We start from the raw sequence: 288358 nt of genomic DNA on the forward strand, positions 1-288358 counted from the left end.
ATCTGGTGGTTATATGCACACACTGCAGTTATTCCAAGGAGGAAGGAAAAAAGAGGAGAGGGAAGTTGTCTACCAGCACCCCACCACTCCTATTATCACATCCCCCTCCTTCATTACTACTACTATTACTACTAGTATGCATAAGGTGATGCGCAGGGGCCAAATGTAGCCCAAATGCACAACATTTCTAGAAACCCTTATTTTCTCTTTCATTCCAGAAAAACCAATCAAATAGAGCAGGAAAAAATGAACACATTGGTTTATTTCAGAAAACAATATTTTATTTTCCCCGGAAGCCCTTTGCCTGTATTCCATCGCAAACTGTTCCACAAACAATGCTGGTAAAAGGTATACCAATCCATGGCCATGTCAGTCCCACTTTGGGAAGCATCGTATCATATACTGGATTCTCTTCACTCCAAATCTGGTCTGCCTTAATGTAATTACATTCACTTAACTTCGCGAGCGCCCACATTGTTTTTCTCTGTGTTCTCCATAAGTCACAGCGCTTAGCATTGGCTTCTTTTGCATGTGCTTCCCGAAACAGTGAAATCAGCTTGAAGGATGTTGGAAGGGGCCCGGGTTTCTTGGAAGGGCTGCTGCCCACCGACAAAAAGGGTGAAAGTGCCCGGCTCCAACTGCCATTCCCCAGCCCATACGGCTCTCTGGCTGAAGGAAAGCAGGAAGGGCACCTTGACGGCTTGTCCCTGGGGCACCAGGACCCTCCGGAAGCCAACCAGCTGCCAACGGGGGACTGGCACTGATGCCTTTCCCCAACGGAGGTAGAGCTGCACCACCTGCAGAGACAAAAAAATCTATTAGGAAGAGAAAATAGCAAGCCAATGCCTCCTTGGAAGCCATTCCTGGCCTCCAACCAAATATAGGACAGTGCAGACACCAGATGTAAGCAATAAGGCAAACAAAACAAGGATGGCCCATCAACTCAGTCTTCAACAATACACAAAGCAAAGGTGGTCCATCAACTAAGTCAATTAAGACTCATAGAATCAAAGAGTTGGAAGAGACCTCATGAGCCATCCAGTCCAACCCCCTGCCAAGAAGCAGGAATATTGCATTCAAATCACCCCTGACAGATGGCCATCCAGCCTCTGTTTAAAAGCTTCCAAAGAAGGAGCCTCCACCACACTCTGGGGCAGAGAGTTCCACTGCTGAACGGCTCTCACAGTCAAGAAGTTCTTCCTCATGTTCAGATGGAATCTCCTCTCTTGTAGTTTGAAGCCATTGTTCCGCATCCTAGTCTCCAAGGAAGCAGAAAACAAGCTTGCTCCCTCCTCCCTGTGGCTTCCTCTCACATATTTATACATGGCTATCATATCTCCGGAGCCCCCGGTGGCGCAGTGGGTTAAAGCACTGAGCTGCTGAGCTTGTTGATCGAAAGGTCGCAGGTTCGATTCCGGGGGGCGGCGTGAGCTTCCGCTGTCAGCCCTAGCTTCTGCCAACCTAGCAGTTTGAAAACATGCAAATGTGAGTAGATCAATAGGTACCGCTCCGGCGGGAAGGTAACAGCGCTCCATGCAGTCATGCCAGCCACATGACCTTGGAGGTGTCTATGGACAACGCTGGCTCTTCGGCTTAGAAATGGAGATGAGCACCACACCCTGGAGTCAGACATGACTGGACTTAATGTCAGGGGATCATATCTCCTCTCAGCCTTCTCTTCTTCAGGCTAAACATGCCCAGCTCCTTAAGCCGCTCCTCATAGGGCTTGTTCTCCAGACCCTTGATCATTTAATCGCCCTCCTCTGGACACATTCCAGCTTGTCAATATCTCTCTCTTGAATTGTGGTGCCCAGAATTGGACACAATATTCCAGGTGTGGTCTAACCAAAGCGGAATAGAGGGATAGCATTACTTCCCTAGATCTAGACACTATGCTCCTATTGATGCAGACCAAAATCCCATTGGCTTTTTTTTGCCACCAATGGGATTTTAGCCTGCATCAATAGGAGCATAGCTGTGACTGTACCTTGTGAAGTCGGATCTGGCCAGGGTGGTCCATGCCTTAGTCACCTCCAGATTGGATTACTGTAATGCACTCTACATGGAGCTGCCCTTGAAAACGTCCTGGGAATTTCAATTGGTACAACGGGCGCTTCTTACAGAGAGCGGTCAACCCTCCTGTTTAAGGAGCTCCACTGGCTGCCGTTCATTTTCCGGTCCCAATTCAAGGTGCAGGTTCTTACCTACAAAGCCCTGAATGGTTTGAGACCCGCCTATCTGCGTGACCACATTTCTGTGTACAAACCCACATGATCTCTTTGATCATCTGGAGATGCCCTGCTAACGCTCCCACCTCCTTCACAGGCGCGATTGGTGGGGACGAGAGAGAGGGCCTTCTCAGTGGTGGCCCCCGCACTCTGGAACTCACTTCCCAGGGACATCAGACATGCCCCAACTCTGGCAGTCTTTAGGAGGAGCCTGAAAACGTGGTTGTTCCAGTGTGCCTTCCCAGAATAAGGAAAACTCTCAGCAATTTGCCCTCAAAATGCACCTTACCACTGATTTAGGATTGACTGTGTTCCCTCATTTCTCTCTGAAAATCCTATCCCAGTTATAGCCTACCTTGTTCACGTCAGCATTATTTTTTAAATTTTAATCTGTTACATTTGGCCCGGCCATTGGTTTTAAATGCTTATATGTTACTGTTGATTGTGTATTGCTTATTTTTTGTTTATGTGATTTACGTGCGGGGAGCATGCGGGTCAGCCGGGAGCTCCCGGCCATACGGGTGAGTCCCGACCCCTTCCCTTTGACCTCTTTCCTTCGTTTGGAGCAAGGATTCCCAACCTTTTGAGAACTGCTTTAAAGGATGGAAACTAGCTGTGGGCTTCCTGCCCTAGCTTCTGTGGGGTGGTCTAGATGGCCTTGGGGCTTCCCTTCTGATTCTTGTTATGCTTTTCTCCTTTGAGGGCTACCTCTCCTGCTGCCGGTTCCTGAACGACAACCAGATCATCACCAGCTCTGGAGACACAACGTGGTGAGATACAGTGAAGAATCTGCCCTTGCACTGTGCTACTCTGCTGCTGAGTATGCATGCCCAGTGTGAGAAATTACACTGCTTAGCCGGTATTGCACAACATGACATCCGCCGGGAAGTAGCAGCCAATAGTGGAAGGACCAAGGCAGAGACATCTCCAGCTCATCCCCTGTTTGGGTATCAGCCAGCCCGTTAATGACTTAAATCTAGAAATCGTTTTCTAAGATCTACAGAGACACTCGCTGGAACACCTCAGCAAGCGAGAGTCCAAAAGTGGCAGGCTCAAACCCAGAACCTCAACCAATGGCTGATACCAAATGAGAGACTCCCCCTGGGCACACAGAGGACTGGGCGACTTGGAAGGCGCTGAACAGACTGCGCTCTGGCACCACGAGATGCAGAGCCAATCTTCAGAAATGGGGCTACAAAGTGGAATCCTCGACATGCGAGTGCGGAGAAGAGCAAACTACTGACCACCTACTGCAATGCAACCTGAGCCCTGCCACATGCACAATGGAGGACCTTCTTGCAGCAACATCAGAAGCACTCCAAGTGGCCAGATACTGGTCAAAGGACATTTAATCAACTACCAAACTCACAAATTTTGTATTTTGTCTGTTTGTTTGCTTTGTTCTGTTAGAAATGTAATATAATTTGACTGGTTGTCCTGACATGACAAATAAATAAATTAATAAATAAAATAAAATACTGTATTGATTGTTTTATTGATGTTTTGTTTATTGATGTATTGTGGGCTCGGCCTTATGTAAGCCGCACCGAGTCCCTTGGGGAGATGGTAGTGGGGTACAAATAAAGATTATTATTATTATTATTATTATTATTATTATTATTATTATTAACTCAATAATAAGAACCAGGAATCTACCAGAGAGTGCCACATTCGAGCCTGTTTGGTAAAATACCTGACCATGCTTTTACTAGAAGGGAATTCATGTGGTACATCTTTGTTTTTGTCTGTAGTATGCAAGATTATTTGTTTTAAGGTGCAGCTCAAAATTTATCCAGGATGAAATCCTGAAGTGTAAAGATATGTCATTGAATATTAAAGTTTAGAGCGCCCTAGCTATTGTACTCCCTATTTCTATCTCTGGTTATATTTATTCATCGTATCAGAAGCAAACTGAGACTACAGTTGTGATGTATTTAGAAACACAAAGTTTAAAAACTTGGCATTCTGCTAAATGTCCTTTGACCAATCGCTGGCCACTTGGAGTGCCTCTGGTGTTGCTATAAGAAGGTCCTGCATTGTGCATGTAGCGGGGTTCAGACTGCATTGTAATAGATGGTCAGTGGTTTGCTCTTCTCCACATTTGCATGTTGTGGATTCTACTTTGTGGCCCCATTTGCTAAGGTTGTCTCTGCATCTTGTGGTGCCAGAGTGCAGTCTGTTCAGCACGTACCATGTTACCCAGTCTTCTGTGTGCCCAGGGTTGAGTCTCTCATTTGATATCAGCCATGGCTTGAGGTTCTGGGTTTTAGCCTGCCACTTTTGGACTCTTGCTTGCTGAGGTGTTCCTATGAGTATCTCTGTAGATCTTAGAAAACTATTTCTAGATTAAAGTCGTTGACGTGCTGGCTGATACCCAAACAGGGGATGAGCTGGAGACGTCTCTGCCTTGGTCCTTTCACTATTGGCTGCTACTTCCCGGCGGATGTCAGGTGGTGCAATACCGGCTAAGCAGTGTAATTTCTCCAGTGGTGTAGGGCGCAGTCATCCCGTGATAATGCGGCATGTCTCATTAAGAGCCACATCTACTGTTTTAGCGTGGTGAGATGTATTCCACACTAGGCATGCGTACTCAGCAGCAGAATAGCAAAGCATAAGGGCAGATGTCTTCATGTCTTCATGATATGCAACTTCCCCTAGATGGGAGATGCTGAGATATAGTGGAGGATCATTGGGCTACTGACTGTGTTCTTTGACGACTTTGGGCAATGATATAAACATTCAGGAGAAATGCCAAAAGACTTGGTTTTGCATGTGGTTTCCACCCACTTCAATCATCAGAACCTACTTAATGTATCTGACTTTGTTTCCAACCCTTTATTTCCTCTTTGCTTTCTACCATCTTGAGAAATGTATGTAAGGAAGCAACCAAACCACCTCACCTCCTCGCCATCTCTGGAGCCAATGTTCTTCACCACCACCGAGACAGTTAGGTTTTCGCAAATAGATAGAACATCAGCACCTAGTATCAAATCGCTGTACTGAAAGGTGGTAAACGAGAGACCATAGCCAAATGGGTACAGCGGAGCCTCGTCCCCATAGTAGCGGTATGTGCGTCCAGCCATTGTGTAGTTCTCCATGGGTGGCACCTGTGGGAATGGGCACATGTATATAATATATATATATATATATATATATACACACACACACACACATACATACATATACCCGTATATACTCGAGTATAAGCCGACCCGAATATAAGCCGAGGCACCTAATTTTACCACAAAGAAATGGGAAAACAGATTGACTCGAATATAAGTCGAGGGTGGGAAATGCAGCAGCTACTGGTAAATTTCAAAATAAAAATAGATACCAATACAATTACATTAATTGAGGCATCAGGAGGTTAAATGTTTTTGAATATTTACATAAAACTGTAATTTAAGATAAGACTGCCCAACTCTGATTAAACCATTATTCTGACCTTATTCAATGTAAGTGTGTTTACGTATCCTTCCAATAATACTAACAGAGTAAAATAATAAATGTAATAATGATAACAATAATAATAATAAATGGAAATGTAATAATAGCAGTAATAATAGTGTAAATAATAAATGTAATAATAACAATAACAACAGAGTAAAATAATGAACATCTTGACTCGAGTATAAGCCGAGAGAGACTTTTTCAGCCTAAAAAAAGGGCTGAAAAATTAGGCTTATACTCGAGTATATACAGTATATATAACATATATATACACATACACATATTAACAGATTACACCAGGGGTCCTCAAACTTTTTAAACAGAGGGCCAGGTCACAGTCCCTCAAACTGTTGGAGAAAAAAAATAGAAAAAAATAGAAAAAATTAGAAAAAAAACTACATCTTATTTGTAGTGCAGAAACACTTAAAAACAACACAATAATTAAAATGAACATTTTTAACAAATAAAAACTTATTAGTATTTCAGTGGGAAGTGTGGGCTTGCTTTTGGCTGATGAGATAGGATTGTTGTTGTTGTGTTCTTTCAAGTGGTTTCAGACTTAGGTTGACCCTGAGTGAGGGCTGGGTAAATGACCTTGGAGGGCCGTATCTGGCCCCCGGGCCTTAGTTTGAGGACTCCTGGATTACAGTGTAAACAGAACGGAAAACAATTTTACAAACTCATAACCTCACCATCAAGGCCTGAACAAGTATCTTTTCCTTTGCCATAAATTTATGAGTCAAACAGTAAACAAATGTCATATCCAAAATTCTTAACCAACAAGGTTGTATTGCTTTCTTTCCCTTATCACTCTTAAAAATATATTTGATGAAATCTGACCAGTATGAATTAAATTCTTATCTATTAGTTTCACCCCTGAACACCCTAATTTCCATTGATAGTTTATCATTTAAGGCAACGTTCCATACCTCCCTATACCATGCTTCCAGTGCGAGATTGGTTACTATCTTCCAACTCCTTGCAATTATAAGTCTTGCCACTGTGAGTAAAATAATAATAATCGTCTCTCTCTCTCTCTTTTTCATTTCTAAGTTCAGCTTTGTGGCATCCATTAGTAATGGTAACCTAGCATCTGGGGCAATGTTTAATCCTGTAATGCAGGGATCCTCAAACTAAGGCCTGAGGGCCGAATACGGTCCTTCAAGGTCATTTACTCGGCCCTCGCTCAGGGTCAACCTAAGTCTGAAATGACTTGAAAGCACACAACAACAACAACAACAACAACAACAACAACAACAAGCAGGCCCACATTTCCCATTGAAATACTAATAAGTTTATATTTGTTAGGTAGCTTGTGATTTCTTCTTCTTGAGTGTCGTCTTTGTTGTAGAGAGATGTGTAATAGTCTCGGAATTCTTTGATAATATCTGTGTCTTTCGTTAGATAGCTTTCGCCTTTTTTGATTCTCGTTATTCGCTGAGCTTGTTTTTTCTTCCTTACCTTCCTTGCCATCCATTTCCCCGGTTTGTTGGCATGTTCGAATTCTTGTTGTTTTATAAATTTGTATTTTTTTTCTAGCAGTTCTATCTCAAGAAGGTGTTTTCTTTTTTTAAGCCATTTCAGATTGTTTATAATTTTAGCGTTGTCCGGGGTTCTCTTTAGCTCTTGTTCTTTTTCGTTGATCCTATCCTCCAGCTGTTGTAACTCTAAGTTTCTCTTCTTATTTTTGATCGTGTTCTGTTGTATTAGATACCCCCTCATTACCGCTTTAAGCGTGTCCCACACGACTAGTGGGGATATGTCAGGGGTATCATTTAGCTTTAAGAAGTCCCTTAGGAGTTCTTTGTTTCTCTTTACGTCCGATTCCGTTTTGAGTAGATTTTCGTTTAACCTCCACCTTCTGGTCTCTGCCTTTTTATATAAGCTCATTTCTAAAGAGCAGTGGTCTGAAAGCTCTCTAGCATTTGTTTGTATTTTTTCTATTTTGGACAGGATAGAGTTGGAGGCCCAGATCATGTCTATCCTTGACCATGATCTATGGCGGGGTGAGTAGTATGTATATTCTCTTTCATCCATGTGGCAGTGTCTCCAGGCGTCGTGTAGATCAAATTCTTCTTTAAGCGACAGGAATTTTTTGGGGAGGAGAGAGCTGTTCTTCTTTCTCCTGTTACCTGGACTTTTATCTAAATTTTTGTCCAATATGCCGTTAAAGTCCCCCATTACTATTAAGCTGTCGAATTCTGTTTTCTGTAAGTTTTCTTTTAAGAAATCAAGAAATTTAGCTTTAGGCCCGTTAGGCGCATAGATATTACAAATCAGAATGGTCTCTCTGCCTAGCTTTATCTTTACTGCAACTACTCTTCCCTCCTGGTCCTTAAAACTTAATTCAGCTGGAATGTCGTCTTTTATGTAAGTTACCATGCCTCTTTTCTTTAGTTCAGAGGCAGAGTAAAATTCCCTCCCGATTTTATTTTGAGACAGGTGGGCGATATGTTTACTACAAATATGAGTCTCCTGTAATGCAATGATTTGGTAATTACCTTTATTGATTTTTTGGAAGATTCTTTTTCTTTTATAGACAGAATTAAGTCCGTTTACATTTAAAGAATAACAATTTATTTGTCTTTCAGTCATGATCTTTTTTACTTGTTTCTCCAGTTGCTCCCTCCTCCTTTTTGTTGTCTTCAGTTTCGTCAGTCGCTGTCGATACCTTGTCCGTTTTTTCTTCTTCTTTATAGGGAGAGTCTGGGCGGGGTCTTTTTCTCATGTTGCCTATTCTTGAGGGTGATTCTTTGTTTACATTGTTCGCATGGTCCTTGAGTAGTTGCATCAAGTCATTGCCCTTCTCGACATCCTTTATCCAATATTTCTGGTCTTTAAAAGAGGTCATAAGGCCTTCTGTTCTATCCCATCTAAATTTGCAGTTTTGTCTTTTTAGTTCTTGTGTCAAGAGTGTGTATTTCTTGCGCCTATCCAGAATTTGTTTAGGGATTTCTTTGAGAACAATAATTTTCTTCCCTTCGTATATTATTGGGTTTTGGTTGGATTTCCTGAGCACTTGATCTCTAGTGTGTTTTCGCATGAAGTACACCATCACATCTCTCGCTAGCTTGTTTTGTTTAGCAAAAGTCGATTGAACCCGATAGATACGGTCTATTTCCAACTCTATGTTCTCTATCGGTTTGTCCATCACTTCCGCTAATATTTTGGTTGTTTTTGTTCTTAAGTCCTCTTGGGGATCTTCCTGGAGGTTTCTAAGTCTGAGTGCATATTCCAGTTCTCCTTGTTGGATCCTTTCTAATTCCTTTGTCATTTTTTCGTTCTTGGCTGTCAGGGTTTCTAGGTCCTTTTGTAGTTTTCTTTGTTCGTTTCCTAATTTTCGGTTTTCTGTCTTATTTTCATTAATTTCCACAAAGGCCTTTGAGATGTCTTTTTTGATTGTAGTTATATCTTCCTTGAATTCTTTTCTGATTAGTTCTAGTTGTGCCTGCTGTTTTATCTGATTTTCTCTGATTGTCTTTAGTTCTTTCTTGTTTTCTTCCTGGTTTTCCGTGATTTTCTCTGTAAGTTTCTGAAGTTCTTTCCAGATGTCCTTCATGTTTACTTCTTCTTGGCCTGATCCCTTTCTTCCAATGCTCTTGGGGTCTTTAATCTCCTTCTCTGGCTTTGTTTTGGGGGTAGTCATCTTATCTTAATATTCCAAATGCTCAATCTTAATATTCCAAATACTCTATCTCCTTTTCCTCCAGTGATCCGGTTCGGAACTCAGACCACTTTTTTCTCAAGGTGGTTGTTGTTGGAACCTTTGAGATATTTCCTTTAAACAAAACCTGACCCACCCCAATACCCGTCCCCTCCCTCCTCCCACAGGTTCACCCCAAGAGGGAAACTAGGGCAGGGTAGGGGGGTATAAGGGGGTAGATGGAGATGTTTGAGGGGTAGTCTATACACATCTACACATAGTTCAGTAAGCCTAGAAGCAAGCAAGTAACAAATAAGATTATACAAGGTCAGAATTATGCATTCCAATGGGTAGACCTTAAGAAAGGTATCTTTTGAACCAATTGAAGATTAGGGGTTGTCTTCAAAGAACATTCCTGCTTAGATAGTACAAAAGTGGCCAGTGACAGAATTAGTACACATAGTTCTTTATAGTCTTTATAGTCTTTATAGTTCTTTATAGACTTTGCAGCCTTAGAATACAGTTTAGCGCCTATAGAGCCTTAGAGTACAGTCTTGTGGGAATGCCCCAGGCTAATTCTTGTAAAGAGTTTATAAGGTTGTCATACCTTGTCTTCTTTTTGTAACCCTTCGTGACTTAGCACCTGAGTGCTTTTATAAACCTGTTGCTGCGCTGAGGGGGGGCTTCGCCGCCCGTTTGCAAAGGAGCTTCCTTGAGTGTCGGGGTGTCACTCCAGAAGAGGGAGGAAGAGGGGGGGAAGAGAGAAGGGGCTGTGTCTGCCCTGCGTTGTTTCTTCAAGGGAGGGTTCCTTGTTGGGGACGCTCTGTGCAGCGCTCCTCACGCCGCGTGCGTCCCTCCGTCCGCGTACCTCCGTCCTCAGGCTTCAACGCCGCCGTCGTCCGCGTCCCCATGACGCGCGCGCGGCCGTGGCCAGGCTCCGCCCCTGATCCCGGCTCCTCTGGACTCCAGACTTCTCCTCGCTCCACGCTCTCGCTCTTTTTCTCCCAGCACGCTTGGTTTTCCCATGAGTAGACCACGAGTAGACCTCTGATGCCGCGCTTGTAAGTCCTTGATCCTAATGCATTTACTTTGCGTTTACTTCCTTATTAGTGTGTTTGTCGGTTTCTCCTTTTCGTTCCGCTTGTTCGCCGCTCTTACTCCTGAGGAGACATTGATCCAGGGGAGGAGTCCTATTGCTTTTACCGTGGCGGCTCCTTCTGGAAGATGCTAGATGTCTTGTCCCTGGTTCTTCTTTATTGAGGTGCTTCTCCTTGTTCTGTGGGAAGCCAAACTTTTCCGCATGGGGCACAGTGTCCCCTTGAGTCCATTCAGACTAAATCTTCGTCAGAATCTGTGCTGGCATCGGGTGGTAGTGAGTGCAGACTTGTGTCTGCTTCTCGCGTTGCTGCTCGCGCACCCTGGTACTTTGTGGGGTACCAGCTGGGCTCTTGCGTGCCCCCCGGTATCAATCCACCGGGAGAGGGGAGCAGAAGACTCTACCCAGCAGCAAAATCCGCGAGTTGGCTAAGCGGTCGGAGCTCCTCTTAACCGCGTCCTACCTCCATGGACGCCAACCGGAAGTCCCTTTGTCCAGCAGAGGTTACTTTGCTTCCTATCTATCTGGTATAATTTAACCATCTCCATACCACTTTATACATGTTTTCTTTTAATCTTACTGACAGGACCCTCACCCGAGTATAAGCCGTGGGGGGCTTTTTCAGCCTAAAAAAGGGGCTGTAAGACTAGCCTTATATTCGAGTATATACAGGTAGTTTGTACGGAGCCCCCGGTGGCGCAGTGGGTTAAACCCCTGTGCCGGCAGGACTGAAGACCGACAGGTCGCAGGTTTGAATTCGGGAAGAGGCAGATGAGGTCCCTCTATCAGCTCCAGCTCCACATGCGGGGACATGAGAGAAGCCTCCCACAAGGATGACAAAAACATCAAATCAACAAAACATCAAATAATCCGGGTGTCCCCTGGGCAACGTCCTTGCAGACAGCCAATTCTCTCACACCAGAAGCGACTTGCAGTTTCTCAAGTCAATCCTGACACGACAAAAAAAGAGGTAGTTTGTAAAAGCTACCTGTATTTGGGGAGGGAGGGATTGTAGATGAGAAAAAAAACTTTAATATATTCAAGTTTTACAAAGAGAAGGGAAAGCATCAGAAAAAAAACTATCATTTTAAAGTACTGATTATATTTCAGTTCCATTTCAGTGCTGATCTATATGATTTTAATTGCATTCCATTTTAATTTGCAGTCTTTCTTGAGCCCAACTTCTGGGGAAAAGGTGGGGATAAAAACATTAGTAATACCAATATTTGAATGAATGAATTGTTTATTGTACTAGCCATAGGCCATGACATCAGTAATACACTAACTTTATAAACACTTTCCAATATAAACCTTAAAACGTAACAAGAATTAAAACTAAAACAAGTTCTTTGAAATTATGAAAGCAGAAACATGACAATAACAGTGTCTGCTTTGAGTCATTCCAAACCGTTTCCATTTCTGACCCCCAGTATGGATTTTGCTACTTTGGCTCTGATCTTTTGGGCTGCGATTGCGAATGTGGCAACCTTTAGTGTTATATTTTTAGAATGATCTGCTAGCAAGTCACAGATCACTGCAGATTGTTGCCATGATGCCCTTTCTTCCAAGAGTGATCCTAGGAGATTTTTCCTAGGGTCATTGTACAAGGGGCAACGTAGCAAATAGTGTGTTAGGTCTTCTATTTCCCCTGTGCCACAAATGCAAAGTCGTTGGGCATGGGGGATCCCTCTGTATCTTCCCTCTAGCCAGTTTGATGGCATTGTTTGGAATCGCAGGGCTGTGAATGCTTTCCTCAGGACTGCTGACGTTAGGTCTTGAAGATATTGTTGACGAGATTGGTCCCTTTTTAGCCGAGGATACCAGGTAGAGAAACCTTGCAGTTTGCTAATCTGCAAGTTGTCAGCTGCAATACCAATACTATATACCCCAGAAAGCAGATAACATTTTTTCCTTGGAAATCTATAACAATACTGGATGGGTTCTTACCTGGTTCATACTTGCTGGCCAGGTAGCAGGGAGCCTGCCAGCAGGGTTTGTCCCATCCGATCCCACCAATACTTTGGCAATAGCCAGACCAGTGGCTTGAGCGGGGAAGAAACAGGCCAAAATGGCTCCCACGCCATCGCTTGCCTTGGCCCAGCTCACATCAAGTGGGCCGGCGTTGAACAGGAGCAGAATCACCGGCCGGCCAGCGGCTGAAACAAAATCCCAAAGACATCTTTATGGAAGAGGCTGAATCACTACTGACACTCTGACAACATCATGCTCATGGAGCCAGTGTTTGGGCAGAATTAAGAGTGTTCAAGTTGCATTTTTCCCAAAAGAGGAGACTCTTCCATCCCTGATGTTCAGTGGGCTCTCCCTCTTTCCTAACATTTGAAAGGACTTCACAGGATTTGCACAGAAGCATGGAACACCACAGGCAAAGCACCGTGCTCCACATACTTGGATACAGGTTATTTATTGACTCGCAAAGCTGGCCATAGTCAAGGAAGTCCAGCTCCAGTGCAAAGTGGGGAGGGATCCTAACTCGAGAAGATAATACAAGACAAATGCAAGATACTCCACTTTGGCAGGAAAAACGAAATGCAAAGATATAGAATGGGGGAGGCCTGGCTCGAGAGCAGTACGTGTGAAAAAATCTTAGAGTCCTCGTGGACAACAAGTTAAACATGAGCCAACAATGTGATGTGGCGGCAAAAAAAGCCAATGGGATTTTGGCCTGCATCAATAGGAGCATAGTGTCTAGATCTAAGGAAGTAATGCTACCCCTCTATTCCGCTTTGGTTAGACATACCTGGAATATTGTGTACAATTCTGGGCACCACAATTCAAGACAGATATTGACAAGCTGGAATGTGTCCAGAGGAGGGCGACTAAAATGATCAAGGGTCTGGAGAACAAGCCCTACGAGGAGCGGCTTAGGGAACTGGGCATGTTTAGCCTGAAGAAGAGAAGGCTGAGAGGAGATATGATAGCCATGTATAAATATGTGAGAGGAAGCCACAGGGAGGAGGGAGCAAGCTTGTTTTCTGCTTCCCTTGAGACTAGGACGCGAAACAATGGCTTCAAACTGCAAGAGAGGAGATTCCATCTGAACATTAGGAAGAACTTCCTGACTGTGAGAGCCGTTCAGCAGTGGAACTCTCTGCCCCGGAGTGTGGTGGAGGCTCCTTCCTTTTAAGCAGAGGCTGGATGGCCATCTGTCAGGGGTGATTTGAATGCAATATTCCTGCTTCTTGGCAGGGGGTTGGACTGGATGGCCCATGAGGTCTCTTCCAACTCTTTGATTCTATGATTCTATGATTGTAATACTCCCTATTCCACCTAACCTCAATCAGACCATTGATGTGACTGGAAAAGGATGGTTACTCATCTGGGGACTTTGCTCAAAATCACCATGATTTCCATGGCCAAGCAAGTATAGGGGCTCTAGAGTCATAGTCCAACACTCAAATTCCCATATCCTTATTATTGTTGTCGCTGTTATTATTATTATTATTATTATTATTATTATCATTATTATTATTATTATTATTACACCACTTTCCTCTCTTCTCAACAAAAGATTGCCCCAGGCACTGCCAGGCCATCAAATGCTAATCAAGGTGGTCAGGAGAAGTTCTTCCATCCAGACTCTTGCGTTCAAAGGGAATTGTCCATACCTGGACAGAGCTCTGTGGCTAAGCATTCACCGCTGCTCATCAACTTCAGGTTTTGTCACAAAGCATCCTGCACATGGCAAGCTTAGTGGCTACCAGGCCCGTAGCCAGGATTTCGTTTCGGGGGGGGGGGGGGGGGGGGGCTGAATTTTTTCAGGGGGGGTTGGGGGGGGCTGAGTTTCGGGGGGGGCTGAGTTTCGGGGGGGGGGGCTGAGTCTGAGTGAAAGAGGGTCTAGCCTAGCAAACCTTTTGTATCATTACCCCAATACCCCATGCATATGGGATATATTGAGTATGGTGATCAGATTATGATATGAATAAACATAACAGTTTAAATAATGCACCAGTAAGGCCTTTTCGCGAACCACCATGAGAATTTCGGGGGGGGGGGGGGGGGCTGAAGCCCCCCGAACCCCCCCCCCCCCCCGGCTACATGCCTGGTGGCTACATTCTGCGGTTGCCCTTTTGCAAGCTCTGCTCTATATTCTACCTTTCCAATGGCAGCTCCCCAAATACTTCCTTGGGGTAAATAACCACCACTGAAACTCACCCCAAGCCACGGCATCTTGCAGAAGCTCCAGCTGGTGCCCAGGCAAAGCCAGGTCTGTCCGGTCCAAGCCTTCACTCTCAAGGTCAGTTCCTGATCAAAAGGGGACAAAGTTGGGTAAGAAAAGCTCTTCAGCTTTTGCCTCAGGCAAAATTATGAAATTATAAATCAAGAGGGGGAATATGTCATGATAAAATATGCTGTATGGTTTGAGTGCGATTGTATGAAAGGCGTACGAATGCGGCCCAATTCTATTCTAAGGAATGAGGCCTGGAAAACTACAAGACAGAGAAGAAGAACTCATGGACTCATTAAAAATTGCTGATTTATTTATTTATCGTATCAGGAGCAACCAGACATTTGTATTACATTGTTAACAAAACAAACAAACGAACGAACAGACAAAACACAAAGTTGGCAAGCTTGGTAGTTGATTAAATGTCCTTTGACCAGTATCTGGCCACTTGGAGTGCCTCTGGTGTTGCTGCAAGAAGGTCCTCCATTGTGCATGTGGCAGGGCTCAGGTTGCATTACAGTAGGTGGTAAGTGGTTTGCTCTGACTTAGGCCAACATGAAAGAAGTTATCATGATCCACAACTTCAAAAAGGGGCAATTTGAGCCCCATAGTATTTAGACTTCTGAAGTATATAGACAGTGCCCGGGTTATTTGAAAAAAGGCATTGTTTGTTTTGGGGTGTTAGGTAATATCATTTAGTTAATTAGTAACACTATTTATAAGGAAAAAGCCAGTCTTTGATCTCATTTTTACCTGGGAGTCACTCTGGACCGTGCTCTGACCTACAAGAAGCACTGCCTGAATATCAAGCAAAAAGTGGGCACTAGAAATAATATCATATGAAAGCTGACTGGCACAACCTGAGGATCACAACCAGACACAGTGAAGACATCTGCCCTTCTGCTATGCTACTCTGCTGCTGAGTATGCATGCCCAGTGTGGAACACATCTCACCACGCTAAAAGAGTAGATGTGGCTCTTAATGAAATGTGCCGTATTATTATGGGTTGTCTGCACCCTACACCACTGGAGAAATTACACTATTTAGCCGGTATTGCACCACCTGACATCCACCGGGAAGTAGCAACCAACAGTGAAAGGACCAAGGCAGTGACATCTCCAGCTCATCCCCTGTTTGGGTATCAGCCAGCACGTCAACGACTTAAATCAAGAAATAGATCTTTCTAAGATCTACAGAGACACTCGCTGGAACACCTCAGCAAGTAAGAGTCCAAAAGTGGCAGGCTCAAACCCAGAACCTCAATCAATGGCTGATACCAAATGAGGGACTCCCCCCTGGGCACACACTGGGTGACTTGGAAGACGCTGAACAGACTGTGCTCTGGCACCACGAGATGCAGAGCCAACCTTAAGAAATGGGGCTACAAAGTGGAATCCACGACATGTGAGTGTGGAGAAAAGCAAACTACAGACTATCTGCTGCAATGCAACCTGAGCCCTGCCACATGCACAATGGAGGACCTTCTTATAGTAACACCAGAGGCACTCCAAGTGGCCAGATACTGGTCAAAGGACATTTAATCAACTACAAAGCTTGCAAACTTTGTGTTTTGTTTGTCTGTTAAAAATGTAATACAACTGTCTGGTTGCTCCTGACACGATACATAAATAAATATAACCCAATTAGTATTAATTGCAATACAACTGTTTGTTTTGCTCCTGACACGATAAATAAATATCTCGTTTTTGATTAATGCTCCCATTAGAAAATACAACTGCTATAAATCAAGGTCAATTCCCCCAAACCGTTCATGGGTTTGGGGGAATTGTGTGTGCCAAATGTGGTCGTGGTCCATCATCGAAGGGGGTCAGAGTGCTCTGCCTCGATGCAAGGTGAACTACAACTTCCATCCTGTTGAGTCAGTCCCCCAAACCCCTCCAGTCTGTTTAGTTGCTGATCAATTCCTCTGTGTTTGGGGTGTGCCATAGGAAAAGGTTAAGGGAGAGGCAGTGGGCGGGATCATGCAAATTCCACACAAGGAACCGCTGGGATGCCTACCTGTGGTGGAGGAAACGTGTCACATCTAAGATGAAATTCTCCTCAAATGAAAGCATTCCTTGGGTCGTGGGCAGTATGGTGTTTGGGAAGGACATTGGCAGCGTTTGGAATACATGTTCATGGCACTCGCTATAACCTGCAATGTCAGTTGAGGGAGTGCCTTTGGAGGCTTCTCAGCACTTGGAACTATGGCATGTTTGGGAGGTGGGAGGCTATCTATTTAAGTGGACACCTCCGCCACATACACACATACACATTTTTCACTTTTATTATGTGCATAGATAGATAGATAGATAGATAGATAGATAGATAGTAGGCTTGGGCAATCCATGGTTCTAAATGGTTCTAAAGTACTTACAAAACTAAAGTTCTGGTGGTGAAAATTTCAGAACTCTAACAAAACTCTCAAAATTTCATAATAAATGGCAGTTCCTAATTGGTTCTGTCATTAAAATCACCAATAATGAAATAATAATTAAATTTTGAAAGTTTTGTTAGAGTTCTGAAATTTTCACCACCAGAACTTTAGTTTTGTAAGTACTTTAGAACCATTTAGAACCATGGATTGCCCAAGCCTCATAGATAGATAGATAGATTTCTTTGCTATGCTGCCTTACCTGTACCCAGACAGACAACCACAATATCTGCTGCCTGTACCGCTGTCTTCACTTCCGCAGGGGAATACTGGTCGCAACTGGGAAGGTTACAGCCCGCAGCATAGGAGACATTCGCCGAGATGGTTGCTATCCCTCTCCTGCATTAGGCAAAGACAAGAACATTTCAGAAACACATGCATTTGCTGCCAAAAAATATCTAGATTTGGGCAGCAGAACTTATGAAATGATGAATGAAACTAAAGTTGTGTCATGCCTTGTGGAGGACTTCAAATGCCTCATCGCATATTCGATAGATCCATGAGCTATAAGACATTGGTAGACCTAGGTAAGCAAAAGGAGGCTTCTGAGATTTCAGCATTATACATAACTAGTAAGCTGTATTTGGGCCAGTAGATCAGGTTGTGCAGAATCATATAGAATGTATAACATTTGTGGGTTTAACGTTTGCGGATTTTAATTTATATTTTCATTGGTCAGACCACACCTGGAACCGCAATTGAAGGGAGATGCTGACTCTACGCTGGAATGTGTCCAGAGGAGGGTGACTAAAAGGATCAAGAGTCTGGAGAACAAGCCCTATGAGGAGTGGCTTAAAGATCTGGGCATGTTTAGCCTGCAGAAGAGAAGGCTGAGAAGAGACGTGATGAGGTCCATGTATCAAGATGAAGGGGAATTCATAGGGAGGAGGGAGCAAGCATGTTTTCTGCTGCCCTGGAGACTAGGACGCAATGGAACAACGGCTTCAAACTACAGGAAAGCAGATTTCACCTGAACATTAGGAAGAACTTCCTAACTATGAGAAGAGCTGTTCAGCAGTGGAACTCTCTGCCCTGGAAGTGTGGTGGAGGCTCTTCCTTTGGAGGCTTTTAAACAGAGGCTGGATGGCCATCTATCGGGGGTGCTTTGAATGCGATTTTCCTGCTTCTTGCCCGGGGGTTGGACTGGATGATCCACAAGGTCTCTTCCAACTCTATGATTCTCTCTATGTTTTCTCTAGGAATTTCTAGGTTCTCTTATGGTATCTCTAACCTCTGTCAAAGTAGAGGCCCTATTGTAAATCCAACTCCCGTTGGTCACAGTTCATCAAACAGATAAGGATGTAAATTGTTTTGTTTTTATTTATTTATTTACCATATTTACACCCTGCCCTTCTCAACCCCCGAAGGGGACTCAAGGCGGCTTTACACATACGCAAATATTCAATGCCTTAAAAACAACATACAATTAAAATAAACATTTAAATAAAGATTAAAATTAATACACATTAATAAAACCAATAAAAGGAGGAATTCCCTTCCAAAAGTAGCAATTCAATTTTTGGGTTTGCTTTATGTTTGTTTTTTAAAGCAATGGATTACTGCATAGTCCTTTGGCTGATCACCTTGAAGTTTTTCTATTGATTCTGATCACTGGTTCAAGGCTGGATCCACACTGCCACATAACACAGCTTGAATCTGTATTACCATATATACTTGAGTATAAGCTGAGTTTTCCAGCACATTTTTAGGCTGAAAAAGCTCCCCCCCCCCCCAGCTTATATTTGGGACGGCTTATGCTCAAATATATGCAGGTTTATTTCCCATGTCAAAATTACCGTATATACAGTATACACTCACACATATACACACACAGTGTATGTGTGTGTTTGTGTGTGTATGTATATATATATTACATTTATTATTTTACTCTATTATTATTGGAAGGATACGTTAGCACATTCACATTGAAGAAGGTTAGAATAACCGGGATTGTGGCGCAGCTGGCTGAGTGTCAGCTGCATTAAGATCACTTTGACCAAAAAGGTCATGAGTTCGAAGCCAGCCCGGGTTGGAGTGGGTTTCCAACCAATTGTGTGTAGCCTGTTGTCGACCTTAATAATATAGCCGTTTAACTGTATTTTAACTATGTATTATCTAATCACCTCTCAACAAAAGTTTGCTCCAGTCACTGTCAGGCCATTATATGTCAGGCACCGGGATTGTGGCGCAGCTGGCTGAGTGTCAGTTGCATTAAGATCACTCTGACCAAAAAGGTCATGAGTTCGAAGCCAGCCCGGGTTGGAGTGGGTTTCCAACCAATTGTGTGTAGCCTGTTGTTGACCTTTGCAACCCGAAAGACAGTTGCATCTGTCAAGTAGGAAAATTAAGTGCCACCTTAAAGTGTGGGCAGGCTAAATTAACTGATTTATGAGGCCATAAAGAAGACTCCAGCAAAGCATTCCAGCGGGGAAACATGTGGGGAATGCGGAAGTGCTTCATCAGCGTCGCAGATGGACGATGAAAGCGACAGCTCCCCTGGCGGCCAGAAAAAGTTAAATAGCCTCTGTCTATGTCTGTATATGTTTGTAAGTCAAAAATTGGCATTGAATGTTTGCCATATATGTGTACACTGTAATCCGCCCTGAGCCCCCTGCGGGGTGAGAAGGGCGGAATATAAAATCTGTAAATAAATAAATAATAAGTCATCGTGTGGAAGCAGCTGAATATTCTAAAGACAGTGCTTTATTTGTAAATACCTTCATATAAATTTTCCTTTGCTAAAAGACAGTTTGTTTTTGTTGGGTTTTTCCTCCTTAGACGAAGGGCGCAACTTCTGCAGAAGGGGTTGAATGTTTGGAACCCCAGTTTGATAGCTGCGACATTTCAAAGGTTGGGTTGTTTGGGACGGGGAAGGGAAGCATCTTACCTGGGTGTGTAGATGTACTGGGGTAGTGAAAGCGGAGCATAGTCTCCAAACAGAAATCTAGGATTGTCTGCAAAAGGTCCAACCACCTGTCAGGAAGAAACATGGGGATACAAGAGGATCAGGTCCCATGCAAGAGTTGAGATCATAGAATCATCGAATTGGAAGAGACCTTGTGGGCTGTTTAACTCAACCCCCACCAAGAAGCAGGAAATTGCATCCCAAGTACTCAAGTCAAAGCATGTGACTTGAGACACGTATTTGTCATTCCTCAAACATATTGTTGGCCGACCAAAGGAGATTCCATCTGAACACGAGGAAGAACTTCCTGACTGTGAGAGCTGTTCAGCAGTGGAACTCTCTGCCCCGGAGTGTGGTGGAGGCTCCTCCTTTGGAGGTTTTTAAACAGAGGCTAGATGGCCATCTGTCAGGGGTGCTTTGAATGCAATATTCCTGCTTCTTGGCAGGGGGTTGGACTGGCCCATGAGGTCTCTTCCAACTCTATGATTCTATGATTCTATGACCACTGCTGGTCTTCTCTGTGGTGGCCTCTGTGGTGGACCCCCAGCTATGGAACTCTCTCCCCCAATGAGGTCAGGTCTGCCCCCTCCCTCCTGACCTTCAGGAAGAAACTGAAATCCTGGCTTTGGAATCAGGCACTCGCAGATTGATGGATTGAACCGGTAAAGACTAAGAGTTATTGGACCACAACGTTTGGATTGAGTTGGATGGTGTTTTTAACTCGGCAAACTATCTTTTATATGTATTTTATTATAACTTATTTATTATGTATTAGCTGTCCCCTGCCACGTGTTGCTGTGGCCCAGTCTGGTGATCTGGAAAATAAAGCAATGGTTATATGTAATTCCTTTATGCTTGTGGGTAAACAGCATTCCTTGTTGTTTCTATGTCAGTGCTGTTGTGGAGATTGTCTGGTTTGCCCACCCTGGAACATGCGACATATAATTGTCCTGCTTTAGGGGTCCCTTCTAAATCTATGATACTATATCTCTGTGTGTGAATCATATATATCTATCTATATCTATGGCTGGATGGCTCTTTGTCAGAAGGGCTTTGATTACTTTTTCTTGCCCTGGTTCAGGGAGTTGGACTGGATGGCCTTAAGTATGGTGGTTCTGTGTGGGAAGTTTGCCCCAATTTTGTCGTTGGTGGGGTTCAGAAGGCTCTTTGGTTGTAGGTGAACAATAAATCCCAGAAACTACAACTCCCAAATGTCAGGGTCTGTTTCCCCCAAACTCCACCAGTGATTACATTTGGGCATATTGAGTATCTATGCCGAGTTTGGTCCAGATCCATCATTGTTTGAGTCCAAAGTGCCCTCTGGACGTAGGTGAACTGCAACTCCCAAACTCAAGGCCAATGCCCACCACACCCTTATAGTATTTTCTATTGGTCATGGGAGAACTGTGTGCCAAGTTTGGTTGAATTCCATCATTGGTGGGTTTTAGAATATTCTTTGATTGTAGGTGAACTATAAATCCCAGCAACTACAACTCCCAAATGACAAAATCAATTTTTTGAGTGAAGGACATACATTGGGTTGTTAGGTGTCTTGTGTCCAAATTTGGTATCAATTTGTCCAGTGGTTTTTGAGTTCTGTTAATCCCACAAACGAACATTACATTTTTATTTATATAGAAGTTGTTTTTAAAATGTTATTTATTGTGTAGCATTGAATTTTTTGCTGTTGTTAGCTGTTCTGAGTCCCTCCACAGAGGTAGAGAAGAACGGGATATAAAAGTTCTAAATAAATAAATAAATAAAAACATACTTTAGATCAGACTCTCTTTAAACTGGTGTCAAAATTATGGCTGCTCCTTTGTTATGAAGAGCACCCAACAATGAGGAGCAGTCCTTATGTATTACATCAGTGAACCATTTGCTGCTAGAAGGACTTATCCGTATCCAAATGCTCTTGAGCAGTGGTCCTCAACCTGGGGTCCCCAGATGTTTTTGGCCTACAACTCCCAGAAATCCCAGCCAGCTTACCAGCTGTTAGGATTTCTGGGAGTTGAAGGCCAAAAACATCTGGGAACCCCAGGTTGAGAACCACTGCTCTTGAGAGTATCACGCACATTCCTCACCCATTATTGATTTTCTGACCGATACTTGGCATGCTATATCTTTAGGTTCTGTATAGTTACTATAAAGTTGCCCTCCAGGAATTTTCTGGATCCTCCAATGTGACTCTATGGTAACTTCCAATGGAAGCTGTTAATTACAATAGAGTTCACTACTATGCAGTTTCTTGTTTCCACAGTAAGTTCAGCAAAATATTTCCCATGGATAAGGAAATCAGATTGGATGTGTTTTACCAAAGAGATGCTACCTTAACTCTTGGATCCACTACATTAACACACATGGTAAATCTTCTAATGCTGAGATATACACACACAACATATCAGGAATGAATGAGGGAGTGATGTGACATTTCACTTACTGCAAATGTCTTGTCTAATACATCTTGGGCCTTAAGAGGCAGGATTCCTTGCTGGTTTTTTAGCAGGACAAAGGACTGAACGGCAGCACAGAGAGCCAGTTGACGATGAGCCTCAGTTGCCACATCACCGAGTCCCAGAGCATTGTAGGGGTTCATGGCCGGTGGGTCGAACTCACCTAGGCGCATGCGGGTGCGGAACAATGGGCGGACGCGGGCCTTAACCGTCTGCGGAGAGACAAAATGCAGAGTCAATTGTTGTAGCATCCATGTGATGAGGAAACTGAAATGGGAGGCCTCAGAATTCCCACATTCCTCCTGATGCCATTTGGCGCAGCTGGCATCAACATCTGGAGTAAACCTGTTGACTTTGACTCTTGATAAGGCTGCTGAATTATTATTATTATTATTATTATTATTATTATTATTATTATTATATTATGCCCTGCTTTATCTCTCCTGCAGGAGACTCAAAGCAGTTGGACACAAAAGCATCACCATACAATTAAAAATATACAAATATGCAAACATAAGAGTGTGTTTACATCACACAAAAACATCAAGGAATTATCCTTCAATTTCTGTTCTGAGAACACTCACACTGTTTAACAAGAAAACCTTTGAAAGGCAGCAGATCACAGGAGTTGTCTTCATAGACCTGTCTGCAGCTTATGATACCGTAAACCACCGCCTGCTCCTGAGAAAAATGTATAATATCACAAAGGACTACCGTCTCACCTGCCTCATAGGAAACCTGCTACAAAACAGGAGCTTCTTTGTTGAGTTACAGGGCCAGAGAAGCAGATAGCAGAAACAGAAGAATGGCCTGCCTCAGGGGAGCGTGCTTGCTCCATCCATGTTCAACATCTACACAAATGACCAGCCACTGCCAGAAGGGACAGAGAGCTTCATCTATGCTGATGATCGTGCCATTACTGCTCAAGCAGGGAGCTTTGAGATGGTTGAACAGAAGCTCTCTGAAGCTCTAGGTGCTCTTACTGCCTATTACAGGGAAAACCAGCTGATCCCTAATCCATCTAAAACACAAACATGTGCCTTTCACCTTAAGAACAGACAAGCATCCCGAGCTCTGAGGATTACCTGGGAAGGAATCCCACTGGAGCATTGCAGCACACCCAAATACTTGGGAGTCACCCTGGACCGTGCTCTGACCTACAAGAAGCACTGCCTGAACATCAAGCAAAAAGTGGGTGCTAGAAACAATATCATACGAAAGCTGACTGGCACAACCTGGGGATCACAACCAGACACAGTGAAGACATCTTCCCTTGCGCTTTGCTACTCTACTGCTGAGTATGCATGCCCGGTGTGGAACACATCTCACCACGCTAAAACAGTGGATGTGGCTCTTAATGAGACATGCCGCATTATCACGGGGTGTCTGCGCCCTACACCACTGGAGAAATTACACTGTCTAGCCGGTATTGCACCACCTGACATCCGCCGGGAAGTAGCAGTCAATAGTGAAAGGACCAAGGCAGTGACATCTCCAGCCCATCCCTTGTTTGGGTATCAGCCAGCACGTCAACGACTTAAATCAAGAAATAGTTTTCCAAGATCTACAGAGACACTCGCTGGAACACCACAGCAAGTGAGAGCCCAAAAGTGGCAGGCTCAAACCCAGAACCTCAATCCATGGGTGATACCAGATGAGAGACTCCCCCTGGGCACACAGAGGACTGGGCAACTTGGAAGGCGCTGAACAGACTGTGCTCTGGCACCACGAGATGCAGAGCCAACCTTCAGAAATGGGCTACAAAGTGGAATCCACGACATGCGAGTGTGGAGAAGAGCAAACCACAGACCACCTGCTGCAATGCATCCTGAGCCCTGCTACATGCACAATGGAGGACCTCCTTGTGGCAACACCAGAGGTACTCCAAGTGGCCAGATACTGGTGAAAGGACATTTAATCAACTACCAAGCTTGCAAATTCTGTGTTTTGTCTGTCTGTTTGTTTGTTTGTTTTTGTTAAAAATGTAATACAAATGTCTGGTTGCTGATGACACGATAAAAATAAACAAGAAAACCGATTTGTGAGTTTTCACCTATAACTTGGCTTGATTATATTCTCTCTGGAATCACATTGATGCAAACCAAATTCAATTTTCTCTTTACATTTTTATTTTTAATATTATAATAGTAGTCTTAATTCATGTTACTATTAAGTTTAATGACTATGTTAAATGTTTTGATTGAAGTTTATTTTTAGATTAACACAATTTATCATTCTTGAACCTTGAGGTCCTTGCTAACAACTAAAAAACCATAGTGGTCCATGGTCAAAAAAAGGTTGGGAACCACTGGGTTAGAGCCATTGTTTGATCCCCGCCCCCCAAAGGAAACTGTACCTAGGCTGATTTTTCCTATCTCCACATCTCCATTAACTGCGACCATACCTTGTAAAGGCTGATCTGGCCGAGGTGGTCCATGCCTTGGTCACCTCTAGATTGGACTACTGCAATGCGCTCTACGTGGGGCTGCCCTTGAAAACGGCTCGGAAATTCCAACTGGTCCAACGGTCAGCGGCCAGGTTGTTAACTGGCGCACCTTACAGAGAGAGGTCAACACTCCTGTTTAAGGAGCTCCATTGGCTGCCGTTCATCTTCCGGTCCCAATTCAAGGTGCAGGTGTTCACCTACAAAGCCCTAAACGGTTTGGGACCCGCCTACCTGCATCACCGCATCTCCATATATGAACCCACACGTTCCCTTCGATCATCTGGAGAGGTCCTGCTCACTATCCCACCTGCGTCGCAAGTGCGTTTGGTGGGGACGAGGGACAGGGCCTTCTCTGTGGTGGCCCCCCGACTCTGGAACTCTCTCCCCAAGGACATCAGACAGGCCCCAACGTTGGCAATCTTTAGGAAGAGCCTGAAGACCTGGCTGTTCCAGTGTGCCTTTCCAGATTAGGAAACTCCCGGCATAATGTCCCAAATGCACTTTATTAGAGACTAGGATTGTCCGCACATTGCACCTACCTCCAAAAACCTCTACATACCTCCTGTCAAGTTCAGCACTTTTAAATTTTATCCATTACACTTGGCCCGGCTTTTAGGTTTTTAAATGTGTCATGGTGTCATTGTTTTTAGAGTTTTATTGTTTTGCTTGATGTTTTATTATTTGCTTATGAGTTTTACTGTTATATTTGTATGTTGTTGTTTGTTGGCGGCCTTGGCCATTGTAAGCCGCATCGAGTCCTTCGGGAGATTTTGCGGGGTATAAATAAAGTTGATAATAATAATAATAATAATCTTTCTACATGTGGGCACATCTCATCTACAGTAATTGGGTGACAAATGGCAGTCCATCCCTAGATGCCCAAATATCCTAGATTTGTCCATGATGGCTTTGCCCCATCTTTCCCTATGGAAGGACCACTCACCTCTAAAGAGATGTTTCCCTTGGCAACAGCTTCCCCTATGTAAGTGAACACATTAGCTTTCATCAAATACGCAAGTTCCAGGTTGCATCCAGCATTCACAGAAGCTGCATTAAGAAAAGAAAAGAAATTGTGGCAACCAAAACAAGAGGTCGCTTGAAAATTTCACTGAGCAATAGCTTTTCCATAAGGTACAATCTAATAATCTATTTGCGGCGAGCCATAACATAGTGGTGAAATATATTTGCACTAGATTGACAACGTCCCCTGGTAGAATTCACAGCACTTTGAGGCAGAATTGGAAAACCTGTGAATAATCAAATCCACTAAAGTTAAATCCGCAAATGTGGAGGGCAGAGTGTAATGTGACAACATGCTATCTAGAATTTGTGCCTCAAATTGGTTAAACTGACCTCTCTCATAGTAAGAAAGACCTGTTAGATGGCTTCCCAATCCCATTTTACTTACTTCCCATTCTCACATTCTCTCTTCAATCATGCCTCATATGGCTTCTTGTCTATTCTGGTTACTCACTTACTAACCTTGGGTGGTAACTCTTGGCAAAATTTAACATGGCAATAGTGCAAAACTTCATAAACATGAACCTATGCTGAAAATGTGGCTTGAAGATGGTCCCTGGTAGCTTAAGAGGAGGGGGAAAAAGACATTTTCCGCTTGGGCTATCTTGAAAGGCACACCAAAAAGAGCCTCAATGACTCAATGGTTATGGGCAAACCCAAACACAGGCTGAGAAGCACACTCTCTGCTCTGAACTACTTACCAATTGCAGTCTCCAGAAAGCTCTGAGTGAAGTGGTGCCCAACCATAATCAACTCTATGGCTCCTTCATCACTCACCACGTAGCCCTGGAAGCCCCATTCACCACGCAAGATGTCCGTCAACAGCTTCTTGTTGGCACAGGCAGGTACCCCATTAATCCTGCCAGGAATGAAAGAGGTAGGTGGAGAGGTTAAAGACTTTGTAAAACTGTCACTCACATGAGCTACAGCAGTTAAAGTTATATCAAATGTTAATTTTGCAGTGTAGGGGTGCCATAGGTTTCTAGGAGCTATCCAAGGTGCTAGATGTATTTCAGAATGGTGTTCAGCACCTTGGAAAGCTCCCTTAAACCCTAGATGGAAACCAGGAGTGGAGTCAGTACTTTATTGACACTGCTGAGCCATACACTAATTAGCTATGCCATGTTCTTCCTGTGTTGACTACTCACATGTGAGCATCATTCAGCAAGGGTCCTTGCAAACTTCAAATGCTTGTTGCCTATACAGACTGCCCCAAATTTTTGTTGTTATTTATTCATTCAGTTGCTTCCGACTCTTCATGACCTCATGGACCATCCCATGCCAGAGCTCCCTGTTAACTGTCGCCACCCCCAGCTCCTTCAAAGTCGAGCCAGTCACTTCAAGGATACCATCCCTCCATCTTGCCCTTGGTCGGCCCCTGTTCTTTTTTCCTTCCAGTTTCCCCAGGATCATTCTCTTCTCCAAGCTTTCCTGTCTCCTCATTATGTGACCGAAGTACTTCATCTTTGTATTGTCGAAGCCTTTCATGGCTGGAATCACTAGGTTCTTGTGGGTTTTTTCGGGCTATAGGGCCATGTTCTAGAGGCATTTCTCCTGACATTTCGCCTGCATCTTTGCCTCTAATATCCTCCCCTCCAGTGAGCAGTTGAGCTTTACTTCCTGCACTATGGACTGGTTTGATTTTCTTGCAGTCCAAGGCACTCTCATAATTTTCCTCCAGCACCACAGTTCAAAAGTGTCTATCTTCCTTCACTCAGCCTTCCTTATGGTCCAGCTCTTGCATCCATAGGTTAATGTCAACTAAATGTCTTGGACTATGATTGTATACTGAACAATGTCTGCAGGGGATGCATTACTGAATTTACCATGTAAATTCCACAGGTTCTTAACCTGTGGGCCATGAGACCTAAAATAAGGTCCACGGAGCTAGACTAAATATGGTTTTCTGTGGGCGACCAGATGGCAGCTCCTGGATGGCATATGTTCTGTATCAGAAACTGGAGCTGATGTGGTCTATCCAATGCAGTTTTCTGAAACAGCACCCCAAATAGCCAAACAAAATCTAGAGTTGACCAAAATCTGATTCGTCACCCTGTTGGTACTAATGTTGGAAAGTGGCCACCGGTCACTGGTCAAGAAAAGGGTTTATTTATTTATTTATCGAGTCATCAGCAACCAGTCAGTTATATTACATTTCTAACAGAACAAAGCAAACAAACAGACAAAATACAAAAATACAAAATACAGAATACAAAATTTGTGAGTTTGGTAGTTGATTAAATGTCCTTTGACCAGTATCTGGCCACTTGGAGTGCTTCTGGTGTTGCTGCAAGAAGGTCCTCCATTGTGCATGTGGCAGGGCTCAGGTTGCATTGCAGCAGGTGGTCAGTGGTTTGCTCCTCTCCACACTCACATGTTAAAGATTCCACTTTGTAGCCCCATTTCTGAAGGTTGGCTCTGCATCTTGTGGTGCCAGAGCGCAGTCTGTTCAGTGCCTTCCAAGTCGCCCAGTCCTCTGTGTGCCCAGGGGGGAGTCTCTCATTTGGTATCAGCCATTGGTTGAGGTTCTGTGTTTGAGCCTGCCACTTTTGAACTCTCGCTTGCTGAGGTGTTCCAGCGAGTGTCTCTGTAGATCTTAGAAAACTATTTCTAGATTTAAATCGTTGACTTAGAAAAGGGTTGGGAACCACTGATGTAAACAGTGGATAATAGCAATCCCTACTGAAATGAACTACTTCATCTAGAAGTTAAAGTTGTAATGGAGAACCTAGGAAATTCCTAAAGAGATAACATTTGCAGGAATTTACTAAGTCCTCCAGGGACTAGGGAAAATTCTAGCAGAAGGATACCATAAAAATGCTTGGGGGGGGGGGGGGAGACCCAGAAAATTCCTATTTTGTCAGATGTGGGGAGAAAAACTGCATGTACTGGTTTCTAGATTTCTGTACTCAAAACAAAAACAAACTGGGCTTGACCAAGTATGCACTGAAACAGGTTTTCTAGACTACTAAAGACGCTCTGCCATCTATATGGACACACGTACCTGTTATAGCTGCACATGAAGCTGAAGGTTCCAGCCTGCACACAGGCCTCAAACTGAGGCAGGAAAGTCATGCGCCAGTCACGTTCCTCCACCTGGCATAGAGCACAGACATTATTCCTTTCTGATGGATGGCCATCTGCCTAAGCACTTCTGGCAAAAATTTTAGACACCAGGACAAGCAGAATTTTTAGTGTGGGACCCTACAAAATGGATCTAATTTTGTATTATTATTTTTGTTGCTATGCACCTTGAAGTCATTTCTGACTTATGACGACTATGGTGGCACACTGGGAAGATGAAGAGAAAACTATATGTGTTCGGCTATTTTCCCAGTGACCATTGGTATGCCCTGTAAAAAGGTAAAGGTAGTCCCCTGACATTAAGTCCAGTCATGTCTGACTCTGGGGTGTGGTGCTCATCTCCATTTCTAAGCCGAAGAGCCAGCGTTGTCCATAGACACCTCCAAGGTCATGTGGCCAGCATGACTGCATGGAGCGCCGTTACCTTCCCGCCGGAGCGGTACCTATTGATCTACTCACATTTGCATGTTTTCGAACTGCTAGGTTGGCAGAAGCTAGGGCTGACAGCGGAAGCTCACACCGTTCCCCGGAATCGAACCTGCGACCTTTCGATCAACAAGCTCAGCAGCTCAGTGCTTTAACCCACTGCGCCACCGGGGGCTCGGTATGCCCTGTATTTACTTTAATTCCCCCAAAATAAAACTCTAGAGACAAGACTAAATTTAACCAATAAAGTTTACTGAAAAATCAAGGTGATTCAAAACAAGGTATAAAGGTGCAGTTTGATTCATGAAGGTATAGAATTAGAATAATAAGGAACAGGTATAAGGTATAACTCTGAGGTAAATATAAATAACAGGAGGCTATGAGATATAATGGTGGTTTGTGCTCTGAGGTAACAACAACTATATTCTATGAGGTAAGCACTCTCTATAAACTCTGGGGCATGTACTATCCATGTTCTTTGGGCAAATACAACTATTCTCTATGTTCTCTGAGGCATGTATATCTGTGTTCTATGTGGCATGTATGTACTAAGGATTGCCTGTTCAGACTGCTAAGCCAGACCAGACACTTTCTGGCTAACTACTACAAGCTATGTCCAAATAGAATGGAGTAAAAGGTCCTTCCACCAGGCTCTGAGCCAGAATGGGCTGAACCAACAGAGCTCAGCCTCTAGGAGGATCCTAAGCTACTACTCTAAAGCTTAGCAGAATGGAACAGTCCACCTCCAGGGAGCAAACAGAGGGGTAAAAACTAGGCCGAGACTTCACAACGACACTCAGGTGAACCTATCACGGGGCGAATTCAATTTAGCATTCATGAAAAGGACCACCACTCCTTTCTTTGCCCGCTTCTCCATTCCCCCATCTGTCTTTCACACTGACCTTGGCATCAAAGGACAACCGGGATGTGGGGACATTCTCAGGACCTCCATGGACATCGAAGTGTTTGCAGCCAGCACTGGCCTTGACATAGCGAGGGTGGTCTCCCTGAAGGCCCGTCACAAAAGCCACACCTAGCTGAGCTGTCAGGAAGGGGTCCTCCCCATAGGTCTCCTAAGGGACACATGGACAGAAACACAAATCTTTCCCATTTCTTCAGGGACACATCCCTCCTTCCGGCAATGCTCTGGCTCTTCCATTTCATGCTTCACTGAAAGAGAACCACTTCTCAAAGCAACAATTGAAACTGCAACTCCTCTGCATATATGAATGGATCCTGTTTTCTATCAGTGGTGTGCTGGTACGGCTGTACCAGGAGCTCCAACTTTATTTTCTTTCTGTTATCTGTTTTGCAGTCATAGGGCAGTCCTCCTGTCCATCATAATTAAGCTTTGGTTCCGCCCCCTGTTCAGGACTCTGGGAGGGAAAGGAGCCATTTTTTGGGCAGTCTCACACAAGGAAGCTAAACTATAGGATGTAGACCTGCTCGTCCCGTAGAAAAGCATCCTTTCTCAAGAACATCCGGGGAAACAGAAATTCCAGGAGAAAGGTCCCAAGAGAGCTCACAGCCTCTCAGCCTCCCAGCATCAGAGGGAAAACAGCCCTGAAGTTTCAAAGAATTCTCGGAGAAAGGACAGCATTACAAATCCACAGAATTCCAGCTTTAATATCTACAAGCCTCGGCTGGTAGGTCTACTCGATACCCAGACGCATTTGGAATCGGTAGTAGGACCCACACCGAGACATAGATAATAGATAGCCTGGGAGAGGTTAAAAAGGTTTATTCTTATAGAGAAAGTACAGTTAATCAAAGTCAAGTACCAGTTCCTTGAGGACTAGACTAAGAAAGCCTTGAAGTGTTGTTTGAACCATTGAAGATTTGTTGTTTGTTCCATAATAAAGACTGTTATATCTTGAAAGACTCTAAAGACTATCACTTCAGAAAAAAACCCTGAGAACCTTTCTTTGAGGCACCCCTGCTTCCCGCTGGGCTTAAAGTATACGTCCTATAGAAAAGACAATTGTTACAGGCCCAGCGCGTGACAGAACAAGTGGCTTTAACTGGAATGCTTCATAGTATAATTCCAGGTTTAGTAACCCCCACCCTAATTCTTTCTGGTGCATATAGTATACTTTGTTTGGAATTCTAGGCTTCTTTACGCTCAAGATCCACTCTATTACTACTCCTATTATTCCTACTTTTCTATCTCCTTCTAGATATTCTCCCTCTTTCCATGTAATTTTTTTTATAACTTCAATAAAATTTTTTTTTTAAAAAAAACAATACACTAATTAAAATGAAGAACAATCTTAACAAATATAAACTTATTAGTATTTCAGTGGGATGTGTGGGCCTGCTTTTGGCTGATGAGATAGGATTGTTGTTGTTGTTGTTGTTGCTGTTGTTGTTGTTGTTGTGTGCTTTCAAGTCGTTTCAGACTTAGGTTGACCCTGCGCGAGGGCCAGGTAAATGACCTTGGAGGGCCGCATCCAGTCCCCGGGCCTTAGTTTGAGGACCCCTGATCTACATTACAAGATTAATGCAGTTAATTTCACTTTAACTAACATTGCTCAAGGCTATGGGATCATGAGCATAGGTTCGCGAAGTAATTCTATGGTATCCTTCTAGTGGAAATTATAATACGAGTTGTGTTGGAAGACCCAGCAGTGGTGTCGAAGCTTTGGTCCTCCAGGTGTTTGGGACTCCAACTCCCAGAAGCCTGGCCAACTTATCCAATATTCTGGAATTCTGGGACCTGATGTCTAAACATCTGGAGAACTAATAGTTGGACACTACAATTCTCCAGGTTGACGCTATCGTAACTTCCATCACAAGTTGTTCAACTCAACAGGCTTCACTATTATCAATTGCAGGTTTGGGAGCACATTCTCTCAAATATACAGGTATCATACTGCAGTCAATAAAATGGGGAGCAGTTTTATAAAGCTGTTGTATGATATACCCAGCTTTCAATTATTCTTGCAGCAGTGAAAAATAGTGTGTGGTTTGGTCTTGAATAGACATTTGACCCAGATCTATTCCACATCACATAATTATGGAACTGTGATGTCATATTAAATGTTCAGAATACATAATATGCAATCCTAGAATTTGTAGTCTAGAATGCATTACCAGAAAATTCTAAATTAAGATTCCCTTGTGTAGGATTTTATTATATTTTGTCTATTAAGTTTAATAAGGTTGTGCTATACTTTTGAATGTGTTTATTTTGGTGTAATTGTCTATATGGCTTCTTTCTGGCAACTGAATGTTCGCTTTACGTGTTGGAAACCACCCTGAGTCCCTTTGGAGAGACAGGGCAGTAAACAAATAAAGTTTATTATATATTATGTTATTATTAGGATCTAAGTGCTTTAGTTTGGCAAGCTTAAATACAGTGCCAGGGGAGGTGACCGAGGCATCTGCTTGTCCGGTTTTGTGGGATTCCTTTCGGCTTGTTCATCCTGAGGACGTGAAGGGGATCCTTGGGGCTGTGAGGGCGACCACGTCGGCTCTAGGCCCTTGCCCTTCTTGGCTAATGAAATCAGCCAGAGGTGGATTGATTGACTGGTTTGTGTTGATCATAAATGCATCGTTGCAGCAAGGGAATTTTCCATCTGGGTTGAAACAGGCTGTGGTTAGACCACTCCTGAAAAAAGCCTCCCTTTACTCCACAGTCTTGAGTAACTACAGACTAATCTCCAACCTCTCGTTTCTGGGCAAGGTGCTGGAGCGGGTGGTCGCCTCTCGGCTCCAGGGTTTCCTTGATGACATCAACTACCTGGACCAGTCACAGTCTGGTTTCAGGCTTGGTCATGGCACTGAGACGGCTTTGGTCGCCTTGGTGGATGACCTCCGCAGGGAACTGGACAGGGGGAGTGTGACCCTTCTGGGTCACAACCATGGTATCCTTATGGGACGACTCTCCGGGATGGGCATTGGAGGCACGGCTCTGTCATGGCTCCGGTCCTTCCTGGAGTGTCGTCCCCAAATGGTGAAGCTGGGAGATACCTGCTCAGACCCCTGGCCTTTGACCTGTGGGGTCCCGCAAGGTTCCATTCTGTCCCCCATGCTTTTCAACATCTACATCTACATGAAACCGCTGGGAGAGGTCATCCGGAGTTTTGGAGTTTGGTGCCATCTCTATGCAGATGACTCTTTTCCACCTAACTCCAAGGAAGCCCCTCAGGTGCTGGATGAGTGCCTGGCTGCTGTGGCTGTCTGGATGAGGAAGAACAAGCTGAAGATTAATCCCGACAAGACAGAGGTCCTTCTGGTCGATCGTAAGCCGGATCGGGGTATAGGGTGGCAACCTGTGTTGGACGGCATTACAATCCCCCTGAAGTCACAGGTCTGCAGTCTGGGTGTCCTCCTGGACTCATCACTTATGCTTGAAGCTCAGGCGTCGGTGGTGGCCGGGAGGGCCTTCGCACAATTAAGACTCGATCACCAGCTGCGACCGTACCTCGTGAAGTCGGATCTGGCCAGGGTGGTCCATGTCTTAGTCACCTCCAGATTGGATTACTGTAATGGACTTTACGTGGGGCTGCCCTTGAAAACGGCCCAGACATTTCAATTGGTACAACAGGCGGCAGCCAGGTTACTAACTGGTGCTTCTTGCAGGGAGCAGTCAACCCTCCTGTTTAAGGAGCTCCACTGGCTGCCATTCATTTTCTGGTCCCAATACAAGGTGAAATCACCAAAGAAGAATTCAAACAAATAGCCAACACCTGTAGGGAAAAGGTCCGCAAGGCTAAAGCACAAAATGAGCTCAGGCTTGCCAAGGACATTAAAAACAATAAAAAGGGATTCTTTTCTTATGTCAGTAGAAAAAGGAAAAACAAGGAGGCGATAGGGCCTCTTCGAGGAGAAGTTGGGGCAATGCTGACAGGGGGTAGAGAAAAGGCAGAACTACTTAATGCCTTCTTTACCTCGGTCTTCTCACAAAAAGAAAGTCATCTTCAACCTCAGCAAGATGGAGTGGATGAGGGATTAGAGGACATCCAACCCCAAAATTTGCTGCCACACAACTGCTGAGCATGTTATTAAACAGCAACAGGTTATTGTTTCCTTTGTGACCGTATCTCCCTCCATGAACCAACTCGGGTCCTCTGTTCTTCTGGGGAGGCCCTTCTTTCGCCCCTGCCAATTTTACAAGCTTGCCTAGTAAGTACAAGGGAGAGAGCTTTTTCCTCTGGGCCCACCCCCCCCCCCGACTCTGGAACTCACTACCTGGAGAAATTAGGAAAGCCCCTACCTTAGAAACCTTTAAAAAGGACCTTAAAACCTGGCTCTTCCACTGCGCTTTTGATGAATAGGTTTACATTCTCACATTATTGCTTAGCCTCAATGTTTTGCCATTGGAGTATATGTGTGTGTACCTGCTTTGTGGGAAAGCCTGATTCCACAACCGCCACTATAATGAGTCCTCCTCCACAAATAATCTGTCTCTCTCTTATCTCGCCTGAGTTTTAATTAGTTTTAATCAGTCTCTATTTTAATCATTACATGTAGCCTGCCCATTGTCATTGTGATTGTGCCTATTGTAATTTTATATTGCTATGTTTTCATATGTTTTATGTAATTATGTTGTTTGTTGTTTATTGTTTGCATTTTCGGTTTTATTTTATTGTATTTTCTGTTTGGGCTTGGCCTCATGTAAGCCGCTCCGAGTCTCCATTGGGGAGATGGTGGCGGGGTATAAATAAAGATTATTATTATTGTTATTGTTATTGATCTGCAATCACTGCTAAGCATGTTATTGCAGATCACCTTCTCTAAAAAGACACCTTTTGTCTTCACATCCCCAACTAAATAACTAAAGAAGCAGGACAAAGCATTATTTATGAACCTAATGAACTTGACATGTTGCCCGATGGTCCCTCGATGCCGAGCATAGCCTTCTCCTTTTTCTAAACAGTCCATACCTGGTTCCTGCCCCACAGCGGGTGCCTCATGATGTTCAGGACAGGACTGAAGCAGCTCAGGCCTGTGTGGTCAAAGTAGTAGCCACGGGAGACAAAGTAGTTATGGTTGGCACGGACTTCCGTGGCTGTGACATTGGCGACACTGTAGATGAGTTCAGGGCTGTCAGGAGAGAAGAATGAGGAAGGGAGAAAAAGAAACATTCTTGTCTTCCAATAGGAACTGATATTTAGGAAATCTGTATTTAAGTTGTCCTGACATCAGAATGTATTTCAGAGACCCAAAACTACAGGTGTATCTACATTGCAATTTGGCACCACTTTAACTGCCATGGCTCAATGTTACGGCATCATAGGAACCGTAGTTTGACAAAACTTTTCACCTTGTCGGATAAAGAGTGCTGGTACCTCACTGAATGACAAATCATAGGAAACCATAACATGGAGCCATGGCAGTTAAAGTATCAAATTGAATTAAATTCTATAGCAGTGGTTCTCAACCTGGGGGTCGGGACCCCTGGAGGGGTCACGAGGGAGTGTCAGAGAGGTCACTAAAGACCATCACAAAACATAGTATTTTCTGTTGGTCATGTGGGTTGTATGTGGGAAGTTTGTCCCAATTCTATTGTTGGTGGAGTTCAAAATGCTCTTTTGATTGCAGGTGAACTATACATCCCAGCAACTACAACTCCCAAAATATCAAGGTATATTTTCCCCAAACTCCACCAGTGTTCACATTTGGGCATATTGAGTATTCATGCCAAGTTTAGTCCAGATCCATCATTGTTTGAGTCCACAGTGGTCTCTGGATGTAGGTGAACTACAACTCCAAAACTCAAGGTCAAAGCCTGCCCACCCCTCCAATATTTTCTGTTGGTCATGGGTGTTCTGTGTGCCAAGTTTTGCCCAATTCCATCGTTGGTAGAGTTCAGAATACTCTTTGATTACAGGTGAACTATACATCCCAGCAACTACAACTCCGAAATGACAAAATCAACCCCCCCCCAAGCCCCACAAGTATTCAAATTTGGGCATATCGGATATTTGTGCCAAATTTGGTCCAGTGAATGGAAATACATCCTGCATATCAGATACTTACATTACTGTTGATAACAGTAGCAAAATGACAGTTATGAAGTAGGAAGGAAAATAATTTTATGGTTGGGGGTCACCACAACATGCAGAATTGTATTAAGGGGTCGCAGCATGAGGAAGGTTGAGAACCACTGTTCTATAGCATAGGTCACAGCTTTCCCAACATTTCATGCTGGTGACACACTATTGACAAGGAGCAGCTGTTGGAAATTACAACCTCCCAAGCCTTTCACTATTTATTTGTTAATGTACGTATTTAATAATAATAATAATAATAATAATAATAATAATAAACTTTATTTATACCCCGCCACCATCTCCCCCAACGGGGACTCGGAGCGGCTTACTTGGGTTCAAGACCAAACAACAAATTACAATACAAAAATACAAATTGCAGTAAAATAAACAACATAACAATAAAGTATCAAACCTAACCTAACCTGTATTCTATGTGTATGTTGATTTGCCAGTTTGACTTACCTCTTTGGTGTGGGAGGGGTGATAGACATGTGATTATAATGAGCATTTTTCAGACTCAGGACTCCATTTTGTATTGAGTATGCTCATCACCTCATTGGAGGTGGATGTGTTTGCATCAGACCTCAGTGGAGGTGGGTGCAGGTATGTGTTTGGTCTTCAATGAAAGCAGGTTGCTGTTTAGAGACATTAGTACAGAAGGAAGTCAGTGTGTGTGGTACAACCACACCAGGAGTTCCAGCTTGTCTTGCTATCTGTTTGATGCTGCATGTATTTTGAAGTTATATGCCTTTGCAGTTAGATGGCTCTCCTTATTTTGCAGTTATTGGGTCAATTGCTTGTCAATTATCCTTAGGTTCCCTAGTCCCGCTCCCTTTTTGGGCTTTGGTAGGGAAGTGAGCCATTTTGAGTTTAGTTTCAGCCAGGTTAGCCAATGTATAGGATGTGTTTACTTCCCCTGTACAAAGGCTTCAACCTTTAAGAATTTCCAGGGTTACAACAGAATCTCCAGGGAACGAATTTCCAGGGGAGAACAGCTTTAAGAGTCTCCTAAGAACTCCAGGGAAGCCTTCCACGGCCTTGAGAGTTTCCAGGAAGACAGCCTTAAGGTCTAAAGAACTCCAACTGGAGAACATCCATTGCCTTGCTGGTAGGTCCTCTCAGTGCTCGAGAAGCAGTTCGGCCTGGCAACGGAACCCACACCAGTGAGGGTTGGATTTTAGTCAGCCTTGGGAGAAGTTAAAAAGGGGAATTTTCCTTTAGAGAAAGTTATTGAAGATAGTGCCTGTCCCCTGTGGGCAAGATTGAGAAAACTAATTCTTTATCAAGAAAGCTTTGAAGTACCTGTTTGATTCATTAATACAAGACTTTGTTGTATTTTTCAAGCCATATGAAGATTCTTTTGTAGTGGAAACCTCTGAGAACTTCTTAGACCCCTGGCTTCCCGCTAGACAAAGGTTACACATCCTATTTTTAAAGTCAACTAACTACAGGCCCAGCAGTGACAGAACACAGTGAGAGTACAACTATACCTAAAGACTATGGACTATTGATGAAATAATATCCCATGTACTCAACACAGAGAAACCTACATCTCATTTACTAACTGAACTTTAATAAGAAATGTGCCTGTATGGTGAATGTTTATGAGTAAACAAGGTATGTTATTTTGCAAAAAAGACTTTGTTTTTATATCTGAGTGCATATTTTAAACTAAGAGGTTTCAAGGGAGTGTATATCTTTTGGGCAACTGCAATTTCAACTTCAAAGAAACAACCATCCTCTGCTAACCAAATATATTTTTGTAGTGGCATGTTTTTATTCTTGGCAGTTAAAAGACATGGTTCTTCAGTTTAACAGCTGAGTTATCTGTGCCATTACGGGAATGCTTGTGAATATCACTTGTTCAAAGAGTTGACTTCTAACAAGGTCATGTATAATAACGCAGGCGAGAATAAAGATTTTAAATTGAATTATATGGATGGGGAAATATATATATAAATAATTCCAATGCTGCTCATTCACAATTATAATGCTCACAAAAAGGTAGAGGGAGTATGGTTGTTGAACCAACTATATATTTAAAAGTTAGGAACTGTGAATCACTAGAACTGAGAGACTTAAAAATGATTCTTCAAAAGGATTCCGCTGCCACCATTTTTACTATTAACCAGGCTGACGTAATATTTGAAAGTTTGTTCTGTAACACACTCTGTGTCATTATAGTTTCTTAGAGGCTGCTGTGAAGCTGACTTTTAGTAATACTTTGACCACAAAGGTATTCACACTGAGGCTGGTGTAAGTTGAATAAAAGAACTAGAACGTTTATTGAACAGGCTTGAAATATTCAGGTGCAAATGCTTAATATTTTCAGTAAAATACTGGCATAAAAAGTTTGTGGTTGCGTTAGAGTAAAAAATCTTAAAATCTTCTGGGTTACAAGTCTTATTATTATTATTATCTTTATTTGTACCCCACTAGCATCTCCCGAAGGACTCGATGCGGCTTACAAAGGCCAAGGCCTCAACAAAACAATAGCATAACAATACAATTCAAAGCAAATCAAAAACATTAAAGCAATAACAGTAAAAACGACAAAACAATACACCATAACACAATAAAAACAGGGCCAGGCCAAGTAATGGGTACAGATTAAAAAGTGCTGAATGTAACAGGTGGTCTATCGGATTTCAAGGAAGTGCAGTGTGCAGAGAATCTTAAAGTTCTAAAAAAGTGCTTCTGGGACTCTAATAAAGTGCTTACTGGAGTTTTACTATTCTGGAAAGGCACATCGGAACAGCCAGGTCTTCAATTTCTTCCTAAAGACTGCCAGTGTGGGGGCCTGTCTGATGTCTTTGGGAAGGATGTTCCAAAGTCGGGGATCACCACAGAGAAGGCCCTGTCCCTCGTCCCCACCAAACGCGCCTGCAAAGCGGGTGGGATCGCAAGCAGGGCCTCTCCGGATGAACGAAGAGAGCGCGTGGGTTCATAAACGGAGATGCGGTCACGCAGGTAGGCAGGTCCCAAACCGTTTAGGGCTTTAAAGGTAAGCATCTGCACCTTGAATTGGGCTCGGAAAATAAACGGCAGCCAGTGGAGCTCCCTAAACAGGAGGGTTGACCTCTCTCTGTAAGGAGCCCCAGTTAACATCCTGGCCGCTGCCCGTTGGAGAAGTTGGAATTTCCGAGCCGTTTTCAAGGGCAGCCCTACGTAGAGCACATTACAGTAGTCCAATCTAGAGGTGACCAAGGCATGGACCATCCCGGCCAGATCAGCCTTTTCAATAAGGTTATGGTGAAGTTATTTCCAATAGGTTATGGAATTTCCAATAGCAGCAACACATAGACAACCCATCTTCTTTCCTTGGGATTGGCCCAAGGAAAGGGTGATGGTAGTGGTGTCTAAGTGGACAATGAACTGGCCTAAAATGAACCTGATTCAGTATCTAGATCAGTGGTTCTCAACCTTTCTAATGCTGTGACCCCTAAATACAGTTCCTCGTGTTGTGGTGACCCCCAACCATATTTTTGTTCCTACGTCGTAACTGCCACTGTTATCAATTGTAATGTAAATATCTGATATGCAGGATGTATTTTCATTGTTACAAATTGAACATAATTAAAGCATAGTGATTAATGATAAAAGCAATATGTTTGGGGGAGTATGGACAATGGATGAAAGGATTTGAAGTACCTTCAACCAATTCAGCTCTGACTTCCACAGCCCAATGAGACCCCCACAAATTACAGACCTGGACCAAACTTGGCACACAGAACACCCATGACGAAGAGAAAATACTGGAGGGGATTGGGAGGAACTGACACTAATTTAGGGGAGATGTAGTTCACCTACATCCGGAGAGCATTGTGAACCCGAACGACTATGGATATGGACCAAACTTGGCACAAATACTCAATGTGCCCAAATTTGAACACTGGTGGAGTTTGGGGAAAATAGGCCCTGCCCTTTGGGAATTGCAGTTGTGTTGATTTATAGTTTACCAGGCATCAAAGAGCATTCCGAGCTCCACCAATAATAGAATTGAACCAAACTTGGCATATAGGACTTCCATGACCAACAGAAAATACTGGAGGAGCTTGGGGGAAATAGACGTTGACTTTTGGGAATTGCAGTTGTGTGGATATATAGTTCACCAGGCATCAAAGTGCATTCTGAGCTCCACCAATAATAGAATTGAACCAAAGTTGGCATACAGGACTTCCATGACCAACAGAAAATACTGGAGGAGTTTGGGGGAAATAGACCCTGACCTTTGGGAATTGCAGTTGTGTGGATTTATAGTTCACCAGGCATCAAAGAGCATTCTCAGCTCCACCAATAATAGAATTGAACTAAAGTTGGCATACAGGACTTCCAAGACCAACAGAAAATACTGGAGGGGTTTGGGGGAGGTATGTACAATACATTAGATTTGCAGTACCTTCAATCGCTTCAGTTCCTGAAGAGGCCTCCTTGCTGCCCTGAGAGTGGTGAAGGCACAGCTGCCCGGAGAAGCACTGTGCCTCGCAGGAGAAGAGCCCCTGGGTGCGTTGGCAAGCGCGAGGGAAGAGGGCTGGGAGCCTCTTGCCCTTTCCAACGCCGGTGAGGGCGAGAAGCGAGCAGAGAAGCCCCCCCGGATGACCTTGGCCATGCAGGGGGCCTTGCGCTCACCCCTCGCCCCTTCTGAGGCTGGCAGGTGTGAGAGGCGAGTAGCGGGGAGCCTGCTCAATCCTCGTCCCTTCTGAGCTCGGCGAGGGGAGAGCAGCATGCTTTCTCCCGCGCGCACCTTATTTATTTATTATTTATTTATTTACTACGCTTATATACCGCAATTCTCAGCCCAAGGGCGACTCATTGCGGTGTACAACATAGAAAAACAGGTGCAAAATACAAGACATAGTGTAAAAAATCCACAATTCATCATTATCAAAAAACAACTCATCAAAACATCAACATTACTACAAAAGCCAATTCCGAGTCGTCTCATTGTCAAATCCACAATCCGATATCATTTCCGTTGTTCCAATCCTATGGTCAAATTACCAGTCCTTGCACTTCTTATTCAAATGCCTTCTTAAACAGCCAGGTCTTTAGCTTCCTGCGGAATATCAACAGGGAGGGAGCTAGCCTGATGTCCACAGGAAGGGTGTTCCACAGCCGAGGAGCCACCACCGAGAAGGCCCTATCTCTCGTCCCCGCCAGCCGTGCCTGTGACGCAGGCGGGATCGAGAGCAGGGCCTCCCCGGAAGATCTCAAAGTCCTCGTGGGCTCATAGGCCGAGAGGCGGTCAGTTAGGTATCTTGGGCCGGAACCGTTTAGGGCTTTATAGGCCAATGCCAGCACCTTGAATTGAGCCCGGTAGCAGATCGGCAGCCAGTGGAGCTGGTACAGCAGGGGGGTTGTATGCTCCCTGCATCCCGCGCCTGTTAGTAACATGGCTGCCGCACGTTGGACCAGTTGGAGCTTCCGGGCCGTCTTCAAAGGCAACCCCACGTAGAGAGCGTTGCAGTAGTCTAAACGGGATGTAACCAGAGCGTGGACTACCGTGGCCAAGTCAGACTTTCCAAGGTATGGGCGCAGCTGGCGCACGAGCCTAAGCTGTGCAAATGCTCCCCTGGTCACCGCCGAGACCTGGGGCTCCAGGCTCAGCGATGAATCCAGGATCACACCCAAGCTGCGAACCTGCACCTTCAAGGGGAGTGCGACCCCATCCAGCACAGGCCTCCTTTGCCTCCAAGCTCCTCTTCCTGACTCCCTGCAGCCTTGCGGAAAGAGGAGGAGGAGCCAACCAGGAGCGCCTGGCTGTTTGGCTCACATAGGAGCCGGCAGCCATTTTGGAGAGGGGGCAGGGCCAACCGAGGTGGCTTCACGACCCCTGGAAAATGGCCCAGCGACCCACTTGGGGGTCGCGGCCCCCAGGTTGGGAACCATTGATCTAGATGGTTGCAAATCCTGCAAATACCCTGGAGTTTCCTACAATTTTTTTTGAGTATCCCAACTTTGGTGAGTGCAGAGCAAAGTCAAGTTAAAAATATAAATGAGACATGTTGTGTTCCCATACATTTCATTATTACCTCCAGTTTGGTAATAAAACCGAATTACCGTGTTGCGAAATGATGGGTACCTAAAAAGGTGTGTCCTCAACATGAAAGGGTTGGGAAACTCTGGCACATAATCAAAAGAAAAGCAGAAGAGCCAAGAAAATAGCAAGAAGAAACAGCCTTGAGATGTTTACACTCCAGCTTTGCGGAGTATCCCTACCTGAAGGAGGCAGCCAAGCCCAGGGCTTGCGGGAAGGCGGTTGCCCAGGCCGGGGCCTCTACGTCTCCTCGGAGGCACTCCGTGTTCCAGTTGAATGGGCCAATGCCCAGCCGTTCAATGGGGGGTGCCGGGCCGTTGGGACCTGCACCTCCTCTTGCCATCTGTATGCAAATATAATAACAATTCAGACCATTTCTCAGAACTCGTAGCACTGCAAATTTTCAATGAGTGCCAAAGAACGACAGCTTTTGCAACCATCCTTCCAAGTACGTTTTCCCACTCCCTTCAACCACTAAATATACAGACACCAAGACGCATTGCTGACAGGTGCAATCCCAGGTTTTGACTGTGAGCAACTCATTTAATGCAGGAGGCTGCCCTTAATCATATTTTATGATTGGAGGTGTCTGTCAAAGTACCGTATATGCCGAAACCAAATAAGTCTCCATACAACTCATGAGCATCCAACCCTTTGATTGAAATTCTACAAACCCCAGTTAATGCAAGTTTAAAAATAGCCAACGTCATCAAGTTGTGGTTGGAAATTTCTCACATGCCTCTAGTTGCCTTGATGCAAGGTTCGGGCTGAATCAGACCTTCGGTTCTTGTAATCAGAGTTCTTGTAATACAGGTTGGTCTCCCTTATCTAAAATGCTTGGGATCAGAAGTGTTTTGGATTTTGGAAAACTTATATTTACGTATGAGCACATACTGAGATACCTTGGAGATGAGATTCAAGCCTAAACATGAAATTCATTTATGTATCAGGTACTCCTTACACAGTGAGCCTGCCGCATTTGCTAAAGTTAGGGGTACAGGGCTCTTGTGAAAGTGAAAAACGGCAAATACAAAAAATTCATTTAGACAGAAATAGCTAGTCTTCTAGTTTTCCAAGGTCCCCCCAATGTGACTTTATGGTCAGCTTCTAGAGGACTTTCCTGGAAGACCTAGGCTCCTTCTACAATCTATATAAATAAAAATGTAATGTTCGTTTGTGATGCCATCAGAACTCAAAAACCACTGGGGGAATTAACACCAAATTTGGACACTAGACACTATCTCAAGCAAGCTATGTTCTCCACTCATAAAGCCCCCCAAAACACTTCCCCTCCCTCCCCCCTCAGAAAGACATCCAACTTAAGCCTCAGGGAGGGAGGGGGGAGGGAAGGAGTGCACGTGCATGGCCAGCAGGCTCCCACGGAGGCTCTCTGTTCAGGAGCTGGAGGAAAAGCCCTCATCCCCACAGGCCTGCCTTAAAATATCTCTTTAGACTCGACTAATCTACCGCCAATGAGATGGATTCAGGAGAAAGGAAACTCTGCGGAAGCAAAAGCAATCAAGCTCAGAGCAGATCCATTGATAACCCAGGCTCAGAATTATAAAATATTTAATTCTTTAGTTCTAAAATATTTCATTTACATATTTAAAAATTATTATTTTCATCACATTATTTTATTTTAATATTTCAAATTTAAAATATAAAATTGTTTAATTTTAATATTTTTCCTTTAATTTTAATATTATAATTTATACATATTTAATATTTACATTTCATAATACTTTATTTTAATGTATTTTATTTGGTTTAATTATGAAACATTTAATTATGTAATAATTTGTTTTTAAAATAATTATTTAATTTTAAATTATTTAACTTTAATGTTTTAATTTTAAAATTTTTAATTGTTTACCTTTACAAAATTTAAATCTAGGGAACAGCTAGTCTATATAAATAAAAACGCAATGTTTGTTTGTGGGATTAACATAACTCAAAAACCACTGGGCGAATTGCCACCAAATTTGGCCACATAACACCTACTAACCCAAGGACTGACCATCACTCAAAAAATTGATTTTGTCATTTGGGAGTTGTAGTTGCTGGGATATATAGTTCACCTACAATCAAAGACCATTCTGAACTCAACCAATGATGGAATTGAACCAAACGTGGCATACAGGACTCCCATGACCAACAGAAAACACTAGAAGGGTTTGGTGGGCATTGACCTTGAGTTTTGGAGTTGTAGTTGACCTATATCCAGAGAGCACTGTGGACTCAAAAATGATGGATATGGACCAAACTTGGCATGAATATTCCATATGCCCAAATATGCACACGGATGGAATTTGGGGAAAATAGACCTTGACATTTGGAAGTTGTAGTTACTGGTACTTATAGTTCACCTACAATCAAAGAGCATTCTGAACCCCACCAACAACAGGATTGGGGTAAACTTCCCACACAGAACCCCCATGACCAACAGAAAATACTTAAGGCCAGTCAATCCAACTTCCTTCACCAGAGCAAGAAAACATAATCAAAACCCTCCTGACAAAGAGCCATCCAGCCATAGATATAGAAAGATATATATGATTCACACACAGATATAGTATCCTAGATTTGAAAGGGACCCTGTAGTGAAATCTACCTTTTAGGCGACCAGGCCGAAGCCTGAGTATCAGTAGCTGTCATCTTGAAAGACAGGCAGAAGCAGGAGGAGGAGTCAAGCCGACTCCTGATTGGTCAGAGCAATTAGGGGAGGAGTCGATTTAGAGAGGGAAAAAGGCTGTCAGCTCTTGACAGAGAGAGAGAAGTGTCTTGACATCAGACACAGAAGGAAGAAATTCTTAGGAGAGGAAGCTAGAATAGGGTTCTGACAGAAAGAAGAGTTTTAAAAGTGAGCCTTTAAGATAGGGAATAAGTAGCAGACAAGGGCTAGAGTTTTACTGTGTTGAGAGGGCCAGTAAAAGAAAGACCCGTCTTCTTATACTGAGAGAAAGTATAAGAGTGCTTATTGCCCTGTGTGAGAGACAGACAGGAGTCTGTTCTCTAAGTGGATACTGTTTCTAAGAATAGAGCAGTGTGTTTAAAGTGACTCACAGTTTTAAAAGCTTTCCTGCCAGTAGAACTACTTGTTTAAAGAATTAAGTCTCAATAACGGAATCAAGCTGCTGTACCACTCATTTTATGAGTAGATATTTGTTTAAAGTTAAATAAACTCTTTCTAGTTCACTTTTAACCGTTGTCAGCTTCAGTCTGTAAATCTCCTCAGCACTAATTCAAACACTTTTAAAGCCCAGTCAGCCAGTGGAGAAAGCAGTTCCAGAAGAACCAAGGGCAAACACATTTTACCTACAACGCAATCACACCTTCTTGGTTCCTCACACCAATAAACCAACAAAGCTGAGGTGGTGGTAGTCATATCTACCAAAGACATCGCTCATTGATAACTTTATCCTATGGTCAGCTGCTAATTATTTTACACTGGTGTTAGAGGTGGGATTGTTTGTTCCACCCTGTCCAGCCTGTACGCTTTATTTTCTCTATAGAACCCTTAAGAAAAACAATTATATGTTGCATGTTCCAGAGTAGTCAAACCAGACACTCTCCACATCAACACTGACAAAGAAACAGCAATAAATACTGTTTACCTACAAGCATAAAGAAATTACATATATTAGAAACCAACACTTTCTCATTACTTTATTTTCCAGATCACCAGACTGGGCCACAGCAACGCGTGGCAGGGGACGGCTAGTGCCATATAAAATCCAAAGAGCTTTCTAAATGCCGATGACCTTGACCTAACAACACAAGCAAAAGACTTTGAAATAGTCAAAATTCAAGTTACGAATGCCCTGAAAGATCTCTCCAGCTACTACAAAGTTAATCACCTAAAACCTTGCCTTGCCAAGACACAAGTGTGTGCTTCCTACCTACGTAACTGTGAAGCCAACCCATCTAACACCCAGACCTGTGCTTTTCATCTCAAGAACAGACAAGCATCCCGAGCTCTGAGGATCACCTGGGAAGGAATCCCACTGGAGCACTGCAGCGCACCCAAATACCTGGGAGTCACTCTGGACCGTGCTCTGACCTACAAGAAGCACTGCCTGAACATCAAGCAAAAAGTGGGTGCTAGAAACAATATCATACGAAAGCTGATTGGCACAACCTGGGGAGCACAACCAGACACAGTGAAGACATCTGCCCTTGCGCTGTGCTACTCTGCTGCTGAGTATGCATGCCCAGTGTGGAACACATCTCACCACACTAAAACAGTGGATGTGGTTCTTAATGAGACATGCCGCATTATCACGGGGTATCTGCGCCCTACACCACTGGAGAAATTACACTGCTTAGCCGGTATTGCACCACCGGGAAGTGACATCCGCCAGGAAGTAGCAACCAATAGTGAAAGGACCAAGGCAGAGACATCTCCAGCTCTTCCCCTGTTTGGGTATCAGCCAGCACGTCAACGACTTAAATCTAGAAATAGTTTTCTAAGATCTACAGAGACACTCTCTGGAACATCTCAGCAAGCAAGAGTCCAAAAGTGGCAGGCTCAAACCCAGAACCTCAACCAATGGCTGATACCCAATGAGAGACTCCCCCCTGGGCACACAGAAAACTGGGCGACTTGGAAGGTGCTGAACAGACTGCGTTCTGGCACCACGAGATGCAGAGCAACCTCAAGAAATGGGGCCACAAAGTGGAATCCACGACATGCGAGTGTGGAGAAGAGCAAACCACTGACCACCTGCTGCAATGCAACCTGAGCCCTGCCACATGCACAATGGAGGACCTTCTTGCAGCAACACCAGAAGCACTCCAAGTGGCCAGCTACTGGTCAAAGGACATTTAATCAACTACCAAACTCGCAAATTTTGTATTTTGTCTGTTTGTTTGTTTTGTTCTGTTAGAAATGTAATACAATTGACTGGTTGCCCTGACACGACAAATAAAGAAATAATTTCTGTCATCCCCTTCTAATGAATTATTATTATTATTATTATTATTATTATTATTATTAAACTTCATGTATATCCTGACTTTCTCTCCATGGGGTCTCAAGGCAGCTAACAACCACACAATCTAATAACAATTGAGAACAAAACAAATACAAAAATTAAAAAAAATTAAATATTAGTGTATGGATATAAAGTTAAAATATAGTTAAACGGCTATATTATTAAATATGATCTTGTACCTGCAGCACCATCTCCTCGAGGGTTAGCCTGTTGATCAGGTCATCCAGCCGCTCTTCCCAGGGTAAAGTGGGATTGCGGAAAGGGAAGTCCTGTCCTTGGCTCAGGCTTGCCAGCAGCAACATGGTGGAGATGCGAAACACAGCCATCACTTTTGGAATAATGAAAAACACAGATATAAGAGGACAGTTCTACCGAAGACCCACATTCCCTTCTGCCACAAATCAATCCTATTTTCTAAGAACATCATTTCGATTCAGGGCATCAGGGCCAAAGGAATCCTTCCCAAAGGAGGTCCACACCACACCCAACCAGTCCATACTTCAGGAAATAAAGTCCGACTGCTTCCTGGAGGGAAGGATGTTAGAGGCAAAGATGAAGTGCTTTGGCCACATAATGAGAAGACAGGAAAGCATGGAGAAGGTAATGATGCTGGGGAAAATGGAAGGAGAAAGGAAGAGGGGCCAATCAAGGGCAAGATGGATGGTATCCTTGAAGTGACTGGCTTGGCCTTGAAGGGGGTGGTCACGGCCAGCAGGGAGCTCTGACACAGGCAGGAGGTCACAAAGAGACGGAAGTGACTGATCCGATAAATAAAATAACAAATGGTCAAGCATATAATCATTTTTCCCTGGTTTCCCCGGCTGTTTTGTAGTTTAAACACAATAAAAGTAGTGGGTTGTTGCAGGTTTTTTCAGGCTATATGGCCATGTTCTAGAGGCATTATCTCCTGACGTTTTGCCTGCATCTATGGCAAGCATCCTCAGAGGTAGTGAGGTCTGTTGGAACTAGGAAAATGAGTTTATATATCTGTGGAATGACCAGGGTGGGACAAAGGACTCTTGTCTGCTGAAGCTAGGTGTGAATATTTCAACTGACCACCTTGATTAGCGTTTGATGGCCTGGCAGTGCCTGGGGCAATCTTTTGTTGACAGGTGATTAGATGTCCTTGATTGTTTCCTCTCTGTTGTTTTGCTGTTGTAATTTTAGAGTTTTTTTTTTTAATACTGGTAGCCAGATTTTGTTCATTTTCATGGTCTCTTCCTTTCTGTTGAAATTGTCCACATGCTTGTGGATTTCAATGGCTTCTCTGTGTAGTCTGACATGGTGGTTGTTGGAGTGGTCCACCATTTCTGTGTTCTCAAATAATATGCTGTGTCCAGGCTGGTTCATCAGGTGCTCTGCTATGGCTGACTTCTCTGGTTGAAGTAGTCTGCAGTGCCTTTCATGTTCCTTGATTCGTGTTTGCGCGCTGCGTAAAAATACACTGATTGTAACTACAAGTCTCATTAATCTTATACATAACAATCAGCCAAAGGCACTCAAAAGTAAGTGAAACTAAAGGGTATGCTTTTCTACGTTACCCAAGGCCTTTCCAGGGCACGTCTAACAAGATTTGCAGATATAATGTTGAGTTATGGCCTGCTGCCTTGATTTTTGCTCTTTAAACTATTGAGCTGTTTTGGTGCTTACGGGACATTATTTTTTTCCATTGCCTTCAATTTTATGAATGACAAATTGTGTCTTATTCCAATTTTGTTTATCCCCAATAACTCTTCCATTTCTTTCTTAATTACAATATTTTATGGAACTTGTGTATTTTTTCACAATCCCGCCACCTGTGGGTGTATGTTCTGCTTTTATTTATTTATTTTATTTATTTAGTACACTTGTATACCGCTAATATCTCAGCCTAAAACGGCGACTCATTGCGGTTTACAACATTTAAAAACAACAATATTCCGATTAAAAATATAAAACACATACATATACAATACACAGTATTGGGCCACCAATACAGACCAATGCATCTCTTAATTAAAATCATAATCCAGTTTCGTTGTCTGTGATTGCTAGTCCTTGATCAAAAACTTCATCGCATCGGATTAGCCGAATGCTTGCTCAAACATCCATGTTTTCAGTTTTTTCCGAAATACCATCAGCGAGGTGGCTGATCTTATCTCTATAGGGAGGGCATTCCAAAGCCGCGGGGCCACCACAGAAAAGGCCCTGTCTCTCGTTCCCGCGAGCCGCACCTGTGAAGCAGGCGGGATGGAGAGAAGGGCCTCTCCCGAAGATCTTAGGGTCCTGGTGGGCTGATAGGCCGAGATACGTTCGGATAGATATGTAGGGCCAGAACCGTTTAGGGCTTTAAAGGCCAAAGCCAGCACTTTGAATTGGGCCCGGTAGCTAATCGGTAGCCTTTTCCTGCAGTTGCGCCAACATTGTTTTGGGGAGGTTCTCGTTATGTAAGCCAATTGCACAGAATCAAAGAGTTGGAAGAGACCTCATGGGCCATCCAGTCCAACCCCCTGCCAAGAAGCAGGAATATTGCATTCAGATCACCCCTGACAGTTGGCCATTCAGCATCTGTTTAAAAGCTTCCAAAGAAGGAGCCTCCACCACACTCCAGGGCAGAGAGTTCCACTGCTGAACGGCTCTCACAGTCAGGAAGTTCTTCCTCATGTTCAGATGGAATCTCCTCTCTTGTAGTTTGAAGCCATTGCTCCGCGTCCTAGTCTCCATGGAAGCAGAAAACAAGCTTGCTCCCTCCTCCCTGTGACTTCCTCTCACATATTTATACATGGCTATCATATCTCCTCTCAGCCTTCTCTTCTTCAAGCTAAACATGCCCAACTCCTTAAGCCGCTCTTCATAGGGCTTGTTCTCCAGACCCTTGATCATTTTAGTCGCCCTCCTCTGGACACATTCCAGCTTGTCAATATCTCTCACCAATTGTGGTGTTTTATGTTTGATTTTATTAAACATGTAATTATTTAAATGTTTTATTTTATTAATTGATTTTATCCAATTGTCAATTTCTCAATACAATACAAAAAAAATACCCTGATAGAGGTCTGTAAGGAGCAACTAAGCTGCCGCGGGACAGAAATAGACAGTCCGCATGTTCTTACTGGGAAGACAGGCAGACAAATATCAGTGTGCTGGAAGAAGCAAAGACCACCAGCATTGAAACGTTCCTCCTACGCCATCAACTCCACTGGACTGGCCACGTTGTCCGAATGCCCGATCACCATCTCCAAAAGCAGGTCGCAGGTCTTGTTGGTGGACAGGAGAGGTTTTGCACAATTAAAACTTGTGCGACAGTTGCGCCCGTACCTTGGGAAGCCTGATCTGGCCACAGTGGTCCACACTCTTGTTACATCCTGAATAGATTACTGCAATGCGCTCTACGTGGGGTTGCCTTTGAAAACTGTTTGGAAACTTCAATTAGTCCAACGGGCGGCAGCTAGATTAATCACCGGAGTGTCATAGAGGGAACATACCACCCCTCTGTTGTGTCAGCTCCACTGGTTGCCGATCCAGTTCCAAGCACAATTCAAAGTGCTGGTTTTGACCTACAAAACCCTGTACGGCTCCGGCCCAGCGTACCTGTCCGAACGTATCTCCTTCTATGTCCCACCTCGGAGTTTAAGATCTTCTGGGGAGGCCCTGCTCTCGGCCCCGCCTCTATCACAAGTGAGGCTGGTAGGGACGAGGGTCAGGGCCTTCTCAGTGGTGGCCCCTCGCCTGTGGAACTCACTCCCCGGGGAAATTAGGTCATCAACATCCCTCCTCTCCTTCAGAAGGAAGCTGAAAACATGGATATGGGACCAGGCCTTTGGGTAATCTGGCAGACTGACAAGGTAATGACAACGAGAATTTGGAAAGGACTATGGTAATGCTGAATGGACTTATGGATTTTAGAACTCGGTGAACGTTGGCCACTAGATTGGCTTTTTAGTTGTTATTGTATTAATTGAATGTTTTAACTATTGTGGTTAGTGTTGTTATGTATTTTATCTGTTGAATTGTTGGCATCGAATTGTGCCGGTTGTAAGCCGCCCTGAGTCCCCCCTAGGAGGTTGAGAAGAGCGGGGTAGAAGTGCCTGAAATAAATAAATAAAAGCAGTTACTCTACTCTCAACTCAAGAATGAGAAACATAACGTTGGTGTACAGGAAAAGAGACTAAAAGATGGGATTAAAGCCAACCTTAAAAACTGTGGCATAGACACCGAGAACTCGGAAGCACTGGCCCGTGAGCGCTTTAACTGGAGGTCAGCTGTGACCAGCAGTGCTGCATAATTTGAAGAGGCACGAATAGAGGGCGAAAGGGAGAAACGTGCCAAGAGGAAGACGCATCATGCCAACCCTGACTGGGACTGCCTTCCACTTGGAAACCAATGTCCTCACTGCGGGAAAACATCCAGATCAAGAATAGGGTTCCACAGCCACCTATGGACACTACACTTGGAGGAACCATCATCCTCGGGCTATGAGGGATCGCCTACAGGAAGTAAGCACAGCCAATATGCAATCAAACAGAAACCCTAGTCAAACATTTTGCAACCAAGAACAAACACAAACACAAAGAGCTGTGGTGTCGTAGTGATCTGAGTGTCGGATAAGTGTGTCATGTTTGAATTCTTGCTTGGGCGTGGAAATATATGGGGTCACCTTGGGCAAGTCACCCACTCTCAGCGCCAAACTCATCAAGAAAACTCCATTTGCTCGCCCCAAGGTCCCTGAAAGTCGAGAAACGACCTGATGACACAATAACAAGAAGATCATTGAATTCTAAGTAGAGGCCTCTCGGGTGTTAGACGAGTGCCTGGCTGCTGTGTCTATCTGGATGAGGACGAACAAGCTGAAGATCAATCCCGACAAGACAGAGGTCCTCCTGGTCGATCGTAAACCAGATCGGGGTATAGGGTGGCAACCTGTGTTGGACGGGGTTACACTCCCCCTGAAGCCACAGGTCTGTAGCTTGGGAGTCCTCCTGGACTCATCGCTCACGCTTGAGGCTCAGGCGTCGGCGGTGGCCGGGAGGGTTTTTGCACAACTGAGACTTGTGCGCCAGCTGCGTCCGTACCTCGCGAAGGCTGATCTGGCCGGGGTGGTCCATGCCTTAGTCACCTCTAGACTGGATTACTGCAATGCGCTCTACGTGGGGCTGCCCTTGAAAACGGCTCGGAAATTTCAATTGGTCCAACGGGCAGCAGCCAGAATGTTAACTGGGGCCCATTACAGACAGAGGTCAACCCTCCTGTTTAAGGAGCTCCACCGGCTGCCGTTTATCTTCCGAGCCCAATTTAAGGTGCAGGTGCTTACCTACAAAGCCCTGAACGGTTTGGGACCACCCTACCTGCGTGACCGTATCGTTGTCTACAAACCCACACGTTCACTCCGGTCATCTGGAGAGGCCCTGCTCATGGTCCCGCCCGCGTCACAAGCGCGTTTGGTGGGGACGCGAGACAGGGCCTTCTCTGTGGTGGCCCCCCGCCTCTGGAATGCCCTCCCGAAAGACCTCAGACAAGCCCCTACATTGGCAGTCTTCAGAAAGAATTTGAAAACCTGGCTGTTCCAATGTGCCTTCTCAGACTAGGAACCCCAGTACCAAATCCCAGAAGCACTTTAGTTAGAACCAAGATCACCGCACACTGCACACCGCACTTATATTATAATCCCATATCCCTCCGACACACCAGCACTTTTAATCCTGTACCCCTACTTCTGGCCGGCTCAGTTTTAATAATGTTTTTGTTGTACTGCTATTGTTACTGTTTTTGCTTAACTGTTTTTATTTGCTAGGTATTGTATTGTTGTATTGTGTTGGGCTTCGGCCGGTTGTAAGCCGCATCGAATCCCTTGGGAGATCATAGAATCATAGAATCAAAGAGTTGGAAGAGACCTCATGGGCCATCCAGTCCAACCCCCTGCCAAGAAGCAGGAATATTGCATTCAAATCACCCCTGACAGATGGCCATCCAGCCTCTGCTTAAAAGCTTCCAAAGAAGGAGCCTCCACCACACTCCGGGGCAGAGAGTTCCACTGCTGAACGGCTCTCACAGTCAGGAAGTTCTTCCTAATGTTCAGATGGAATCTCCTCTCTTGTAGTTTGAAGCCATTGTTTCGTGTCCTAGTCTCCAAGGAAGCAGAAAACAAGCTTGCTCCCTCCTCCCTGTGGCTTCCTCTCACATATTTATACATGGCTATCATATCTCCTCTCAGCCTTCTCTTCTTCAGGCTAAACATGCCCAGTTCCCTAAGCCGCTCCTCATAGGGCTTGTTCTCCAGACCCTTGATCATTTTAGTCACCCTCCTCTGGACACATTCCAGCTTGTCAATATCTCTTTTGAATTGTGGTGCCCAGAATTGGACACAATATTCCAGGTGTGGTCTAACCAAAGCGGAATAGAGGGGTAGCATTACTTCCTTAGATCTAGACACTATGCTCCTATTGATGCAGGCCAAAATCCCATTGGCTTTTTTTGCCGCCACATCACATTGTTGGCTCATGTTTAACTTGTTGTCCACGAGGACTCCAAGATCTTTTTCACACGTACTGCTCTCGAGCCAGGCATTGTCCCCCATTCTGTATCTTTGCATTTCGTTTTCCCTGCCAAAGTGGAGTATTTTGCATTTGTCCCTGTTGAACTTCATTTTGTTAGTTTTGGCCCATCATCTCTCTAATCTGTCAAGATCGTTTTGAATCCTGCTCCTGTCCTCTGGAGTATTGGCTATCCCTCCCAATTTGGTGTCGTCTGCAAACTTGATGATCATGCCTTCCAACCCTTCATCTAAGTCATTAATAAAGATGTTGAACAGGACCGGGCCCAGGACGGAACCCTGCTGATGGCACTCCACTTATCACTTCTTTCCAAGATGAAGAGGAAGCATTAGTGAGCACTCTTAGTGAGATGCTAGCAGGGTACAAATAAGGTTATAATAATAATAAATCCTTAGATCCTGAGCTGACACATCTCTCTCCTCTCTCTTACCTCTTCCTTTCTGGACTCTAGAATTTAGAAGCTGGGCTGGAACAGAATCTGCTCCTCTTTGGGCTCCTGCCTTTGCCTAGAAACCTCACACAACTGGCCCAGTAAGTCCAAGCCAGCAGAAGAGCAGCAGATCCTGGGGTTTCTGCACAGCTGCAAAGCATTGCCCTTTGCTCCCATCTGTTTCTGCAAATCATAGCTCTGCAAAGAAAGAACCCCTCTGCTTCTCCAATTGGGACTTTTCCCCTCCCATTTCCTGGTTCCAACAGGGGCCGAACGACAAGTAGAGTCTCTATGATTGGTCTAAAGAGGCTGCATGCAGAGTTTTCTCGACCAGCTGCCTTCTCTGCTGTAATACCAGCTGCAACATGTAGTGCAGTGGTTCTCAACCTTCCTAATGCCGTGCCCCCTTAATACAGTCCCTCATGTTGTGGTGACCCCCAATCATAATATTGTTTTCGTTGCTACTTCATAACAGTCATTTTACTACTGATATACTACTGATATAAATCATAATGTAAATATCTGATATGCAGGATGCATTTTCATTCACTGGACCAAACTGGGCACAAATACCCAATGCACCCACATGCAAATGCTAGTGGGGTTGGGGGAGGATTGATTTTGGGGGAGGATTGATTTGGGAGTTGTAGTTGCTGGGATTTATAGTTTCCTTATAATCAAAGAGCATTCTGAACTCTACCAGCGATTGATTTGAACCAAACTTGGCTCCCATGACCAATGGAAAACACTGGAAGGGTTTGATGGGCATTGACCTTGAGTTTGGGAGTTGTAGTTCACCTATATCCAGGGAGCACTGTGGACTCATGCAATGGTGGATCTGGACCAAACTTGGCATGAATACTCAATATGCCCAAATGTGAACACTGGTGGAGTCTGGGGAAAATAGATCTTGACATTTGGGAGTTGTAGTTGCTGGAATTTATAGTTCATTACAATCAAAGAACATTCTGAACTCCATCAACGATAGAATTGGCTCAAACTTCCCACATGGAATCCCCATCACCATCAGAAAATACTGTGTTTTCTTATGGTCTTTGGCGACCCCTCTGAAACCCCCTCGCGACCCCCTCAGGGGTCCCGACCCCCAGGTTGAGAAACACTGATGTAGTGTCTTGAGTCTGCTATTCCCAGGCTGGACAGTAGAGGGCGTCCGGTTTTCAATCTCCTTGAGGTCCAACCATGAACCTCAAGTGTCTTAAATGGGCTTATGATGACCCCATGGGTTTTGTGGAGTTTTCTTAGGCAAGGAAGACTTGGGGAGGTGGTTTTGACAGTTCCTTCTTCTGAAATACAATCACCAGCCTGTTATTTGGAAGCTTTTAAACAGGCTGGACGGCCATCTGTCAGGGGTGATTTGAATGCAATGTTCCTGCTTCTTGGCAGGGGGTTGGACTGGATGGCCCATGAGGTCTCTTCCAACTCTTTGATTCTATGATTTCTTCTGAGCTTGCAGAAGATGTTTTATTTTGAACAGCCAGTTCAGAATTCTGGGAATAATCTACTTAAATAAAAATGTAATGTTCATTCGTGGGATTAACAGTACTCAAAAACCACTGGACGAATTGACACCAAATTTGGACAGCGTACACCTAACAACCCAATGTATGTCCTTCATTCAAAATTTTTTGATTTTGTCATTTGGGAGTTGTAGTTCTTGGGATTTATAGTTCATCTACATTCAAAGAACATTCTGAACTCCACCAATGATGGGATTGAACCAAAGGCGGCACACAGGACTCCCATGACCAACAGAAAAGTCTAGAAGGGTTTGATGGGCACTGACCTTGAGTTTGGGAGTTGTAGGTCACCTACATCCAGAGAGCACTGTGGACTCAATGATGGATCCGGACCAGACTTGGCACGAATACTCAATATGTCCAAATGTGAACAGTGATGGATCTGGACCAATCTTGGCACGAATGCTCCATATGCCCAAATGGAGTTTGGGGGGAATAGACCTTGACATTTGGGAGTTGTAGTAACTGGGATTTATAGTTCACCTACAATGACAGAGCATTCTGAACCCACAAACGACAGAATTGGGGCAAATTTCCCACACAGAACCCCCATGACCAACAGAAAATACTTAAGGCCACCCAGTCCAACTCTCTTCACCAGGGCAAGAAAATGTAATCAGAGCCCTCCTGACAAAGAGCCATCCAGCCATCGGTATAGATAGATATATGTGATTCACACACAGAGAGATATATAATATCATAGATTTGAAAGGGACCCCTAAAGAAGGACAATTATATGTTGTATGCTCCAGAGTAGGCAAACCAGACTATCTCCACATCAATACTGACAAAGAAACAACAAGAAATACTATTTACCCACAAGCATAAAGAAATTACATATATTAGAAACCAAAACTTTCCCATTATTTCATTTTCCAGATCATCAGACTGGGCCACAGCAACACGTGGCAGGGGACGGCTAGCAATCTATATAAATAAACATTTGTTTGTGGGATTAACATAACTCAAAAACCACTGGGCAAATTGACACCAAATTTGGACACAATACATGTGTCAGGCCAACGAGTGACCATCACTCATAAAAACATTGAATAACACAGCGGAAAAGACTTTGAAAGCAAAAAAAAAATGCATTACAACACATGTGCAAAACCACATACATACATACATACATACAAACACACACACATATACACATATACACAAATATATATACACACATATATGCATACACACACACAAAACACATATACACAGAAAGGGGGAAGGAAGGAAGGAAGGAAGGAAGGAAGGAAGGAAGGAAGGAAGGAAGGAAGGAAGGAAGGAGAGAAGTAGGGAAAGAAAGGAGGGAAGGAGAGAAGGAAAGGAGGGAAGGAGAGAAGGAAAGAAAGAAAGAAAGAAAGGTAGAGAAGGAAGGAGAGAAGGAAATAAAATGCAAGAAGAAAGGAAAGAGAGAGGGAGGGAAGGAAGGAAGGAAGGAAGGAAGGAAGGAAGGAAGGAAGGAAGGAAGGAAGGAAAGAGAGAAGGAAGGATGGAACCAAAGAGCAAAGGAAAGAAACAGGTAGAGAAGGAAGAAAGAAGAAGGGAAAGTCGAAGGAAAAGAAAAAGAGGGAAGGAAAGAAGAAGGGAGGGAAGGAAGGAAGGAGAGAAAGAAAGAAGGAGAGAAAGAAGGAGGTTGGCCACAGCAACTCTGTGGCAGGTACAGCTAATAATAATAATAATAATAATAATAATAATAATAATGTGGTTTTCTGGCATTGTATATTTCTGCCACTTCTCTGACTGTTCATTTGTATTTTGATTCTGTAGCACACTTGTTGATATAAATAAATATATGAATAGAGGAGTGATATAAGGAAGTATGGAAATTGGCAATAAATTATAAGCTGACATGTAAATTAAAAGTTAAAAGAGGGATATGGAAACAAAGTGATTTTGATGACATATGGAGAAAATTTAATGGAAAAAGATTTTTTTTTTAAAGACAGCAGGTTGATATATAAAAGCTGTGGCTCTGGGGAGAGGAGCACAGTGGTGAGGGATAGATAATACCTATAAGCATAAAAATAACATTATGTGTCAAAAGTTAATGTATGGTAGATTGTATTGAATATTACGTATCTGTTATAAAACAAATGATGTAGAACAAATGTATTGAAATGTGATAAAATAAATAAAAAATATTTTTAAAAACTCAACCTGGGGGTTGGGACCCCTGGGGGCCTTGCGAGGGGGCGTCATAGGGATCACCAAAGACCATCAGAAAACACAGTATTTTCTGTTGGTCATGGGGGTTCTGCATGGGAAGTGTGGCCCAATGCTATCATTGGTGGGGTTCAGAATGCTCTTTGATTGTAGGTGAACTAAAACTCCCAGCAACTACAATTCCCAAATGTCAAGGTCTATTTTACCCAAACACAACCAGTGTTCAGATTTGGGCATATTGAGTATCCGTGCCAAGTTTGGTCCAGATCCATCATTGTTTGAATCCACAGTGCTCTCTGGATGTAGGTGAACTACAACTCCAAATTCAGGGTCAATGCTCATCATACCCTTGCAGTATTTTTTGTTGGTCATGGGAGTTCAGTGTGCCAAGTCTGGTTCAATTCCATCATTGGTGGAGTTCAGAATGCTCTTTGATTGTAGGTGAACTAAAAATCCCAGCAACTACAACTCCCAAATGTCAAGGTCTATTTTCCCCAAACTCCACGACTGTTCACATTTGGGCATATTGAGTATTTGTGCCAAGTTTGGTCCATACCCTTGCAGTATTTTTTGTTGGTCATGGGAGTTCTGTGTGTCAAGTCTGGTTCAATTCCATCATTGGTGGAGTTCATAATGCTCTTTGATTGTAGGTGAACTATAAATCCCAGCAACTACCAAATTAAAAAATCAATCCTATACCACCCACAATTACAGTTGTGATGTAGCAACAAAAATAATTTTATGGTTGCGGTCACCACAACATGAGGAAGTGTATTAAGAGGTCATGGCATTACGAAGGTTGAGAACCACTGTTGTCGGGAAATCCTGGCTTAATCTGTTCTCACTTATTTGTCTTTTTTTCACAATTCACAGTTTAATTTGGCGCTAGGACCAATAGTTTTGTCTTTTATAATTTGTAGAAGTTTTCCCCTGTATCATGATAAAAATTAGTCTTTTTGGGTTGTTGTAGGTTTTTTCGGGCTGTATGGCCATGGTCTAGAGGCATGCTCTCCTGACGTTTCGCCTGTATCTATGGCAAGCATCCTCAGAGTTAGTGAGGTCTGTTGGAACTAGGAAAAGGGGTTTATATATCTGTGGAAAGACCAGGGTGAGACAAAGGACTTTTGTCTGCTGGAGCTAGGTGTGAATGTTTCAACTGACCACCTTGATTAGCATACAATTTCAACAGAAAGGAGGAAACCATGAAAATGAACGAAATATGGCTACCAGTATTAAAAAAACCTCTAAAATTAGAACAGCACAACAACAGAGAGGAAACAAACAAACAAGGACATCTAATCACCTCTCAACAAAAGATTGCTCCAAGCACAGTCAGCCCATTGTATGCTAATCAAGGTGGTCAGTTGAAACATTCACACCTAGCTCCAGCAGACAAGAGTCCTTTGTCTCACCCTGGTCATTCCACAGATATATAAACCCTTTTTCCTAGTTCCAACAGATCTCACTACCTCTGAGGATGCATGCAGGTGAAACGTCAGGAGAGAATGCCTCTAGACCAGTGGTTCTCAATCTTCTTAATGCCGTGACCCCTTAACACGGTTCCTCATGTTGTGGTGACCCCCAAACCATAACGTTATTTTTGTTGCTATTTCATAACTGTAATTTTGCTACTGTTATGAATCGTAATGTAAATATCTGACATGCAGGATGTATTTTCATTCACTGGACCAAATTTGGCACAAATACCTGATATGCCCAAATTTGAATACTGGGGCTGGCGGGGGGATTGATTTTATCATTTGGGAGTTGTAGTTGCTAGTTCACCTACAACCAAAGAGCATTCTGAACTCCACCAGTGATGGAATTGAACCAAACTTGGCACACAGAACTCCCATGACCAACAGAAAATACTGGAAGAATTTGGTGGGCATTGACCTTGAGTTTTGGAGTTGTAGTTCTCCAGAGAGCACTGTGGACTCAAACAATGATGAATCTGGACCAAACTTGTCACGAATTCTCAATATGCCCAGTTGAGAACACTGCTGAAGTTTGGGGAAATTAGACCTGGACCTTTGGGAGTTGTAGTTGCTGAGCTTTATGGTTCACCTACAATCAAAGAGCACTCTGAACTCAGCCTACAATGGATCTGTACCAAACTTGGCACACTACCTACATGGCCAACACTGAATAGTGGTGGGGTGGGGGGCTGTTTTTGAATTCTGGGAGTTGTAGTTCACCAACACCAAAAAGGAAGAGAAGGGCAGGCAGAGAGTTCTTCAGTCTTGTCTGCCAAAGGGGTTCCTGTTGTTGTTCATTCGTTCAGTCGTCTCCGACTCTTCGTGACCTCATGGACCAGCCTACGCCAGAGCTCCCTGTCGGCCGTTACCACCCCCAGCTCCCTCAAGGTCAGTCCAGTCACTAAGGGGTTCCTAAGACCATCAAAAATCTGTTTTTTTTCTAATGGTCTTTGGCGACCCCTCTGAAACCCGCATGCGACCCCCCTAGGGGTCCCGACCCCCAGGTTGAGAAACACTGTTCTAGACCATGGCCATACAGCCCAAAAAAACCTACAACAACCCAGTGATTCCAGCCATGAAAGCCTTCGACAATACATTAGTCTTTTTACTTGTCAGCATTAACGGGAGTTGTAGTTTTGTAATGTCTTAATCCTTTTCTGCCAAAGACTGCTGGAGCGTCACCAAATGACAACTCCCGGGGTTCCATCGCATTGAGCCATGAGAGGTAAAGTGGCGTCAAACTGCCTTATTTCAACAGTGTAGATGCATCTTCTGGAATCGATTAAAGTTCCCTGAAAGCAATGGTGTGTTCAATCTTGCATCGTCAGACAATGCCATGGAAGCTTAGTGGAGCATCATAAACACTTTACAAAGGTCTGCCGGTTGCCAGAGAAAGATTAAAGGAAGTTTGAACATAATGGCTTTTTTATTGGTTTCCACTATAGATTCCATCATCCTCTTTGGTCATTCTAATACATATTATCTTCTCATCCTCAGTGCCAATTTGTTTTTTTAAAACATACATTGAAATAGAAGAGGAAATTATCCGTGTTGGAAGAAAATGCCCACTGACGCATGATTCCAGGCACGCTTTCCACAGCATGGTGATAATGCCTTTTCCTTCCTCCACTTTGCTGGTTCTTATCTCTGGGCACCGTCCAAGGACATATAGGATATTTACAGTCATACATCCTCCGAATGATATCATTGGCAACCAAGTCAGCATTTAAGTCTGGAAAGATGCAACTGTTTTGTTTTCATAGAGGACAAAAACATATTTCTCTCTTCCAATCTATCTACACCAAGGCTTCTCAAACTGGGGCTTGGGACCCCTGGGGGGAGACACGAGGGGGTGTCAGAGGAGTCACCAAAGACCATCAGAAAACACTGTATTTTCTGTTAGTCATGGGGGTTCTGTATGGGAAGTTTAACCCAATTCTATTGTTAGTGGAGTTCAGAATGCTCTTTGATTGTAGGTGAACTATAAATCCCAGCAAACACAACTCCCAAATGTCAAGTTTATTTCCCCCAAAGTCCACCAGTGTTCACATTTGGGCATACTGAGTATTTGTGCCAAGTTTGTGCCATTGTTTGAGTGGGACTCTCTGCCCCGGAGTGTGGTGGAGGCTCCTTCTTTGGAAGCTTTTAAACAGAGGCTGGATGGCCATCTGTCAGGGGTGATTTGAATGCAATATTCCTGCTTCTTGGCAGGGGGTTGGACTGGATGGCCCATGAGGTCTCTTCCAACTCTTTGATTCTATGATTCTATGATTCTGTGTGGGAAGTTTGCCCCAGTTCTGGAGTTCAGAATGCTCTTTGATTGTAGGTGAACTATAAATCCCAGTAACTACAACTTCCAAATGTCAAGGTCTATTTTCCCCAAATTCCATTTGTGTGCATATTTGGGCATATGGAATATTTACGCCAAGTTTGGTCCAGAGCCATCATTGTTTGAGTCCACAGTGCTCTCTGGATGTAGATGAACTACAACTCCAAAACTCAAGGTCAATGCCCACCAAACCCTTCCAGTATTTTTCTTGGTCATGGGAGTTCTGTGTGCTAAGTCTGGTTCAATTCCATCATTGGTGGAGTTCGGAATGCTCTTTGATTGTAGGTGAACTATAAATCCCAGCAAACACAACTCCCAAATGTCAAGTTTATTTTCCCCAAAGTCCACCAGTGTTCACATTTGGGCATATTGAGTATTTGTGCCAAGTTTGGTCCATATCCATCATTGTTTGAGTCCATGGGGGTTCTGTGTGGGAAGTTTGCCCTAATTCTGGAGTTCAGAATGCTCTTTGATTGTAGGTGAACTATAAATCCCAGTAACTACAACTTCCAAATGTCAAGGTCTATTTTCCCCAAATTCCATTTGTGTGCATATTTGGGCATATGGAATATTCATGCCAAGTTTGGTCCAGATCCATCATTGTTTGAGTCCACAGTGCTCTCTGGATGTAGATGAACTACAACTCCAAAACTCAAGGTCAATGCCCACCAAACCCTTCCAGTATTTTTCTTGGTCATGGGAGTTCTGTGTGCCAAGTCTGGTTCAATTCCATCATTGGTGGAGTTCGGAATGCTCTTTGATTGTAGGTGAACTATAAATCCCAGCAAACACAACTCCCAAATGTCAAGTTTATTTTCCCCAAAGTCCACCAGTGTTCACATTTGGGCATATTGAGTATTTGTGCCAAGTTTGGTCCAGATCCATCATTGTTTGAGTCCATGGGGGTTCTGTGTGGGAAGTTTGCCCCAATTCTGGAGTTCAGAATGCTCTTTGATTGTAGGTGAACTATAAATCCCAGTAACTACAACTTCCAAATGTCAAGGTCTATTTTCCCCAAATTCCATCTGTGTGCATATTTGGGTATATGGAATATTCATGCCAAGTTTGGTCCAGATCCATCATTGTTTGGGTCCACAGTGCTCTCTTGATGTAGGTGAACTACAACTCCAAAACTCAAGGTCAATGTCCACGGGACCCTTCCAGTATTTTTCTTGGTCATGGGAGTTCTGTGTGCCAAGTCTGGTTCAATTCCATCATTGGTGGAGTTCAGAATGCTCTGAACTATAAATCTAAGCAACTACAACTCCCAAATGACAAAAATCAAAGCCCCCAATCAAGATGAGTGGTGTATTGTGTATTTGTGTCAAATTTGGTTCAGTGAATGAAAATACATCCTGCATATCAGATATTTATTTATTTATTTATTTACAGCATTTTTACCCCGCCCTTCTCAACCCCCGAGGGGGGACTCAGAGCAGCTAACAAAAGCAGCAATTCGATGCCACAATCAATAACACAGTATAAAACCATAAATACATACAGAGTTAAAACAATAGCAGTTAATTCTAACCAAATTATCATAAGTCATTAAAACGATACTCAGTCCACAAACCCACTGAAAGAACCATAAAACCGTATCTTCATACATATCGTCTTGCCAATCCACTTCCAGTCAAAGTGCTGCTTTATGTTTATTGTTCTGTTGCGCGCTGGGCCTGTAAAGAATTTCCTTTAGAACAGGACGTGCAACCTTTGCCCAGTGGGAAGCCAGGGGGCCCAAGGAGAAGTTCTCAGAGGTTTTCCACCACAAATGATCTTTAGATGGCTTGTGAAGTATAACAAAGTCTTTTATTAATGAACAATCAAACAGAAACTTCTCTCGTCTTCAATAAAGCTAAACAAATGCTTCCAGGCTTTATGCAACTGGTGACTTCCTTATCTTGTCCACGAAGGACAGGCAACTGTCTTCAATAACTTCTTCTTTACTTTAAATGAAAATCCCCTTTTTAACTTCTCCCAGGCTGACTGTAATCTAACTCTTACTGATGTGGGCTCCGCTACCGGGTCGAACTGCGTCTCGAAGCACCGAGTGGACCTACCAGTAAAGGTTTAGCTATTCTCTAGCTGGAGTTCTTTGGTCTTTAGGGCTGTTTCCCTGGAAATCTTTGGAGACTCTTAAGACTGTTTTCCCCTGGAAAGTCTTGGAGATCCTTTGATGCTCTTAAGACTGTTTCCCCCTGGAAAGTCTTAAGGGTTGAAGCTTTTGTACAGGGGAAGCTTGCACACGTCCTGTACATTAGATTTCCTTGCTGAGACCAACTAAAAAATGGCTCCCTTCCCTTCCCAACTGCCCTGAGCAAGGGGCGGGACCAAAACGTAATGATGATGGACAGGTGACTTGCCCTATGACTGCAACCAAAGGAAGCCACCTTCCTGCAGAAACCCAGAAACCTTGGACTGCAAGCAAACATTTAATACAAAGCAAATAAAATTGGAGCTCCTGGTACAGCCGTACCAGAACATTTATTGTCCGAAAGCCTGGTCCCGAAACCAAGATTTTAATTTCTTCCTGAACGCCAGGAGGGATGGGGTCGATCGTATTTCATTTGGAAGCGCGTTCCACAGGCGGGGGGCTGCAGCTGAGAAGGCCCTGTCTCTCGTCCCCGCCAGCCGCGTTTGCAATGTTGGCGGGAGCGAGAGCAGGGCCTCCCTGGATGATCTTAAGTTACGAGGTGGGACGTAGAGGCAGATGCGTTCAGACAAGTAAGCTGGGCCAGAACCGTATAGAGCTTTATAGGTCAAAACCAGCACTTTGAATTGAGCTCGGAAGTGGACAGGCAGCCAGTGGAGCTGACACAACAAGGGGGTGGTATGCTCCCTGTATGTGGCTCCTGTTAGTAATCTGGCTGCCACCCGTTGGACTAACTTCAGTTTCCGAACCATCTTCAAAGGCAGCCCCACGTAGAGTGCATTGCAGTAATCTATTTGGAATGTTACCAGAGCGTGGACCACCGTGGCCAGATCAGACTTCCCAAGGTACGGGTGCAGCTGGCGCACAAGTCTTAACTGTGAAAAAGCTCCCCTGGCCACCACTGAAACCTGGGGTTCCAGGCTCATCAAGGAATCCAGTATCACTCTCAAGCTACATTATGATTCACAACAGTAGCAAAATTACAGTTATAATAATGTTATGGTTGGGTGTCACCACAACATAAGGAACTGCATTAAGGGGTTGCGGCATTAGGAAGATTGAGAAACACTAAACTAATACAGTGTAGTGTCACTTTCACTGCCATGGCTCAATGTTATGGAATCATGGGATTTGTTGCTTGGTTATTTTGTTTATCGTGTCAGAAACGAATTGAGAATACACTTATAATGTACAGAAAAACCACAAACAAAGTTAAAAACTTGGCATTATACTCAATGTCCTTTGACCAGTAAAGAGCCACTTGGAGCTGGCCACTTCGAGTCGCTGTAAGGAGGTCCTCCATTGTGCATGTGGCAGGGTTCAGACTGCATTGCAGTAAGTGGTCTGTGATTTGCTCTTCTCCGCACTCGCATGTAGTGGACTCCACTTTGTAGTCTCATTTCTTAAGGTTAGAGTGCAGTCTGTTCACTGCCTTCCAAGTCACCCAGTCTTTTGTGTGCCCAGGGGAGAGTTTCTCATCTGGTATCAGCCACTGATTGAGATTCTGGATTTTAGCCTGCCATTTTTGGACTCTTGTTTGCTGAGGTATTCTTGCGAGTTTCTCTGTAGATCTTAGAAAACAATGTCTTGATTTAAGGCATTGGCATGCTGGCTGATATATGAACAGAGAATGGGCTGAAGACGTCAATCCCTCGGTCCTTTCATTACTTGCTGCTACTTTCTGTCAGATATCAGGTGGTGCAAAACCAGCTAAATCAGGCAGGGACAAACTTCCTAAATTGGGGGCTGCATGGCGGGCCGGAGTGGGGTGGGTGGGCCTGGAAAGAGGGTTCTCCCAAAGTCCTCTCCTTGCCCTTTTCTCCCCTTCCTTGTCTCTTTCGGAGGCAGAAAGTGAAGGAAAGATGGAAACATTTGGATCCCAAAGGGTTGGCCTTTGTTAGGATGAGATGGTGGATGGTAGAGAAAAAAGTGTACCCATTAGACCCCGTATTGCCTTCTCCTGATATAGAATCCAATAATCCTAGAGCTGGAAGAGACCTCCAAGGATCATCCAATCCAGCCCCCTGCCATGCAAGAAGGCACATTCCACAGCCTCTGTGGAAAAGCCTCCAGAGAAGGAGACTCCACCATATGCCAAGGCAGCCAGTATGCCACTCTCCAACCGCTCTTACTCTCAGGAAGTTCTTTATAATCTTTTCAGTTAAATGTATATTTTCCTGCCATTTGAACCCATTGCTGCCTTGTGCCCTGGTCTCTAGAGCAGCAGAAAGTCAGTTCCCCCCCCCCCCCCCCATCAATGGGAATGCTTGAAACATTGGTTCTTGTTTTCCTCTAAACCATTTTTTCTCCCAGCTAAACATCCTCCAGGAGGAAAGGAGGAAGGAAAAAGAGAAGGGAGGAAGGACGGGTAGAAGGGAAAGGACAGAGGAAGGGAGGGAGGAAAGAGAGAAGGAAGGAAAGACGAAAGAGTGGAAGGGAAGGAGGGAGGGAAGGAGAAAAAAGGAGGCAAGGAAAGGAGAGAGATAAGGAAGGAGGAAGGAAAAAGAGAAGGAAGGATAGGATGGTGAGAGAGAGGAGGGCCTGAGAAAACAGCCCAAGGGGCCACATCTGGCATGTGTTTTCCCATGTCTTGGCTAAACAGTCTAATTTCTCCAGTGGTGTAGGGTGTAGACACCCTGTGATAATGCGGCATGTCTCATTAAGAGCCACATCCACTGTTTTAATGTGGTGAGTTGTATTCCACACTGGGCATACGTATTCAGTAGCAGAGTGGCAAACACAAAGGCAAATGGCCAAGGTGGTCCATGCCTTAGTCACCTCTAGACTGGATTACTGTAATGCACTCTACGTGGAGCTGCCCTTGAAAATGGCTCGGAAATTCCAGATGGTCCAACGGGCGGTGGCCAGGTTGTTAACTGGGGCTCCTTACAGAGAGCGGTCAACCCTCCTGTTCAAAGAGCTCCACTGGTTGCCATTCCTTTTCTGGACCCAATTCAAGGTGCAGGTTCTTACCTACAAAGCCCTGAATGGTTTGGGACCCGCCTAGCTGCGTGACCGCATCTCTGTATACGAACCCACACGATCTCTCCGTTCATCTGGAGAGGCCCTGCTCGCGATCCCACCTGCATCGCAGGTGCGATTGGTGTGGACGAGAGAGAGGGCCTTTTCAGTGGTGGCCCCCCCAACTCTGGAACTCACTTCCTAAGGACATCAGGCAGGCCCCAACTCTGGCAGTCTTTAGGAGGAGCTTGAAGACATGGCTGTTCCAGTGTGCCTTCCCAGAATAATGATCCCATAGCACTTTGTCTTCCAAAGCACTTTACATTTTTAGGTGTGCTTGTATGTTTTTCATAAACGCTCCATCACTTTTTCGCCCATGTTCCAGCATTACTTTCAATTTTAATTTTACATTTGGCCTTCCCATAGTTTTTAATCGTGTGGTCTTATTGTTAATGTTGCATTATTGTATTGTCCATATTTTATTTTTAATTGCTTGTATTGTTGTTATTACTGTTTGTATTGTTGTAAGTCGCACCGAGTCCCTTGCGGAGATGGTAGCGGGGTACAAATAAAGTATTATTATTATTATTATTAATATCTTCACTGTGTCTGGTTATGATCCCCAGGTTGTGCCAGACAGCTTTCATATGATATTATTTCTAGCATCCACTTTTTGCTTGATACTCAAGCCGTGCTTCTTATAAGTCAGAGCATGGTCCAGAGTGACTCCCAGGTATGTTGGCGTGCTGCAATGCTCCAGTGGGATTACTTCCCAGATAATCCTCAGAGCTCAAGATACTTGTCCTGTTCTTAAAATGAAAAGCACATGTTTTTGATGGATTGGGAAGCAGCTGGTCTTCCCTGTAATAGGCAGTAAGAGCACCTAAAGCTTTGGAGAGCTTCTGTTCAACCATTTCAAGGCTCCCTGCTTGAGTGGTGATGGCATGATCGTCAGCATAGATGAAACTCTCTGTCCTTTCTGGCAGTGGCAAATCATTTGTTTAAATGTTAAACATTGATAGAGCAAGCATGCTTCCCCAAGGCAGATCGTTCTTCTGTTTTCACCATCTGCTTCTCTGACACTGGAACTCAACAAAAAATCTCCTGTGAAGCACCAGAACTGTTTTGAAAGACAAGGTTAAAGACCTTACAAAACTACAACTTGAATAATTCCATTGCATTGAGCCCTGGCAGTTAAAGTGGTGTCAAATGATATTAATTCTGCAGTGTGGATGTACTATTATCCCTGTCTGGGTTCTTTTGCTCCCTTACCCCAATAGCTGGATTGTGATTTCTGGCATCCGTTATATAGTGTATTGTTTCACTTTTGGATGGGTCAGGATTTGTGACCAAATGCAAAAGCAAAGTTTTGACATCCCTGTGATGTTGCAAGCAGATTGCCGACAGAACAGAGACTGGCGTCGTTTAGGGGAACAAAATTGCCTTTACTGTTCAAACAATTTAATTTCATAACAGGCATGGGAAGCAAAGGCCATCATTCCTCTGGGAATATGGTGACGGGAGAGAGTGCTTTGGAAGATGTCCTCTGCTACAAAAATACTAGAGGAGTATGGAAAGAAAGAAATTAAATCCTTGGTATAAATATATGTATTGTTGGCATTAAGAGAATAGGAATCATAGAATCAAAGAGTTGGAAGAGACCTCATGGGCCATCCAGTCCAACCCCCTGCCAAGAAGCAGGAATATTGCATTCAAATCACCCCTGACAGATGGCCATCCAGCCTCTGTTTAAATGCTTCCAAAGAAGGAGCCTCCACCACACTCCGGGGCAGAGAGTTCCACTGCTGAACGGCTCTCACAGTCAGGAAGTTCTTCCTCATGTTCAGATGGAATCTCTTTTCCTGTAGTTTGAAGCCATTGTTCCTCATCCTAGTCTCCATGGAAGCAGAAAACAAGCTTGCTCCCTCCTCCCTGTGGCTTCCTCTCACATATTTATACATGGCTATCATATCTCCTCTCAGCCTTCTTTTCTTCAGGCTAAACATGCCCAGCTCCTTAAGCTGCTCCTCATAGGGCTTGTTCTCCAGACCCTTGATCATTTTAGTTGCCCTCCTCTGGACACATTCCAGCTTGTCAATATCTCTCTTGAATTGTGGTGCCCAGAATTGGACACAATATTCCAGGTGTGGTCTAACCAAAGCGGAATACAGGGGTAGCATTACTTCCCTAGATCTAGACACTATGCTCCTATTGATGCAGGCCAAAATCCCATTGGCTTTTTTTGCCGTCACATCACATTGTTGGCTCATGTTTAACTTGTTGTCCACGAGGACTCCAAGATCTTTTTCACACGTACTGCTCTCGAGCCAGGCCTCATCCCCCATTCTATATCTTTGCATTTCATTTTTCCTGCCAAAATGAAGTATCTTGCATTTGTCCCTGTTGAACTTCATTTTGTTAGTTTTGGCCCATCTCTCTAATCTGTCAAGATCGTTTTGAATTCTGCTCCTGTCCTCTGGACTATTGGCTATCCCTCCCAATTTGGTGTCGTCTGCAAACTTGATGATCCTGCCTTCTAGCCCTTCATCTAAGTCGTTAATAAAGATGTTGAACAGGACCGGGCCCAGGACGGAACCCTGCGGCACTCCACTCGTCACTTCTTTCCAAGATGAAGAGGAAGCATTAGTGAGCACCCTCTGGGTTCGTCCATTTAACCAATTACTGATCCACCTCACCGTAGTTTTGCCTAGCCCACATTGGACTAGTTTCCTTGCCAGAAGGTCATGGGGGACCTTGTCGAAGGCCTTACTGAAATCCAGGTACGCTACATCCACGGCATTCCCCGCATCTACCCAGCCTGTAACTCTATCGAAAAAAGAGATCAGATTAGTCTGGCATGACTTGTTTTTAATAAATCCATGTTGACTATCAGCGATGACTGCATTTGTTTCTAAGTGTTTGCAGACCGCTTCCTTAACAATCTTTTCCAGAGTCTTGCCTGGTATCGACTTGAGGCTGACCGGACGGTAGTTGTTTGTGTCATCCTTTTTTCCCTTCTTGAAGATTGGGACCACATTGGCCCTCCTCCAATCTGCTGGAACTTCTCCCGTTCTCCAAGAACTCTCAAAGATGGTTGCCAATGGTTCCGAAATGACTTCCGCTAGTTCCTTCAGTACTCTTGGGTGTAGTTGATCTGGCCCTGGGGACTTGAACTCATTTAGAGCAGCCAGGTATTCCTGGACGACTTCTTTCCCAATTTGGGGTTGGATGTCCTCCAATCCCTCATCCACTCCATCTTGCTGAGGTTGAAGATGACTTTCTTTCTGTGAGAAGACCGAGGCAAAGAAGGCATTAAGTAGTTCTGCCTTTTCCTATGGAAACTATGGTTACTTTTACCATAGTGCAGTCGTTCTTAACCTTCCTAATGCTGCAACCCCTTAATGTAGTTCCTCATGTTGTGGTGAACCCCAACCATAAAATTATTCTCGTTGCTACTTCATAACTGTAGTTTTGCTACCCTTATGAATCATAATGTAAATATGTGATATGCAGGATGTATTTTCATTTACTGGAGCAAATTTTGCACAAATACCCGATATGCCCATATCGGAATGCTGGTGGGGTTGGGAGGGGGGATTGACTGTGTCATTTGGGAGTTGTAGTTGCTGGGACTTATAGTTAACCTACAATCAAAGAGCATTCTGAACTCCACCAATGATGGAATTGAACCAAACTTGGCACACAGAACTCCCATGAGCAACAGAAAATACTGGAATGGTTTGGTGGGCATTGACCTTGAGTTTTGGAGTTGTAGTTCACCTACATCCAGAGAGCACTGTGGATTCAAACAATGATGGATCTGGACCAGATTTGGCACGAATACTCAATATGCCCAAATGTGAACAGTCGTGGAGTTTGGGGAAAATAGACCTTGACATTTGAGAGTTGTAGTTGCTGTAGTTGTATACCTGCAGTTTGGCCACCAGTGATAGAATTGGGCCAAACTTCCCACACAGAACCTCCATGCCTTGAAGGGACTCTTTGGTGTGAGTCTCCCTCCCACCTCGCACGCTCTGCCTCATCCATACATGCGCATCACGCTGCCATGTGCCAAGCATGCCTGCTCTCCCCTCCCCACTTGGAGTCTCATAAAAAGCCCTCCGCTTGGTTGAGAGACTGGCTGAAAGGCCGGCCAATCACTGTGGAGGAGGGCTTTTGGTGGGAGGATTCGCTGTCTGTTTCCAGAAAGAAAGAGAAGGACAGGCAGAGAGATCGTCAGCCTTCGCTGGGTTGCAGCTAAACGTCAAAAAAACCAAGATTATGGCAACAAGAATGATTGACAACTGGAAAATAGAGGGAGAAAATGTGGAGGCCGTGACAGACTTTGTATTTCTAGGCGCAAAGATTACTGCAGATGCAGACTGTGGCCAGGAAATCAGAAGACGCTTACTTCTTGGGAGGAGAGCAATGTCCAGTCTTGATAAAATAGCAAAGAGTAGAGACATCACACTGGCAACAAAGATCCGCCTAGTCAAAGCCATGGTATTCCCTGTAGTCACCTACGGATGTGAGAGCTGGACCTTAGGGAAGGCTGAGCGAAGGAAGATCGATGCTTTTGAGCTGTGGTGTTGGAGGAAAGTGCTGAGAGTGCCTTGGACTGCGAGAAGATCCAACCAGTCCATCCTCCAGGAAATAAAGCCCGGCTGCTCATTGGAGGGAAGGATACTAGAGACAAAGTTGAAGTACTTTGGCCACATCATGAGGAGACAGCAAAGCCTAGAGAAGACAATTATGCTGGGGAAAGTGGAAGGCAAAAGGAAGAGGGGCCGACCAAGGGCAAGATGGATGGATGGCATCCTTGAAGTGACTGGACTGACCTTGAAGGAGCTGGGGGTGGTGACGGCCGACAGGGAGCTCTGGCGTGGGCTGGTCCATGAGGTCACGAAGAGTCGGAGACGACTGAACGAATGAACAACAACAACAAATTAAAACTTCCCAATATAGAGGGCGGCATATACTCTTTTCCAGCAGAAGACTGTAATGGTGAGATGTTCTTTCTTCTTTCTCATGGGCCAGCCTCTCTAAATGATATTCCATCCTTTTAAAAGGGTGTGAATATTTAAATTATGATATCTTGAGCTACAACAAGCTAGTCAGCCTTTTATTATGCTGGCGAAACCTTGGCTCACACGCTTGTCTCTAAATCTGCAACAGACACTAGAGAAAGCGGAGGCCAAAATGTTATTACCCAATAAATTTTAAGCTTATCTGCATTTTCCCAGGCGTTTAATTCCATAGACCGATCTCAACATTGCGTTGAAATGGCTTTGTCTTGGAATACTATGGCTACGTTTGGACTACGGAGGTTATCCATTTGGCAAAGGATTTTGTACAGTTAGCACTAAAAAAAAAGACATTGAAAGGATCAAGATGCTTTCCCAAGGAGGACAAAATGCAACATCTGGAACATTATAGTTTATTTTTTAAAAGAATTATGGAGCTGGAGACCTCACAATATATACAATTTACAAAATTAGGTTCAGTGCGGAGAAAGTGGTTACGGAAACTCCCTTTCCATTAACGCTGCAATTCAGAAGTATGCAGTTTAGAGGATGCTGAAAGATGGAGAGCATTCTCAGAAAGCTGACATTCAGAGCTTGGAAGTAACTTGTGACAAACAAGAACTGATTTTTCATTACTCCCAGTTTGGGGAATAATTAGGGGTGCATCTACACCAGTGTTTCTCAACCCTCCTAATGCTGTGACCCCTTAATACAGTTCCTCATGTTGTGGTGACCCCCAATCATAACATTATTTGTTTGAGGACCGGGACATCCGTAGGGATACCAAGGTGTTTGTATATAGAGCTATTGTCCTCCCAACCCTGCTATATGCCTGTGAGACGTGGACTGTCTGCAGACGTCACATGCAACTCCTGGAACGATTCCATCAGTGATGCCTCTGGAAAATCCTGCAAATCTCTTGGGAAGACAAGTGGACAAACGTCAGCGTGCTGGAAGAAGCAAAGACCACCAGCATTGAAGCGATGGTCCTCCGCCATCAACTCCGCTGGACCGGCCACGTAGTCCGGATGCTCGACCGCCGTCTCCCAAAGCAGTTGCTCTACTCCGAACTCAAGAACGGAAAACGGAATGTTGGAGGACAGGAAAAGAGATTTAAAGATGGGCTCAAAGCCAACCTTAAAAACTCTGGCATAGACACTGAGAACTGGGAAGCCCTGGCCCTTGAGCGCTCCAGCTGGAGGTCAGCTGTGACCAGCAGTGTTGCAGAATTTGAGGAGGCACGAATGGAGGGCGAAAGGGAGAAGTGCGCCAAGAGGAAGGCGCGTCAAGCCAACCCCAGCCGAGACCGCCTTCCACCTGGAAACCAATGCCCGCACTGCGGAAGAAGATGCAGAGCAAGAATAGGGCTCCACAGCCACATACGGACCCACAAGAATATTGGAAGACAATCCTCCTCGGAAAGCGAGGGATCGCCTAAGTAAGTAAGGTAAGTAAGTGTTCATAATTTTAATGTTTCTGCTGTTATGATTTGTAATGTAAATATCTGATATGCAGGATGTATTTTCATTCACCGGACCAAATTTGGCACAAATAGCCAATACACCCAAATTTGAATACTGGGGAAGGGGGTTGTTTTGTCATTTGAGAGTTGTAGTTGCTGGGATTTATAGTGTGTTGTTGTAGGTTTTTTTGGGCTATATGGCCATGGTCTAGAGGCATTCTCTCCTAATGTTTCGCCTGCATCTATGGCAAGCATCCTCAGAGGTAGTGAGGTCTGTTGGAACTAGGAAAAAGGGGTTTATATATCTGTGGAATGACCAGGGTGGGACAAAGGACTCTTGTCTGCTGGAGCTAGGTGTGAATGTTTCAACTGACCACCTTGATTAGCTGGGATTTATAGTTCATCTATAATTAAAGAGCATTCTGAACTCCACCAGCGATGGAATTGATCATACTTGGCACACAAAACTCCCATGACCAACAGAAAATACTGGAAGGGTTTGGTGGGCATTGAGTTTGGGAGTTGTAGTTCACCTAAATCCAGAAAGCACTGTGGACTCAAACAATGATGGATCTGGACCAAACTTGGCACAGATACTCAATATGCCCAAATGTGAACACTGGAGGAGTTTGAGGAAAATGACTTTGACATTTGGGAGTTGTAGTTGCTTGGAATTATAGTTCACCTACAATCAAAGAACATTCTGAACCCCACCAATGATAGAATTGAACCAAACTTCCCACGCAGTACCCCCATGACCAACAGAAAATACTGTGCCTCCCTCCAGCCTCACATGCTCTCCCTTGCCTGCACATACGCACAACGCTGCCATGTGCCGAGTACGCCTGCTCTCCCCTTCCCCACTTGGCGTCTCAGAAACAGCCCTCCCCTTGTCTGAGAGACCGGCTGAGAGGCTGGCCAATCATAGCGGAGGAGATCTTTTGGTGGGAGGATTCCTTGTCTGTTTCCAAAGAGTCTTGCTCTACTGGCCTCCTATATAGGCCTACCTACAATATCATAACGGCGTTCATAGAATCATAGAATCATAGAATCAAAGAGTTGGAAGAGACCTCATGGGCCATCCAGTCCAACCTCCTGCCAAGAAGCAGGAATATTGCATTCAAATCACCCCTGACAAATGGCCATCCAGCCTCTGCTTAAAAGCTTCCAAAGAAGGAGCCTCCACCACACTCCGGGGCAGAGAGTTCCACTGCTGAACGGCTCTCACAGTCAGGAAGTTCTTCCTCATGTTCAGATGGAATCTCCTCTCTTGTAGTTTGAAGCCATTCTTCCGCGTCCTAGTCTCCAAGCAGAAAACAAGCTTGCTCCCTCCTCCCTGTGGCTTCCTCTCACATATTTATACATGGCTATCATATCTCCTCTCAGCCTTCTCTTCTTCAGGCTAAACATGCCCAGTTCCCTAAGCCGCTCCTCATAGGGCTTGTTCTCCAGACCCTTGATCATTTTAGTCGCCCTCCTCTGGACACATTCCAGCTTGTCAATATCTCTCTTGAATTGTGGTGCCCAGAATTGGACACAATATTCCAGGTGTGGTCTAACCAAAGCGGAATAGAGGGGTAGCATTACTTCCTTAGATCTAGACACTACGCTCCTATTGATGCAGGCCAAAATCCCATTGGCTTTTTTTGCCGCCACATCACATTGTTGGCTCATGTTTAACTTGTTGTCCACGAGGACTCCAAGATCTTTTTCACACGTACTGCTCTCGAGCCAGGCATTGTCCCCCATTCTGTATCTTTGCATTTCGTTTTTGCTGCCAAAGTGGAGTATCTTACATTTGTCACTGTTGAACTTCATTTTGTTAGTTTTGGCCCATCTCTCTAATCTGTCAAGATCGTTTTGAATTCTGCTCCTGTCCTCTGGACTATTGGCTATCCCTCCCAATTTAGTGTCGTCTGCAAACTTGATGATCATGCCTTCTAGCCCTTCATCTAAGTCATTAATAAAGATGTTGAACAGGACCGGGCCATGCAGTCATGCCGGCCACATGACCTTGGAGGTGTCTACGGACAACGCTGGCTCTTCGGCTTAGAAATGGAGATGAGCACCACACCCCAGAGTCAGACATGACTGGACTTAATGTCAGGGGACTACCTTTACCATTACCTACAATATCATAAATCACTCAAGAATCCTGGTACCTGGAGGTTGCCCCTTTCCACATTCCAGAGCCTAGTTCTCCACCCACCTTTGGGTAATTGAGTTTTATGGCTGGTTCATATGTCCTGTACTACCTTTTGGCCCATGACCATGTGCTCTGTGTTTTAGCGGTTGGCTGACAGTTGTATGACATGAGCTAGAGATCATGGCAAAGAGAAGGACAGGTGGAAAGATCTTCAGCCTTCTCTGCTAAAGGGGTTCCCAAGACCATCAGAAATATATATTTTCTGATGGTCTTTGGAGACCCCTCTGAAACCCCCATTTGACCCCCTCCCCAGGGGTCCCGACCCCCAGGCTGAGAAACGCTGATCTACACTGTAGAATTACTGCAGTTTGATACCACATTCACTATCATAGCTCAATGCTATGGTATTCTGGGAGTTGTAGTTTGATGAGGCACCATCAGTCTTTGACATCAAAGAGGAAAGACCTTGAAAAACTACAACTCTCACGATTTCAGGAACAATTGGGGAATGCCTTGCACTGCAGCTAATTACTCTTAAAATGTAGTTTTTCAAGCTCTGCTATCAGTCACTATAAAGCTAATGTCAAAACAAACTTATCATTAAAATGTATAAATAATAAGATGCACTGTATTCCACAATGAATTATAGTACTGAGTACATTGGGGTGCATTTGTATCATGTTTTCTGATAAAAAGCAATGGAAAACATTGAAGATGTATTTGATTGATCCCGGTTCTTCCTCCAGCACCCAAGAGGAAAATATTTTCAAGCAATACATCCTACAAATCATATTTTAGAAAAGCTACAGCTGAGATGCTTTTATTGGTGGGCTGCTGAGTATATGAAAAGACCAAGTTATGTACAGTATCCCTGAATCTGTTGGGGAAAGATTTTCGGCTAGACTGTGATCACCGGGGAACCATAGATACAACCGAACACAGTTGAATAATATGACATCTGGTTCTAAAGTTATGTTGGAGGACCTAAGGAGTACTCGATATCCTCTCTAGAAATTTACTAGGTCTTCCAGTGTAATTTTATGGTAACTTTTAGGGAAAACATACCATAGAATCTCTTGGGGGAACCTAGCATATAGAGACCATTTCCCCCATGGGATACATAAGTAAAACCATAGATATTAGTAACGTGGTTATGTGGGGGGTGTCATACTGTATTTCCACAGTCACAACCACATAAAGACCTGAGATGCATCTTGGGCTTATTGTGTGGCTGCTGTTCCTTTGTGGTCAACAAAAAGTGTTCCCAGTATGCCAAGAATCCTTTGCACAAGTCTGAAAGGAGTCACCATTCTGTGCCCGAGTGCCCTTGTGGCTATCCATCTCAGCCTTTTGGCAACCGACAACAGGCTCCCTTAGTCCTCTCTGAAATCCACAGGTCGGATCATCATGCTGGTCATCTTGAGGCTATGGCTGGGCCCTTTCCAATAGTGCCACTTCATGCCGTTGTATCTCATCATGGCAGGTGAAGGTGGGAAGTAAATGCCATTCAAGTTTGAGGGTCCACATGCGTCAAACCACCAGCCTGGAGCATCAGAAAGATGTATTAGAAAGAAGAAGAAAATATCAAGACCAAGAGAACTTAAAGGTATTCATTCCTACAGCACTACTCTCACTAATTGTTTCCCAGAATTATGGAGACATAGCATGTCACAAGAAATATGATGCGAATATTTGACAAATGTGGATTTAATATGTGTGGGCTTGAATGAAACTGAATGACAGGAATTAATGAATGAGAGCTAATGATTTTGGAGACACCATCCTAAAATATTACGGCCTGCAATGACTAAATCATTAACTGCCTGCCTTCTGGACTGTAATTAAAAGTTGTTAATGAGAATTGAAAAAGTAAACTGTGATAAGAACTGTGACAGTGATAAGAGAAATGTTTACATCTGTCAACATTTGCTGACTAGAAACTGGATTAACTCTAAAGGCTGTTTACATTAGTCAAAGACAATGCTCTTCCGTTGTCTTTGACTAATGTTTTTGACTTTGTCTTTGACTTTGACTTCAAGCTTGTGTGCCAGCTGCGCCCGTACCTTGGGAAGTCTGATCTGGCCACAGTGGTCCACACTCTTGTTACATCCCGGATAGATTACTGCAATGCACTCTACGTGGGGTTGCCTTTGAAGACTGTTCGGAAACTTCAATTAGTCCAACGGGCAGCTAGATTACTCACTGGAGCATCATACCACCCCCTTGTTATGTCAGCTCCAATGGCTGCCAATCCAGTTCCGAGCACAATTCAAAGTGCTGGTTTTGACCTACAAAACCCTATACGGCTCCGGCCCAGCGTACCTGTCCGAACGTATCTCCTTCTACGTCCCACCTCGGAGTTTAAAATCTTCTGGGGAGGCCCTGCGCTCGGCCCCACCTTTATCACAAGTGAGGATGGCGGGGACGAGGGACAGGGCCTTCTCGGTGGCGGCCCCTCGCCTGTGGAATTCACTCCCCGGGGAAATTAGGTCATCAACATCCCTCCTCTCTTTCAGAAGGAAGTTAAAAACCTGGATATGGGACCAGGCCTTTGAGTAAGCTGGCAGATGGATAAAGGACAATGATGACCAGAGTAGGAAAGGACTATTATTATTATTATTATTAACTTTATTTGTACCCCGCTAGCATCTCCCGAAGGACTCGATGCGGCTTACAAAGGCCAAGGCCTCAAACACAATATAACAATACAACACTTAAGCAAATTAAAAACAGTTAAGCAATATTAGACAAACAAATAATAAACAATACATCAGGACACTATAAAACTGGGGGCGGGCCAAAGTAATGGGTACAAGATTAAAAGTGCTGATGTGGCAGGTGGTAAATAAGGATTATAAGGTATGTGCAGTGTGCGACGTGCAGCAATCTTGGTTCTATTAAAGTGCTTCTGGGACTTGTTGTTGGGGATTCCTATTCTGGAAAGACACATCGGGCCTGTCTAAGGTTTTTAGGGAGGGTGTTACAGAGTCAGGGGGCCACCACCAAAAAGGCCCTGTCTTGTGTCCCCACCAAGCGCGCCTGCGACGCCGGCGGGATCATGAGCAGGGCCTCTCCAGATGACCGAAGTGAACGCGTGGGTTCATAAATGGAGATGCGGTCACGAAGGTAGGCTGGTCCCAAACCGTTTAGGTTTTATAATGTTGGATGGACTATGGATTTATGAATTGGCGAACGTTGACCACAAGATGATTTTATTGCTGCTATGGTATTAATTTGATTGTTTTAACTAGTTCTAATTGTTGTTGTTATATTGTATTTTGTATATTGTATTTTGTGAATTGTTAGGCATCAAATTGTGCCTTTTGTAAGCCGTGCTGAGTCCCCCTTAGGGGGTTGAGAAGGGCGGGGTAGAAGCGCTCGAAATAAATAAATACATTTCAAGTCAAACCCGTAACACAATGGTTACCTGAAGACAAACATCTATGTCAGGAGGTGAAGACCAAGATATTTTCAACGGGACAATTATTTACTACATCAGCAGAATATTCCTATAAAAGGCTCAATCTAATAATTCTCAAATTGTGGCAGACCAGAGGAGTCTGGCTCACCTGGTATGCTCTGCTCCATTGGGAAGGAGAGAGAGTGTATGTATGGAGAGTATCAGATCTGCTATAGGAAAGCAAGATTCTATACACTTTTGGCTTCTTTCTCAAGGGAAGAGGAAGAACTGCATTTTGGAATCATGATACATTTGCAAGGAATAAGGTTTGGTGGGCATTGACCTTGCGTTTTGGAGTTGTAGTTCTCCTACATCCAGAGAGCACTGTGGACTCAAGCAATGATGGATCTAAACCAGTGGTTCTCAACCTTCCTAATGCCGCAACCCCTTAATACAGTTCCTCATGTTGTCGTGACTCCCAGCCGTATAATTATTTTTGTTGCTACTTCATAACTGTAATTTTGCTACTGTTATGAATCGCGATGTAAATATTTGATATGCAGGATATATTTTCATTCACTGGACCAAAGTTGGCACAAATATCCCATACGTCCAAATTTGAATACTGGTTGGCTGGGGGTGGGGTTACTGACTTTGTCATTTGGGAGTTGTAGTTGCTGGGATTTATAGTTCAACTACAATCAAAGAGCATTCTGAGCCCCACCAATGATGGACCGAACCAAACTTGGCCCTCAAAACTCCAACCAACAGAAAATACTGGAAGGGTTTGGTGGGCACTGCCCTTGAGTTTTGGAGTTGTAGTTCACCTACAAGCAGAGAACACTGTGGACCCAAACAATGATGGATCTGGACCAAACTTAGCACAGATACACAATATGCCCAAATGTGAACACTGGTGGAGTTTGTGGAAAACAGACCATGACATTGGGGCGTTGCGGTTGCTGGGATTTGTAGTTCACATACAATCAGAGCATTTTTAACCCTACCAACGATAAAATTGGGCCAAATTTCCCACTTGGAACCCCCACGACCAACAGAAAATACTGGAAGGGTTTAGAGGGGATTGACCTTGAGTTTTGGAGTTGTAGTTCACCTACATCCAGAGAGCACCGTGGACTCAAGCAATGTTGGATCTGGACCAAACTTGGCACAAATACTCAATATGCCCAAATTTGAAAACTGGTGGAGTTTGGGGAAAATAGACCTTGAAGTTTGCTGTATTGTTGCATTGATGTTTTTGATGTTAATTAATTGATACTACTGTTTTAAATGACTAATGATTTTGTACTGTGTTGCTGATACTGGTTGTTAACCGCTCTGAGTCGCCTGATGGCTGAGAAGAGCGGTACACAAGTAAAGTAAATAAATAATAATAATAAATTTGGGAGTTGTAGTTGCTGGGATTTATAGTTCACCTACAATCAAAGAGCATTCTGAACTCGACCAATGATGGAATTGAACCAAACTTGGCACACATAATTCCCATGACCAACAGAAAATACTGTGTTTTCTGAAGGTCCTTGGCGACCCCTCTGACACCCCCTCATGACCCCTCCAGGGGTCCCGACCCCCAGGTTGAGAAACACTGATCTAAACCAAACTTGTGGAGCACTCCTTTAATTGAAGGGGAAATGCTGGAGGAAAAGGGGAGCATCGGATAAGAGCATGGGATAAAACGGAATGTCGGATAAGTGAAGGTCGGATAATCGAGACTCTACTGTGCATGCTAACCATGTTTTTGCTGTGCTTCTGTAATCTATTCACTTTGCAAAAAGAAAAAGAGAGGAATAAGGGGGCTTGTAAAGCTAAAAAGAAATGTTTTTTTCATATTTGATTCTAAGAAATTGCTTGAGGAAAACCTGCTTCATTGTTCAGCTTGGAAGGTGTGTCTTTGGGTGGATCATAGAGCACATAATTAATAATCATGTAAGCCTAAAGTGATTGGACCCTTTATCAGAACTCACCTGCTTTCAGAGAAATGAAAGTTAACTAGAAACTTAGTACCATGCATGAGCATACCACACTCAATCAGCTAGTAAGGAAAAAACACCTGATTTATGAGAATTCACATGTCAACCAATTTTTATGTTCAGGGTGGCAGTTTCACTTTTGCCTGCATGAACAGGACTGTATTGTCAAAGGCTTTCATGGCTGGAATCGCTGGGTTGTTGTAGGTTTTTTCGGGCTATATGGCCATGTTCTAGAGGCATTCTCTCCTGATGTTTCGCCTGCATCTATCGCAAGCATCCTCAGAGGTAGTGAGGTCTGTTGGAACTAGGAAAATAGGTTTATATATCTGTAGAATGACCAGGGTGGGACAAAGAACTCTTGTTTGTTGGAGCTAGGAGTGAATGTTTAAACTGACCACCTTGATTAGCATTTGATGGCCTGGCAGTGCCTGGGGCAATCTTTTGTTGAGAGGTGATCACTGATTAGATGTTCTTGCCATACATCAAGGAAACCACTGACCGCATAGGGAAGCTGATGAGGAAACACAACATACAAACTATCTACAGACCCACCAAGAAAATCCAACAAATGCTACGTTCAGCAAAGGACAAGAGGGATCCTCTCACTTCTGCAGGAGTCTACCGTATACCATGCAGCTGTGGACAAGTCTACAGAGGAACCACCAAACGCAGCATTGCCCAAACACGAATCAAGGAACATGAAAGGCACTACAGACTAACTCAACTAGAGAAGTCAGCCATAGCAGAGTACCTGATGAACCAACCTGGACACAGCATATTATTCGAGAACACAGAAATGCTGGACCACTCTAACGGCCACCATGTCAGACTACACAGAGAAGCCATTGAAATCCACAAGCATGTGGACAATTTCAACAGAAAGGAGGAAACCATGAAAATGAACAAAATCTGGTTACCAGTATTAAAAAAGAACTCTAACATTACAACAGCAAAACAACAGAGAGGAAACAATCAGGGACAGCTAATCACCTCTCAACAAAAGATTCCACCAGGCACTGCCAGGCCATCAAATGCTAATCAAGGTGGTTAGTTGAAACATTCACACCTAGCTCCAGCAGACAAGAGTTCTTCGTCCCACCCTGGTCGTTCCACATATATATAAACCCATTTTCCTAGTTCCAACAGACCTCACTACCTTTGAGGATGCTTGCCATAGATGCAGGCAAAACGTCAAGAGCATGGCCTCTAGAACATGGCCATATAGCCCGAAAAAACCTACAACAACCCAATGAACAGGACTGTCCACCATTTGTTTTCTCTTCCTGTGCCTTCTCTGATCCTGCATCTTCACGAATCCACTACATATGGTACCATTTTTTTCTATGAACCCCAAGGCAGCCTCGATGTTGGTATATTATGGAAGCAGAACCCTACTGTAAACCCTTTGGTCATTTTTCGGGGCACCCAACTTTGCAAACTATCCCCTTTGTGCTACTTACCTCCGCCCGCCATCTGTGCACACTTGCAGGCACAGCGGTCATTGTCAACATCCTTGGTGCTGAATTCTGTCCCCGAAGGACTTAGGCTGCTTGTCCGTCCGGCTGTGCCACTGTATTTCCTTGCATAAAGCCTACAGAAGGAGAGTGCAGGGCTATCAGCTACAATTCTAACATCAGCTATTTCACCTCTGAGCTTTGGGTTACCAGAGTCAACAGTGGAAAAGGGTTCGTGTTCCTTTAATTCCTATTTTGGAAACTAGCATGTGGAAGCTGAACCCTAAAATGCGGTGTATAAAGAGCAAAAATAAAACAAAACTCAGCGTAAAATAGTAGAAATAGAATATAAAGATTCAGCCCGAGAAAGGAGGCTATAATATAAAATATTATAAACAATATGTGAAGTTTCAGCATAGTATAGTATAAACATAGTATAAAATAGTATACCAGTATGTGGTTTGACCCTAAAAGGCAGTCTAAAAATAGTAGAAATACAAGGGTTATTCAGAAAGTAAAGTTACATTAAAAAAAAAAGAATGAATATATTTTAATCAAACTTACATGGATTGTAGCATAGGTATTACATTGTTTTCCCACATAAATACCATTCAGTTCAATAAATTTTGTCATCCATGCGAAGAGATTTTGATGCCTGTGGCATAGAAGTTTCCCTCCACCTTTGCCAGTTAGTTTGCCACCTTGTTGGTGTTGGAAAATTGTTTTCCATCAAGGTGTTCCTTCTATTTAGTGGACAGATGATAGTTACTGGGTGCAAAATCGGGGCTGTGAGAGGGGTGGCTTAAAACATCCCAACCAAATGAAGTCAACAATTCTTGCGTTGCATGAGTGGTGTGCGGACGTGCCTTGTCATAAATGAGACAAACCTCCACTGTCAGCATCCCATGATGTTTGTTTTGGATGGCTCTGAAAAGTTTCTTCATGGTTTCACAATATATTCAGTACTCAATTTGTCACATGTTGTCTTGACAGTATGTCTTCTCTATAAACTGAAATGATTTTGTGATGAATCACAGCAACGTTCATGTCCTTAGCATTTAGGTAGCATATTACAGTGCAAACTTCACACTTGGAGGGAAACGGAATGAGGATGCTCATCTCTAACCTTCACCACAATGCCAGTCGATGAGTTACTGGTGACTGGCACTGCTCGTTCACTTCTGCTGGCTTCCCACTACACGGCAGCGATACCAACTTCCCCTGAGAAAATTCCATGCGAATTGAAACGATTTTGCAAAGAATCAGAACGGCGTTCATGTCCTTAGCATTTAGGTAGTGCATTACAGTGCAAACTTTGCAGTTGGAGGGATATGGAATGAAGACGCTCATCTCTATCCTTCACCACAATGTTAGTCAATGAGCTACTGACGACTGGCACTGCTCATTTTCTTCCACTGGCTTCCTGCTACACAGCAGTGATACCAACTTCCCCTGAGAAAATTCCATGCGAATTGAAACGATTCTGCGAAGAATCAGAGCGGCGTTCATGACCTTAACATTTAGGTAGTGCATTACAGTGCAAACTTTGCAGTTGGAGGGATACGGAATGAAGACGCTCATCTCTATCCTTCACCACAATGTCAGTCAATGAGCTACTGACGACTGGCACTGCTCATTTTCTTCCACTGGCTTCCCGCTACACAGCAGTGATACCAACTTCCCCTGAGAAAATTCCCCGTGAGAGCTATTTATTTATTATTTATTTAAAACACTTATATTTTGCCCTTCTCACCCCAAAGGGGACTCAGAGTGGAGCACAACATATACATGGCAAACATTTAATGCCGGGTACAATACATAAACATTAAAAAACATTTATCTAAATATTAAAATACACCATTTAAAATAACACAATTTAGTGTGCATTGTAACCTTACTTTCTTACTATGTGCCTTGTAACCTTACTTTCAGGATAACCCTCATAGTATAAAATAGTAGAAACAGTATGTGGAGGTTTAACCCAAAAGGGCAATCTATATATAAAAACAGTATTTGTTCATTCGTTCAGTCGCCTTCGACTCTTCGTGACCTCATGGACCAGCCCACGCCAGAGCTCCCTGTCGGCCGTCACCACCCTCAGCTCCTTCAAGGTCAGTCCAGTCACACACACACACAGTATAAATGGTATAAAATACGAGGGGTATTTTTTAAGTAAGGTCCGTTTTGTTGTAGATCTAGTAGTTCGCGCGCATACTGCAACGAGCATGTGTGTCGTGTACCGGCATGCCTCGGGAACAACTGTGCTGAGTTTCCGCTCTGTAGCTAACCTGTACGGTTCCGTTCTGTGCTTTAAAAATGTTTAAGACTATCAACTCACCCGCCGCATGTGAGGTTCGCTCAGTGATACGGTTTTTGTCAGCAAGGAACCTGCCTGCTGCAGAAATTCATCGACAGATTTGTGAAGTGTACGGTGATACTGTTATGAGTGAAAGCAAAGTGCGTAAGTGGGTACGACAATTCAAAGATGGCCGCGACAACGTCCATGATGATGACGACATGAAAACGGCAGTGAACTCTTGGTTATTGGAGCAGGCGGCAAGCTTTTATGAAGAGGGTATTTTAAAATTGGTTCAGAGGTATGATAAGTGTTTGAACAAACTTGGCAACTATGTCGAAAAATAGAGTGAAGTATGTACTTTCTGAAAATAAATTTACTTCTTTGAAATAAACTTTCGTTGTGTACTTATGTTCCAACGGACCTTACTTAAAAAATACCCCTCGTAGTATTACTTGTAGAAGGTTCCAACCCAAAAGTCAATAATAAGAAACAGTAGAAATAGCAGGAAATAGTAGAAAAAGTATGAGATGATTCAACCCTAAAAGGCAGTTGAATCTATAAACAGTACACAGAAGTTCGGCCTTAAAAGGCAGTCTATAAATAGTAGAAATAGTAGAAAATAATACAAATGTCATAAAATAGTATTAATAGCATGTAAGGTTCAACCCTAAATAGAATCATAGAATCAAAGAGTTGGAAGAGACCTCATGGGCCATCCAGTCCAACCTGCTGCCAAGAAGCAGGAATATTGCATTCAAAGCACCCCTGACAGATAGCCATCCAGCCTCTGTTTAAAAGCTTCCAAAGAAGGAGCCTCCACCACACTCCGGGGCAGAGAGTTCCACTGCTGAACGGCTCTCACAGTCAGGAAGTTCTTCCTCGTGTTCAGGTGGAATCTCCTCTCTTGTAGTTTGAAGCCATTGTTCCGCGTCCTAGTCTCCAGGGAAGCAGAAAACAAGCTTGCTCCCTCCTCCCTGTGGCTTCCTCTCACATATTTATACATGGCTATCATATCTCCTCTCAACCTTCTCTTCTTCAGGCTAAACATGCCCAGCTCCTTAAGCCGCTGCTCATAGGGCTTGTTCTCCAGACCCTTGATCATTTTAGTCACCCTCCTCTGGACACATTCCAGCTTGTCAATATCTCTCTTCAACTGTGGTGCCCAGAATTGGACACAATATTCCAGGTGTGGTCTAACCAAAGCGGAATAGAGGGGTAGCATGACTTCCCTAGATCTAGACACTATGCTCCTATTGATGCAGGCCAAAATCCCATTGGCTATCTCTAAAAAATGTAGAAAATAGTTGAAGTAGTATGTGGTTTGATCCTAACAATAGTATAAATACGTATGTAAAAGACAGCATTTACATGGTATAGAACTCAGCATAGTGTTTCAGCATTGGAAGACCAGGCTTTGAATCCTGCTGCAGGAGGGCCATGGGAACCTATTGGGTGACATTGGGCAAATCACACTCTCTCAGCCTCAGAGAAAGGCAATGGCAACGAGTCTTGCCAGGAAAATATCATGATAGATTAGACATAGGTTCACCCTACATGGGAAATGATTTGAAGGCTCACAACAACAATTAAAATAGCGGGTCTTCCTGGGCAAGGCGACAACAACACACAATCCTTGACTGGGGCTCACCGATAATTCTGCTCCTCAGGGCCGACTTGGAAATGTTCGTACAGGGCATAGGCTTCAATGTTTTCCCAGTCTTGGAGTTTGATACGAAGGGAATAGGAACCTTGGTTTGTGAGTGAGTGGATCAAGTCATTGCCCAGCCAGTACTCTCCAAGCGGGGATCCAAAACCCTGCAAAAGATGGAAACATGAAAGTGAAATAATAATAATCCATGCAGGAATATTATCATAATTCCAGTACAATATGTGATAGTAGTAGGCCTGGGCAACAACGGAAAAATTTGTTTCTAAACTCATTTCGTTTTTAGGGGTCCATTGTGTTTCGTTTTTTAAAAGAATTCCGAAATTTTCCTTTTAAAAATTTCGAAATTTACGAAATTTCGTATAATTACAAATCGATTTGTTAATGGCGGACGCGATTGCGCAATATGCTAAAAAAACCTCCAAATGGGACAGGGGGAACTTCTGAAGCTTCCCTCTCCCTCTGTTGTTGACTTTTGGTGTGATAAAACAAACACCAACTATAAAACTTGCACCAGACATGCGAAAATAATTACGAAATAATTACGAAATAATTTTGAAATAATTTCGAAATAATAACGAAACAATTACGAAATAAATTGAATAAATCGTTTCGAATCTAATTTATTCCTCACACTATTCCTGCATGGCTCAATATTGGATCGTAAGCTAATTTAAATACGAATTAATAACGAATTATGAAATTAACAAACGAAACCGCCCAAGCCTAGATGGTAGGTGTGCAGAAGTCATTGTTATTATGTTTGCGTTTAACTGTTAGAGTATATATTTGGTTTGTAACAGTAGCTAAAACTGGAGTCATCTGGTTTGAATCCACAGTGAGCGTTGCCAAGGAGACGAGGCTGGCTAGCTCATGAGAGGGAGAAGTGGGCGGAGCCAAGCAGGAAAAGTTATGTGTGTTTTAAAAAAAACAGCAGAGAGAGGCTTGGAAAGGCCTGAGAGGGAGGCGTGTGTGTGAGCGGCTGGGGTTTTTCAGTCTGGGAGGGCTGAGAGGGAAACCTGGCCAGATTCTTTGGTCAAAGAAGACTAAAGGAAGCCTAGTTAAGATCCCTAGTTAAAGAAGGACTAGAGGTCAGAGATTTGATCGAGGGAAGATCAAATTGAAAGGCTATTTATAGTAGTGAAACATTGTTCACTAGAGAGCTTCACCTCAGTGAAAGTTAGCCACAAGCTGTGTTATCTGGAAGAGTGGACTGTGTTATAAACCACGTGATATTCAAAGTTCCATAAGTTATTTAACAGCCTGCAACCATAAGCTTTGTACACAATAAACTTGTTATCTTTTGTTGAAAACCGTCTCATCTCAACTAATCTGCGTCTGTAGAGCCAGATCTCATCGGTGGTACCTCAAATACCTCATGTTGGTGGCAGTTACCTTAACTTACAAATAATAATTGGCCTCCTCCATAATATACTCTTCTACACAATTGAGGCCTGAGGTAAATTCCCTCCGTAACATCCACATCTGTACAATTGGTGATAGCGGTGGGGATCTTTAAAGTTAAAATCCCTATACCCTGTCCATCGTTGTGTTCGCATCTTCCCAGTAGGTAAACCATAATTCAGTCAATTGAGATCACAAATACAGGAACGATTGGCAACCTGTTACAACAGAGGCTTCAGTCCCCTTCTGTCGCATTGAGGTGCTAGACCTGAGTCTAAGCTCTAACCCAGGCCTTGGCAAACTTGAGTCCTCCAGGTATTTTGGACCTCAACTCCCACAATTCCTAACAGTCTCAGACCCTTTCCTTTTCCCCCTCAGCCGCTTAAGCGGCTGAGGGGTGAAAAGGAAGGGGTCTGAGGCTGTTAGGAATTGTGGGAGTTGAAGTCCAAAACATCTGTAAGGCCCAAGTTTGCTTATGTCTACTCTAACCCTTTACTGCCATTTCTCCACATTTGTGGCTTTTACTTTTGCTGATTTCATTATTCGCAGAGTTTATTAAAAAATGTGCTCCCTTAGGCATCCCCCGTGGCGCAGTGGGTTAAAGCACTGAGCTGCTGAGCTTGTTGATCGAAAGGTCGCAGGTTCGATTCCGGGGAGCGGTGTGAGCTTCCGCTGTCAGCCCTAGCTTCTGCCAACCTAGCAGTTCAAAAACATTCAAATGTGAGTAGATCAATAGGTACCGCTCCAGCGGGAAGGTAAGGGCGCTCCATGCAGTCATGCTGGCCACATGACCTTGGAGGTGTCTACGGACAACGCCGGCTCTTCGGCTTAGAAATGGAGATGAACACCACACCCCAGAGTCAGACATGACTGGACTTAATGTCAGGGGACTACCTTTACCTTTACCTTTAGGCATCTCAAGGATGCATCTACACCGCAGAATTAACACAATTTGACACCACTTTAACTGCCATGACTCAGTGCTAGGGGATCATGGGAGCTGGAGTTTTACAAAGTTCGTAGCTTTCTTTGCTGGAAAGCACTGGTGCTTTTCCAAACCACAAATCTCAGGATTTCATAGCATTGAGTTATGACAGTTAAAGTGGTATCAAACTGCATTCATTCTACAGTGCAGATGTATCCCCAGTGGGGAAGGGAAAGTCCTGGTTAATTCTACACTGTCCCATTTTTTCAGTTGCTATTAAAATATTGCATTTTTTATTTTTCTATTTATTCGTTTACAGTATTTATTTTCCGCCCTTCTCGCTCCGAGCGGGTGAGAAGGGCGGAATATAAATACTGCAAATAAATAAATAGCACACATACAGCTAACATTCAATGTTGATTATACAATGACAAGACAGACAACAGAAAGAGGAGTATATATATAGCCTTTTCCCATCTTTTGGCATCTTTGGAGGCTGTGCTTGGTTCAAACCACAGGGGGTGCTGTCGCTCCATTTCCTTGCTGAAGAGTTTTTCTTTGTTTGTAAACTTCCTGCTTTTTCTGATCGAAACACCGTGTGCCCAGGGGGGAGTCTCTCATTTGGTATTAGCCATTGATCGAGGTTCTGGGTTTGAGCCTGCCACTTTTGGACTCTCGCTTGCAGGGGTGTTCCAGCGAGTGTCTCTGTAGATCTTAGAAAACTATTTCTTGATTTCAGTTGTTGACGTGCTGGCTGATACCCAAACAAGGGATGAGCTGGAAATATCACTGCTTTGGTCCTTTCACTATTGGCTGCTACTTCCCGGCGGATGTCAGGTGGTGCAATACCGGCTAGACAGTGTAGTTTCTCCAGTGGTGTTGGGCGCAGACACCCCGTGATAATGCGGCATGTCTCATTAAGAGCCACATCCACTGTTTGAGCGTGGTGAGATGTGTTCCACACTGGGCATGCATACTCAGCAGCAGAGTAGCATAGTGCAAGGGCAGATGTCTTCACTGTGTCTGGTTGTGACCCCCAGGTTGTGCCAGTCAGCTTTCTTGGTTGCTACCTGCATTTTCCATACCTGTTTGTATTCCTTCCAGGTGCGCTGGAAATCCACAGACCCATCCTTTCGGTGCTGGATCACGGTCCAGCCACCTCCACTGGTTTCCATATCACAAAGTACCTGGTAACAGATGAAGAAAAAAAGAATTATTTAGGGGTGCATCTATTTAGGGTTTGGCAGCACTTGAACTGTTATGGTTCAAAGCTATGGAATTCTGAAATGTGTAGTTTTGAGAGATATTTACTCTTTTCTATCAGAAGGCTGTAGGGATACAAAAAACTACAAAACTCAGGATTCTATAGGATGGACCCATGGCAGTGAAAGTGGTGCAGTAGCACAGTGGGTTAAACTGCTAGCTGCAGAATATTTGCTGACCAGAAGGTTGGCAGTTCAAAGCCACAGGTCGGGGTGAGCTCCTGCTGTTAGCCCTAGCTTCTGCCAACCTAGCAGTTCGAAAACATGCAATGTGAGTAGATCAATAGGTGCCATGTCAGTGGGAAGGTAAACACGACCAGGAGGGTCTACAGACAACAGGCTTCTTGGCATGAAAAAATTGAATAAGAGCACCTCCCCATGGCCAGAGTTGAGCACAGTCTCCAGATGCTGGAGATGGAAAGGGAAACCTTTGCCTTTCTTTGTATTGTATGTCATTGTTGTTATTGTACAAAGGCATTGAATGTTTGCCTATATATGTGTATACCGTAATCTGCTCTGTGTCCCCTCAGGGAGATAGATATGTGGTCTAACCACATAGAGGCGTGGTTAGACCACACCTGAAATACGGTGTCCAATTCTGGGCACTGCAATTGAAGGGAGATGTTGACAAGCTGGTGTGTGTCCAGAGGGGGGCGACTCAAAGGATCAAGGATCTGGAGAACAAGCCCTATGAGGAGCGTCTTAAAGAGCTGGTCATGTTTAGCCTGAAGAAGTGAAGGCTGAGAGGAGACATGATAGCCATGTATAAATATGTGAGAGGTACTCATAGGGAGGAGGGAGCAAGCTTGTTTACTGCTGCCCTGGAGACAAGGACATGGACCAATGGCTTCAAACTACAAGAAAGGAGATTCCATCTGAACATGAGGAAGAACTTCCTGACTGTGAGAGCCGTTCAGCAGTGGAACTCTCTGCCGTGGAGTGTGGTGCAGGCTCCTTCTTTGGAAGCTTTTAAACAGAGGGTGGATGGCCATCTGTCAGGGGTGCTTTGAATGCAATATTCCTGCTTCTTGGCAGGGGGTTGGACTGGATGGCCCATCAGGTCTCTTCCAACTCTACGATTCTATAAATAAAGTGTGTCATTAGTTTATTATTATAATAATTCTACAACATGGATGACAATCCATTCTGCAGACATGAGGGTTTTTTTGTACCTGTCATGCCTCCATAGAGACTTTACTATTTTATCAAATAAAGTCTCCCTTAGTTAGAAGTTATTGCTTGAAGTAGGGATTACAAGTTTAAGAAACCCTGCCACAAATGTAAGGAAGACAAGGCAAAAAAGGACACAGAAGAAAAGCAGAGAGCAAGCAAGAACTAGCCTCCAACTTTTCCTAAAAGTTTTAATTGTTAGTTCTTGGTGGAGTTAGAATTTGACTCTATTAAATTCCTTGTTAACTGTTCACCTGGGAGTTACCCTGGACTGTGATTTGATGTATAAGAAGCACTGCCTGAATATCAAGCAAAAAGGAGGTGCTAAAGCTGACTGGCACAACCTGGGGATTACAACCAGACACAGTGAAGACATCTGCCTTTGTGCTTTGCTACTCTGCTGCTGAGTACACATGCCCAGTGTGGAACACATCTCACCACTCTAAAACAGAGGATGCGGCTCTTAATGAGACATGATGCATTATCATAGGATGTCTACGCCCTACACCGCTGGAGAAATTAAACTGTTTCGCCTAGGTATTGCTAAACCCAGGCCCCGGGGGCAGGATGTAGCCCCTTGGGCTCTTTTCTCAGCCCCTCCTCTCTCTCACCATTGTATCCTCCCTTCCTTCTCTCTTTCCTTCAACCTTCCTCGCCTCCCTGGAGAAATTATACTGTTTAGCCAACTGCCACATCCACTGTGAAGTAGCAGCCAATGAAATGACCTCTATGCTGATGATCATGCCATTACTGCTCAAGCAGGGAGCTTTGAGACAGTAGAACAGAAGCTCTCCGAAGCTCTAGGTGCTCTTACTGCCTACTACAGGGAAAACCAGCTGATCCCTAACCCATCTAAAACACAGACATGTGCCTTTCATCTCAAGAACAGAGAAGCATCCCGAGCTCTGAAGATCACCTGGGAAGGAATCCCACCTGGGAAGGAATCCCAGCATTGCAGCGCACCCAAATACCTGGGAGTTACTCTGGACCGTGCTCTGACCTACAAGAAGCACTGCCTGAACATCAAGCAAAAAGTGGGTGCTAGAAACAATATCATACGAAAGCTGACTGGCACAACCTGGGGAGCACAACCAGATACAGTGAAGACATCTGCCCTTGCACTGTGCTACTCTGCTGCTGAGTATGCATGCCCAGTGTGGAACACATCTCACCACACTAAAACAGTGGATGTGGCTCTTAATGAGACGCCGCATTATCACGGGGTGTCTGCGCCCTACACCACTGGAGAAATTACACTGCTTAACCGGTATTGCACCACCTGACATCCGCCGGGAAGTAGCAGCCAATAGTGAAAGGACCAAGGCAGAGACATCTCCAGCTCATCCCCTGTTTGGGTATCAGCCAGCACGTCAACAACTTAAATCTAGAAATAGTTTTCTAAGATCTACAGAGACACTCGCTGGAACACCTCAGCAAGCGAGAGTCCAAAAGTGGCAGGCTCAAACCCAAAATGAGAGGATCCCTCTTGTCCTTTGCTGAACGTAACCTCTGCAGGAGTCTACCGTGTACCATGCAGCTGTGGACAAGTCTACATAGGGACCACCAAACACAGCGCCCAGACACGCATCAAGGAACACGAAAGGCACTGCAAACTACTCCAACCAGAGAAATCAGCCATAGCAGAGCACCTGATGAACCAACCTGGACACAGCATATTATTTGAGAACACAGAAGTGCTGGACCACTCTCACAACCACCATGTCAGACTACACAGAGAAGCCATTGAAATCCACAAGCATGTGGACAATTTCAACAGAAAGGAAGAATCCATGAAAATGAACAAAATCTGGCTACCAGTATTAAAAAACTCAAAAATTACAGCAGCAAAACAACAGAGGGGAAACAAACAGGCACATGAAATCACTCTCAACAAAAGATTCCCCCCAGGCGCTTCCAAGCCATTGAATGTAAATCAAGGTGATCAGCTGAAACATTCACAGCTAGCCCCAGCAAACAAAAGTCCTTTGTCTCACCCTGGTCATTCCACAGATATATAAACCCATTTTTCCTACTTCCAACAGACCTTACTACCTCTGAGGATGCTTGCCATAGATGCAGGCGAAACGTCAGGAGAAAAATTGCCTCCAGAACATGGCCATATAGCCCGGAAAAACCTACAACAACCCAATAAAATAAACTGTTCACCTGTGTAGATCCAACTTTGTTCCTGGTGAGATTAAAGCACTTTCTGGAGTACATATTTTTTTTAAAAAAACCAAACTAACAAACAAAAAACAAAAAAGTTGATGTTCAGACTCACTTTAGCAGTCTCTGTAGTATTGGGGACCCTTATGGTGTAGACTCCGCTTTTGGTAAATCCCAGTTTGTAGGCAGCTGCACAGTCCTTGAATGTTGTCTGCTCTTCCAAAGAGGGCAGGGAAATTTCTGTCAGGGTCAGATAAATAAGGGTGATTTTTTTTTTAAAAAGGAATTCTTCTTTTAGCAAGAGTTCCATCTTCATTTCCAAACAGGAAAGTATGCTCTCAGTGTGCTGTTTGAATGACACCCTTGGAGCATTTGCAGGTTATACAAAATGCAGAATGTAATATAGGACCTGCCAAGGTCACAAACGTGCAACCCTAACCCTGGTGGAGCAACTGTACGTACGGTTGCATTGGGACACCAAGCCTATAAGGTGCTTGACCGTCTCAGCCAGCGAGGTCTGCTGCTTCTGCAGGGCTGTGTTGTTCAGGAGAGCCATGCCCAGGCGCTGCTCCAGGTGACCAACAAAGTCCATCTGCTTGGAAAGCAATCGTTGCATTTCCAACTTCTCCGACCGAAGGCTTTGAAGTTCCTCCTCACGCTTCCCCTCCAGAGTCAGGACCTTCCTCTCTAGGAAGCTGCAAAAAAGAAAGTAGAAAGGATAGCAAAGAGCTCAGAGTCAGCGATACTGAAGGACCACGTGGGGATCCCATTGTGGCGAACCCACCTTCAATCATCTTATGCGTGCTCTTTGTTTAAGGCTGCTCTTTTTTTAGTTTGTAAACACTAACTGTAGTAGGTTCTTGTGGGTTTTTTCGGGCTATAGAGCCATGTTCTAGAGGCATTTCTCCTGACGTTTCGCCTGCATCTATGGCAAGCATCCTCAGAGGTTGAGAAGGTCTGTTGGAAGTAGGAAAAATGGGTTTATATATCTGTGGAATGGCTGGGGTGGGGCAAGGAGCTCTTCCCTGCTGCAGTTAGGTGTGAATGTTTAGCTGATCACCTTCATTAGCATTTGAAGGCCTGCCTGAGTCTGGGAAAATCTGTTGCTGGGAGGTGTTAATCTGTGCCTGGTTTTTTCCTCTCTGTTGTTTAGCTGTTATAAACAACACAGCTGCACAGTTACAAAGCCATATTGGGCTCACTACACACTACATCAAGGACTCAGCCCACTTCATAGAAAAAATCAGCAATCTCAAGCTAAATACAAACGACAAACTGATCAGCTTCGATGTGGTATCTCTATTTACCATGGTCCCGGTAGCAGACACCATGGCACTCATCAACCAGAGGTTCCCAGAAGACATCACGACTCTGTTTCACCATTGCCTTACCACCAGTTACTTTCAGTGGGACAATGAATTCTACGAACAGAAAGATGGAGTAGCTATGGGGAGCCCTCTCAGCCCGGTCATAGCTAACTTCTACATGGAACACTTTGAAGAACAAGCCCTGGAAACAGCAACCAAAAAGCCCACGATATGGTTCAGATATGTGGATGACACCTTCACTATTTGGAGCCATGGAGAAGAAGAACTCAACAGGTTCCTGGACCATCTTAACAGCATCCACCCAAACATCCAGTTCACTATGGAAAAAGAAAAGGAAGGAAGACTGCCTTTTCTAGATGTCCTAGTCATCCGCAAACCAGATCAACAATTGGGTCACACCGTCTACAGAAAACCCACACACACAGATAGATATCTACATAAAAACTCCAACCATCACCCAAGTCAAAAAAGAAGCACCATTAAAGCCTTGGCAGACCGTGCAAAAAGAATCTGCGAACCCCACCTTCTCCAAGATGAACTGAACCACCTCAACTGGGCTCTCCAGGCCAATGGATACTCCACCTCAGACATCAGAAGAGCTGCAAGACCAAGAACAAGCCACGAGAGTCAAGATGAACATCCACCCAGAGGAAAAGTGTTCCTGCCATACATCAAGGGAACCACTGATCACATAGGGAAGCTGATGAGGAAACACAACATACAAACAATCTACAAACCCACCAAGAAAATCCAACAAATGCTACGTTCAGCAATGGACAAGAGGGATCCTCTCACCTCTGCAGGAGTCTACCGTATACCATGCAGCTGTGGACAAGTCTACAGAGGGACCACCAAACGCAACGCCATGACATGCATCAAGGAACATGAAAGGCACTGCAAACTACTCCAACCAGAGAAATCAGCCATAGCAGAGCACCTGATGAACCAGCCTGGACACAGCATATTATTTGAGAACACAGAAATGCTGGACCACTCTCACAACCACCATGTCAGACTACACAGAGAAGCCATTGAAATCCACAAGCATGTGGACAATTTCAACAGAAAGGAAGAGACCATGAAAATGAACAAAATCTGGCTACCAGTATTAAAAAACTCTAAAATTATAACAGCTAAACAACAGAGAGGAAAAAACCAGGCACAGATTAACACCTCCCAGCAACAGATTTTCCCAGACTCAGGCAGGCCTTCAAATGCTAATGAAGGTGATCAGCTAAACATTCACACCTAACTGTAGCAGGGAAGAGCTCCTTGCCCCACCCCAGCCATTCCACAGATATATAAACCCATTTTTCCTACTTCCAACAGACCTTCTCAACCTCTGAGGATGCTTGCCATAGATGCAGGCGAAACGTCAGGAGAAATGCCTCTAGAACATGGCTCTATAGCCTGAAAAAACCCACAAGAACCTAGTGATTCCAGCCATGAAAGCCTTCGACAATACAACTAACTGTAGTAATTGGGAGGGATAGCCAAAACTCCAGAGGACAGGAGCAGGATTCAAAACGATCTTGACAGATTAGAGAGATGGGCCAAAATTAACAAAATGAAGTTCAACAGTGACAAATGCAAGATACTCCACTTTGGTAGGAAAAATGAAATGCAAAGATACAGAATGGGGGACAATGCCTGGCTCGAGAGCAGTACATGTGAAAAAGATCTTGGAGTCCTCGTGGACAACAAGTTAAACATGAGCCAAGAATGTGATGTGGCGGCAAAGAAAGCCAATGGGATTTTGGCCTGCATTAATAGGAGCATAGTGTCTAGATCTAAGGAAGTAATGCTACCCCTCTATTCTGCTTTGGTTAGACCACACCTGGAATATTGTGTCCAATTCTGGGCACCACAATTCAAGAGAGATATTGACAAGCTGGAATGTGTCCAGAGGAGAGCGACTAAAATGATCAAGGGTCTGGAGAACAAGCCCTATGAGGAGCGGCTTAAGGAGCTGGGCATGTTTAGCCTGAAGAAGAGAAGGCTGAGAGGGGATATGATAGCCATGTATAAATATGTGAGAGGAAGCCACAGGGAGGAGGGAGCAAGCTTGTTTTATGCTTCCCTGGAGACTAGGACGCGGAACAATGGCTTCAAACTACAAGAGAGGAGATTCCATCTGAACATGAGGAAGAACTTCCTGACTGTGAGAGCCATTCAGCAGTGGAACTCTCTGCCCCGGAGTGTGGTGGAGGCTCCTTCTTTGGAAGCTTTTAAACAGAGGCTGGATGGCCATCTGTCAGGGGTGATTTGAATGCAATATTCCTGCTTCTTGGCAAGGGGTTGGACTGGATGGCCCATGAGGTCTCTTCCAACTCTTTGATTCTGTGATTCTATGATTCTAACTGAAGCATGGGTGTGTGAAAAAAGAGGCATTATTTAACTAAACAGAGTGCAAAGACCAACATGTGATGGAATGAAAACCATGCATAGTTCACGTTTTACCAGCCCACACACTCTCTTGCCAGAGAAAGAAAATATGCCACGCAAAGGATCAGTAAAGAACAAGAAGTTTACCCTTTGTAATGCAGAGTGTAAAGAACTCCTTACTTTAAGCAGCTAGAATGTGGGCCTGGCGAAGCCTTGGCGGCCATCTTAGGATAGGGAAACAAGGAGACGCCGGGATTGTGGCACAGCTGGCTGAGTGTCAGCTGCATTAAGATCACTCTGACCAAAAGGTCATGAGTTCGAAGCCAGCCCGGGTTGAAGTGGGTTTCCAACCAATTGTGTAGCCTGTTGTCGATCTTTGCAACCCGAAAGACAGTTGCATCTGTCAAACAGGAAAATTAGGTACCACCTTAAAGTGTGGGGAGGCTAAATTAACTAATTTATGAGGCCATAAAAATACTCTAGTAAGCACTCCAGCAAAAAGCATGCGGGGAATGTGGAAGTACTTCATCAGTGTCGCAGATGGACGATGAAAGCGACAGCTCCCCTGGCGGCCAGAAAAAGTTAAATAGCCTCTGTGTATGTCTGTATATGTTGTATGTTAAAATTGGCATTGAATGTTTGCCATATATGTGTACACTGTAATCCACCCCGAGTCCCCTGCGGGAAGAAAGGAGAGAAGGAACGAAAGAGAAAAGAGGAAGGAAAGAGACAAGGAAGGATGGAACCAAAGAGCAAAGGAAGCGAGGAAAGAAACAGGTAGAGAAGGAAGAAAGAAGAAGGGAAAGAAAAAGAGGGAGGGAAGGAAGGAGAGAAAGAAAGAAGGAGAGAAAGAGGGAGGGAAGGTTGGCTACAGCAACGTGTGGCAGGTACAGCTAGTATTATATATAATTTATATATATCAGACATGAACCTGGCCAGTGGCAGATAGGTAGAGAGTGTTTGTGTGATTCACGCAGTGCAAAAAAAGGAAAAAAGGAAAAAAGGAGAAAAAAGAACATGAGAACTATGTGTTGTCGAAGGCTTTCATGGCTGGAAACATTGGGTTGCTTTGAGTTTTCCGGGCTGTATGGCCATATTCCAGAAGCATTCTCTCCTGATGTGTCACCCACATCTATGGCAGGCATCCTTAGAGGTGTGAGGTCTGTTGGAAACTAGGCAAGTGAGGTTTATCTATCTGTGGAATAATGTCTAGGGTGGGAGGGGAAAAAAACAACATCTTATCTGTTTGAGGCAAGTGTGAATGTTGCAATTGGCCACCTTGATTATAAGCCTCTGGGATTCCTCCAAATTTTATGCTTCTGCATTTGATTACAGAAAAGCCCAGACATATTTTCTGCTTCAGAAATATACATATGCAAATTAATAAGAATTTTAAAATAATAAACAGTCTCAACCTGTTCCTTTCTTGGAGCCTGCTGATCTCATGAGTCTGTAGCAGGAGCTGTTTCTCAAGTTTGTTGGTTGATAAGGAGTTTTGCAATACTTGGATTTCCAGCCGGGAGGTTTGGTTGAGAACCTGGTTGGTGGGGATAGGCAGGAAGAAATGGGAAAATCAAGATGGTGAGTTGGTTCTTGCATAAAGTTCCCCACAGCGTTTGGCTCTTAAATAGAAATATTAATCAAATTTACAATGATCTAACCTCCAGATATGATCAATGCATCTCGGAAGGGCAAGCAGTATTACAAATCAAGTCATTCCACAGATATATAAACCCTTTTTCCTAGTTCCAACAGACCTCACTACCTCTGAGGATGCTTGCCATAGATGCAGGTGAAACGTCAGGAGAGAATGCCTCTAGACCATGGCCATACAGCCCGAAAAAACCTACAACAACCCAATCAAGTAATTGTTTCTCCCAACTTTGAAGACCTGCTCTGACACAGAATATTACATGTGTGTGTATGTATGTATGTAGAGAGAGAGAGATGCAGATAGTGGTATTTAGCAATGGTCTATGCCTCTGGAGACCAGGGTTCAATTTCCCACTTGACCATGGAAACCCACTAGGTAACTTTGGGTGAGTTACACTCTCTCAATCCCAGAAAACCTAATAATAGGCTCGCCATGAATATGTCATGCCCACTGGGTTTTTATGGGTGAGCAGGGATTCAAACCATGGTCAAACCATGGTCACCTAGGTCTCTTCTACACGATCTACACGATCTGATCCCAGGTTGTCTGCTTTGAACCAGATTATATGAGTCTCCGCCTTATAATCTGGGATTTAATCTGCAGGCCATTAAATGCTAATCAAGGTGGCCAATTAATAATAAATAAATAAATAAACAAACAAACTTTATTTATACCCCGCCACCATCTCCTCAAGGGACTCGGAGCGGCTTACATGAGGCCAATAAATAAATAAATAAATAAAAATGTAATGTTCGTTTGTGGTATTCACAGAACTCAAACACCACTGGACGAATTGACACCAAATTTGGACACAAGACACCTAACAACGCAATGTATGTCCTTCACTAAAAAAAAAATGATTTTGTCATTTGGGAGTTGTAGTTGCTGGGATTTATAGTTAACCTACAATCAAAGGGCATTCTGAGCCCAACCAACGATGGAATTGAACCAAACTTGCCACACAGTTCTCCCACGACCAACAGAAAATACTGGAAGGGTTTGGTGGGCAGTGTCCTTTGGTTTTGGAGTTGTAGTTCACCTACATCCAGAGATCACTGTGGACTCAAACAGTGATGGATCTGGACCAAACTCTACACGAAGACTCAATATGCCCAAATGTGAGCACTGGTGGAGTTTGGGGAAAATAGAATCTTGACATTTGGGAGTTGTAGTTGCTGGGATTTATAGTTCACCCACAATCACAGAGCATTCTGAACCCCACCAACAATAGAATTGGGCCAAACCTACCACACAGAACCCCCATGTGGGCCACAGCAAAACGTGGCAGGGGACGGCTAGTCAATAATAAAAAAGCAATAAACAAAAACAATACAATGAATATATAAGTCACATATAAATAATAACACACAAAGATTTAAAAACCTATGGCCGTGTCAAATGTAATAGTTTAAAATGAAAAGATAAATGCTGGGCATGAACAAAGGTAGGATATAACTGGTCGGAGGGTTTAAAAGAAGTGGTCCACGCCTTGGTCACCTCTAGAATGGATTACTGCAATGCGCTCTACGTGGGGCTGCCCCTGAAGACGGCTCGGAAACTACAATTGGTCCAGCGGGCAGCAGCCAGGATGCTAACTGGAGCTCATTATCAAGAGAGGTCAACCCTCTTGTTCAAGGAGCTCCACTGGCTGCCATTTATTTTCCGAGCCCAATTCAGGGTGCAGGTGCTCACCTACAAAGCCCTGAACGGTTTGGGACCACCCTACCTGCGTGACCGCATCTCCATCTACGAACCCACACGCTCGCTCCGGTCATCTGGGGAGACCCTGCTCGTGATCCCACCTACGTCTCAAGCGCGTTTGGTGGGGACGCGGGACAGGGCCTTCTCTGTGGCGGCCCCCCGACTTTGGAATGCCCTTCCAAAAGAGCTTCGTCAGGCCCCTACTCTGGCAGTTTTCAGAAGGAACCTAAAAACTTGGTTGTTCCGATGTGCATTCGCAGATTAGGAATCCCCATCCCAAGTCCTAGAAGCACTTTAGCACAACTAAGGTTGCTGTACGCCGCACTTAATCCTACGTCCCTCCTGCCATATCAGCACTTTTAACTCTGTACCCCATTGCGCTGGCCGAACCAGTTTTAATAGTGTCTTGAGGTATTGTCATTGTGGTAATTTGCTTAATTGTTTTTGATTTGCTTTGTTTATTGTTGTGTTATGTTTTTTATTGTATTGTGTTTGAGGCTTCGGCCCGTGTAAGCCGCATCGAGTCCTTCGGGAGATGCTAGCGGGGTACAAATAAAGTTAATAATAATAATAATAATAATAATAATAATAAAGGGAGCGCAATCCAACAAATAGTTAAAGTGCTTCTGAGGACATTTTGCTGGGAATTATTCCTTATTCTGGGAAGGCACACAATTGCAACATTCACACAAACACCTAGCAGACAAGAGTTCTTTCCCCCACCCTGGACATTCCACAGACATATAAACCTCACTTAGTTTCCAACAAACATCTCAACATATGAAGATGCCTGTCATAGTTGTGGGTGAAACGTCAGGGGAGAATGCTTCTGGAACATGGTCATTCAGCTTAGAAAACTCACAACAGCCCAGTGATTCCGGCATTGAAAGCCTTCGACAACAAATCTGGGATCAGATCCTGGGATACGAGGACAGTGTAGGAGGGGCCTGCGTCTAAGGCTTAAGCCACGGCACCATTGAGGTATACCTGTAAGTAACGTTTCTAAGTCTTGTCTGAAACACAGAAGAGGCATGATTCCTTCCTTCATCCTCCTTTCCCAAAAAGCAACCCTGCTTACCTGCATCTCTACATCAGTTAGCTTGCGGGTCTGCTCTGCGGTTTGGTTCAGAAGGTTGGTACCGATTTCCAACATGGCAGCAGTGTGGTTCTGCACGACACTGAAGTGGCTGTCAGACATTTCCATTCTCACGTTCTCTTGAATGTAGCCCTCCAGCTATTCGTAAGACACATTGACACCAGGAAGAAGAGAGACGGGGAAGAATCATGGGGAAAGATGAGGAAAGAAAGGAAGGAATTATTATTATTATTATTATTATTATTATTATTATTATTATTATTACTAGCTGTACTCGCCACGCGTTGCTGTGGCCAACCTTCCCTCCCACTTTCTCTTCTTCTTTCCCTCCTTCCCTTTTCTTCTTTCCCTCTCTCCTTCCTTCCTTCTCTACCTCTTTCCTTCCCCCCTTTTTCTTTTCCTTCCCCTTCTCTTTCTTCCTTCTCTGCCTCTTTCCTTCCTTCCTTTGCTTTTTGCTTCCATCCTTCCTTTTGTCTTTCCTTCTTTCCCTCACTCTTTCTCTTTCTTTCTCTTCTTCCTTCAAACCCTTTTTCTTTCCTTTTCTTTTTTCCCTTTCCTTCTCTCCTTCCTTCTTTCTCTACCCATTTCTTTCCATCCCTCTTCTTTTCCCCTTTCTCTCCTTTCTTCCTTCTCTACCTCTTTCCTTCCTTCCTTTGCTCTTTGTTTCCTTCCTTCCTTCCTTCCTTTTCTCCCTCTTCCTTCACTTTTTTCTGTATGTCATTTATCTTTTCGTCATTTATCTTTTAGGGTTTTTTAAGTCCTTTCCACTGGTTTTTTTTTGTGGGGGGGGGGGTTATGAGTGATGGACACTCATTGGTCTGTTAGCGTTGCTGTGGCCAACCTTCCCTCCCTTTTTCTCTCTCCTTCCTTCATTCCCTCTTTCCTTTGTTCCTTCTTTTTTTCTTTCCTTCTCTCTTTCCACCCCCCCCTTTTCTTTACCTTCTTTCTCTCCTTTCTTCCCTCTCTACCTCTTTCTTTCCTCCCTCCCTTTGCTCTTTGCTTCCATACTTCCTTCTCTCTTTCCTTCTTTCTTTCCCGCCCTCTTTCTCTCCTTTCTTCTCTCCCTCTTTCCTTCCTTCCCTTCTCTACCTCTTGCCGGGGCACTGGCAGTAAGGGAGCCTTGCTGTAGCCCCCAGTCTTGCTGGGCTGGGTGTGGGGCAGGTGGGAGGCACTTTTCGAGGTAGACCTCGCTCACCCAGCGCCACCTCTTCTCCTTTCTGCCATGGCTGCGGGGCACCTTCCCTGTTTGGTGGGTGAGCACGCAGGCAGGGCCATATGGAAAGCACTCTGCGGCTGAGGCAGAAAGAAGGGGCCAATGTGGGTGAGTAAGGCCCACCTCGAAAAATGCCTCCTGCCCCCGCCGGGCCCTGCAAGGCTGAGGGCTGCAGAACTCCCTTCTCGTCAGAGCCCAGGCAAGGGAAGGTGAAGCCTGGCGAGCAGCGTCCACACAGAGCAGCCACCCGCACACCTTTCCAGGGCGAAAAGAAGGAGGAGAGGTCTGTGTTTGGTGGGGCCGACAAAGAGAGGAAGGAGACTGGGAGGGAGGGAAGGAAGGAGGGCCCACCCATGGAAAGGGACTCCATGGTGAGGCTTCTCTTCTCTCACAATGATTGGTGCTTCATTCTTCTCGCGCAATGGGGAGAGGGGCTTTTGCGCATGCTCTATAAGGCATTTTTCTTTTTGGGGAGTTTTAAGTTATTTCCTCTTCATTTTTTACGGGCTTTTTTTGTTTGGAAGACATAGATCGGATTAGAATGTGTTTTGCTGCCAAATTTGGTGTCATTTTGTCCAGTGGTTTTTAAGTTCTGTTAATCCCACAAACGAACATTACGTTTTTATTTATATAGATTTGATAAACAACAAGATTAGTACATAGCAAACGAGAACGCTATGCTGGCTTTTGTATTCGATCACACTTCAGACTCTTCCCAAGTGTCTAGGAATGTGTGATGTTTTGGCGAATAATGCATGCAAATCTGAATAGGGTGGCCTTTTGCAGCTGACAGATGGTAATTTTGTCAGCACCAATTATTTTTAAATGCAAGCCAAGGTCTTTAGGCACTGCACCCAGTGTGCCAATCACCACTGGGAATACCTTGCCTGGCTTGTACCAGAGTCTTTGCAGTTCAATCTTTAAATCCTCATATATTGTAAGCTTTTCCAGTTGCTTCTCACCAATTCTGCTGCCACCTGAGATTGCAACACCCATACTTTGTTTCCCCCCACAATCATGTCCATGTGAAATAATAATAATAATAATAATAATAATAATAATAATAATAATTGTTACAAGTTGTTATTATTATTGCCTGCAGTTGCAAGGAAGATTCATCATCATTTATTTTCTAGTCCCAATTCAAGGTGCAAGTTATCACCTACAAAGCCCTAAACGGTTTGGGACCCGCCTACCTTCGTGACCGTATCTCCCTCCACGTACCATCTCGGGCCCTCCATTCATCTGGGGAGGCCCTTCTTTCGCTCCTGCCAGTTTCACAAGCTCGCCTGGTAAGCACAAGGGAGAGAGCTTTCTCCTCTGCGGCCCCCCGAATTTGGAACTCATTACCTGGAGAAATTAGGAAAGCCCCTATCCTAGAAACCTTTAAAAAGGACCTTAAAACCTGGCTCTTCTGCTGCGCCTTTGCAGAGTAGGTATACAATCCCATACTACTGCTTAGCCTCAACGTTCTGTCATTGGAGTATATGTTGTCCCCCGCTCTGTGGGAAAGCTTGATTCCATAATGAGCCTTCCTCTGCAAATAATCTGTCCCTTTTTACCTAGTCCGAGTTTTAGTTAGTTTTAATTAGTCTCTCTTTTAATCATTACATGTAGCCCGCCCATTGTCATTGTGATTGCACCTATTGTAATTTTATATTGTTATGTATTTACATGTTTTATTTTATTATGATGTTGTTTACTGTTTGTGTTTTTGGTTGTGTTGTGGTTTTATTTTATTGTAATTTGTTGTTCTGGCATGGCCTCATGTAAGGGGAGATGGTGGCAGGGTATAAATAAAAATTATTATTATTATTATTATTATTATTATTATTATTATTTACAAGCATGTTCTCATCCTAATCCTCTACTGCATTTAAGCGTAGCTCTACCTTTCTAGGGTGCATCAACATTGTACAATTAATCCAGTTTGCTACCACTTTCTGCTGTGGCTCAATGCTAAGAGTTGGAAGGTCTTTAGTCTTGCCTGTCAAAGAATGCTTGTCAAACTACAACTCTTGTACATTGCTGATGATGATTCTGATCCCATCTGATTCTGATGGCTTTGGAATCTGGGCTTTTGGAGTTGGAAAGCTACCCCCCACCTTTTGAACCACGGTACTACAGCTCTGTGATGGAGAATTCCAAGTACCTTTGGCACACCTTTGGAGTCTAGTGTCTAGATCCAGGGAAGTCATGCTACCCCTCTATTCTGCCTTGGTCAGGCCACATCTGAAATACTGTGTCCAATTCTGGGCACTGCAATTGAAGGGAGATGTTGACAAGCTGGTGTGTGTTCAGAGGAGGGCGTCTCAAAGGATCAAGGATCTGGAGAACAAGCTCTATGAGGAGCAGCTTAAAGAGCTAGGCATGTTTAGCCTGAAGAAGTGAAGGCTGAGAGGAGACATGATAGTCATGTATAAATAGTGAGAGGAACTCGTAGGGAGGAGGAAGCAAGCTTGTTTACTGCTTCCCTGGAGACTAGGACGTGGACCAATGGCTTCAAACTACAAGAAAGGAGATTCCATCTGAACATTAGGAAGAACTTCCTGACTGTGAGAGCTGTTCAGCAGTAGAACTCTCTGCCTTGGAGTGTGGTAGAAGCTCCTTCTTTGGAGGCTTTTAAGTAGAGGCTGGATGGTCATCTGTTGGGAGTGCTTTGAATGCGATTTTCCTGCTTCTTGGCAGATTGGGGTTGGACTGGATGGCCCACAAGGTCTCTTCCAACTCTATGATTCTATGGCAATCAATTTCAGGATTTGTGGGGATCTCCCCATCGATACTTTGCTTTGTGCCGTTGCTTTGGAGAAGTGTTTGGAGAGGAAAGAGTTCTGCAATTCACAAATCAAAATGTTGCCCATTTTCTGCATTCCCACCTCCTTTTGCGATAAGGAACCAAGAACAAGAGATTGTACTTGGCTACAATACACAACAATAATATGCAAAGTCAAATGTCTGGTGTTAATGCTCCCAATTACCCCCATTTTGGCTTCGATAGTGTGGAGGTATTAACCATTTTTACAAGCACATTACAGCAATGAGAAACTATGCTCTTGCTAATGGGAAAAAGCCCTACTGTCTCTTCCTTTCTTCCAAAACAAAAGTGGTGCATAGAATTCTGTCTTCTGCAGGAACGTTTCCAGCTTATGAACACTTTTATCAATTGTTATTTTGCTTTAAAAAAAAAGAAATTTCTTCTTTCAACAAAATGAAGGATCTGTTTTTGTTTTCAGTTCTTTGCATGCTCTCCGTTCATACACATTTCCCACTCTAATTTAAGTGGACAATTTGGCCTGTAAACGTACAAACACAATTGTCCCGCCAGGTTCCTCGCTAGAGTTCCTGTCATAATAAATCTCTCTTCTTCTCTCTTCATACCATGCGTAATTCTGTTAGTCTTTGCTACAACCTCCACCCATGTTTTAGAATTTGGAACCCATTCCAGGCTTGAATCAGTGCCTCTCCGAATACAAAATATTCCCCAGATGAAAAAGGAGTCAGGGGCCGAGCAACCTCCATTGAGAGTAGTGACCATTGTGGTGCCACAGGGTTCTATCTTGGACCCAGGGTCATTCAACACATTTATATAAATGACTTGGATGATGAAATAGAAGGTGGGATTAAAAAAATTGCAGATGGCACTACATTGGAAGGGATCGCTAAGGGATAGCTCAGAATCCACAGTGACCATAACGTAAGGCCGAACAGGGAATAGGGTTACAGCCAGGGGCGGCTCAACCATTACGCAAAGTAAGCATTCGCAGTATACTTGATTTTGTCCAGGGGCGCTCTTGAGGCGCTCTTGGGGGAAAATAGACCTTGACATATGTGAGTTGTAGTTACTGGGATGTATAGTTCATCTACAATCAAAGAGCATTCTGAACTCCACCAATGATGGAATTGAAGCAAATATGGCACACAGAACTCCCACGACGAACAGATAATATATATCAGTGATTGGTTTTGGGGGGGGGGGGGGGGGGGAGGGGCGCCAAAATACTGTTTGCTTACCGTTGAAAATTACCTAGGGTCGCCTCTGGTTACATCCTGTGTTGGACGGGGTTACACTCCCCCTGAAGACGCAGGTTCGCAGCTTGGGAGTGATCTTGGACTCATCGCTGAGCCTGGAAACCCAGGTTTCAGCGGTGACCAGGGGAGCATTCGCACAGTTAATACTTGTGCGCCAGCTACACCCATACCTTGGGAAGTCTGACTTGGCCATGGTAGTCCACGCTCTGGTTACATCCCATATAGACTACTGCAACACTCTCTACGTGGGGTTGCCTTTGAAGACTGCTCGGAAGCTTCAAATGGTCCAGCATTCGGCAGCCAGGTTTCTAACAGGAGCGGCACTCAGGGAGAATACTACTCCTCTGTTGCGCCAGCTCCACTGGCTGCCAGTTTGCTACCAGGCACAATTTAAAGTGCTGGCGTTAGCCTATAAAGCCCTAAACAGTTCTGGCCGTACTTACCTCTCCGAACGCATCTCTTCCTATGAACTGGCTAGGACACTAAGTCATCTGGGGAGGCCCTGCTCTCTGTCCCGCCTGCATCACAGGTGTGCTTGGCGGGGACAAGAGACAGGGCCTTCTCAGTGATGGCCCCTCGGCTGTGGAACGCCCTGCCTGCAGATATCAGATCGGCCCCCCCTGCTGGCGTTTCGGAGGAAAGTGAAGACCTGGCTGTTCGAACAAGCATTTGATTAAACAGTGTAATTGAACATAGGAATACGGAATAATGGATGATGAGACTGGATTCTGATTTTACTGTTGAGGCGCTAATGATTGTTATACGGATGTTTAATGATTTATGTTACAATTGTTTTTATTTGCCCTATACTTGTCTCGTGATGTTTTGTATTGATGTTGTTCACCGCTTTGAGTCATAGAACAAAAATGTATGTATGTATATCTTATAAGATATACATACATACATTTTTGTTCTATGTCATTATAGATACTTGTGCATTGTTTGCTTTGCACCGCTTTGAGTCGCCTGAGGGCTGAGAAAAGCGGTATATAAATAAAGTAAGTAAGTAAGTAAATAAATAAACAGATAAGAGCAGTGTTTCTCAACCTGGGGGTTGGGACCCCTTGGGGGGGAGTTGTGAGGGAGTTTCAGAGGGGTTGCCAAAGACCACCAGAAAACACACATTTCTGATGGTTTTAGGCACCCCTTTGGGAGAGAAGGGTGAAGATCTCTCTGCCTGTCCTTCTCTTCCTTTTTGGAAACAGACGGAAAATCCTTCTACCAAAAGTCCTCCTCTGCTGTGATTGGCCAGCCTCTCAGCTGGCCTCTCAGACAAGGGGAGGGCTGTTTCTGAAACTCCAAGTGGGAAGTGTTTTCAATGCCTGGCAGCACGGTATGCATGCATGGGCGAGGGAGAGCATGCGAGACTGGAGAGAGGCTCATGTTCTTTCGAGGCTGGGGAAGAGCACCTGCATGATGTGGGACTGAGAGTGGCCCAGCAGCATCAGGAGGAGGAGCGCCATTGTGGGTTGGGTTCAGAGTGCTCTTTGATTGTAGGTTAACTATAAATCTCAGCAACTACAACTGCCGAATGACAAAATCAATCCTGCCTAACCCCATCAGTTTTCATGTGCTGTCGCGCCTGAGGGCTATAGCTCTTAGTGAAAGAGGCATGGACGTGACATCTTTCCCCAGGGGATTGCTTCTTGCCCTCCTTTAGGAAACTGGAACTCTCAAAGACCCAAACACTGTAGATAACTCAAAATAGGTTTTATTGTTCACAAAGAGTTATCTCTTTAAGGCAATAAGCTGGAAGTTTCAAAGGGGTGAAGGAAAATATACATTACAGTCTCTGGTTGTCTTGGGTCCAAGAGGTTTTGAAGCTGAGAAGCTTTTCCAGGACCCTCTTTCTCAATGGCTGCAAATGCCGGAGCAATTCACAACCCCAGTCCAGATGGCCTATGTTTGAAGACACAGGGTCTTCCTCTGGTGCCAAAAGAACTGGTTTGAAGGTGCTTGAGACTTCCCAACGTCTTTCAGGTTGGTCTGAACATGAAGCATAAGTCTCAAGGGTAAGAACCTCAGAATGGGTGCTGAGAGGTAATTTAATCAGGGGCTTTTAGAGCCAAGTCTCTTACTCACGTCCATCTGATAGAAAATCTGAAGGTGGAATAAAAAAGGGAAGCACTCCCCTCCTCCAGGAAGAGGTGGAGCCAAACAATTAAGCTGAAAAAGCAATTCAACTGGTGCAAACAACACTGATTGCTATAAATAACCAATCAATCCAACTATACATAAGCAGGGTAAAAAGGCAGGATTAAGTATGATACAACAGTTTAAATCTTGCAACTAACAGTTCTACACATAGGTGGCGCCACTTGTGCCGTCACATTTCAAATTTTGGCGTATTGGGTATTTGTGCCAAATTTGGGTTCACAGTGCTCTCCTAAATCACTATCTATTCCTCCCAAATCCCTCTAGTATTTTCTGTTGGTCATGGGGTTCTATGTGGGAAGTTTGGCCCAATTCTATCATTGGTGGGGTTCAGAATACTCTTTGATTGTAGGTGAACTATAAATCCGGTGATGCAGTAGGTAAAACCACTGAGCTACTGAACTTGTTGACCGAAAGGTTGCAGGTTTGAATCCGGGGAGCGGTGTAAGCTCCTGCTGTCAGTCCCAGCTTTTTCCAACCTAGCAGTTCTAAAACATGCAAATGTGAGTAGATCAATAGGTACCATTCCAGTGGTGGGAAGGTAATGGCGCTCCATGTAGTCATGCCGGCAACATGACCTTGGAGGTGTCTACAGACAACGGCGACTCTTCGGGGATGAATACCAACTCCCAGTGTCAGACACGACTAGACTTAATGTCAGGGGAAATACTTTGTTGTTGTTCATTCGTTCAGTCATTTCTGACTCTTCGTGACTTCATGGACCAGTCCACGCCAGAGCTCCCTGTTGGTCGTCACTACCCCCAGCTCCTTCAAGGACAATCCAGTCACTTCAAGGATACCATCCATCCATCTTGCCCTTGGTCGGCCCCTCTTCCTTTTTTCCTTCCATTTTCCCCAGCATCATTGTCTTCTCTAAGCTTTCCTTTCCTCTCATGATGTGGCCAAAGAACTTCATCTTGGCCTCTGCTATTCTTCCCTCCAATGAGCAGTCGGGCTTTATTTCCTGAAGTATGGACCGGTTGGATCTTCTCGCAATCCAAGGCACTCTCAGGACTTTCCTCCAGCACCACAGTTCAAAAGCATCTATCTTCCTTCGCTCAGCCTTCCCTATGGTCCAGCTCTCACATCCGTAGGTGACTACGGGGAATACCAATGCTTTAACTATGCGGATCTTTGTTGCCATGTCTCTACTCTATTTTATCAAGATTGGTCATTGCTCTCCTCTCAAGACGTAAGTGTCTCCTGATTTCCTGACTGCAGTCTGCGTCTGCAGTAATCTTTGCACCTAGAAATACAAAGTCTGTCACAACCTCCACGTTTTCTCCCTCTTTTTTCCAGTTGTCAACTATTCTTGTTACCATAATCTTGTTTTTTTTATGTTTAACTGCAACCCAGCTTTTGCACTTTCTTCTTTCACCTTGATTAGAAGGCTCCTCTGCTCCTTGCTTTCAGCCATCAAAGTGGTGTCATCTGCATATCTACTTTACCTTATAAATCCCAGCAATGACAACTCCCAAAAGTCAAGGTCTATTTCCCCCAATCTCCACCAGTATTCACATTATAGCATATTGAGGATTTGTGCCAAGTTTGGTCCAGATCTATCATTGTTTGAGTCCACAGTGCTCTCTGGATGTAGGTGAACTACAACTCCAAAACTCAAGGTCAGTGCTCAGCAAACCCAGTATTTTCTCTTGGTCATGGGGTTTTGTGTGCCAAGTTGGTTCAATTCCATCATTGGAGGAGTTCAGGATGCTCTTTGATTGTAAGGTAACTATAAATCCCAGCAACTACAACTCCAATTGACAAAATCAATTCCCCAACCCTACCAGTATTCAAATTGGGGCGTATTGGGTATTTGTGCCAAATTTGGTCCAGTGAATGAAAATACATCCTGTATATCAGATATTTACATTTCCATTCATAAAAGTAGCAAAATTACAGTTCTGAAGTAGCAATGAAAATAATGTTATGGTTGGGGGTCACCACTACATGAGGAACTGTGTTAAGGGGTCGTGGCATTAGGAAGGCTGAGAACCACTGTTATAAATGAAGAAAAACACTCCATCAAGAAGAGGCTATAGTGGTTTACTGTTGCTTGAGTCTACTGGGAACAACCAGTTTCTGCCCGCTGTTCTCTGCTTCCCCTGATGGATTGAATGCATGTTACTTTTACACTTTGAACCAGTTAGCAGCAATTGAAGTAAGCTGGGGACAAGGAGGTAAATGAGGATAGATGCGGGGAATGCCGTGGATGTAGCGTACCTGGATTTCAGTAAGGCCTTCGACAAGGTCCCCCATGACCTTCTGGCAAACAAACTAGTCCAATGTGGGCTAGGCAAAACTACGGTGAGGTGGATCTGTGATTGGTTAAATGGACGAACCCAGAGGGTGCTCACTAATGCTTCCTCTTCATCCTGGAAAGAAGTGACGAGTGGAGTGCCGCAGGGTTTCGTCCTGGGTCTGGTCCTGTTCAACATCTTTATTAATGACTTAGATGAAGGGTTAGAAGGCAGGATCATCAAGTTTGCAGACGACACCAAATTGGGAGGGAGAGCCAATACTCCAGAGGACAGGAGCAGAATTCAAAATGATCTTGATAGATTAGAGAGATGGGCCAAAACTAACAAAATGAAGTTCAACAGTGACAAATGCAAGATACTCCACTTAGGCAGAAAAAATGAAATGCAAAAATACAGAATGGGGGACAATGCCTGGCTCGAGAGCAGTACGTGTGAAAAAGATCTTGGAGACCTCGTGGACAACAAGTTAAACATGAGCCAACAATGTGACATGGTGGCAAAAAAAGCCAATGGGATTTTGGCCTGCATCAATAGGAGCATAGTGTCTAGATCTAGGGAAGTCATGCTACCCCTCTATTACGCTTTGGTTAGACCACACCTGGAATATTGTGTCCAATTCTGGGCACCACAATTCAAGAGAGATATTGACAAGCTGGAATGTGTCCAGAGGAGGGTGACTAAAATGATCAAGGGTCTGGAGAACAAGCCCTATGAGTAGCGGCTTAAAGAGCTGGGCATGTTTAGCCTGAAGAAGAGAAGGCTGAAAGGACATATGATAGCCATGTATAAATATGTGAGAGGAAGCCACAGGGAGGAGGGAGCAAGCTTGTTTTCTGCTTCCCTGGAGACGAGGACGTGAAACAATGGCTTCAAACTACAAGAAAGGAGATTCCATCTGAACATTAGGAAGAACTTCCTGACTGTGAGAGCCGTTCAGCAGTGGAACTCTCTGCCCCGGAGTGTGGTGGAGGCTCCTTCTTTGGAAGCTTTTAAACAGAGGCTGGATGGCCATTTGTCAGGGGCGATTTGAATGCAATATTCCTGCTTCTTGGCAGAAGGGGGTTGGACTGGATGGCCCATGAGGTCTCTTCCAACTCTTTGATTCTATGAGTGGAGAAGTACGAAGTTGGGACATTTTAAAAGCAACTGAAAAAGTGAGGAGATACGTTCATTAGTGGGATGATCGTAGTTAAATTGGGATAGTTGGAAACTATATGGAATTCTTATAGCAACCCCTTCCTAGCTTCATGGTTAATTGAAAATCCTGGAGGCAAGCAACAAAACAGCCATAATGTGCTGACCGGGCCATACAAGGAATTGTGACCTAAAATCTGCAAAAATGTGTAAATGGGAGAAAATGGCATACAAAGCTGCATATGTTATGGGAAACTGAATGCAAAAGTAATGTGAATTATGTGTTTAAAAATGCAAACAGATGTAGAAACGGGATGAAATTAAATTGACTTACGGCTGATTACGTGCAAAACGACACAGACCAGAAATACATTCATGCCTCCATAGCTCACAGTGACCTCCACAACTGGATGTCGTCTGAGGTCAGCCTGCATTGGAAATTATCTGTTCTCCTAAGGACTTCTCTTAGCTTGGCCACAAAAGTGACCCATTTGCCACCTTTAGAGGATGCCAGAACTACAATAAGACAGCTCTGTACCTTTTGCACTGTGGTTCTCGCCCTCAGCAGTGTGTTGAGTCTGAGAAATCTCTCCTGGCCACATCTTTGCTGCTGTTTGCCAGCATTTTGTCAAAACGTGGCTCTTTCAGACAGCATTCCATATTCACTCAAGGCAGCTGGACCAAGTTTCTTTCAACTAGCATTTTTTCCCCTGACATCTTTTGGCTGGCTTTCCAGAGGTTTCTGCTTCTAAAGTATATTTTTATTCTGCTTAGCATTTTATTACGGGCATTTGTCTTATTATGATTGAACGTTCCTTTGGGCACCATCCGTTTGCCAGAGAACATGGCACATAAATTTGAAATATGTTTGTAAAATCCACAGTCAACTGGACATTAGGGACATCGAAATCTCACAAGGCCCAGCTGGTGCCAAACCTTTCTGAGCAAATGCGGAGTAGTGTTTTTATTAGGTTCTTGTGGGTTTTTTCGGGCTATAGGGCCATGTTCTAGAGGCATTTCTCCTGACGTTTCGCCTGCATCTATGGCAAGCATCCTCAGAGGTAGTGAGGTCTGTTGGAATTAGGACAATGGGTTTATATATCTGTGGAATGGCTGGGGTGGGGCAAAGAGCTCTTCTCTGCTGGAGCTAGGTGTGAATGTTTCAACTGACCACCTTCATTAGCATTTGAAGGTCTGGCTGAGCCTGGGAAAATCTTTTGTTGAGAGGTGTTAAGATGTGCCTGGTTGTTTCCTCTCTGCTGTTTAGTGTTTTTATTGTTAAGCTAGGATTGTGGGAGAATTTATTTATTTATTTATTTGGGGTGCTTCTACCCCGCCCTTCTCAACCCCCTAGTTGCCTAACAATTACAAAATACAATACAATATACGATACACAAATTACCATATAATATCACAGTTATAACTAATTAAAACAATCAACAGTATACTAGCATCAATAAAAACATCTTGTGGTCAATGTTCACCAAATCCAAGTCGATAAACCATTTAGCATCGTCATTGTCCTTTCCTACTCTGGTCATTATTGGTTGTCTTTGTCCATCTGCCAGCTTACCCGAAGGCCTGGTCCCACATCCAGGTCTTTAGCTTCCTTCTGAAGGAGAGGAGGGATGTTGATGTCCTAATTTCCCCGGGGAGCGCATTCCACAGGCGAGGGGCCACCACCGAGAAGGCCCTGTCCCTCGTCCCCACCAGTCTCGCTTGTGATAAAGGTGGGGCCGAAAGCAGGGCCCCCTCAGCAGATCTTAGACTCCGAGGTGGGACGTAGAAGGAGATACGTTCGGACAGGTACGCTGGGCCGGAGCCGTAAAGGGTTTTGTAGGTCAAAACCAGCAGGGTTTGAATCCCTGGAAATCCAGTGGGTGACCTTGGGCAAGTCACACTCTCTCAACTTCAGAAGAAAAGCCATGGAAAACCCTTTCCCAAGAAATCTCCACAAAGGGTTCAACGTAGGGTTGGCATCAGTCAGAAAGGAACACAAGAAGAAAAGTTAAGAACTGCAGTCATTAAATAATCCTTTTGCTTCCCTGGTTCCCTGGTTCCATTGTCTGATGTCAATGGGGATGAGGCTTTTCCTGGGCCTGAGTCAAGTCCAGGCTTTGCTGAGAGGCCCCAGGTTTTCCATGAACAGAGTACTTCTCCTATAGATTCTCAAGGTCAAATTTCTGAAGGAGGCCCACAGCAGCCTTCCTCTGAGAAACTGTCTTCTGAGGATGATTTGTCAGGTGCAGAATTTAATGAGTTCAAAGATAGAAGACCAAGGTCTCAAGATCGCCGAAGGTCAGCCCGTCTGCTTAAAAAGAGAGATAAGTAACCCTTATCTGGGTTGTAAAGGCAAACAGAATGTTTTCCTTTCGGTTCATGGGACAAGAAAAGTTTTATGTGAGATGAGGAAAGGATTTTAGCTCAGTCTGGTCAACGTTGAATTTTCATAATGGTCTTGTTTCCAAGTGGATTTCTAATTTCATGTTTCAAGTTTTGCCAGGTTCTTGTTCTGGGTATTGGATCTCTATGCTGTCTTGTTCTTTTGGAGTTTGCTTCTTTGGATCATGTGGTTTTTTACCTTTGTACCCTTAAGTTGATGGACTATTTATTACCTTTGGTAAATACTCAGAGGCGGCCCTAGGTAATTTTCAACGGTAAGCAAACAGTATTTAGCCCCCCCCCCCCCAAATCACTGATATTGGTGGAGTTCAGAATGCTCTTTGATTGTAGGTGAACTATACATCCCAGTAACTACAACTCTCCTATGTCAAGGTCTATTTTCCCCCAAGAGCTCAAGAGCGCCCCTGGGCAAAATCAACTATACTGCAAATGCTTACTTTGCGTAATGGGTTGAGCCGCCCCTGTAAATACTGTTTTGGACTATACATTTTTTTATCATTTTTATTGCTTTGCTTACGTATATTCTTCAATAAACCGCTTGCTGATTTTACTATACTGGTGTGGTGTTTAAGGACAGTGGTGTTTTTGCTCTGGGATACGAGACAGTAGGTTCCATGCAGCTGCCAATGGTTGAGCATCTTTACTAGGATGTTATGTGGCTCTTTAAAAGGGCTCCTAATGCTACTCTATAGCAGACTTTCTCCCAGAAGAGATTAGGGACAATTGGTCACTCAGGCAGCTACTTTGTGCATAAAGGACAAAATGCAAATGATTATTATCTAACTAAGCCATGCGCAGTGTGGCTTTAGGCTGGGACATGGTACTGAGACAGCCTTGGTCACCTTAGTGGATGATCTTTGCTGGGAACTGGACAGGGGGAGTGTGTCCCTGTTGGTTCTGCTAGACCTCTCATCGGCCTTCGATACCGTCAACCACGGTATCCTTCTGAGACGCCTCGCGGGAATGGGCCTCGGGGGTACTGCTTTGCAGTGGCTCCAGTCCTTCCTCAAGGGTTGCTCCCAGAAGGTGTTGCTAGGGGACTCCTGCTCGACCCCGCGGCTATTGTACTGTGGAGTTCCACAGGCCTCAGTACTGTCCCCTATGCTGTTCAACATATACATGAAGCCGTTGGGAGAGATCATCTGGTGTTTCAGGGTCCGGTGTCATCTGTACGCAGATGATGTTCAACTCTGTTACTCCTTCCCACCTGCTACTAAGGAGGCTGTTCAAGTCCTGAACCGGTGCTTGGCCACTGTAATGGACTGGATGAGGGCCAGCAGATTGAAACTAAATCCAGACAAGACAGAGGTACTCCTGGTCAGTCGAAAGGCTGAACAGGGCATAGGTTTACAGCCTGTGCTTGATGGGGTTACACTCCCCCTGAAGGCGCACGTTCGCAGTTTGGGAGTGATCCTGGACTCATCGCTGAGCCTGGAACCCCAGGTTTCGGTGGTGGTCAGGGGAGCTTTTGCACAATTAAAGCTTGTGCGCCAGCTACGCCCATACCTTGGGAAGTCTGACTTGGCCATGGTAGTCCATGCTGTGGTTACATCCCGTATAGACTACTGCAACGCTCTCTACGTGGGGTTGCCTCTGAAGACTGCCCGGAAGCTGCAATTGGTCCAACGAGCGGCAGCCAGATTACTAACAGGAGCAGGGTACAGGGAGCATACTACTCTTCTGTTGCGCCTGCTCCACTGGCTTCCAATTAGCTTCCGAGCACAATTCAAAGTGCTGGTGTTGACCTATAAATCCCTAAATGACTCCGGCCCAGTTTGCCTGTCCAAACGGATTCTCCCCTATGAACCATCAAGGTTGTTAAGATCTTCTGGAGGGGCCCTGCTCTCGGTCCCACCACCCTCGCAATCGCGTCTGGTGGGGACGAGGGACAGGGCCTTCTCGGTGGTGGCCCCTCGGCTCTGGAACTCTCTCCCACTGGAGATTAGATCTGGCCCTTCTCTCCTGACTTTTAGAAAGCTGGTGAAATCTTGGCTTTGGAATATGGCATTTGATGATTGAGTCAATAATTCTTGACTACACTGACGGATGGTGATGAATTGTGATTTCATTCTGATGACCTGGCCTTATGTAATTATATGATTGTATTTTAATGTATTTTATGGATTAGTGTATTATGAGGTTGTGATGTTTTTATATTATTGCCTTCTGTTTGAACCATATTATGAATCTTCTGTTGTGAACCAGCCTGAGTCCCTCTTCGGAGGTCGAGAAGACCGGGTTATAAAAGCTCTAAATAAATAAATAATAATAAATATATGTTGTGTATACATGCAGACACATGTGCAGCTCTCAGGTCCTAACATATGTCCAGTGTTGCTCTTGTGGCCAAAAAAGATTGTACACCACTGTCTTCAGGTAACACAGCAGGAGGCCCGGCATTTCATAAAATGCATATTTAATAGCCTGAAACCAGAGGAAGAACAGTATGTACAATCCTATCCCTCAAAATACTCTCCTCTTTTCCTCCTTCTGCTCCTTCCAGACTCCATCCTGCCAGTATTCGTCATGTGCATAAACCGATAAGCGGGTTGTGCTGTTATTTTAAGAACGGGAGAACCAAAAAAAGACATGGCATTCTTGGAGAGTGACAGGAAGTCATAAGCAGACTCATTGTGGGGGAAATGGCCTAGTCTTGCTCAATTGTTAGAAAGCAGATGGAGGTAATAAGCAGAAAAGTCACTGTGGTCAATATTCTATGTGCCCTTGAGTCATGTCCGCCACTGTTTCAGATTAAGGTTGCCAGCTGATGAGTCATAAATGGACGTGACTTGCTCTTGTGCCTTTAACACCAATTCAATCCGTCAAAATAAGCTATTTCTAGATGACCAGCCATGTTAGTCTGTTCCAGGGAAACCATGAAAGAGCTTTGTGGCTCATTGAAGACGAACCAATTTCCTTCTGGCATTAGTTTTCATGGGATTATTCATTTTATGCATGAGATCTTACCATTGTTGGAAGATAAGTATGCCCATGCTTTAGTCAGGGTGAGAACTATAAATACTGAGGGGAAAGAGAATTGAAATGCCAAAAACAGTGGCTTGAAAGCTATTCATGTCATGAACCTGTGTACATTTTCTTATGCATGCAGTTGTAATTTTTTTGGTAGTTGTACAATTGATGTATTCACTTTTTAGTCAAGTTCCTTATATGTAACCATTTTAAAAGGTCCTCAATTCCTTTCTTAGACCCAACTTAAGTTGACGTTATTTGCCATCAATCCAGCCATCAATCCGACTTATGGCGACCCTATGAATAAGAGCCCTCCAAGGGTCCCAGTCATCAACAGCTCTTGCAGACTCGGAGCAATGATTTCTTTGGTTGAATCAATCAACCATTTGTGCTTTAGGTGGTACCAACTGAAATGGAGGCATTGAATCAACTGGATTCACCTGTGTTTTGCTTCACTATTCAACTATTCGTTGAATGCCGTGACTCCTTAATACATTTCCTCATGTTGTGGTGACCTGCAGCCATAAAATTATTTTCATTGCCACTTTATAACTGTAATTTTGCTACTGTTATGAATTGTAATGTAAATATCTGATATGCAGGATGTATTTTCATTCACTGGACCAAATTTGGCACAATACCCGATATGCCCCAATTTGAATACTGGTGGGTTTGATTTTGTCATTTGGAAGTTGTAGTTGCTGTGATTTAAAGTTAACCTAGAATCAAAGAGCATTCTGAACTCCACCAATGATGGAATTGAATCAAACTTGGCACACAGAACTCCCATGACCAACAGAAAATACTGGAAGGGTTTGGTGGACATTGATGTTGAGTTTTGGAGTTGTAGTTAACCTACATCCAGAGAGTACTGTGGACTCAAATAATGCTGGATCTGGACCAAACTTGGGGTGAATACTCAATAGGCCCAAATGTGGACACTGGTGGAGTTTGGGGAAAATAGACTTGATATTTGGGAGTTGTTGTTGCTGGGATGTATAGTTCAACTACAATCAAAGAGCATTCTGAACTCTACCAACAATAGAATTGGGCCAAACTTCCCACACAGAACCCCCATGAGCAACAGAAAATACTGACACCTCCTTGAGAATCACTGGGCTATAGTTATGTGTTTTGTTTTGGACTGGGATGATCTGTTTTGGAAAACATTTTGAATTACTAATGATGGAGCAACTTGAGAACTAACATTATTGTACTGTGAAGATGTGGTGGCCATCCATAAGACGTTAACTGTCCAGTATGAACAAGAGGATAACAAAAGTACAGAAGAGTTGTTTTTTTAAAAAAAATTCAGGATTGGGGAAACAGAAGACCATCTTGCTCTCTAGACCGATCAACACCTACCAATATGGTTGATGAAGAGACATAATAGAAGGAGTATCGGCATCTGGAGAGACATGCATTCCCCATTCCAGGTGTACCTTTTTCAGGCTAAAATATCTCTGCCAAACACAATAAACATTTTTGTACTGAAAAGATCACATGACAGGCAATAACTGGACTGGTAGATCTGAAACAGTAATCTCAAAATTATGACACTCATCAATGGTTTCCAATCAAGGTGTCCCTTCCACAAAGCTGAATAAAATCCAACATTATCTGCTTTGAACTGTAATATATTGCAGTTTGGAATCAGATAACTCAGTTCAAAATGGATATTCTGGGATTTTCTGCCTTGATATTCTGGGATATAGGGCTGTGTGGAAGGCCCTAGATGTCTATCTGAACTGTCAAGGAGCTTTCCGAGGTGCTGAATCTCCTTAAAGGCTTAGGAATTGCCCTTTAAGAGTTCACTTAATTTTGAAACTACAGTAGAGTCTCGCTTATCCAACCTTTGCTCATCCAATGTTCTGTATTAGCCAGGACAGTTTTCCTTCAGCTCATATACACAGTTGTTTCAATACATTGTAATGTTTTGGTGCTAAATTCGTAAATACAGTAATTACTAGATAATATTACTGTGTATTGGACTGCTTTTTTTTTGTTGATTTGTTGTAAAGCATGATGTTTTGGTGCTTAATTTGTAAAATCATAACGTAATTTGATGTTTAATAGGTTTTTCCTTAATTCCTCCTTATTATCCAACATTTTCACTTATCCAACATTCTGCCAGTCTATTTATGTTGGATAAGCGAGACTCTACTGTAATACCAGGAGTGGATCCAACTCTCCACCACCTTCCGTTTGCATGTATTCAGTGACTAGAGATAGATTCATAGGATTTTCAGTCAACCAGTCATTGATGACTTTCAACCATGGGAAGACTGGAGACTTGAGCTCAGGTGTGATCTTTCCATCTGGATTTCTTTCTTAACTAGTCTGCGTATGGAACATTTATTTATTTATTTATTTGAGTCGTAGGCGTTTGAGTCGTTGTCGCCCGTAGGTGACTCAACGTGGTTCACAACAAGAGCAAAAAGACAATCATAACAATATACAATTTAAAAACCATTAAGAGCATAATATACAAAGTAATGACACATCAATAACAACACATTAACATCTCGTAACTAGAATCATGATCCAATTCGTCGTCTATAATTCCGTTCCTATATTCATCGTATTCATTGCACTGTTTATCCGAATGCCTGTTCAAACAGCCAGGTTTTTAGTTTTCTCCGAAACACCATTAACGTAGGAGCTGATCTAATGTCCAAGGGAAGGGCGTTCCACAGCCGAGGGGCCACCACAGAGAAGGCCCCTCCAACTGTTTCACCCCAGGTTGGTTTCTCTCCTAGATCCACACATATGACATTGATCTTTGCCTTTCCCCCCCAAGTGAGTTTTTATATATTATTATTTATTTTATTTATTTATTTCTTGCATTTATTGACCGCCCCTCTCAGCCCGGAGGCGACTCGGGGCGGTGAACAACAACAACAAGAAGACAATGTACAGTGAATAAAGACAATACAAACCAGGGTTTGCAATCACTTCTATTTAAAAAACCCTGACAGTTTCCTTTCTACAGAGTGCGTTTTCTCACCTGAAAAAAGCAAACGTCTTAGCAACCAAAGGATAATTTACCTTCAAAATGCATAAACAAAACCCAAACTATAATAATAATAATAATAATAATAATAATAATAATAATACACTGCTTTTTCTCTCCACAAAGGAGACTCAAAGTGGCTTCAGAGTAGTGGTTCTCAGCCTTCCTAATGGTGCGACCCCTTAATACATTTCCTCATGATGTGGTGACCACCTACCATAAAATGGTTTTTGTTGCTACTTCATAACTGTAATTTTGCTACTGTTAGGAATCATTATGTAAATATCTGGTATGCAGGATCTTTTTTCAATCACTGGACCAAATTTGGCACAAATACCCAACACACCCAAATTTGAATACTGGTGGGGTTGGGGGAAGATTGCTTTTGTAATTTGAAAGTTGTAATTGCGGGGATTTATAGTTCAGCTACAATCAAAGAGCATTCCGAACTCTACCAGTGATAAAATTGGGCCAAACTTCCCACACAGAACCCCCATGACCAACAGAAAATATTGTAACACCCTCTTGTGACCCCTCCAGGGGCCCTGACCCCCAGGTTGAGAAACGCTGCTTTAAAGTATAATTAAACATTGCAAAGGATGGCTTTGAGGATGAGTCCAAGCTTCTTTGTAGGGTGCAATTTTTGTTTGTTTGTTCTCCCTCTACTTTCTCCACAGCTACATTACAGAAAAAAGTGAAAGAAAGCTCTTTTCCTTCCCCCACTCCTCTCTTTGCGTTTACATTTTTTCTGGTCTGGAAACTGGCCAGGAGGCAGAAATGCTGGTCAAGTCAGTTGATCCCTGGCCAGTTAGTGACCCTGTTTCCAAAGCTCCCAATTGTACACAATAATGAAAAAACTGCATGTCTGCAATCCTGGGAATGTTGTCCCAATATATTCACAGATATGGACTTCTACATAATATTCCATTTGTTGTTGTTATGTGCCTCCAGGTCCTTTCTGAGGCATGGCAACCCAAAAGTGAACCCATCATGGGTTTCTTTTTGGCATGGTTTGTCCAGAAGGGGTTTGCCATTGCCCTCAACTGTGTGATTTGCTCAAAGTCATTCATAGAGTGATGCTTTAGAACATACATAACAAACGTATTTAATACCAGTTGGAGGACAATGTGTGTGTATGTAAAGCTGGAGACCAGCACATTTTAGAGCTGTAGTCTGTCAAGAATATGAATGTGAAAGGCAGAGTGTACGAGGGGCATTCATTAAATATTTTCCCTGACCCACTTCTATTTATCACAGGATGCTGATACTGCACATGTGTAATGATATAAGTCTCTATAAGTTATGTGCCAATTTACAACTCAGAACTGAAAACAGTCTTGATTTTACAGGTGCTGAAGTGGTGTGAGGTTTGAGAATGGACCCAGTGGAATACATAGCAGTCCTCAAGTTCCTTTCCTTGAAAGGCCGCACACCAAAGGATACGTACAATGAGATTAAAGAGGTTTATGGTGATGATTCCCCCTCATATGATGTAGTCAAGGACTGGCATCGTCAATTCAAATATGGTCAGACTTCGGTGGAAACAGCTCCAACTCCAGGGCGACCCCACTCTGCGATTGATGAACACACCATCTGGTGAGTGGAGGTCACCATTTTGGAAACTGACCGCTCGCCACGTCCTCGGCTGCTCACACCTTTGCAGAAGCAGGAATGACTCAAATGCTCCCAGGCTCCATTAACCATTGTTAATGGAGCCTGTTAATTGCAATGGAAACCAGGAGGACTTTTTCAGCAGACCGATCACAGAGGATGAAAGCTGGGTCCATCCTGAGACTAAAGTCCAGTCGATGCAATGGAAGCATAATTCCTTATTGCCTCCAAAGAAGGCATGTGCCCAACTCTCGGCAGGGATTGGGAAAGACCATCAGAAAACACAGTATTTTCTGTTCATCATGTATGGGAAGTTTGGCCTAATTCTTTCGTTGGTGGGGTTCAGAATGCTCTTTGATCGTAGGTGAACTATACATCCCAGCAATGACAACTCCGAAATGTCAAGGTCTATTTCCCCCAAACTCCATCAGTGTTCTCATTTGAGCATATTGAGTATTTGTGCCAAGTTTGGTCCAGATCCATCATTGCTTGAGTCCACAGTGCTCCCGGCATGTAGGTGAACTACAACTCCAAAACTCAAGGTCAATGCCCACCAAATCTTCCAGTATTTTCTCTTGGTCATGGGTTCTGTGTGCCAAGTTTGGTTCAATTCCATCGTTGGTGGAGTTCGGAATGCGGTTTGATTGTAGATGAACTGTAAATCCCAGCAACTACAACTCCCAAATGACAAAATCAACCCCCCACAACCCCACGAGTATTCAAATTGGGCGTATTGTGTATTTGTGCCAAATTTGCGCACCAAAAGTCGCCTCTTCTCCTGACTTTCTCTTCAGCCATTGGGACCAAGAGAGAGAGAGAGAGAGAACCCCTCCAGCTGGAGGTATCTCCCACCTCTGCTCCCTCCTTTGTTTTTGCGCCTACCTTCAGGAAAGGTGGGCATCTCCACCTCTGTCTCTCTCTCTCTCTCTCTCTCTCTCTCTCTCGGTCCCAATGGCTGAGGAGAAAGTCAGGAGAAGAGGTGACTTTTGGTGCACACGCTGGGGTCTTCAGGCCTCTGGACCCAAAGCAGGCCAGGCAAGGGAGCAAGTGCGGCAAGTGTAGTTACTGGGATGTATAGTTCACCTACAATCAAAGAGCATTCTGAACTCCACCAATGATGGAATTGAACCAAATATGGCACACAGAACTCCCACGACAAACAGAAAATATATATCAATGATTGGTTGGGGGTGGGGGTGGGGGCCAAAATACTGTTTGCTTACCGTGGAAAATTACCTAGGGCCACCTCTGGTCACAACATTAGGAAGGTTGAGAAACCCTACACTAAGCAATGACCATGAAAGAGGCACAGAGCCCCTCCTGTTCAGATGTCTTGGTTCCATACTCTCCTAGTGATATATTTTTCTGCAAGAACAGCCTTAGATGCTCCTGGTTTAGTGCTCAAGCACTGAGGCAAAAGTGTCACAAATCCTCTTGCTGCCACAAGCCCACCCTTGCTCTTACCTTCTGCAGCCACTGTGTGTTGTTCTCCATGATGTCTTCCAGCTGCTGAAGCCTCTTTACTGGCCACTTGGCTTCAGAGACAGATGGGGCATCTCTTTGGAGAGAGTTGGAAACCTGGTAATCAGCAGCAGAGGAGTCACAGCTGCCCACCTCTGGCAACAGGAACGTATAGGTGCAGGAACCCTGTTGCACCCGGTGCTGGATCCGTTCTGCAGCATCCTTCCCTTTGGGACCAAGCCCCAAAGCCCCTAGATCGATCCCTGCCCATACAAGGAAGAAGAAAGATCCCGATGACCACCAGCCACCCATATTGCAGTCCTGCCTTAGAAAGAGAGAGAAAAATCTTGTCTGCCAGTTTCAACCCCACACCGTTATCTTCTGGACCAGTTCCTCCAACTAGGGGTGTTCGGACAGCTCTCAGGCTAGGACTGAAGGTTTCAAGAATGCTGTTTATGTGAGAAGGAAAGTCCCTATGACTACTTTCTCAGTTCTCTGGCTCACATTCGCTGGACAGCTGCTGGAAGTTTTAAGATTACGTTTGATAAACCCTCCCACCGTCTCCCTGCTCTCGTCCCATCCCACTCCACGCTGTCTTGGCCTCAGCAGGTTTCTGGAACATGGTCAGGCTTCATTTAAGGATGTTTGCTGAGTCAAGTTCTGCTTCTGATGAGATAATGAGGCCACAAGAATGTACACTCTGAGGTCAGATCTTTCTGCTTTGTTTGCTCCAGCACACTCTCAAGTTCTCCTGGCCAGCTTGGCAGAAACAGTGTTGGTCTTCCCAAAAACCCCAGAGGAGTATTTTGCAGTTTCGCTTCAGTGATAATGTGAGAATATGGAAAGGAATCCCTTTTGGGAATGCAAAAGAACCTAATATTGTACTTAGATTGTTTGTTACTGTGTACCTTCAGGTCATTTCTGACCTATGGTGACCTTAAGTGATCCTACCATGTTTTTTGGAGGCTGAAAGTGTGTCACTTGCTCAAGGTCACTGAGTGGGTTTCTTTAACTGAGCAGGGAACTGAAGTATGTCCCAAATGGACACAACGTGACCCCTGAATGAAGCACAGAGTGTTTGAGGACCGGGACATCCGTAGGGATACCAAGGTGCTTGTTTATAAAGCTATTGTCCTTCCAACCCTGCTATATACCTGCGAGATGTGGATTACCTACAGACGTCACATGCAACTCCTAGAATGATTCCATCAGCGTTGCCTCTGAAAAATCCTGCAAATCTCTTGGGAAGACAGGTGAACAAATGTGAGCATACTGGAAGAAGCAAAGACCACCAGCATTGAAGCGATGGTCCTCCACCATCAACTCTGCTGGACCGGCCACATTGTCTGGATCCCCGACCACCATCTCCCAAAGCAGTTGCTCTACTCCGAACTCAAGAACGGAAAACAAAATGTTGGTGGACAGGAAAAGAGATTTAAAGATGGGCTCAAAGCCAACCTTAAAAACCCTGGCATAGACACTGAGAACTGGGAAGCCCTGGCCCTTGAGCGCTCCAGCTGGAGGTCAGCTGTGACCAGCAGTGCTGCAGAATTTGAAGAGGCATGAATGGAGGGCGAAAGAGAGAAATGTGCCAAGAGGAAGACGCGTCAAGCCAACCCCGACCGGGACCGTCTTCCACCTGGAAACCAATGCCCTCACTGCAGGAGAAGATGAAGATCAACAATAGGGCTCCACAGTCACCTACGTACCCACCGGCAGTACACTGATCTTGGAAGACAATCCTACTCAGATAACAAGGGATCACCTAAGTAAGTAAAGTAAGTAAGTAAAGTAAGTGATGTGCACACACAGAGAGATATACCATTTGATCTCCTTCTACACCAGTGGTTCTCAACCTTCCTAGTGCCGTGACCCCTTCATACATTTCCTCATGTTGTGGTGACTCCCTATCATAAAATTGTTTTTTTTTTTTGCTACTTCATAACTGTAATTTTGCTACTGTTATGAATCGTAATGTAAATGTCTGATATGCAGGATGTATTTTCATTCACTGGGCCAAATTTGGTACAAATACCCGATACACCCAAATTTGAGGGGTTGATTTTGTCATTTGGGAGTTGTAGTTGCTGGGATTTATAGTTCACCTACAATCAAAGAGCATTCTGAACTCCATCAACAATGGGATTGAACTAATCTTGGTACACAGAACTCCCATAACCACCAGAAAATACTGGAAGTGTTTGGTGGCCATTGACCTTGAGCTTTTGGAGTTGTAGTTCAGCTATATCCAAAAAGCACTCTGGATTCAAACAATACTGGATCTGGACCAAACTTGGCATGAATCCTCAATATGCCCAAATGTGGACACCGGTGGAGTTTGGGGGAAATAGACCTTGACATTTGCGAGTTGTCGTTGCTGGGATTTATAGTTCACTTACAATCAAAGAACATTCTGAACCCCACCAACAACAGAATTGGGCCAAACTTCCCACTCAGAACCCCCATGACCAACAGAAAATACTGGAGGGATTTGGGATATTATTTTTTTTGTCGTGTCAGGAGCGACTTGAGAAACGTATTTATTTATTTACTTCATTTATATACCGCTTTTCTCAGCCCTTAGGCAACTGAAAGAACTTCAAGTGTGAGAGAATTGGCCGTCTGCAAGGACATTGCCCAGCGGACGCCCAGATGATTTTATGCTTTTATCATCCTTGTGGGAGGCTTCTCTCATGTCCCTGCATGAGGAGCTGGAGCTGATAGAGGGAGCTCATCCGCTTCTCCCCAGATTTGAACCTGCAACCTGTTGGTCTTCTGTCCTGCCAGCACAGGGGTTTTACCCACTGCGCTACCGGGGGCTCCTGGGATTTGGGATGAATTGACAGTGATTTAGGGTTGATGTAGTTTATCTACATTCGGAGAGAACTGTGAATCCAAATGACTATGCCAAGAGAGGTTCCTAAAATCATCAGAAATATGTGTTTTCTCATAGTCTTTGGCGACCCCTCTGAAACCCCTTTGTGACCCCTCCGTCAGGGGTCCTCGCCCACAGGTTAAGAAAAACGGTTCTACACACAGAGTCACATAAAAAGATCTAAGTGCATGCTTTGGAGATCAGAGCTCTGCAATCTAGGCAGCAGAATATAAATAATTTATGTTCCTTGAAACACTGAATTTCACAAATTCCCTACTTTGCATATTTTGGTTTAGCCAGTCTGACACAAGACACGACACTGATATCTGTAGACAGTCATATTCCAGATGCTCTCTGGAATATCAGCTAGTGAAATGGGCTAGATCTGCCATGCCTCATGTTGCCCAACTCTCTGTTTTAAGCTTTTCCTGAGACCCATGAATAGCTGAGAGTACCTAAACCTTCATAACACAGAGCTCACATGCAACAGTCTTTGCAGCCTGGTGCCTATAACACATACTTTTTCTATGTAAGTTCTTAACTTTAGCTGGTTAACTTTCTACGAGAGTTATCCAGAAATAACTCTCAAGGTTACATGGGGTTTTTTTTAATACAAAGAATGATTGTATTTTAATAAAACTTACATGGAGAGTAGCATAGGTATTACATTGTGGTATTTTTCCATATAATCATCATCAAGTTCAATATGTTTTGTCATCCGTGGGACGGGTTTTTGATGCTGGTGTCATAGAAGTTTCCCTCCACCTTTTTCAGCCAGTTTGTCACTTCGAGTTTCACCTCGTTGTCGTCGTCAGAAAAGTGTTTTCCACCCAAATGTTCCTTCAATTAAGTGACCAGATGATAGTCACTGGGTGTGAGATCGGGGCTGTGAGAGGGGTGGTTTAAAACATCCCAACAACTCTTGTGTTGCATGAGTGGTGTGCGGACGCACATTGTCATGAAGGAGACAGACTCCCGCCGTCAGCATCCCAGCATCCCCTTTTTTTCCCAGCTCCAGCAGACCTCACCTCTGAGGAAGCTTGCCAGATGCAGGCGAAATGTCCGGAGAAATGCCTCTAGAACATGGCCATATAGCCCGAAAAAACCCACAAGAACTGAGTGATTCCGGCCATGAAAGCCTTCGACAATACATTGAGCATCCCACAATGTTTGTTTTGGATGGCTCTGCCAAGTTTCTTCTTCTCTCACAATATATTCCATACTCATTTTGTCACATGCTGTCTTGACATTATATCCTCTCCATAAACTAAATTGATTTTGTGATTCATGTCCTTAGCATTTAGGTAGTGGGAAATGGAATGAAGACGCTCATCTTTAACCTTCACCACAATGCCAGTCGATGAGCTACTGACGACTGGCACTGCTCATTCGCTTCCGCTGGCTTCCCACTACACGGCAGTGATACCAACTTCCCCCGTGAAAATTCCCTATGAGAGCTACGTGCCTTGTAACCTTACTTTCTAAATAACTTTCGTTTTTTCTGAAATGACTGGAAACCAGTTCTCCAAAGTACCCTGCTTGACAGTAACACTCCCCTCCCCAAACAAACAAACAAGTCCCCAAATATAATTGTATTTTAGCATGCTGCATGCCTCTTTCCTGCAAGGGTCATTCAGTGCACATTTATTCCAGTAAATATTTACCACTGCATTCCGTGAAATCCCAAGCTGATTGGAATTTTCCTCCCTCTCCATTTTTTTTTATTTTCTTACACAACAACCTCCTGTTTTCCTGTAATTTTCCATTTTTTCCGGCTATATTAGGATTTGTTATTTTGCAATGGAAATATTAAATTAACAGTTATGCTTTTGCTCTTACTCCCACCAATCTTCACATATCCCAAAACCTTCAGTTAAAAGGAAACATGGAAGTTATTCCGAATGGAAGGTCTAGCTTTGGGGTATCAGAAGATGCAACCCAATGCAACTCAACAGACACTCCAAATCCAGACCTTCAAAAGCTGCTTTTGGAAATTATAGCTCCAACTATACCACACAACCAGCATGCTGAACTCTGGCCAGTGGACAGTAGTGTTTCTAAGGATGGCAACTGCAGACAGAATGGGACTTGCAGGTCATTGTTTATCTGTTCAGTCGCTTCCAACTCTTTGTGATCTCCTGGACCAGCCCACGCCAGAGCTCCCTATTGGCCAGCACCACCCCCAGCTCCTTCAAGGTCAAGCTAGTCACCTCAAGGATACCATCCATCCATCTTGCCCTTGGTCGGCCCCTCTTCCTTTTTCCTTCCATTTTCCCCAGCATCATTATCTTTTCCAAGCTTTCCTATCTTATTATGTGGCCAAAATACTTCATCTTTGCCTCTAATCTCCTTCCCTCTAGTGACCAGCCGGGCAATATTTCCTGGGGTATGGACTGGTTTGATCTTTTTGCGGTCCAAGGCAGAATTTTCATCCAACATCACAGCTCAAAAGAGTCTATCTTCCTTTGCTCAGCCTTCCTTATGGTCCAGCTCTCACATCCATAGGTTACTACAGGGAATACCATTGCTTTAACTATGAGGAGTATAAAGAGCAACGATGTAGTAAAGATTTTAAATTTATTTCTTGATGGGGAAAATATATAAAATAAATCCCAACTCTGTTCAGCCAAAATTATAATGCTCACAAAAGGAAGAGGGAGTATGGTTGCTGAACCAACTGTATATTTAAAAGTTAGGAACTGGGAACCACTGGAACTGAGAGATTTAAAATGATTCTTCAAATGAATTCCGCTGCCACCATTTTCTTAATAATAATCAGGCTGAAGTAGTATTTGAGAGTTTGTTCTGTAACACACACTGTGTCAGTATAGTTTTCTTAGAGGCTGTTGTGAAGCTGGCTTTAGTAATACTTTGACCACAAAGGTATTCACAGTGAGGCTGGTATAAGTTGAATAAAAGAACTAGAACGTTTATTAAACAGGCTTGAAATATTCAGGTACAAATGCTTAATGGTTTTAGTAAAATACTCACATAAAAAGCTTGTGATTGCGTTAGAGTCAAAAACTTAAAAAATTCTGGGTTACCAATCTTCAAAGTTCCACCACAGAAAATTACTTTAGGAAATGAATCTCTGAAAATAACTCCCAAAAATGCCCCTTAGGAATCTAGCCAAAAACCCTGAACTAGACTTCCTTAGGGATTGAACAGACCACTAACGGGGCACTGCTCCTTCACAGTATTCTAGCTATTTACTCAATAGCTACTCTGAATACTTCAAAAAGACTAACCCAATCTTCTTCTCTAAACCCAAAATTGTTCTCACTAACAGTTCCAAACTCCAACTGACTAAACTGGGACTTCAAACCTCTGTTTAAAAGACACTTTTTTCCTCTAGATCACTTAGGCTCTGCCCCCTTCTTTCTAGCCAATCCTAGCCTTCCTATTTTCCCTCTAAGACTTGAATGCGCCACCTCAAGGCAAACCTAACTAAGATGGCTTCTCCCTGTCTCCCTCTTCTAAAATGGATGCCATGGCTTTGCCAGGCCCACTTCCTTAGGACTCAGGCAGCCAGCTAAGGTAAGGGATTCATTACAAGGAGCTTCGTTGCAAGCGTGATGTCTCTCCTCTTCACTATTTTATCGAGATTGGTCACTGCTCTCCCCCATGAAGGAAATGTCTTCTGATTTCCTGACTGCAGTCTGCGTCTGCAGTCAGCTTCGCGCCTAGAAATACAAAGTCTGTTGCTGCCTGCATGTTTTCTCCTTCTATTTGCCAGTTATCAATCATTCTTGTTGCCATCATCTTGGTTTTTTATGTTTAACTTCAACCCAGCTTTTGCACTTTCTTCTTTCACCTTGGTTAGAAGGCTCCTCAGCTCCTCCTCACTTTCAGCCATCAAAGTGGTATCATCTGCATATCTAAGGTTGTTAATGTTTTGTCCAGCAATTTTAACTCCAGCCATGGATTCATCAAGCCCTGCATGTTGCATGATGTGTTCTGCATACAAGTTGAATAGGTCGGGTGAGAGTAGACAGCCCTGCCGTACTCCTGAAATACAATTCTATTTGGGGATATGCTGTGTGTTTGTTCATGGAAAACATGATACTTCAGAGAGCTGGTTGCGAATTATTTCAGCAAATTGACTTAAATATTTATTTATTTACTGCATTTTTATACCGCTCTTCTCAGCCCTTCAGGGCGACTCATAACGGTTCACAACAACAATACAATACATAAAACATGATAAAAACAGTGAAAACAGTTTAAGAATAGCAGTTATAATACTCAATAATCATCAACATCTCATATCTTCTCATAGTTGAAATCAAGATCCTGTCTCATCATCCAATTGTTCCATATTTTTATATTAGTTACACTGCCTATTCAAACGCCTGCTCAAACAGCCAGGTCTTCAATTTCCTCTGAAATGCTAACAGGGAGGGGGGTGATCTAATTTCTGTAGGAAGGGCGTTCCACAGCTGAGGGGCCACCACAGAGAAGGCCCTGTCTCTCGTCCCCGCCAACCATACTTGTGATGCAGGCGGGACCAAGAGCAGGGCCTCCTCAGATGATCTTGACATCCTAGCTGGTTCATAGGAGGAGATCCGTTTGGACAGGTAAGTTGGGCCAGAACCATTTAGGGCTTTATAGGCTAAAGCCAGCACTTTGCATTGTGCCTGGTAGCAAACTGGCAGCCAGTGGAGCTGGAGCAACAGAGGGGTTGTATGCTCCCTGAGTGCCGCTCCTGTTAATAACCTGGCTGCCGAGCATTGGACCATTTGAAGTTTCCGGACAGTCTTCAAAGGCAACCCCACGTAGAGAGCTTTGCAGTAGTCTATACGGGATGTAACCAGAGCATGGACTACCATGGCCAAATCAGACTTCCCAAGGTACGGGCACAGCTGGCTCACAAGTTTTAACTGTGCAAATGCTCCCCTGGTCACCACCGAGACCTGGGGTTCCAGGCTCACGATGAGTCCAAGATCACACCCAAGCTGCGAACCTGCGTCTTCAGTGGGAGTGTGACCCCATCCAACACAGGCTGTAACCCTATACCCTTTTCGACCTTGCGACTAACCAGGAGTACCTCTGTCTTGTCTGGATTCAATTTCAATTTGTTCGCCCTCATCCAGACTGTCACAGCAGCCAAGCACCGGTTCAGGACCTGAACAGCCTCCTTATTAGCAGGTGGAAAGGAGTGACAGAGTTGGACATCATCCGTGTACAGATGGCATCGTACCCCGAATCTCCGGATGATCTCCCCCAATGACTTCATGTAGATGTTAAACAACATAGGAGACAGTATTGAACCCTGAGGAACCCCACAAGACAAAGGTTGTGAGGTTGAGCAGGTGTCTCCCAATAACACCTTCTGAGATCGGCCCTCTAGAAAGGACCGGAGCCACTGCAGAACAGTACCTCCAAGGCCCATTCCCATGAGGCGTCCCAGAAGGATACCCTGGTCGACGGTATCGAAGGTCACTGAGAGGTCCAGCAGAACTAACAGGGACACACTCCCCCTGTCCAGCTCCCAGTGTAGATCATCTACAAAGGCGACCAAGGCTGTCTCGGTTCCATGTCCCGGTCTAAAGCCAGACTGTGCCGGATTCAGATAATCCGTGTCTTCAAAGAATACCTGGAGTTGTGAAGCCACCACACATTGCAGGACTTTGCCCAAAAAGGGGAGATTGGAAACAGGCCGATAGTTGTCGCATTGAGTGGGGTCCAGTGATTTTTTTTTCAACAGCCGTAAGTTAAAGTCAACTTGCTGCAAATAACAACAATAAAAAGGTACAGGCAACATTACCAGGAAATGGAAATGCAGAAAATATAGGAGTTTTAGGTGCTAACGATTTTCAGTACCTAATTCTCTGCAATACCAGAAATTTGGGGAATGAAGGAAAATGTTATTAAAGGGGTTGTATTCTTATTTGGAAGAGGAAATTGTTTCACTTTACATGTACACCACTGTTGAGTCCACTAATAAAAACAGTATCTATCTGGTCATCTTCTGAACCATTACGTTCTTCACTTTATTTATGCTCTATCTCTCTTGGCCCCAGGAGGAAGAAGCTAGTGAGTATGGCACATCATCAATAGGGGGAAAGGGCTGTTTTGTTTTCCACTTCTCTGCATTTTGCCTTGGTTTTCAGGCCAGGTGAGATCATGCGCTGTGACAGCAGATCCTTCTTTCCCTTGGAAAGCCTCCCTTTATATCACTTCATCTCAAGACAAAGCCAGGAAAATGTTGTAGGCACCATAAAACGCAAAGATCTTTTCACTTTGGTGAAAGCTAATGAGAGTAAGGATGGAAGTGGAATTTGAAATGAAACATAAGTCCTTGCTCCGAATGGACCAATTGACTGTGCTTATACAATCGCCAGATTTTCCCATCCCCAAATTTAAAGAAGATAGGCAGCCTTTTATAGATTTCTTAAAAGAGAAAAATAAAACATTGGATTTTTTAATACTATTAAGTCAGTACAAAAGACACACTCCTAACCTTGCTATACGCCTGCAAAACGTGGACTGTCTACAGACATCACACTCAACTCCTGTTGTTGTTCATTCGTTCAGTCGTCTCCGACACTTCGTGACCTCATGGACCAGCCCACACCAGAGCTCCCTGTCAGCCATCACCACCCCCAGCTCCTTCAAGGTCAGTCCAGTCACTTCAAGGATGCCATCCATCAACTCCTGGAATGAGTCCATTAGTGTTGCCTCTGAAAAATCCTGCAAATCTCTTGGGAAGACAGGTGGACAAATGTCAGTGTGCTGGAAGAAGCAAAGACCACCAGTATTGAAGCGATGCGCCTACGTCATCAACTCCGCTGGAATAACCATGTTGCCCGAATGCCTGATCACCATCTCCCAAAGCAGTTACTATACTCCCAACTCAAGAATGGAAAATGCAATGCTGGTGGACAGGAAAAGAATTTTAAAGATGGACTTAAAGCCAACCTTAACAACTGTGGCATAAACACCAAGAACTGGGAATCCCTGGCCCATGAGTGCTCTAACTGGAGGTCAGCTGTAACCAGCAGTGCTGTAGAATTTGAGGAGGCACAAATGGAGGGCGAAAGGGAGAAACATGCCAAGAGGAAGACGCATCAAGCCAACCCTGACCAGGACTGCTTTCCACCTGAAAACTGATGTCCTCACTGCGAGAGAACATGTAGATCGGACCCATTGCCAAGACACTACACTTGGAGGACCATCATCCTCAGGCTACAATGGATCACCTAACAACACCACAGAGATGTGGGAACAACAAGAAAAAAAGAGAGTTCGTGGCAAGAATAACATGATCCCCAATGATATTCAAGGGATCCTGAAATTTTAATTTACTATAAATAAGATTAACAATAAGAATGATCAATTTTTGATTATGAAGAAGACAGCAGTAAGAGGGTAGGAAGTACTAGATAGGCCTTTCTCTCTTTCTGTTCTTAATGTTTCTATATTCTCTGATTTAATTCAATCTAAGCCCACTTTTCTCATTTTCTATTTTAGTTCAGACAAGAAATCATAGAGACCTTTTTTGATAATTAGATAACTACTGAAGGTAATAATAAAGGATGTTTAATTCACCCCTACTTCATATCCATTATTTCTAAAAGTCCTTGTTTTGAAAAGATTCAGTCCACGAGGAGAGAAAAAAGAGCTAGGGTTGGGGTTGTTTTGAAGTGCCATGGATATGGGTTTCTGGTTGCTGTGGAAAACAGAAGCAGCCAATATCCCTTCATAAAGAGCTGGTATGACCTAGAGCAGTGGATCTCAACCTTTGTAATGCTGCGACCCCTTAATACAGTTCCTCGTGTTGTGGTGACCCCCAACCATAAAATTATGGTTTTGCTACTTCATAACTGTAATTTTGCGACTGTTATGAATTGTAATCTAAATAACTGATATGCAGAATGTATTCTCATTCACTGGATCAAATTTGGCACAAACCCCCAATACTGGTAGGGTTGGGGGGGGGGGGTGTTATAGAGCTGGAAGAGTTTGTTAACCTGGCGAGACAGAGAGAAGCACCCAATCCCTGATTTTTCCCAATAAAAGGTCTCACCAAGTGGAAGGAAGTGCCACCGAGATGTTTATTAGCAATTCAGCTGAAAAGGATGCAATGCCGCAATCATTCGCCAAGCAGAGCATGTGGTTACAGAAGTAAAGGCCATTTTTATAGAAAATACAGAGTTGTGAGTTTCAAAATTCCCACTCCCCTCTCCCACCCAGCTCGAAGGGGATTGGCTGATGCGCAAACAGCTCGGAGGAGGCTTGGCCGTCCCCCATGCATTAGGGCCAATCACAGGGCTTTCGCGGAGCACTGTAAACATATGAAAATAGGGCATAAAGCCTTGATTAAATGATACACACCAAACTGACCAAGGCTTAACTCTTATTATCCAGCCTGGCGTCCTTGCCCTTAGCAAAACTATAAGTTACTATCTCTTATGGGGGGTGGTCATGTTCGACTTCAAGGGGGGGGGGTTGATTTTGTCATTTGGGAGTTGTGCTTGTTGGGATTTATAGCTAACCTACAATCAAAGAGCATTCTGAACTCCACCAATGATGGAATTGAACCAAACATGGCACACAGAACTCCCATGACCAACAGAAAATACATTGGTGGGCATTGACCTTGAGTTTGGGAGTTGTAGTTCACCTACATTGAGAGAGCACTGTGGACTCAAACAAATATGGATCTGGACCAGACTTGGCACAAATACTCAATATGCCCAGATGTGAATACCGATGTAGTTTGGGGAAATAGACCATGCCATTTGGGAGTTGTAGTTTGTGCCATTGCGCCTGGGGGCTATAGCTCTTAGTGAAAGAGGCATGGACGTGACATCTATCTCCAGGGGATTGCTTCTTGCCCTCCTTTAAGAAACTGGAACTCTCAAACCCAAAACACTGTAGATAACTCAAAATAAGTTTTATTGTTCACAAAGAGTTATTTCTTTAAAGCAATGAGCTGGAAACTTCAGAGGGGTGAAGGAAAATATACGTCACAGTCTCAGTTAGTCCTAGGTCCAAGGAGTTTGAAGCTGAGAAGCTTTTCCAAGTTTCCTCTTTCCTCAATGGCTGTGAATGCCGGAGCAATCCACAACCCCAATTCAAATGGCCTATGTTTGAAGACTCAGGATCTTCCTTTGGTGCCAAAAGAACCGGTTTGAAGGCTCTTGAGACTTCCAATGTCGTTCAGGTTGGTCTGAACATGAAGCATAAGTCTCAAGGGTAAAAAACCTCAGAATTGGTGCTGAGAGGTAATTTAATCAGGGGCTTTTAGAGCCAAGTCTCTTACTCATGTCCATCTGATAGAAACTCTGATGGCAGAATGAAAAAGGAAAGCACTCCCCTCCTCCAGGAAGAGGTGGAGCCAAACAATACTGATTGACAGCTATAAATAACCAATCAATCCAAACTATACATAAGCAGGGTAAAAAGGCAGAATTAAGCATGATACAACAGTTTAAATCTTGCAGCTAACAGTTCTACAATAGGTGGCACCACTCGCGCCGTCGCATTGTTGCTGGGATATATAGTTCACCTACAATCAAAGAGCATTCTGAACCTCAGCAATGATAGAATTGGGCCAAACTTCCCACACAGAATCCCCATGACCAACAAAAAATATTGTATTTTCTGATAGTCCTTGGTGGCCCCTCTGTCACCCCCTCACAACCCCCCCCCCTCCCCAGGGTTCCCAGCCCCCAGGTAGAGAAACGCTGTTCTTGTTGATTGTGCAGCATTTCCAATAAATAAAACTCTGGTTTGATAATGTATCTGATAAAGTCCAAATATCTTAGAACTGGACCTCTGAAGCTCTAGTCCAACATTCTAAAACCACACACCAAACAAGCTATTGGTTTTATATTTTACTAGCTGCCCCCCTGCCACGCGTTGTTGTGGCCCAGTCTGGTGATCTGGAATATAAAGTAATGAGAAAGTGTTGGTTTCTAATATATGTAATTTCTTTATGGTTGTGGGTAAACAGTATTTCTTGCTGGTTTTTTTGTCAGTGTTGATGTTTGCCTACTCTGGAACACGCAACACATAATTGTCCTTCTTTAGGGGTCCCTTTCAAATCTATGATACTATATCTCTCTGTGTGTGAATCCTATCTATCTATCTATCTCTCTCTCTCTCTCTCTCTCTATCTATCTATCTATCTATCTATATCTATGGCTGGATGGCTCTTTGTCAGGAGGGTTTGGATTACGTTTTCTTGCCCTGGTGAAGGGAGTTGGACTGGATGGCCTTAAGTATTTTCTGATGGTCATGGGAGTTCTGTGTGGGAAGTTTGCCCCAATTCTGTTGTTGGTGGGGTTCAGAATGCTCTGATTGTAGGTGAACTATAAATCCCAGTAACTACAACTCCCAAATGTCAAGATCTATTTCCCCCAAACTCCATCTGCGTTCACATTTGGGCATATTGAGTATCCGTGCCAAGTTTGGTCCAGATCTATCATTGTTTGAGTCCACAGTGCTCTCTGGATGTAGAACTACAACTCCCAAACACAAGGTCAATGCCCACCAAACCCTTCTAGTGTTTTCTGTTGGTCAGGGGAGTCCTGTGTGCCAAGTTTGGTCCAATTCCATTGTTGGTGGAGTTCAGAATGCTCTAATGGTAGGTGAACTATAAATCCCAGTAACTACAACTCCCAAATTTCAAGGTCTATTTCCCCCAAACTCCATCTGCGTTCACATTTGGGCATATTGAGTATTTGTGCCAAGTTTGGTCCAGATCCATCATTGTTTGAGTCCACAGTGCTCTCTGGATGTAGGTGAACTACAACTCCCAAACACAAGGTCAATGCCCACCAAACCCTTCTAGTGTTTTCTGTTGGTCAAGGGAGTCCTGTGTGTCAAGTTTGGTCCAATTCCATCGTTGGTGGAGTTCAGAATGCTCTTTGAGTATAGGTGAACTATAAATCCCAACAACTACAACTCCCAAATGACAAAATCAATCCCCCCCAACCCTACCAGTATTCAAATTAGACAAAATCATAATTTTTTGAGTGATGGTCACTCCTTGTGATGTGTGACATTTTGTTGCGAAATTTGGTGTGATTTCGTTCATTGGTTCTTTTGTTTTTAAGGTACGCATTACGCACAGAGCATTTATATATATAGATAGATATAGCAATTTATATTTTCTTTTTGTTGTGTTCTCCTGTGTTTTCAAGCTAATTCAAACTTATGGAAGTGTTTTTGTGAGGTTTTCTTGGGAAGATTGATTTCTTTAAGCATGACCCAGTGGTCCCCCAGTAGGTTTCCATAGCAAGTGGGGATCTGAACCTTGGTCTCCGTGAGTCCTAACTCAATTCTCAAAACCACAGCACTAAGCTGTTTTTGTAATATTGATTTTCTCTGTGTGTGAAGTCCTTGTCCTCTATTGCTTGGTTTTAAGACCCAATTAATCTTCACATTAACACATTTTCTTCACTATCTCAGTATAGGCATTAACACTGGCAGTACGAACATTTAGTTATATGAGGCGGGACAACTAAAATTCATTTGGCTAATAAGCCAAGAATTGTTTAAGTGGCTAACAGCTCTTGTTTAAACAACCCGTCTTACTTTTCTGTCTAGTGATACATCTTGTAGAACAGCTCAGCTCATCCAGACCATTGACGCCTGCATATTTTACATTGTGAGATGCTTGCCTGTGGTTAGGCTCATTAATATCCTTCAAATGCAAATATTTTGGCTAACTTAATCGTTTTGATGTCAAAGTCACTGGACTAATATTTCTTACCAGCTCAAGAGTATTTTAAAGCTAAAAGCCGTCTTGTCTGGATTTCATTTATAGTTTGTGAACATTGAGAAGCAAATTCTCTTTTTTTGACAAAAAAATAGGGTTCAAAACAAAGGAGAAATTATGGGATAAGATGCTAAGTACAGAGAAGAAAGTGATCAAAGGGTTATACCAACAACTCCTAACATGGGCATCGGAAGAGGAACAAGTCAAGGAGGTTATGATCAAATGGGCCAGAATGATTGGACGCACAATAACAATGTCGGAATGGGAGGAGGTCTGGAGAAGAAAACTAAAATACGCATGTGCTTCGGAGATCAAAGAAAACTGGGTTAAAATGTTTTATTTATGGTACCAGACACCGGAAAAAATAGCGAAATATAGTAAGGGGAGGGTCGACAGGAAGTGTTGGAGATGCGGAAAAAAATTGGGAACTTTCAGGCATATGTGGTGGGACTGTGAGATCGTTAAAAAGTTTTGGAAAGAGGTGCACCACAAGACAAAAGAGACACTACAAATTAACCTGGAATTTAGACCAGAACACTTCCTGCTGGGAATGAATAATCCGACTCTGGACAAAAACTACGAAAAAATTCTTTTCTACCTCACCACGGCAGCACGAATAAGCGTGGCCCGATTATGGAAAAATAAGGAAACAGCGGACTTCAACTAGTGGATGAGTAAGGCCATGGATATCATGAACATGGACTTACTAACACAGAGACTAAGGAAAAGTGAACGGACAAAAGAAAACACTGATTGGAGTAAACTCGTAACCTTCCTAAAGAAGAATAACATAAAATATTGATAGACCATGGAAGAAATAATAATCCTAAGAATGGATTTTAAGTAGGAGAGTAACCGACTTGCAAGACATTAACTAACTATCAAAGAAATTAGAAAGAGTACACTTAAAGACCCTGGGAGTCAAGATGAATGTAAATGTGTTATATGTATGTAGTAGGCCTGGGCAACCACGGAAAAATTTGTTTCTAAAATCGATTCGTTTTTTGGGGGTTTTGCGTTTTGATTTTTAAAAGAATTCCGAAATTTTTCTTTTAAAAAGTTCGATATTTACGAAATTTCGTAAATGTAAAAAAAAATTACGAAACATTAACGAAACAAATACGAAACAATTACGAATCGATTCGTTAATGGCAGACGCGACTGCGCAATACGCTAAAAAACCTCCATATGGGACAGGGGGAACTTCTGAAGCTTCCCTCTCCCTCTGTTGTTGACTGTTGGTGTGATATTTATAATTTTTTTTCACTAATTAAACAAACAACAACTATAAAACTTGTCCCAGACATGCGGAAATAATAACAAAACGATTTCGAAACGATAACGAAACAAATACATAACGAATCCGAAGCAATTACGAAACGAATTTAAAAATTCGTTTCGTTTTTAAGTTGCTCCAGAATGGTTCGTTATCGCTTCGTTATAAAAAAAATAACGAATTTTTAACGAATTACGAATTTACGAAACGAAACCGCCCAGCCCTAGTATGTAGGTTTTCGTATGTCTTTGTAAATAGGTAAAGGCACAAGCTTCAATCGATATGCCAAAACAGATATGTCAGGGAGGGAGGGAACAGGAAGATTAGGGTCTAACGAAACACTGGTTCCTGCAACAAGGTAGACTATAAGACCCAAGAGAAAATGCAGTAACCAGGCAATACAGCAGGGGAATAACAAGAATATCGGACGAACCGTAGTTCAATGTGGGTATTTATTGCATTAAGTGTATGTTTCGTACGTTCTGTATGTATGTGTGTCGGGGCAAATGCCGCCCCTTTTATACTAGAAATCAATAAAAAATATTTTTCAAAAAAGAGAAGCAAATTCTCAATATTTAAATGTGGGGTCTACCAACAAATTTTATCTTCATTTAATCCAGTTCCATGCAGCCTGAGCCCATTCTTTTGTGCATTCATTGTGGGAAGAATCCTTTTGGTAGACGCATGGAATCAGATTTTAAAGAGTGAATCAAGATTTGTGCAAATTCCATTAATTTGACGGGCTTACTCTATTTAGGGGACTAGAAGTAGGATAACATGGCCTTCAACATATATGGCCAGACAACATGAAAGTGAGTGTTGGGGTTTGGCCTGAGTTTGAACTTGAACCTGATTCTCTGTTTGTACCTCTTGATGCCAATGCTCCTGAAATTAGTGAGGAAGAAACTTCTGTAGATTTGAGAATGTTCATGAGAATGTTTCAGAGGGAAGCCATGACCTTTCACTCTCTTCTGCACCTGGTAACTTTAATGAGAACAGAAGGGGCCAGATCTGGCAAGACAGAAGTAAATCACTCAGCTTGCGAAGGTCTTCCCGATTAAAAGAAATACAAACAACGGCTTCAAAGCAGAGAGGCGGTTCACGGAACCAATTCTTCGGCTTTAAGTGCCTTCCGCCGGGCTGACTTTCTCAGTTCAGGCATCATTTCAGATTGATGAAGACCTTGGCAGTTCTCCCGGTTTTCCTGGCCATTGTCTTGAAAGATTTCTAGGATATCAAGTACGGTTAGTGGATTGCTAACAGGTTCCTGTATTTTACAGTGTGGCTTTGGGTTTTGTTTTTGTCCATTTAAATTCATGTTTGCTGATTTTGCTGTGGCTTTTGACTTGCATTTTTCCTTTATTCTGTAACCATTTTTCTTCAATAAAAAAGGATTGTTTTTCACAGACAAGTGTGGTGGATAGTTATCTTAGGGCCTCGTTTCCTGCTCTGGATTGCAACAGTGAGATCTAGTTCACAAATGTAACTAATGAAGAACACATGAGGAAGAGGAGGCTGCAGCAGGTCACTTTTGCCTGAGCCTCCTAAGATTATGTCTCCGTTGAAGCAGCTCTATCTATATAAATAAAAATGTAATGTTCATTTGTGGTATTCACAGAACTCAAAAACCCCTGGATGAATTGGCATCAAATTTGGACACGATACACCTATCAACCCAATGTATGTTCTCCACTCAAAAAACCCCACAAAAACAAAAAGCAGAAAGGACTTCTGAACTGCATGTCTACAAAGAGACCCATGGCCACGCCCCCTCCTCCTCGCAGGGAAACAGCCGGCCGTTAAAGCATGAGGAGCCAGGCGCGCGTGCACGGCCACACACACAAGCGAGAGTGGGCACCATGGGAGTGAGGAAGAAGAGGAGGAGGACGGTGGATGGGCTCCTCAAGTCCCTCCTTCGCCAGCAGAAGCAGCAGCCTTTTTCCTCTTGCCTGTCCCCCCTCCTTTTCGTCGCCTCCTCTTTCTCCAAGATGCCCCGGTAGAAGCAGCAGGCAGGAGGGAGGGAGGAGGGGAGAGAGACTGTTCCCTTCTTCGCCAACTCTTTCTTGCCTCCCTCCGTAATCTGCTCGGCTGTCTCCAGCAACACGAGCACACATTTAACACTCTCTCTCTCTCCCTCTCCCCCCCCCCATTAACATCCAGACACACACACTCTCTCTCCTATTAACATCCAGACCATTAGGTAGCTGCCTCTGCCACACTCCACTCCTTCTCTCCCTCACTCCCTTCCCTTCTTTCCTCCCTTTCTTTCCTTTTCTTCCTTCCTTCCCCTTCCTTTCCCCCCTCCTTCCCTCCCTTCCTTCTCCTTCCTTTCCTTCTTTCCCTCCTTCCCTTCCTTCCTGTCCCTTCTTCCTTTCCTTCCTCCCTCCTTTCCTCCTTCTTTCCCTTTCTTCATTTCCTTCCCCTTACTTTCCTTCCCTCCCTCCTTTCTTCATCCCCCCTCCTTCCTTTCCCTCTTCCTTCCTCCTTCCTTCCTTTCCTTCCTTTCCTTCCTTCCTTCCTTTCTCCTTCCTTCCTGTCGCTCCTTCTTTCCTTTCTTTCCTTCCCTTTGTTGTCTCCTCCCGTCCCTCCCTTCCTTTTTCCTTCCTTCCTTCTTTCTTTCCTTCTTTCTATGTAAGATATAAATACAATATTTATATATTGTTATATAGATTACTATATAATATGTTACTATTATATATTACTACATAATACAAATTAAATATACTTACAGAATAGAGTTGGAAGGGACCGTCAAGAAGTAACGAGAGGAGGGAAAGAGGGAAGGAATGAAGGCGGGAAAGGGGGAAAGAGAGAAGGAGGGAGGGAAAGAAGGAAGGAAAGAAAAAAAGAAAGGCAGAGAAGCAAGAAAGGAGAGAAGGAAATACAGGGAGGGAAGGATGTAACCAAAGAGCAAACAAAGGGAGGAAAGAAACAGGTAGAGATGGAAGAAAGAAGATAAATAGGAAGGGAAAGAAAAAGAGGAAAGGAAGGAGAGAAAGAGGGAGGGAAGGTTGGCCACAGCAACGCGTGGCGGGTACAGCTAGTTGGTATAATAATAATAATAATAATAATAATAATAATAATAATAATAGTTTTGTGGTTTTCTGGGATTGTATATTTCTGCCGCTTCTCTTACTGTTCATTTGTATTTTGATTCTGTAGCCCACTTGTTGATGGATGTCCAGAATCAGCAGCATCCACCATGGTCCTTTTTATCCTGGCTGACTGAGCCAGTATAGACTTTGTTTTAGTTTGTTTCTCCATAGTGCTAATGGGTTGAGTGCTCTTAGTTTCACTCCTCAGCTGATACCTCTCTGACTTGGTTGGACCTGCTGGTAGTTACACTACTGCCAGCACAGCTCCCAGCATCCTTGGAGCAATTAAGCCCCTTACCATGACAAGGTGGCACCCATCGTGGAGAAGGTGAAGACCTGGTTATGGCTCACTAATGGAACCCTGAAGAAGGAGACAGAAGGCCTGATTCTTGCAGCCCAGGAGGAAGCCATCAGAACAAATGCCATTAAGGCCAGGATTGAAAAATCAGCAGATGACCCAAAATACAAACTATACAAGGAAGCTGATGAAACCATGGATCATATCCTCAGCTGCTGCAAGAAAATCGCACAGACAGACTACAAACAGAAGCACAACTCTGTGGCCCAAATGATTCACCTGCCAGTAGTAAAGAACTGGTGGGATCACAAACCTGCAAATGTAGTGGAAAATGAACACGCAAAAATACTGTGGGACTTTCAAATCCAGACTGACAAAGTTTTGGAACACAATACACCAGACATCACGATTGTGGAAAAGAAAAAACTTTGGATTATTGATATCGCCATACCAGGTGACAGTCGAATTGATGAAAAACAACATTGAAAACAATAGTAAAGGTAAAGGTAAAGGTAGTCCCCTGACATTAAGTCCAGTCATGTCTGACTCTGGGGTGTGGTGCTCATCTCCATTTCTAAGCCGAAGAGCCAGCGTTGTCCGTAGACACCTCCAAGGTCATGTGGCCAGCATGACTGCATGGAGCGCCGTTACCTTCACATTTGCATGTTTTCGAACTGCTAGGTTGGCAGAAGCTAGGGCTGACAGCGGAAGCTCACGCCGCTCCCCGGAATCGAACCTGCGACCTTTCGATCAACAAGCTCAGCAGCTCAGTGCTTTAACCCACTGCGCCGCCGGGGGCTCGGAAAACAATAAACATTGTCAAATTCACAATCTGTCAACTACAAAAGGCCACCTTACTTGGATCTGTGCACATCATTTGAAAATACATCACACAGTTCTAAATGGATTGCACCATCATGGATTGGCATTGCTGTCTGACCTAGGTGGCGCAGTGATCCGGTGGCGCAGTGGGTTAAAGCACTGTGCCGGCAGGACTGAAGACCGACAGGTCGCAGGTTCGAATCCGGGGAGAGGTGGATGAGCTCCCTCTATTAGCTCCAGCTCCTCATGCGGGGACATGAGAGAAGCCTCCCACAAGGATGATAAAACATCAAAAAAAAATCATCCAGGCGTCCCCTGGGCAACGTCCTTGCAGACGGCCAATTCTCTCACAACAGGAGCGGTTGCTCCTGACACGGCAAAAAAACAAAAACAAAAAAAAAACAACAGTTCTAAATGCTTGGAAAGTGTTCGACTTGTGATTTTGTGATACGAAATCCAGCATATATATCTCATTTGCTGTGTCATACTGTGTTTTTGTGTCAGAATAATAATAATAATTTATTTATTTATTTATTTACTATTCTTGTATCTCAAGCCCGAGGGCGACTCACAGCGGTTTCCAAACAGCAAAGACAATAAAAACAGCAGTAATCAATATACAAAACAGTTAAACTACACAGTTCCATTAATAACCAATACGCAATCAACAATACACAATTATCACAAATCCCATCCCCCCCGAACGCCTCATCATCCAAACGTGATCCAAATTCGTCGTCATTGTTCCGTTCGTAAGTTCACATTACCACACTTGCACTGAATTACTCAAACTCCTGCACAAACATCCAGGTCTTGAGCTTTCTACGGAATGTCATGAGCGATGGTGCCAGCCTAACGTCTACAGGAAGGGCGTTCCACAGCCGAGGAGCCACCACCGAGAAGGCCCTGTCCCTCGTCCCCGCCAGCCGTGCTTGAGAGGCCGGCGGGATCGAGAGCAGGGCCTCCCCGGAAGATCTCAAAGTCCGGGTGGGTTCATAGGCCGAGATGCGGTCAGATAGGTATCTTGGGCCGGAACCGTTTAGGGCTTTATAGGCCAGTACCAACACCCTGAATTGGGCCCGGTAGCAAATCGGCAGCCAGTGGAGCTGGTGCAACAGGGGGGTTGTGTGCTCCCTGCGCTCCACTCCTGTTAGAATCATGGCTGCCGCGCGTTGGACTAGTTGCAATTTCCGGGCCGTCTTCAAGGGCAGCCCCACGTAGAGAGCGTTGCAGTAGTCTAGGCGGGATGTGACAAGAGCGTGGACTACCGTGGCCAAGTCAGACTTCCCAAGGCATATTTATTTATATGCCACCACCATCTCCCAGAAGGACTCACAAAACACTCAAGGTGTGACATGCAAAATACAACAAGTGCAACCGTGGACAACCGTGGCCAGATCAGACTTCCCAAGGTATGGGCGCAGCTGGTACACAAGTTTTAACTATGCAAAAGCTCCCCTGGCCACCACCAAAACCTGGGGTTTCAGGCTCAGTGATGAATCCAGGATCACTCCCAAGCTGCGAACCTGCGTCTTCAGGGGGAGTGTAACACCATCCAACACAATTCAGTGTTGATTCAGTTATTCCCAATGCCAATCATGCACTCGGAGTATTTCCCAGACAACTACAAACATTGCACATACTCAGAGCTTAAAAAAGTTTTTTTTTAAATAACTGTAAAGTTGCAAAAGTGCTAATTTATTAAGTTCCCATTGAGTGAATGCGTCTACCCTCATAAACTAACAGATGGAATCTGCTTACAGATTATCATCTAGGTCAGACAGCAATGCCAATCCATGATCCATTAAAAGAATGACTCAAGGATAATCTTTACTTGAGTAGGATAAAATCCAAGTCCTCACTAGAAACTGAATCTTCGATTGTCAACTTGGGGATTATGTCATGTGCATTAAGCATATATAATTTCTATACGTTCTGGTTTCCCGTCATAGTTTGGAAAGTGATCCCTGTCATGATGAATTGACTTTGGCTGAAAGGCGTGACTGAATTTGGCCACATTCTCTGGAGCGACTGGCTGGTTTTACAAAAGATGCTATGATCATAATCGCACGCCATTGTTCTGTTGATTCCATTTCCACACATGCATGAAACTGGAGCGTGATGGTGGCCAAATGTAAGAGTCAGCTTGAGTTTAGTGGTCAGAGTAATGGAACAGGACTGGGAAACCAGACTCAAAATCTCCTCTTAGCCTTGACATTCACTAGCTGAAACTGGACCGATTGTTATTTTGCTCACTTTCCCTATCTGTTGTAAGAATGAAAGGACACAAGGGACCAAAACCACTGAGGAACTCAAATCAACATTCTGGTTACATCCCATATAGACTACTGCAATGCGCTCTATGTGGAGTTGCCTTTGAAGACTGTTCAGAAACTTCAAATGGTCCAACGGGCGGCAGACAGGTTAACAGGAGCGGCACTCAGGGAGCACACAACTCCTTTGTTGCGCCAGCTCCACTGGCTGCCAATCTGCTACCGGGCACAATTCAAAGTCCTGGCTTAGCCTATAAAGCCCTAGATCAGGGGTCCTCAAACTATGGCCCACGGGCCACTTCCAGCCCCCCAAGAGCACTTATCCGGCCTGCGGAGGAGGAGTGCCCCCCCACACAGTGCCCCTCCCTTGGCCGGCTCACACTATCCGTCAGGCCCGATGGGCAGCGTGAGCCAGCCAAGGGCAGCTGCTCTGCATGGCCTACTCATGTGTAAAGCACCTCGCGAGGTGCTTTACGCGTGAGTAGGCCGCGCGGGGCTGCTCCTCCCTTGGCAGGCTCACGCTGCCCATCGGACCCGAAGGGCAGCGTGAGCCAGCCAAGGGCAGCTGTTCCGCGTGGCCTACTCATGTGTAAAGCACCTTGCGAGGTGTTTTACGGGCGAGTAAGCCGCGCGAAGCTGCTCCTCCCTTGGCAGGCTCACGCTGCCCATTGGGCCCGATGGGCAGCGTGAGCCAGCCAAGGGAGGCTGCCCCGGCGCTCCATGCAGTCATACCGGCCACATGACCTTGGAGGTGTTTACGGACAACGCCGGCTCTTCAACTTAGAAATGCAGATGAGCACCACACCCCAGAGTCAGACACGACTGGGCTTCATGTCAGAGGAAAACCTCTAACTAGGAAAATCGTGGAAGATGCAGGGTGGAAGAAAGAACTCTTGTCTGTTGGAGGTAGGTATGAATGTTTCAATTGGCCACCTTGGTTACCATTTCATAGCCTGACAGTTTTTAGGGAGAATCCTTTGTTGAGAGGTGATTAGCTGGCCCTGATTGTTTCTTGTCTGGAGTTCCCCTGTGTTTGAGTGTTGTTCCTTATTTACAGTTATAATTTTAGAGTTTTTTTTAATAATGGTAGCCAGATTTTGTTCAGACTAGAAATAGGAAGATTTCTCATTCTCTTCTCCTGGATTTACTGCTTAAAGAGGGCTAGAAAGAACCCCCTCTAAGGGCCCTTCCACACAGCAAAATAAGATATGTGCAATGTGCCCCACAACTATACTTTAGGATGATACATCCAGCCCCCTCAGTAGTAGAACTATGAATTGGAACAGAACCCAAAGAGCTACGTGCCAGTACTTGTTGCAACATGGGTGCTGTTTCGAAGATGCTGGGCATGTAAACACATGGTTACAATCTACAACACCCAGCATAGTAAGCAGAAAAGAACTTTATCCTTTGAAACAGGTCCAAAAAATAACATTGACACTGAAATACAACACCGCCTGAGCTCTGCAAGTGCAGCATTTTTCTGAATGAAGCAGAGGAGAGTATTTGAGGACTGGGACATCCATAGGGAAACCAAGGTGCTTGTTTATAAAACTATTGTCCGCCCAACCCTGCTATACGTCTGTGAAACATGGGCTATCTACAGACGTCACACTCAACTCTTGGAATGATTCCATCAGCGTTGCCTCAGGAAAAAATCCTGCAAATCTCTTGGGAAGACAGGTGGACAAATGTCAGTGTGCTGGAAGAAGCAAAGACCACCAACATTGAAGCGATGCTCTTACACCATCAACTCGTTGTCTGAATGCCCGATCACCATCTCCCAAAGCAGTTACTATACTCCCAACTCAAGAATGGGAAATGGAATGTTGATGGACAGGAAAAAGAGATTTGAAGTTGGTCTTAAAGCCAACCTTAAAAGTTTGGCATAGACGCGGTGAATTGGAAAGCTCGGGCCCTTGAATGCTCTAACTGGAGGTCAACTGTGACTAGCAGTGCTGCAGAATTTGGAGAGACACGAATGGAAACGTGCCAGGAGGAAGGTGCGTCAAGCCAACACTGACCAGGAGCACCTTTCACCTGTAATCCGATGTCCTCACAGCGGGAGAACATGAACATACATACAGCCACATACAGACCCAACACCAAGACACTACACTTGGGGGACCAACATCCTTGGGCTAGGAGGGATCGCCTAAGTATCATGCAAGGGCAACAGAAGCATAATATTGCTTCTCTCTTGAAGCTCTCCCAGGACAATATAGCTTGAAAAACATTTCTTTTACAATTTTTTTGGGTAAAAGAAACATATTCCACCAGAAGAGGAATGATACCATGTGATGAGTCCCACTGTTGTCCTGCTGTTATTGTGATCCACCTGCTTCATGTGATAATACTCCAAGATTGCAGTAGGTGATAGAACAGGTTTTATTTATGTATTTACAACATTTATATGCCGCCCTTCTCACCCCAAAAGGGACTCAGAGCGGCTTACAAGATATATTATTTATTTAAAACTTTTATATCCCAATCTTCTCTACCTCCGTAGAGGTACTCAGGCCGGCTATATATATACTAGGCCTGGGTAACAACAGAAAAATTTGTTTCTAAAATCGATTCGTTTTTTGGGGGTTTTTGCGTTTCGATATTTAAAAGAATTCCGAAATTTTTCTTTTAAAAAGTTCGATATTTATGAAATTTCGTAAATGTTAAAAAAATTACGAAACATTAACGAAACAAATACGAAACAATAACGAATCGATTCGTTAATGGCGGACGCGACCGCGCAATACGCTAAAAAACCTCCAAATGGGACAGGGGGAACTTCTGAAGCTTCCCTCTCCCTCTGTTGTTGACTGTTGGTGTGATATTATAATTTTTTTCACTAATTAAACAAAAAACAACTATAAAACCTGCCCCAGACATGCGGAAATAATAACGAAACGACCTCAAACCGATAACGAAACGAATACATAACGAATCCGAAGCATTTACGAAACGAATTTAAAAATTCGTTTCCTTTTTAAGTTGCTCCAGAATGGTTCGTTATCGCTTCGTTATAAAAAAAAACGAATTTTTAACGAATTACGAATTAACGAAACGAAACCGCCCAGCCCTAATATATACATACAATATATTATATTATTAGCATAGTACAATATCAGTATTATCTATTACTGTATTGTACTATACCATTATATTGTAATATTATTAGTAATATTACATGTAATATAAAATATATTATTATAATATATTATTATATTAGTATTATAATGTATTGCATTATAATATTATAAATATTATATGTATATACAATATAGTATATTATATTTGTTCTGGCACGACTGTGCCAGGGGTTTGAATTCCCTTTTTCTTTCTTTGCTTGTTTGCATGAATTCCTGAAGGCTATGCACTTTGCAATTTGGTAGCTTCTTTCAGATTGCAGTTATAGAGCCAGCAACCTGTCAATCATGATTGCATCCTTTAGATCCACCCCTTTCCCCAGGGTTTTAAAGGGACAAGGGACCTTTAGCTCAGTTATCACGGAGAAGCCTTTCCAACAGGACGTGTGAGATTCTCCCACCTGTAGAAAGCTTCGTTTCTCACAAACTTCAGGGGAAAGCAGTTCCACAGCTTTACTCAGAAATACAGCTAGCTTTGCTGGAAGGTAAAGGACACCAGCTGGAAAATCTACAAAGTCTTGGCCGGTAAGGTCTACTCGGGTTATCCATAAAGCAAATTGGAACCTGGAGTAGGGCCCCATGCCAGCCTAAGAACAGATTGCCCAGGGAAGGCTCAAGGATTTCCTTTATAGAAGAAAGAAACAGTTCTTGAAGCAAGTTGCCTGTCCCTTGTGGGCAGATTAAGAAAGCTACCAGTTTTCCAGAGTTTTAAAGTATTTGATTGATTTGTTAATTAATAAAGAACCTTGTTAAACCTTCTAAGCTTCTAAAGAGTTTGTATAGGAAAATCCATAGGGCCTCTCAGCCGAGGCATCCCGGGTGTCCCGCTGGGCATATAGAGACCACATCCTGTTAATAGATAATTGCTAAGGTCCAGCGTGTGCCTGCACAATATTATTAGCATAGCACAGGAGACAAGATGGAACTGTCCCCTGGCCCAGAGCGGCAGTTGGTGATAATATATCTCAATATATTTTGGACTTCAGCTCCCAGAAGCACCTACCAACATCACCAATAGTTAACATTTATTGCAATTGAAGTACAAAAACATCTGGAGGATAAAGGTTGAGGATATTTCAGACTTCCTGTCCAAACTTTGTTCAAATCACATGTCTGGGCCTTAATGTTTATTTATTTAATTATTTATTTATTTACTATTCTTGTATACCGCTGCATCTCAAGCCCGAGGGCGACTCACAGCGGTTTCCAGACAGCAAACAACGAAGACAATAAAAACAGCAATAATTAATAAACCATAACAGTTAACTTACACATTTCCAGTTACTAGCTAATACAAACATCAATACACAGTTCTTCCAACCCCCCCCCCCCCCCCCGATCGCCTCATCATCCAAGCGTGATCCAAATTCGACGTCCATTGTTCCGTTCCTATGTTCAAATTACCAGAATTGCACTGAATTACTCAGATTACTCAAATGCCTGCACAAACATCCAGGTCTTCAACTTTCTACGGAATGTCATGAGAGATGGTGCCAGCCTAACATCTACAGGAAGGGCGTTCCACAGCCGAGGAGCCACCACCGAGAAGGCCCTATCCCTCGTCCCCGCCAACCGTGCTTGAGAGGCTGGCGGGATCGAGAGCAGGGCCTCCCCGGAAGATCTCAAAGTCCGGGTGGGTACATAGGCCGAGATGCGGTTGGCTAGGTATCTTGGGCCGGAACCGTTTAGGGCTTTATAGGCCAGTACCAACACCTTGAATTGGGCCCGGTAGCAAATCGGCAGCCAATGGAGCTGGTGCAACAGGGGGGTTGTGTGCTCCCTGCGCTCCGCTCCTGTTAGAATCATGGCTGCCGCGCGTTGGACTAGTTGCAGCTTCCGGGCCGTCTTCAGGGGCAGTCCCACGTAGAGAGCGTTGCAGTAGTCTAGGCGGGATGTGACAAGAGCGTGTACCACCGTGGCCAAGTCAGACTTCCCAAGATACGGGCGCAGCTGGCGCACGAGCCTGAGCTGTGCAAATGCTCCCCTGGTCACCGCCGAGACCTGGGGCTCCAGGCTCAGCGACGAATCCAGGGTCACACCCAAGCTGCGAACCTGAGTCTTCAGAGGGAGTGCGACCCCATCCAACACAGGCTGTAACCCTATACCCTGTTCGGCCTTGCGACTGACCAGGAGTACCTCTGTCTTGTCTGGATTCAACTTCAATTTGTTCGCCCTCATCCAGACCGTCACAGCAGCCAGGCACCGGTTCAGGACCTCGACAGCCTCCTTAGTAGCAGGTGGGAAGGAGTGACAGAGTTGGACATCATCTGCGTACAGATGACACCGTACCCCGAAACTCCGGATGATCTCACCCAGCGGCTTCATGTAGAATGTTGAATGACAACCCATGCAAAACGAGATTTTGTCTTCTTTATGAGTTAAAAGTCCTGATCCAAAGAAGAATCATGAGGATCCTGGATAGAGAAGAAGATAATTCAGGTTAAGGTGGATTGGACTCCTTGTCTTTAAGGTTCTGATTTGTGTGAGAATCCTGCACAAAGAGGAGTTGGGAACGGCTTAGCAGATGGGTCAAGGTGCTTCAGTTTGGGATGAAATCCAGATCTCTCTCACATACATGCAAAGTCATACATCCCTGTCTGAGTCAAAAAGCCAGCTGGGCTGGATCGAGTTTGACAGCACTAGAGTTCTTTGCCTCCTGCTTTCTCTCTGTGCCAGACAGCAGGAATTAAGATGAGGTAATGGACGAGCAAGAAAGCAACGAATTGTAATCTCCTGAGGCCCCCTAAAGAATAACTGGACCCTTCAAGGGCCTTCATCCTCCCTCCCACCCCCTGGGGAAGTTTGAATAAGACACCAGAAGGCCAACAAGCAGATCTACCATTTGACAAGGTCTTGAGTAGCCCAGCTTAGCCAAGAGCAACTGGAGTGAGTTGGCTTGGACCCATTCTTCCCACTGTGATGGGAGCTGGACTTTACTGTCAGCACTATCTCTATGCTTGAAAAGAGGCCCTCCATGAGGATCAAGGGGGAGCGGGGAGGCACCTGTCAGGTTGATGGGTTGCGTCTTGAGTTCCAAATGGAGAATAAGAAAAGAAGGGTGACGACAGCTGGAAAGGAGAGCCTTGACTGTAAGGTGAGCTCGGCTGTGGAAGGAAAAGGACAAGATGTGAAAAACAGCTGCTGGTTCAGCCATCTGTCTCTTGAGTTGAAGAGTGGGCTTTATTTCTAAATCATTGTTGTTGTATGCTGGGGGTGGACCAACTTTGGAGTTCTAGGGATATTTATTTGTCGTGTCAGAACAACCAGTCTAACAGAACAAAGCAAACAAACAGAAAAATACACAACTTGTGACTTTGGTAGCTGGTTAAATGTCCTTTGACCAGTATCTGGCCACTTGGAGTGCTTCCGGTGTTGCTGCAAGAAGGTCCTCCATTGTGCATGTGGCAGGTCTCAGGTTGCATTGCAGCAGGTGGTCAGTGGTTTGCTCTTCTCCACACTCGCATGTCGAGGATTCTACTTTGTAGCCCCATTTCTAAAGGTTGGCTCTGCATCTCGTGGTGCCAGAGCGCAGTCTGTTCAATGCCTTCCAAGTCGCCCAGTCTTCTGTGTGCCCAGGAGGGAGTCTCTCATTTGGTATCAGCCATTGGTTGAGGTGCTGGATTTGAGCCTGCCACTTTTGGACTCTCGCTTGCTGAGGTGTTCCAGCGAGTGTCTCTGTAGATCTTAGAAAGCTATGTCTAGATTTAAGTCGTTGGCGTGCTGGCTGATACCCAAACAGGGGATGAGCTGGAGATGTCTCTGCCTTGGTCCTTTCACTATTGGCTGCTACTTCCCGGTGGATGCCAGGTGGTGCAATACCGGCTAAGCAGTGTAATTTCTCCAGTGGTGTAGGGCGCAGACACCCCGTGATAATGCAGCATGTCTCATTAAGAGCCACATCCACTGTTTTAGTGTGGTGAGATGTGTTCTACACTGGGCATGCATACTCAGCAGCAGAGTAGCACAGCACAAGGGCAGATGTCTTCACTGTATCTGGTTGTGATCCCCAGGTTGTTCTAGTTCTAGGGATGAATTTTGCACATATCGCCAAGATCCACAAAGGTCTAACTCCCCATGTATTGTTTCCATTTCTCCCTAGAAACCAGAAGTCATTGGGATTTCTCTTCCAAAGTTGAAGTGGTGTGTGTACATTCTCCTACAAAAAAGCACAGCTCCTGACTATTCCTTTTTGGCCAAACTACAACAATAATAATGGGGGCAGCAGAAAGGGACCATGACTTTCAGGGGCACATGCAACCTGCTGATGACTATAATTTCACTGTTAGGACCAGCCTCATCAAGAGGTCCCTTTTCTCTAGGACAGTGTTTCTCAACTTGGGCGTCAGGACCACTGGGATGGAGTCACGAGGGGCTTTCAGAGGGGTCGCCAAAGACCACCAGAAAACACATATTTTTGATGGCCTTAGGAACCTCTTTGGCAGAGAAGGCTGAAGATCTCTCTGCCTGTCCTTCTCTTCCTTTTTGGTAACAGACGATGAATCCTCCCACCAAAAGCCTTCCTACGCTGTGATTGGCTGGCCCCTCAGCCAAGGGAAGGGCTGTTTCTGAGACTCCAAGCAGAGGAGGGGAGAGCAGGCATGCTCTGCGCATAGCAGCATGGTGCACATGTATGGGCGAGTGTTCCGTCTCCCAGGAGACTGGTTTGCATTGCTTTTTTAGTTGCTTGGAGTGGTTGCCCCTTGCCTTTCTCTCAGGAGGTGCTGCAGCCTTGCAAAGCCTGGAGTTTAATGGGAAAAGCCAGTCTGCAAACTCTTTGCAATGATTGGTCTAGAGAGCAACTCTTTGAGCCCGCCCTTGCTCCCGGGGAAAGACTTCCATTTTGTAGTCCTCCCTGTCTGTTCAGTTCTGAAGAAGGAATCTGATGTGCTGGTGGCCAGAAAGGTAGCTCCGACAAACCACTGTAAAAACAATTGAGTTATAGACAGGAATTGAGAACAATTGAGAATTGAAAAATTAAGATAGACAGAGAAGTTTATTGAGAAGAATTGAGCTATAGTTAGATAGATTATAAGAGAGTTATAGAATCAGGCATGTAGCCGGGGGGGGGGGGGGGGCTTGGGGGGCTTCAGCCCCCCCCCCCCCCGAAATTCTCATGGTGGTTCGCGAAAAGGCCTTACTGGTGCATTATTTAAACTGTTATGTTTATTCATATCATGATCTGATCACCATACTCAATGTATCCCATATGCATGGGGGGTATTGGGGTAATGATACAAAAGGTTTGCTAGGCTAGACCCTCTTTCACTCAGACTCAGCCCCCCCCCCGAAACTCAGCCCCCCCCAAAACCCCTCCTGAAAAAAAATCAGCCCCCCCCCCCCCCCGAAATGAAATCCTGGCTACGGGCCTGTATAGAGTATAAAGAAAAATAGATATTGAGCTTTGAGAATTGAGTCTTATAGAGTCTTATAGAGAGAGAGACTGCATTGCCTTATCTCCAAGGCTAATCTGGAGCTTAGATAGATAGGGAAAGATTTGTTCTTTCTAAAAGACAACAGCTCTGGATTAGGGTGAAACATCCCTGGATCCCTTTGCCACTTGGGGAAAGGCTGACTCAGTAACTGGTGGAGAAGAGAAAGAAGAAATATCTATTTGGTTTATCAATTGACTGTTCTGTTTGCAACTTTGAGAAATAAATATCCTTTTTTGATGTTCAGAACTTGTAATAGACTCAGTTGCTGAGAATCTCAATCTTCTCAAGAAAGCACCGGCAGTTCGCCCAGACATAGGGAACAGCACATCATAGCTTTGTTTTTAAAAGCGCCTGGATGTAACGGCACAGCAAGGGAGAGCATTTGAGGAGGAGGAAGAAGTAGAAGAAGAACTTTATTTTTCTACCCCACCTCCACCTCCCTGAAGGGACTCAGGACGGCTTACATAGGGCCAAGCCCAAGGCAACATACAATTAAAAACAGAACAGTAACATATCAAAACGGCATAAAAACAGCACAAACAATAGTAAACAAGCATCAAAAGCAACAACAAACTCGTTTTTGGAGGAGAGGGAGGGGGCCAAAATGCAAAACTAGTTAAAGGATAGGGTCAATAAGGTGGATAGAAACGTATACTGGCATAGGAATAATAGCATAGAAATAGAGCAATTAAACAGGGTCAATTCAGCTTAACTTTAAAATGTAATAAAATATAGGAATTTGGTTACAGGTCATGATTCAGATCATCTGTCACAAGACTCATCAGTTGAATGCAAACATCTTTAGTTCCTTACGCAATGTAGATAGGGAGGGTGCTAGCCTAATCTCCCTGGGAATGGAGTTCCAGAGATGAGGGGCCACCACTGAGAATGCCCTTTCTCTCGTTCCCACCAGCTGTGCCTGACATGGGGGCGGGAGTGAGAAAAGAGCATCCACGGAAGATCTTAAGGGCCACGTGGGCTCATAGAGGAGGATGCGGTCACGAACTGTTTAGAGTTTTATAGGTAATAACCTGCACCTTGAATTGAGGGAGACATGGGAGCTCCTTTCAAGGTATGGAGATTCTGTGTGGAAGTTTGGCCCAATTCTATAATTGGTGGGGTCGGAATGGTCTTTGATTGTAGGTGAACTATAAATCTCAACAACCACAACTCCCAAATGACATGGTCTATTTTCCCCAAACTCCACCAGTATTCACATTTGGACATTTATTTATTTATTTATTTATTTATTATTTCGCGCATTTCTACCCCGCCCTTCTCAACCCCCAAGGGGGGACTCAGGGCGGCTTACAAAAGGCACAATTCGATGCCAACACAAACAATAAGATAAAAACATATATAAACAGCAATTAAAAACAATTAAAACAATCAATCAATTATACATCATAATCAATAAAACCAATCTAATGCTCAATGTTTGCCAGCTCAGAGTCTCTAAATTCATTCCACATTGTCAAATCCTATCAATTCTAATCATCAATTGTCCTTTGTCTATCTGCCAGATTACCCAAAAGCCTGGTCCCATATCCATGTTTTTAATTTCCTTCTGAAAGAGAGGAGGGATGTCGATGACCTAATTTCCCCGGGGTGTGAATTTCACAGGTGAGGGGCTACCACCGAGAAGGCCCTGCTCCTCGTCCCCACCAACCTCACTTGTGATAGAGGTGGGGCCGAGAGCAGGGCCTCCCCAGAAGATCTTAAACTCCAAGGCAGGACGTAGAGGGAGATGTGTTCGGACAGATACGCTAGGCCGGAACCGTATAGGGTTTTGTAGGTCAAAACCAGCACTTTGAATTGTGCTCGGAACTGGATCGGCAGCCAGTGGAGCTGACATAACAGAGGGGTAGTATGCTCCCTGTGAGTAATCTGGCTGCCGCCTGCTGGACATATTGAGTATTCATGCCAAGTTTGATCCAGATCCATCATTGTTTGAGTCCACAGTGCTCTCTGGATGTAGGTGAACTACAACTCCCAAACCCAAGGTCAATACCCACCGAACCCTTCCAGTATTTCCTGTTGGTCAAGGGAGTTCTGTGTGCCAAGTTTGGTTCAATTCCATCGTTGATGGAGTTCAGAATGCTCTTTGATTGTAGGTTAGCTATAAATCCCAGCAACTACAACTCCCAAATGACAAAATTAAGCGTCCCCCCCCAACCCCACCAGTATTCAAATTTGGGCATATCGGGGTTTTGTGCCAAATTTGGTCCAGTGAATGAAAATACATCCTGCATATCAGATATTTACATTACAATTCATAACGGTGCCAGAAAAGCAAGAAAAATAGTGTTATGATTGGGGGTCACCTCAACATGAGGAACTGTATTAAGGGTTGCGGCATTAGGAAGGTTGAAAACCATTTCCCTACATAAAAGCACAGCTCCTGACCATTCCTTTTTGGCCAAACTGCAACAGTAATAATGGAGGCAGCAGGAAGGACTGTGACTTTCAGGGCCACACACAACCTGCAAATGACTGTATTTTCACAGTTAGGGCCAGCCTCATCAAGAGGCCCCTTTTCTCTAGGACTCAAGCTATCCAGTCCAACTTGCAATTGGCTTCCATATCCACCTTGTCAAATGGAAGTGTTTTTCCCTCCTCCAAGCTGAAGCCTGAACATGACTAATGCTTTTAAACAGAGCAAAGGTGCATCCAAATCCCAGGCTACACGCATGCTTTGTCTCCTTTTGGCTAACAATTTAAAAATATTACCAAAAGATGTCAATGCTAGGCAATGCTGGGATTTCTTGCTCTGATTTATAGATACTGAAACTGTATAAACAAAGTCACCCCACAATCCATTTAATCTGATCTGTATTCTTAATGCTACTTGCTGCCTCAGCACAAATCAGATTGTATCTGGGTTTTCTCTGAAGTGTTTTATGTTCCCTTTCCGCATTATGCCATTATCCCCTTATACAGAGGGAACGGTTTGTGGGATGGGGGCAACACACCCGCCTTTGTTTCTGGAAGATGTCATTAGAGCTTAAATTCCACACAAATATTGTGGAGGATGGGTATGCGCTTGCCCAGGTTCACCAGTCCTTTCTATTTACTCTGTTTACCTCACACGCAAAAAGGATTGTTCCCAAAGTAAAAACCTCCATAAATTATAAGAAAGCTCCCCCTCCCATGTATCTGGAAGGAATTTTAGCTATATTAATGGTGGTATTAGGGTCTTTAAGAATTGAAAAAGCAAGAGGCTTTGTTGATTTTGGATGCCTTGAAGCATTTTGGGTTAAGACAAGCAATAAACAAAGGGTTCAGGTTCATTCCCGCTTCTATTATACTCCAACACATGATTTCCTTCTCTCATCTTAGAAAAGTACCAGACTAGCTTAGTATGAGGTTATCACAGGCTTCGGATGAATTTGCCACTTCTCGCTTTATTAATAGAGCCAGCTTCACCTCCTATATCTTTGGGAGTCAGCGAGGTTCCTGTTATGCCAAAGGGCTGTCACGGAAAGAAATGGCATGTGTCACCCATCAAGTGCTTTGAGATAGCTTTCCTTGAAAGCAGCAAAGCTTCGGCAATATGCCAAGAAGCCCAATACACCCATCTACCTCTCTCATTTTGGATAGCTTTCCATGGTCCACACACTTTGAGAACTGCTAACTATATGGAGTTATTGCAATGTACCTCAAATCACAGTGGAACTTAGGTATCCACTGGGGTTTAGGTTCCAGGAGTCCCACGGATATCAGCATCTGTGGATGTTCTATTTCTCCCAAACTCCACCTGTGTTCATATTTGGGCGTATTAAGTGCTTGTGCCAAGTTTGATCCAGATCCATCATTGTTTGAGTCCACAGTGCTCTCTGGATGTAGGTGAACTACAACTCCCAAACTCAAGGTCAATGCCTACCAAACCCTTCCAATATTTTCTGTTGGTCAAGGGAGTTCTGTGTGCCAAGTTTCCATCATTGATGGAGTTCAGAATGCTCTTTGATTGTAGGTGAACCATAAATCCCAGCAACTACAACTCCCAAATGACAAAATCATAATTTTTTGAGTGATGGTCACTCGTGTTGTGAGACATTTTGTTGCCAAATTTGGTATGATTTCGTTCATTGGTTCTTTTGCTTTTAAGGTACTCATTCCACACAGAGCATTTTATATATATAGATTTTATGTAAGCTGGAACACACTTTTAAAAACATAACTCCAGCTATACACACAAACTCACACACATATATGCATGCATGCTTTGGATAGCATATGAAAGGGTTAACATCCGTGTAGTTTGTTTTGCTATCTGTGCCCTTTTCAGAAGATTCTGCCTCACTTTCCGTCTTTGTGATATTTGAATTTTGAAAAAATTGGCTTGTTGTGGAAACAAGGATTGGTGCTAAACCTTTGGTGTACACCTTTCCCCCATGATAGATTTCTCTCACTTACTTCCTGTTGTTTCAGCCCTTTTCTTCACTATGAGTAATTTCGAAACTGAATTCTCACTCAAGTACTGCCTGTATTGAGAGTTTCCATTTCTCTTTGCATTTCTCATATTCCCAAGTTTGAATGTAAACCCTTTCTTCAGCATTCCTTCACTCCCTCAACCATGTGTCCTTCTCCAAAAATGCAGAATATGTGGATACAGAACATAGATCAACATGAATAACACATTAATTAATTAATGGGTTACTTTTTTGTGGTACTCCACAAAATTGTAACTGCAGCACCCAAAATTGGCAAGAATAAACTCTTGTATTGTCGAAGGCTTTCATGGCTAGAATTGTAGGTTTTCATGGGTTGTTGTAGGTTTTTTCGGGCTATATGGCCATGGTCTAGAGGCATTCTCTCCTGACGTTTCGCCTGCATCTATGGCAAGCATCCGCAGAGGTAGTGAGGTCTTTTGGAACTAGGAAAAAGAGGTTTATATATCTGTGGAATGACCAGGGTGAGACAAAGGACTCTTGTTTGCTGGAGCTAGGTGTGAATGTTTCAGCTGATTAGCATATAATGGCCTGACGGTGCCTGGAGCAAACTTTTGTTGATTAGATGTCCTTGTTTGTTTCCTCTCTGCTGTTGTGCTGTTGTAATTTTAGAGTTTTTTTTTAAATACTGGTAGCCAGATTTTGTTCATTTTCATGGTTTCCTCCTTTCTGTTGAAATTGTCCACGTGCTTGTGGATTTCAGTGGCTTCTCTGTGTAGTCTGACATGGTGGTTGTGAGAGTGGTCCAGCATTTCTGTGTTCTCAAATAATATGCTGTGTCCAGGTTGGTTCATCAGGTGCTCTGCTATGGCTGACTTCTCTGGTTGAAGTAGTCTGCAGTGCCTTTCATGTTCCTTGATTCGTGTTTGGGCAATGCTGCGTTTGGTGGTCCCTATGTAGACTTGTCCACAGCTGCATGGTATACGGTAGACTCCTGCAGAGGTGAGAGGATCCCTCTTGTCCTTTGCTGAACGTAGCATTTGTTGGATTTTCTTGGTGGGTCTGTAGATAGTTTGTATGTTGTGTTTCCTCATCAGCTTCCCTATGTGGTCAGTGGTTCCCTTGATGTATGGCAAGAACACTTTTCCTCTCTGTGGATCTTCGTCTTTATTTTTGTGGCTTGTTCTCGGTCTTGCAGCTCTTCTGATGTCTGAGGTGGAGTATCCATTGGCCTGTAGAGCCCAGTTGAGGTGGTTCAGTTCATCTTGGAGGAGGTAGGGTTCGGAGATTCTTTTTGCACGGTCTGACAAGGCTTTAATGGTGCTTCTTTTTTGACTTGAGTGATGGTTGGAGTTTTTCCGTAGATATCTATCTGTGTGTGTGGGTTATCTGAAAACGGTGTGACCCAATTGTTGATCTGGTTTGCGGACGACATCTAGAAAAGGCAGTCTTCCTTCATTTTCTTTTTTCATGGTGAACTGGATGTTTGGGTGGATGCTGTTAAGATGGTCCAGGAACCTGTTGAGTTCTTCTTCTCCATGGCTCCAAATGGTGAAAGTGTCATCCACATATCTGAACCATATAGTGGGCTTTATTGTTGCTGTTTCCAGGGCTTGTTTTTCAAAGTGTTCCATGTAGAAATTAGCTATGACCGGGCTGAGAGGGCTCCATCTTTCTGTTTGTAGAACTCATTGTCCCACTGAAAGTAGAATCATAGAATCAAAGAGTTGGAAGAGACCTCATGGGCCATCCAGTCCAAAGTAGCTCTTGTATTTTTCTCCTTATGTAAACCATGCTTTCCTATTTTAGACATTTTGAGGTATCCGACTCTTTGGGTTTTTCCGGTCATTGGGATAAAGCAAGTGGCAATAAGCTTGTGTTTTAGCTCACTGTATGGATTCTTTCTCTCCTGAACTGGCTCCTTGATATTCTGAAGTACATGAGATCCTGTTATTCTTGGTATGACGTGAAAGCCCTTACATCCTTTTCGTTTCCATTGACTCAAACCACAGCTGAGACAACGAAAACCGTCGGGGTAGCAATAGCCCTTCAGAAATCCAGGCAGCACAAGGTATATAATAATAGTAATAATAATAACACTACGTAACATGATTTTTGTTTCCAGGTTATAAATATCATTCCCTTATTGGATCTATCATAAAAGCATGTAAAAGATTTATTAAACTGCAAACAGTTTGTTTTTGCAGTTGTCACAAAAAGTTAAAAATGGCAGATGAAAGGTTAAAAATGGCAGCCACAAAAACGAAGTTTCTGGAGTACAACTATTTTCAAAGTAAGAACTGCACATTTAAACAGGAAATAACACTTTCAAACCACGAACAGATTTTTTCAAATTTTATTACATCTTTATAAATAAAAATGTAATGTTCGTTTGTGGGATTAACAGAACTCAAAAACCAGTGGGCCAATTGACACCAAATTTGGACAGCATACACCTAACAACCCAATGTATGTCCTTCACTCTAAATGTTTTGATTTTGTCATTTGGGAGTTGTAACTGCTGGGATTTATAGTTCACCTACAATCAAAGAGCATTCTGAACACTACCAATTATGGCATTGAACCAAACGTGGCACACAGGACTCCCGTGACCAACAGGTTTGTATTTTTGTATATGATCACATGTTGTGAACCGGATCTGAGTCCCTCTTGTAGGTGAGAAGATCGGTATAGAAAACTTTTAAATAAATAAATAAATAAATAGAATACTGAAAGGGTTTGGTGGGCATTGATCTTGAGTTTGGGAGTTGTAGTTCACCTACATCCAGAGAGCACTGTGGACTCCCAACAATGATGGATCTGGACCAAACTTGGCACAAATATTCCATATGCCCAAATATGAACACAGATGGAGTTTGGGGGAAATAGACGTTGACATTTGGGAGTTACTGGGATTTATAGTTCACCTACAATCAAAGAGCATTCTGAATCCCACAAACGACAGAATTGGGGCAAATTTCCCACACAGAACCCTCATGACCAACAGAAAATACTTAAGGTCATCCAGTCCAACTCTGTTCACCAGGGCAAGAAAATGTAATCAGAGCCCTCCAGACAAAGAGCCATCCAGTCATAGATATAGATAGATTGTTATGATTCACACACAGAGAGAGATATAGTATCATAGATTTGAAAGGGACCCTTAAAGAAGGACAATATTATATGTTGCATATTCCAGAGTAGGCAAACCAGACACTCTCCACATCAACGCTGACAAAGAAACAACAAGAAATACTGTTTACCCACAAGCATAAAGAAATTATATATATTAGAAACCAAAACTTTCTCATTACTTTATTTTCCAGATCACCAGACTGGGCGACAGCAATGCGTGGCAGGGGACAGCTAGTAGTGTCATAAATATACTATATGTTACATATATGGTGGGGAGGATATACTCAGTAATGCCTGATTACGTATTTTCTTTGTGACTTTCTTTCCTTCCTCAGTTTCCTTGCACTACAAATAAGATATGTGCAGCGTGCATAGGAATTCCATTTTTTTTTCAAATTATAATCCGGCCCCTCCAACAGTTTGAGGGACTGTGACCTGGCCCTCTGTTTAAAAAGTTTGTGGACCCCTGCTGTGAATGGGGGAAAGCAAGGGAAGAAAAAATGAAGGGGAGAAGATTTAAACTACTGTAAACCACCGCCTCCTCCTGAGAAAAATGCATAATATCACAAAGGACTACCACCTCACCCACCTCATAGGAAACTTGCTACAAAACAGGAGCTTTTTGTTGAGTTCCAGGGTCAGAGAAGCAGATGGCAGAAACAGAAGAACGGCCTACCTCAGGGGAGTGTGCTTGCTCCATCCATGTTCAACATCTACACAAATGACCAGCCACTGCCAGAAAGGACAGAGAGCTTCATCTATGCTGATGATCGTGCCATTACTGCTCAAGCAGGGAGCTTTGAGATGGCTGAACAGAAGCTCTCCGAAGCTCTAGGTGCTCTTACTGCCTATTACAGGGAAAACCAGCGGATCCCCAACCCATCTAAAACACAGACATGTGCCTTTCACCTTAAGAACAGACAAGCATCCCGAGCTCTGAGGATTACCTGGGAAGGAATCCCACTGTAACATTGCAACGCACCCAAATACCTGGGAGTCACTCTGGACCGTGCGCTGACCTACAAAAAGCACTGCCTGAATATCAAGCAAAAAGTGGGTGCTAGAAACAATATCATACGAAAGCTGACTGGCACAACCTGGGGATCACAATCATACACAGTGAAGACATCCGCCCTTGCGCTATGCTACTCTGCTGCTGAGTACGCATGCCCAGTGTGGAACACATCTCACCACACTAAAACAGTGGATGCGGCTCTTAATGAGACATGCCGCATTATCACGGGGTGTGTGCGCCCTACACCACTGGAGAAATTACACTGTTTAGCCGGTATTGCACCACCTGACACGCACCGGGAAGTAGTAGCCAATAGTGAAAGGACCAAGGCAGTGACATCTCCAGCTCATCCCTTGTTTGGGTATCAGCCAGCACGTCAATGACTTAAATCAAGAAATAGTTTTCTAAGATCTACACTACAGAGACACTTGCTGGAACACCTCAGCAAGCGAGAGTCCAAAAGTGGCAGGCTCAAACCCAGAGCCGCAATCAATGGCTGATACCAAATGAGAGACTCCCCTCTGGGCACACAGAAAACTGGGCGACATGGAAGGCGCTGAACAGACTGCGCTCTGGCACCATGAGATCATCATCATAATCATCATAATCATCATTTAATTACTTATTAATCGCCTTCCATCCAAGATGCTCTAGGCGATTTACAAGCTAAAATTGTAAAGGATAGAAATACATACATATAGATATTGATAAAATTAACAAAGATCAAAAGCTCTTGTAAAAAGCCAGTTCTTAAGTGCTAGGGTAAAAGGCTCTAACTCACGAATGGCTCTCATATAGGGCGGCAAGGAATTCCAAAAGGCAGGGGTAGAAATAGAAAAAGCTCTGCGTCTGGTCCTTTCCAGATGCACTTCTCTAGGACCCGGTATATAAAGTAAGTCACGGTGGGATGGTCGTTGCGACCTCCGATGATGGGAGAATGAGAGATGGTCCTTAAGATACGATGCAGAGCCAACCTTCAGAGATGGGGCTACAACAGTGTTTCTCAACCTTTCTAATGCCGCAACCCCTTAATACAGTTCCTTCTGTTCTGTTGACCCCCAACCATAACATTATTTTCATTGCTACTTCACAACTGTAATTTCGCTACTGTTATGAATTGTAATGTAAATATCTGATATGCAGGATGTATCTTCATTTACTGGACCAAATTTGGCACAAATACCCAAAACACCCAACTTTGAATACTACTGGGATTGGGCGAGGGATTGATTATGTCATTTGGGAATTGTAATTGATTTTATTTATATGTCACCTACAATCAAAGAGCTTCACCAATGATATAATTGAACCAAACTTGAACCAGAAAATACTCAAAGGATTTGATGGGCATTGACCTTGAGTTTTGGAGTGGTAGTTTACCTACATCCAGAGAGCACTGGGGACTCAAACAATGATGGAACTGGACCAAACTGGGCAAGAATACTCAATATATCCAAATGTGAACACTGGTGGCATTTGGGGTATATAGACATTGACAGTGGGAGTTGTAGTTGCTGGGTTTTATAGTTCACCTACAATCAAAGAGCATTCTGAACCCCACCAATGATAGAATTGGCCCAAACTTCCCATGCAGAACCCCCATGACAATCAGAAAATACTGTGTTTTCTGATGGTCCTTGGTGACCCCTCATGACCCCCCCTCATGACCCCCCTAGGGGTCCCGACCCCCAGGTTGAGAACCACTGGGCTACAAAGTGGATTCCACGACATGAGAGTGTGGAGAAGAGCAGACTACAGACCACCTGCTTTTTTGTTTTTTGTTTTGGTCGTGTCAGGAGCAACTTGAGAAACTGCAAGTCGCTTCTGGTGTGAGAGAATTGGCCGTCTGCAAGGACGTTGCCCAGGGGACGCCCAGATGATTTGATGTTTTTATCATCCTTGTGGGAGGCTTCTCTTATGTCCCCGCACGAGGAGCTGGAGCTGTTAGAGGGAGCTCATCCGCCTCTCCCCGGATTCGAACCTGCGATGTGTCGGTCTTCAGTCCTGCCGGCACAGGGGTTTAACCCACTGCGCCACCGGGGGCTCCAGACCACCTGCTGCAATGCAACCTGAGCCCTGCCACATGCACAATGGAGGACCTTCTTGCAGCAACATCAGAGGCACTCCAAGTGGCCAGATACTGGTCAAAGGACGTTTTATCAACTACCACCAAGCTTGCAAATTTTGTGTTTTGTCTATTTGTTTGTTTTGTTCTGTTAGAAATGTAATACAATTGTCTGGTTGCCCCTGACACGATAAACATATAAATAAGGGGTAGTTTGAATGCAATATTCCTGCTTTTTGGCAGGGGGTTGGACTGGATGGCCCATGAGGTCTCTTCCAGCTCTAGGATTCTAGGAAGCACTTGAGCTACGTCATGACGTCATCGCGGCTGCACGCCGGGAAGCTTAGCGCGGCGTCGTGACGCTCGAGAGTCGGGAAGGATGCTTCCCTAACGTCCAATGAAGCTCCCGGCATGCCGCGGGGCGGGGCTTGTCGTTCTCTCCTGAGGGAGGCATGAAAGCGGCGCATGCTCCGTAAGCGAAGAGGGGCGGCTCCTTCCTCTTCCTTTTGACTCCAAGGCTTCTGGTTCCAGCCGACGGCGCTTGGTTCTTCTCAACCATCGAGATGGCGCGGCAGGGGAGTCGAGGCGGTGCCGAGAGCAAGAAAATGGTAATGGCGGCCGAAAGAGGGTGAAGGAAAAGGCCTGCTGTGAGGGAAGGGGCTGAGGGGGCGGGGCCTTTGCGTGACGTCGTTTCGAACTGTCATGGCAGACTGCTCTGTTTTCATTGCAAGACAAACTCAAAGTTGGAGCTGTCTTTCTAATTATCCCATAGGCCCTGAGAGCCTAAGAGTTAGCAGCAGCTCCCAGGGTAGTGGGCCACATGCAGAGTTGCTCCGAGTGGTGCCCATTTACCAAAACCTGCAGTCCTGTACACATTTTGCCTCTCCAAATGCATTATAAGCAGATGCACAGCATGTATTCGAGCTGCAATATCTGATTGCTGGAAGCTGCACTGGAAATTTTTAGAACTGCATCGAAGTATTCTATGCCCACATTTCAATGCTGGCTTTGCTTGTTGTTGTTCATTCGTTCAGTCATCTCCGACTCTTCGTGACCTCATGGACCAGCCCACACCAGAGCTCCCTGTCGGACGTCACCACCCCCAGCTCCTTCAAGGTCAGTCCAGTCACTTCAAGCAGAGTGAGAGAGATCCTCATCATGACCCCAGGGAGTCTCACAGGGCTAAAGTAGCACTACAGCCTCAGCAACTTTAACACCAGGGTTCAAGCCGGTTATTATCCAGGGAATGCCTCCACTATATATACTTTGGGTTTGGGCACTCGCCTAAGGAACAAGAATATAAGTACCTGCCTCATTCATCAGCTGCACAGAAGTTGGAGCTGTTTTTCTAATTATCCCATAGGCCCTGAGAGCCTAAGAGTTAGCAGCAGCTCCCAGGGTAGTGGGCCACATGCAGAATTGCTCCGAGTGGTGCCCATTTACCAAAACCTGCAGTCCTGTACACATTTTGCCTCTCAAAATGCATTATAAGCAGATGCACAGCATGTATGTATTCCAGCTGCAATATCTGATTGTTGGAAGCTGCACTGGAATTTTTTAGAACTGCATCGAAGTATTCTATGCCCACATTTCAATGTTGGCTTTGCTTGTTATTTATTTATTTATTTATTTATTTATTTACTGCGCTTATATACCGCAATTCTCAGCCCTAGGGCGACTCATTGCGGTGTACAACATAGAGAAACAGGTGCAAAATACAAAACATAGTGTAAAATAATCCACAATTCAACATTATCAGAAAACATCTCATCAAAACATCAACATTACTACAAAACCATTCCGAGTCGTCTCATCGTCAAACCCACAATCCGATATCATTTCCATTGTTCCATTCCTATGGTCAAATTACCAGTCATTGCACTTCTTGATCAAATGCCTTCTTAAATAGCCAGGTCTTTAACTTCCTGCGGAATATTAACAGGGAGGGAGCTAGCCTGATGTCCACGGGAAGGGTGTTCCACAGCCGAGGAGCCACCACCGAGAAGGCCCTATCTCTCGTCCCCGCCAGACGTGCCTGTGACGCAGGCGGGATCGAGAGCAGGGCCTCCCCGGAAGATCTCAAAGCTCTCGTGGGCTCATAGGCCGAGAGGCGGTCAGTTAGGTATCTTGGGCCGGAACCGTTGTTGTTGTTCATTCGTTCAGTCGTCTCCGACTCTTCGTGGCCTCATGGACCAGCCCACGCCAGAGCTCCCTGTCGGCCGTCTCCACCCCCAGCTCCTTCAAGGTCAGTCCAGTCACTCCAAGGATGCCATCCATCCATCTTGCCCTTGGTCGGCCCCTCTTCCTTTTGCCTTCCACTTTCCCCAGCATCATTGTCTTCTCTAGGCTTTGCTGTCTCCTCATGATGTGGCTAAAGTACTTCAACTTTGTCTCTAGTATCCTTCCCTCCAATGAGCAGTCGGGCTTTATTTCCTGGAGGATGGACTGGTTGGATCTTCTCGCAGTCCAAGGCACTCTCAGAACTTTCCTCCAACACCACAGCTCAAAAGCATCGATCTTCCTTCACTCAGCCTTCCCTAAAGTCCAGCTCTCACATCAGTAGGTTACTACAGGGAATACCATGGCTTTGACTAGGCGGATCTTTGTTGCCAGTCTGATGTCTCTACTCTTTACTATTTTATCGAGACTGGACATTGCTCTCCTCCCAAGAAGTAAGCGTCTTCTGATTTCCTGGCCACAGTCTGCATCTGCAGTAATCTTTGCGCCTAGAAATACAAAGTCTGTCACGGCCTCCATGTTTTCTCCCTCTATTTCCCAGTTGTCAATCATTCTTGTTGCCATAATCTTGGTTTTTTTTTATGTTTGGCTGCAACCCAGCTTTTGCGCTTTCTTCTTTCACCTTGATTAGAAGGCTCCTCAGCTCCTCCTCGCTTTCGGCCATCAGAGTGGTGTCATCTGCATATCTGAGGTTGTTAATGTTTCTTCCAGCAATTTTCACCCCAGCTTTGCATTCCTCAAGCCCCGCACATCGCATGATGTTTGCATACAAGTTAAAAAGGTTGGGTGAGAGTATGCAGCCTTGCCGTATGCCTTTCCCAATCTTGAAGCAGTTGGCTTTGCATCGTGCCTTAAACTCATCTTTTAAGTGTAGATGCAAATTCTAGAAAGGAAGCACCCATTACATTGACTTCCATCTCTGATGCAATTATATGATTCATCAGCCAAGTGGATATTGTTCACTAAGTCAATCATAATAAAAAAAAAATCAAAAGACAAGCATAGAAAAACACTACAAAAGTTCATAGTCTTTGATCTCTCCCAGGAGCTGCTCCAGATAAGTGCAAAGAGTGCTCTTTCTCATAATATAAATCCTGAGTTGTTGTGGGTTTATCTCTTTTAAGTTTCAAGTTTGAATGACAATCTTTGATATTTTTATCTTGTACATTTTTAGTAGGTGGTATGATTCTGCACCTTAACCTTTATTGCAGTGTTTCTCAACCTGGGGGTCGGGACCCCTGGGGGGGTCATGAGGGGGAGTCAGAGGGGTCCCCAAAGACCATCGGAAAACACAGTATATTCTGTAGGTCATGAGGGTTCTGTGTGGGAGTTTGGCCAAATTGTATCATTGGTGGGCTTCAGAATGCTCTTTGATTGCAGGTGAGCTATAAATTCCAGCAACTACAACTCCCAAATGTCAAGGTCTCTTTTCCCCAAACTCCACCAGTGTTCACATTTGAGCATATGGAGTATTCATGCCAAGTTTGGTTCAGATTTATCACTGTTTGAGTCCACAGTGTGCTCTGGATGTAGGTGAACTACAGTCCCCAAACTCAAGGTCAATGCTCACCAAACCCTTCCAGTATTTTCTGTTGGTCATGGGAGTAATGTGTGCCAAATCTGGTTCAATTGCATCGTCAGTGGAGTTCAGAATGCTCTTTTAATTCAAATGAACCATAAATCCCAGCAACTATAACTCCCAAATGACAAAATCAACCCCCCAACCCCACCAGTATTCAAATTTGGGCATATCGGGTATTTGTGCCAAATTTGGTCCAGTGAATGAAAATACATCCTGCATATCAGATATTTACATTATGATTCATAACATTAGCAAAATTACAGTTATGAAGTAGCAATGAAAATAATGTTGTGTTTGGGGGGGGGGGGGGTCACCACAACATGAGGAACTGCATTAAGGGGTCGGGGCATTAGGAAGGTTGAGAACCACTGCTTTATTGGGTTGTTGTGAGTTTTCCGGGCTGTATGGCCATGTTCCAGAAGCATTCTTTCTTAATGTTTCGCCTACATCTATGGCAGGCATCCTCAGAGGTTGTGAGGTCTGTTGGGATATATCTATGGAATGTCCAGGGTGAGAGATAGAACTGTCGTCTATTTGAGGTAGGTGTGAATGTTGCTGTTGGCCACCTTGATTAGCATTTAATGACTTTGCAGTTTCAAGGTCTGGCTTCTTATTGAATAAGAAGAATAAAAAGAAACCAATAATGATAACAACAAGAAGAATAACAATTCAGCTAGATGACTGGGAGAAAACATGGAAAATAAAACTGAATTATTATTATTATTAACTTTATTTATACCCCGCAAAATCTCCCGAAGGTCTCGATGTGGCTTACAAAGGCCAAGGCCGCCAACAACAATAACATACACATACACAATAAAGTCATAAGCAAATAAAAACATCAAGCAAATCATTAGGAACAATAAAAACAATGACACAGTGACGCATTTAAAACTAAGGGCTGGGCCGAGTGTAATAGACAAAATTTAAAAGTGCTGGACTTAACAAGTGATATGTAGAGGTATTTGGGGGTAGGTGCAATGTGCAAATAATCCTGAATCTCTAACAAAGTGCATTTGGGACTTGATGCCAGGAGTTTCCTATTCTGGAAAGGCACACTGGAACAGCCAGGTCTTCAGACTCTTCCTAAAGACAGCCAGCATTGGGACTTGTTTGATGTCCTCGAGATCGATGAACATAACAAAAAACTTGTTGTTTTTGTTGTTGTTCATTTGTTAAGTTGTTTCCGACTCTTCGTGACTTCATCGACCAGCCCACGCCAGAGCTCCCTGTTGGTCGTCACCACCCCCAGCTCCTTCAAGGTCAATCCAGTCACTTCAAAGATACCATCCATCCATCTTGCCCTTCCTTTTTCCTTCCATTTTCCCCAGCATAATTGTCTTCTCTAAGCTTTCCTTTCTTCTCATTATGTGGCCAAAGTACTTCATCTTGGCCTCTACTATTCTTCCCTCCAATGAGCAGTCAGGCTTTATTTCTTGAAGGACGGACTGGTTGGATCTTCTCGCTGTCCAAGGCACTCTCAGAACTTTCCTCCAAAAGCATCTCTCATCCTTCGCTCAGCCTTCCCTATGGTCCAGCTCTCACATCCGTAGGTGACTGTGGGGAATACCATTGCTTTAACTATGCGGATCTTTGTTGCCAGTGTGATGTCTCTAGTCTTCACTATTTTATCAAGATTGGTCATTGCTCTCCTCCCAAGAAGTAAGCGTCTCCTGATTTCCTGGCTGCAGTCTGCATCTGCAGTAATCTTTGCACCTAGAAATACAAAGTCTGTCACTGCCTCCATGTTTTCTCCCTCTATTTTCAAGTTGTCAATCATTTTTGTTGCCATAATTTTGGTTTTTTGATGTTTAACTGCAACCCAGCTTTTGCGCTTTCCTCTTTCACCTTGATTAGAAGGCTCCTCAGCTCCTCTTCGCTTTCGGCCATCAAAGTGGTGTCATCTGCATATCTAAGGTTGTTAATGTTTCTTCCAGCAATTTTCACCCCAGCCTTGCAGAAAATTGGTACAAGCTATTCTTTCACTAGTACTTAACACCCAAGATATTAGCGAGGTATTACAAGAACCACAACAATAAATGTTGGAAATGCAGGAAGGAACCGGGACTTTCTTCCATTCCTGGTGGTGCTATAAGAATATTTTTAAAATTCTGGAAAAAAAATACATGAGCACGTGCAAAAATTACTAAAAATCAGATTTGAATTGAGGCCAGAATACTATCTATTAAACCTGCTAGACTTTGAAATAGATAAAAATAAAGATTTTTTTTACCTAACTATTATTTATTTATTGTATTTGTTTCCCGCCTTTCTCAGCCCGTAGGCGACTGGTTAACAGGGTAAATTCAATGTTTACAATAGCATAAATATAATCAAAAACATAACACACAATAAAAACCAAACAAATCAATAAAATAACTACTCCAACAAGAACAGTTATAGCCCAGAAATGGCGCCTGAGAGAAATTCCAACCTTAGAATCATAAATTATAAAAGTAATGGATAATAAAGACATGGACTCCCTGACTTTTTTATTACAAGAGCCAGGAAATAGATCTAAAACTGACTGGACACCAGTTATAGACTATCTCCAGGAAGACGTCATTTAAGTGCTACACGCAAGCAGATTATTAGGAAAAAGAAGTGAAATCATATGACAAGGTAAAACAAGAATTTAGACAAAATATTTAAAATTCAGGAAAGCAGCGAGAACTTGGAAGAAGGTGAGAAAAAATATATTATAAGAAAGCAAATTTCCTGTGGAATGGACTGGAAGCCAAACCTCCCCCTCCTCTTCTGTTCCCATGCCCCAGCCCATGCCCCCCCTTACCTTTTTTTCTTTTCTCCCTTTCCTTCCCCTCACCCCATATCGTTCCCATATCCCATATCCCCCTTTTTATGTATAATTGTAAAATACTTGGGGGAAAAAAAGAGAATAATAACAATAATAAGAATAATAACTCAAGACCTCAAAATTGAACTGCAAAAGCTCTGGCATAAACCAGTACAGGTAATCCCAGTCATAATCAGCACACTGGATGCTGTGCCAAAAGATCTCAGCTGACATTTGGAAACAATAAACATTGACAAAATCATGATCTGTCAACTGCAAAAGGCCACCTTACTTGGATCAGCACACATCATTTGAAAATATATCACATAGTCCTAAATGCTTGAGAAGTGTTCGACTTGTGATTTTGTGATACGAAAAGCAGCATATATATCTCATTTGTTGTGTCAAAAAAAAAAAAGAATAATAATAAGAATAATAAGTTAGCCCTTGAAACTACAAGGCCATTAAATGCTATTCAAGGTGGCCAATTGCAACATTCATACCTTCCTCAAACAGACAGTTCTTTCTCCCACAGTGGACATTCCATAGATATATAAATCCCATTTTCCTAGTTTCCAACAGACCTCCCAACCTCTGAGGATGCCTGCCATAGATGCAAGCGAAACGTCGGGAGAGATTGCTCCGGAACATGGGCATACATCCCGGGAAACTCAGAACAGCCCAGTTATTCTGGCCACGAAAGCCTTCAACAAAAGTCTTCTCTTCTGGCCTTCCTACATTTTATTATTTACTAGCTTGGGTAACCGGCGTTGCCCAGGTTATTTGAAAAAGTCATTTTTTTAATAGTACAAAATGCCTAAGTTTGTGTGTGAACTACAACTTCCATCATGCCATGCTAACTCCGAGTAACTCCATCAGTACTTAAAGTGTGTTATGTTGGCCAAGTTTGCTCAAGATGCATCATTGGTGGAGTTGTAGGATAAACTACAACTCCCACTATGGTGAAACAGTCCCCTCAACCCCCTCCACCCAAGTAGGTTGAATACTAATGACTACATGGGGGGTTCTGTGCGCCAAGTTTGGTCCAGGTACACCATTGGTGGAGGTCACTGTTTCTCTGGTTGTGGGTGACCTATAACTCTCAGAAAGGAAGGTAAATTCCCCCCAAACCCCTCCAGTAATCAACTTTTGGCATATCAGGTATGTGTGCCACGTTTGGTCCAGTTCCATAGGTGTTTGGGTTCACCATTCTTTCTGGATGTAGGTGAACTACAACTCCTCCAAATCAAGGTGAATTTTCCCCAAAGGCCTCCAATATGTTTTGCTGGTCATGGGGGCCAAGTTTGGCCCAATTTCATCTTTGATTACCCATTGATTGCAGGTGAACTATAGATTGCAGGTGAACTATAAATCCCAGTACCTACAACTCCAAAATGTCCATGTCAATTTCCCTCAAAACCCACATTGTATTCAAATTTGGGCATATCGGGTATGCATGCCAAGTTTGATCCAGATCCAGGATTCATAATGCACTCTGGATGTTGGTGAACTACAACTCCTATAAATCCCTCAAAAGACATCCAGTATTTTTTCTTGGTCATGGGGGTTCTGGGTGCCAAGTTAGTTCCAGGTCCATTGTTGGTGACATTCAGAGTGCTTTTTGATTGCAGGTGAACTATACATCCCAGTCCCTACAACTCCTATAAATCATGGTGAATTCTCCCCCAACCTCTTTAGTATGTTCAATTGCTGATCAATTATTCTTTTTGGTGTGTGCCATAAAAAAGAATAGAAAAGGTTTAAGGGAAAAGCAGTGGGGGGGGGGGGGGGTGGTCATGCAAATTCCTCACCAATGGAGAGAGTCAGAAACACTGAGATGTCTGGGATGGAGGAAACACATAAAATCTAGGATGAAATTTGTCCATGCCTGGTGTAGATGCACTCTCAGTTTTATTTTTCACTTTATACTTTGAATTTTTTTCTGGCTTTTGAACATTAGAATAAAGGCAGGTGTATTGAACGTATCAACAATAAGACAAACATCGGAAACATTTTAAATGTTTCCTATGAAGGAGTGTTTTGATTATTTCAAAACTATTAAGTTTTGATTGGACACAAGCTTTCATAAACTGCAGCACATTAGTTTTAGAAGCTGCAGGGCTTTTCTTATTTTTTGCTGCAACCATCTAACAATTCTACTTTAACAATGAGAAACAAAGGAAGAACAACGGAAATAATTGAGTAGAAGGGTACTTAAGACAGATCCGTATACGAAGTTTCAACAAGTGTCTAAAAAGGAAATGCATATTGCCACTGTTGTTATGATTCCCCTGATCACAAGAAAAAGGCACAGAACTGGATGTCATTTGATTTGTGTTAATTTTTATTTTACTGAATGCCTTTTTTTGTGCATGATCCTTTTTGAAAAGTAGAAAAACAAGTCCTTAGGCCAATGTTTCCCAACCTTTGGTCCTCCAGATGTTTTGAACTTCAACTTCCAGAAATCCAAGCCATCTTACCAACTGTTAGCAACTATGTGAGCTGAAGCCTCAGACACCTGGCGGACCAAAGGTTGGGAACCACTGCAAAGGAGCTTGCAATCTAGTTTGGTGCTCCACAACCTGATGGTCTTCAGGTACGGTATATTGGACTGTACCTCCTGCCATCCTTGCCTGGAGTTCATGGAACAGAGGTTAATATAGAAAAAAAGGCACCAAACAAAGCCTGGGTATAAGCTATACTCTATCCTAGGCATGGGCAAACTTCAACCCTCTAGGTGTTTTGGACTTCCACAATTCCTAACAGCCAGTAAGCTGTGAGAAATTGTCGGAGTTGAAGTCCAAAACACCTGGAGGGCCGAAGTTTGCCCATTACTGCTAAATCCTCATATATAAGTCTAAAATTTTTAGTCAGGAAATCAATGCCGTGGGTCAGTGCAAGTATTTTACGTTAACTTTTTTTAAAAAAGGAACAATCCCTTTCTCTGGATAGAATGGTACAAAGGAAGAGCTTAGTTAGCCATGGGAGACTAACAGAAGTACTGACCCCTCTACTCTCGATCATCGTGCCATATCTGGTCTTTTTGAATGCCTAGGTAGGGAAATAGCAACACCGACCAGGGACAGCAGACCCCCTTCATCAGTATTGGTGCCTTGCCCTCTCCACAGAATGACTCTCAGTTTATCATGGGTCATATCAAAATTCATAATTCTGGCCTGAAAACATGAAGTTGCCTTATACATGAATATATGGTAATTGCTGTTTTTTGAGCAATGCCATCAGTACTGCTATATATAGATTTTACCAGCATCATCTTCCTACAGGGCTCTTGCAACGATATTGAAGGAGCTGCAGTGCTCATAACAATCCCATCTTGATATATTAGATTTGTCTTTCAAGATGGCTATTGCATTTCGTGTCTACCTGATACTGAGCAAATGTTAATATACTGTTACTGTCTTGCATATCTTATCCTGAATGAACAGAAGTTATTTGAGTGTGATCCCAAGGACTATGTGTATGGGGGTATACAGAGACTCCAACATGCAGGGAAGGGATACTTAGTAAGGTGGTTCATGGCTTCAACACAGTGACAGTTCATGGCTTCAATGAAGTGACAAGTCTCAAATTTGGCATATTTATGAGGTCTGCGTTATTATAGCCAGACCATTGCTTGGTGAAGTTTGGGCTTACTTTGTTCTTACTCTGGAGGTAAGACACTCCCCAGAGTCTGATGAATCTGAATGGGGGTTTGAATGCCAGTGTTTACACCCAGCCTAACTGCTATTTTATTGAATGTTGGCATTCTTGCGTGGTTGACATATTTATTTCTAAGTGTAGTAATACCGTAAACAGATTTACTACCTGATAGTAAGTAGTAGTTACAGAAATTGTATAGAAACATAGCTTTGGCCAGAGAGGGCAAGTGCCACAAGCTGAAGACTGCAGTTGTCCTCCCCCTGCAGTACTCGGAGGTCCTTCAAATCTTCATCTCCCAGGTAGATTTCCCCCACCTTCTTGGAGACACAATCAACAAGTAAAAACCCTCCACTCACATCTTGGGAGATATTGTTGTCTGTTTTGCATTTGGATATTTGTGCACCTCACTTTTCAGAGCTGGGCGTGACTTCTTTCCAGTTACTTGCAGTTGTGAATAGCCTAATCTGGGCCTAATTTTTTAGGGACTACAAAAAAGGGCCCCAAATGCAATCAAGTTATTAGTTCTTCACAGTACCTAGACTCTTTATTTGGTTATTGTTGTACTCCAAAAGTAGAGTAAAAAATATCTATGGGCACCTCTGATTTAAGCTTATAGGAATGATGTTATGCTGTTTGCTGTATTTTCTCCTTTAGAATCTGCTTTTGTCACATTCTTTAGGTTGTAGTTTTCTTTCATCAGTCCAGATACAGTGAATATGTGGAGGAGAGTTCTACAAACTTCTAAATTGTGATATTTTGAAAAATAAAAATAAAACATCACTAGAGCATGCTTAACTTAATTTTTTGTTCAATGTATTTTTTCAACATTGTCTAATCATACAAAAAACAAAAAGAATACTGAACTCAACCACTTTAGTTTTAAAGTCGGAAAAGAAGAGATTAGTTACTGTTTACTCAAAGTGAGCTTCTCTTAGCCCAGTCAACTGTTGTTGGTTCAAAATAGGAGCAAAAGTATAGTACATCATTTGTAAGAGGCATGTTTAACATTCTAGACTTCCACCGAGGTGCCTTTTGCCCTTTGATGTTTATATATTCATCTGTTGACAAATCCTATGCATATTTAAGAAGTGTCTGAGTGTTTTATTTTCTGCAATAGTAATATGATTATGGTACTATGAGAATGACACTAGTCTCTGAAGCATGCGTAAATGGCTATTTTTGTTGTGTTTTCCTATTGTTTGCAGTATCTTGATAGTCTGATACCATTTCAGCATTAGGCAATCTGATATTTTATCAAGTACATCTGATTTAAAATTAAAGTTAATTTAATTATCTTCCATCACTTTTTATAATAGGATTAAAAATATTCAAAGACAGTGAACTGGTATGTGCATACATTCAATCTGCCTCTCTGATATCTAATGATAGGTGAATTGGACTTAAAAGCAATTTACAATTGTATCTTGCCCTAGAAGCAGATGGGAATTCTCTGTTCTATCTATTGTCAGAGAATTTACTCAGATTATATAATTATTTCCTAACCTGTTAATTCTGTTTAACTATTACGCTCTTTCTATATTTGCATACTAGTGCAGATTTTTAAAATATCAAGTGACTCTGTAGCACAGACTGATCTAATTTCTGAATGGAGTGCGTAATTGGAAGACAGTTGGTTTCTTCAAGTTATTTTAAAAGTAGCAAAACCAGCACTTCTTTAGTATTTTTGAGATACGGTACATGTCGGAAGTGTAATCCTCACTGGCTGCCACTGGATAGAAATGGCATGCTGTAATGCATTTAATAAATGTAATTCCAAATATAACTTGACTCTCCCTTCTGCACTTTGGCTTTGTGTGAGCTTGTGAGAACTTCATGTAATCTGTCTTGTCTCACTAAACTCTGATGTCTTTTTTTCTCCCCCTTTCTGCTTGCCTGCTGCTTTCATTCTGTAGTATTGGTATTTGCCATTCATTTCACCTTCTGCATCCATGCATCTCATGGTAGGTGATAGGCTTCTTAATCCAAGACTAGACATTTCTGCTATTTAAAATGAAACTTTAATAAAAGCTTGAGCAAGGCATATTCAGTTTATGTGGCTGGCATTATTCTCATAGAAAAACCTTTTAAAATCATGTTAGGTTTCACCTTTTAACAGGATAATATTTGTATAACTACAGTTCTGATAGCCAATGGAGAATGTGATGAAGACAGACAGTTCATTCTATCTTTTATTTAATTAATGCTACATACATTTCTACTAATGCAAAGAAAGATTTGGCATGTCTCTTCCTTTTGTGCTCTTAAACATAACATTATGCTGAATGAGGAAGGTGGAAAAACCTTTCTTGATGAGAAGTTAGAGACTGTGAAACTTACATTCTTATCAGTAGGCATTTTAAGAACATAGTGTGCTATGCAAAGCACACTGTATTCTTATTATACCTAAATAAAATGAAAGGTTAAATTTAAAGATTTTGAAGATGGAAGATTTTATTTACTCATTGAAAAGAATGAAATAAATGAAGTCCAAAGGATGTATGAAACTTTGATGTTGGATTGTGTGCTATGCTGATCAAACAAAATTTCCTAGTGATTTGGAGTACATTTGCCTTTGAATATTGAGATCTATTCAGAAAGATTAATGCGTGTGTCTGTGGGTCAATACCACCATATCTAGTAATGTGAGAAAAATCTGCTGTTTATGGCATAGAAGCCATAAACATCAGGTTGCACACCTGAAGTAAGGACATCGCTTTCCTTTCTAGACAGTATGGTAAGTGATTGATTTGTGTATTTGATAGCTTTTCAGTTTGTAATTGTGAGGATGGATGTGGAGGTGGCAAACATCCCCTTGAGTGCGGGGTTAAAATAAGGACATAGGAAATAAGAACCTAATACAAATTAGAGTTACTTGGTTACTCCCAAAAAGGCTGAAAAAAATCCAGTTAATTATTCTAAGAAACCTGAGCATTTCAAAAGGTGGATTTCACCAATGCATGGTGAGCCTTAATGAGAATCAGAGGAACCAGAGGCTATCTGACCATAATGCAGGAATACCACATTTTCTCCCTGAAAAACATCTCTAAATATTTGCAAACCATCCTGTTTTGCTTTTACTAAATGTGTTTTGAATTTGTCTAGAGCTCGGAGCTCTTCACTTTGACCTATGGTGCCCTGGTCACTCAGCTGTGTAAAGACTATGAGAATGATGAAGATGTCAATAAACAGCTTGACAAAATGTAAGTATAGAGGTGGGGGTGGCGTGGGGGGCTTCCTTAACATCACTAGCAGTAGAATGCTCAGGTTTTTTCTTTCTTTTGTGAAGAAACCTGAATTTTGTAGAGGTGTTTTTAAAAGAGGGGAATAGGGTTTTTAGCCCATATAATATTTTCCTCATGTAGGAGGGTCTCTTTTGAGATGCCATAGTTTTATAGTATATTGCTGTTTGTCTGCCTTGACAGGGGCTACAACATAGGCGTTCGACTTGTTGAAGACTTCCTGGCCCGATCCAACGTAGGAAGATGTCACGACTTTCGAGAAACTGCAGATGTCATTGCAAAGGTGACATTTGGCTTTGATTATATATGTGGTCCCACTGTGCTTCCAGTATATTATCACCACCAATATCACTTATTCTTATTACAATTATGACTATTTTCCCATATATGATTACCTCCACTACGACTATTGCTATCCATGTCAGCTTCATATTATAGGGATAAAACTGCTTTTGAAGATAAGTTTTTGTTTTGTGTGAGTCATTTCATTGCAAGGTCACGATTGGTGCAAGCCAACATAACAATGTGAAAATTTGGTAAAGAAATGTGACAGATAACTGTATTTTTCTTCTCAGAGTAAAAACTCTTGAAAAATTGCATTATGAAATATTAAATTCTAAATTCTAAAATGATTGAATAGAAATTTTAAGGCAAAGTATTGCAGACTGCTCTTTTGCCTTCTCTACTGAGACTTAAATACACTTAGATCTAGAAGTTAGAAGATAACTTTAAAATATTCCAGATTTTACCATCTTAAATGTGAAAAGTCCTCTTCCTAATGTCTACCTTGCCCGTTTCCGGTAGAATATAAGGATTAGCAGATGGTAGGGTGAAGAAACCTGATCATTGTAACTGTTGTAGTAAACCTGACCTCAGAGGCAAAGCTAATATTGGAATCAATTATGCATTGTATGATTTAGACCTGAAACTAGCAGGAACATGATTGCTTATTATAATACTAATGTGTGAATGTTACTTCTGGTCTGTCAATAACAAAGCAGGATCAGGGAGAGAAGGCTAAAATTACAATCAAAACTGAAAAGCAAGACACCAACTTGGGTGTTTTCTAGGGGAGAAGGCATTGTATTTTGCATAGTGAATTGCTTCCTGCCTCTTGAGGTCTGTCTAGTTAATGACTAGAGAAGAGTTTGCTTCAGTAGCTTTTCATTTTGGCCAGCTGCCTAGTGATCCATAGGACATAATAGCTTGCTAAATGTTGTACTGTTGGAACCGAGCCCTTGAATTCTGTTTATCTCGCGTGGCAGGTGGCATTTAAAATGTACTTGGGTATCACACCAAGCATCACAAACTGGAGTCCGGCAGGCGACGAATTCTCCCTCATCCTAGAAAACAACCCACTGGTGGACTTTGTGGAGCTGCCTGACAGTCATTCATCTCTTATTTATTCTAACCTCTTGTGTGGTGTGCTACGGGGAGCCTTGGAAATGGTGAGAAGAATGACATTCCAGTTAAATCATGTCTTTTCTCTGAAATGTCTGAAAAAATGGTTGAAATGTAAAGCTGTATAAATTGTAGATCAGACCTTTGTAAACAGTTTTTGATTTGAAGACTACAGCTCTCAGTTCTCATGTCTATAAAACACTAGGAATTGCTCTTCCCCCTTTCCCTGTCATGCCCTCTGGGTTGCCATATTCTACTACTACAAATCAAGGCAGCCCCATTTACATATTATTTGCTAAATATACAGTCATATGGTGAGTCATAAAAGGGTACAAAGCTTGTTACTGTCACTTTTTTTGCATATCAAGTCTACCACACGGAGTTGTTGAGGTAGAAAAAACAATGGGAAGGAATAACTCATTAGAGTAGGGGTTCTCAAACTTTTGGAGCCGCGGAGCCCTTTTAAAAGGAAAAGTTTCTTGTGGAGCCCCAACAAGAAACCTTTGGACACAGGGGCCACATTGCATTTTAAAATTTGACAGATGGGCCAGGCCAGTGGCAGATGAATGGAGAATGTTTGTGGGAACTATTTGAAAAAAAAGGAATGAATTCCTATGCACACTGTACGTATTTGTTTGTAGTGCAAAAAGAAAGAAAGAAAGAAAGAAAGAAAGAAAGAACAATACAATATTTAAAATGAAGAACAATTTTAACCAACATAAACTTAACCGTATTTCAGTGGAAGACACTGCACAGTCAAAGCACCCCAAACAAATGGCAATTCATCCTTTACTTAATGATAAATAATAATAATAATAATAATAATAATGCCAAAAGATCTCAGCTGGCATTTGGAAACAATAAACATTGACAAAATCACGATCTGTCAACTGCAAAAGGCCACCTTACTTGGATCTGCACGTATCATTCGAAAATACATCACATAGTCCTAGACACTTGGGAAGTGTTTGACTTGTGATTTTGTGATACGAAATCCAGTCTATAGATCTCATTTGCCATGACATACTGTGTTTTTGTGTCAGATAATAATAATAATAATAATAATAATAATAATAATAGCAAGCCCAGAGGCCATCTAGTCTTACCCCATTCTGCCATGCAGGAAAAGCACAATCAAAGCACTCCTAGCAGATGACCATCCAGCCTCTGCTTAATGATAAGTAGTAGTAGTAATAAGGAGCGACTCCAGAGGCCATCCAATCCTACCCCATTCTGCCATGCAAGGGAGGACTTACAGGCCATAGTGGCAGCAGTAGTGGGGCTCCTAAGACCACGCACTACATAGGCAGGGCGGAGTGGGGCCCCCTGCAGAGTCCCTGACTGTGCTTAACTGAATGCTAAGGGCTCTGCAGAGCATCATTTGAGCAAAGGAGGGCTATTAATGTAATACCATGTTTTCTTCTCGCTAATAATTGTCGGATATGTTGGAAATAAGGCCTTTGTAGGTAGGTCAGCATTTTCTGAGTTAAGGAAGTTGATTGCATGCTAAGTTTCTGCTGTATTGAACCAGAAGAGAAAGGTTGTGAGGAAGACATTCAGTTCACTCTGTAGTAATATCATCCATTTGGAGAGCTGCCAGTGGTCTGCTATTTTCCTGAAAGGTAATATATGGTTCTGGCATTGTAAAAATATTGTTCTACAGATTGAGTATCCCTTATTCCAAATTGATTTTTTTAATAAGGCCAGATGTACTTTGGATTTCAATTTTTGGATTTCAATACCCGAATTTGCATATATATGAGATATCTTAGAGATGGAGCTCCCAGTGATAACACCAGCTCTTTGGCTTAAAAATGGAGATGAGCATTTGGACAATTCCATATTTTGTCATATTTGTTCTGAAATTCCCAATAAGGAATGATCAACCTGTATCAATCTAGTTCAAAATATGGCAGCCAGATTGGTTACAAGAATATCCAGGAGTGAGAATATTACACACATGCTAAAGTCACTCCACTGGCAAAGTACAAAATGACAAGTACAAAACATTGGGTTTGACCTTTAAAGCCTTACATGGTTTTGGTCCAGGTTATCTACAGGATCACCTTCTCCCATACAATCTCCCCCATACACTGAGGTCCTCTGGGGGGCGGCTACTCCCAACCTGCCAGAACCCAATTGGCAACTGTCACCCAGGGGACCTTTTCATCGGCTGTCCCAAGACTGGAACAGCTTGCCAGAAGAAATCCGACAGCTAAACGAGGTGTTGGAATTTAAAACACATCTGAAGGCCTATCTCTTCCGGCAGGCCTACTGTCAGTTGTTAATCATGGATTTTAAATTTGCGTGTTGTGTTTTAATTTTTGTTCTGTGTATTTTAATGTGTATTTTGTAGAAATCCATTTTAATATGTGTAGTTTATAGGATGTTTAGAATGATCAATGGAATTTTAGCCTGTATAAATAGGGGTATAGTGTCTAGATCCAGGGAAGTCATGCTACCCCTCTAGTCTGCCTTGGTCAGACCACACCTGGAATACTGTGTCCAATTCTTGGCACCGCAATCTAGGGGAAATGGTGACAAGCTGGAATGGGTCTAGGGGAGGGTAACTAAAATGATCAAGGGTCTGGAGAACAGGACCTATGAGGAGCAGCTTAAAGAGCTGGGCATGTATAGCCTGCAGAAGAGAAGGCTGAGAGGAGACATGACGAGGTCCATGTATCAAGATGAAGGGGAAGTCATAGGGAGGAGGGAGCAACCTTGTTTTCTGCTGCCCTGGAGACTAGGACGTGGAACAATGGCTTCGGACTACATGAAAGATTCCCCCTGAACATTAGGAAGAACTTCCTAACTGTGAGAGCTGTTTAGCAGAGGCTCCTTCTTTGGAGGCTTTTAAACAGAGGCTAGATGGCCATCTTTTGGGAGTGCTTTGAATGCGATTTTCCTGCTTCTTGGTAGGGAGTTGGACTGGATGGCCAATGAGGTCTTTTTTAACTATATGATTCTATGATTGTGTTTTTAGCTATGTTGTAACTTGCCTCGATCCATAAAAAGGGGTGAGTAAGAAATAAAATTATTATTTCTTAGGTGAGGCTAGGGAAAAAGTATAGAATAAGGGAAATAACAAGTGATCTTTGACGGAATACTTGGAGGAGAAAATGTTTTGTTCTCTTTCCTTGTCAGCAAGATAGACCTAAAGCAGTGGTTCTCAACCTGTGGGTCCCCAGGTGTTTTGGCCTACAACTCCCAGAAATCTCAGCCATTTTACCAGCTATTAGGATTTCTGGGAGTTGAAGACCAAAACATCTGGGGACCCACAGGTTGAGAACCACTGACGTAAAGTGATTTGGGGGATTGTCTTAAATAACTCAAGAAAACACAAGTGCGCCTTTTCTCCCATTTTAGGTTCAGATGGCTGTGGATGTCAAATTTGTCCAGGACACACTGAAAGGAGACGGAGTGACAGAAATAAGAATGAAATTTATAAGGCGGATTGAAGACAATCTCCCTGTAGGAGAAGAGTGAGTCCCGGAGTCGTCCTCAATCTCCTGAACTGGAAGGAATTGAGCCAATGCCATTTGGCTGGTTCAGATGCTTTATTTCCCTAGGAACCATTTGAATTCTCCCTGTTAATTCCACAGATTTGTATTAAAGACCTTTGTAAGATGTAGGACACTTTTCATACTCATCAGAGACACTCATTTCTATTTTCCACATTTGGCTCCATGCAAATGTACAGAATACGTCTTGCAGTTTTGAAAGTGAGTAATCAGAATTGGTTCCCACCCAGAGATGCTCCTCTTGTCTTGCAACATCTGAAAAGCATCAACATTGCTTCCTGCTTTTTCCTGCTCATAGAAGTGAGGTCCAGAATCGAAATATATATGTATATTGGTGGTAGATATCTATTCCTTTATTGTGGAAAAAGTCCTGCTAATATAATTTTTAAAAAGTTTGGGTTATCACTGGTTCTCAGGTTCTCTTTTGCTCTGAAGGAAATCATATGGTTTTACAAGGTTTAATGTCTCTCACAAAATAAGGGTGCTTCCAATTAGGCTGTCATGTTGGTGCCCTTGATATAAATAATTTTCTCTGGTTGTATCTCACTGTTAGATAGCTGAATTTGTACTTTTGATGGTACTTTTGTACTGTTTAAATAAGTATCAAAGAAAATTTCCCAGCCATCATAATCTGAGGATATTTTGCTTGGAGTTGGCCTGATTTATATAACTTATTGATACGTACTTGAATACAAGCAAGTTTTTGGAAAGATTCAGGTACCCAAGACTTCTGGGGTATTGCAACTGGCTGACATGATAAGAGGATACCACTAAGTTAGGTCAGTAGCTGTATGTTATCATGGGACGCAAGGTTATGGGTAGAAAACATTGTTAGTTAGGCTTGTGTGAATGCATCCATGAGCGAAGGCTTTGTGAACTGAATCACTTAAGAGGGACATTGGAGAACACTGTAGACTTTTCAAACAGGGAAAGTGAATGATAGAATGCACTCAGGAATTAAGTATGTGGCTCCAATTTCATTCCACCTGGCTGAGTATAGATAGAAGATCCCATCTGTGTATATCATAAAACCTAGACCTCTCACCAGGTAACATAATTACTACTAAACCTAGCAGATATTTCCCCATGAAAACTGTAGAGATTCTATTCAGCGCATGTATGCTGAATTCATTTATTAGAAAATTCCTGCTTTCCTTCAAGTGGCACGATTAGTAATGCCTGTACTATGTTGGAATGATGGAATATGTTGGGCCAAAGCTGAGAATGCTGAGTTGAGAAGCATCAGAAATTGAGGACATGTGAACAATAGATTTTATGATCTGTGTACACACCGTTGCAAGAGCTGTAGGCCACTGCCACAAGAAAACTGAAGAATATGTGGCTCTGTATGCATTGGGCATTATTGAGTAGCTTACTTGACATACGGGAGAATGGAACTTGAATTGCTACATGTCCCAGACCTTTTCTCAATAACATGTTAATGACATTTTTTCTAGTTCTCTTTATGGGTCTTCCTACCTGAAATTGGCTCTGAAGGTCTTATTTTGCCCTGAATCTGACTTTCACCATGTCTATGGAGTTAGTAGCGGAAAGAACAGAGGATGGTAATTGCTCTGCATTGCAAGAGTTGCTTATTGCAGGATGACCCATCTAATGTCTCAGTTGTGTAACTACTTCTGTTCAAATTAATCATTCCTGTTCTTAAAGATTTCATTCCTATGTTTGGAGGAAGGCTCCACTGCCTCCAAAAGATCTCCCCCCTCCCATTATTTCTTCTGTGGTATTTCAGTGGAGTGATAGTTGATGGGCGAATGGGTGTAATCTAAATGTTTTTGTCATTCATGCATATTCCATTTGTAAAGCTTTTGAAGGTAACATTTTGAAACTAACATTAAAGATATTGTAACTGACTATCTTATAGTTTTGCTAACAGGTTGACTGATAAAATGGGAGATTCATCGTTTTCTTATATTCATTATTTTTATGTATTTATTGAATGTATTATCTCACTCTTGGAAGATCATTCCCACTCCCAGTACCCTCCAAGTATAACCTCACAACAGCCCACTTGGCTTTCACTACAGCCTAGTCAATGTACAGTAATGTCACTTAAAGTGGTGTTTCATGGATTTCAGCCAGTCCCTGAACCACTGGCTGGCACGTTTCCAGGAAGGAAATAGTTGTATCCAATGGACATAAATATAATTCTGTTCTCTGACATACCAGGAAATAAATTACTGAGAAGCAGTCAAGTAGATTGTATTTGAAAGCTTGGGAAAGTAAAATTTTGGAGATTTGTTGAGTCGCTTCCGACTCTTTGTGGCTTCGTGGACCAACCCACATCAGAGCTCCCTCTCGGCTGTGGCTGCCACCAGCTCCCTCAAGGTCAAGCCAGTCACTTCAAGGATACCATCCATCCATCTTGCCCTTGGTCGGCCCCTCTTCCTTTTTCCTTCTATTTTCCCCATCATCCCCAAGCTTTCCTATCTTCTCCAAGTTTTCCTGTCTTCTCATTATGTGACCAAAGGACTTCGTCTTTGCCTCTAATATCCTTCCCTCCACTGAGCGGTCGAGCATTATTTCCGGGACTGGTGTGATCTTCTTGCGGTCCAAGGCACTCTCCTCCAACACCACAGTCCAGAAGCGTCTCTCCTCCTTCGCTCAGCCTTCCTTATGGTGAGCTGTCATATCCATAGGTTACTGTGGGGAATACCATCACTTTAACTATGCAAACCTTCATTGTCAGTGTGACGTCTCTACTCTTCACTATTTTATCAAGATTGGTCATCGCTCTCCTCTCAAAAAGGAAACATCCTCTGATTTCCTGGCAGCAGTCTGCGTCTACAGTGATCTTCGTGCCTAAAAATACAAAGTCTGTTTCTGTGTCCACATTTCTCCCTCTGTTTGCAAGTTATCCATCTGTCCGGTTGCCATAATCTTGGTTTGTTTGATGTTTAACTGCAGCCCAGCTTTTGTCCTTTCTTCTTTCACCTTGGTTAGAAGGCTCCTCGGCTCCTCGCTTTCAGCCATCAAAGTGGGATCATCTGCATATCTAAGGTTTTGTCCAGCAGTTTTAACGTCAGCCTTGGATTCATCAAGCCCCGCACGTTGCATGGTGTTCTGCATACAAGTTGAATAGGTAGGGTGAGAGTATACTGCCCTGTTGTACTCTTTTCCCAATCTTGAACCAGTTGTTCTGTGGAGCCAGGATTTCCTTAATCCCTCATCCATTCTGGCCAGTAGAAACCTAAGTGTTTTAGTAAAAAAAAAACCAAAAAAACTTCGAACTCACTCATGATTGACAAGTGGGTTGTGATTTCTTACATAGTGTTACTTCATGACAATTTCCATGTCCTTGGTATTGCAATAAGAATGCCTTTCTTAAAGAACAGTTCTTACATATTTGGGGAATACAGTTCTTTTAACTCTGTCTTTCTACCACTAGATGTTTCCAGTTACATAAAGGAATTGCCGTTTCAAAGAACCAGAATGATATGGTATGACTGATGGATTACGACTCTAGAAACCAGGGTTCAAATTCTCACTCAGCCATAGAAACCCATTGCTGACCTCAGGCAAATCACATTCTCTCAACCTCAAAAGATAAAGGTCAGTCACCCCTGAACAATTCTTGCCGAGGAAACTCTATAATAGAGTCACCATAAGTTGGAAATGGGACAAAGGAATATAATAACAACAACAACGCTGTCCCCAAAAATACTCATTTTTAAATAGCTATCCAGAAGTTATTTTGCAGTAAATCCCCAAAGTTAGAAACATAATTTACATGTGTGAAATCTCCATATAAAATAACTATTTCATGTCAAGTAATAAAAAGCTCTTGAGTGGATGCTAAGTTTCTGCTGCATTGTGTTGCTAAGTTTCTGATTAGGATGATGTCTGATTTCAGAAGCTAAGCAGATTTGGGCTTGGTTGTACTTGCATGTAGAGTAAGGATCTCTAGGTAGGACTAGGAAAGAATCATCCTGGAAATTTGAGAGCCATTGCTGCCAGTCAGTGTGGCCCAGCCTCCTTGCTCTTACTCAGTATAAGACTTCCTGTGTTTCTATCCCAGTTTCTGAAGCCAGCTTTGATGGCTTCCCTGCATCAAAGAGAAATGGAAAGAGAGCCCTTGCTGGGTACTGCTTCTGTGAACTGAAGGTTTAGAGGTAAGATCAATTTCTTGTTTTTTTTCCTGCCAAGTCTGAATTCATCTTTCTAATAAGGCTAACATCAGTCAATTGTTAACATCTGAGTAATGCATTGCTCATCCTGCACTACCAACAGTAACATGGAGTAGGCTGTTCCTATATCATTTTCACAGGTAAAGCTGCAAGAAAGTGATTTGTTTCCTGTCGTAGTCAACTGTGAATCGCACATTTGGTATCTCTGCGCCTGCACAGTACAGCTTTCGGAACCTTCTGGAAGATAAAAAATAGACATTTTACCCCTGCCTAGCCCCGCCCCCTCCCCGAGTATATATAGCCCATGGGCATGGCTAGCCACTAGTTCTTTTTTTTCCGCCGCTTAGCAAGCAGCTGGAGAACCTTTCTGTCACTTTGTGAGCTCACGAACTGCTTTGGACTTGACTGGAGTGTGTTATCGACTTGAGGTACTATATAAAGTTGACTGGACTGACCTTTGACTACTCTTTTGCTTCCCCCTTCAAACATGGCGACCACAGCTTTTAAAAAATGCAGCAATTGCCCCAACACATTGCCCGACATGGATGGGCATTCTTTATGTTTGGCTTGCTTGGGGGAAGGACATCTCACCCAATCCTGTGTTGTTTGTATGTCCTTTACCCCTCAGATGAGGAAAAATAGAGAGTCTTGGCTTAAAGCGGCTCTTCTGCCCGCAATCACCCAAGGGCAGGCTCCCTCCTCTGACGGGCTAACCTTACCTGGCTTCGCCTCCTCTGAGGCCCTTCTGGAAGATAAAAAATAGACATTTTACCCCTGCCTAGCCCCGTCCCCTCCCCGAGTATATATAGCCCATGGGCGGGGCTAGCCACCAGTTCTCTTCCGCCGCAAAGCAGCCAGAAGGCGGGGCATGACACTCGAGGGGAGAACGGGCAGGGATGTGCAAATTCACAGGTGACTACTCAGGAAACTACAGTTACAGGTGTTACAGGTAAGCAACTTATAAATTCCTGTCGTAGTCAACTGTGAATCGCACATTTGGTAGATTAGCGAGCTACTAACCGTGGATGGTGGGCGTCACGGAGCAGGTTGTTCCTATATCATTTTCACAGGTAAAGCTGCAAGAAAGTGATTTGTTCTGGCTATGCATGTATATGTTTACCCATCAATTTTTATTTATTTATTTGCCCTATTTATACCCTGCCTTTCTCTACTCCAAGAGGGACTCAAGGCGGCTTGCAATTATTCAGTGACTTAAACACATACAAGCATTACGCTTAAAATCAATTGAATTAAAATTAATACATACTAAACATTTTAAAATTACATTAAATATTAAAATCATGCCATCCAAAAATCATAGTCTAAGGCTGTTCTTTAGTCATTGCACATATTCCAATTATATTACTGCACTGCATTATTCTCCAAAAGCCTGATCCCAGAGTAAGGTTTTTACTCTCCTTCTGAAAGCTAGGAGGGAGGGGACTGATCTAATGTTCCACAGCCGAGGGGGCACCATTGAGAAGGACCTGCCTCTTGTCTCCACCAATTGTGCTTGCAAAGAAGGTGGGACTGAGAGTAGAGCCTCCCCAGACGATCTTAATCTCCGAGGTAGTTCATAACAGAAGATACGTTCAGATGGGTAAACTGGGCCGGAACCATTTAGGGCTTTATAGGCTAAAGCCAGCACTTTGAATTGTGCTCGGTAGCAGGCTGGCAGCCAGTGGAGCTGACGTAACGGGGAGGTATACTCCCTGTACGCCGCTTTGGTGAGCAACCTGAGTAGGACCAGATACTACAAAGTTCCACCAAGCAGGATGGTGGTACTTGTCTTTTCTTGTCTTCCAAACTAGAACGATCAGCCATTGTTGTCCCCTTCCAACATTGCTACAGCCTAGGGATAGATTGTGAGAGACAAGAATGGTGCCGGGTGCTCCTAGAAACCCCTTTCACCAGGGAAGAAATGCCCATGTTGGGAAGAGACAACTGTGGTTGAAATTTAGAGGGCCCCCATTCTGTATCAAACCAGGCAAACCTATATCTAGGCATGCTGTCTTCTGGAAAATTGGACACCCTATTAAAAATTCTTAAGGTCTAATAGCAGTGGCTCAGTGGGTTAAACCCTTGTGCCAGCAGGACTTCTGACTGAAAGGTCGGCGGTTCAAATCCAGGGAGTGGGGTGAACTCCCGTCTGTCAGCTCCAACTTCTTATGTAGAGATATGAGAGAAGCCTCCCACAGAATGGTAAAACATCCAGGCATCTTGGGCAAGGTTAGATGTTGTTATCACATCATCCAAAGAAAGTGAAGAGGAGTAACCTACCTGTTTCTTCTTTATTCTGGAAGCAATGATTTCTGTCTTAATTTCAAGAATAGAAAAATAGGTTGCATCTGTGTGTGTTTTAATGACAAACTGTGAGCAATTGGTCCTTCACGCATAACACGAGGCCTGGAACAATCCTGAACTAGCAACCCTCAAATTGAGAGTATTCAGGAGCATATTATAAGCTCAGGGAAACTTGGACGGAAGAACTTCCCAACAGATGACCCCCCCCCCCTCCCAGATTACTTGAGGTTGGGTGTTGTTTGGTCTTTACACCCCAAGCATCAGGAAGTCTTGAGTCACACTTTGACGACAACATAATATCAGAAAGACACTTAAGATTTGGAATCAAGCACAGAGCGGATTGTCCAACCATCTGGTACAGCTTTCCTTCCAGTCGCTGTCATTTGCAGAGCACATTTGTAAACCAAAGCAAATCTGAAAGTGAAATGGAATTTACTCCTCTCTTAACCCAACTCAGTAATTAATATTAAATATAAATTGGGATGTGTTTCTAATTAGAAGTATTTTTGGCTTGAACCTCTGACGGTTGTTTTTTGTTTAGCTTGGTAACATAGATGGTTTACTATAGTTACACTGTTCTTGTTTTTCACATCTAAGAATTTAATTTTGGCTTTGAGGATTTCAACAACAAAATCTGATATATATTAGCCACACTTATTTCTCCCACGCCACTATAAGAAGAATAGCATGCAGTTCACCATATTGTATACAATATTGTTGAATGTATACTTTACAATAGTGTAAATTGAATGTTGGCTTTATTGGAACGAAAAGGCCTGTTTTCAAATGACACTTCTCTAGACTTTAGTTGAGCTAATAGCTGGAGATATTTCCTCTATAAACTTGGGTAATTAAAAACATTGATGCATTGTCGAAGGCTTTCATGGCTGGAATCACTAGGTTCTTGTGGGTTTTTTCGGGCTATAGGGCCATGTTGTAGAGGCATTTCTCCTGACGTTTCGCCTGCATCTATGGCAAGCATCCTCAGAGGTAGTGAGGTCTGTTGGAATTAGGACAATGGGTTTATATATCTGTGGAATGGCTGGGGTGTGGCAAGGAGCTCTTCCCTGCTGGAGCTAGGTGTGAATGTTTCAACTGACCAGCTTCATTAGCATTTGAAGGCCTGGCTGAGCCTGGGAAAATCCCCTGTTGAGAGGTGCTGCACGCCAGATGATGCAAGGGAACTTCCTGTGGAAACCCCGCCCCCAACCAGGGTAAAAGTGTCACCAGGAGCTTCATGGCAACATGAGAGGTATGTGATGGGGAAAGCTTCACTGAGAGGGAGCTGCACGCAGGGTGACAGATTCATCCTGCTGCTGTTCCTCCCCAGAAGCCCAGCGAGGTGGGACGCTTTAACAGGGCTTTATGATGAGGTTGTAGGAAGAGCTCCTTGCCACACCCCAGCCATTCCATAGATATATAAACCCATTGTCCTAATTCCAACAGACCTCACTACCTCTGAGGATGCTTGCCATAGATGCAGGTGAAACGTCAGGAGAAATGCCTCTACAACATGGCCCTATAGCCCGAAAAAATCCACAAGAACCTAAAAACATTGATGGTTGGGGCCACACAGAAGGATGAAAGGCAATTAAAACTGTGTTTCTGACCTTCTTTGGCAAGGTTGATTCTGCGGCAGTTTGCCTTTCTCTTCCTCTGAGGCTGAGAAAGTGTGATTTACCCAAGGTGGGTTTCCACCCTTAGAGGGATTCAAACTCTGGTCTCAAGAGTTGTAACCCAGTGCACAAACTCTCAGGGCATTCTCTACTAGAGAAATTATGAGGGGCATTCAATAAAGATTTCTTCTGACCCACTTCTATTTATCACAGGATGCTGAAACTGCACATGTGTAATGATACACGTTTCTATAGGCTACGTGCCAATTTACAACTCAGAATTGATAACAGTCTTGATTTTATAGGTGTTGAAGTGGTGTGAGTTTTGATAATGGACCCAGTGGAATACATAGCAGTCCTCAAGTTCCTTTCCTTGAAAGGCCGCACACCAAAGGAGACATTTGATGAGATTAAAGAGGTTTATGGTGATGATTCCCCATCATATGATGTAGTCAAGGACTGGCATTGTCAATTCAAATGTGGTCGGACTTCGGTGCAAACAGCTCCAATTCCAGAGCAACCCCACTCAGCTATTGATGAACACACCATCCAGCAAGTGGAGGTCGCCATTTTGGAAAATTGCCATATAACCATTTGCCACCTAGCCCAAAATGTCAAAATTAGAGTGAGGTCAGTGGAAAATATCATCCAAGACCATCTTCACATGCATAAGGTATCTGCTCGCTGGGTCCCCAGGCTGCTTACACCTGTCTAGAAGCAGAAACAAGTCAAATGCTCTCAGGCTCTATTGACAATGATGTGCCATGGAAACCAGGATGACTTTTTCAATAGACTGATCACACAGGATGAAAGCTGGGTCTATCACTATGATCCTGAGACTGAAGTCCAGTCGATGCAATGGAAGCATCCTGGCTCACCACCTCCAAAGAAGGCACATGCCCAACTCTCGGCAGGCAATTTCATGCTCACAATATTTTGGGACCAGCACGGAGTAGTACTAATGGATTTCCTAGCAAATGGGTACCATGATTACTGGGGCATACTATGCTTCACTGCTGCGGAAATTGCGGGAGGCCATCAAAACCAAGAGATCATGTGGCATGCTCACCAATGGTGTCCATTTTCTGCAAGACAATGCACCAGTTCACAACTCACATATTGCCCAAGTGGAAGCATGCTCCTGTGGCTTTGAAATTCTACCGCATCCCCCTTATTCACCCATCTCTCAAATCATCTTTGAGAGTACTTGGAGAACGGGAGAAGTTCCAGCAGATTGGAGGAGGGCCAATGTGGTCCCAATCTTCAAGAAGGGAAAAAAGAATGACCCAAACAATTACCGTCTGGTCAGCCTCACATCGATACCAGGCAAGATTCTGGAAGAGATTGTTAAGGAAGTGGTCTGCAAATACTTAGAAGCAAATGCGGTCATCGCTAATAGTCAACATGGATTTATCAAAAACAAGTCATGCCAGACTAATCTGATCTCTTTTTTCGATAGAGTTACAAGCTGGGTAGATGCGGGGAATGCCGTGGATGTAGCGTACCTGGATTTCAGTAAGGCCTTCGACAAGGTCCCCCATGACCTTCTGGCAAACAAACTAGTCCAATATGGGCTAGGCAAAACTACGGTGAGGTGGATCTGTAATTGGTTAAATGGACGAACCCAGAGGGTGCTCACCAATGCTTCCTCTTCATCCTGGAAAGAAGTGACAAGTGAAGTGCCGCAGGGTTCCGTCCTGGGCCCGGTCCTGTTCAACATCTTTATTAATGACTTAGACGAAGGGCTGGAAGGCATGATCATCAAGTTTGCAGACGGCACCAAATTGGGAGGGATAGCCAGTACTCCAGAGGACAGGAGCAGGATTCAAAACGATCTTGACAGGTTAGAGAGATGATTGGCCAAAACTAACAAAATGAAGTTCAACAGTGACAAATGCAAGATACTCCACTTAGGCAGAAAAAACAAAGTGCAAAGATACAGAATGGGGGACGCCTGTCTCAAGAGCAGTACATGTGAAAAAGATCTTGGACAGTAAGTTAAACATGAGCCAACAATGTCATGTGGCGGCAAAAAAAGCCAATGGGATTTTGGCCTGCATCAATAGGAGCTTAGTGTCTAGATCTAGGGAAGTAATGCTACCCCTCTATTCCACCTTGGTTAGACCACACCTTGAATATTGTGTCCAATTCTGGGCACCACAACTGAAGAGACATATTGACAAGCTGGAATGTGTCCAGAAGAGGGCGACTAAAATGATCAAGGGTCTGGAGAACAAGCCCTATGAGGAGCGGCTTAAGGAGCTGGGCATGTTTAGCCTGAAGAAGAGAAGGCTGAGAGGAGATATGATAGCCATGTATAAATATGTGAGAGGAAGCCACAGGGAGGAGGGAGCAAGCTTGTTTTCTGCTTCCCTGGAGACGAGAAACAATGGCTTCAAACTACAAGAGAGGAGATTCCATCTGAACATGAGGAAGAACTTCCTGACTGTGAGAGCCGTTCAGCAGTGGAACTCTCTGCCCCGGAGTGTGGTGGAGGCTCCTTCTTTGGAAGCTTTTAAACAGAGGCCATCTGTCAGGGGTGATTTGAATGCAATATTCCTGCATCTTGGCAGGGGGTTGTACTGGATGGCCCATGAGGTCTCTTCCAACTCTTTGATTCTATGATTCTATGATTTCAGAAATGTCAGTTGCTATATATAATTGCTGCCGCAAGAGGGTACCCTAAGAACATCACTCTGTTTAGCAAAAAATGCAGCTAAGTGAAGACCTGTAGGTTGGAGCATATTGTGCCTGTTTGGGTTCCCTAACTGGTTTTTCGGATTAGTCTGAGCACTACAAATCCTTTAGGGCCAGATAGTTTAAAAAATGCATACACACCCCAACCAAGAGGCTGTCCTTATAAACCAGATGCCTGCAGACTAACCTGCTGTGTTTTGCCATTAAAATGAAAGTCTGATTAATATACTTTTCTCAAAAGTGCCTGAACACGGGGTAGAAGCCTCCGCCAGCAATTCTGTGCTGAGTTACTTGGATGTGAAGTCTATTCAAACCAAGCAAGAGTGTTTCAAGTTATACACCAGAGACAAGTGTGGCAACAAATATGCAAGAAGTGTCTGCTGTATTTGCTTCCCATGCTTATTTCTGCGCTGAACACACCATTTTCTTTTTGCTCATTTGGTTTCTCTTTTTCAGATTTTAATAGGTTTTTTTTAGAATTAAAGGTGATTTAATTTCATTCAAATCTCATGAGAGAATCTTATAGGTTGCCTTTGTTTTTAGGAAGAACAAGATGATTCTAATAATGTATTGTCGAAGGCTTTCGTGGCTGGAATCACTGGGTTGTTGTAGGTTTTTCCGGGCTATATGGCCATGTTCTAGAGGCATTTTCTCCTGACGTTTCGCCTGCATCTATGGCAAGCATCCTCAGAGGTAGTGAGGTCCTACCTCTGAGGATGCTTGCCATAGATGCAGGCGAAACGTCAGGAGAAAATGCCTCTAGAATATGGCCATATAGCCCGGAAAAACCTACAACAACCCAGATTCTAATAATGTTTAAAATATAGTAGAACCAGGGCCCCAGTTGTTTGGCTGTGTCTGTTTTGTACAACTAACCATTTCAAACTACTTTAACTTCATGGCTGTATTCTATGAAACCCTGGAATTTGCAAGGTTGATTTTTAGGTACTTAGAATGATTTTGTCCAGTCTTCAGAAATAGAGCATTTGAGGCCTCTGCACACTTAAAGAACTTAAAATGCCTTTTAAAACTATGGGTCCATTCCACACTGTCGAATTAATGCAGTTTGACACCACGTTTAATTGCCATGGCTTGATGCTATAGAGGCCCCACCCGGTGAAGCAGCCAGTTTACCAGCTGTTAGGATTTCTGGGAGTTGAAGGCAAAAAACATCTGGGGACCCCAGGTTGAGAACCACTGCTATAGAGGCCCTTCCCTCTGAGCTGCTGAACTTGTTGACCGAAAGGTTGGTGATTCGAATCCAGAGAACGGGGTGAGTTCTCGCTGTTAGGCCCAGCTTCTGCCAACCTATCTGTTTGAAAACATGCAAATGTGAGTAGATCAATAGGTACCGCCTTGGTAAGAAGGTAACGGTGCTCCATGCAGTCATGCTGGCCACATGACTTTGCAGGTGTCTACGGACAATGCCAGCTCTTCAGCTTAGAAATGGAGATGAGCACTAGTAGTTCTCAACCTGTGAGTTCCCAGGTGTTTTGGCTGTTACCAGCTGTTAGGATTTCTGGGAGTTGAAGGCCAAAACATCTGGGGACCCCCAAGTTGAGAACCACTGATCTACGCCGTCAAATTAATGCAGTTTGACACCACTTTTAATTGCCATGGCTTGATGCTATAGAGCAGTGGTTCTCAACCTGGGGTCCCAAGATGTTTTTAGCCTACAACTCCCAGAAATCCCAGCCAGTTTACCAGCTGTTAGGATTTCTGGGAGTTGAAGGCAAAAAAACCCAGGTTGAGAACCACTGCTATAAAGGCCCTTCCCTCCGGTGGCACAGCGGATAAAACCGCTGAGCTGCTGAACTCATTGACCGAAAGGTTGGTGGTTCGAATCTGAGAAGTGAGGTGAGTTCCCACTGTTAGGCCCAGCTTCTGCCAACCTAGCAGTTTGAAAACATGCAAATGTGAGTAGATCAATAGGTACCGTTTTGGCAGGAAGGTAACGGTGCTCCATGCAGTCATGCTGGCCACATGACCTTGGAGGTGTCTCTGGACAACACCAACTCTTTGGCTTAGAAATGGAGATGAGCACCAACCCCCAGAGTCGGACACAACTAGACTTAATGTCAGAGGAAACCTTTACCTTTACTTTTTGATGCTATCGAATTCTTGGAATCCTAATTTGGTTAGGAACCAACACTCTGGCATGGAAGCCAAAGATCTTACAAAACAACAACAACCATCATTCCATAGCATTTAGCCATGGGAGTTAAAATTTTGTTGAACTGCTTTAACTCAACAGTGTAGTTGCACCTTGGAACTCTCACGATAACTACTGTGTGTAGCAATTGGAATTAAAATGCTCTAATTGTATTGTGTGAATATAGCCTTTTAAAGACAATGTAGTGCAGCGGTTTGAATGTTGGACTAAGAATATTGGAGGCCAGGGTTCAAATCCCTGCTCAGCCATGCATCCTCCCTGAGTGACTTTAGGTTAGTCACATTTTCTCAGCCTCAGAGGGGTACGAAGGCAAATTCCTTCCGAACAAACTTTGCTAGGAAAACCCCATGATAGGATTGCCGAAGTTAGACACAACTAATAATAATAATAATAATAATAATAATAATAATAGTAATAGTAATAATAATCTTTATACCCTGCCACCATCTCCCCAGTGGGGACTCGGAGCGGCTTACATGGGGCCAAGTCCAGACAACATATAGCAATAAAATCAAAGCATAAACAAAAACACAACAATATCATCAAAATACATTTTTTAAAAGGCAGTCATAAAATAACATTCTAAACATAATCACAATAACGATAACAATGGGCGGGCCACATATACAGGATAAAACAATTAAAAGGCTGTAATGAGATAAAAAGGACATTTACGGGGAACTCAAAAAACACAGAGTTGTGAGGCTAAACTTCCCATTTAGAGGGCGCGAGCTTCAATAGCAAAAAGCACGTTGAGGGGTGCAAAATGTCATGGTGTGCACCTACTCACCAAAGGCACAGCGGAAGAGCCAGGTTTTAAGGTTCTTTTTGAACATTTCTAGTGAAGGGGCTTTCCTGATCTCTCCAGGCAAGGTGTGCTGGTACGGCTGTACCAGGAGCTCCAATTTCTTTTTCTTCCTTTGAGTGTTTGCATGTATTCCAGTGTTCCATGCATTTTGCAATAAGGTGGCTTCCCTTGATTTGCAGTCATGGGGCTAGCCACCTGTCTATCATCGTTGGGTTTTTTAGTTCCGCCCCTTTCCCCAGGGTTCAGGAGGGAAAGGGAGCCATTTTGGTTCAGTCTTACAGTTGAACGCTTAGCTACAGGATGTGAATCAGCTCCACCTGTAGAGAAGCTTTGTTTCTTACGAAATTCCGGGGGGAAACAGTCCCAAAGCTCTGGCTGGGGAATTTACAGCCTCACAGCTTTAAGGAAAAGCCTTTAAAAGAAACAGTTTCACAGCGCAACCCTTGTTGGGGTTAAAGAAACAAACCCACAACATCCGTGAAGAAAATCCAAAGGACTCCAGCTGGAGAATCTATAAAGCCTTGGCTGGTAGGTCTACTCGGGACCCAAGAAGCAGTTTGGAGCCGGGAGTAGGGCCCACACCAGCAAAGTTTAGAGAGTAGATTGCTCAAGGAGGGGTTAAAAAGGGTTTTCCTCTTAAAGAAAAGAAACAGTTCACGAAGCCAGTTGCCTGTCCCTTGAGGACAAGATTAAGAAAGCCACCAGTTGATTCAAAGCCTTGAAGCATTGGTTTGATTTGTTGAAGATCTGAGAAGTATTTGATTGTTTTGTTGAAGACCTAAGCAATAATAAAGGACCTTGTTAAACTTTTCAAGCTTCTAAAGACTTTGTATAGGAAAATCCTTAGGGCATCTCAGCTGAGGCACCCCGGCTTCCTGCTGGGCACAAAGAGCACATCCTGTTCAAAAGCCAATTGCTATAGGCCCACCGCGTGACAGCACACAAGGAGTTCCAAAGTCGGGGAGCCACAGAGGAGAAGGCTCTCTTCCTTGTACCCACAAGACGAGCTTGTGAGATTGGTAGGGGTGAGAGACGAACCTCCCTGGAAGATCGAAGGGCCCGGGTTGGTACATGGAGAGAAATACGGTCACAAAGATAGGCAGGATTGACAAAACCCAAACAGTCAAAAGTGTGTCCCTCTAAATTCCAGATGTGCATGATAAAGATCCATCATTCCTAGCTAGCAAAGAGACTGGGGATAGTGGGGCCTGCTGTCCAGCACAGAGTGCTTGTTTGGGGAATGCTATTGATTTCCATCTCTTTCCCAAAACAGCTGCTTTTGGGGTTTCCATTTGCTGAGCCCCCCGAACTGTGGATGAAACCGCCTCCATAACTACCTGAGTTAGGAGAAGCTCTTTCAAGGGCCTCTGGCAAATCTACTCCACGATGCCTGCGGGGATGGAGCAATAAAAGCCGTCCAACTGCTTTGGCTTGGCTCTGGAGCCACCTCCTAAATCACCAGCCCTGCTTCCTGCTGGCCGCTCTGCTGCTTGGTTTGGAGGTCTTCCCGCCTGCCTTATCAGAGAGCAGACAAGGGAGGGCTCCTGTTCTAAGTCCGAGGGGAAAAATGGGATGGGGGCCAGGCTAGCTGCCTCCCCCCCCCCCCACCCCCAAGCATTGGGCCTTTTGCAGCTGCCCTGGCTGTGGGACTTTTGAATCAATGGCCTCTGGCTTTCGAGGAGATGGTGCAGTTTAGTGATTCCCTGGAGCATCAGGTCTCCAGCTGCCATGGTAGAACAGTCTGGGCTGGGAGAACTGGTAGAGCTTCCACAGTGCATGAGTGAGAAAAGTCCTTTGTATCTTCCTTTCACAGTTAATACATTAGATCAGTAATTCTCAACTTTCGGAATGCCACGACCTCTTAATACAGATCCTCATGTTGTGGTGATCCCCAACCATACAAATATTTTTGTTGCTACTTCATAACTGTCATTTTGCCACTAATAATAATAATAATAATACTTTATTTATACCCCGCTAACATCTCCCAAAGGACTCGGTGCGGCTTACAAGAGGCCGAGGCCCAACACATCAATAAAACAAAAGCATAACAAATACAACAATAAATAAATTCATAAAACAAGCAATAAACATTAGACAATAACACCACAACGCATTTAAAACTAAGGCCAGGCCAAATGTAATGATTAAAAATTTAAAAATGCTGAGCATGACAGGTGGGATGGATAGGTTTTTGGAGATATGTGCGGTGTGCAGACAATCTTAAATCTCTAGTAAAGTGCATTTGGGACATGATGCTTGGAGTTTCCTATTCTGGGAAGGCACACTGGAACAACCACGTCTTCAAGCTCTTCCTAAAGACTGCCAACGTTGGGGCTTGTCTGATGTCCTTGGGTAGAGAGTTCCAGAGTCGGGGGGCCACCACAGAGAAGGCCCTGTCCCTCGTCCCCACCAATCGCGCTTGCGACGCAGGTGGGATCGTGAGCAGGGCCTCTCCAGATGATTGGAGAGATCGTGTGGGTTCATATACGGAGATGTGGTCACTGTTATGAATTGTAATGTAAATATCTGATATGCAGGATGTATTTTCATTCACTGGACTAAATTTGGCACAAATAACTGATACACCCAAAATTTGAATACTGGTGGGGTTGTGGGGGATGATTTTGTCATTTGGGAGTTGTAGTTGCTGGGATTTATAGTTCACCTACAATCAAAGAGCATTCTGAACTTCCCCAACGATGAAATTGAACCAAACTTGGCTCACAGAACTCCCATGACCAACGGAAAATACTGGAAGGGTTTGATGGACATTGACCTTGAATTTTGGAGTTGTAGTTCACCTACATCCAGAGAGCACTGGGAACTCATACAATGATAGGTCTGGACCAAATTCACGCAAATACTAAATATAGAATCATAGAGTTGGAAGAGACCTCATGGGCTATCCAGTCCAACCCCCTGCCAAGAAGCAGGAAAACTGCATTCAAAGTACCCTCGACAGATGGCCATCCAGCCTCTGTTTGAAAGCTTCCAAAGAAGGAGCCTCCACCACACTCCGGGGCAGAGAGTTCCACTGCTGAACGGCTCTCACAGTCAGAAAGTTCTTCCTCATGTTCAGATGGAATCTCCTTGTTGAGATTAACTTCTCAATTCAGCAGCAGATCAGTTGCACAACTTCAGCGCTTTCCAGTAGCTTCTTCCTGCACAGTATTTTCAGTCAACTGCTCCCACAGCCTGCAGTCACTCTGGAACCTTTTACAGACACTTGAGCACATGCCCGGCCACTGTCAGTTTTACCATTGTCTTTCCTCCAGTCTAGATGACATTACAAACTTACCACAGCACACAGTTATATCTTGTCTTAGCAGACAGGTTCTTTTAATTACATATAGCCTTCGACGAACAACATCATAGCACAAGGAGAGATATACACTGTACATGACTTCCTTATATACGATTCTATACAATTACACATAGCAATCTCTGATTGGTTCCCAACTCATTAACTTAACTTAGACCCAGGATTACATCATTCACAATCACCTGGACTAGGCCAGAACACATTCCCCAAATGAAGTTCTATACACAGATCTAGACACTATGCTCCTATTGATGAAGGCCAAAATCCCATTGGCTTTTTTGCCGCCGCATCACATTGCTGGCTCACTTGTCCACGAGGACCCCAAGATCTTTTGCACACGTACTGCTCTCGAGCCATACATCCCCCAAATATGCCCAAATATGGTAGGGTTTGGGGTAAATAGAGCTTGACATTTGAGATTTGTACTTGCTGGGAATAATACTTACAATCAAAGAGCATTCTGAACTTCCCCAACAATGAAATTGAACCAAACTTGGCTCACAGAACTCCCATGACCAACAGAAAATACTGGAATGGTTTGGTGGGCATTGACCTTGAATTTTGGAGTTGTAGTTCACCTACCTCCAGAGAGCACTGTGGACTCAAACAATGATAGGTCTGGACCAAACTTGGCACAAATACTCAATATGCCCAAATATGAACATTGGTGGAGTTTGGGGGAAATAGAGCTTGACATTTGAGAGTTGTAGTTGCTGGGATTTATAGTTCACCTAGAATCAAAGAGCATTCTGAACCCCACCAACGATAGAATTGGGCCAAACTTCCTACACAGGACCTCCGTGTCTTGAAGTGACTTGCTGTCTCCATCCAGCCTTGAACGCCCTCCCTCACTCATGCATGTGCACCATGCTGCCAGCGCCAAGCACGCCTGCTCTCCCCTCCCTGCTTGTAGTCTCAGAAACATCCCTTCCCTTGGCTGAGAGGCTGGCCAATGACAGCAGAGGAGGGCTTTTGATGAGAGGATTTGCTGTTTCCAAAAAGGAAGAGAAGGACAGGCAGAGAGATCTTCAGCCTTCTCTGGCAAACGGGTTCCTAAAACCATCAGTAATATATGTTTTCTGAAGGTCTTTGGCGACCCCACTGAAACCCCCTCGTGCCCCCCCCCCCCCCCCGCCCAGGGGTCCTGACTCTAAGGTTGAGAAATGCTGCTCTAGGTCTTCCAGCATAGTTAGAGTAATTTGACCTAGAAAGAACATTTTGAATCAAACCCACAAATAATCAAATCCACAAAAGTTGAAGAGGAGGGATGACTGTGTACACTGTCTTCTTGGATGTTTTTCTCCCAAAACACACATTGAACACACATCCCCTCCACCTCTCCCAGTTTGCAGGAAATTTCCCAATGAATCCTCTCTTCACCTGTTTTTAACAGATCCCAGTTCCTCTTTCCTCCTCTTCCCCCCTTCCCTTTTTGTCCTTAGCTTACCTCAATTGCTGCAATCTGAGTTCAACAAGCAAAAATACTTTGCCCTCTATTAACTCAACTGGAAGGAAAACGGAGGCAGAATCTTGTCCTTTCCAATTGTCTTAGGCAAATAACTTTAGCTATAAACCCCACACTGTGTCGGCAGTTTAATTATATAAAATATTGCAGGATATCATATATTCTTTCCCCCCAAGATGGAGGGATGAAAACCCAGACTTCTAAGAGTCACATTTTAAGAAGCCCTCACTCTGAATGGGTGAATTTTTCACCTCGATTCATTTTCTTTTCACCCTCAGGTTCTTTTGTTTGAATTTAAGGGGGGAAATGCATGGATTTTTCAAAGTCTGCATCAAAGAACAAACTATGCAAAATACACAAGTTTCAAAGAAAGAACTGGGAAACAACTTCTATATTAAATACCAGAACTTGGAAACATTGGCTGGAAACTCATATGTATGTACGTTCCCTTACAGATGTGGTTGTACTTTCTTGGCCATTGTACAGTTGAGTATTGAGTTCATGGTTGGGTAAGCAGCTTTCCAGAAGTGGAACTATATTCCACATGGGCCTAAATACTATTGATGAGCCCCAAGCAGAAGAGAATAATTGAATCAAATGGATTGATTTATGTTTTAACTCCTTGGTTCAATTGATATATTCTAGGTTGACTGGTTTGTGTTGATACTTAATGCATCATTGGAGCAGGGAATTTTCCCATCTTGTCTAAAACAGGCTGTGGTTTGACCACTTCGGAAAAAGGCATCCCTTGACTCCACGGTGCTGAACAACTACAGACCTATCTCCAACCTCCCTTTTCTGGGCAAGGTGCTGGAGCGAGTGGTTGCCTCTAAGCTCCAGGGTTTTCTGGATGACATCAATTACCTGGACCAGTCACTGGCTTTAGACCTGGCCACGGCACCGAGACGGCTTTGGTCGCCTTGGTGGATGATCTCCGCAGAGAACTGGACAGGGGGAGTGTGACCCTGTTAGTTCTCCTGGACATCTCAGCGGCTTTCGATACCATCGATCACGGTATCCTTCTGGGACGACTCTCCGGTATGGGTCTTGGGGGCATGGTTCTCTCGTGGCTACGTTCCTTCCTGGAGGATCGTTCCCAGTTGGTGAAGCTGGGAGACACCTGCTCGGACCCCTGGCCTTTGACCTGTGGGGTCCCGCAAGGTTCCATTCTATCTCCCATGCTCTTTAACACCTACATGAAACCGCTGGGTGAGGTAGTCCGGAGTTTTGGAGTTGGTTGCCATCTCTATGCAGATGACACACAACTATACTACTCTTTTCTGCCTAACTCCAAGGAAGCCCCTCGGGTGCTGGGCGAGGGTCTGACCGCTGTGGCTGTCTGGATGAGGAAGAACAAGCTGAAGATCAGTCCCGACAGGACAGAGGTCCTCCTGGTCGATCGTAAACCGGATTGGGGTATAGGGTGGCAACCTGTGCTGGACGGGGTTACACTCCCCCTGAAGTCACAGGTCCGCAGTTTGGGTGTCCTCCTGGAAGTCTATGCCCTACACCACTGGAGAAATTATACTGTTTCGCCGGTATTGCGAAGTACCAGCCAATAATGAAAGGACCAAAGCAGTGACATCTCTGGCCCATCCCCTGTTCAGATATCAGCCAGCACGTCAATGTCTTAAATCAAGAAATAGTTTTCTAAGATGTACAGAGATACTTGCAGGAACACCTCAGCAAGTGAGAGTCCAAAAGTGGCAGGCTAAAATTTGGAACCTCAAACCATGGCTGATACCAAATGAGAGACTCCCTCCTGGGCACACAGAAGACGGGATGACTTGGAAGGCGTTGAACAAGAGGAAGAGCCAACCTTAAAATGGGGCGACAAAGTGGAGTCCACGGCATGCAAGTGTGGAGAAGAGCAAACCACAGACCACCTATTACAATGCAGTCTGAGCCTTGTCACATGCACAGTGGAGGACCTTCTTATAGCAACATCAGAGGCACTCCAAGTGGCCAGCTACTGGTCAAAGGACATTTAGTATAATACCAAGTTTTAAACTTTATGTTTTTTAAATATATTACAAACTAGCCACCCCCTGCCACACGTAGTTGTGGCCCAGTCTGTGTATATGTGTTTTGTGTGTGTATATGTGTGTATATATTTGTGTATATGTTTATATGTGTGTTTGCGTGTGTGTGGGTATACATACACACACTAGCTCTACCTGCCACACGTTGCTGTGGCCAATCTTCCCTCTTTCTCTCGTTCTTTCCCTACTTCCTTCACTCCCTCTTTCCTTCCTGCTTTCCTGTCTTTCCTTCTCTTCTTCCTTCCTTCTCTATCTCTTTTCTTCCTCCCCCCTTTTTCTTTCTCTTCTGTCTCTCTTTTCTTCCTTCTCTTTCCTTCGCTCCCTCTTTCCTTCCTTCTCTTCCTTTTTTCTTCCCTTCTCTCCTTCCTTCCTTCCTTCCTTCCTTCCTTCCTTCTTTTCTTCTCTAACTTTCCTTCCTTCCCCCTTTTTCTTTCACTCCCTCTTTCTCTCCTTCCTTCCTTCTCTCCTTCCTTCCTTCCTTCCTTCCTTCCTTCCTTCCTTCCTTCCTTCCTTCCTTCTCTCTTTGCTTCCATGCTTCCTTCTCCCTTTCCTTCTTTCTTTCTTTCCCTTCCTTCCTTTCTTTTTTCTTTCTTTCTTTCTTTCTTTCTTTTTTTCTTTCTTCCCTCCCCTTCCCTCCCTCTTTCTTCCCTTTTTTCTGTATTTTCATTTAGCTTTCTGTCATTTAGCTTTTTGGGGCTTTTTAAGTCCCTTCTGCTCTGTTTTGCTGTGTTTTTATGAGTGAAGGACATAGATTGGGTTGTTAGGTGTATTTGTGTCCAAATTTGGTGTCAATTCCCCCAGTGGTTTTTGAGTTCTGTTAATCCCACAAACGAACATTACATTTTTATTTATATAGATATGTGTGTATGGGTGTGTGATTTTGCATATGTGTTGTAATGTATTTTTTGTTTTTTGGCTTTTAAAATCTCTTCTGCTGTGTTTTTCAGTGTTTTTATTAATGTTGGTCACTCATTAGCCCAAGAGGTGTATTGTGTCCAAATTTGGTGTCAATTCGCCCAGTGGTTTTTGAGTTATGTTAATGACACAAACGAACAGTATATTTTTATTTATATAGATGTACCCTTGGTTCACTTCTGATACAGTAAATAAATAAGAGTTGGTGAGATATGAAGGTGCTGCATATTCCACAGCAGCAAGGAATAGGAAAGTTCTTGCAATGCAGAAAGCACAGCTTTTCCAACGGAGGCAACAGCATGCCTTTCGCCATTTGGTTCTGATAAAGAGCACATGGGATCACTTATCCCCTCGTGCAATGGGGCTATGGGCACAGCCTCCCTCGTCTGCAATAAAGCTACTTGTTAGAAGAGACATTTAATTTACTTAATGCATGTTTGGAGGGTTCACCCCCTTTTTTTTTCTTCACTTGGTTCTTCCACAAAGTCGCTTTTGACCCCCAGATTTTGGATTCCAAATGCCAGGAAGAGAAGGGGAAATCTGGCAGATATTCCGCAGTCTGTTTTTGCAAAGGATGAATGGGGGAGGCTGGGAGTAAGGGCGACTGGCAAGGATTTGAAGCAAACCCTCCTTCTGAGAGAGAGGGAGGGAATAGGTAATCCTGTTGGACAAAAGTCTAGGAGAAGTATGGAAGAAACGAGACCGATATTTATAGACATCTTTACATACTCCTGTTTCCTTTAATACATCAGTCCTCTGCTCCCCGCCTACCCCAATACCAACAGAATGCTTAGCTTGCAATAGGCATGTTAGCTGTCCCAGAACATAGCTTTAGACATGATGAAGTAGTAGAATCGAGTCAGAAAATGGTATTTTCCTCCATATCTTATTAGAATGCAACTTCCACTCAACCCAGTAGTGAGGAATGCTAGGAATTGCAATCCAGCAACAGCTAAAGGTCTTGTTGTTGTTCATTCGTTCAGTCGTCTCCGACTCCTCGTGACCTCATGGACCAGCCCACGCCAGAGCTCCCTGTCGGCCGTTACCACCCCCAGCTCCCTCAAGGTCAGTCCAGTCACTTCAAGGATGCCATCCATCCATCTTGCCCTTGGTCGGCCCCTCTTCCTTTTGCCTTCCACTTTCCCCAGCATAATTGTCTTCTCTAGGCTTTCCTGTCTCCTCATGATGTGGCCAAAGTACTTCAACTTTGTCTCTAGTATCTTTCCCTCCAGTGAGCAGTCGGGAGGGAAAAGGTCTACAAGTTGTTAAAAACAGAAGACACACTGACTTTGGGATTAAGGACTTCATCACACAAGGCAGGCTTCCTTCCTTTCTCTTCCCTTTCTCTCTTCCCTCCCTCCCTTCAACTCTTTTTTCTTCCCTTCTTTTCTCTCCTTCTTTTTTTCTTCCCACCCCTCATACCTTTTTTTCTTTCTATTCTCTTCCTCCCTCCTTCCCTTCCTTCTCCCTTCCCTTCCCTTCCTTCATTTTGGTTTTTTCCCCTTCCCTCCCTCCTTTTTTCCTTTTTTGCACTTCTTTTTCTCTTTCTTTTCTTCCTTCCTCCTTTCCCCTGATATGCATGTCTCATTTTTCCCAGTGACATCATAAAAGGCCACTTCACCTAGCCATAGCCTTTGTGTTACCAACATGCATCCACCCATCCATATGAATGTTATCCAAAAAGTAAGGTTACAAGATTTTTTAAAAACATATAAAGAATGAATCTATTTTAATAAAACTTACATGGATTGTAGCATAGGGATTGCATTATTTTTCTACATAATCACAATTCAGTTCAATACATTTTGTCATCCATGGGATGAGTTTTTGATGCCTGTGTCATAGAAGTTTCTCGCCGCCTTTTTCAGCTAGTTTGTCACTTCAATTTTCACCTTGTTGTTATCAGAAAAGTGTTATCCACCCAGATTTCCTTCAATTTAGTGAACAGATGATAGTCATTGGGTGTGAGATTGGGGCTGTGAGAGAAGTGGCTTAAAGTATCCCAACCAAATGAAGTCAACAACTCTTGTGTTGCATGAGCGATGTGCGGACACACATTGTCATGAAGGAGACAGACACCCGCCATCAGCATCCCACCACGTTTTGTTTTGGATGCCTTTGCAAAATTTCTTCATGGTCTCAAAATATATTCCGTACCCATTTTGTTACATGCTGTCTTGACATTAAGTCCTTTCTGTAAACTGAAATGATTTTGCAGTGAATCGCAGTGATGTTCATGCCCTTAGCATTTAGGTAGCATATTACAGTGCAAACTTCAAGGTAATCGGAACAAGGACGCTCATCTCTAACTTTCACCACAATGCTAGTTGATGAGCTACTGACGACTGGCACTGCTTGTTCGTTTCTGCTGGTTTCCTGCTACACGGCAGTGATACCAACTTCCCCTGCAAAAATTCTCCATGAGACCTACGTACCTTGTAACCTTACTTTCTGGATAACCCTCGTACATGCATACATAGACAACAGATGGGTGGATGAGTGAATTGTTCTGTATTCCCAGGTGACAACCTACACTGGAGGTCCTAATGTGGTAGTGTCCTGTCACATTAGTGACAAAAATTGCATTCCATCTCATAACTTACTTACTTACTTAAGCGATCCCTCGTTGGACGAGTAAGATGGTCTTCCATGATGGGTTTCCTTGTGGATTCGTAGGTGGCTGTGGAGCCCTATTCTTGACCCGCATCTTCTCCCACAGTGGAGGCATTGGTTTCCAGGTGGAAGGCGGTCCCGTTTAGGGTTGGCTTGACGTGCCTTCCTCCTGGCACGTTTCTCTCTTTCACCCTCCACTCATGCCTCCTCGAATTCTGCACACTGCTGGTCACAGCTGACCTCCAGCTAGAGCGCTCAAGGGCCAAGGCTTCCCAGTTCTTAGTGTCTATGTCAGAGATTTTAAGGTTGGCTTTGAGGCCATCTTTAAATCTCTTTTCCTGCCCACCAACGTTCTGTTTTCCGTTCTTAAGTTCAGAGTAGAGCAACTGCTTTGGGAGATGGTGGTCAGGCATCCGGACAACGTGGCCGTCCGAGTTGAGTTGATGGCAGAGGACCATCGCTTCAATGCTGGTGGTCTTTGCTTCTTAGCACGCTGACGTTTGTCCGCTTGTCTTCCCAAGAGATTTGCAGGATTTTCCGGAGGCAGCGCTGATGGAATCATTCCAGGAGTTGCATGTGACGTCTGTAGACAGTCCACGTTTCGCAGGCATATAGCATAAACTAATCTCAGAAACTATTGAATTTCAGAGACAAAAAAACCCCGAAGTATGAGTATTATTGAACTGTTGACTTGTCGAGTTTTTCCAGTGAGCTACTAGGCTTCACCTTGTTGTGGTTGCATTTGCCACTTCTCTGGAGCTCCAAAGCTAGAATCTCATGGGTGTAGAGATGCCACAAGCATACCTTCCAGCCTTTCACAATGAAAACCAGGACCTAAGCATATTACAACATGGCCAAGATGACAAAGTTATAAATGAGACACGCAAGCCAATATTTGGAAAGGTTCCTTTTTTGGACCAAGAACACCAGAATGCCCAGCAGCCATGGCAGCTAAAGATCCCAAGGGCTGCAGCCCAAGTCATAACTTTTCTGCATGTTGAGCTATATTTTCAACCCGCCTTGGTCTGTGTGCCACTTTATCACGTTCCTGGAAGCCTACCTCTATTAACCTGCCATGGAAATTGCACATTACGAGAAAACGGAATACCAAGTGGAGCTTGGCTGAGTTTATCCAGCTTCTGTCTGGGTTAGCATTTCAACTCCGCTTGAGGCCTGCCTTCCCAGCCTCATCACCCAGGCCCCCATTCCAGAATTTTTCCAGGATTAATGACGATACTTCTCTTTTGGAAAAAGGGGGTTTGCAGCGCAATGGCGAAGGGAACCCCAGGGTCCCCACACCTTTGCAGATGTTCTATCCACCAAACTGTTCCACCTGCGCTAGAGCCCCGACACACCATAAATCGCCAGCTGGAATGAGCCCTCGGCCCTGTGATTGTGTCAGCCTTCTTGTGTACCTAGGCCAGCAGCCAAGGGCCTGGCAAGTCTGGCTGCCAGAACTGAGAAAAGTTAATGCTTGGCCTTTGAAAATGCAAGCCCTCTTAATGAATCACGAAAGGTGGCAGAAGTTGGAGCAAAAAGGGCAAGGGGTGTGTGGCTCTGTTGCTATCTGTCTTCACATGTCATCAGAACAGTTGGATAACGGAAAACCATTAAGGCTTGGGAGCAGCTCCTGTACAAAAAGATTAGGCTGCGCGAACTTCAGTCTTTGCCCTTCGGCTCTATATATCATCACCTACAACAATTCAAGAAGGAAAACTGGGAACAAGTGTAGCTAAGCAACGTTAAAGTATGGTCAAGAACTCGAAGATTTAATGGGGAAAGACACACAAACCAGGAGAGACTGAAGCAGGTTGCATTTGCCAGAACCTACTGGGAAGAGTCAAATGCCTTGGTCATCTCCAGATTGGATTACTGCAATGCGCTCTATGTGGGGCTGCCCTTGAAGACGGCTCGGAAGCTCCAACTGGTCCAACGATCAGCAGCCAGGATGCTAACTGGGGCCCCTTACAGAGAGAGGTCAACCCTCCTGTTTAAGGAACTCCACTGGCTGCCGTTTATATTCCGAGCCCAATTTAAGGTGCAGGTGCTTACCTACAAAGCCCTGAACGGTTTGGGACCAGCCTACCTGTGTGACCACATTTCCATCTACGAACCCACGCGTTCTCTTCGGTCATCTGGAGAGGCCCTGCGAGTGATCCCACCGGCGTCGCAAGCACACTTGGTGGGGACGCAGGACAGGGCCTTTTCCGTAGTGGCCCCCCAACTCTGGAACACCCTCCCCAAAGACCTTAGACAGGCCCCTTCATTGGCTATCTTCAGAAAGAACTTAAAGACTTGGCTTTTCCGATGCGCCTTCCCAGATTAGGAAATCTCCACTACCGAGTCCCACAAGCACTTTACCAGAACCAATTATTGCTGCACACCGCACGTCGCACTTGCCCTAGAAGCCCTTTATACACCTCCTGTCAAATCAGCACTTTTAATCCTTGCAGGGGCGGCTCATCCATTACGCGAAGTAAGCGGTCGCAGAACACTTTTTTTTGCCAGGGGCGCAGAGGTGCCTCTGTAAATGCCCCTCAACTGCCACTTGAGGAGCGCCCCCTCAGCTCACAACAGCCCTAGCAGTCCGGGGGGAGCCTTGGCTTTCTTGCCTTGCTGCTGGGCGATCCTCTTCCCAAAGGGGCCAGGCCCTTGAGCCTTGCCTAGCCCCTCTCGTTCCTGCTCCACCCGGCCACTGGGTGCGCAAGCAGTGCCAGTGCTCAATCGTTCTCTGTGTTCGATCCCTTCCCCATGACCGGCTCCCTTTCCCGATCCCCTGGCGCTCCACCTGCCTCCTCTCCTCTCCCCAATCCGAGGGTGGGCCAAGGGGCGGAGCCACCACGCCTGGCCCGCTTCGGGTCCGGAGGCGTGTCTGAAGACCCCAGTGCGCGCACCAAAAGTCGCCTCTTCTCCTGACTTTCTCTTCAGCCATTGGGACCAAGAGAGAGAGAGAGAGAGAATGCCCCTCTGGCTGGAGGTATCTCCCACCTCCGCTCCCTCCTTTGTTTTTGCGCCTACCTTCAGGAAAGGTGGGCATCTCCACCTCTGTCTCTCTCTCTTGGTCCCAATGGCTGAGGAGAAAGTCAGGAGAAGAGGTGACTTTTGGTACAAACGCTGGGGTCTTCAGGCACGCCTCTGGACCCAAAGCAGGCCAGGCAAGGGAGCAAGTGCGGCAAGTGTAGTTACTGGGATGTATAGTTCACCTACAATCAAAGAGCATTCTGAACTCCACCAATGATGGAACTGAACCAAATATGGCACACAGAACTCCCACGACAAACAGAAAATATATATCAATGATTGGTTGGGGCGAGGGGGGGGGGGGCGCCAAAACACTGTTTGCTTACCGTTGAAAATTACCTAGGGCCGCCTCTGAATCCTTGTACCCACCTTTTGGCCCAGCCCAGTTTTATTGTGTTTTAATGTACTGTGCCTGTTGTTTACTTTGCTTATTTTGTTTTAATTGTTTGATTTGCTTGATTGTATTGTTATGTTGTGTTGTTGAGGTCTCAGCCTGTGTAAGCCGCATCGAATCCTCTGGGAGATGCTAGTGGGGTACAAATAAAGTTTAATAATAATAATAATAATAATAATAATAATAATAATAAATTCCAACCTTTTCCCGCAGTAGAGTTAATTTGAGGACAAACTCCTTTTGCAGTTGGAACTCAAACTTTGATCCTTTTCATCTTCCAAGAAGCCTACGGTTTCATATTTTCCTCTTCCCTCATTCACATTAGGGATAGGTTTCCATAAAACAGCATTTTTCAACCTGGGGATTGGGACTTCTGAGCGTGTCGCAAGGGGTATCAGAGGGGTCTATTGGTCATGGGGGTTCTGTGTGGAAAGTTGCTGCATCAATGAGAGTATAGTGTCTGTCTAGATCAGGGGGTTGGGATCTCTGGGGGGGTTGTGAGGGGGTGTCAGAGGGGTTGTTAAAGATCATCAGAAAACACAGAAAAAAGATTCCCCCCAGGCACTTCCAAGCCATTGAATGCTACTCAAGGAAGGAAGAAAGAAACCATGAAAATGAATAAAATCTGGCTACCAGTATTAAAAAAAACTCAAAAAATACAACAGCAAAACAACAGAGAGTAAACAATCAGGCACATCAAATCACTCTCAACAAAAAGATTCCCCCCAGGCGCTTCCAAGCCATTGAATGCAAATCAAGGTGATCAGCTGAAACATTCACAGCTAGCCCCAGCAAACAAAAGTCCTTTGTCTCACTCTGGTCATTTCACAGATATATAAACCCATTTTTCCTAGTTCCAACAGACCTCATTACCTCTGAGGATGCTTGCCATAGATGCAGGCGAAACGTCAGGAGAAAAATTGCCTCCAGAACATGGCCATATAGCCCGGAAAAACCTACAACAACCCAAAGGACATTTAATCAACTACCAAGTTGAAAACTCTGTGTCTTTTGTATGTTTGCATGCTTGTTTGTTTGTTTTGTCAAAAATGTAATACAACTGTTCGGTTGCCTGACACAATAAATATTATTAAGAGGGAGAAACTGGAATATTTTAACAGCAGAGGAAAAAGTTGAATAGCAGATGAATTGAGACTGTCCCTGCCACAGTTGGAGTATATGAATATTTTCTGTACAACGGATTCAGTGCTGCTAACTCAGCTGCGCTTCCACTGACTCGGGACTGACCTTTTGCAAACGCCATCTTCATTTATATCACTAGACTTTGGTCTTAGGAGGAGTTCGACTTTGGAGATCTAAATTTGTAGAAGGATTTCCCCCCTCTTTTGGCAGAACAGCTCAGACTCTGCAAAGCTTATTTTTCTTATCTTAAGTTGCAGAGAAGTCGGGGCCTTGAAGTGGAGGCTTGGGTTTTGATCTCTTTCGACTATTTCCTTTCTAGCCAATACCGTGGGCATAGAAAAACTCAGCAAAGAAATGTGATATTTTGCAACACTGCGGTTGAAAAAGTAACACAGCTTCTCACCTGTGAATTTTCATTCTGGCCAGTAGAGAGGAAAACAGGCACTTTTGCATGTTGTGCAGAGAGAAGACAACCTGCTTGGAAAGCTTCTGAAAGCCATTGTTGTGGAATTATTTCTTTTCATTGCTGTATTTTCCCATGTTCTTGCCTGCCATCAGGCTAAATTCAATTAATTAACTGAATCCACTGAAGGGAATTATTTAATGTTGAAAAGACAGGATAATGTAAAAAGGGATTAATTGAATTTATTAGAGTAAATGATTTAATATATCATACTACCTTGGGTTCCCAGCACTGCCTGGATTATTCGAAAAAGTAATTTTTCTGTATTGTCGAAGGCTTTCATGGCTGGAATCACTAGGTTCTTGTGGGGTTTTTTGGGCTATAGAGCCATGTTCTAGAGGCATTTCTCCTGACATTTCGCCTGCATCTATGGCAAGCATCCTCAGAGGTAGTGAGGTCTGTTGGAATTAGGACAATGGGTTTATATATCTGTGGAATGGCTGGGGTGGGGCAAAGAGCTCTTCCCTGCTGCAGCTAGGTGTGAATGTTTCAACTAATCACCTTCATTAGCATTTGAAGGCCTGCTTGAGCCTGGGAAAATCTCTTGCTGGGAGGTGTTAATATGTGCCTGGTTGTTTCCTCTCTGTTGTTTTGCTGTTGTAATTTTAGAGTTTTTTTTAATACTGGTAGCCAGATTTTGTTCATTTTCATGGTTTCCTCCTTTCTGTTGAAATTGTCCACATGCTTGTGGATTTCAATGTCTTCTCTGTGTAGTCTGACATGGTGGTTGTTGGTGTGGTCCAGCATTTCTGTGTTCTCAAATAATATGCTGTGTCCAGGCTGGTTCATCAGGTGCTCTGCTATGGCTGACTTCTCTGGTTGAAGTAGTCTGCAGTGCCTTTCATGTTCCTTGATGCGTGTCTGGGCGCTGCGTTTGGTGGAAAAGTGTTCCTGCCATACATCAAGGGAACCACTGACCGCATAGGGAAGCTGATGAGGAAACACAACATACAAACAATCTACAAACCCACCAAGAAAATCCAACAAATCCTATGTTCAGCAAAGGACAAGAGGGATCCTCTCACCTCTGCAGGAGTCTACCGTATACCATGCAGCTGTGGACAAGTCTACATAGGGACCACCAAACGCAGCATTTTAAAAAAGTTAGCAATTTCTTTGCGATTTTTCATTGGGGTCCTGTGCCCCTAATCCCAGTGAATGCGGAGGATGGATTGTGTTGTATGTGGTCCTCTTTCATGATCTCTTGTTGGCAGCAACCTGAGGGTTACACAGCTGTAGGAAGAGAAGCCAATGTTCCAGTCGACAGGAAACATTGGGCACAAGCCATTGTCCAGTCAAGGGTTGGACAAGTATTAATAGGGCACAGCTAAGCAATCTTTCTGCAAAGATACATTTCCATCCTTAGGTGTGGCTGGACAGGTGTTTCTGTTGGCTGCCGACCTCCTCGCTTTTCAAAAAAAATAAAGCACTAGTGCTTGATGCATTCCTACTTCAGTTTGCAGAAGGAAATGCAAACCTTGCCAGTTGGATCGCTTTCTCCAGCTTCGTGGGTACTGTCTGTGTTGTGTCAGCAATATATAACTGAACTTGGCTCCCTGCATTCAGGTCCCCAGTTCAAAAGTTGCTTCGGCCAGCAATTTGCAAGGCAGGCACAGGCAGAGCTTGGACATTTTACCATTTTTAGACTAGAATCCACCAGCCAATACGGCTGAGGATTTCTGTGAGCTTGTAATCCAAAAAAATAACATTTCAAAGCTCTGATCTTAATCCGTGTGAATCTGCCCATTGACTGCAATTCTTTCCAGACTCATTTCATCTCTAAACCTCAATCTTGCCTATGGCAAGGCTCGGATTATGGCAATATCTCCATAGAGATACAGCTTGAGCACCCCTTATCCAGAGATCTGAAATACTCCAAAACACAAAATGATCCACATGAGTGACTGAGATATTAATCCCTTTGCTTTCCGATTGTTCGCCTTTGACAAAGTTTGTTGTACGATATTATTAAAACTATTATTTACCTTGAAGTGACTGGACTGACCTTGAAGGAGCTGGGGGTGGTGACGGCCGACAGGGAGCTCTGGCGTGGGCTGGTCCATGAGGTCACGCAGAGTCGGAGACGACTGAACGAATGAACAACACCAATTATTTACGATCACCTTCAGGTCTATGCATACGAAACATAAATGAGTTTCATGTTGAGATTTGGGTCCCAGCTCTAGGATATCTCATTAGGTATCTGCAAATGCAACATTCAAAATGTTTAAAAGGGCTCTAAAATTCAAAACAAGTCCTGAGCATTTTGGATACAGGATACGTACCCTATATCAGCTTCCTGAAGGTGTTGACCGCTCTCGTTTTCTGTTTTATAGCTTCTGTTCCATAATCAGATAGGTTATGTATCTCATATCGTTTTATGAGATCCGCTTCATAGGAAATCTGCTACAAAACAGGAGCTTTTTTGTTGAGTTTCAGGGCAGAGAAGCAGATGGCGAAAACAGAAGAACGGCCTGCCTCAGGAGAGCATGCTTGCTCCACTATGTTTAACATTTACACAAATGATCAGCCACTGCAAGAAGAGACAGAGAGTTTCATCTATGCTGATGATCATGCCATCACCTCTCAAGCAGGTAGCTTTGAAATGGTTGAACAGAAGTTCTCCAAAGCTTTAGGTGCTCTTACTGTCTATTACAGGGAAAACCAGCTGATTCCCAATCCATCTAAAACACAGATGTGTGCCTTTCATCTTAAGAACAGACAAGCATCTCGAGCTCTGAGGATCACCTGGGAAGGAATCCCACTGGAGCATTGCAGCACACCTAAATACCTGGGAGTCACTCTGGACTGAGCTCTGACTTATAAGAAGCACTGCTTGGATATCAAGCAAAAAGCGGGTGCTAGACATCATATTGTATGAAAGCAGATTGGCACAACCTGGGGATCACAACAAGACACAGTGAAGACATCTGCCTTTGCGTTTTGCTACTCTGCTGCTGAATACGCATGCCCAGTGTGGAAGACATCTCACCATGTTAAAACAGTGGATGTGGCTCTTAATGAGACATGCCACATTATCACAGGATGTCTACATCCCACACCACTGGAGAGATTACTGTTTAGCTAGTATCACACCACCTGGCATCCACCGGGAAGCAGTAGCCAGCAATGAAAGGACCAAGGCATTGACATCTTCGCCCCATCCCCTGTTTGGATATCAGCCAGCATGCCAATGCCTTATATCAAGAAACAGCATCCTAAGATCTACAGATATACTTGCAGGAACACCTCGGCAAGCGAGAATCCAAATGTGGCAGGCTACAACCCAACACCTCAATGAGTGGCTGAGACCAGATGAGAAACCCCCTCCTGGGCACACAAAAGACTGGGTGATTTGGAAGTCACTGAACAGGCTGTACTCTGGCACCACAAGATGCAGAGCCAACCTTAAGAAATGGGGCCACGAAGTGGAGTCCATGACATGCTAGTGCAGAGAAGAGCAAGCCACAGACTACCTACTACAATGCAACCTGAGCCCCACCACATTTACAATGGAGGACCTTCTCACAGCAACACCAGAGGCACTCCAAGTGGCCAGCTTTGGGTCAACGGACATTTAGCATAATGCCAAGTTCTTTTAAAAAACAATGTGTTTTTAAATGAATATTAACTGTACCCTTAAATTGCTTCTGACACGATAAATAAATCATTTTATATCTCCTAATTTGACTGGGCTGATCAAAGTTGAAGTTTTATTGTTCCACTTCTTTTGTTGCTTAGATTTTTTTCCAGCTTCTTCTTCTTCTTCTTCTTCTTCTTATTATTATTATTATTAAGCTTTATTTGTACCCCGCTAGCATCTCCCGAAGGACTCAATGCGGCTTACAAAGGCCAAGGCCTCAATACACAACATAACAATACACCTAAAGCAAATTAAAACAATTAAAGCAGTATTAAAACAACAAAACCACAAGCAATAAACAATACATCAAACAGGATAAAACTGGGCCGGGCCAGAGTAAAGGGTACAGGATTAAAAAGTGCTGATGTGACAGGTGATATGTAAGGATTATAGGGCAAGTGCAGTGTGCAGTGTGCGGCAATCTTAATTCTAATAAAGTGCTTCTGGAACTTGGTATTGGAGATTTCCTAATCGGGAAAGGCACATCGGAACAGCCAGGTCTTCAAGTTCTTTCTGAAGACTGCCAATGTAGGGGCCTGTCTAAGATCTTTGGGGAGAGTGTTCCAGAGACGGGGGGCCACCACGGGAAAGGCCCTGTCTCGTGTCCCCACCAAACGTGCTTGCGACGCAGGTGGGATCACGAGCAGGGCCTCTCCAGATGAGCGTAGTGAACGCGTGGGTTCGTAGACGGAGATGCGGTCACGCAGGTAGGCTGGTTCCAAACCGTTCAGGGCTTTGTAGGTAAGCACCTGCACCTTAAATTGGGCTCGGAGGATAAACGGCAGCCAATGGAGCTCCTTGAACAGGAGGGTTGACCTCTCTCTGTAGGGGGCACCAGTTAACATCCTGGCCGCTGCTCGTTGGACAAGTTGGAATTTCCGAGCCGTTTTCAAGGGCAGCCCCATGTAGAGCGCATTACAGTAATCCAACATAGAGGTGACTAAGGCATGGACCACCCCGGCCAGATCAGCCTTCGCGGGGTACGGTCGCAGTTGGCGCACGAGTCTTAATTGTGCGAAAGCCCTCCCAGACACCGCCGACGCCTGAGCCTCAAGCGTAAGCGATGAGTCCAGGAGGACTCCCAGCCTGCGGACCTGTGGTTTCAGGGGGAGTGTAACCCCGTCCAACACAGGTTGCCACCCTATACCCCGGTCAGGTTTACGATCGACCAAGAGGAACTCTGTCTTGTCGGGATTGATCTTCAGCTTGTTCCTCCTCATCCAGATAGACACAGCGGCCAGGCACTCGTCCAGCACTCAAGGGGCCTCCTTGGAATTGGGTGGAAATGAGTAGTAGAGTTGTGTGTCATCTGCGTAGAGGTGGCACCTAACTCCAAAACTCCGGATGACCTCTCCCAGCGGTTTCATGTAGATGTTAAAAAGCATGGGAGACAGAATGGAGCCTTGCGGGACCCCACAGGTCAAGAGCCAGGGATCCACTTCCCTCCTAAGTCCTCAGCTGATTTCAGTCGCTGCAAACTCAATGTAAAGCACAAAAGTAATTGGCGCTCAATGGAGAGAGATCCAAAGAAAGGAGGAATTTTGCCCTTCCTTGAAGGTTCAGTGGACTTATATGTTCTCCCCTATTTTCTGTTTTGCTATTATTTATATGCTCAGTAAGGGATTTTGGAGGTAGCATATGTGTTGTAAGCAGGCACACATGGCTATGGTAGGATTAGTTAGGGAAGACTTGTTTATTGCTGCTTTCATGCTGCTGAAACCCAACCCCAAAAGTCTCTTTTTCTTAAGGTTTCCTCTGCTATCTTCTCAATGCCAGTGCTGCTAAAAAAAAGTTTATTTATTATTTATTTATTTGCTTTATTTCTATACCGCGTTTCTCAGCCTAATTAGGCGACTCAATGCGGTTTACACAATGTAAATTAACACAACAATAACAGTTAAAAACACATCATACACAATAACAAAATACACAATTATTATCAATTCATGATGCCTCGATCACAAAGCAAAATCCATTCTCATAATCCTTGTGCCATTCCTATGTTCAATTTACCGTCATCCTATGTTCAATTGCGCTGATTAGCCAAACGCTTGCTCAAAGAGCCAGGTTTTAACCTTCTTCCGAAACGCCAGCAGCGAAGGGGCCTGTCTGATGTCAATGGGTAGGAGATTCCATAGCCGAGGGGCCACCACCGAGAAGGCCCTGTCTCTCGTCCCCGCCAACCGTGCCTGTGATGCAGGTGGGACCGAGAGCAGGGCCTCCCCGGAAGATCTTAGTGTCCGCATCGGTTCATAGGTGGAGATGCTTTCGGAGAGGTAAGTGGGTAAGTAAGTTCCAGCTAGGCAGAGGAAGAAAAGGGAGCTAGGCAAGGAGCTCTACTGTCACAGACATTTTTAGCTGAAGCATGCCAGTATAAATCCTATATAATATATAGTCAGAAAGATAGGCAAGCAATTATCTTTCTGGCTTCATCTCACTGTGTAATATTTTTGACCTACTTTATAATGTTGTTGTAAAAGTTCCTGGGATAATGTAAACCAGACTCATTGTGTGTCTTGCCAGGAAAGTGGAATGGTAGGGTTGCCAGAGTGAAAACTGGAGAGGTCTCCTGTATTTTTAATGCTCACGCAAAAGGGGAAAATTCATCAGGTGATGCTTATCATGTAACCAGGTAACAAGGAACATCCACTGAGATTCCATTTTGCGTGTCAGAGTTTCCTGTTGAATTTCACTTATAGCAACACTATGCATTTTATAGGGTTTTCTTCGGCAAGAAAAACCCAGAGGTGGTTCACCAGGTCCTTTCTTTTAAATAGAGTATACAGCACTCTATTTCTGTATGGGATTCATTCATGGTGTCACATCCAAGTACTAACAGAGCCTATCCTGATTCGTTTCTAAGATCAGATAGTATCTGGTGCAATTTTACATACAGCAGTATAAGATAGTGGGGGGTCGGGCCCCGGGGGGGGGTGTCGCGAGGGGGCTTCAGGGGGATCACCAAAGACCATCAGAAAACAGTTGACTGGCACAACCTGGGGATCACAACCAGACACAGTAAAGACATCTGCCCTTTCGCTATGCTACTCTGCTGCTGAGTACGCATGCCCAGTGTGGAACACATCTCACCACACTAAAACAGTGGATATGGCTCTTAATGAGACATGCCGCATTATCACGGGGTGTCTGCGCCCTACACCACTGGAGAAATTACACTGTTTAGCCGGTATTGCACCACCTGACATCCACCGGGAGGTAGCAGCCGATAGTGAAAGGACCAAGGCAGTGACATCTCCGGCTCATCCCTTGTTTGGGTATCAGCCAGCACGTCAATGACTTAAATCAAGAAATAGTTTTTTAAGTTCTACAGAGACACTCGCTGGAACACCTCAGCAAGCGAGAGTCCAAAAGTGGCAGGCTCAAACCCAGAACCTCAACCAATGGCTGATACCAAATGAGAGACTCCCCCCTGGGCACACAGAAGACTGGGCGACTTGGAAGACGCTGAACAGACTGCGCTCTGGCACCACGAGATGCAGAGCCAACCTTAAGAAATGGGGCTACAAAGTGGAATCCACAACATGCGAGTGTGGAGAAGAGCAAAAAACTGACCACCTGCTGCAATGCAACCTGAGCCCTGCCACAGGCACAATGGAGGACCTCCTTGCGGCAACACCAGAGGCACTCCAAGTGGCCAGATACTGGTCAAAGGACATTTAATCAACTACCAAGTTTGCAAACTTTGGGTTTTTTTTAACCTGTTTATTTGTTTTGTTCTATTAGAAATATAATACAATGGTCTGGTTGCCCCTAACATGATAAATAAATAAATAAATCAGAAAACATATATTTCTGGTGGTCTTAGTTACCCCATTGGCAGAAAAAACTGAAGATCTCTCTGTCTGTCCTTCTATTCCTTTTTGGAAACAGATGATGAATCCTCCCATCAAAAGCCCTCCTCTGCTGTGATTGGCTGGCCTCTCAACCAAGGGCAGGGCTGTTTCCAAGAAGAGGGGAGGGGAGAGCAAGCGTGCTTGGCACATGGTGCGCATGCACGTCAAGGGAGAGCATGCGAGGCTTGAGGGAGGCTCATGCCAGCAATTCCCTTCAAGACATGGGGGTTGTGTGTGGGAAGTTTGGCCCAATCCTATCATTGGTGGGGATCAGAATGTTCTTTGATTGTAGGTGAACTATAAATCCCAGCAACTACAACTTCCAAATGTCAAGGCCTAGTTTCTCCAAACTCTACGAGTGTTCACATTTGGATATATTGAGTATTCGTGCCAAGTTTGGTCCTGATCCGTCATATTTTGAGTTCAAGTTTGGTTCAATTCCATCATTGGTGGAGTTCAGAATGCTCTTTGATTGTAGGGTAACTATAAATCCCAGCAACTATAACTCCCAAATGACAAAATCAGTCCCCTCCCAACCCTGCCAATATTCAAATACTCAAATATCAGATATTTACTAGGCTTGGGCAATCCATGGTTCTAAATGGTTCTAAGCACTTACAAAACTGAGTTCTGGTGGTGAAAATTTCAGAACTCTAACAAAACTTTCAAAATGTAATTATTATTTCATTATTGGCGATTTTTATGACAGAACCAATTAGGAACTGCCATTTATAATGAAATTTTGAGAGTTTTGTTAGAGTTTTGAAATTTTCATCACCAGAACTTTAGTTTTGTCAGTACTTTAGAACCATTTAGAACCATGGATTGCCCAAGCCTAATATTTACATTACAATTCATAACAGCAGTAAAAAAGCCTGACTTCGCCACAGTAGTCCATGCTCTAGTCACATCCCAGTCTTCTCTATGTGGGGTTGCCTCTGAAGACTGCTCCAGCCCTCATGTCCAGGCAAAAATGCTAGCAATGGGGTTGGTGCTGGTCGGATTGCCCTTCTGGTGCTCCTGGTAGTGGCAGGTGACTGTGCCGTGTGCAGCCTCGGCTTCGATGGTCTTGCCACCTGGGCAGATGAGGATGGAGGTCATGAGGTGCAGTGAGCCAAACTCTTGGGCCAAGAGGTCGGACTGAACGTCCGCGTCATAGTTCTTGCAGGCCCAGACAAATCCCCCCGTCGACTTCAGCACCTGGGCCACCATGTCATCAATGAGACGGTGCTCGTACCAGATCTTGAGCTTGTCAAAATTAGTCTTGTAATGCTTCTCAAAGATCTCCTGGAAGACGTCCTTGAAGCGCCCGTCGTAGGCCTTAAGGATGGTGTTCTTGGTGCTCAAGTAGAGAGGCCACTTCTTCTGGATGGCATATTGGAAGTAGCTGTGGGCAAAGCCTGAGATGGACTCGTCCGTGTTGTACATGCCCATGCCGACTCCTCCGTCGGGGAAGTTGTAGACCTCCCATTCCTTGGCAGCACTGCCGTCCTTCGGGGTGAAGACCATCTTGAAGGTACTGGACTTGTCCACCACGAAGTCGCCATGGGTGTGCCTGCCAATGGTGATGGGCATTGTCCACCCGGGGACCAGGCGAGGGATGCTCTTGCAGATGATTGGCTCTCGGAAGACTGTCCCACCCAAGATGTTCCTGATGGTGCCATTGGGGCTCTTCCACATCTTCTTCAGCTTTGACCCTGGCCTCATCCGGGGTGATGGTGGCGCACTTGACGGCCACACTGTACTTCTGGGTAGCCAGGGCCGAGTCGATGGTGACCTGGTCATCTGTCTTGTCGCGGTGGGGCAACCCCAGGTCAAAGTACTTCAGCTGGACGTCCACGTTGGGCAGGATGAGCTTCTCCTTGATGAAGGCCCAGATAATGCGGGTCATCTCATACCTGTCCATTTCCACCACTGGGTTAGCCACCTTGATCCTCCGGTCGGCAAGTGCTGGCATGAAGGGCACAGGGCCCTCATGAAAGTGAAAAAGTGTGACTAAAGAAATTGCTATATTTTTTTTAATTGAAAGAACACATCTCTAGGAATGTTTACATATTCCAGCACAACTTTGTGGTCAGTGTCTGCTGAATGCTGAACACAGAATTGCACTGGAGGACCAAGAGAGATGTTTCAAGGTTCTCCAGGATGGCTAAAAGAAGTTGACAACAAAAGATCTAGAGCACTTGTTCTCAACATGTGGGTCCTCAGGTGTTTTGGCCTACAACTCTCAGAAATCCCATCCATCTTACCAGCTGTTAGAAATTGTGGGAGCACCTGGAAAACCAAAAGTTAGGAACCACTGATCTAGAGAGAACACACCTAGAATCCTAGAATCATAGAATCAAAGAGACCTCATGGGCCATCCAGTCCAACCCCCTGGCAAGAAGCAGGAATATTGCATTCAAATCACCCCTGACAGATGGCCATCCAGCCTCTGTTTAAAAGCCTCCAAAGAAGGAGCCTCCACCACACTCCGGGGCAGAGAGTTCCACTGCTGAACAGCTCTCACAGTCAGGAAGTTCTTCCTCATGTTCAGATGGAATCTCCTCTAGGAATCTCTATTCTGTGATCACTCTCCAGTGGATTACATAGCATTGAGCCATGGTAGTTAAAGTGGTTAAAGCAGTGCCAAACTACATTACCTCTGTACTGTTGACACATAGTGATTCCACAGAGCCAGTACAGTTGATTCAGTGGCCGAACTCTACTTGAGACCGGCAATAAGATTGCAGACCATGCAACAGAGTGACACTTGTGGAACTTTGTTTACGCAGCCATGAACTAAATACATCCATGATGTAAGGTAGGTAAAGGTAGTCCCCTGACATTAAGTCCAGTCATGTCTGACTCTGGGGTGTGGTGCTCATCTCCATTTCTAAACTGAAGAGCCAGCGTTGTCCATAGACACCTCCAAGGTCATGTGGCCGGCATGACTGCATGGAGCGCCGTTACCTTCCCGCCGGAGTGGTACCTATTGATCTACTCACATTTGCATGTTTTCGAACTGCTATTTTGGCAGAAATCCATGATATAGTGGTTCCCAAAAAGGTTGCTGTTGTTTGTTGTTATTATTTTATTTCTTACCTGTCCCTCATGGCTCAAGGTGAGTTATGATAATCATAAACATTATATAAAATACACATAGTAAAATGTATTTCTACAAAATACATATAGTAAAATACACAGAACAAAGATTAAAATATAGTGAACACAAGACAGAAGTGTGTACGGCAGTGAAAAGAATTTCAGCCTAAATCTGAGGACACTTGGCTCACCCAGAAGGGCAAGTTGGGTGGGTACTGGTTAAGGGATGTTTAATTTACGAGGGAACTATTTGTTTTATTCTGGTTTAAAATGTTGTTTCTCTCCAGCAAGCCACTAAAGTAGGAAACAGTACTCCAGCCCTTTCCTTCCTTGATCACTACGATGCCGACAGACGCTTCCTTCCTGTATAAGGTCAGGATGACTTGGTCAAAGAAAACAGAGGGCAAAGAAAGCAGAGGTGCCATTTGAATGAAGTTTTTTTATTATTTCCAGAACATGATCATGAGTTGATTCCATGATGCTGTATGAGTGAACCACTGCAATACCTATGAAGCTGAGATCGAGAGAGTTGCTTTAGGTGTGCAAACCTCCAGCTGTCCTGATTTGGCAGTGGCAGCCTTCAGTCATCCTTTTGCAGTTGCTTTTAAAATGTAGAGTTGTCCCTCCACTTTAGTGGGTTGGACTTGTTAGGGAAAACTACCCTAAAATATACAGCAGAGCATCCAAAAACAAACAGGATACAAAACTTGAGCATCACCTCATTAGTGAGCAGAGTGTGAAGTGCCATGTGATGTGGCTGTAAAGAATTAAGAGCTTAGGAGACAAACATGCAGAGTCCAATCTAGGAAATCACAAAAGGTTTATTTACAACTAGCCATCCCCTGCCAGGCATTGCTGTGGCACACATGGGGGTTCTGTGTGGGAGGTTTGGCCCAGTTCTATCGTTGGTGGGATTCAGAATGCTCTGTGATTGTAGGTGAACTATAAATTCCAGCAACTACAACTCCCAAATGTCAAGATTCTATTTTCTCCAAACTACCAGTATTCACATTTGGGCATATTGAGTTTTCGTGTAGAGTTTGGTCCAGATCCCTCATTGTTTGAGTCCACAGTGATCTCTGGATGTAGGTGAACTACAACTCCAAAACCAAAGGACACTGCCCACCAAACCTTTCCAGTATTTTCTGTTGGTCGTGGGAGAACTGTGTGCCAAGTTTGGTTCAATTCCATCATTGGTGGGGTTCAGAATGCTCTTTGATTGTAGGTGAACTATACAATCTAGCAACTACAACTCCCAAATGATGAAATCATTTATTTATTTTTTTAGTGAAGGACATACATTGGGTTGTTAGGTGTCTTGTGTCCAAATTTGGTGTCAATTCGTCCAGTGGTTTTTGAGTTCTGTTAATCCCAAAAATGAACATTACATTTTTATTTATATAGATAAATACTGGAGTTATAGAACTCCAGTATGGTGATGACTATGTCGTCTGTGCGCATTCAGAAGAAGCCACTCTAAACACCTTCGCAGAAGCATACACGAAGCTTGGCCTGTCACTGAACATCGAGAAAACCAAAGTGCTGTTCCAGCAGTCACCAGCCATCCCCTCCCCAATGCCAGAGATACAGCTTAATGGTGTAACATTAGAAAATGTTGACCATTTCTGCTACCTTGGCAGCCACCTCTCCACCAAAGTCAACATCGACACCAAAATACAACACCGTCTGAGCTCTGCGAGTGCAGCATTTTCCCGAATGAAGCAGAGAGTATTTGAGGACATCCGTAGGGATACCAAGGTGCTTGTCTATAAAGCTATTGTCTTCCCAACCCTGCTCTATGCCTGCGAAACGTGGACCGTCTACAGACGTCACATGCAACTCCTGGAACGATTCCATCAGCGCTGCCTCCGGAAAATCCTGCAAATATCTTGGGAAGACAAGCGGACAAACATCAGCGTGCTGGAAGAAGCAAAGACCACCAGCACTGAAGCGATGGTCCTCTGCCATCAACTCCGCTGGACCAGCCACGTTGTCCGGATGCCTGACCACCGTCTCCCAAAGCAGTTGCTCTACTCTGAACTCAAGAATGGGAAACAGAATGTTGGTGGGCAGGAAAAGAGATTTAAAGATGGCCTCAAAGCCAACCTTAAAAACTCTGGCATAGACACTGAGAACTGGGAAGCCCTGGCACTTGACCGCTCCAGCTGGAGGTCAGCTGTGACCAGCAGTGCTGCAGAATTCGAGGAGGCACGAGTGGAGGGTGAAAGAGAGAAACGTGCCAGGAGGAAGGCGCGTCAAGCCAACCCCGACCGGGACCGCCTTCCACCTGGAAACCAATGCCTTCACTGTGGGAGAAGATGCGGGTCAAGAATTGGGCTCCACAGCCACCTACAAACCCACAAAAATAGTCATCAAGGAAGACCATCTTACTCGTCCAATGAGGGATCGCCTAATGAATGAATGATATAGATAATAAGAAATAACTGCATTTCTTAATAATCAAGAACTGGGTCTGAGCTCCTCTACCACCCATCTCTTCAAAGGTTTCAAGAGAGGGGAAAAACTCAAATCACTACATCTCTCCTGACACACAAGTGGAGAGAGATCTCAAAGCACACAGCAACCAGAATGAGAGTAGAAACAGAGAGGAGAGAAGAAATAGATACATTCCCAACTGTCATACAGGAGACATGGGAGAAGAAAACCCCTTAGTTATATGCTAAACTAACTAAACTGTTCCTCATTGAGGACTTGAGACTTGGGCAGTGTGGGGTTGAATTCTAACAGCCTTGAACGGTTTGGGACCCACCTACCTGCGTGACCGCATTTCCGTTTACGAATCCACGCGATCTCTTCAATCATCTGGACAGGCCCTGCTCTTGCTCCCGCCCCCTTTGCAGGCACGATTGGTGGGAATGAGGGAGAGGGCCTTCTCTATGGTGGTCCCCGACTCTGGAACTCACTCCCTAAAGATATCAGACAGGCTCCCACTTTAGTCTTTAGGAGGAGCTTGAAAACGTGGCTGTTCATTTGTGGGATTAACAGAATTCAAAAACCACGGGGGGAATTGACACCAAATTTGGACACAATACACCTAACAACCCAATGTATGTCCTTCACTCAAAAATTGATTTTGTCATTTGAGAATTATACTTGCTGGGAATTTATAGTTCACCTACAATTAAAGAGCATTCTCAACCTCGCCAACTTGGCACACAGTTCTCCCATGACCAGCAGAAAATACTGGAAGGGTTTGGTGGGCAGTGTCCTTTGGTTTTGGAGTTGTAGTTCACCTACATCCAGAGAGCACTGTGGACTCAAACAATGATGGATCTGGACCAAACTCTACACGAATACCCAATATGCCCAAATGTGAACACTGGTGGAGTTTGGGGAAAATAGAATCTTGACATTTGGGAGTTGTAGTTGCTGGGATTTATAGTTCACCTACAATCACAGAGCATTCTGAACCCCACCAATGATAGAATTGGACCAAACCTCCCACACAGAACCCCCATGTGGGCCACAGCAACGCGTGGCAGGGTATGGCTAGTTGTAAATAAACCTTTTGTGACTTCCTAAGATTGGACTCTGCATGTGCAGGATGTATATTAATTCACTGGACCAAATTTGGCACAATTACCCAATACAGCCAAATTTGAATACTGGTGGGGTTGGGGGGTGGTGGTTGATTTTGTCATTTGGGATTTGTAGTTGCTGGGATTTATAGTTCACCTACAATCACAGAGCATTCTGAACCCCACCAACGATAGAATTGGGCCAAACCTCCTACACAGAACCCCCATGTGGGCCACAGCAACGCGTGGCAGGGGACGGCTAGTAAATAAATACATAGTCTCCTTGCATTCTGTTCAGGCATGCTGAGTAAGGGACTTTAGGAGCAACTGCTGTTACTTTGCCTGTTAAAGACAGGCACAAACCGCTCAGTGAGGATCAACTGGGAGCATCCAGCTCTTTCCCAGGTGAAGCTTTATTGCACCGTTTGCTGCAAAGACACTGCTACACCATAGCAAGGGAAAGCAATGTTTTCCTAGTCTTTGATCATCCTTCCAATGCCAGGGCTGTTAAAATAACTAGCATTCGGACAGAAGAAGACAAAAGGACAGGATGAGTATATAGAACAGAGTTTCTTTATTGGCAATATTGTTAATTGGTTCCATCACAGCTGAGTCACAATCAGCCCTAATTCGGAGGGAGATACATGGCACCTGTTTTGAGGCCATTTCACAACACACAGCTGTAGAATCGTGATGTAACTTCCAACATTTCACAGATGAAAATAGCAACCAACATCAAAGTGTGGCCAAGAGGACAACAGTTATGGAGAAATGACTCTCCACATTGGAGGACATATCAAGAGACCTAAAGAGACCATTTCCTCCAAGGCATTGGTAAGTGAAACTGCAGCCATGGGGCTTATTATACTACTTATTTGTAATTGTGACACTAATGCCGCTGTGATAACCATATAGTTTTACTGTGCATCAGATGCGTCTGGAAAACGGGGTCCATTCTGCCAACAATCGGAGCATGGCTTAATGATGCTTCCGTTGAGTTTTGGGAGAATCATAGAGTTGGAAAAGACCTCATGGGCCATCCAGTCCAACCCCCTGCTGAGAAGCAGGAAAATTGCATTCAAAGCACCCCCGACAGATGGTCATCCAGCCTCTGTTTAAAAGCCTCCAAAGAAGGAGCCTCCACCACACTCCGGGGCAGAGAGTTCCACTGCTGAACAGCTCTCACAGTCAGGAAGTTCTTCCTCATGTTCAGATGGAATCTCCTTTCTTGTAGTTTGAAGCCATTGTTCCACGTCCTAGTCTCCAGGGAGCAGTAAACAAGCTTGCTCCCTCCTCCCTGTGGCTTCCTCTCACATATTTATACATGGCTAAAATCATATCTCCTCTCAGCCTTCTCCAGGATAAACATGCCCAGCTCCTTAAGCCGCTCCTCATAGGGCTTGTTCTCCAGACTCTTGATCATATGTATACATGTATTGTCAAAGGCTTTCATGGTCGGAATCACTGGGTCGTTGTAGTTTTTTCGAGCTATATGGCCATGGTCTAGAGGCATTCTCTCCTGATGTTTCTCCTGCATCTATGGCAAGCATCCTCAGAGGTAGCGAGGTCTGTTGGAACTAGGGAAAAGGGTTTACATATCTGTGGAATGACCAGGGTGAGATAAAGGACTCTTGTCTGCTGGAGCTAGCTGTGAATGTATCAACTGACCACCTTGATTAGCATTTTTTTTTGTCGTGTCAGGAGGGACTTGAGAAACTGCAAGTCGCTTCTGGTGTGAGAGAATTGGCCGTCTGCAAGGACGTTGCCCAGGGGACGCCCGGATGATTTGATGTTTTTATCATCCTTTTTTTTTTTGGGAGGCTTCTCTCATGTCCCCGCATGAGGAGCTGGAGCTGATAGAGGGAGCTCATCTGCTTCTCCCCGGATTCGAACCTGCGACCTGTCGATCTTCAGTCCTGCCGGCACAGGGGTTTAACCCACTGCGCCACCGGGGGCTCCTCTTGATTAGCATATAATGGCCTGACAGTGCCTCGAGCAAACTTTGAAATACACAAGCATGTGGACAATTTCAACAGAAAGGAGGAAACCATGAAAATGAACAAAATCTGGCTACCAGTATTAAAAAATTCTAAAATTACAACAGCACAAAAACAGAGAGGAAACAAACAAGGACATCTAATCACCTCTCAACAAAAGTTTGCTCGAGGCACTGTCAGGCCATTATATGCTAATCAAGGTGGTCAGTTGAAACATTCACACCTAGCTCCAGCAGACAAGAGTCCTTTGTCTCACCCTGGTCATTCCACAGATATATAAACCCTTTTTCCTAGTTCCAACAGACCTCACTACCTCTGAGGATGCTTGCCATAGATGCAGGCGAAACGTCAGGAGAGAATGCCTCTAGACCAGGGGTCCTCAAACTTTTTAAACAGAGGGCCAGGTCACAGTCCTTCAAACTGTTGGAGGGCCGGATTATAATTTGAAAAAAAAATGACTAAATTCCTATGCACACTGCACATATATTATTTGTAGTGCAAAAGGCACTTAAAAACACTTCAATAATTAAAATGAAGAACAATTTTAACAAATATAAACTTATTAGTATTATTAGAAGAACCAGGAAAATAAGATTCTGACTTGTTTTTTACTCATGTTCTATTTTGAAATGGTCATATGACTGATCAAATAAATAAATATTACTTATTAGTATTTCAATGGGAAGTGTTGGCCTGGTTTTGGCTGATGAGATAGGTTTGTTGTTGTTGTTGTTCTGTGTTTTCAAATTGTTTCAGACTTAGATTGACCCTGAGCGATGGCCTGGCAAATGGCCTTGTAGGGCCGCATCTGGCCCCCGGGCCTTAGTTTGAGGACCCCTGCTCTAGACCATGGCCATATAGCCCGAAAATCTACAACAACCTATGTATACATGACTATCATGTCTCCTCTCAGCCTTCTCCTCTTCAGGCTAAACATGCTCAGCTCCTTAAGCCGCTCCTCATAGGGCTTGTTCTCCAGACCCCTGATCATTTTAGTTGCCCTCCTCTGGACACATTCCAGCTTGTCGGGCTCAGAGACGTTACTCAAATATACTTAATCAAGTAGCTGATGTATTATTATTTATTTCGAGGTTTTATATACCGACCCTCTCACCTTCAAAGAGGGATTGACATATAGAATCATAGAATCAAAGAGTTGGAAGAGACCTCATGGGCCATCCAGTCCAACCCCCTGCCAAGAAGCAGGAATATTGCATTCAAATCACCCCTGAAAAATGGCCATCCAGCCTCTGCTTAAAAGCTTCCAAAGACTCCGGGGCAGAGAGTTCCACTGCTGAACGGCTCTCACAGTCAGGAAGTTCTTCCTAATGTTCAGATGGAATCTCCTCTCTTGTAGTTTGAAGCCATTGTTCCTTGTCCTAGTCTCCGGGGAAGCAGTAAACCAGCTTGCTCCCTCCTCCCTGTGGCTTCCTCTCACATATTTATACATGGCTATCATATCTCCTCTCAGCCTTCTCTTCTTCAGGCTAAACATGCCCAGTTCCCTAAGCCGCTCCTCATAGGGCTTGTTCTCCAGACCCTTGATCATTTTAGTCGCCCTCCTCTGGACACATTCCAGCTTGTCAATATCTCTCTTGAATTGTGGTGCCCAGAATACTATGATGATGATAGTAGTGATAACAACTATAAAGGATTATGGCTAAGGTTTAAGAAAATTGGGACAGTTTCGTTGCAACGATTCCACGGCGATGCAACAATAATCTGAATTAAACCCGGCATGGTGTAAATGTGTGAGACTTGGCTCCTGGATTTGCACCCTTGTGTTTTCAGAGCCCACCACTTGCCTAACTTTCAACATGTGAAAATGGGAAGAAAAGCATTCCCAGCAAATAATCTACTTGGTGTTTGGGGCTGGGGAGGGGAAGGGGGTTAGAGAGGGAGTTGGCTGATCTTCCAGGCTCTTTCCTATTGCTTTTGTAAAGAAGGCTTGGCGGTTTTCTCCTTTCGTTTGTCCCTGTGGACCCCGGCTCCGTTCCTGGCCAAACCTGAAACACTCTGAGGTTGTTTATCCAGTGACTTGACTGGGTGGGAAGGGAGGGAGAGATAGACAAAACAGCCAGTAGTTTTGGCAAGAGTCCCTTCCCCCTGTGTGTCAGACGGTGAAGGGCTTGGAAATGGCTCTGCCTTATCTTACAACCTTCTTGTTCAGCTCCTTTGGTTGCCCTGGGACTAGAGCTACTCATTCCTTGCCACCAACTCCTCAAATTTCCATTGGCAAATATTCTCTCCAAAGGGAAGATTTCTGAAGTTCTATAGCAGTGGTTCTCAACCTTCCTAATGCCGCGACCCCTTGGTACAGGTCCTCATGTTATGGTGACCCCCAACCATAACGTTATTTTCGTTGCTACTTCACAACTGTAATTTCGCTACTGTTATGAATGGTAATCTAAATATCTGATATGCAGGATGTATTTTCAGTCACTGGACCAAATTTGGCACAAATACCCAATACTCCCAAATTTGAATACTGGTGAGGTTGGGGGTGATTTATTTTGTCATTTGGTAATGCTGGAGTTTATAGTTCACCTAAAATCAAAGAGCCTTCTGAACTCCGCCAATGATGGAATTGAATCAAACTGGGCACACAGAATTCCCATGACCAAGTGAAAATACTGGGAAGGTCTGGCGGACATTGACCTTGAGTTTTTTGGGAGTTGTAGTTCACCTACATCCAGAGAACACTGTGGACTCAAGCCATGATGGATCTGGATCAAACTTGGCACAAATACTCAATATGCCCAAATGTGAACACTGCTGGAGTTTGGGGATCATAGACCTTAACATTTGGGAGTTGTAGTTGTTGGGATTTATAGTTCACCTACAATCAAAGAGCATTCTGAACTCTACCAACGATGGAATTGAACCAAACTTGGCACACAGAACTCCCACGACCAAGAGAAAATACTGGAAGGGTTTGGTGGGCATTGACCTTTTAATTTTGGAGTTGTAGTTCATCTACATCCAGAGACAACTGTGGACTCAATGAAGGATCTGGACCAAACTTGGCACAGATACTTAATATGCCCAAATGTGAACACTGGTAGAGTTTGGAGAAAATAGGCCTTGCCAGACATGTAGCCGGGGGGGGGCTTCAGCCCCCCCCCCCCCCGAAATTTTCATGGTGGTTCGCGAAAAGGCCTTACTGGTGCATTATTTAAACTGTTATGTTTATTCATATCATGATCTGATCACCATACTCAATATATCCCATATGCATGGGGGTATTGGGGTAATGATACAAAAGGTTTGCTAGGCTAGACCCTCTTTCACTCAGACTCAGCCCCCCCAAAACTCAGCCCCCCCCAAAACCCCCCTGAAAAAAATTCAGCCCCCCCCCCCCCGAAACGAAATCCTGGCTACGGGCCTAGGCCTTGTCATTTGGGAGTTGTAATTGTTGGGATTTATAGTTCACCCACAATAAAATAGCATTCTGAACCCCACCAATGATAGAATTGGACCAAACGTTCCACACAGAACCCCCATGACCAACAGAAAATACTATGTTTTCTGATGGTCTTTGGCGACCCCTCTGACATCACTTCGCGGCCCCCATGGGGGTCCCGACCCCCAGGTTGAGAAACACTGTTCTATAGGAAGACTGGGGTGAAAATTGCTGGAAGAAACACAGAGGCGACCCTAGGTAATTTTCAACGGCAAGCAAAAGAGTATTTTGGTGCCCCCTCCCTCCCCAACCAATCACTGATATATATTTTCTGTTCGTCGTGGGAGTTCTGTGTGCCATATCTGGTTCAATTCCATCATTGGTGGAGTTCAGAATGCTCTTTGATTGTAGGTGAACTATACATCCCAGTAACTACAACTCGCATATGTCAAGGTCTATTTTCCCCCAAGAGCGTCTCAAGAGCGCCCCTGGGCAAAATCAACTATACTGCAAATGCTTACTTTGAGTAATGGGTTGGGCCGCCCCTGAAGAAACATTAACAACCTTAGATATGCAGATGACACCATTTTGATGGCTGAAAGCGAGGAGGAGCTGAGGAGCCTTCTAATCAAGGTGAAAGAAGAAAGCGCAAAAGCTGGGTTGCAGTTAAACATAAAAAAAACCAAGATTATGGCAACAAGAATGATTGACACCTGGGAAATAGAGGGAGAAAACGTGGAGGCCGTGACAGACTTTGTATTTCTAGGTGCAAAGATTACTGCAGATGCAGACTGTGGCCAGGAAATCAGAAGACGCTTACTTCTTGGGAGGAGAGCAATGACCAATCTTGATAAAATAGTGAAGAGTAGAGACATCACACTGGCAACAAAGATCCGCATAGTTAAAGCAATGGTATTCCCCATAGTCACCCTTGTTTGGGTATCAGCCAGCACGTCAATGACTTAAATATAGAAATAGTTTTCTAAGATCTACAGAGACACTCGCTGGAACACCTCAGCAAGCGAGAGTCCAAAAGTGGCAGGCTCAAACCCAGAACCTCAATCAATGGCTGATACCAAATGAGAGACTCCCCCCTGGGCACACAGAAGACTGGGCAACTTGGAAGGCGCTGAACAGACTGCGCTCTGGCACCACGAGATGCAGAGCCAACCTCAAGGCTACAAAGTGGAATCCACGACATGCGAGTGTGGAGAAGAGCAAACCACAGACTACCTGCTGCAATGCAACCTGAGCCCTGCTACATGCTCAATGGAGGACCTCCTTGCGGCAACACCAGAGGCACTCTAAGTGGCCAGCTATTGGTCAAAGGACATTTAATCAACTACCAAGCTTGCAAACTCTGTTTTGTCTGTCTGTTAAAAATTTGTTAAAAATGTAATACAACTGTCTGGTTGATACTGACACGATAAATAAAAAATACCTACGGATGTGAGAACTGGACCTTAGGGAAGGCTGAGCGAAGGAAGATCGATGCTTTTGAGCTGTGGTGCTGGAGGAAAGTTCTGAGAGTGCCTTGGACTGCGAGAAGATCCAACCAGTCCATCCTCCAGGAAATAAAGCCCAGCTGCTCATTGGAGGGAAGGATAGTAGAGGCCAAGATGAAGTACTTTGGTGACATCATGAGAAGAAAGAAAAGCTTAGAGAAGACAATTATGCTGGGGAAAATGGAAGGAAAAAGGAAGAGGGGCCGACCAAGGGCAAGATGGATGGATGGTATCCTTGAAGTGATTGGATTGACCTTGAAGGAGCTGGGGGTGGTGACGGCCGACAGGGAGCTCTGGCGTGGACTGGTCCATGAAGTCACGAAGAGTCGGAAACAACTGAACGAATGAACAACAATAGGAAGGCTGGAGCAGTCACAAGACTTTTTTAGCGTGGCCAACTATTTGCCGTTCCCGCATCTGTGCCATTTAGTACCGTTTTTTAAAAAATATAATTTTTATTATATTATACACACACAAAGAAATACGATCATTTAATTGGGGTTTACATAGAAAGTGAGAGAAAACTAAGTTTATAGGAAAGTAGGAAAATATTTAAAGATAAATAGAAAAAAGGAAAAAAGGAGAAAAAAGAGAAAAAAGAGAAAAAAGGGGGAAAATGACATACAAAAAAACCTAAAAAATGAAAAAATAATAAAAGAAAAAACTAAATAAGAGATAAAAAAGAGAAAAAAATTCTTTGACTTCCATTCTGTGTATTCGCCTATATTATGTACCGTATACACTCGAGTATAAGCCGACCTGAATATAAGCCGAGGCACCTAATTTTACCACCAAAAACTGGGAAAGCTTATTGACTGGAGTATAAGCCCAGGGTGGGAAATGTAGCAGTTACTGGTAAATTTCAAAATAAAAATAGATATCAATAAAATTACATTAATTGAGGCATCAATAGGTTAAATGTTTTTGAATATTTACATAAAACTGTAATTCAAGATAAGACTGTCCAGCTCTGATTAAATCATTATTCTAATCTTCAGTGTAAATGTGCTTATGTATCCCTCCAGTAATAATAAAGAGAGTAAATTAATAATAATAATAATAATAATAATAATGAAATCCAGTATATATACCTCGTTTGCTGTGTCATACTGTGTTTTTGTGTCAGGATGATGATGATGATGATGATGATAATAATAATAATAATAATAGAGTAAAATAATGAAAATGTAATAACAGTAATAACAGTAAAATTATAAATGCAGTAACAATAAAAATAAAGTAAAATAATAAATGTAATAATAATAAAGAGTAAATAAATAATAATACTAATAATAGAGTAAACCGATAAATGTAATAAAATAATAATACTGTAGAGTAAAATAATGTAAATATAATAATAATAATTAATATATTAAAATCATTCATGTAATAAAATGATACTAATAACAAAGTAAAGTAATAAATAACCTTGACTCGAGTATAAGCCGAGGGGAACTTTTTCAGCCTAAAAAGGGGGCTGAAAAACTAGGCTTATACTCGAGTATATACAGTAATTACTTGTTTAAACTATATATTTTTTATTTGATTTTTCATCTTACTCTATAAACTCCTTTTTAATCATAGATAGTGAAAAAAACAGAGATAAATGTATGAAAGGTAAAAGAAACATAAACAGATTAAAAAATACGCAAAAACACGTTGCTAAACACTGTCTCTCTGTCTCTTCTCTTTCACATATTTCTCAAAGAGCGACCAATCTGTCCCTTTTATTGGGCTTTCCGAGCTATTCTTCAAAAAGAACATTTGTTTGTCCATGTCTCTAATTTCTTGTATTTTATTTATCCAATCATCTATTTCCGGAATTTTGTCTATTTTTCAAAGTTTGCATATGATATTCATGCTGCAGTTGAGATGTAGGTGAATAAAATGTTTTTATTTCAGTCCAAAGTTAGATCTGAGTCAGTAATATTTAGTAAGTAATACTCTGGTTTTCTTAGGAATGATATTCTCATTTTTTTGGGAATCTTCGTGTATGCTCTTCCAATGTTTTAGTACCGTTTTTATGTGGCACCCTATTGGGGTTCACTCCAAGTGGTGCCATGCATAGCCAGCCCTACTGTTGTTGTTGTTCATTCGTTGAGGGCTGAGAAGAGTGGTATACAAATAAAGTAAATAAATAAATAAATAAGATATGATGTTGTTGTTGTTCATTCATTCAGTCGTCTCCGACTCTTCGTGACCTCATGGACCAGCCCACGCCAGAGCTCCCTGTCGGCCGTCACCACCCCCAGCTCCTTCAAGGTCAGTCCAGTCACTTCAAGGATACCATCCATCCATCTTGCCCTTAGTCGGCCCGTCTTCCTTTTGCCTTCCACTTTCCCCAGCATAATTGTCTTCTCTAGGCTTTGCTGTCTCCTCATGATGTGGCCAAAGTACTTCAACTTTGTCTCTAGTATCCTTCCCTCCAATGAGCAGTCGGGCTTTATTTCCTGGAGGATGGACTGGTTGGATCTTCTCGCAGTCCAAGGCACTCTCAGAACTTTCCTCCAACACCACAGCTCAAAAGCATCTATCTTCCTTCGCTCAGCCTTCCCTAAGGTCCAACTCTCACATCCGTAGGTTACTACAGGGAATACCATGGCTTTGACTAGGCGGATCTTTGTTGCCAGTCTGATGTCTCTACTCTTCACTATTTTATCGAGACTGGACATTGCTCTCCTCCCAAGAAGTAAGCGTCTTCTGATTTCCTGGCCACAGTCTGCATCTGCAGTAATCTTTGCACCTAGAAATACAAAGTCTGTCACGGCCTCCACGGTTTCTCCCTCTATTTTCCAGTTGTCAATCATTCTTGTTGCCATAATCTTGGTTTTTTTGATGTTTAGCTGCAACCCGGCTTTTGCGCTTTCTTCTTTCACCTTGATTAGAAGGCTCCTCAGCTCCTCCTCGCTTTCGGCCATCAGAGTGGTGTCATCTGCATATCTGAGGTTGTTAATGTTTCTTCCAGCAATTTTCACCCCAGCTTTGCATTCCTCAAGCCCCGCACATCGCATGATGTGTTCTGCATACAAGTTAAAAAGGTTGGGTGAGAGTATGCAGCCTTGCCGTACGCCTTTCCCAATCTTGAACCAGTCTGTTGTTCCGTGGTCAGTTCTGACTGTTGCTACTTGGTCCTTGTACAGATTCCTCAGGAGAGAGACAAGGTGGCTTGGGATGCCCATCCCACTAAGAACTTGCCACAATTTATTATGATCCACACAGTCAAAGGCTTTAGAGTAGTCAATGAAGCAGAAATAGATGTTTTTCTGAAACTCCCTGCCTTTCTCCATTATCCAGCGGATATTGGCAATCTGGTCTCTCGTTCCTCTGCCTTTTCTAAACCCAGCTTGAACATCTGGCAACTCTCGCTCCATGTATTGCTGGAGTCTTCCGTGCAGGATCTTGAGCATTACCTTACTGGCATGAGAAATAAGGGCCACTGTACGGAAGTTTGAGCAGTCTTTCGCATTTCCCTTTTTTGGTATGGGGATATACATTGATTTTTTCCAGTCTGATGGCCATTCTTGTGTTTTCCATATTTGCTGGCAAATGGCATGTATCACCTTGACAGCATCATATTTTAAGATTTTAAACAGTTCAGCTGGGATCCCGCCCTACTATGGGATGCCAGCCCTACTATGAAGCCCCATTTCTTAAGGTTAGCTCTGCATGTCGTGGTGCCAGAGCGCAGCCTGTTCAGCGCCTTCCAGGTCGCCCAATCTGCTGTGTGCCCAGGAGGGAGTTTCTCATCCAGTCTCAGCCACTGATTAAGGTTTTAATCTGCCACTTTTGGATTCTTGCTTGCTGAGGTGTTCCTGAGGGTATCTCTCTTGATCTTGGGAAGCTGTTTCTTGATTTAAACTATTAGCATGCTGGCTGATATTCAAACAGAGGATGGGCCGGAGATGTCACTGCCTTGGTCCTTTAATTACTGGCTACTACTTCCCAGCAGATGTCAGGTGGTGCAATAGCAGTTAACTTCTCCAGTGGTGTGGGGGGTAGACATCCTGTGATAATGTGGCATGTATCATTAAAAGCCACATCCACTGTTTTAGCATGGTGAGATGTGTTCCACCCTGGGCATGCATACTCAGCAGCAGTGTAGTAAAGTACAAGGCAGAGGCGGCTCAACACGGTATGCAAATTACGCTTTTGCGTATAGCGCGCGTCTCGGGGGGGGGGGCGCTTTTGAGGAGCTCTTGAGGTGCCCCTGCCCCGAAGAACACCAAGAGGCAGCTCGCTCTCCCTCCCTCCTTTCATCACAAGTGCCCATTGGGCCTCTCCTCCTCCTCCTCACAGGGCAAGGGTGACAAAAACACCAGTGTGCATCCCTCTCCAGGTGTTAGGACGTGCGCGGAGAAGGAGGAGCGATGCAGTGCGCGCACATCCTAACGCTGGGAAAGTGACGTGCAGCAGTGTTGCCGGTTTAGAACCAAATTTAGAACCAAGAGGCATGCACAAGGCCTCTTTTCCTGCATGCCCAGCAATGCCGCTGGGCATCCCTTTCCCGGCGTTAGGAAGTGCGCGCCCTGCATCGCCCCTCCTTCTCCGCGCACTTCTTAACACTGGGAGAAGGACACACGCTGGCGTTTTTGTCTCCCTTGGCCTGCGGGACTTGCCGCGGCTCGCCTCCCATTGCGCTGAGCCCTGCTGGCCCCGCCCCCTTTCGCCCTGCGAGCCTCCAGAGGTAAGTAGAACGCGCTCAGACCCAAAATGGCCGCGGCGAGCTTTGCCTTTCGCACAGCTCTCAGGCCGGGACGACAAGGGCTCGCTCTTTCAGGACACAATTTCCCTTCTGAGTGGTCAATTTCTCTCACTTCCTTTTGTCTCAACCCTGTTCTTGACTAGGAATTGGATGTTTGGGACTGCCTGTAGTCTTTTTTAATGGGTGGGTTGTTGATTTGATCTTTGAGATGTGAAATAAGAGGGATTTGGGCAGTGTTGGCCCTTTTGCAATTGGCTGGTCACTATCTGAAACCATAGTGTTTTTTGAATGGATTGGAATGTTGGGTTGCTGTGAGTTTGGCCATGTTCTAGAAGCATTCTCACCTGATGTTTCGCCCATATCTGTGGCAGGCATTTTCAGAGGTTGTGAGTTCTGTTGGAAACTAGGCAAGTGAGGTTTATATATCTGTGGAATAACTGTTTACCCGCAAGCATCAAGAAATTACATATATTAGAAACCAACTTTCTAATTACTTTCTTTTCAAGATCACCAAACTGGATCACAGCAACGCGTGTCAGGGGACAGCTAGTGTGTGTATGTGTGTATGATATATGGATGGCATGGGACAACTTCGGCCCTCCATGCGTTTTGGACTTCAACTCCTACAATTCCAAGCAGCCAGTAGGAAGTCCCAAATACCCGTAGGGCCAAAATGTGTCCATGCCCATATATATATATTAGGCTTGGGCGGTTTTGTTTGTTAATTTCGTAATTCGTTATTAATTCGTATTTAAATTAGCTTACGATCCAATATTGAGCCATGCAGGAATAGTGTGAGGAGTAAATTAGATTCGAAACAATTTTTTTAATTTATTTCGTAATTATTTTGTAATTATGTCGTAATTATTTCGTAAATATTTTGTAATTATTTCGTAATTATTTTGGCATGTCTGGTGCAAGTTTTATAGTTGTTGTTTGTTTTATCACACCAACAGTCAACAACAGAGGGAGAGGGAAGCTTCAGAAGTTCCCCCTGTCCCATTTGGAGGTTTTTTTAGCATATTGCGCAATCGCGTCCGCCAATAATGAATCGATTCGTAATTATACGAAATTTCGTATATTTCGAAATTTTTAAAAGGAAAATTTCAGAATTATTAAAAAAAACGAAACGCAAGGGCCCCCTAAAAACAAAACAAGTTTAGAACCAAATTTTTCCGTGGTTACCCAAGCCTTATATATATATATATATATATATATACACACACACACACACACACACACACACACACATATACTAGGGCTGGGCGGTTTCGTTTCGTTAATTCGTAATTCGTTAATAATTCGTTAATTTTTTCAATTACAAAACGATAACGAACCATTCTGGAGCAATTATTAAAAAAAACGAATTTTTAAACACGTTTTGTAAATGCTTCGTATTTCGTTATTGTATTCGTTTCGTTATTGTTCTGAGGTCGTTTCGTTATTATTTCTGCATGTCTGGGACAAGTTTTTTGTTTAATTAGTGAAAAAAAATTATAATATCACACCAACAGTCAACAACAGAGGGAGAGGGAAGCTTCAGAAGTTTTTGGAGTTTTTTTAGCGTATTTCGCGGTCGCGTCCGCCATTAACGAATCGATTCGTTATTGTTTCGGAAATCGATTCGTTAATGTTTTGAAATTTTTTTCACATTTACGAAATTTCGTAAATATCGAACTTTTTAAAAGGAAAATTTTGTAATTATTTTAAATATCAAAACGCAAAAAACCCCCAAATACAAATCGATTTTAGAAACAAATTTTTGCGTTGTTACCCAGGCCTAATATATACACATGCCCCTATATATATATGGTGTGTGTGTATGTGGGGGGGGGGGGGGGGAATACTGTTTGCTTACCATTGAAAATTACCTAGGGCCGCCTCTGGTGCAAGGGCAGATGTCTTCACTGTGTCTGGTTGTGATCCCCAGGTTGTGCCAGTCAGCTTTTGTACGACATTATTTCTAGCACCCACTTTTTGCTTGATATTCAAGCAGTGCTTCTTGTAGGTCAGAGCTATACTGGTTATTTGCTGTTTTAGGGAGTGCTATTTCCAAACTCTTTTTAATTTTCACTTAAAGATAGGATCAGCGGAATTCTGATCCCTCCCCAAACCTCAAATCCCAGGATTCTATAGCTATTAAAGCCGCATCAGATTGCTGTCGTTGTATAATGTGAAACCAGCCTAAGCCACAAAAGAAACATGAATGTAGGACAAGCTGAAGTTCAAGGGACTTTTTAACACCAGCTATTTGGTGCTAATTCTAGGCATACACTCAGGATTATTTTTAAAAAATAACTCCCTATAGTAGCAGATAAGAGATATAATTTCTCCAACCTGAAGCTCAAACAACTTTTGGGACAAAGAAACATTATCAACAATGACCGCCTCTGTAAATGTCTGCCTTCCTTCTGTTTGTTCAGACAGAACGAGTGAATTAAGAAGACATCTGGGGCGTGTGCTTGTTTGGATCCAACCAGAATGCTTTACTAGGCAGTGGCTCTCTTGTTCTTTCTCTCTCCATCCCTTAGGAATCTGAGCTTTAATTTTATCCATCCCCGGGCGAGTAATCCAAGATCAATAAACTTGTATTATTCTCGAGCTTTGGCCGACTTTGGGTTTCCACCATTCCACATGTATCAAATATTAATTAGCTGTCACTTTTCTTCCTCCTCGGCGACGGACGTGTCCGATCTTGATATTTTTGCTGGAATATTTTCTGGGTTGAGCCTGATCCCTTCAAACATACCTAATACCCCATTAATCCGGAGAACATTCCCAGCTCCTCGTTTCCAGTGCAACGGGCTTGAAGAATTATGGGTTTTGAAGGGTTGTGTGACCCTCTGAAAATTCCTCCAGTTCTTTCCCCCCTGAAACCGCCTCGCTTTTTGACGCTTTCTGCAAATCTTTCAGTCATTATGTTTCCTTAGCTCAACAATGTTTCGCTGAGGTTGGGAACCACATTCCAAGCCAGATTTTTTGGGTTTTTCAAAAAATCTTATATTGCAGCATGGTCTTTCCCCCCCTAAAGCATGTGTGTATGAAACTTCTGCTGTCATATCCCATTTTAAAGTCAGAGATGGAACAAAAGAGAGAGCTGTATGAATGGTAAACAATGCCGACCGAAAACAATTTTGTGCGATATTTAAGGAGCGCCTAAATAATAAACAACACTACTTGTCTTACATTTTCCTTTGGTTTCATCTTATTCCAATACAATACGAAGGAGCTGCCAAACCCAGGAAAACTTCCTCGCTGACCCAACCAACCAGATGTTTATAAAACGTGATACTTTTTTTTCATAAGCAAATTTAATAGGCCAAGGATTTCTCAACCATTCTTCTGTGGTAGACATGTGTCTTTCTGTGTGTTTTTCCCCTCTCACTTTCCGCAATTTAGCAAACAGACATTTTGCGCTATGGTAAGGTTACCCGTCGGAACAGCGTGAACCTTTCTGACATCATTTGGAAAACAAATGAAGGAGACTGCCAAACATTTCATTGATATTTCATAGCCTATAATCTTTTCTCTATGTAATTTCCCCAATGCTCCTTGGCACATTCACAGCTCTATGAGCGCTATATTGTCCTGCCAATGGTCCAGAATCCTGTTTCCAAATCCACTCAAAGGCAGAGTATAAAACAAATTGGTTTCCACTATTGCTTGATGGAAAACAGTTGGACTTCAGATAGACCAGCGTTTCTCTACCTGGGGTCGGGACCACTGGAGGGGTTGCGAGAGGGGTGTCAGAGGAGTCACCAAAGACCATCAGAAAACATAGTATATTTAGGCCTGGGTAACAATGGAAAAAATTGTTTCTAAAATCGATTCGTTTTTTGGGGTTTTGTTATTTAAAATAATTACAAATTTTTCCTTTTAAAAAGTTCGATATTTACGAAATTTCGTAAATGTGAAAAAAATTACAAAACATTAACGAATCGATTTCCGAAACAATAACGAATCGATTCGTTAATGGCGGACCCGACCGCGAAATACGCTAAAAAACCTCCAAAAACTTCTGAAGCTTCCCTCTCCCTCTGTTGTTGACTGTTGGTGTGATATTATAATTTTTTTTCACTAATTAAACAAAAAACAACCATAAAACTTGCCCCAGACATGCGGAAATAATAACGAAGCGACCTCAAAACAATAACGAAACGAATACAATAATGAAATACGAAGCATTTACAAAACTATTTAAAAATTCGTTTTTAAAAAAATTGCTCCAGAATGGTTCGTTATCGTTTTGTAATTGAAAAAATTAACGAATTATTAACGAATTACGAATTAACGAAACGAAACCGCCCAGCCCTAAGTATATTCTGTTGGTCATGGGAGTTCTGTGTGCGAAGTTTGGCCCAATTGAATCCAGACAAGATAGAGGTACTCCTGGTCAGTCGCAAGGCCGAACAGGGTATAGGGTTACAGCCTGTGCTGGATGGGGTCGCACTCCCCTTGAAGGCGCAGGTTCGCAGCTTGGGTGTGATCCTGGATTCATCGTTGAGCCTGGATCCCCAGGTCTCAACGGTGACCAGGGGAGCATTTGCACAGCTCAGGCTCGTGCGCCAGCTGCGCCCGTACCGCGGGAAGTCTGACTTGGCCACGGTAGTACACGCTCTGGTCACATCCCGCCTTAACTACTGCAACGCTCTCTATGTGGGGCTGCCCCTGAAGACGGCCCGGAAGCTCCAGCTAGTCCAGCGCGCGGCAGCCATGTTACTAACAGGAGCGGGACGCAGGGAGCATACAACGCCCTTGTTGTACCAGCTCCACTGGCTGCCGATTTGCTACCGGGCCCAATTCAAGGTGCTGGTGTTGGCCTACAAAGCCCTAAATGGTTCCGGCCCAAAATACCTGTCTGACCGCATCTCGGCCTATGAGCCCACGAGGACTTTGAGATCGTCCGGGGAGGCCCTTCTCTCGATCCCGCCTGCCTCACAGGCACGCCTGGCAGGGACGAGGGACAGGGCCTTCTTGGTGGTGGCCCCCCGGCTGTGGAACACCCTCCCTGTGGACATCAGACTGGCGCCCTCCCTTATGACATTCCGCAAGAGACTAAAGACGTGGTTGTTTGAGTAGGCGTTTTGAGTAAGTGCTGCAACAATTGGCAATGACGATTGGAACGGAACATGGATAACGAGATTTGGATTGTGATTCACCAATGAGACGTCGCGAATGATTTAGTGTAATTGTATTATTGATAGTGCTGTTGTTTAATGTTGTTGTGATATTGCTTATGTTGTAAATTGTACCTGATTTTACATGTTGTACACCGCCGTGAGTGGCCCCAGGGCTGAGAACGGCGGTCTACAAGTGCAGTAAATAAATAAATAAATAAATAAATAAATAAATAATTCTGTTGTTGGTAGGGTTCAGAATGCTCTTTGATTGTACGAGATGAAGTATAAATCCATGCATCTTTACTTTTGCTTGTGTATCATTATACTTACTTACTTAGGCGACCCCTCGTTTTCCGAGGATGATTGTCTTCCAGTGTTCTTGTGTGTCCGTATGTGGCTGTGGAGCCCTATTCTTGCTCTGCATCTTCTTCCGCAGTGAAGGCATTGGTTTCCAGGTGGAAGGCGGTCTCGGTCGGGGTTGGCTTGATGCGCCTTCCTCTTGGCACGCTTCTCCATTTCGCCCTCCATTCGTGCCTCTTCAAATTCTGCAGCACTGCTGGTCACAGCTGACCTCCAGCAGGAGCGGTCAAGGGCCAGGGCTTCCCAGTTCTCAGTGTCTATGCCAGAGTTTTTAAGGTTGGCTTTGAGCCCATCTTTAAATCTCTTTTCCTGTCCACCAACATTCCGTTTTCTGTTCTTGAGTTCGGAGTAGAGCAGCTGCTTTGGGAGACGGTGGTCGGGCATCCGGACAACATGGCTGGTTCAGCGGAGTTGATGGCGGAGGACCATCACTTCAATGCTGGTGGTCTTTGCTTCTTCCAACACGCTGACGTTTGTCCACCTGTCTTCCCAAGAGATTTGCAGGATTTTCCGGAGGCAGCGCTGATGGAATCGTTCCAGGAGTTGCATGTGATGTCTGTAGACAGTCCACGTCTCACAGGCATATAGCAGGGTTGGGAGGACAATAGCTCTATAAACAAGCACCTTGGTATCCCTACGGATGTCCCGGTCCTCAAACACTCTCTCTTTTTCATTCGGAAAAATGCTGCGCTCGCAGAGCTCAGGCGGTGTTGTAGTTCGGTGTCGATGTTGACTTTGGTGGAGAGGTGGCTGCCAAGGTAGCGGAAATGATCAACATTTTCTAATGTTACACCATTAAGCTGTATCACTGGCATTGGAGAGGGGTTGGTTGGTGTCTGCTGGATCAGCACCTTGGTTTTTTCAATGTTCAATGACAGGCCGAGCTTCTCATATGCTTCTGCGAAGATGTTTCGAGTGGCTTGTAGATCTTCTTCTGAACGCGCACAGACGACGTTGTCATCAGCATACTGGAGTTCTATAACAGATGTTGTTGTAACCTTGGTTTTGGCTTTCAGTCTGCTGAGGTTGAATAGCTTGCCATCTGTCCGATAGATGATTTCCACTCTGGTGGGAAGCTTCCCATCAACAAGATGAAGTATCATAGCAATGAAGATGGAGAATAGAGTTGGGGCAATAACACATCCCTGTTTGACACCGGATACCACTTTAAATGGGTCACTTTGGGAGCCACTGCTGTCCAAAACTGTTGCCATCATGTCATCATGGAGGAGCCACAGGATGTTCACAAGTTTGTTAGGGCCCCGATTTTTTGGAGGATGGTCCAGAGAGCGCTGCAAGTCACTGTGTCGAATGCCTTTGCAAGGTTGATGAATGCCATGTACAGAGGTTGATTTTGTTCCCTGCATTTTTCTTGGAGCTGTCGTGCAGTGAAGATCTTGTCCACGGTTCCTCTGGAGGAGCGGAAGCCGTTCTGTATCATTATACAGGGTTAGTCAAAATGCATAGGCCAAACATACATACAATTGTATGTATGTTTGGCCTATGCAGTTTGACTAACCCTGTATATGATTGTAAAGACACTGAATGTTTGCCTACCTATGTAAATACTGTATTGTCGAAGGCTTTCATGGCCGGAATCACTGGGTTGTTGTAGGTTTTTTTGGGGTGTATGGCCATGCTATTCTAGAGGCATTACTATTATTATTATTATTATTATTATTAATTTTATTTGTACCCCGCTAACATCTCCCGAAGGACTCGGTGTGGCTTACAAAGGCCAAGGCCCTCATTAAAACGACAGCATAACAAAAACTACAATAAAACTCAAGCAAACCAATAAACATTAAAGCAATAGCAATAAAACAATAAAACATTAAACAATGACATTTAAAAACTAAGGACCGGGCCAAGTGTAATGAATAAAATTAAAAGTGTTGGACATGACAGGTGAAATGTAAGGATTTTAGGGTAGGTGCAATGTGCAGACAATCTTAAGTCTCTAATAAAGTGCATTTGGGACATGATGCTGGGAGTTTCCTCTTCTGGAAAGGCACACTGGAACAGCCAGGTCTTCAAGCTCTTCCTAAAGGCTGCCAACGTTGCGGCTTGTCTGATGTCCTTGGGGAGAGAGTTCCAAAGTCGGGGGGCTACCACAGAGAAGGCCCTGTCCCACATCCCCACCAAACGCGCCTGCGACGCAGGTGGGATCGTGAGCAGGGCCTCTCCAGATGAACAGAGGGATCGTGTGGGTACATATATAGAGATGCGGTCACGCATGTAGGCGGGTCCCAAACTGTTTAGGGCTTTGTAGGTGAGCACCTGCACCTTGAATTGTGACCGGAAGATGAACGGCAGCCAATGGAGCTCCTTATACAGGAGGGTTGACCTCTCTCTGTAAGGAGCAGCAGTTAACAACCTGGCTGCCCCCCGTTGGACCAGTTGGAATTTCCGAGCCGTTTTCAAGGGCAGCCCCACGTAGAGCGCATTACACTAGTCCAATCTAGAGGTGACCAAGGCATGGACCACCCCGGTCAGATCAGCCTTTACGAGGTACGGTCGCAGTTGGCGCACAAGTCTCAATTGTGCAAAAGCCCTCCCGGACACCGCTGACGCCTGAGCCTCAAGCGTAAGTGATGAGTCCAGGAGGACACCCAAACTGCGGACCTGTAACTTCAGGGGGAGTGTAACCCCGTCCAACACAGGTTTCCACGCTATACCCCGATCCGGTTTACGATCGACCAGGAGGACCTCTGTCTTGTTGGGATTGATCTTCAGCTTGTTCATCCTCATCCAGACAGCCACAGCGGTCAGGCACTCGCCCAGCACCCGAGGGGCTTCCTTGGAGTTAGGTGGAAAGGAGTAGTAGACTTTTCACCTGCATCTATGGCAAGCATCCTCAGAGGCAGCGAGGTCTGTTGGAACTAGGAAAATTGGGTTTATATATCTGTGGAATGACCAGGGTGGGACAAAGAACTCTTGTTTGTTGGAGCAAGGTGTGAATGTTTCATCTGACCACCTTGATTAGCATTTGATGACCTGGCAGTTTTTTTTGGTGTGGTTTGTTAGTGCCTGAGGGAATCTTTTGTTGAGAGGTGATTAGCTGTCCCTGATTGTTTCCTCTCTGTTGTTTTGCTGTTGTAATTGAGTTTTTTTTAATACTGGTAGCCAGATTTTGTTCATTTTCATGGTTTCCTCCTTTCTTTCTCTGGCAAGGTGGTGTGTGGGCTGATCTAACATGTGGTTTATTTTACATGATGCCACACAATTGTGCCCAGAATTGGACACATGATTATTCCAAATGAGATCTCACCAAAGCAGAATAGAGATGAAAGAGATGCTCTACATCTAGTCTTAGTTCCAGGCCACATAGATACAAATGGCACTTCTTAGTTAAATATAATGGGAGTTCAATCCAATGAAAAGTTTATAATGACTTAATTTTCAACGCCTTACTCAAAGTATGATTCCATTGGCAATTAAAACATTCATAGAATCAAAGAGTTGGAAGAGACCTCATGGGCCATCCAGTCCAACCCCCTGCCAAGAAGCAGGAATATTGCATTCAAATCACCCCTGACAGATGGCCATCCAGCCTCTGTTTAAAAGCTTCCAAAGAAGGAGCCTCCACCACACTCCGGGGCAGAGAGTTCCACTGCTGAACAGCTCTCACAGTCAGGAAGTTCTTCCTCATGTTCAGATGGAATCTCCTCTCTTGTAGTTTGAAGCCATTGTTCCGCGTCCTAGTCTCCAGGGAAGCAGAAAACAAGCTTGCTCCCTCCTCCGTATGATTTCCTCTCACATAGTTATACATGGCTATCATATCCCCTCTCATCCTTCTCTTCTTCAGGCTAAACATGCCCAGCTCCTTAAGCCGCTCCTCATAGGGCTTGTTCTCCAGACCCTTGATCATTTTAGTCGCTCTCCTCTGGATACATTCCAGCTTGTCAATATCTCTCTTGAATTGTGGTGCCCAGAATTGGACACAATATTCCAGGTGTGGTCTAACCAAAGCGAAATAGAGGGGTAGCATTACTTCCCTGGACCTAGCCACTATGCTCCTATTGATGCAGGCCAAAATCCCATTGGCTTTTTTTGCCGCCACATCACATTGTTGGCTCATGTTTAACTTGTTGTCCACGAGGACTCCAAGATCTTTTTCACACGTACTGCTCTCAAGCCAGGCATTGTCCCCCATTCTGTATCTTTGCATTTCGTTTTTCCTGCCAAAGTGGAGTATCTTGCATTTGTCACTGTTGAACTTCATTTTGTTAGTTTTGGCCCATCTCTCTAATCTGTCAAAATCATTTTGAATCCTGCTCCTGTCCTCTGGAGTATTGGCTATCCCTCCCAATTTGGTGTCGTCTGCAAACTTGATGATCATGCCTTCTAGCCCTTCATCTAAGTCATTAATAAAGATGTTGAACAGGACCGGGCCCAGGACGGAACCCTGCGGCACTCCACTCGTCACTTCTTTCCAGGATGAAGAGAAAGCATTGGTGAGCACCCTCTGGGTTCGTCCATTTAACCAATTACAGATCCACCTCACCGTAGTTTTGCCTAGCCCACATTGGACTAGTTTCCTTGCCAGAAGGTCGTGGGGGACCTTGTCGAAGGCCTTACTGAAATCCAGGTACGCTACATCCACAACATTCCCCGGATCTACCCAGCTTGTAACTCTATTGAAAAAAGAGATCAGATTAGCCTGGCGTGACTTGTTTTTGATAAATCCATGTTGACTATTAGCGATGACCGCATTTGTTTCTAAGTGTTTGCAGACCACTTCCTTAACAATCCTTTCCAGAATCTTGCCTGGTATCCATGTGAGGCTGACCGGACGGTAGTTGTTTGGGTCGTCCTTTTTTCCCTTCTTGAAGATTCTTCCATTGACAAGTTGGCATCCCAGTCACTTTTATCCTTTATTTCTGTTAGTTCAAGGTTTCGTAAGAGTTATATATGTATTTTATAAAAAGGGACAAAAAGAGCCCCATGGCACCTTAAAGCAGCGTTTCTCAATCTGGAGGTCGGGACCCCTGGAAGAGTTGTGAGAGGGCTACAGAGGGATCACCAAAGACCATCAGAAAACATATATTTCTGATGGTCTTAGGAACCCCTTTGGCTGAGAAGGCTGAAGATCTCACTGCCCGTCCTTCTCTTCCTTTTTGGAAATAGACGGCGAATCCTCCCAGCAAAAGCCCTTCTCCACTGTGATTGGCCTACCTCTCAGCCAAGGGGAGGGCTATTTCTGAGACTCCAAGCGGGGAGGGGAGAGCAGGCGTGTTCAGCACATGGCAGCGTCATATGCATGTGTAGGCGAAGGAGAGAGCATGTGAGCTTGGAGGGAGGCTTACTCCAGTGAGTCCCTTGAAGTCATGGAGGTTCTGTTTGGCCCAGTTCTATCGTTGGTGGGATTAAGAATGCTCTGTGATTGTGGGTGAACTATAAATCCCAGCAACTACAACTCCCCAGTGTCAAGGTCTATTTTCCCCAAACTCCACCAGTGTTCATGTTTGGGCATATTGAGTATGCGGACACGCATTGGCATGAAAGAGGCAGACTCCCACCGTCAGCATCCCACGACGTTTGTTTTGGATGGCTGAGCTGGTTTCCATATATATTATGGCATACTTGATAGTCTTGTAATAGTTTTAAGTTCCGCCACTGACATATTTGGGAAGATTTTGGACTTGGACCTTGTCAATCTCCCAATATCTCATTCCACTTCTTTTTCAAATGTTTTTATCATCATATTGTCCATATTAGGGTAGAATTTACTCCTAGTCAAAAAAGAAGCACAATTAAAGCCTTGGCAGACCGTGCAAAAAGAATCTGCGAACCCCACCTCCTCCAAGATGAACTGAACCACCTCAACTGGGCTCTACAGGCCAATGGATACTCTACCTCAGACATCAGAAGAGCTGCAAGACCAAGAACAAGCCACGAGAGTAAAGATGAAGATCCACCCAGAGGAAAAGTGTTCTTGCCATACATCAAGGGAACCACTGACCGCATAGGGAAGCTGATGAGGAAACATAACATACAAACAATCTACAAACCCACCAAGAAAATCCAACAAATGCTACGTTCAGCAAAGGACAAGAGGGATCCTCTAACTTCTGCAGGAGTCTACCGTATACCATACAGCTGTGGACAAGTCTACATAGGGACCACCAAACACAGCTTTGCCCAAACACGAATCAAGGAACATGAAAGGCACTGCAGAATACTCCAACCAGAGAAATCAGCCATAGCAGAGCACCTGATGAACCAACCTGGACACAGCATTTTATTTGAGAACACAAAAATGCTGGACCACTCTCACAACCACCATGTCAGACTACACAGAGAAGCCATTGAAATCCACAAGCATGTGGACAATTTCAACAGAAAGGAAGAAACCATGAAAATGAACAAAATCTGGCTACCAGCATTAAAAAATTCTAAAATTGCAACAGCAAAAACAGCAGAGAGGAAACAGGCAGGGACATCTAATTACCTTTCAAGAAGAGTTTGCTCCAGGCACAGTCAGCCCATTGTATGCTAATCAAGGTGGTCAGTTGAAAGATCCACACCTAGCCCAACTTACAAAAGTCCTTTGTCTCACTCTGGTCATTCCACTGATATAAAAACCCCTTTTTCCCAGTCCCAGCAGACCTCACCTCTGAGGATGCTTGCCATAGATGCAGGCGAAACGTCAGGAGAAATGCCTCTAGAACATGGCCATATAGCCCGAAAAAACTCACAAGAACCTAATTTACTCTTAGGTTTGAACAGGATTTTGGAGTCGGTGTCCCTCTTATTGCAAAAAAAGTGCTTTAATCTAATAGATCTAAATAACTTGAATAATTCAAGTGTGGAATGGATTGAATCTGGGAGTAGGAACAAAACTTTTGTTCCTTGTTGATTATGTGCGCCTCTTGTGATGAGAGGGGATAATCGGATAAATTCATTACTAGGGTGGAGCCTTTCCATGATGAGCTTTCTCAGAATGGTGTGCTTGTGGCTGGGATTTAATTTTATATGATCGTTGTGTTAGTGTAGGGCTAATAAAGGTGGTACAACTGTCTGTCGTTCTTCCTGGATCTTCTTCTGTAGTGGAATAGGAATCAAGGGCATCTGTTTCAAAATGAACTCTCTTTCTATATGTGCTAGGAAATTGAGAATGGGTTGTTCAATTATAGACCTGGTTATTATCATAATCTGCTTTGTCTCTGTTTATTTTTTTAATTTTAAATTCCTTGATTTGAGTGTACAGATCTTTACATCTCTTGTCAATGCCTTGTAAATAGTTCTGATTCTTTTCGTCCTTATTGATGTCCTCCAATAAAGCTTTGCTCTCATATTCCTCAATCAGAGAATTAACTTTTTGAATAATCAGGGCCGTTAAATCAATTGAGCATTTGTTCAATACCAAGTTCCAATATCCTTCATAAACATTCCCAGAGGTTTACACACCCTAAGTCTCCTGGGTATCATATTATTTTTATGTAATCTGTTAGTGTAAATCTAATCTTATCAATTTCTTCTTAAATCTCTTATATTCTGTTGAAGCATTAGGGGTCTGTGCTGGTACAAGAATGGACTAATATAGATCTATTCTCAATTAAATTGGATATGAAGTTCTATTTTTCCCAAACTCCATCAGAGTTCATATTTGGGCATATTGACTATCTGTGCCAAGTTTGTTATAGATCCATCATTGTTTGAGTCCACAGTGCTCTCTGGATGTAGGTGAACTACAACTTCAAAACTGAGGGTCAATGCCCACCAGACCTTTCCAGTATTTTCTGTTGGTCATGAGAGTTTTGTGTGCCAAGTTCGGTTGAATTCCATCATTAGTAGAGTTCAGAATGCTCTTTGATTGTAGGTGAACTATAAATCCCAGCAACTACAACTCCCAAATGACAAAATAAATCCCTCCCTCCCCCCGCCTCAACCCCACCGAGGTGACATTTCACTACCTCAGACCTTTTTCAGGCATCTTTTTATGTGTGATGATGTGGAGGGAAAAATATTTTCTTTTAAATTTAAATCTTTTAAATCTTTTTACTGCATTGTATTGATGTATTTCCCCCTTTTTAAATTGGCTGGGGCTTTCCTGTGAGCTTTTTCCTTGAGGCTTTCATATTTCAGGCTTGAGACACTCTTGTAGTAAACCAAGTAACAAAGTTTATTTATAGCTTCTGGCTCCAACGCTTATGGTTACATTTGTGTGTTCTGTTACAGTTTTGAGTCTTACATTCAGTATCATTCACTTAGTTAACTTTTCTTATCAAACTTCAACTGTTTCACATCAACAAATATGTTACTTTTTCATACATTCTTGACAGAACTATATCCCGCCTTAAAACACACTGGTACTTCTTTATTTTGCTTAAAACTTAAGCTCCATTTTCCTAACTGCTTTTCTCTCACAGCAGTTCCTAACTGTCCTTCACAAACAGGAATCCCTAACTGAAACTTTTGACTCTCTAACTGCCTATTTTTAAACTTAACTCCACCCCTTTGGAATGTTCAGCTCTCTTCCCCCCAACTGCCATATTGGCTCAGTGGCCCTTTCAAATCCTGGCCTACACTCATCTGCATACGACCAATCGGCTGCACGTATGCAAATTAATCTTGCCTCTACTGTTGCTACCCTATTTCTGCCAATTCTGCCACATTGCAACATAGAGGTATACATCAAAAATTTAACTAAGATCAACAAATTCGCTACACCCACCAATATTCATATTTGGGTGTATGGGGTATTTGTGTCAAATTTGGTCCAGTGAATGAAAATACGATTCATAACAGGATCAAAATTATAGTTATGAAGTAACAACAAAGATAATTTTATGGTTGGGGGTCACCACAACACGAGGAACTGTGTTAAGGAGTCGCGGCATTAGGAAGGTTAAGAAACACTGCCTTAAAGGCTGACAGGTTTTATTAGGCTTAATGTTTTGTGGACCACGGCCTGCTTCATCAGTTTGTATTGTCCACAAAGTTGATGCCAAATAAAATGTGTCTTAATGGTGCCACAAGCCTGATAGTAAATGATCAAAGTTAAATATATCTTTCCCCATAATTATAGGTCTATTTGTTTCTTTGGGCATATTTACATGATAGAATTAATGTAGTTTGATGCCAATTCTGGAACAGAATCCAATCCATAAAATTATCCTTCATTTTCCAAATTTTCTAGCACTGCGGAGAGTGAGATTATGAAAATAATTCACACTTACAACTGTTATATTTGGAAACATTGCCGACCCCTTTTCTTTGGATGGCTAAAGCTCTGTTTCTTGATCCTCAGATGGAGTTTTAAGTTACTGCAATGCTAGAGATGTGGGAACCAGAGAAAAAATTCATCTGAAGGAAACAGAATTGTTCTTTGAGCCAGCCATTGCCTTCATTTTGACGCTCCCCCCTCCCCATAGCTACACCTTGAGTATAGTCAATTATATTTTGAAGACAACATAGAATACAGATGTGCTCAGCTATATTTATCTCCTACTTTTATTATAGCTGACAATCTTATTTTCAATCTTCTATTTTGGAACAGTACATCCTTGCTTATCCTTCCCAATCTAAGCAGGATGCTTGATAATATCCTGGACCTTTGGGGACATCCAGAGTCAAATGTTTATCCCTGCTAATTGTAAACAATACAGCTTGCAGACATACCATAGAAAGGCCCCCTGTTTGACCCACACAATTGAATCCAAAGAGTTGAAACAATGCTTAAGGGCTAGATTTTGTGGTCAGTGGCCTTACTAGAGTTGATGTATTCTCACGGACCTCCTCCCTGACCACACCAAATTACCATATTGTATCTAAAAGTTATAATAATAATAATAAACCTTTATTTATACCCCGCTAACATCTCCCGAAGGACTTGGTGCAGCTTATATTTATTTATTTATTTTATTTACTATTCTTGTATACCACTGTATCTCAAGCCCGAGGGCGACTCACAGCGGTTTCCAGAAAGCAAACAACAAAGACAGTAAAAACAGCAGTAATCAATATATCATAACAGTTAAACTACACAATTCCATTTCTAGCAATAAACAAACATCAATACACAGTTATCACAAAAAACCCACCCCGGATCGCCTCATCATCCAAACGTGATCCAAATTCGTCGTCCATTGTTCCGTTCCTATGTTCAAATTACCAGAATTGCACTGAATTACTCAAACGCCTGCACAAACATCCAGGTCTTCAACTTTCTACGGAATGTCATGAGAGATGGTGCCAGCCTAACATCTACAGGAAGGGCGTTCCACAGCCGAGGAGCCACCACCGAGAAGGCCCTATCTCTCGTCCCCGCCAACCGTGCTTGAGAGGCTGGCGGGATCGAGAGCAGGGCCTCCCCGGAAGATCTCAAAGTTCGGGTGGGTTCATAGGCCGAGATGCGGTCAGATAGGTATCTTGGGCCGGAACCGTTTAGGGCTTTATAGGCCAGTACCAACACCTTGAATTGGGCCCGGTAGCAAATCAGCAGCCAGTGGAGCTGGTGCAACAGGGGGTTGTGTGCTCCCTGCGCTCCGCTCCCGTTAGAATCATGGCTGCCGCGCGTTGGACTAGTTGCAGCTTCCGGGCCATCTTCAGGGGCAGCCCCACGTAGAGAGCGTTGCAGTAGTCTAGGCGGGATGTGACAAGAGCGTGTACCACCGTGTTTGGCCGAGGCCCAAACATCACAAAAACAACAGCATCACAAATACAACAAAAAACTCATAAAACAGCAATAAACATTAAAGCAATAGCAAATAACATTAGACAATAATACCATGACACATTTAAAAACTAAGGACAGGCCAACGTAATGATTAAAAAATTAAAAAATGCTGGGCATGGCAGGTGAAATAGATAGGTTTTTTGGAGATAGGTGCAATGTGCAGACAATCTTAAATCTCTAGTAAAGTGCACTTAGGGACATGATGCTTGGAGTTTCCTATTCTGGGAAGGCACACTGGAACAACCACATCTTCAAGCTCCTCCTAAAGACTGCCAATGTTGGGGCTTGTCTGATGTCCTTGGGGAGAGAGTTCCAGAGTCGGGGGGCCACCACAGAGAAGGCCCTATCCCTCGTCCCCACCAATTGCGCCTGCGACGCAGGTGGGATCACGAGTAGGGCCTCTCCAGATGACTGAGAGATGGTGTGGGTTCATATACAGAGATGCGGTCATGAAGGTAGGCAGGTCCCAAACCATTTAGGGCTTTGTAGGTAAGCACCTGCACCTTGAATTGGGACCGGAAAATGAATGGCAGCCAATTGAGCTCCTTAAACAGGAGGGTTGACCGCTCCCTGTAAGGAGCACCAGTTAACAACCTGGCCACCGCCCGTTGAACCAGTTGGAATTTCCGGGCCGTTTTCAAGGGCTCATTACTGTAGTCCAATCGGGAGGTTACTAAGGCATGGACCACCCTGGCCAGATCCACCTTCCCGAGGTATGGTCGCAGTTGGTGCACAAGTCTCAGTTGTGCAAAAGCCCTCCCAGACACCGCCGACGCCTGAGCCTCAAGTGTGAGCGATGAATCCAAGAGGACTCCCAGACTGCGGACCCGTGGCTTCAGGGGGAGTGTAACCCCGTCCAACACAGGTTGCCACCCTATACCCCGGTCAGGTTTGCGATCGACCAGGAGGACCTCTGTCTTGTCGGGATTGATCTTCAGCTTGTTCCTCCTCATCCAGATAGACACAGCGGCCAGGCACCCGTCCAGCACCCGAGAGGCCTCCTTGGAATTAGGTGGAAAAGAGTAGTAGAGTTGTGTGTCATCTGCGTAGAGATGGCACCCAACTCCAAAACTCCGGATGACCTCTCCCAGCGGTTTCATGTAGATGTTAAAGAGCATGGGAGACAGAATAGAGCCTTGCGGGACCCCACAGGTCAAAGGCCAGGGGTCCGAGCAGGCGTCTCCCAGCTTCACCATCTGGGTTCGTCCCTCCAGAAAGGACCGGAGCCACGACAGAACTGTGCCCCCGAGACCCATCCCAGAGAGGCGACCCAGAAGGATACCATGATCGATGGTATCGAAAGCCTCTGAGATGTTGGGTTTTTTTTTTCCCAAACTGGGCAAATTGTTTTCTGAGTGAATCATGCAAGGAGATCTAGAAATTCCAAGAGAGTTGTTCTCACTCTTAAAGCAAATTGGGATGTCTTTATTTATGGTTTACCACTTTCACAGGAGTCCTGTGCTTCTAACTCTGTGAAAGGCTGAATTTACTTGGGAGATAGAGCACGTCTGACAAATCTATTAGAGTTTGGACTATCATAGAATCATAGAATCAAAGAGTTGGAAGAGACCTCATGGGCCATCCAGTCCAACCCCCTGCCAAGAAGCAGGAATATTGCATTCAAATCACCCCTGACAGATGGCCATCTAGCCTCTGTTTAAAAGCTTCCAAAGAAGGAGCCTCCACCACACTCCGGGGCAGAGAGTTCCACTGCTGAACGGCTCTCACAGTCAGGAAGTTCTTCCTCATGTTCAGATGGAATCTCCTCTCTTGTAGTTTGAAGCCATTGTTCCACGTCCTAGTCTCCAGGGCAGCAGAAAACAAGTTTGCTTCCTCCTCCCCGTGACTTCCTCTCACATATTTATACATGGCTATCCTATCTCCTCTCAGCCTTCTCTTCTTCAGGCTAAACATGCCCAGCTCCTTAAGCTGCTCCTCATAGGGCTTGTTCTCCAGACCCTTGATCATTTTAGTCGCTCTCCTCTGGACACATTCCAGCTTGTCAATATCTCTCTTGAATTGTGCTGCCCAGAATTAGACACAATATTCCAGGTGTGGTCTAACCAGAGCAGAATAGAGGGGTAGCATGACTTCCCTAGATCTAGACACTATGCTCCTATTGATGCAGGCCAAAATCCCATTGGCTTTTCTTGCTGCCACATCACATTGTTGGCTCATGTTTAACTTGTTGTCCATGAGGACTCCAAGATCTTTTTTACATGTACTGCTCTCAAGCCAGGCATCCCCCATTCTGTATCTTTGCATTTCATTTTTTCTGCCTAAGTGGAGTATCTTGCATTTGTCCCTGTTGAACTTCATTTTGTTAGTTTTTTGTTAGACTAAAACCCAGCACAGTTGTATCACTCTTTGACACAGGACCTACCAGCTACTCCTGTTCTCTTCTTTTTGGGCCAAGAAGGTCTCTCCTAGGGTGCATCTACACTTTAGAATTAGTGTAGTTTGACAGCACTTTAGCTGCAGTGGCTCAATACTATAGAACAGCGTTTCTCAACCTGGGGAACCCCTGGGAGGAGGTCGTAAAGGGGTTTCAGAGGGATCACCAAAGGCCATCAGACAACATATATTTCTGATGGTCATAGGAACCGCTTTGGCAGAGAAGGCTGAAGATCTCTCCGACTGTCCTTCTCTTCCTTTTCTGAAACAGACCGAATCCTCCCACCAAAAGCACTCTTCTGCCATGATTGGCTGGCTTCTCAGCCAAGAGGAGGGCTGTTTCTGAGACTCATACAGGGAGCATACCACCCCCCTGCTGTGTCAGCTCCACTGGCTGCCAGTTCAATTCCAAGCACAATTCAAGGTGCTAGTTTTGACCTACAAAACCCTTTACGGTTCCAGTCCAGTGTATCTGTCTGAACGTATCTCTCTCTACATCCCACCCCGGAACTTGAGATCACCCGGGGAGGCCCTGCTCTCGACCCCACCGCTTTCACAAGCGAGGCTGGTGGGGACGAGGAGCAGGGCCTTCTCGGTGGTGGCCCCTCACTTGCGGAACTCACTCCTGGGGGAAATTAGGGCGTCAACATCCCTCCTCACCTTTAGGAGGAAGGTAAAGACATGGTTGTGGGACCAGGCCTTTGGGCAACCTGACAATTAGATATGGAAACCAGATGAATAGGACTAAAAGGACTGACAATTATGGAATGGGAATTTAAACTATGAGATTGTAAAACGCTGACCGTCAAGGAGGTTTGTATGGAATTTTTATTGCTTTTATTGGTTTTATGGTTGTTTTTACCTATTATAATTATTGTCTTATGGTAATTGCTGTTATTGATAGAATTGTTGTTGTTAAATGATGTATTTGTCTTTTTCTGTATGTGATGCGGGCATCAAATTGTGCCTCGCTTTTGTAAGCCACCCTGAGTCCCCCCCCCCCCCCCCCCCGGGGTGAGAAGGGCGGGGTAGAAGCAACCGAAATAAATAAATAAATAAACATCAGAAACTGTATTAAGGGGTTGCGGCATTAGGAAGGTTGAGAAACACTGCTATAGAATAATGGGAGTAGTAGTTTACAAGGTCTTTTGCTTTCTCTACCAAAGTAGCTGGAGCCTCACCAAACTACAAATCCCAATACTCCATTGCACTTTGCTATGGTAATTAAAGTGGTGTCAATCTGCATTAATTCCACATGTAGATGCACCCTAGGAGAAACAGTTCTGTTTCAACAAGTTTAGTTTTAGCTAAAGGAACAACAGAGTTTGATTTCCTCCACTCTGGCCATCTATCCTGCTGCCGCTGGATGTCCAAAGCTGAGTTCCCCCTCAGGAGGGGGAAAATGTGCCTATTTATTTGAACTGCTGTTCCATCAGATCTATTTCCATGCCAGTGTTTGGATATTTATTTAATCCCGCTAAGGGGAGACATGGACACTCTCTCCAGCTACAAGGAGCCCTGTGGGCCTCCCACAAGGAGCAACACGCTTGAGAAACCCGGTAACCACATGCTGGTGATTTTCGGGAGGAAAGGAGGGAGGCATTCCCATGCATTTCTTCTCAGATTTCCACAGGTTCAGGGCTGGAATTCCAATGCGGTGATGATTATTAATAAAACCAGATCCCTGACTTTATCACAACAGAGACATTTCAGATCCGCTGGGCCAGAACATGTCAGGGAGGGCAAGAACTCCTTGGAGACCCAACAATATCTGTAGGGTATGCAAAACACCTTTCCCTTTGATTCTGGGAATTTTACTTCTTTTGGATTTTTCCAGCCATCATGGCCCTTGCTTACTAGGAGATCCAAGGCGCTATGGTCCCAAAAGTAACTTTTTGCAGCTTTGCACACAGCCAACCAATAAACTTTAATGCGAGTTGAAAGGCTTCGGCATTCAATTTGAGATATTTAATTCTTCTTACTGTGGTCTTCTTTCTGCTACTAAGATCATTCCTGGAACTTTTGATCGTTTCTGTTGTTTATCTCTGTGTGTTTCTTGGACACACACTATGTCACATTTGCGTGTGCACGGGCGATACACCTCCCCCCGCCAACCCAAGAAAAACCACTCACACAAGGTATTGGGATAAATAATGGCCACAACTCATTTATTGATAACAGGAACAAGGGTTGGCAGCCATGCATGGGTCCTGGATCAAGATCGGGCAGCCCACTGCTGTCCGATACCGCAAGCCACACAGGGGTGCCACCGGCACAATACCGGGCCCAATGCACTCGGCACCCCTGAGACACCAGGCGTTCCCCCTTCACCGCTGAGGGGGGGATACCAAACCGGATCCAGGGCCCATGCCCATGCCAACCAGAGTTGTGACGAAACGCATGAACAACAGCAAGAACAGGTAACTGTGACAACTGACAAAACAAACTAACAACAAACAGTTCCCGGAACCATGCAGGGTGGGTGGGTGGATCAGCTGCTGCCGGCCCAGAGACTGATGGTGGGCACAAGGACAGCCTTAAGTAGGGTGCCCACGAGGGAGGAGAGGCCAGCTGTGGGCTCTCCTGCCAGGAGGCGTGGCCGGCAGCTGATAGGGCCACCTATCTAAACCGCGGGAACTTTCCCGCTGGGTGAGGGGGCTTCTGGGAAGAAGAAGCCCCCCTCAGGCCAAATGGCGGGGGGGAACACCCCACACCGCAACCTCCACGGCCTGGTAAGTCAGGCCATGCCATTTCTTACCTCGGCACAATTCATAGAGCAGCTGTTTATTTATTTATTTATTTATTTACTTTATTTGTATACTACTCTTCTCAGCCCTTAGGCGACTCAGAGCGGTTTACAACAATTTAGGTATACACAATACAAAATCATTAAGCATTTAAAAGCAATAGCATCACACATCATTAAACATCAATATCAATACATCACTACATCAATATAACAAATCCATCAGGTCTCATCAATGAAATCAGAATCCAAACTCGTTATCTGATATTCCGTGTTCCGATAGTCAGTCAATCAATCACACTGCTTAGTCGAATGCCTGTTCAAACAGCCAGGTCTTTACTTTCCTCCGGAATGCCAGCAAGGAGGGGGTCGATCTAATATCTGCAGGAAGGGCATTCCACAGCCGAGGGGCCACCACTGAGAAGGCCCTGTCTCTTGTCCCCGCCAGGCGTGCTTGTGAAGCCGGCGGGATCGAGAGCAGGGCCTCCCCAGATGATCTTAATGTCCTAGCTGGTTCATAGGAGGAGACGCGTTCAGACAGGTAGGTCGGGCCAGAACCGTTTAGGGCTTTAAAGGCTAAAGCCAGCACTTTGAATTGTGCCCGGTAGCAAATTGGCAGCCAGTGGAGCTGGCACAGCAGTGGAGTGGTGCCGCTCCTGAGTGCCGCTCCTGTTAGCATCCTGGCTGCCGATCGTTGGACCATTTGAAGCTTCCGAGCAGTCTTCAGAGGCAACCCCACGTAGAGAGCATTGCAGTAGTCTAAACGGGATGTGACTAGAGCATGGACTACCGTGGCCAAGTCAGGCTTCCCAAGGTACGGGCGCAGCTGGCGCACTAGTTTTAACTGTGCGAATGCTCCCCTGGTCACCGCTGAAACCTGGGGTTCCAGGCTCAGCGATGAGTCCAAGATCACACCCAAACTGCGAACTTGTGTCTTCAGGGGGAGTGTGACCCCGTCCAATACAGGCTGTAACCCTATACCCTGTTCGGCCTTGCGACTGACCAGGAGTACCTCTGTCTTGTCTGGATTCAATTTCAATGTTTTTTGGCAGCTGACATGCCTTTTCACCTTGATTGAGATTATTGTCATAGTTAGTCCTGAAAAAGTTCATTGGTTTGCTTTTTGTTGTTGTTGTTTGCATATTGCAAGTCACTTCTGGTGTGAGAGAATCATCACTCTACAAAGACCTTGACTCCTGGATGTGTTGCAATCCTGTGGGGAGGCTTCACTCATGTCCCACATGTTCTCCCCTGGAGGAAAACATAACTTCTATGTATTGTCGAAGGCTTTCATGGCCGGAATCACTGGGTTGTTGTAGGTTTTTCCGGGCTATATGGCCATGTTCTGGAGGCAATTTTTCTGGCAACCCACACACACGGATAGATATCTACATAAAAACTCCAATCATCACCCAAGTCAAAAAAGAAGCACCATTAAAGCCTTGGCAGACCGTGCAAAAAGAATCTGCGAACCCCACCTTCTCCAAGATGAACTGAACCACCTAAACTGGGCTCTGCAAGCCAATGGAGACTCCACCTCAGACATCAGAAGAGCTGCAAAACCAAGAACAAGTCACGAAAGTAAAGATGAGGATCCACCCAGAGGAAAAGTGTTCTTGCCATACATCAAGGGAACCACTGACCACATAGGGAAACTGATGAGGAAACACAACATACAAACCACTTACAGACCCACCAAGAAAATCCAACAAATGCTACGTTCAGCAAAGGACAAGAGGGATCCTCTCACTTCTGCAGGAGTCTACCGTGTACCATGCAGCTGTGGACACGTCTACATAGGGACCACCAAACACAGCATTGCCCAAACACGAATCAAGGAACACGAAAGGCACTGCAGACTACTTCAACCAGAGAAGTCAGCCATAGCAGAGCACCTGATGAACCAACCTGGACACAGCATATTATTTGAGAACACAGAAGTGCTGGACTACTCTCACAACCACCATGTCAGACTACACAGAGAAGCCATTGAAATCCACAAGCATGTGGACAATTTCAACAGAAAGGAAGAAACCATGAAAATGAACAAAATCTGGCTACCAGTATTAAAAAACTCAAAAATTACAACAGCAAAACAACAGAGAGGAAACAAACAGGCACATAAAATCACTCTCAACAAAAGATCCCCCCCCCCCAGGCCCTTCCAAGCCATTGAATGCTAATCAAGGTGATCAGCTGAAACATTCACACCTAGCTCCAGCAGACAAAAGTCCTTTGTCTCACCCAGGTCATTCCACAGATATATAAACCCATTTTTCCTACTTCCAACAGACCTCACTACCTCTGAGGATGCTTGCCATAGATGCAGGCGAAACGTCAGGAGAAAAATTGCCTCCAGAACATGGCCATATAGCCCGGAAAAACCTACAACAACCCATAACTTCTAGGTTTGGCCCAATTCTATCATTGATGGGGTTCATAATGTTCTATGATTGTAAGTGAACTATAAATCCCATCAACTACAACTTCCAAATGTCAATGTTTATTTTCCCCAAGTTCCACCAGTGTTCACATTTGGGTATATTGGGTATTTGTGTCATGTTTGGTCCAGATCTAGTATTGTTTGAGTCCACAGTGCTCTCTGGATGCAGGTGAACTACAACTACAAAACTCAAGGTCAATGCCCACCAAGGCCTTCCAGGATTTACTGTTGGTCAAGGGAGTTCTGCGTGCCTGCAGACATTTACATAATGATTCATAATGGAAGCAAAATTACAGTTATGAAGTAGCAACGAAAATAATGTTACATAGGGACAACCGTAGGGAGATCAAAGTAATTGTTTATAAAGCTATTGTCCTCCCAAGACAGGCAGACAAATGTCAGCATGCTGGAAGAAGCAAAGACCACCAGCATTGAAGCGATTCTCCTACGCCATCAACTGCAGGACTGGCCATGTTGTCCAAATGCTTGATCACCGTCTTCCAAAGCAGCTGCTATACTCCCAACTCAAGAATAGGAGATGTAATGTTGGTGAACAGGAAAAGAGATTTCCAGATAGTCTTAAAACTGTGGCAAAGACACCGAGAACTGGGAAGCCCTGGTCCTTGAGCAATCTAACTGGAGGTCAACTGTGACCAGCAGTGCTGCAGAATTCGAAGAGGCACGAATGGAGGGTGAAAGGGAGAAACGTGCCAAGAGGCGCATCAAGGCAATCCTGACTGGGAAAGCCTTTCACCAGTAAACGGATGTTCTTATTGCGGGAAAACATGCAGATAAAATTGACTTGTGGGGTCCCACAAGGCTCTATTCTGTCTCCCATGCTTTTTAACATCTACATGAAACCAATGGAAGAGGTCATCCGGGGTTTTGGAGAAAAGGTGCCATCTCTATGCAGATGACACACAATTCTACTACTCCTTTCCACCAAATTCCAAGGAAGCCCCTCGGGTGCTGGACGAGTGCCTGGCTGCTGTGGCTGTCTGGATGAGGATGAACAAGCTGAAGATCAATCCCGACAAGACAGAGGTCCATCTGGTCAATCGTAAACCGGATCGGGGTATAGGGTGGCAGCCTGTGCTGGACGGGGTTACACTCCCTCTGAAGGTACAGGTCCGCAGTTTGGGTGTCCTCTTGGATTCATCACTTACGCTTGAGGCTCAAGTGTCGGCGGTGGCCGGGAGGGCCTTTGCACAATTGAGACTCGTGCACCAACTGCGACCATACCTCGGGAAGGTGGATCTGGCCAGGGTGGTCCATGCCTTAGTAACCTCCCGATTGGACTACAGTAATGAGCCCTTGAAAACGGCCCGGAAATTCCAACTGGTTCAACGGGCGGTGGCCAGGTTGTTAACTGGTGCTCCTTACAGGCACATAAAACTTGTGCGCCAGCTGCGACCATACCTCGCGAAGGCTGATCTGGCCGGGGTGGTTCATGCCTTGGTCACCTCTAGATTGGATTACTGCAATGCGCTCTACGTAGGGCTGCCCTTGAAAATGGCTCGGAAATTCCAACTGGTCCAACAGGCAGCAGCCAGGATGTTAACTGGGGCTCATTACAGAGAGAGGTCAACCCTCCTGTTTAAGGAGCTCCACTGGCTGCCGTTTATTTTCCGAGCCCAATTTAAGGTGCAGGTGCTTACCTACAAAGCCCTGAACGGTTTGGGACCACCCTACCTCCGTCTACGAACCCACACGCTCAGTTCGGTCATCTGGAGAGGCCCTGCTCGTGATCCCGCCCGCGTCGCAAGCGCGCTTGGTGGGGACGCGAGACAGGGCCTTTTCTGTGGTGGCCCCCCGACTCTGGAACGCCCTCCCAAGAGATCTTAGACAGGCCCCTACACTGGCAGTCTTCAGAAAGAACTTGAAGACCTGGCTGTTCCGATGTGCCTTTTCAGATTAGGAACCCCCAATACCAAGTCCTAGAAGCACTTTAGTAGAACCAAGATCATTGCACACCGCACACTGCACTTACTTATAATCCTACATACCTCCTGCCACATCAGCACTTTTAATCCTGTACCCACTACTCTGGCCGGCCCAGTTTTAATAGTGTCTCGATGTATTGTTACTGTTATTGTTTATTCTGCTTAACTGTTTTTAATTTGCTTTAGGTATTGTATTGTTGTACTGTGTTTTGAGGCTTTGGCCTATGTAAGCAGCATCGAGTCCTTCGGGAGATGCTAGCGGGGTACAAATAAAGTTATTATTATTATTATTATTATTATTATTATTATTATTATTCTTAACCTTTATTAGCCTTAGTTTGGATCCAAGAAACCAGCCACCCCAAAAGAATGGAAAGAATGAATCTAGAGGTGCTAATACTCATCAAAACGAAGCAAACCCAAGGAACTTGTTGTTGTTCATTCATTCAGTCGTCTCCGACTCTTTGTGACCTCATGGACCAGCCTACGCCAGAGCTCCCTGTCGGCCGTTACCACCCCCAGCTCCCTCAAGGTCAGTCCAGTCACTTCAAGGATGCCATCCATCCATCTTGCCCTAGGTCGGCCCCTCTTCCTTTTGCCTTCCACTTTCCCCAGCATAATTGTCTTCTCCAGGCTTTGCTGTCTCCTCATGATGTGGCCAAAGTACCCGAGGAACTACATGGCAAGATTTCACCTTTCTTTAAACCAGTTTGGAAGGGCATAGTATCAGATTAATTTCGCCTTCCCTAAAATAATTATACAAGCTTGGGATGTACTTGCAGAGGGAATGGGAAGACAAGGAGCGAATGGCCTTTTGTACTATTTTATAAAAGAAAGGGAGGGGTGGCCCAGAGGGAGCAAAGCTCAGTGGAATCATAATAATAACAGTAATTAGCGCTCCAATAAAAATAAAGATCCAAGTGTACTGTGTCGAGATTGTTGCTTAGACTTGTCTAGAAGTGAACAAAGCTCAAGGGCGACAATAAGTTCACAGAATTGGTGACTAGAATCATAGAAACATTTAATCCTAAACACGACACACAGAACTCCCAAGATCAACAGAAAATACTGTAAGGGTTTGGTGGGCATTGACCTTGAGTTTTGGAGTTGTAGTTCATCTATATCCCGAGAGCACTATGGACTCAAACAATGATGGATCTGGACTAAATTTGCCATGAATACTCAATATGCCCAAATGTGAACACTGGTGGAGTTTGGGGGAAATAGATCTTGACATGTGGGAGTTGTAGTTGCTGGGATTTATAGTTCACCTACAATCAAAGAGCATTCTGAACTCCACCAACGATGGAATTGAACCAAACATGACACACAGAACTCCAAAGATCAACAGAAAATACTGTAAGGGTTTGGTGGGCATTGACCTTGAGTTTTGGAGTTGTAGTTCATCTACATCCCGAGAGCACTATGGACTCAAACAATGATGGATCTGGACTAAACTTGCCACAAATACTCAATATGCCCAAATGTGAACACTGGTGGAGTTTGGGGAAAATAGATCTTGACATTTGGGAGTTGTAGTTGCTGGGATTTATAGTTCACCTACAATCAAAGAGCATTCTGAACTCCACCAACAATGGAATTGAACCAAACATGACACACAGAACTCCCAAGATCAACAGAAAATATTGTAAGGGTTTGGTGGGCATTGACCTTGAGTTTTGGAGTTGTAGTTCATCTACATCCCGAGAGCACTATGGACTCAAACAATGATGGATCTGGACTAAATTTGCCGTGAATACTCAATATGCCCAAATGTGAACACTGGTGGAGTTTGGGGAAAACAGAATCTTGACATGTGGGAGTTGTAGTTGCTGGGATTTATAGTTCACCTACAATCAAAGAGCATTCTGAACTCCACCAACGATGGAATTGAACCAAACATGACACACAGAACTCCCAAGATCAACAGAAAATACTGTAAGGGTTTGGTGGACATTGACCTTGAGTTTTGGAGTTGTAGTTTATCTACATCCCGAGAGCACTATAGACTCAAACAATTATGGATCTGGACTAAACTTGCCACGAATACTCAATATGCCCAAATGTGAACTTTGCCGTCACGCCTGGGGGCTATAACTCTTAGTGAAAGAGGCATGGACGTGACATCTTTCCCCAGGGGATTGCTTCTTGCCCTCCTTTAGGAAACTGGAACTCTCAAAGACCAAAACACTGTAGATAACTCAAAATAATTTTTATTGTTCACTAAGAGTTATCTCTTTAAGGCAATAAGCTGGAAATTTCAAAGGGGTGAAGGAAAAGGTACATTACAGTCTCTGGTTGTCCTGGGTCCAAGGAGATTTGCAGCTGAGAAGCTTTTCCAGGTCCCTCTTTCTCAATGGCTGTAAATGCCAGAGCAATCCACAACCCCAGTCCAAATGGCCTATGTTTGAAGAGACAGGGTCTTCCTCTGGTGCCAAAAGAACTGGTTTGAAGGTACTTAAGATTTCCCAACGTCGTTCAGGTTGGTCTGAACATGAAGCATAAGTCTCAAGAGTAAGAACCTCAGAATTGGTGCTGAGAGGTAACTTAATCAGGGGCTTTTAGAGCCAAGTCTCTTACTCACATCCATCTGGTAGAAAATCTGATGGTGGAATGAAAAAGGGAAGCACTCCCCTCCTCCAGGAAGAGGTGGAGCCAAACAATTGAGCTGAGAAAGCAATTCAACTGGTGCAAACAACACTGATTGACAGCTATAAATAACCAATCAATCCAACTATACATAGGCAGGGTAAAAAGGCAGGATTAAGCATGATACAACAGTTTAAATCTTGCAACTAAAAGTTCTACATATAGGTGGCACCACTCGCGCCGTCACATGAACACTGGTGGAGTTTGGGGAAAATAGACCTTGACATTTGGGAGTTGTAGTTGCAGGGATTTATAGTTCACTTGTTACCAAAGAGCATTCTGAACCCCACCAACGAGAGAATTGGGCCAAACTTCCCACACAAAACTCCCATGCCCAACCAAAAATACTGTGTTGTCTAATGGTCTTTGGTGACTGTTCTGACACCCCCACCTCACGACCCCTCCCTCCCCCGACAAGGTCCCGACCCCCAGGTTGAGAAGCACTGATCTAGACAGACACTATACTCCCATTGATGCAGTATTGGCTTAACCGCTGCATCAGAATGGAGTCATTCTGTAGTTTTGAGCACAGTCCTACTAGTTTTTAAAAAGGGACATCAACATAGCAGCTTGCACTATTTCTCTATTTAGTCTCAGTTCTGGGAAGAAATGTCTCTTGACAGAATAGAAGGCGAAAGAGGCTGCTTCCGCGGTTGACCCTTGCCTTGGCTTCTTCTCATCACAGTGAATGCAACCAATTAAAGTTACAAGCTGCTATTGTCATAATCAAAGCCAGCAACGTCATTGCCCATTCCTCACCCCCAGTGTGTTGAAAGAGTCTTTGGCTTTTGTTGGGACAGGATGTAAAAAATGCGGATAAAAGAGTTCTCCACAAGGCCTCCTGCTCCAGGAAATGGTGAAAGGGTTGCTCCACTCCTGTTCACACCAAGTGTCCATGACAGCTGCTCAACAGCCTCAAGGCCACACTGAATAATAATGGCAGAATAATACCAGAAGCCTGGAAAATTGGTATCTTTGGAATCTAATCTTAGAAACACCAGCTATTTCATTCTTCAAAGATTTCTGTAGATTTCTCTTGTATCACATTGCGTTGTTTGTCCATCTCTATTTCCATCATTTTTGTAATCCATTTTTCTCTTGATGGTCGTTCTGCTGCCTTCTATGTCTGTGCATAAAGTATTTTTGCTGCTTACATAAGCCATCACTGGACCCCACTCAATTTGTCAACTATCTGCCAGTTTCCAATCTTCCCTATTTGGGCAAAGTTCTGGAACATGTGGTGGCCTCGCAACTCCAGGAGTTCCTGGTAGACACGGATTATCTGGATCCGGCGCAGTCTGGTTTTAGGCCGGGGCATAGTACTGAGACAGCCTTGGTCGCCTTAGTGGATGATCTTCTCTGGGAACTGGACAGGGGAAGTGTGTCCCTGTTGGTTCTGCTGGACCTCTCAGTGGCCTTCGATATCGTCGACCACGGTATCCTCCTGGGACATCTCATGGGAATGGACCTTGGGGGTACTGCTCTGCAGTGGCTCCAGTCCTTCCTCGAGGGTCGCTCCCAGAAGGTGTTGCTAGGGGACTCCTGCTCGACCCCGCGGCCATTGTACTGTGGAGTCCCCCAGGACTCAGTACTGTCCCCTATGTTGTTCAACATATACATGAAGCCGTTTGGAGAGATCATCCAGAGTTTCGGGGTTCAGTGTCATCTGTACGCAGATGATGTCCAACTCTGTCACTCCTTTCCACCTGCTACTAAGGAGGCTGTTCAGGTCCTGAACCGGTGCTTGGCCGCTGTAACAGACTGGATGAGGGACAACAGATTGAAACTAAATCCAGACAAGACAGAGGTACTCCTGGTCAGTCGAAAGGCCGAACAGGGCATAGGGTTATAGCCTGTGCTTGACGGGGTCACACTCCCTCTGAAGGCGCAGGTTCGCAGCTTGGGAGTGATTCTGGACTCATCACTGAGCCTGGAACCCCAGGTCTCGGCGGTGGTCAGGGGAGCTTTTGCACAATTAAAGCTTGTGCGCCAGCTGCGCCCATACCTTGGGAAGTCTGACTTGGCCACGGTGGTCCACGCTCTGGTTACATCCCGTCTAGACTACTGCAACACTCTCTACGTGGGGTTGCCTCTGAAGACTGCCCAGAAACTTCAATTAGTCCAACGAGCGGCAGCCAGATTGCTAACAGGAGCGGGGTACAGAGATCATACGACCCCTCTGTTACGCCAGCTCCACTGGCTGCTGATTAGCTTCCGAGCACAATTCAAAGTGCTGGTTTTGACCTATAAAGCCCTAAACGACTCCAGCCCAGTTTACCTGTCCGAACGGATTCTCCCCTATGAACCATCAAGGTTATTAAGATCTTCCGGAGGGACCCTGCTCTCAGTCCCACCACCTTCGCAATCGCGTTTGGTGGGGATGAGGGATAGGGCCTTCTCGGTGGTGGCTCCTCGGCTTTGGAACTCCCTCCCACTAGAGATTAGATCTGCTCCCTCTCTCCTGACCTTCAGGAAACTAACAAAGACCCGGCTTTGGAACATGGCATTTGAGGACTGAGTCTATAACCTTCGTCCACATGGAAGGAGGATGATGAACTGTGACTGTGACTGTATTGACGACTTGGCTTGTGTAATGTGATGATGATGTTTTTATTGTACTTATATTTTAAGGCGTAATGATGATGCACTGTGTTGTTTTTGTATATTATTGTATATGAACACATGTTGTGAGTCCCTCCTTGGAGGTGAGAAGACCAGTATATAAAACTTCTAAATAAATAAATAATAAATAAATTAATAAATAAAATTTCATATCGGGAGCGGCTTGAGGAACTGCAAGTCACTTCTGGTATGAAAGAAATGGCCATCCACAAGGACATCACCGAGGATGTTTTTCCATCCTCTGGGAGGTTCCCTCATGTCTTCGCATGAGAAGCTGGAGCTGACAGATGGGAGCTCACCCGGCTCCTCGGATTCAGACGGCCAACCTTTTGGTTGGCCGTCCTGCTGACACAAGGGTTTAACCCACTGCACCAGCAGGGGCTCCATTTTATAATAATAATAATAATAATAATAATAATAATAATAATAATAAACTTTATTTATACCCCGCTACCATCTCCCCAAGGGACTCGGTGCGGCTTACATGAGGCTGAACCCGCAATACAAACAATACAAGCAATAACAGGTACAATACAAAACAATTAAAAATACATCACATACACAAATAGCATAAACATTAAACAAGGTACAGTGCACATTTAAAACTATGGCTGGGCCAAATGTAATTGAAGTTTAAAAAATAATGCTAGGCATGGACATGATGCAGGAGATGGGGCGCTGATGGAGAAATACAAGCATTCCTAAATCAATGTAAAGTGCTTTTGGGGGACATAGTAATCAAAGTAAGCATTTCTGACCACTGTTAGCCACCAGGTACTTATTTAACCTATTAAAAAACACTTATTTGAAACAGTTATAAGACATTTATTTACAATATTATTTACAGTATTTATATTCTGCCCTTCTCATCCTGCAGGGGACTCAAGGTGGATTATAATGTACATATACATGGCAAACATTCAATGCCATAGACACACAACATATATAAAAAGACACACAGAGGCTATTTAACATTCCAGCTTTTTCATGAGGGTATTCTGGCCACCAGGGGAGCTGTTGCTTCACCGTCCATTTGTGACACTGATGAAGTACTTCCTCATTCTTTGCATATTTGCTGGAGATTTCTATGGCATCGTAAATTAGCCTCCCCGCATAAGCATAAGCGGTACCTAAATTTCCTACTTGACAGATGCAACTGTCTTTTGGGCTGCAAAGGTCGACAGCAAGCTACACAAATTGGTCAGAAGCTCACTCAAACCCGGGCTGGCTTCGAACTCATGACCTTTTGGTCAGTAGTGATCTTTATGCAGCTGACTCCCAGCCAGCTGCGCCACAGCCCCGGTATAAAATGTTTCTGTTTTACATGGTTTCAGGCTGACTCCAACTGATAACAACCTTCTTGTAGAGTTTTCTTGGCCATATATGTGTGTGTGTGTTCGTTTGTGGGATTAACAGAACTCAAAAACCACTGGACGAATTGGACACCAAATTTGGACACAAGACACCTAACAACCCAATGTATGTGCTTCACTCAAAAAATGGATTTTGTCATTTGGGAGTTGTAGTTGCTGGGATTTATAGTTCACCTACAAGCAAAGAGCATTCTGAACCCCACCAACGATGAAATTGAACCAAACTTGGCACACAGTTCTCCCATGATCAACAGAAAATACTGGAAGGGTTTGGTGGGCAGTGTCCTTTGGTTTTGGAGTTGTAGTTCAACTACTTCCAGAGAGCACTGTGGACGCAAACAATGATGGATCTGGATCAAACTCTACACGAATACTCAGTTTGCCCAAATGTGAACACTGGTGGAGTTTGATAGAATCTTGACATTTGGGAGTTGTAGATGCTGGGATTTGTAGTTCACCTACAATCACAGAGCATTTTGAACTCCACCAATCATAAAATTGGGCCAAACTTCCCACACAGAACCCCCATGACCACCAGAGTGGGCCACAGCAACACGTGGCAGGGGACGGCTTGTGTGTGTGTGTGTGTGTGTGTAGCAAAGAGGCAGGACCAGAAGCGGGAGTGTCCTACCTCCTTCCCTCTGTGATTTCCACGCTCCTTTTCAACATCTGGGCACCTCCTCCTGGGATGCTCTAATCCCAAGCCATTCCCTTGCTGTAACCTTTGGAGTCCCTGTTGTTAGTATTCTAGGTGTCTAGCACCACGTCGGACGGGTAATAGTCGGAGACTCTGTATTATCCAACATTTCCATTTATCTGATGTTCTGCTGGCCTGTTTATGTCGAATAGGCAAGACTCTACTGTAGTTACGATGTCTCTTTACATAGTCTGTAAAATGTTGTCAGATTAGAAATATTTTTATTGATTCTTATATAAATGTTTGTAAGACTATATCCTTTTTAGATTACGGTTGGATCTACATAGTCATATGACGCAATTTCTGAACACAGATTGACTGCATTGACCTGGATTATATGAGTCTACACTGCCATATAATCCAGTTCAATGCAGTTAATCTGAAATTGCACTGTATAGTAGTGTAGATTCAGCCTACATCTCACATAGTCCCAAAACTCCCATAAGGAAGAATATGAGATTCGCCATTATATACAATTTCTTCTGTTGCAATGCATGGCGTTTTGTTTGTTTCATCTCGAATTTATCAGACACGGGGATTTGGATGAGTGAGCTTCTCCCCTTTCATGTGTTTTCCGCTGCTTCCGCCTGACTCTTTGCACCCACCATACGTTTAGCCCAGGTATAAATCACAAAGGTTGGCTGCCTTGGCATCCTTTGTTGATTTGTTGGATTCCTATTGTCATTAGCCGGCTTGTTAATTCAACCGCCATGTGTCCCTTCAAGTTGAGAGCCAAAGCGTGGGTCTTTCCAGCATGGAGCTTGAATGCCGGCCAACCTCCAGAGTTGCTCCACATCTGGACGGCAGCTGAAATATTAGAGTGATGAAGACAAAAAGAAGCGCTGGCCCCAAACTGCAGGGAAGGATCATCTTCATCCATGAAAGGGAACTGCCTTTTGCCTAAACCATCAAACTCAGGGCCAGAGACTACGATGAGTTTCCCCATCATTACCTTCCTCTGGGATACCAAATTATTCCCCAAGCCTGTCTGCACTCAGGTCAACCTGCCCGAAGTCTGTTCTTTGTTTCTGACTGGGATAGAGGAAGGAGGAAGGTAGATACAGTATTCTCCATTAGGCTATATCAGTGGTTCTCAGCCTTATAGAATCATAGAATCAAAGAGTTGGAAGAGACTTCATGGGCCATCCAGTCCAACCCCCTGCCAAGAAGCAGAAATATTGCATTCAAATCACCCCTGACAAATAGCCATCCAGCCTCTGTTTAAAAGCTTCCACCACACTCTGGGGCAGAGAGTTCCACTGCTGAACGGCTCTCACAGTCAGGAAGTTCTTCCTCATGTTCAGATGGAATCTCCTTTCTTGTAGTTTGAAGCCATTGTTCTGCGTCCTAGTCTCCAAGGAAGCAGAAAACAAGCTTGCTCCCTCCTCCCTGTGGCTTCTTCTCACATATTTATACATGGCTATCATATCTTGCAGACTATGGCCAGGAAATCAGGAGACGCTTACTTCTTGGGAGGAGAGCAATGTCCAGTCTCGATAAAATAGTAGAGTAGAGACATCAGACTGGCAACAAAGATCCGCCTAGTCAAAGCCATGGTATTCCCTGTAGTCACCTACGGATGTGAGAGCTGGACCGTAGGGAAGGCTGAGCGAAGGAAGATCAATGCTTTTGAGCTGTGGTGTTGGAGGAAAGTGCTGAGAGTGCCTTGGACTGCAAGAAGATCCAACCAGTCCATCCTCCAGGAAATAAAGTCCGACTGCTCATTGGAGGGAAGGATACTAGAGACAAAGCTGAGGTACTTTGGCCACATCATGAGGAGACAGCAAAGCCTAGAGAAGACAATTATGCTGGGGAAAGTGGAAGGCAAAAGGAAGAGGGGCCAACCAAGGGCAAGATGGATGGATGGCATCCATGAAGTGACTGGACTGACCTTGAAGGAGCTGGGGGTGGTGACGGCCGACAGGGAGCTCTGGCGTGGGCTGGCCCATGAGGTCACGAAGAGTCGGAGACGACTGAACGAATGAACAACAACAACATCATATCTTATTTATTTATTTATTTACTTTATTTGTATACCGCTCTTCTCAGCCCTTAGGCGACTCAGAGCGGTTTACAACAATTTAGGTATACACAATGCAAAATCATTGAGCTTTTAAAAGCAATAGCATCACAAATCATTAAACATCAATATCAATACATCACTACATCAATATAACAAATCCATCAGGTCTCATCAATGAAATCAGAATCCAAACTCGTTATCCGATATTCCATGTTCCGATAGTCAGTCACTCAATCACACTGCTTAGTCGAATGCCTGTTCAAACAGCCAGGTCTTTTCTTTCCTCCGGAATGCCAGCAAGGAGGGGGGTCGATCTAATATCTGCAGGAGGGGCGTTCCACAGCCGAGGGGCCACCATTGAGAAGACCCTGTCTCTCGTCCCCGCCAGGCATGCTTGTGTAGCCGGCGGGATCGAGAGCAGGGCCTCCCCAGACGATCTTAATGTCCTAACTTGTTCATAGGAGGAGACGCGTTCGGACAGGTAGGTCAGGCCAGAACCGTTTAGGGCTTTAAAGGCTAAAGCCAGCACTTTGAATTGTGCCCGGTAGCAAATTGCCAGCCAGTGGAGCTGGCGCAGCAGTGGAGTGGTGTGCTCCCTGAGTGCCACTCCTATTGGCATCCCGGCTGCCGATCGTTGGACCATTTGAAGCTTCCGAGCAGTATTCAGAGGCAACCCCACGTAGAGAGCATTGCAGTAGTCTAAACGGGATGTGACTAGAGCATGGACTACCGTGGCCAAGTCAGGCTTCCCAAGGTACGGGCGCAGCTGGCGCACTAGTTTTAACTGTGCGAATGCTCCCCTGGTCACCGCTAAAACCTGGGGTTCCAGGCTCAGCGATGAGTCCAAGATCACACCCAAGCTGCGAACCTGCATCTCAGCCTTCTCCTCTCAGCCTTCTCTTCTTCAGGCTAAGCATGCCCAGCTCCTTAAGCTGCTCCTCATAGGGCTTGTTCTCCAGACCCTTGATCATTTTAGTCGCCCTCCTCTGGACACATTCCAGCTTGTCAATATCTCTCTTCAATTGTGGTGCCCAGAATTGGACACAATATTCCAGGTGTGGTCTAACCAAAGCGGAATAGAGGGGTAGCATGACTTCCTTAGATCTAGACACTATGCTCCTATTGATGCAGGCCAAAATCCCATTGGCTTTTTTTGCCGCCACATCACATTGTTGGCTCATGTTTAACTTGTTGTCCACGAGGACTCCAAGATCTTTTTCACACGTACTGCTCTCGAGCCAGGCATTGTCCCCCATTCTGTATCTTTGCATTTCGTTTTTTCTGCCTAAGTGGAGTATCTTGCATTTGTCCCTGTTGAACTTCATTTTGTTAGTTTTGGCCAATCATCTCTCTAATCTGTCAAGATCGTTTTGAATTCTGCTCCTGTCCTCTGGAGTATTGGCTATCCCTCCTAATTTGGTGTTGTCTGCAAACTTGATCCTGCCTTCTAACCCTTCATCTAAGTCATTAATAAAGATGTTGAACAGGACCGGGCCCAGGACAGAACCCTGCGGCACTCCACTCGTCACTTCTTTCCAAGATGAAGAGGAAGCATTAGTGAGCACCCTCTGGGTACGTCTATTTAACCAATTACAGATCCACCTCACCTAATACCTTCCTAGCACCACAACCCCTTAATACAGTTCCACATGTTGTGGTGACCCCCAGCCATAACATTATTTTCGTTGCTATTTCATAACTGTAATTTTGCTACTGTTATGAATCATAATGTAAATATCTGACATGCAGGATGTATTTTCATTCACTGGACCAAATTTGGCGCAAACACCTGATACATCCAAATTTGAATACTGGTGGGGTTGGGGAGGATAGATTTTGTCATTTGGGAGTTGTAGTTACAACCAAAAAGCATTCTGAACTCCACCAACAATGGAATTGAACCAAACTTGGCACGCAGAACTCCCATGACCAACAGAAAATACTGGAAGGGCTTGGTGGACATTGACCTTGACTTTTGGAGTTGTAGTTCACCTACATCCAGAGAGGACTCAAACAATCATGGTCCTGGACCAAACTTGGCACGAATACTCAAGATGCCCAAATGTGAGCACTGGTGGAATTTGAGGGAAATAGACCTTGACATTTGGGAGTTGTAGTTGCTGGGATTTATAGTTCATCTACAATCAAAGAGCATTCTGAACCCCACTAATGATAGAACTGGGCCAAACTTCCCACACAGAACCCACAGAACCAACGCAAAATACTGTGTTTTCTGATGGTCTTTGGCAACTCCTCTGACACTCCCAGACATCCAGGTTGAGAAACGCGGTCCTAAAATATCTGTTTTTCCACATTTCTAACTTTTGCCTTCTTGGCCATACATATTCCAGTTTTCAACTGTGAAATGTTGGGGATATGGATGACTAAATATGCCAGAGAACACCCATATCAGTATTAAAACAGGCCTTTGCTAAAAGCTTCATTGCCTGATTGTTGTTAACTGGTGCTCCTTGCAGAGAGAGGTCAACCCTCCTGTTTAAGGAACTCCACTGGCTGCCGTTCATCTTCCGGTTCAATTTCAAGGTGCAGGTACTCACCTACAAAGCCCTAAATGGTTTGGGACCCGCCTACCTGCGTGACCACATCTCCATATATGAACCCACACGATCCCTTCGATCATCTGGAGAGCCCTGCTCACGATCCCACCTGCGTCGCAAGCGCGTTTGGTGGGGACGAGGGAGGGAGGGAGGGAAGGGAGGGAGGGAGGGAAGGGAGGGAGGGAGGGAGGGAGGGAAGAGAGAAGGAAGAAAAAACAAAAAGGAAGGAAGGAAGGAAGGAGAGAGAAAGAGGGAGAGAAGAGAGGAAAGAGGGAGAGAAGGAAGGGAGGGAGGAAAGAAGGAAGGAAGGAAGGAAGGAAGGAAGGAAGGAAGGAAGGAAGGAAGGAAGGATAGATAGATAGATAGATAGATAGATAGATAGATAAGATGGTTGGAGAGAGGAGGACATGGGAAAAGGAGGACATCTGGCCCCGAGGTTTGCCCATACCAGATCTACACAGTAGAATTAATGCAGTTTGACCACACTTGAACTGACACGACTCAATGCCATGGAATTCCAGAAACTGTACTTTGGGGAGACACCCACACTCTTTGTCAGAGAAAGCTAAAGGCTTTGCCAAATGGTTTATTCCCATGATTCCTAAACTATCCATGGCCGATAAAGTGGTATTAAACTGCATTAATTCTACAGTGTAGATCAGTGTTTCCCAAACTATAGTCCTCCGGGTGTATTGGACTTCAGTCCCATGATCATTGGCCAAGGCATCTGTGGCTTTTGGAAGTTGAAGTTCAAAGTACTCAGAGGAGTATAGTTTAGGAATCACTGGGTTTTGACCTGAACTCTAAAGTAGCTCTCCAGGGTGCTGAAGCCATCTGGAAGATGGGTCCAATGCCTTGGATAGATCTTTTGTACATTTCAGGCTAATGTGAGGTGGATTCATTTTCCAATTTTCTGACACACTGTCCATTGCATAAAAGGGAAACTAATGGGCAAGTGAGCTGTCCAAGGCTCAACTTGGGAAAAGGCTCACTCAATGGCTCTTGTTTCTGAAACATGTGCTTCAGATTGCGCTGGAATCTATTTCATGAACCAAACTTTCCAACCAATACCCTCCAATTAATCTGGAAATTGTGTTTGTTGTTGTGACATTCTTTTCAGGTTAGTTCAGGGCCATCTTTTAAGATCAAGACAGTGTTGAATCCCTTTAGGGCAATGCTTCTTAACCTGAGGGGTACGGATCGCTAGTGGGCTGCAAGGATGAAAATCTGATCTGCGAGCTCCTTCCTCTTTATGTATTTTATTTCATTTATTTCATTTCTGCTCCTTTCGCACTGCCTGCCACTCCTTCCCTATCGCTGACCATGGCATATGTTCTGTATGAGAAACTAGAGCCGATGTGGTCTATCAAATGCAATTTTCTGAATCAGCAACCCAAACTGAATCTAAAGTTGACCAAAAACTGATTTGTAACCCTTTGGTACTAATGTTGGAGAGTGGTCCCTGGTCAAAGTGGTTCATGGTCAAGTGGTCCCTGGTCAAAGTGGTCTATAATGAACCCTTGGGGAAAAGTAGGGAACTTTATTTGATATTAAAAATCCCAATGCTGCTTCACCCAAATTATAACAACCACACAACAGTCTACCAAATTATAACGATGACACCACCACTACAGACTAGCTCACCAAAGATATGAGGGAGAATAGTTGTTGAACCAACTGAATATTTAAAAGTGAGGAACTGGGAACCACTGGAACGGAGAGAATTAAAATGATTCTTTAAAAGATTTCTGCTGCCACCATATTTATAATGAACAAGCTGAGTTACTATTGAGAGGTTGTTCACTCTGTGTTACTCTAGTTTTCTTAGAGGCTGGTAAAAAGTTGACTTGAATAACAATTTAACCACAAAGGTATTCACACTGGTATTCACACTGAGGTATTCACACTGAGGCTGGTATAAGTTGATAAAAATAAGAAGAATGTTTATTAAACAGGCTTGAATATTTCAGGTACAAATGCTTATTGGTTGCAGTAAAGTTCTGGCATACAAAGCTTGTGGTTACGTTTGAGAAAAGATCTTTAAAATTCCTGGGTTACAAGTCTTAAAGTTTCAACACAGAAAATTACTTCAGGAAATAAATCTCTGAAAGTAACTCCCACAAAAATCCCCCTTAGGAATTTAGCCAAAATCGGAACTAGCCTTCTTTAGGAAAAGAACAGACCACTAACGGGGTTCTGCTTCACACAGTATTCTAGCTATACTTCTCTATAGCTACCCTGAATAGTAAACAAAAGACTGACCCAAAGTTCTTCTTCACAACCCCAAACTGCTCTCACTAACACCCAACATCTTCGCTCTACCCTTTCCAAGCTCCAACTTCCAACTCGCAAACTGGGAACTCAAGCCTCAGTTTAAAAGTCACCTTTTTCCTTCAGATCACGTAGGCTTTCTTTCTAACCAATCCTAGCCTTCTGATTTTCCCCCCTAGACTAGAACATGCCCCCTTAAGGCAAAACTAACCTAAGATGGCATCTCCCTGTCTCCCTTCTCTAAAACGGATGCCGTGGCTTCGCCAGGCCTGCTCTCTTAGGCCTAAGCTAGCTTGCCAAGGTAAGGGATTCATTACATGGTCCCTGGTCAAGTGGTCCCTGGTCAAAGTGGTCCCTGGTCAAGTAGTCTCTGGTCAAGTAGTCCCTGGTAAAAAAAAAAAGATTGGAAATCACAGCTTTAGAATATGTTGGCTCAGGCAAAACCAAACTATGGCAGTTTCTTCCAGTTTGACTGTTCTTTCTCATCTTGACCTCCCTCTGATCTTGCTTGGGCAAATGTGTCCCAGTTTTCTGGAACAAATGGGAGGAAAATATGAGGAAGCAACTGAGACATTGGCAAAACAGGTGAGAAACTGGGACAACACAAGACTAATTGGGACAGGTGGGAGGTAATGGGATACCATAGTCTCTGGTTCATATGGAGAAATCTACAGCATGTCAAGGCTTGGATAGGACAACCAGGTCTGATGGATGCCTTGAAGATGGTGAACGCAGGTGAGATGTTTTGGTCTGGATCTTGAGTCCTGCCATTCACGCTCCTTTTCTCATTTCGGCAAGTGGCAGATTGGCTCACAGACAACCCACAAGCCAAACATTGTGAGGTTTTTTTTTCAGATGAGTATTTCAGAAAGCACTCGGCAAAGCATGTCCTTCTAATTTACTTTCTGTCTGGGTTTTTGATATTAGATGGGGGCCCTGGGGAAATAAAGCCTTTTAAAGCAATAACAGGCATTGGATGTGTCATAGAGAATTGTCTATGGCCGTAAGAGCTCCTAGGGACTTCAGGGCTTTCTCGAGTTACAATGCTTCTCTTAACAGGCCTCAAAGGGAGCTTCCAGCAGCTCACATATAGGGAGGACCGTGGCTTTTTTTTTTTTGAGCAGGAAACTTCTGCCATCATCCTAACGACCGTTCATAGAGCTCATGAATTAATAATAGCATTTCTCCCCGTTCTGGTTGGTAGGAGGAAAAAGATGGCTGAACAGAAAAATGAGGGTTGATAATATCAAAGCTATCCCAATAAGCTGCATCTTTCAGCCTCCAACATAGAACTGTAGAGTTGGAAGGCGAGTGCCTGGCCGCTGTGGCTGTCTGGATGAGGATGAACAAGCTGAAGATTAATCCTGACAAGACAGAGGTCCATCTGGTCGATCGTAAACTGGATCGGGGTATAGGGTGGCAACCTGTGCTGGACGGCGTTACACTCCCCCTGAAATCACAGGTCCGCAGTTTGGGTGTCCTCCTAGACTCATCACTTACGCTTGAGGCTCAGGCGTCGGTAGTGGCTGAGAGAGCCTTTGCACAATTAAGACTTGTGCGCCAACTGCGACCGTACCTCATGAAGGTGGATCTAGCCAGGGTGGTCCATACCTTAGTCATCTCCAGATTGGACTACTGTAATGCACTCTACGTGGGGCTGCCCTTGAAAACGGCCCAGAAATTCCAATTGGTCCAACGGGCGGCGGCCAGGTTGTTAACTGGTGCTCCTTACAGGGAGAGGTCAACCCTCCTGTTCAAGGAGCTCCATTGGCTGCCGTTCATTTTCCAGTCCCAATTCAAGGTGCAGGTGCTTACCTACAAAGCCCTAAACGGTTTGGGACCCGTCTACCTGCGTGACCGCATCTCTGCATACAAAACCACACGAACTCTTCGATCATCCGGAGAGGCCCTGCTCACGATCCCACCTGCGTCGCAAGCACGATTGGTGGAGACAAGGGACAGGGCCTTCTTGGTGGTGGCCCCTCAACTCTGGAACTCTCTCCCCAAGGACATCAGACAAGCCCCAACATTGGCAGTCTTTAGGAAGAGCTTGAAGACGTGGTTGTTCCAGTGTGCCTTCCCAAGTATCATGTCCCAATGCACTTTACCAGAGATTTAAGATTGTCTGCACACTGCACCTATTGCCAAACTCATCCATTTCACCTGGTCATGTCCAGCATTTTAAAAAAATTTAATCATTACATTTGGCCCGGCCATCGTTTTTTTAATTGCGTCGTGGTGTTATTGTTTAATGTTTATTGCTATCGTTTAATGTTTATTGCTTTGTTTTATGAGTTTATTTATTGTTGTATTTGTTATGTTGTTGTTTTGCTGATGTATTTGGCCTCGGCCTCTTGTAAGCCGCACTGAGTCCTTCGGGAGATGTTAGCGGGATATAAATAAAGGTTTATTATTATTATTATTATTATTATTATTATTATTATATTATTATCATCCAATCCAATCCCCTCCAATTTGAAAATGGACTACTTGGTTGTTTGTTGTTCATTCATTCAGTTGCTTCCGACTCTTCGTGACCTCATGAATCATCCCACGCCAGAGTGTCCTCTCGGCCGTCACATCCTCCAGCTCCTTGAGAGTCAAGTCAGTCACTTCGAGGATACCATCCATCCATCTTGCCCTGGGTTGGCCCCTCTTCCTTTTTTCTTCCATTTTCCACAGCATCATTGTCTTCTCTAAGCTTTCCTTGCTTCTCATGATGTGGCCAAAGTACTTCATCTTTGTCTCTACTATCCTTCCCTCCAATGAGCAGTCGGGCTTTATTTCCTGAAGTATGTACTGGTTGGATCTAGGGCTGGGCGGTTTCGTTTCGTTAATTCGTAATTCGTTAATAATTCGTTAATTTTTTAAATTACAAAGCGATAACGAACCATTCTGGAGCATTTTTTTAAAAAAACGAATTTTTAAACACGTTTTGTAAATGCTTCGTATTTCGTTATTGTATTCGTTTCGTTATTGTTCTGAGGTCGTTTTGTTATTATTTCCGCATGTCTGGGGCAAGTTTTTTGTTTAATCAGTGAAAAAAAATTATAATATCACACCAACAGTCAACAACAGAGGGAGAGGGAAGCTTCAGAAGTTTTTGGAGGTTTTTTAGCGTATTTTGCGGTCGCGTCCGCCATTAACGAATCGATTCGTTATTGTTTCGGAAATCGATTTGTTAATGTTTTGTAATTTTTTTCACATTTACGAAATTTCGTAAATATCGAACTTTTTAAAAGGAAAATTTTGTAATTATTTTAAATAACGAAACGCAAAAACCCCCAAAAAACGAATCGATTTTAGAAACAAATTTTTCCGTTGTTACCCAGGCCTAGTTGGATCTTCTCGCAGTTCAAGGCACTCTCAGAACTTTCCTCCAACACCACAGTTCAAAAGCATCCAACTTCCTTCTCTTACATCCATAGGTGACTATGGGGAATACCATTGCTTTGACTATGTGGATCTTTGTTGCCATTGTGATGTTTCTACTCTTCACTATTTTATTGAGATTGGTCATTGCTCTCCTCCCAAGAAGTAAACGTCTTTTGATTTCCTGGCTCGGGTCTGCATCTGCACTAATCTTTGCACCTAGAAATACAAAGTCTGTCACTGCCTCCACCTTTTCTCCTTCTATTTGCCAGTTATCAATCAGTCTGGTTGCCATAATCTTGGTTTTTTTTATTATGTTTGACTGTAACCCAGCTTTTGCACTTTCTTCTTTCACCTTGATTAGAAGGCTCCTCAGCTCTTCCTCACTTTCAGCCATCCAAGTGGTAAAATCTGCATATCTAAGGTTGTTAATGTTTCTTCCAGCAATTTTCACCCCAGCCTTGCCTTCATCAATCCCCGCACATCGCATGATGTGTTCTGCATACAAGTTGTATAGGTTGGGTGAGAGTATACAACCCTGCCGTACGCCTGTCCCGATCTTGAACCAGTTTGTTGTTCCGTGGTCAGTTCTGACTGTTGCTACTTGGTCCTTGTACAGATTCCTCAGGAGAGAGACAAGGTGGCTTGGGATGCCCATACCACCAAGAACTTGCCACAATTTATTATGATCCACACAGTCAAAGGCTTTAGAATAGTCAATGAAGCAGAAATAGATGTTGTTTTTTTTAAAACTCCCTGTCTTTCTCTATTATCCAGCGGATATTGGCAATTTGGTCTCTCGTTCCTCTGCCTTTTCTAAACCCAGCTTGTACATCTGGCAACTCTCTCTCCATGTATTGCTGGAGTCTTCCTTGCAGGATCTTGAGCATTACCTTACTGGCATGAGAAATAAGGGCCTCTGTATGAAAGTTTGAGCAGTCTTTAACATTTCTCTTTTTTGGTATGGGGATATAAGTTGATTTTTTCCAGTCTAATGGCCATTCTTGTATTTTCCATATTTGATGGCATATGGCATGCATCACCTTGACAGCATCATCTTTCAAGATTTTGAACAGTTCAGCTGGGATCCCGTTGTCTCCTGTAGCCTTGTTGTTAGCAATGCTTCTTAAGGCCCATTCAACCTCACTCCTCAGGATGTCTGGTTCTAATTCACACACCACACTGTCAAAACTATCCTCGATATTATTACCCTTCCTATACCGATCTTCTGTATAGTCTCGCCATCTTCTCTTGATCTCTTCAGTTTCTGTTAGGTCCCTGCCATCTTTGTTTTTTTTATCATGCCCATTTTTGCCTGAAATTTACCTCCAATGTTTCTAATATTCTGGAAGATGTCTCTTGTCCTTCCTGTTCTGTTGTCTTCTTCCACTCTAAAAAAGCCAATGGGATTTTGGCCTGCATAAATAAAGGTCCAGGCTTTAGCACAACCAGTTAACCGCCAAGCTGGAGTAAGTCTTGCCAATCAAAAGGTTGACAGTTCAAAGCCCTCGTCAGCTCATTTACTCTTTGTCTACTTAGCAGATCAAGAACAACAATGTGAGTAGATAAATAGGTACCGTGTTAAAAAGCGGGGAGGTACCAGAGTAGATAAATAAGTACCGTGTTGAAAAGCGGGGAGGTACCACTCGCTAGAGTCGGACACGACTAGACTTAATGTCAGGGGAAACCTATAGCTTTAATATAGTACGACCTGGTACTATATTAAAGGTAATATAGTACCAGGTCATGTCCAACTCAGGGTGGTGGTGCTTATCTCCATTTCTAAGCCAAAGATCCGGCGTTGTCCTTGAACATCTCCAAGAACATGTGGCCAGCATGACTGCATGGAGCGCCGTTACTTTCCTGTAGAAGCGGTACCTATTGGTCTATTCACACTTGCATGTTTTTGAACTGCAAGGTTGGCAGAAGCTGGGGCTAACAGCAGGAGCTCACCCACTCCCCGAATTTGAACCGCCAATGTTTCGGTCAGCAACTTCAAAAGCTCAGCGTTTTAACCTGCTGCGCCACCAGGGGCGTAACAAGTAAACCAAGACTTCGATCTGTTAGAAACTGCCTTTGTAGCATTCAGTTGTATTTTCCTCCCCTTTCTATTTTTTTCCTTGTGTATCTGTTTCGTTTATTTATTTCAGCAAATTCCAAGAAACTGGTATCCCATTTGGAAGCTTCCAAAAGAAGCAAACAGGCTAAGCCCTGTTCTGACTTCAAGGCTGTGTCGGATCAGGGGAACTTTAAAAAGCCTTGGCTTGCCAAAGTCTCCTTTATGCCTTATGTCTGCTTTGGTTGGGAAGAAAAAATGGATTTAGGTCCAGATATGTGGCACAGGAAATAGGGATGTTGGCGTAAAGTAAGATTTTCAAATTTAGTTAGTTTGTCGTGATTGGCCTGATCAACACCGTTTTGACAATAACTGATATCTCACCCTTAGCCTGTGTTGTTTCACTGAACTCTGCCATTTGTGTGATGCTAGATATGCTGTAACTGAAATGTCATGTGTCTGTTGCCACCTCATCTGATTTAACTTTCCGTGTGAGGAGTGACTTGAGAAACTGCAAGTTACTTCTGATGTGAGAGAATTGGCCATCTGCAAGGACGTTGCCCAGGGGATGCCCGATGTTTTGATGTTTTATCATCCTTGTGGGAGGCTTCTCTCATGTCCCCGCATGGGGAGCTGGAGCTGACAGAGGAAGCTCATCCGCACTCTCATCGGATTTGAACCTGTGACCTGTTGGTCTTCAGTCCCGCCGGCACAAGGATTTAACCCATTGCACGACTGGGCCTTTCATGATTGGCATGAAAGCCATGACAAAAATAAAGAGGTATATATTGTGTAGACTTTCCATAACCTTGGTGCCACAGCATAGAAGGGTCTTCTGTTGAGTTTCTTTCATTTCTGGTGACAAGAGAACATAGTAGCTTGAAAAAGCTGGAGATGAGGAAACATGGGAGTTCTCCATGCACATACCCATGCTGACAGGGAATTTTGGGAGCTGTAGTCCATAAAGGACTGTTTCTGAACCCTGACATAGAGATCTAGACTCCCAGAGGATTCTGGGGATGGAATATCGTATCCTAGATCATAGAATCATAGAGTTGGAAGAGACCTCATGGGCCATCCAGTCCAACCCCCTGCCAAGAAGCAGGAATATTGCATTCAAAGCACCCCTGACAGATGACCATCCATCCTCTATTTAAAAGCTTCCAAAGAAGGAGCCTCCACCACACTCCAGGGCAGAGAGTTCCACTGCTGAACGGCTCTCACAGTCAGGAAGTTCTTCCTCATGACAGAGGTCCTCCTGGTCGATCGTAAACCAGATCAGGGTATAGGGTGGCAACCTGTTGCACTCCCCCTGAAGTCACAGGTCCGCAGTTTGGGTGTCCTCTTGGACTCATCACTTACGTTTGAGGCTCAGACGTCGGCAGTGGCCGGGAGGGCCTTTGCACAATTAAGACTTGTGCACCAACTGCGACCATACCTCGTGAAGGCGGATCTGGCCAGGGTGGTCCATGCCTTAGTCACCTCCAGATTGGACTACTGTAATGCGCTCTACGTGGGGCTGCCCTTGAAAACGGCTCGGAAATTTCAGTTGGTCCAATGGGCGGTGGCCAGGTTGTTAACTGGCGCTCCTTACAGAGAGAGGTCAACTCTCCTGTTTAAGGAGCTCCACTGGCTGCCATTTATTTTCAGGACCCAATTCAAGGTGTAGGTTCTCACCTACAAAGCTCTGAATGGTTTGGGACCTGCCTACCTGCGTGACCACATTTCTGTGTATGAACCCACACAATCTCTTTGATCATCTGGAGAGGCCCTACTCGTGCTCCCACCTGCATCGCAAGCGTGATTGGTGGGGACGAGAGAGAGGGCCTTCTTGGTGGTGGCCCCTCGACTCTGGAACTCACTTCCTAAGGACATCAGGCATGCCCCAACTTTGGCAGTCTTTAGGAGGAGCTTGAGAACATGGTTATTCCAGTGTGCCTTCCCAGAATAATGAACCCTTAGCATTGTGTCCTCTAAAAGCACTTTATACTGATTTAGGATTGCCTGTACGTTTCCACCAACGCCCCACCTCCTCTATCTTGTTCATGCACAGCATTGTTTTTTAACTTTAATTACATTTGGCCCAGCCATAGGTTTTAAATGTGTTTTGTGCTATTGTTCAATGTTTATGCTATTTGTGTATGAGATTTATTTTAATTGCTTTGTATTAGTATTTGTATTTGGCTTTGTATTGTAGTTGTTATTGCTTGTATTGATGTATTGTGGGCTCGGCCTCATGTAAGCTGCACCGAGTCCCTTGGGAGATGGTAGTGGGGTATTATTATTATTATTATTATTATTATTATTATGTTCAGATGGAATCTCCTTTCTTGTAGTTTGAAGCCATTGTTCCGCATCCTAGTCTCCAGGGAAGCAGAAAACAAGCTTGCTCCCTCCTCCCTGTGGCTTCCTCTCACATATTTATACATGGCTATCTCATATCTCCTCTCAGCTTTCTCTTCTTCACGCTAAACATGCCCAGCTCTTTAAGCCGCTCCTCATAGGGCTTGTTCTCCAAACCCTTGATCATTTTAGTCGCCCTCCTCTGGACACATTCCAGCTTGTCAATATCTCTACCAAAGATCCACCAAACTGGACCTCCCTTGCTATATAAACATTTTTCTTAAACTGCAGTCCTTTTAGGATTCAGAATCCAATAAGTAATCTCAATTGTAGTAGACCTGGGGAACTAATAAATGTTGGTTATCCCATCCAGCAGCTGAGTCAATGGGTCTAATTTGGAACTAGCAACTGGATTTAGGCCAACGAGATTTCAAAAAAGAAAAAAGAAGAAGCAAAGCTCTTAATTTCTAAGCCATTCCCAGTCTTTCCGGTTTGGTGAGGGATGTTTTCTGGATATCGGGAGCCTGCAGACTCAAGTGGGGAAATTGTTAACATTTCCATCTCTGCAGCAAGGAGGTTCGTGCTGGTGATTTAGCTGTTGCTGAGAATTATTTGGCATCTTCTTCGGGTTTCACTTTCCATTTCTTTGCATCTGATTACTGGGGAATTTAAACTGCCATAACTCACAGGATCTGGCTCTAATTCCAGCTGACAATATGCAGTTGGCTCTGACAACTGGTTCAGAATAAAAGTGGTGGGTATCTTTGGGAAACGGTGAGGTCCTCTGGATATTTCGACTGGGCTTTGGTGCTTAGCATTCTTCACCACTGACAATCTATATCAGTGCTTCTCAACCTTCCTAATACAGCGGCCCCTTTATACAGTTCCTCATGTTGTGGTGACCCCTCCTCCCAACCATAAAATAATTTCCGTTGCTACTTTGTAACTGTAATGTTGCTCCTGTTATGAACCATCATGTAAATCTCTGATATGCAGGATGTATTTTCATTCACTGGACCAAATTTGGCACAGATACCCAATACACCCAAATTTGAATACTGGTGAGGTTGGGGGGTGGTTGATTTTGTCATTTGGGATTTGTAGTTGCTGGGATTTATAGTTCGCCTACAATCAAAGAGCATTCTGAACTCCACCAACGATGGAATTGAACCCAACTTGGCAGACAGAATTCCCACGACCAACAGAAAATACTGGAAGGGACATTGGCCAGTGTGGCTGTTTTAATAAGGGGGTTGTCCGCTCCCTATAACTTGCTCCAGTTAGTAATTTGGCCATTGACCTTTGTACCAGTTGCAATTTCCAGGCCGTCTTCAAAGGCCTGGAAGACGGCCTGGAAATTGCCATCTTCAAAGGCGATTCTTCAAAGGCGGCCCCACATGGAGTGTGTTGCAGTAGTCCAGTCTGGAGACAAGTAAGGCATGGACAACCATGGCCAAGTCAGACTTCTTCAGCTATGGTTGCAGCTGGTGCACAAGCTTTAATTGTGCAAAGGCCCTCCTGGCCAACTGACACCTGAGCATCAAGCATCAATGCTGAGTCCAGGAGGACCCCCAGACTGCAGACCTGTGTCCTCAGGGGGAGTGTAACCCCATCGAGCACAGGTTGCCACTCTATACCTGATCGGCCACAGGACTGACCAGGAGGGCCTCTGTCTTGTCAGGATTGAGCTTCAGCTTGTTAGTTCTCATAGAATCATAGAATCAAAGAGTTGGAAGAGACCTCATGGGCCATCCAGTCCAACCCCCTGCCAAGAAGCAGGAATATTGCATTCAAATCACCCCTGACAGATGGCCATCCAGCCTCTGCTTAAAAGCTTCCAAAGAAGGAGCCTCCACCACACTCTGGGGCAGAGAGTTCCACTGCTGAACGGCTCTCACAGTCAGGAAGTTCTTCCTAATGTTCAGATGGAATCTCCTCTCTTGTAGTTTGAAGCCATTGTTCCGTGTCCTAGTCTCCAAGGAAGCAGAAAACAAGCTTGCTCCCTCCTCCCTGTGGCTTCCTCTCACATATTTATACATGGCTATCATATCTCCTCTCAGCCTTCTCTTCTTCAGGCTAAACATACCCAGTTCCCTAAGC

General features: G+C 44.1%; 3 protein-coding genes and 1 pseudogene across 4 annotated transcripts; 1 reads left to right on the forward strand and 3 right to left on the reverse strand.

Annotated features, from left to right (window-relative positions):
- Nucleotides 1–242: 242 nt before the first annotated feature.
- On the reverse strand, nt 243–54609 carry LOC132781454 (uncharacterized). The gene is made up of 15 exons (XM_067473710.1): nt 54362–54609; nt 47581–47729; nt 42590–42750; nt 35261–35420; nt 30275–30445; nt 28867–28958; nt 26564–26721; nt 25786–25889; nt 22384–22608; nt 19926–20011; nt 17241–17377; nt 14591–14680; nt 12365–12573; nt 5129–5335; nt 243–797 (listed from the first exon to the last, which is right to left on the reverse strand). Exons 2-15 carry the CDS (start codon nt 47725–47727, stop codon nt 510–512), a joined length of 2235 nt encoding a protein of 744 aa, XP_067329811.1. The 5' UTR covers nt 47728–47729; nt 54362–54609; the 3' UTR covers nt 243–509.
- Nucleotides 54610–72405: 17796 nt separating this feature from the next.
- On the reverse strand, nt 72406–124383 carry LOC132781453 (angiopoietin-2-like). The gene is made up of 10 exons (XM_067473711.1): nt 123771–124383; nt 101501–101656; nt 98483–98604; nt 93817–94049; nt 93470–93594; nt 89842–89943; nt 86410–86576; nt 82469–82599; nt 75599–77160; nt 72406–74478 (listed from the first exon to the last, which is right to left on the reverse strand). Exons 1-9 carry the CDS (start codon nt 124077–124079, stop codon nt 76991–76993), a joined length of 1515 nt encoding a protein of 504 aa, XP_067329812.1. The 5' UTR covers nt 124080–124383; the 3' UTR covers nt 72406–74478; nt 75599–76990.
- A 41319-nt stretch (nt 124384–165702) lies between these two features.
- Nucleotides 165703–185624, forward strand: TRAPPC3 (trafficking protein particle complex subunit 3). Of its 2 annotated transcripts, XM_060784548.2 has the most exons (6): nt 165703–165926; nt 177506–177553; nt 178695–178792; nt 179015–179114; nt 180097–180279; nt 183599–185624. In XM_060784548.2, the coding sequence occupies exons 1-6, from the start codon at nt 165882–165884 to the stop codon at nt 183716–183718; spliced, it is 594 nt and encodes a 197-aa protein (XP_060640531.1). In that variant the 5' UTR covers nt 165703–165881; the 3' UTR covers nt 183719–185624. The 2 variants fall into 2 exon arrangements, with proteins under 2 accessions (XP_060640531.1, XP_060640532.1); XM_060784549.2 differs by lacking the exon at nt 177506–177553 and having other exon boundaries at nt 165710–165926.
- Nucleotides 185625–218753: 33129 nt separating this feature from the next.
- Nucleotides 218754–222314, reverse strand: LOC132780777 (isocitrate dehydrogenase [NADP], mitochondrial pseudogene; annotated as a pseudogene).
- Nucleotides 222315–288358: the final 66044 nt, after the last annotated feature.

Source organism: Anolis sagrei, chromosome X (genome assembly GCF_037176765.1).
Source record: "Anolis sagrei isolate rAnoSag1 chromosome X, rAnoSag1.mat, whole genome shotgun sequence".
Taxonomy (NCBI): Eukaryota; Metazoa; Chordata; class Lepidosauria; order Squamata; family Dactyloidae; genus Anolis; species Anolis sagrei.

Bases quoted from the DNA above. Each gene is read 5' to 3' on its own strand.
- TRAPPC3 (XM_060784548.2), top strand. From the start codon at position 165,882: ATGGCGCGGCAGGGGAGTCGAGGCGGTGCCGAGAGCAAGAAAATG. The intron at 177,554-178,694 runs GTAGGTGATAGG...GAATTTGTCTAG, and splicing joins CTGCATCCATGCATCTCATG to AGCTCGGAGCTCTTCACTTT. The intron at 180,280-183,598 runs GTGAGAAGAATG...CTCCCATTTTAG, and splicing joins TACGGGGAGCCTTGGAAATG to GTTCAGATGGCTGTGGATGT.
- LOC132781454 (XM_067473710.1), bottom strand. From the start codon at position 47,727: ATGGCTGTGTTTCGCATCTCCACCATGTTGCTGCTGGCAAGCCTGAGC. The intron at 42,751-47,580 runs GTACAAGATCAT...ATTTGCATACAG, and splicing joins TCGAGGAGATGGTGCTGCAG to ATGGCAAGAGGAGGTGCAGG. The intron at 5,336-12,364 runs GTAAGAACCCAT...CCATTCCCACAG, and splicing joins GGCCAGCAAGTATGAACCAG to GTGCCACCCATGGAGAACTA.
- LOC132781453 (XM_067473711.1), bottom strand. From the start codon at position 124,079: ATGGGTGGCTGGTGGTCATCGGGATCTTTCTTCTTCCTTGTATGGGCA. The intron at 101,657-123,770 runs GTAAGAGCAAGG...TCTTACGAATAG, and splicing joins ACACACAGTGGCTGCAGAAG to CTGGAGGGCTACATTCAAGA. The intron at 93,595-93,816 runs GTACGTACAGTT...TGACCCTGACAG, and splicing joins CTTGGTGTCCCAATGCAACC to AAATTTCCCTGCCCTCTTTG.